The following is a 288358-nucleotide window of genomic DNA, read 5'->3' on the forward strand; positions in this document are numbered from 1 at the left end:
GTAATCGTACCAATTACTTGATGATTTGGGTTAAATTCGGCCGAAAATTGTAAATTTTGGTACCGGTACATACTAAATTTATACCGATGGGTCCAATTTTCTTTAAATTGGTATACACTGTAGGCCTATGGGTTCATTTTCAAATTCTCAGCAGCACACCCTTACTAAAACCAAACTTGAGTACCCCCATCCACCCCACCCCATCCCATGGGTTACTCTGTAAGTTCCATTCCTTTACATGGTGTCATGCTTCAGCGAATCTGACTAGATTTCGAACACAACATTCTCTAGCCCCAGGCTCTAGTCTCCAATGTGAAGCTCATCACTGAGCAATTTGTGGCTATTTCTTGTGTATTTAAAGCTACTCTGCTTATAAATGCATGTAACCGTAAAGCTTAATCTAAATCTTTTAAGGCTTGGCTTAAGCATTTTGCTTGATGGTCCCATCTAGACTGCGGAACTCAGTCCTCAATGATAGTCAGTCACTTATCTTTTGGTCGTTATATGACTATCATTTGAGGACTGAGTTGTTACCATACATCTTCCGTGGTGCAGTTTCAGACAATAGCTCGGGATTATAGGGGTAGAGGTTATCTTTTGAATTCCTTCATGACCACTGAAGCATAGTCAACCCTGTCAAGGACACTCGGCGTGAATTGAAAGACATGTCACTCGCCACAAAAAAAAAGAATGTCAAAGGTCATACGACACCAATTTGGTGTACTTCCGCGCCTCGAATATGATGCTTAAAGTCTATGTCTGGGTCCCATCAGGACCCTTGTGTGTCCACCCAGACCAACGGGTTAAACTTAAACAAGTAGAAATTTCAATTGAATGGACACAGCCTGACGTATACATGTACATGGGTAGGGTAGGGAACAACAAATTATTTTGACGATGCGCAAGATTGCACTCATTTTTCGAAAAGGGGTATAATCCTTCTTGTCTTCCATGAGCAACTGCGTCACATCGGGTATAATCTTCCTTCCAGGAGCAACCACTGTGCATGATTGACGGGCTATTCCATTGCTCGTAATAGGGTAGTCTATTTTAGCGGGACAATGCTGGATGGTGCACGCACGCGCGTGCCACGATGTGCAAGGTAGACTTTCGCCAAGACTTGGCATGTGGTTGTTGGTATAGGGGTGTGGGGTGTGGGGTGTGTGTATTGGGGAGGGGCATGTTGTCCAAGATGTTAGGAATTATTTAATAATAGTTATTAATATTGGAAGAACGTTTTAAACTTTAACCCTAACCCAACTAGGACTCACTAAAGCTCACTATTAAAACCACTCTGCGTGCATGGATTCCACGGGACTTGATGACGCAATCAGACCAAGTCATATATACCCAGGGAATCGTTGGCGGGCCAACGTCACCTGTGTAGCTACATGCTGGGGATCTTCTGCGTGGCATGCGAGGGGTCCGAGGTTCAATCCCGGGGTGCCAAGTGACTTTCTTCTTCATCTTCTCTCCTTTTTCGTTCCTTCTTTCCCTTCCGATAGCACAAAAACCACGGGTAGGGTTAGGGTTAAGCTATATGCATGTTTTCCCTATATGCCTTCTTAACCCTAACCCAACTAGGACTCACTAAAGCTCACTATTAAGGGATGAGTCTGTAGGAATAACGACCAAACAAAGAAATTCTTGTTTAAGCCGTAATATTGTAGTCTTTCAACCCTTTCACAACTTCAGCTGTGTAACTTACAAAAATTCCCGCTAAAAAGTGGTTCTTTTAATTTTAGAAAATACATTAATAATCGCATTGGACTTTTCGTACTGATCGTACTATAAGTGACCACCAGCCTATAATGTTCTAATCACACTATAGACTGGGATTACATGTGACGTCATTGCCAGGCAATTGGTCTCTATTGTTCCTTGTCCGGAAATATGCCCACGCAGTCAGGGACCGTGCTTTTAAAACTCCCGCCAGATCACAATAAGGCCATTGAACTGCGTAGTAGCCATATGTACTCATTGAAGTATAACGGTAGCACGTTCCCTTACCGACTCATTATTAATGTGTGGAAAGGGGTCAGGGACGGCATTCTGATCATTCTAATCCTTTCTTTTGAGGTCAATAGATAAAAGAAAGGCCTTGAACACAGGTGCCGAGTTGTAGATAATATTTAATCATCAAAGCTGATGGATAAGAAATTTCGAGGAGGCAGCGCTTATTATTTCTTGTAAACACAATCTAATGTGGTACTCACTACATGTAGAAGGCAGGCGGGTCTGCAAATTAGTGCATGAAGCTAGTAAAGATATAGCTTTATGTTCAGTTTAATCAATTAAAATACTATGGCTGGATATCAAAAAAATCGCGAGGCATTAAGTATTAATTTTTATATTATTATGACAAAATCCAGTCCTTCTCAATTGAATAGGCTCCGAGATTAGACTTTCCTTTCCAAAAATAAATTATATGGCCTAGAGGACATGATATAGGCCTAATCTAAACCCATATTCGGTATCCAGAAACCTTCACAGTCTGAGCGGCGCTTGCACTCGCGTCGCATTAAACTAGACAAAGTTAAGCTAAACTGAGGCCTGCTTCAATAGACCTTTTCCCTCTTTCCCATCATGCACTATTCCAGGGGGTATGAGTGTCGCAAACTACATCATCTCCCGGGGAGTACAGAGTTAAGTTCATTACATTCTGAATACGGACATTTCGGCTGGTGCCTTCATCACAAAAAAGGAATCCCCAATAATCACGATAATGGCGCCGTGATCACTAATACTTTTCGGGGGCAAAAAACAACATATTTATGCCTTACGGACATGGTATCCTCAGCCAAAAAAGTTTCCTGCTATTGAAACCTAACTTTGTATACATTTTATAGACTTAATGGTGAAAAACTAATGACGGGACACGCAGTGATATTTTGTCGGTGTCTGTGAAATGTAGTCTCGGTACCAGCGGTTTGTGCTCCTCCGTCACCGTTAGTGACGGAGGAGCACTAAACCGCTGGTACCAAGACTAGGTGAAATGGTATTGAACAACGCAAAGCAGCCAAATTTGTCATAAGTTTGAATAGCCATTAGAACAACCGTGAATATAGTGTCAGAAAGTCTTACACATCTTAGTATAACCTTGTCATTTAGTGTGATACTGAATGCAGCGCCATATTTGGAATATATTCGTACACGGTGTGGGCAAATAGTTGCTCAAATGTAGGCTAAGTAGGCCTAAATCGTGAAAATCGCTTAATCGGAATAATACTAACCAGTAACGGACACTGAGACAGCACTACGTTTGAAGTTTGAGGTAAGTAAAGCTTTTCCTTGTTATAAAAAACAAGGAAATGGCAGTCATTTTTATCACAACGCGATATTTTAAAAAAGTACATTTTGAGAGGGCCTACGCTGGTTCTTTTGATTCTAGTGTAAAATATGTTCATCACATGTAGTCCGATTTGGTATCTATGGTCTCATCAAAGTCTTGAGAACTCTTTTTGATGTTATGTTGGTTAACAAAAACGATACTGTTAAAAATAGCGGTATTTATGCAAGCGATTATCTATTGTGTAAAATGCATTGAAAATTGTCGGCTAAAGAGGGTATAAATTAAAATCGCGAAGAGTAATAGCAACAATAACTATCTACATTCCAAGCGGAAACGCTTTTCAAAAACATACCACCTTTTTCGGGCAATCGCTGAAACCGAAATATGAAATTCCAGGCCATCTGTAAAAAGTGCGTGAGCAGAAATGACCATGAACTTGGGTCACCGAAACAAGTGTTTATATTGGTGTCAGGCCTATCATAGTGATACAACAATTAGCCCCCAATAATGGCTTTCATTTGAACCGTTATTTGTTAAACTGCGATTTTTACTTTTTGAGAAATCAATGAATGTATCAAAAAACTTTTCGAAAGTCGATTTAAAATGGCATAACCCGTTAAAACCACTCTGCGTGCATGGATTCCACGGGACTTAATGACGCAATCAGACCAAGTCATATATACCCAGGGAATCGTTGGCGGGCCAACGTCACCTGTGTAGCTACATGCTGGGGATCTTCTGCGTGGCATGCGAGGGGTCCGAGGTTCAATCCAAAGGGTGCCAAGTGACTTTCTTCTTCATCTTCTCTCCTTTTTCGTTCCTTCTTTCCTTCCGATAGCACAAAAACCACAGGTAGGGTTAGGGTTAATTTAAGGCATCATATACGATTTTATACTATTTTAGATTTTCAATTAATAACAAAATAATAAAATAGCATTTAAAAATTATATTAATAGGCCTATTTATTATCGCACACCATGGTAACAATAAAAAAAATGGCACACTTTCCGATATAAAATTTGGGAAACAAATTAATTTAAAAAAAAAAAAATAAAAACAATCTTTCTTAAACCAAATTTTCATGAAATTGAGGGACATCAATAAACCAAAATGCACCCGAATCTGTCGCACATCCCCATAGTAGGCCTACCCTCCTTTCCACCCGTTGCCCTAAACTAGGCGTGTAATATAACCGCCACAAGTATTTTTTTTTTTTACCTGTAGGCAAGCTCACCCCTACAGTCGCAATAGTTCTAGCCCAGATAGCTTTTAACTCATGCCTACTAATAACGTACTTTCATCAAGTGATGGCGCTATAAGGTTTACCACAGAAGCTGTTTGGTTTACCGTGGAAGAAGATTATACCCTTTATGCATTTTTCAGCATTTTGCATGAGATTTACTACCTATGAGTGAGAATATACTAGAATACTACCTTGGCGTGAGACCGTGAGAAAAGTGACCCAATGTGTGAGACTCACAGCCAATGCGTGAGAGTTGACAGCCCTGGTTCAAATGTTCATTAAATTGAAACTTCTAAGTACCGGTACTAAGAATACATACAGTACCAGCCGAAACATCATGGCCCTGTTCCTTCCTCACTAGGGCCATGAATGCCATATATGTACGTAAAACGCAGGGCACCGTGAAGTCACTTGGGAAGAATTCAAACACGGCGACGATAACAGTCACAAGTCTGGTCTTTTATTTTACATCCTCAAATGTGCTCAAAATTTATGAACATGTACCAAATATGTTTTGTTATGTCTCATCTTCACGCGAGGAATGGTAGGAAGGGGTATTTATGAGAAAAAGTGGTATTTTATGTGTAGGCCTACCCTGGACCAGATATGCTCAGGAGTCTCAGACCCTCGTACTGAGAAGGACAGTGGAAATCGTAGTGACGGAGGTGTGAGTACCTCGGCTAATACAGTACATGACTACTGATTTCTACATCATATCATGAGATTCATGACTCGTGTATTCAGAATAGTACACATTATCATGTAAAACAACACATGTCAGCTCAGATGATGATTTAATTTTCAACAACCATTGACAACGTCAACATACTACTAAAGTTTTTTTTTTTAAACTTCCGTGGTCGGGTGCAGCGCTGGTGAATTGCGATCGCGTAAAAGTGACAAGGTTAAGCCTACTACGCGCCGAACAGACAACCAATGGGTCAACCGACTTGTTGTCAAGTCGTTGATCAGCCAATCAGCGTGATTGCTTATTTTTTTCGGTGTGTACGCTCGTAGACGCTTGGCGCTGGCTCGAACCACGGAAGTTTAAAAAATTTACTTTACATGGATCAAATCCATGGGTTCCTACAGTCCGAGGGCCGATCTGAGGGCTGACGACACACATTTGATGTACATACTACTCAGTGCGCACGTTTGAGTACTTGTTCTCAAAGATGATTACAAATGTGTAATTTGCAGTCATTTTTTGAGCAACGATTTCTGCGTACCGACGGCTAAGTGTGCATCTGAATGCACATTAAACACATACAAACACATGCACAGTACCTGTTCAACCTGTTGGAACTCCTGGTCGGAGCCGGGAGTTTCAATTATTGGAACTGCATACTACTACAACTACAAGGAAATACGTTGTCTTCGTCATATAAATAAATGGCGAGTAGTCAGATATTTTGAACCATACTATTATGCATTATGTTTAGTTTTATACCAACTTTACTCAAACTTTTAAATTGTTAAGCTTACCTGTCATCATTCATGGTCATTCACATCGACTTTGGAAAATTCTTTATTGTTGTTGTTGTTGTTTTTGACTTCTATGGGACTAAATGGGAGAAAAACTGCAGATACTGGAACACGTAAAAAAACAATGCAAAAACTGACCAATATCACAAGAAAAATGTCAAAAGTCGCCCAATTATTATAAGCTTCTAATTATGACAGATCAAACCCGGAACCAGTTTGGTTAGCGCTGATATCCAATGCCCGGAAGCAGGTATGAATAATTAATTCTCTGACGTCATCACGAGTTTTCAGAGATTATAGAGGCTTGTCAAGCACTACGGATGATCAGATCAGAGAAGATCTTCTCTGGTATGATATTTATTTATTTATTTATTTATTTATTTATTTATTTATTTATTTATTTATTTATTTATTTATTTATTTATTTATTTATTTATTTATTTATTTATTTATTTATTTATTTATTTATTTATTTATTTATTTATTTATTTATTTATTTATTTATTTATTTATTTATTTTCAGTTTTTATTAATTATTTATTTTTTCCGATTTTATTAATTACTAGTATTTTATTTATTTGTTTGTTTATTTGTGTTAATTGTTTATTTCTTTGTTTATTTGTTTATAAGTTTTGATTTATTTGTTTACTTGTTTATTTTTTGTTTATTGATTTTTTTTAAATTTGTTTGTTATTGTTTATTAATTATTTTACGTATTTGTTTGTATTTGGTTTCTTTGTTTTTTTTGTTTCTTTGTTTTTTATTGCTTGTTAGTTATTTTCTTTATTTGATTGTTTGTGTATTGTATTGTTCATTTGTTTGTTTATACTTTGTTTGTTTGCTTGTTTGCTTTTTTGTTTATCTTTTGTTAATTTTGTTTATTTGTCTGCGTTTTGTTTGTTTGTTTATAAGTTTGTTTGTTTATTAATCTGTTAATAAGTTTGTTTATTTGCTTGTTTATAACTTTGTTGGTTGTTAATTTGTTTGTTTGTTTGTTTATCTTTTGGTTAATTACATTATTTATTTGTTTATTTATCTGTTTGTTTATTTTATTACTTTGTTTATTTATTGTTTGTTTACTTGTTTGTAAGTTGTTTTGATGATTTTTTGCTTATTTGTTTATAAGTTTGATTATTTGTTTGTTTTAATTTTATATATGACATGCTCTCCTTCATAGGATTGAGCACTCTTTTTCATGAAAGAAGAACACGACTTTATGTATAAATATAGGACTATATAGGCCCTTTAAATTAAGTAAATAAATAAATTAATTAATTAATAAAAATAGATAAAATAATTCATTTATTGATAAATAAATAAATAAATAAATATTAATTAATTAATTAATTAATTAATTAATTAATTAATTATTATAATTAGTAAAATAATTCATTTATTGATAAATAAATAAATAAATGGGGGCAGGGGTAAGCGTTAACCCCCGATCAGGGGTGAATGACCCCCTAAATTAAAAAAATATTAATTTTTCACCCTCTATATTGGGAATATGTGCAAGCTCGGGGGTGAACTCTGACCCTCTACTTTTGGACCTTACTCCTACCCTTGACTACACTGCAAAATATTTTTCACCCCCCCCCCCCCAGATTTAATTTTCACCCTATGTATTTGGATTTTCTGCAAGCTCGGGAGTGAAAAACACGGAAAAACAACCCCCGACTTTCGGGCCGGGGGGGTAAGAAATCTTTGGCGAGCCGAAAGGGGGGGGGCAAGCCATTTTTGGCAAGCCGAGAGGGAGGGGGCAAGTGATTTTTGACACACATTCACGGGGCGCCTTTTTAATAAAAAAAAGGCTTAGGAAAACAGTACCGTCGGAAATGCTTAAATATGCAAATTTTCCTGCTCGCTGCGCTCGCAACATAGGCCTACATAAAGTTTGCAAATTGGGATCCCAAAAATTTGGCATGTTCAAAGTGGGGGGTGGCAAAGATTTTTGGCGGGCCCAGGGGGGGCAAGCGATTTTTGGCAGGCCGAAAGGGGGGCAAGCGAAAAAATTCTTTGCCCCCCCTTGAACATGCCAAATTTTGGGATCCCAAATTGTAAACCTTAAATGGTCTAGATGTAGGCCTATCTTGCGAGTGCAGCGAGCATGAAAATTTGCATATTTTAAGCGTTTCCGTACTGTTTTTCTAAGCCCAGTAGAGCGTTTGATTAAAATGGCGCCCCATGAATGCATGCCAAAAATCGATTTCCCCCATCTTGGCTTGCCAAAAATTGCTTGCCCCTTCGGCTCGCCAAAAATTTCTTGCCCCCCCCCCCCACAATTTCACCTTCCCCCAGGGCATAATTATTGCACAGCCCCTGATTGTACTACCAGCCCTTAAAAATTCTATAACCCCCCTATTTTGGGTGCTAAAAAGTTATAACCCCACTATTTTTGGTCTAAAATTCTATGACCTCCCCTCCCCAGTATATATGGGAGCCACCCCTTCCGAAGAAAATGCCAGCCTACTTAATTTATTTACGATAAACAATTTTATTACATGTACAGTTGTTGTTGTTGTAAGTAGGGGCTGTGCAATAATTATGAGCCCCCCGGTAAAATTTCCAAACGGTTCGCCAAAAATCGCTTGCCCCCCCCCCTTTCGGCCTGCCAAAAATCGCTCGCCCCCCCTTTAAAGATGCCAAATTTTTGGGATCCCAATTTGCAAACTTTAAATAGTCTATATAAAACGCTCTAAAAAGGCTTAGGAAAACAGTACGGAAATGCTTAAATATGCAAATTTTCCTGCTCGCTGCGCTCGCAACATAGGCCGACATAAAGTTTGCAAATTGGGATCCCAAAAATGTGGCATGTTCAAAGTGGGGGGTGGCAAAGATTTTTTAGCGGGCCCAGGCCCGGGGGGTTCTTCGAAAAATTTTGTACGGGGTGTGCCACGCAGACTTTCGGATGCTGACTTTCTCTATACCTACTTTTTGCTGTTTTTGCTACCCATCAGTATACCAATTTTTCAAGAAAAAGCACCCAAAAACCACCCAAATTTGCCATTATTGGGCGCTTTATGTGCACTTTTTCCAAAATGCGCCCAATTGGGCGCATTGGTCTCCACTGAAAACCCACCCATTGATATACCAAAATCGCTGAAAAGGTACCCCAAAACCGTGGCACATCCCCGTATACCTTCAACCAGGAAGAACCCCCGGGGCCCAGGGGGGGCAAGCGATTTTTGGCAGGCCGAAGGGGGGGCAAGCGAAAAATTCTTTGCCCCCCTTGAACATGCCAAATTTTGGGATCCCAAATTGTAAACCTTAAATGGTCTAGATGTAGGAAGGTGGGGCATAACGGAACACGTAACTTTGAGGATGCTCTGTGACGTCACCATAAGTAATATGACTGTAAAAATTATATGTTCAGTTGAAGTTTGTATTTACCTTTAATATACCATTAACCAATATAACTTGAATCTTACAATTTTTTATAAAAATGAAGAAATATTTTCAACAAAAAAAAAAAATGTTTTGCCCCACTATCGGGGCAAAACGGAACCCCCCTATGGGGCAAAACGGCACCCTGGGTGTAAACTTATATCAGTTGTGCCATCAGTAGGCCCTAGGCCTAGTTATATGTAGGCCTATATTCAGTTACAATATTAAGTGGGCCTACCATCTCTGTGGAGTGAGTGGTTAACTTCTTATAGGCCTAGTAGGCCTATAATATGTATGACCAATATTTGATCAGAAAGAAATATTCAGTAGGCCTACCATCTCTGTGGAGTAAGTGGTTAACTTTTAATCATTAATTCTATCTGTAGGTCTAGTTATATGTCTATGTTTCAGCGAAGTGTTTACCATGTTCGAGTAGGCCCCTAGATAACGCCTACATTTCCTTGAGTGAAGACAAGTTATGTCCAATTGGGGCAAAACGGAACCCATCTGTGGGACAAAACGCCCGGGGCAAAACGGAACCCCGTTCCGTTATGCCCCACACCTAGGGTTCCGTTTTGCCCCATACCCGATTTTTTAGAAATAGATTGCATGCATAATACATCGTAGCATATAGGCCATGCACTTAATACAGCTCATGGCTAGTACCTTCGTGTTTACAATATACACAATTATTTGGGAATCCGATATTAATGAAGTAAAATTTCAGCGCATTAAACATCTACATATCTTACACCAGACGGGTAGTAATTTTTTGACTCGATCTTGCTCGAATGTCAGTGGATTGTTTCAGATAAAATTTTTGTTGTAAATCCTCGTAGCCATACTTGTGTTCCTCAATATAATTTGCATAGGCGGCAGTATTGCGAAGGCCTATTTTTCTAGGTGGTTCCGTTTTGCCCCGGGGGTCCGTTATGCCCCACCTTCCCCTAGGCCTATGTTGCGAGCGCAGCGAGCAGGAAAATTTGCATATTTAAGCGTTTCCGTACTGTTTTCCTAAGCCTTTTTAGAACGTTTTATTAAAAAGGTGCCCCGTGAATGTGTCAAAAATCGCTTGCCCCCCCCCCCTCGGCTTGCCAAAAAATTGCTTGCCCCCCCTTTCGGCTCGCCAAAAATCGCTTGCCCCCTCCACCGTTTTACCCTCCCACCACGGGGTTCATAATTATTGCACAGCCCCTTTACCAGAATCCTGAAATACTAGTAACTTGGCAGAGAGCATTACTATGACGTTACCTAATGAATATTCATCAATTTTTGTGAACAGGTTAATATAAACATTTTAAGCTGGTCTAGAATATTTGACCTTGACCTTACAACCTTTAAATTACTTCTGTGGCCACACGTGTTCGGTGGCTGAAATATACGATAGTCTCCTTTACAGCCTGTTCTTGTCGCCGTTATAGATCAGGCTAGAATCTATGCCTGAGACTAATGTATAGCGATGCGGCAAAACAAACTCGAAATTCGGCTTAATTTTAAAAGTCAAAATATTTAAAAATAAGCAATTTTTTCAATAAGACTGGTTAATGCAATTGCATCGGGACTAGGACTACCAACCCGTGGTCGCAGACTAAGATGCAGCAAAAGTTATCCATACATTTTACTAGTAGCCCCCTAGGCCAATGTTAAAAGAAGCCCAATTGGGCGTTTTGATTCGACGAGGGGCCTACTAAAAGTTTTACTGGTTTTAGGATATTAGGTCGTTCCCAACAGCGTTTATACCATGCCGTTGAGGGGTTATAAACAAAATAGTATAGTAAACATTGGTCATCGAATACTAATTTCTCGTGTGGTACCAAAATATATCACAAGACAATGAGCAAGGCATACTAATATCTATTAGTATGCATTAGCCAATGTATACTAATGGTAGAATCGGGTGCTAAAGCAGATATGATGATGATTTTAGTGTCTTTGAATAGGTTTAAGAGGTCAGAGAATTCAAATTTGTACAAATCTAACACACTGATGTCTTCAATTACACAGAAATCCAAGATGGCCGCCAAAATGGCCACCACTACATATGATTAGATATATCTCCGCTTCTGAAGCAGATATGATGATGATTTTAGTGTCCTTGAATATATTTCAGGGGTCAAAGAATTCAAATCTGTACGTATCTAAAACACTGAAGTCTTCATCCACACTGGAATCCAAGATGGCCGCCACCACCACGTGTTATGTTTAGGTATATTTTGGCTTATGAAGCAGATATGATAATGATTTTAGTGTCTTTGAATATGTTTAGGTGATGCAGAAGTCAATTTTGTATTTATCTAAAGTACAAAGTCAAGTCTTCACTCACACTGTAATCCAAGATGATCCTCAATATGGCTAAAATCAAATATGCTTAACTGTATATCTCAGCTTCTGAAACCAATATAATGATGATTTTAATCTTTGAATAGGCTTTTAAGAAAATGTAGGTTTTAGGGTTGCAGATTTCAATGTTGCAATTACTTAAAACACGGAAGTAAGTGCTCAGTAACAATAGAATCCAAAACAGCTGCCACCACATGATTTTCTATATCTCAGTTTCTGAAGCAAAAGAAGCTATCTTCGACTTCAACTGCAAGTATAATCGCCTCAGCGTTTTGGCAATTTTCTCCTCTGCAATCTCCACAATCTGTGACACCTTTAAATCCCTTTTTGCGACAGGAACATCCATTATTTCCACAAGGACTCCTGGTGGATAGTTTACATTTGTATCATACAAACTTAAGCAAGCCTTGTGGTGCTGTATCTACATCCGTAAGGACCGGTGCTAGTACGGTGTCAGAGAGTTTCCAAACCATTAATTTGGATCCAAGTTATTGTTTGTGAGCTTTCTCCAAAGTATGACCTGCAAAAGAACACTCAGACTGTGAAAATACGCTGCTCTTTTTAACTAGTTGGAAGCTTTTGTGGACCAAGTGATGCTTTATTTGATGATACCATATCGCCATGAATTAAGCGAACCGCAGACCGTTTAAAGAATCTTCTTCTCTGCCACCACATAAGACAACAAATAATCTGATGCCATTTGTACCAATCTGTTCTAATGTCGCCTCAGGATCGCTCATCTAGGATGATATCTGCTGCAATTCTTCTTATCTTCCGAAACAAACTTGTCTTTACATGTCCAAATGTTGCAGAAGTGGAGTCACAACCACTCCATGCAAGGATAAACAGGACCTGAGATGGAATGTCAATACTTCACCAATGTTGTTAATTAGGTCTTGAACTTTCCAACCCACCGATATCAGCTATATTCTGGTCCCCAGTGGCACTTCTCTTCCTTGTCTTGAACATGGAAGGAGTCTTGAAGGGTACATTCCACTATCAATGTGTCAGCATCTCCGGTACTATTGTCCACCATCCATCGACTCAGCTGCGAGATAAACTGGCATTTGTTCTTATCATATTCAGCTCACAGAATCTATGAAGGTTCTCATCATGACCAGCATGACCTTCGTCTCGAATAAGAAGAACAACAGTCAGTTTATCTCGCTGCTGAGTCGATACTTGGAAACCAATGGTCAGATCGTGCACAGATGACACAGATATACTTGTCCTGTTGATGTACCACTGAGACCAGACATGGCTGATATCTTATCTACTTCCATTCAGAGAAGAAAGGGTAGGTGGTTTGGAAAGTTCAAGACCTCCTGTTTATCCATGCATGGAGTGGTTGCGACTCAACTTCTGCAACATTTGGACATGGAAAGACAAGTTTGTTGAAGAAGATAAAAGAATTGCAGCAGATATCATCCTAGATGAGCGATCCTGAGGCGACATTAGAACAGATTGGTACAGCTGGCATCAGATTATTTATTGTCTTATACACCAATCCGAGAAGCGTTTACTGTATTTGGCCCTCTATTGACGGCAACACAGATGTACCAGAGCGGGAGATTTAATTCGTAATTCAATACTCATGATTGTGTATTGAATATCACTGTTGTGTACAATTCCCGGGTACAATTCTGTATAGCACACAATAAATAATGGATGGAACCCCCGACCTCGGGACACCGCAGTTTTACATCGGGGACACCGCAGTAATGGCGAAGTCGGATAGGTGTATATGGTGGCAGAGAAGAAGATTCTTTAAACGGTCTACGGATCGCTTAATCCATGGCAATGGTATCATCAAATAAAGCATCATTTGATCCACAGCTATCTACAAAAGCTTTCACCTACTGAAAGAGCAGCGTATTTTCACAGTCTGCGGGTTCTTTTACAGGTCATACTTTGGAGAAAGCTAACAAACAATGACTTATTTTCACAGTCTGCGGGTTCTTTTACAGGTCATACTTTGGAGAAAGCTAGCAAACAATGACTTGAATCCAAATTAAAGCAATGGGGCTGGAAACACTCTGACATCGTTCTAGCACCGGTCCTTACGAATTTAGATACCGCACCACATAGCTTGCTTAAGCTTGTACGATACAATTGTAAACTTTCCTCCAGGAATTCTTGTGTAAATAACGGATGATCCTGTCGCAAAAATGGACTTAAATGTGTCACAGCTTGTGAAGATTACACAGGAGAACATTGCCAAAACGCTGAGGCGATTATACCTCTAGATGAGAACGAAGACAGCTGCTTTTGTTTCAGAAGCTGAGATATATATTCACATGTGGTGGCAGCTATTTGGGATTCTATTGCGACTTGCACTTCAGTGTTATAAGCCCGGGTTTTAAGTAATTGCAACAATTCTCTGACCCTTAAAACCTACATTCTCTTAAAAACCTATTCAAAGATTAAAGTCACCATTTATATTGGCTTCAGAAGCTGAGATATTTAGCTAATCATGTTTGATTTTAGCAATATTGAGGGCCATGTTGGATTGCAGTGTCAGTAAAGACATATACTTATGAAGATAAATACAAAATTGACTTCTAAAACCTATTCAAAAACACTAAAAGCTACTAAAATCATTATCATATCTGCTTCATAAGCCAAAATATACCTAAACATAACACGTGGTGGTGGCGGCCATTTTGGCGGCCATCTTGGATTCCAGTGTAAATGAAGACTTCAGTGTTTTAGGTACGTACAAATTTGAATTCTTTGACCTCTGAAATATATTCAAGGACACTCAAATCATCATCTTTTATGCTTCAGAAGCGGAGATATATCTGATCATATGTGGTGGTGGCCATTTTGGCGGCCATCTTGGATTTCAGTGTAATTGAAGATATTAGTGTGTTAGATTTGTACAAATTTGAATTCTCTGACCTCTTAAACCTATTAAAAGATACTAAAATCATCATCATATCTGCTTTAGAAGCTAAGATACAGCTAATTATATGTTGTGGCGGCCATTTTGGCAGCCATCTTGGATTTCAGTGTGATTGAAGACATGAGTGTGTTAGATTTGTACAAATTTGAATTCTCTGACCTCTTAAACCTATTCAAAGACACTAAAATCATCATCATATCTGCTTTAGAAGCTAAGATACAGCTAATTATATGTTGTAGCAGCCATTTTGGCGGCCATCTTGGATAAAACGAATTCCCCAAAGAGGATTTTTTCGGATTTTGGATATGATGTTCTATGATATATTCTGCTTGTCTGGTGCAAAAATCAGCTTTGTACCAATTTTTTCCTGGTAGCCACTGTTTTTCCTCTTCAACGACTAATTAGAGATATGAGGTTGCATGGTGATGTGAGTGTCAAAAAATGCACCTAAATTGCGTGCTTTGGAAGATAAGGCAATTGCAGAGTCACCGATGCAAACATTTTCAATGTTGATTTTAGAGAGCTGTTGGTGGGATCCGAACCGAAGAAATTCTGTTTTATCATCATTTAACTTCAAGAAGTTTGATTTCATCCAATAACGGATTTCACTGATACAAATTTCAAGAGAAGCAATTGCCGAATTAGCACTATGTTGAGAAGATTCAAATAATAAATAAAGTTGCGTGTCGTCCGCATAAACATGATAATTCAATTGATGGCGAAGAATGATATCCCGTACAGGGTAGGTGTAAATGGTAAACCACTGAGGTCCAAGTACAGAGCCTTGAGGCACAGAATAATCAAGAATGGTAGAATGAGAAGTAGCATTGCCAATGCGAACATATTGTGGCCTATTTGTAAGATATGATTTACACCAGTCCAGGCAAGATCTTGCATGCCAAGATAATAGTGAAGACGGGAAAGAAGAATATTATGGTCAACAGTGTCAAATGCAGCACTTAAATCGAGAAGAATCAAAGCTGTGATTTGGCCATTGTCAAGTGATGTGAGAATGTCATTATTAACTCGAAGAAGAACAGTTTCTGTTCCGTGGTAGTGTTTATAAGCTGATTGATAGGGATCTGATAGGGAAAATTTATTGATATGGTTTGAGATTCTGTTAGAAACAATTCTTTCAATTGTCTTTCCAAGAAATTTGAGATTGGATATAGGTCGGTAGTTTTTGAAGATTTCTTTATCCAAAGTAGGTTTTTTAATAAGGGGACGAACATAAGCAGTTTTTTGACTTTGTGGAAAAATTCCTGTAAGAAGCGATTTGTTGACAATGTCAGTAATATATGGCACAAAAATATCAATGTTGTCCTTAATTAGAGATGTAGGTAGAGTATCTAATTCATATGATTTTGATGGCGATTTCATGATGACTTTTCTAACCTCATCACAATCAGTGGGTGCGAAAGAATTCAATTTTGGTACAGACGAGCATGGATCTTCTCACGGAAAAAATCGGCAAATTTGATTGCAAGTGATTCATCAGAATCAGAAGACGGTAGCACATACTGCAGTTACTGTCCGTTTTCCTATACACAATACACAGTGCTCTCACCATTGACGTGTGACCTCAACAAATGATGTATGTTGGGAGAATGGACACTTGCCTAGTTAACATCACTGTGTGAAAAATAACCAGCCAATATTTTATTTATTCTCCAAAACTTCTAGCAAATATATTTCTCTAACATGACCTAAAATTACAGCTAGGTTAGATGTTCAGAAATGGTCGCACTTTTGTAAAATATGAGTGAGGGCAAGGCATAGCTAGCCAACTCCCCGTGTTAATTGAATGGAGATTTGACCGAAAATATTGGTATCGGACCGCTCACTTCTGAAGGATGCCACAAAAAACGGTAAAAGCTACATTTAAATTATTCTAAATAGGTTCTAGAAAATAAAGTTTTGTAACATGTCCTAAATTTTTAGCTAATTTAGATGTTTGGAGAGGGTCGCACTTTTGTGTTTTAGGAAGGATATGTAAACGACAGATAACACCAAAAATATGAAGAAATTATTTCCAAACTGTGTTAAGTCAACAATCATTATGTTGCTCATTTTGAAGAATGCTGGTTAACAAAAAGCAGGTTTTTGTCTCATTTCGTGAACAATGGTACACATACCATTATTTCCTTTCGTTTCCTTTATAATCGGTTACCCAACTGAAGCTGTAATACCAATGTCCTGCCAATGTATTATATTCCTTGTGATTATCTTTAATGTTCACAGATAGAGTTGATTTGTACAGAAGTCCCACTCCACCCCTCTTTTTTACCTGCCTTCGGACATGGTGGAGGGTGTATCCTGGGGAAGTATACACTCGCGTTCAATAAGTTCATCCCCTGGCATGAACCAGGTTTCAGTGATGGCTACTAGGTGGAGATCTTGTTGTAAAACATAATCATTAAATTCATCCGTTTTGTTTCTGATAGATTGCATGTTGAGACAACAAAAGTTAAATCCAGAGTCATTACGAACATGAAGAGATTTCAGATTTTCAAAGGAAATGCTTGACGGTTTCTGTTTAATAAGTTGAGAATTGATATTACTAGCGATCACCCGTCTTGCGCGGTCAGAGTCTTTCGCGGTTTGTAAATTTTTTATATTTTGTGAACATGTAAATGTTTTATTTAATGTGATTAATGGTATGAGAGGAGATTATATATATCATTTAGAAATATAATTTGTAGTATCCTTTCCATATAAATCAATGACTTGAAATTGCAATTACATCGTGATCAAGTCTTCTTGCCACCATATCATATCCACCATGAGAAGTCTTGCCCCTGTTTGATGCTGGCCGCCCTGATATTTAAGATTTTTATGCATTTACAGTACTTTTTAGCCCATTTTGGACAAATATGTTGTACCTTTTGGCCATTTTGTACCATTCGTCCAAGTTTGTCCCCACCTTGAAATGTACCTTGTTGCCCCCTGCAAAAGTCCTGAGCCACTGAGCGGATTAACACAATTTTATTCAATTCACTCTTGGCCCCTGTGGTATGCTGGCTGACAGATATTTAAGATTTGTATGTACATACTTGTTGTACTTTTTATTTGTTAGCCCATTTTGGATAAATTTGTTGTACTTTTTACTTTTTAGCCCATTTGTGACAATTTGCCCCCCATGAAATTTGCCTGGTCCCCCCCTCTCTCTTTCTCTGAAAAAGTCCTGGCTACACCACTGTACAGATGAAACAATTTTATTTACATTTCCTTACACTCTGTTTCATATTATTAAGTTATGCTGATAACATAGCATTACCACAAAGAGCAGAGTAGGCCTATTCATGGTAAATAAAATTCAGTGGTTTGAGAGGCAAATAGGCAATTGCACCATATTATAATTAGCACAATTAAACTATAATACCCTCCTCACTTTGCTACACCAACAGCCCTTAGGGACGCATCATTAGATTCTCAGGGTGGGGGTATGAAGTTTTTGAAAAAAAACTTCACCCACTACATGAGCAAAAAAAAACCTTTCCCCACCAACACTAAAAAAAAACCTTTCCCCACCTAACTGTGTATAAATGCATGAAATTAAAATAAAAACTTGCCGCCAGGCGGCAAAAAAAAAAAAAATTCGCCACCAAAAACAATTCGCCGACAAAAATTTCTTTCCCCGACCCTAACTTCCTACCCCCCCCCACCGAGTATCAAATGGTGCGTCCCTTATAGGTATGAGATGTTCATGATGGCAATCTTGACCTACAAAAAGGACATTATGAGATGTTGACAATCTTCTAAAAGGGACATTTCATCCTTTTGAGTAAATGTTGACTTTATTGATGTGTGACTAATTAGGTGTTCATACACAGTCCCTGGTATTATATAATACTGTGTGATTGTATAATAGGTAATTCAATGACCATCCAGACTACAGGCATAGTATCTTCACACCAATGCCAAAACAGAAGGCCAATTTCAGGCTATTTCAGGCTATGTCAACATTAGTGTATTGTGTTGGCGTTAAAATTTTTAGCATGCAGTTCGCTGCCACTGCCTTTGCCCTGCCTTTGAAACTAATTAACATAATTTGAGACCCTTAACGAAAACAAAAACAAAATTGGACGTTTTATTGGGGTGCGGACAACTTTATTCTACGCAACGCAAAAATCCGTTTTCCGAAATAATGTGAAACGTAGAAGTTTTTAGCCTTACCAATTCGAAAAACTCAGTAATTTATTATAGATGACCAGAGTGTTTGATGTAATCGGGTATATTCTGAATTGAGTTAGAATTTTCCAACAAGGAGTGGTTATTGGTGAGCCCTTTTTTGCGCCGACCACCTCTTTTTCCACGGCGTTTAGGAGGAAAACGACATACACCAAGAGTGACAATGTTATTCCAGACATTTGCAGCTAATCGCGGAAGAGTTTGTTTGTAATTTTGTAATTTGAAGTGTTTAATTGAAGTAATTGAATATATGAATACAAAACCCACCCAAGTCCATACTTTGGCCAAATTGAGTTTAGCATGGGAAATTGTTGCTATACATAGGCCTGTCATATGAATGAAAGAACAACTCAAATTCATTATCTGTGTCTATTGAGCATGTGAAAAATATGAAAGAATCACCCAATTCCATGATTTGAGTCTTGTAGCACATTGATTGAAATCCAGTATGTATAAAAGTTCACTTGTAACACATTCATTGCTAGAGAGTGACTTTTGAAAAAAAATGGGTTTAATAAAATTAAGTGTGTGGTTTATATTACATGGCAGAATGCTTATCAACATTATACATACCTGTGTGCTTTATTTTGTATTATCTTACTAGTGGTAATCTCGTTCTAATATTGTTGTCTTTGTATATGATTCAAAAAACCACCCAAGTCCAAAATTTGAAATGAACCCCACGAAGTCCCTGAAATGCTAATCGTCATACCTAATACAAGTTAATCCACTCATTTGCACGTAAAACTTACCATATTGACCAGGTAAATCTAACTTACGGAATTAAAATGATACACAGGTTTTTCTCTCAAAATCACTTCCCATGGACTTGGGTGGGTTTTGTATTCATGTATTCAATTGCTTAGTAGTATATCTGTATAACTGAGGCCGTGGATCATGTCTGATTTCATAGCAATCTGGAGTCAGACAGGGGCCTGGGTTAGGATTTATATCATCAAATTGAAGCAAGTCAATTTGAAAAGTTGCACAAGTATTTCCATGGTATGTAATACGGGTTCCAAGATATTTCAGCCTGTGTATTATCTTATATCCATTGTAGTGAGCATTTTTAAATTAAAATTCAGGTGAAGTTGTTTTAGGCCAATATTTTTGACCAGAACTATTGTTGTTGTTGCAGAAAACTAATGGGACTAATCCATAAAACAAGAGGAAAATGAGTAGCACTAGCACTCCTGGCTGTGCCCCCATTATTCAATTATGAGAGTATCATGTATATAGCAGAAAGTTGAAGGCTAGTTGATTAAAGTCCATCAAGGTCCTTCAATCCATAGTGAACAGTGTAGTAGAATACAACATGTAGGCCTTTCCATCACAGAGCAGAAGATGCATAGAAAGCAAATAACTATTTCCACTAAAGTTATCCAATAAATGAAACAGAAATTATTCCAGTTAAATCCAGGTATTTAGTGCAATTCACCAATATAAATTTTAAAGCAAAAATCACAAAATTAACACAGTTTTCAAACAATAATTTGAATCCTAATCATTTAGCTAGTCCTAACTGGCAATAAAAGTCAAATTTCAATATTTGGTCAATTTGAGGTAAAATGGTCCCAAAACATGCAATTTTGCATGTTTTCTTACAATTGTAGTGACAAAATTATAAGACTTGACACAAGTCTAAGCATTCAAAATCTTGAGTATAGGCTAAGAGTTAGCTCATAATTTTAATGTCACATGTCATTTTTGCTAATTGGATATTAAAAAGATTGGAAAATGTGTTTTCCAAATATTAGAACGCATGAATTTGAAATTAGTCTTTGTTCAAGTCTTTGGGCCTGACTGTCACAGAATACGAAAAAGGTCGAAAAACACCCTAAAAACGCATGTTTTTGGCCCTTATTTCCAAAAATTGACCAAAAATTAAAATTTGACTTTCATTGCCAGTTAGGACTATAACCTAGGATATTAAGCTATGTTTCATTTGGCAAAACTGGATAATATATTTTTAATCCAAAAAAATAGTTCTGTATTTTCTGGAATGGGGAGTAGGTCCTACGTATAATTTGTAATTTGGGCAACATATTGCTACATTCTGTATCAATGCATTTAGGCCTATGAATCTGTTTATTTTTTAATTGTTTGCTTTGGGCATGTTTAATAATGATAAAAGCCACAGTAGGTCTATTTTCTGTATAATATTGATTTGGCTTTCGTACAAGCTGTATTTTGTTTCATCTGACGGTATTTTGGCATGCTTGAATATCGATCAGCATGATCAGTAGGCCTATCCGATAATTTTTTTGCCCTTGAAGTACAGGGACATGAAGGTAAAATGGTTTGTAATACATGTAGTAACTACAAATTTCGAACGTTTGAGGACTTTTTAACTCTAAGCACTAACAATGTTTAAAATTTAAACATGGTGTTTAAGAAATCGTTTATATCGTTAGTGTTTAAAACACTTTGATGTGTGTAAGTGTAAACTTTAGAGTGCGATTATTTGAAAAGGGAATGAAAGTGTTAGGTTTTATTTTGGATTTGTAAGGGGGACTGAAAGTTGAAGTCGGGGCTTTTATTTCGCGGCGAGGGCGGCGAAGGTTTTTTTTTTTTGCCGCCGAAGTTCAGGGACATGTAGGCCTAGGTAAAATGAGTTATAATAGGGCCAACCAAATAAAACAAAGTTTACACATTTACAATTCTCGTACCTTTCTCCGGCCAAAAGAAGAATCATGCCTGATTTATGTCCTTAAATGCTGAGAATCAACGATTATATCCTCGGAATGGTTCCATCACAAAATTATCCAAATTCAACGAAGCTAAAAAAATAGTGTTCACAACTGCATGGTTGCTCAGGTATAGCGGCAGGTCTAGCTTTCTTGAGGTACACTACTGTAATGACCATTTTGCCAATTTTCCTTATTATGCAAAATAGAGACTTAAACGCAGCTACTTCAATAGTTAACACATTAGAAGTGGGCATAAAGACCTATAGAGAGTTCCCGTGTTTTGGGTTACCCGCCATCTTGGAGGGAAACCTAAACTCCGTTTACAATTTTCAGAATACCAACACTCGCGCAATAATTAGCAAATGTTAGATGGTCTACTCTAATCACTTGAATGATTTTACGAATCTACGTTTATTTGTGTAACAAACATTTTAAATCTTTATAATTCAAGAAGGTGGTTACGGATGATTTGAACTAAACACCTGGATCGTGATGGGTAATTCTACAGAAATTTTACATAAAGCTAAGTCAATGTATTTTTCAATCGCACCTGCACAATCATTGTTATTATTACGGTATCAATCAGCAATTGATCAATTTGTAAATGAGCAACCTATTTCTATAACACTCCATTCGTGGAAAATAATGGAGCTATAAAACAATAGCGCGACGTCATAGATGTGTATTAAGTCGGTTAATGGCCAAGGATTAGAACGTGAGTGAATAAGAATGGCCTTGGCGCTTCGCGCCGCGGCCATTCTTATTCACTCACGTTCTAATCCTTGGCCATTATCCTATACTTAATGACAATAAAATTATTGTTTAATACAATATTGAAAAAACAGTTGGTCATCGGGTTTCGAACTCGAATCCCCGGATCCGGAGTCGATCGCCGAAACCATTGAGCTACGGGACTCTGATATAAATTGCTGTGTCGAAGTACATTATTTATTATATATTAATGGGTGCATCGTCCAGAAAGAACAAAAGTATTGTGAAAAACTTGATTTTTTGGTGAATGGGGCTCAGAATTTTTATGTAGGGTATCTCAGAAAATGCTAGGGTATAATTGGAAGTAAATCTGAAAAAGTAGTGTGTAGGTGATTGCCCGCTAGTGCTGTAGCCTTGTCCAAAAATTCTGGATCAGCATTATTTTCCACTAATTTGCGCTATGAAATACCGGGTGAAATGAAGCAAAAGTGATATCGACCCATTTCAACGTGATATCGACCCATTTCAAGCCAACTTAGGTTAAGACAGACAGTTTCTTTTGCTTTCGTAATTAATGCCACAATTTACATCTATATTCATTTGTCTTTTAAATTTGTTTCTTGTATAATTTTTTTTTTAACGCATCGCTGGTTAGGCGTGTGCCACTGAGACAAAAGTGTATGTTCCAATAAATAAATAAAAATAAATAAATAAATAATGACTTAGGCACTTTGGTTATGAGGATGACGATATTTATGTTTTGTAAATGAAAGTTTTGTTTAAAATATTGCCCAATTGCATGCAAGATTGTTGGGCAAAGTTGTTTTGAGGAAAAGCAAGTTTCAACACATTGGTCCGATGATCACGGTGATGATGAAATCAAAATAATTAATCACTCACGTGATAAAAGATCCTTATCGGAACATGATCAGTGTCATAGGAGCGCTATTAGGCCTGGGAATTTCTTTGCTATATTGAAGTTCTGGCAACACTGTAGCCATGCCGGTCTTCCTATTAAACCCAGGGATATTGATCCACAATGCTACAGATTTCACGCGTTGATTTTGAAAAATTTTCAGCCGGCAGTAAAAATTAGTGAAATCAAAACGGAAATTCTGACAAAACGATGATATATAGCTCACGGTGATGTGCGTTAGAAAGTTGGGAAAAATCCTTCATTAGCGAATTATATTATAATTGAAAATTATTGCTGTTTTATCATGATACAGGTATAATCTTTCTCTTTTATTTCACTTAAAACAGATTAAAAGATAAATAAATATTTCGCATTCTGCTGTAAAATTAACTACAAGTGCATGTCAACGATTTTATCATGGTAAATACTGTTCCTTTAGTCACTCAAGACATGTTAAAAGATAAACAAATATTGCACGCATATAGGTTAATGAACGCGCATTACTTGTTGGGAAATAAGTTAGACAAAATAATGCACACGCGCTGATGTTGATGCGTCTTATGCACGAGCCCCGAAGCGGCCGGGAAGTGCATTAGACGCATCAACATCAGCTATCATTGATTTACATGTACAGCCCTCTTCCCTAGTAAAAGTGGCACAATTGTGATATTACCCTTTCGTTGTTAACTAAACATATCTCGAGATTAAAACAAGCAAATTGAACAGAACAAACGGCATTTGAGAGCTAAGACTGCGCCCTTGACGTTGATGTATTAAGCATCATGTCACAACGGTGTTTTATAATTGCCAGAGAGGGCGCTTTTCACTTGTACAATTTGTTTTGAGACAGGCTGTATAGTGTACAATATACTGTGCATTCAGCTGTTCAGCATGTTCTTGTGACTTGCATATACTTGTCCCGGGGGGATCACTCGCATACCAAAGTGGTATGCATGCTCGTCCCAGCACCTCAAAAATGGACCCTAAATGGCGTAATCAGTGTGGAAAAATTTCACCCCTTATTGGCGTAAGGCTCTGTAAATCTTACCCCTAAAATATGGCGTAATTCGGCGTAAGAAACTAAAATGCACCCCTAAATGGCGTAAATTCTAAAACAAACCCACTGAAAATGAAAAAATATACCCTAAACGTCGAAACTTTACCTGAAAAGCACCCTTTTTTCTAAAAACGTCGACGCCGCCACAAGGCCAAAAATCAACCCTTTTTCGACGTTTTTGGGGACGAGCATGCGTACCACTTTGGTATGCGAGTGACCCCCCCCCCCCCGGGATACTTGTATAATTATTGCATTAGCACTCATGATCATAAGAAAGAATGATCAATTATCATGTTGAATTAACAGAATTACAGCAAAGGCAAGCAAAACCCTTGGTTTCGTGAGAAGAAATCTGGGCTCATGCACCAAGGAAACCAAAATGGCTGTATATACTCCCGGGGGGGCACTTCCATAGTGGATACGCATCATGTGCCTCGGGAATGACCCCCTTTTTCAAACCGGCTTGTACCCAATGACCCCTTTTTGTGTTATGGTCCTACCTATTACCCAATGACCCCCTTTAAAAAAATCCATGTAGGCCTACTCAATGACCCCCTTTTTCTATTTCCTACTATACCCAATGACCCCCCTTTTAATTCCCAAATTTAGGTGGTATTTGTGTTCTCCTCCAGAAATAATGAGATTTTTCACATTTCCAAGGTGGCCAAGTTGTTTTTACGCAGTTTGGCACTTATTTATGTGTACTTAATGATACTCTTTTGGCAATCCTGTACTCAATGACTCCCATTTTACTTTTTGTTACCCCAATGACCATCCTTTTTTCAAAGTTTCATACCGAATGACCCCATTTTTATTCAGGTTGTGTACTGAATGACCCCATATTTTTGTAATTGTACATTTGACCTGAATGCCCCCTACTTTTAACATGGCCGAGGCACATCCCTGCCATTTCAGATAGGGAGTGCCCCCCCCCCGGTATATACTGCCTTAGTAAGACCTACATTGGAGTATTGTTCCGCTATTTGGGACCCATACACAAAAGAACAAATACAAAAAGTAGGCAAAATACAAAGAAGGGCTGCACGAATGGTGCATAATATTATTATGAGTTCATTTACACTAGTCTTCCAATCGTAGTTATTATTAATAACTACGATTGGAAGACTAGTGTAAATGAACTCATACGGGAGCTAGATTGGGATATGTTATCAACAAGGAGGAGGATAACTCGCTTATGCATCCTGCAAAAAGCCATGGGGGGTCACCTAGCGCTGCCATTCCAAAACTACCTGCAACCGGCCCAGAGGATCACAAGAAGATCTAGCCAATCATCCTACATAGAGTACCCGCACACTCGCATAGACTCATTCAAATTCTCATTCGTACCAAGGACAGTAATCTTCCGCCCAACATAACAAGCATCACAGACCCCATCCAGTTCAAATCAGCAGCAAGTAACCTCATCAAAGCACATTATTAAGGACTAATAAATGTCATTCGTTGTTCAGCGCTTCAACTACGTAATATCAGTCAGATCCGCAAATACCTAAGTCGCGATGCTACTGAACAAATTATTCACTCATTCATCTCTTCTCGTTTGGATAACAACAATGTACTTCTTTATGGATTACCAGCAAACCAACTCTATCGCCTTCAGAAAATTCAAAACACTGCCGCTCGAATTCTTACTTTCACCAGAAAATATTGCCATATCACGCCAATCCTAAAGGAACTGCATTGGCTTCCTGTCACACAAAGAATTGTTTTTAAACTTATGTTGATTGTATATAAATGTATTAATGATATTGCTCCGTCATATTTATCTGAACTTCTTTCACATTATGTTCCCACCCGTACGCTTCGATCTGGAAACATGCAACTTCTTCAAGAAAGTCACCGCACATGGGGTGACAGATCATTTGCAATCGCAGCTCCACGTCTATGGAATGAACTGCCTATTTATATTAGAACTGCTAAAAATGTAGCTGTGTTTAAAAAGTTGTTAAAAACTCATCTTATGTCAGAGACATTCTGTAATTCTTAAGTTATGTTTCTTATTTTAGTTCCAGTTTTCTTTGTCTTGTTAATGTAATTTTTGTTTTTTGTTTTAGTGCCTTGAGCGCTCTTAATTGAGTGAATATGTGCCTTGTCGCTATTATTATTATTATTATTATTATTATTATTATCAAATTTAATTGAAATCCCAGTAAACTTCAACTTGATTGTATTTTTGAAGCTGTGTATATATCATCAATGTAGTAGGAACATGTTGTCTAAATAGTCAATGTGTACAGTATTATCAATGAGTAATTTACATTTCTTTATAGCTATTTTTAAATCTAACAATTATGAAGCAAATGGGATTTTAAAGTTTCCAGTCAGAGAATTCAGTTTAGTTGAACTTAAAAAATGTGTAGTTTACTTGCAGAAAAATGAGTTCAATAAAATATTCATACTACTATGAACTTTTGAGCAAAAATAATACAGCCAGTAGCTTTATCAGATGCCCCATTGGGACTAGTCGTGTGCCTGTGAGCAAAGTTGCTGTGAGTGTGCCCTAAAAAATACAATGTTTCTCATGCACAATTCAATTTTCACTCTGCATCATATCATAAGCTATCATACAGGTGTTTGTTTTTTCATACCCTCGTAAAGACTGCACAAAGAGTAACGCAGCTGTTATAAATACGCCTATAGCGTCAGAACCATAGACATACCACCTAGACCTGTAACTGCCCATCCCTAACCATGGCAGTAGGTGAAGCCACGTATCCAAGGTGATTTTGGTCGGGTGGTCGGACGCGGAGAAATAAGCGTCCATGTCTGGAACGAAAAACGCGATCATCGCGTGATTGCTGCGCTGTGGCCACAGCGCAGCAATCACGATCGTATTTTCATGGTCTATCGCGTAATCGCGAAAGCACGCAACGATCTATCGTGTATACGCGAAGGCACGCAGCGCTGGCGTGATTGTTTGACACAGCACGATCGAACAATCGGCCCTCATGAATATGCGAGAACTGGTACCATACAATACACGGGGACTTTGACTGGTGGTACGCGCTCTGTCTTATCTTACTCCTCTGTGGTCAGAACTAATAATTGTGTTCACTGTGTTCACAATGATTTCAACATAGAAAGAAGGATGATTTATTTACGTACATTTTGATACCCCATGTGTCCCCTTTCGTTCCATATTAACAAACCACAGTGTTTTTAAAGCAAAACACCCGAATAAGTTGCAGCTATTTGTATTGATTTGAAGTCAGCGTGTGTAAAGCGCTCCACAGACTCCGAGTATTACACGTACAATATTGTAATGCAACATATCTACGTTATTTAATCTATTGCCATTCTATTTCCAGTAATGTTTAAGTTCTAACGAATGTTTGATGACGAAAAATCGATAATATGTTACATATAATATCTAGTAGAAATATATAATCGATTTTACGTCATCAAACATTCGTTAGAACTTAAACATTACTGGAATTAGAATGGCAATAAATTAAACAACGTAGATATGTTGCATACAATATTTTACGTACAATAAAAAGTCTGAATACTGCTTAAGATCCCAATACGTAACAAAAGCCCAGTACGTAACAATTTGATACGTATTGATTGGGCTCAACCACTTCTACCTCATGACCTAGAACAAAAAGTGGCAAAAAATAAATCATCCCGCCCAATACGTAACAACACTAAAATTTAATTAAAATTACTTTATTCATACTCCCTCCCTCTGTAGTGGTTTTTGTTACGTATTGGGCTCTATGCATTTTTTTGTTACGTATTGGGCTCCGGTTGTTTTTCAAGCAAATTATGGATATTATGTGCATGTGTTTTTATAGAAGTACTTTATATTGACCCAGTAACTCATTTTGAGTCTTTCTAGAACAAAATATTTGACAGTGTTTTATCTCTAGACTTGGAATTTATTTCTTACGTATTGGCCTCTGGTTATTTTAAAAGGAAATTATCATGATTAGGTGCATGTTTTTGTTATAGAATTGACTCAGTAACTCATTGTGAGTCATTTTGAGTCTTTCTAGGAAACATTTTTCGACAGTGTTTTTTCTCTAGACATAGAATTTTTTGTTACGTATTGGGCTCTGGTTATTTTTAAAGCAAATTATGGGTTTTAGGTGCATGTTTTTGTTATAGAATTACTTTATATTGACTCAGTAAATCCTTTTGAGTCATTTTGAGTCTTTCTAGAAAAAAAAATTTGACAGTGTTTTTTCTCTAGACTTAGATTTTTTTTTGTTACGTATTGGGCTCTGGTTATTTTTGTTTGCTATAAACTTACTTTATATTGACCCGGTAACTCATTTTGAATCATTTTGAATCATTCTAGAACAAAGCTGATTATGGTTATTAGGTGCATGTTTTTGTTATAGAATTACTTTATATTGACTCAGTAACTCATTGTGAGTCATTTTGAGTCTTTCTAGAAAAAATTTGGACAGTGTTTTTTCTGTCATTTTGAGTCTTTTTAGAACAAAATATTTGTCAGTGTTTTTCCTCTGGATTTATTTTGTTACGTATTGGGCTCTATACATTTTTTATGCGTTTTGGAGGTTATACTGTCGGAAAAGCTCTTCTATCCGGATTTTTTCGCATATATGGACATGACTTGACCTGCAGTTAAAATGTATCGAAGAAAGAAAAAAAAATCGATGGGTTCTAATTTTTTGTTACGTATTGGGCTCTATACATTTTTTATGCGTTTTGGAAGTTACACTATTGGAAAAGCTCTTGTATCGGGATTTTTTCGCATTATATGGACATGACCTGACCTCCATTTAATATTTATCGAAGAAAGAAAAAAAATTCGAGTGGGTCTAATTTTTTGTTACGTATTGGGCTCTATACATTTTTTATGCGTTTTGGAGGTTACAATGTGGGAAAAGCTCTTTTATCCGGATTTTTTTCGCATATATGGACATGACCTGACATCCAGTTAATATTTATCGAAGAAAGAAAAATTCGAGTGGGTCTAATGTTTTGTTACGTTATGCGTTTTGGAGGTTACACTGTCGGAAAAGCTCTTTTATCCGGATTTTTTCGCATATATGGACAAGACTTGACCTCCGGTTAATACTTATCGAAGAAAGAAACAAATTCGAGTGGTTCTAACTTTTTGTTACGTTTTGGGCTCTATATATATGTTTTATGCGTTTTTGAGGTAACACTGTCGGAAAAGCTCTTTTATCCGGATTTTTCGCATATATGGACAGGACCTGACCTCCAGTTAATATTTATCGAAGAAAGAAAAAAATTCGAGTGGGTCTAATTTTTTGTTACGTTATGCGTTTTGGAGGTTACACTGTCGGAAAAGCTCTTTTATCCGGATTTTTTCGCATATATGGACATGACTTGACCTCCGGTTAATATTTATCGAAGAAAGAAAAAAAATCGAGTGGTTCTAATTTTTTGTTACGTATTAGGCTCTATACATTTTTTATGCGTTTTGGAGGTTACACTGTCAGAAAAGCTCTTTTATGCGGATTTGTTCGCATATATGGACATGTCCTGACCTCCAGTTAATATTTATCGAAGAAAGAATAAAAATCGAGTGGGTCTAATTTTTTGTTACGTATTGGGCTCTTTACATTTTTATGCGTTTTGGAGGTTACACTGTCGGAAAAGCTCTTTTATCCGGATTTTTTCGCATATATGGACATGACTTGACCTCCGGTTAATATTTATCGAAGAAAGAAAAAAAATTCGAGTGGTTCTAATTTTTTTGTTACGTATTGGGCTGTATACATTTTTTATGCGTTTTAGAGGTTACACTGTTGGAAAAGCTCTTTTATCGGGATTTTTTCGCATATATGGACATGACCTGACCTCCAGTTAATATTTATAGAAGAAAGAAAAAAATTCGAGTGGGTCTATTTTTTTGTTACGTATTGGGCTCTTTACATTTTTTTATGCGTTTTGGAGGTTACACTGTCGGAAAAGCTCTTTTATGCGGATTTTTTTCGCATATATGGACATGACTTGACCTCCGGTTAATATTTATAGAAGAAAGAAACAAAATCGAGTGGTTCTAATTTTTTTTACGTATTGGGCTGTATACATTTTTTATGCGTTTTAGAGGTTACACTGTTGGAAAGGCTCTTTTATCGGGATTTTTTCGCATATATGGACATGACCTGACCTCCAGTTAATATTTATCGAAAAAAGAAAAAAATTCGAGTGGGTCTAATTTTTTGTTACGTATTGGGCTCTTTACATTTTTATGCGTTTTGAAGGTTACACTGTCGGAAACGCTCTTTTATCCGGATTTTTTCGCATATATGGACATGACTTGACCTCCGGTTAATATTTATCGAAGAAAGAAAATAATTCGAGTGGTTCTAATTTTTTGTTACGTATTGGGCTTTATACATTTTTTATGCGTTTTAGAGGTTACACTGTTGGAAAAGCTCTTTTATCCGGATATTTTCGCATGTATGGACATGACCTGGCCTCCAGTTAATATTTATCGAAGAAAGAAAAAATTCGAGTGGGTCTAATGTTTTGTTACGTATTGGACTCTATACATTTTTTAATGCGTTTTGGAGGTTACACTGTCGGAAAAGCTCTTTTATCCGGATTTTTTCGCATAATAAATGGACATGACCTGACCTCCAGTTAATATTTATAGAAGAAAGAAAAAAATTCGAGTGGGTCTATTTTTTGTTACGTATTGGGCTCTTTACATTTTTATGCGTTTTGGGGGTTACACTGTCTGTCGGAAAAGCTCTTTTATGCGGATTTTTTCGCATATATGGACATGACTTGACCTCCGGTTAATATTTATAGAAGAAAGAAAAAAAATCGAGTGGTTCTAATTTTTTTTACGTATTGGGCTGTATACATTTTTTATGCGTTTTAGAGGTTACACTGTTGGAAAGGCTCTTTTATCGGGATTTTTTCGCATATATAAACATGACCTGACCTCCAGTTAATTTTTTTCGGAGAAAGAAAAAAAAATTCGAGTGGGTCTAATTTTTTGTTACGTATTGGGCTTTATACATTTTTTATGCGTTTTAGAGGTTACACTGTTGGAAAAGCTCTTTTATCCGGATAATTTTGCATGTATGGACATGACCTGGCCTCCAGTTAATATTTATCGAAGAAAGAAAAAAATTCGAGTGGGTCTAATGTTTTGTTACGTATTGGACTCTATACATTTTTTATGCGTTTTGAAGGTTACACTGTCGGAAAAGCTCTTTTATCAGGATTTTTTCGCATATATGGACATGACCTGCCCTCCAGGTAATATTTATCGAAGAAAGAAAAAAATTCGAGTGGGTCTAATTTTTTGTTACGTATTGGGCTCTTTACATTTTTTTATGCGTTTTGGAGGTTACACTGTCGGAAAAGCTCTTTTATCCGGATTTTTTCGCATATATGGACATGACCTGACCTCCAGTTAATATTTATAGAAGAAAGAAAAAAATTCTAGTGGGTCTATTTTTTTGTTACGTATTGGGCTCTTTACATTTTTTATGCGTTTTGGAGGTTACACTGTCGGAAAAGCTCTTTTATCCGGATTTTTTCGCATATATGGACATGACCTGACCTCCAGTTAATATTTATCGAAGAAAGAAAAAAAATCGTTATCGTTACGTTATGCGTTTTGGAGGTTACACTGTCGGAAAAGTTCTTTTATCCGGATTCTTTTCGCAAGGATTTACTTGATTTGATCTCCAATTAATATTTATTTATTGAAGAAACAGGAAGTACCGACTATTTCTTTTAAAGGCGCATATTGGAATGTCATCTTTTCCTGGGTAAGATCTGACACCGGGCCAGCCCATGGCCTGAGGGTAACATTGTTTTACTTTGAAGGCAAGGATAGTCTTGCAAATATGGGCTAACTTTCCCCTAGGCCATCCAATATGCCATATACATTAGGACTACAAGTTCACAGATTTTGTTATGTTATGCGTTTGCAGGTTTGCATGTCAAAAAAATGGGGTTTATAGGATTTTTTGGTTTCATGGTTCGACTTCATTTGATATCCCATTAATATTAATCATAGACAAAAAAAAGTGTTATTTTTGATAGGTTATTCCATTTGTAGGTGTTAATGTAAAAAAAATGGTTTTATTCTGATATTTTTAGCGAGCGGCGAAGCCAGCTGAAGCAATACCCCCGTAACAAATCGCTTGTTAAAACCATAGTGCAGTTTTGTCCACGACAAATTCACCGTGACCTTTCCAACCATAAACCCGCTTAGTGAAGATTAAACCGAGATATGCAGTACTAAACCATTATAGTAATCGATTGTCCAATGCAAATTTATTACCACGTGATAATATAAATCCAATGAGCGATCGAATTGTCCGCTACGGTCGACTAATCCAATCGATAATGACGCTATTGACATGTATGGGCAGAGCTCCACTGACCGAATTTTGGGGGTATTTTGCAATGGTTTGCTGTCATTTACTTATCAAGGTGGTCCCCCGTTATTATAAGGAATATGCTAATGATTTAAAGATTGACATGTAGAGAATAAACCATACTTGATTGACAGAAAGTACTAAGTTTGTACCTATTACGGTTTCGTGATACCCCTCTTCCAAATGCGACCAAGCTAGGGCGGTCCGGTAAAGCAAAATGTGCATTGGAATAACACGGGAGTTTGGATATAGATGGTAGGATTTCTTTCTCATACAAATGTATGGTCCCTCGTTATTAAAGCATGTACCGGGTTGAAAATTCAGACATTTTGAAAAGAATAAGTAATTGAAACATAGAGCAAGTACTAAAATCATAGCTTTTATACTTTATGATATATGACGCTAACTAGTTCATCTCCTATATCTACAACACAGCGCTACCAGTAGGGGTCAATTGCCTATTGTGAGTGCCCCTGTGTTGTGTGCATACATGTAGGCAACACTAACTGCATGATGCACCGAACAAACTTTGAGATGAGTGTTGTGTGAGATGTGTGCAGTCCCACACAGACTGTCCTGGACTGTCCCACAATCTTGGTTCGGTTCCGTCTTTGGATAATGGAATGATACATAATTACATACGACCTATGAACAAGAAGTTCTGTAACCCCATTAACCCGCCCCAGTTTCAAATTCCGCTTCTAAAATAGGCCTACTCCGTGCCAAAAATCCATTCTTCTTTCTCCACAAATCAATGTCAATCATGACACACACACTGTCGGATCATGCGGCGATCTTTTGTGCGTAATTATAGAGGGCCATGGGATTTACTTTATTTGAAGAAATCAAAGAGCCCTAAGTCAAATGACGACATAAAAGTACGCGTCAGGTCGATGCGAACATCGTTTAGCAAACATCGTTTACTGCGCATTGTATATAAGTCGACGTGACGTCAAGTAACGACATCTCAGGTGTACTCGCAAAGGCTTATGGGATTTACCGAAAAGAATTTGATGCTGGGATATGTTTTTAAACATAAAATACATTTTTATAACTGGTATTATTGATGTTTGGTTACACATTTGATGTTGTTTCAGTTATAATATGCTAGCATATTAGGCCAAAAAAACTAAATTGTTGTCTTGCCCTCCCAAGCCTAAAATCTGGTGGTACAGCCGGCCGGATGTTTTTTACCAACTCAACCATTTGATACCTACTATTTCACAGTAACATGAGTGAAGAGAGGCAAATGCATAATATCGGCTGTATTTTCTACCCGATGTTGAATATTTTATTAAATAATATCAAGGCCCTTCACAATTAACTCTTAGTTTACTGATTTTTTTTTTAATTTGTTTAATTTTTTTTTTAACCCCAAGTAACCGGGCCCATAATTATTTTCGCGATTTTGACCTGGCCGCGGAGGGCAATACAGCAACTTTTTTTTTACCTAATCATAACACTTGTATATCGATCTAATCTCCTAAGAGGAATACACATTATTTTCATTTAAATGTTTACGACTTTTTATCGTTTCCGGCATATAAAATCTTACTTTGGTTATGAGTTCACCTACAAAAATATGGAAAATGTAACAAAATACAGTGTAGGTAACATTTAAATGTACAATTATGCTAAGCTTGAATTTTATACAGGACAGAAGTTATAAGAGTGGAGGTAGAACTTTTTGAATGACCCTCATATATCAAGGAGGTTCAACGCCCCCTGGGAAAAATGCCACAATGTAATAAAATATGAAATATAATCTTCAGTAGATAGCAATGACTTCACAGAACAATCTGATAGCACTTTCTTTACATAACCATCAGCTATCTTCAGTAGATAGCAATTAATTCACATAGCCATCAGCAACCTCAGTAAATAAATATGACTTTACAATTACATAGCCATCAGCTAATATCAATAGATAACAATGACTTTATATGACCATTTCTAAATTGGCAAATACTGTATCAAGTTTTGCCCCTTCAACGAAAGGGTAAAATCACAATTGTGCCACTTTTACTAGGGAAGAGGGCTGTACATGTAAATCAATGATAGCATCAAGTTACACAACAATACAAAATTGTTTTTAATGTTTTATCATGATAAAGGTATATATAATGATTCTCTTTTTACACTTACGACAAATTAAACGATAAATAAATATTTCACATTCTGCTGTAAAATTAAATACATGTGCGTGTCAATGATTTTACCATGGTAAATACTGTTCTCTTTGTCATTCAAGACATGTAAAAAGACAAACAAATTGACAAATTTTAATTAAAATGAAATTAGACAAAATAATGCACTCGCGCTGGTGTTGATGCGTCTTAATAAGACGCATCAACACCAGCGCGCGTGCATTATTTTGTCTAATGTGATAATTTAAAAAAATTTAAACCCCCAGCTCAAAATATGGAGACAACCAATATAAACTAGAAAAAAACAATTTCAGTGAAATTCGAATATTGTAACCCCCCTGTACATGCCCTCTGAAAGTTTGACAATAAGGTTGCCGAATTCGGCAACCTTTCAATGTGAAAAATGCATTATACAGTCATTAAACTTAATATTATGAGCAAGATTTACAAACACAATGACATACAGTGGAAAACAAATTATTTTGATGATTTGGACTCACTCAAGAGGCTTATCTCTACTTGTCAGGGTTGTGATTTTTCCTTTTTTTCACCCAAATTTTAGGATTTTATTCCTGATTTCATGATTTTTGCTCCCAATTTCAAGGTTGGTTCAAGTTGTCTGGGTTTAGGTAAATGTAACTCACCCTTTAAAATGTATCTACTGCAAGTGAAGAATTACATCAACAGCTGAATTAAAGTCTTGCATAATGGCATTTGGTTTTGCTATGACATTGTTTAAATACAGTGTATAGCATATGTTTCTGCAGATAAGTCTAAACATGTTGCTGGTTTTTGGTAAAGATAACGCTGTATCTCTAGCATAGCGAACTTCGAGGTAAAACCTCCTAATTAACTTTTGGTTTGTCATCAATGTCACTCTCAAGGTATCTTCATCTCATCGAGCCTTTCGTTTCTCTACCAACTGCATCCGATACTGGTCAAAGCTCATTCCTGCTTTCCATCAACTGTATGATGATTTGCAATTCACAGATCCCAAATGCCTCCTAGATACCAATAATCCAGCATTCAAGTTCATATCTCGTGATCGATTTCTCATGATGATGCGATATGATGAAGATATATTCCAAGTAATTTAGCAAGCAGTGATGGTATACGAGACCCAAGGGGGTGACCATACGTGTATGTTCCCCCGGAAGGACACCCTTTTTGGATTTCGCAGCTCCGAAAGACCCCCTATATTTGACCAAAATAGAGCTCCGAAAGACCCTTGATTTTGATAATTTCACCTCTAAAAGGTTTAATCATGCGATTTTCAAACAGAAAGCCAAGAAAGACCCTTGATTTGGACTGTTTGCAGCTCCAAAAATCACCATTTTACTTGTTCGCATCTCCAAAAGACCCCCTTTTACCAGTACGCCGTCAGCTCCCAAAGACCCACCACCTCAAAATTCCGGGGGAACATACCTATCAAAATATTTTGATGTGTGCCCCCCAGGACTCCAACAGTTTATAGCTGCTGGCTTGCAACACCAGAAAGGTGGTATTTAGGTTTCGCAGAAGAGAGTGAGGATTCTCTATCAAACGTGAACAAGGAGAAACTTGATCAAGCACCAGTCAATAATATCCCAGCTGAGAGAAGTGTGGGGTTCATTTAAACTATGAATTAAGCCTTAGGGGTGCAAAGCAGCTCCAAAGCACCTCATCATCACAAGTTAAATGTAACTCGCCATATTTTATTGAAGGAAGGCCTAGTGGGTCATTCCAAGATTATACTAAAGTGGCACACAGCACTATACCAGTGATAATGAGGGAATGGAACAAGATAAGCAAGAAGCAGAAAAAAGAAATCGCTATTAAATGTCGTTGTTGATAAAAGAAGGAACAAGGATTTGGATACACTGAAAAAAATGGGAGGACCATTTACAAGTGCTGCAGAAAAGGAACAATACCTTAAGAGTGACAATGATGACATTGACAAAATAGAAGTTTGGGGGGGGGGTACCTTGAAGTTCGCTATGTCTTTACCAAAAACCACCAACATGTAGACTTCTAAAAGACAACAAAAAATATCTGACACTGTATTTAAAAATGTCACAGCAAAAGCAGATGCCACTATCATGCAATTATTCACTTGTAGTAGATATATTTTAAAGGGTGAGTTACGTTTACCCAAACCCAGACTATTTGAACCAATCTTGAAATTGGGAGCAAAAATCATGAAATCAGGAATAAAATCCCGAAATTTGGGTGAAAAAAAGGAAAAATCACAACCCTGACAAGTAGAGATAAGCCTCTTGAGTGAGTCCAAATCATCAAAATAATTTGTTTTCCACTGTATGTCATTGTGTTTGTAAATCTTGCTCATACTATTATGTTTAATGACTGTATAATGCATTTTTCACATTGCAAGGGTGCCGAATTCGGCAACCTTATTGTCAAACTTTCAGAGGGCATGTACAGGGGGGTTACAATATTCCAATTTCACTAAAACTGATTTTTTCTAGTTTATATTGGTTCTCTCCATATTTTGGGCTGGGGGTAAAAATTGTACTTGCAACTTTGTGAAATAACATGCACGAGCCCCGAAGTGGGTGCATTACACGGATCAGCATCAGCTATCATTGGTTTACATTTACAGCCCTAGTAAAAGTGGCACAATTTTGATTTTACCCTTTGATAATGAAATTTGTTAACTAAACATATCTCGAGATTAAAAAGAGCAAATTGAACAGAACAAACGGTATTTGAGAGCTAAGACTGTGCCCTTGACGTTGATGTAAGTATCATGTCACAACTGTATTTTCTAATTGCCAAAGATGGCGCTTTTCACTTGCACAATTTTTTTTGAGACAGGCTGTATATGGGGGTCTTCAATTTTATTAAACTCTTGAATTTTTATAATCTCGGAAAGCAGTTGATTCTACAGTTCTTCGGTTAAATTTGAATCTTTTCCTTCTCCTGGAAAATAAGCACAAGCTACATACATGAATGAATTGGTACCAACTTTACGTTTCACTCACATACGCTCATAATCATCAGAATTTGTATCAAATACATCATCATTTACAATCTCAATATGATTAGCGAACAACAAGCCGATACCACCTCCACCCTTGGTTTGTCTATTCTTACTGAGCCATTTATACCCTTCAATATTGACTTTATCGTCGTTTTTCAAGAATGTTTCTGCAATACCAAAAAATGTCAACCTGGTTGTCATTTAAGAATTTTGGAATTTCATACAAACTGGAATTGACTCTATTTACATTGTTAAAAGCAATCTTTAAATCCACTTTTATTTTAGGGAACAACCCAAAAGATTGATGAAGCCCTATAAACGAAAGTCCTTTCGTTAGAAGGCTAACCCCCTCCCCCTCCCCTCTAACGTAAGTGACAAATATCGAAATTTCCAACCCGTATTCATATAGGATACAGGGGCCGTCGCTATGGTGCATGCATGGGGGTGTGGAGGGGGGGTGGTCTAAAAACAACTTTACCCAATTACAAACTAAGTTTCATAACTCAAATTTAAGAGTTATGTTTCAAATTGTTGTTGTAAATTGTTAACCATCATTGTTCTAAGAATATTCGGTGAAAAAATGAATTTAAATTACAAATAGGGCGACAGTTTTAAGCCAAAGGGTCAAAATGGAGTTTGTCCACGGGTAAGCCTATGGCTATTATCTCGACCAATGTGCTGCAGAAAGACTAGTTCACGCATTTATCACGTCGCGTCTGGACAACTGTAACAGTTTGTTATTCGGCCTTCCAGATTCGCAGATCTGTAAGCTGCAGCGTATTCAAAACATGGCCGCCAGACTTGTTACCAGGAAGAGAAAGTACGATCACATCACCCCAATCCTAGACTCATTGCACTGGCTTCCGGTAAAGAAGCGTGTCATTTACAAATGCCTTTTACTTACATATAGGCCTAAGGCACTTCACGGTCTTGCACCACTTTACATCAGTGAACTTATTCAACCGCATATTCCAAGCCGCAGTGGTCTTCGATCTGCAGATCAAAACCTTCTCTCTGTCCCGCGATATGCCACCATTTCTTACGGACTTCGGTCTTTTGCTGTCGCGGCCCCGAGATTATGGAATCAGCTGCCCTTGAACATTAAGAATGCTGCCACCATCTCGCAGTTCAAGGGCCTACTCAAGACTCATCTGTTCCGGTTAACCATCACGGACTGGCTTGTTTAATTCATTTTTTGCTGGACCCATGTTATTCTCTGATATGTCTATTTTGTTTTTATTGAGTAATTTACTTATGTTCTTATGCTTGCCTTTGTGGTAGGCCTATGTCTTTTATATGCTTGCCATTATGTTCTGCCTTTTGTGTATTTTACTTTTGTATATATATTCTATGCTTGCCAATATTGTTATCATTGTTGTAGCCTAAGATAGTACTTTAAGTAGTTTTAAGATATTTTACTTGTAGTTTAGTATCATTGTAAGGCGCCTTGAGGTCAGCCCTGGCATAAGGCGCCCCATAAATGCGTTTTTATTATTATTATTATTATGGCTGCTACGTCATACATCTAACGTTTTTCCTATGGTTGAAATTTTCAGATGGAATTTCGGAACCGGGCGTAAAATACATCTAAATCTACGCGGCTTGTTAATTTATAAAAAAAAAAACAGCTTTAAAATGCAGCTAACATCATGTATTCTTAATTAAAGAGACAGAAATTTATTCCGTTATTCTGAGGACAGATAAAAACCCTCTACTTCGTGATGGCTTACATGTACGTCATTCCCTCTGACAATAACTTGTCCGCGCATCAATGCAATTTGTTAATAATGTACAAGACCTGTGTTTTAGGCATAATAGCTCATAATTTACGTTTGCTTTTGTAAAATTCCTAGGCCCTATAGCCTATACTAATGCATGTTTTATGGCAAAATACAGGCATATGTTAATGAAGGCATGATTAGCGGGTATAAGTGAATTATGCATTTACGATCAATTAAAGGTAAAATGAAACCGCTAACGATAGGCCCTACTCATAAATTAATTCCCTTCACCAATTTTATATAACACCTACATGCAGCTAGACCTGATGCAATAAGCTTAGCTCTTGGTAATTTCAATAATGACACAGGGCCAGGGCAGGGCATGCACAGAATAATTTTAGAAGAGTCCTTGCGAGAATCGATCTGAGACAGAGAATTGATTCTCGCGACGACTCTTTAAAATACTTTGTTTGCGAGAATGTTATTCTCCTAAATTCCAAACGCAAGATGAGTATGATGCGTTTGTGAGTACCAATTTTTATTCACACAAGTTCAAAATTGCACCACAGATAACAAAAAATCCCATAGGCTTTGTGGACAAACATCACTTTGACCCTTTATCTTAAAACTAGCGCTATATTTGTAATTTAGATTCTTTCTAAGTAAATTTTTCACCAAATACTTTTAGAAAAATGTTCTTTACGTATATGCAACAAATTTGAATCAGATTTTTCAACTGTGAGAAATCAACCTTTGAAATTGGGTAAAGTTGTTTTTGGACCAGGGGAGAGGTGGCGGAGGCCATACTTATGATTAAATATGGTTACATAAAGGGTTTCATTTTTAAAAACAAACCTGTTTGCTGAGGGGTGTGGGGGTAGAGTATGGGGTGTGATATCATGCTGGGGTGGTAGGGTATAGTGTGATATGATGCTGAGGTGGCAGGGTATAGGTTGGTGGGGTTATGGCTCGTGGTGGGGTAGGGTGTGTGTAGTATTAAGTGTGGGGTGTGATAGGGTGCTGTGGGTGGGTGAATTGGGGTAGGGTACTAGGGTGGTAAGAGTACATGTAGTGGGGGTTGGGTGATGGGATTGGATGGTGGGGGACGTGGAGTCCGGGTGTGGTGGAGTCAGGGTGGTGAGTTCAAGGCGTGTTGCGGTAGTTGTTGGTGCAAGCTATAAGGGTGGATGGGGTAAGCTAGTGGGGTGGTAGGGTGTAGGGGTAGTGACGTCAGGGTAGGGCAAGGTTTGATAGGGTAGGGTGTTAGGGGTAGTTAGGTGGTGGTCAGGGGTGTATTAGTGGGTATGGGGTGTGATGTGCTGGGGTGGTAGGGTATATGATGATGGAGTTATGACTCGTGGTGGGATAGGGTGTGTCTAGGGGTATTAAGTGTGTGGTGCTGTGGGTGTGGGTGGGTGGAGTGGGGTAGTGTACTAGGGTGGTAGGGTTTATGTAGTGGGGGTAGGGTGATAGGATAGAATGGTAGGGGGAAGTGGTGGAGTAAGGTGATAAGGTGGTCGTGGTAATGTGTTAGGGTGGTGGGTTCAGGGCGTGTGGTGGAAGTTGGTGGTGCAAGCTATAAGGGTGGGTGGGGTAAGTTAGTGGGTTGGTAGGTTGCTGGGGTAGTGACGTCAGGGTAGCGCAAGGTTTGGTAGGGTAGGGTGTTAGGGTGGTGGGACAGAGTGTATTGGGTAGGGTACCCAGCAAACATAAAACGTTTTACAGAAAACGTTTAAATGCTGGATTATATAAAGGGTATCAATAACTTTCAAACAACAGTTTTGAAAACTTGATGCAAAAAATATTTTGCAAAAATGTTTATCCAAAATATTTTACAATAATGTTTTAAAAAAACGTTTTCATGACTTTAATATAACCCAAAAAGTAAATGTTATTAAAACGTTTTGAATAAACGTTTTAAGAACATTTTTGTGTTTGCTGGGTAGGGTGGCGGGGTAGGTAGTGGGGAGAGGGTGTGGTGGCGTAGGGTGGTGGAATTATTTATAAGGATTGGGTAGTAGGAATTGGGGTAGGGTGGTGGTGGTGGTAAGGTGCTGAGGTAGGATACTTGGGTTAGGGTGGTGGTAGGGGTAGTTAGGTGGCGAAGGGTGTGGTGGCATAGGTAAGGGGTGGTTGTGGGGTAGGTGGTGTAGGGTGGTGAGGTATAAGGGTGGGGTGGTAAGGGTGGGATAGGATGGTGGTGGTAGGGTGCTGGGGTAGGGTAGTATTAAATTAAAAATAAGTCACGTAATCAATACCTTGTGTGCATATCAACACGCTTTCCTGAAGCCATACCCTTGAGAAATATAGTGAAAGCTTAAATAAGGTTTTTTGGCTCAAGATTTCCTCAATCATACCAGACATAAAATATCTTTAGTTTCCACTTCGAAAGATGAGAATGTTAATTAACATAACGTGTATTTTTAGAGCGATTCTATATGTTAAATCTTCGAGCTTCCAAAAAAGGCTTCATGAGGACAATGTGCGCGCGAGCGGGCAAAAATTTGGCATTTTACACTAGTTTGGGTCAATTTTGGTGGGACAGAGGCTTCTTTCCCCTTTCTTTTCCTTTACCCTCCCCTATTTCCTCTTTCATTTTTTGTCAGAGGGAGCACAACTTGTTCAGTGCTTTATGGTTCAAATTTCCTCAATATTTTCCAGTTCGTCCTCTTCTCACTGCATTGTAGTGTTCCTAATTTTTCATCCAAGTTTGGTCACATTAATACACACAGTTTGATCGGTAAAATCGATGAGTTTCGACATATGTGTGGTAATGTATTCGATATTATTTGCGTTAACGAAACTCTCTGTGACCAAAGTATTGCTGACAGTGAGTTACATCTACCTGGTTTTAACATCTTAAGAAAAGACAGAAAAAGAGATGGTGGCGGCGTCGCTCTCTACATTAGAAATACTTATAATTATAAGAAAAGAGATGATTTATCTGATGTTAATACACACCATGACGTCGCGCTATTGTTTTAGTAGTTCTCATACCAATGCCTTTTTCAATTCTGTTTTTGTTTCCTTTCCACGTTTGTGGAATGAACTTCCCACTGATGTCCGCTCTGCGCCCTCCCTTAACTTGTTTAAGGCAATGTGTAAAGAACATTTTATGATGTAATTATGTTTTTCATATGCATGTATATCTAAAATTGTTTTGGAAACTTACATAGTTCCAATAGTTGTATAATTTGAGTTACATGTAGGCCCACTCTAAGGTAGTAACATTGTTCACATGTGTATTAATTTATTTTGCTGCCGCAGCCTATCTTGTGCTCTGTTGATACATCCTATGTGCATATGTTATGTCTTAGAGTGTTCACTCTTTTTTTTTTTTTTTTTTTTTTTCTAAAATGTTTTTTTTTTTAATGTGTACATGTATCTTGAATTTATTATTATTTTTATATGTACTTATAATCAGGAAAGAAGAACACATTGTGTTTGGACTGTTTAGTCTATTTCTTCTTTCCTGGATTGTCATTTAAATTGCATTACCGCTCCATTATTTTCCACGAATGGAGCGATGATTACAATAACACGCCATTCGTAAATGCCTTTCTCTTTTTTCTGAAAAGCAAATACTTTTCAGGGAAAAAGTACTGGCATTTACGAATGTAGTGTTAATAACAATTGCACTTTCGAAAAGCATGTATTTGCGTAAAGTGCAGTATTATTATCATCACTTCATTCATGCAAAACAATGATACGAAAAACAACAAAACTATGATTTTCATTTATACAATAAATTAAGGAAGCGGATAGCAACATTTGCACATTATTGTTATGGGACATGAGAGCACATCAGACATATCGAATTACATGCTGAATACGAGGATTGTCCTTCTGATATAAAAAATAATAATTTTGATTTTGTGAAATTCGTGATATAATACAAATTTTATTAAAATGTCATATTTTTTAATTTAACAGTCCTCGAAGTAAACTTTATAAATCTAATAAATGATATGTAATGAAACTGTAGGCCTATGTAGCTGGGATGAAAAGCCGAATTGAAAATTTTGACCTTTCATATTGAACATAAACATTTTTTCCAAAAAGACCTACATTTTTTAGTGTTTTGAGGAAAAAATCTATATCTTTAATAATGAAGGTCAAAATTTTCATATGATGGACAGCTGTTCATCCCAACTTCATAATCTTTAGGTGCATATCGTTAGATTTATACAATTTACTTTTTTACAATTTACAATTTTAATAATTTGCCATACAATGTGTAATGTATATGTCGCGAATTTAATAAAAATCAGAATTATTTGATATCAGAAGGACATTCCTCGTGTTCAAAATCCAATTCGATGTGTCTGATTTGCTCTCAGGTCCCACAAAAATATATATATAGGCCTACACGTGAAAACGTCGCTATCCGAGCCCTTAAACATAAATTTACAATGCAATCTGTGAAAAGTAAGGCAAGATCAAAACGGGCAGGTTAAAAGTTGTATATACTTATTATGCAAGATGTGTTTTACCCTCACTTTGGAAAATGCTTATTTAGGCTTCACTTAGTAAGCCCGTAACTTTAAATTATTTGGACCTTTCTTTCTACACTTACTGTTTTTTATATCATTTTTTTGTTCTTTATATTTTTATACGTTTTCAGTGGCTTGGGACCAACGTTTAATTTGTTACATTTTGGGCAACATTGCTACATAATACACATTATGTATCATGTATTTAGGCCTATGTATCTGTTTATTTTTAAATCGTTTGCTTTGGGCATGTTTAATAATGATAAAAGCCACAGTAGGTATATTTTCGGTATAATTTTTATTTCACTTTAGTACATCTGATGTTTCATCTGATAGTATTTTGGCATGTTTGAATATTTACTTACATCGATCAGTAGGCCTATCCGATAATTAAATATTATAATGTTAGGGACGCTCCAGTTGATTTCGGGAGGGGGACTGGAAGTTGAGCTATTATTTCGCGTAGGAAGCGGCGAAGTTTGTTTGTTGTTGTTTTTTTGCCGCCGAAGTTCAGGGACATAATAGGCCTAGGTAAAATGGGTTGTAATAAGGCCAACCAAATAAAACAAAGTTTACACATTTAAAATTTTCGTACCTTACTTCGGCTTAAAGTAGAATCATACCTGATTTAGGTCCTTGCTGCGAATCAACGATATATATCCTCGGAATGATTCCATCACAAAATTATAATTACTAGTATCCAAGATAAATAAATAGTGTCCATAATTGCAAGGTTGTCCAAAATCGAACACTCGATTCATAGAGAAGAGTATCATTGCTCAGGTATAGCGGCAGGTCTAGCTTTCTTGAGGTACAAAACTGCAATGATCTGCATTTAACTATTTCATATTAACCTATGACCATTTTGCCAATTTTCTTTATTATGCAAAATAGAGACCTAAACGCAACTACTTCAATCATGTCAATAGTTAACACATTAGAAGTGGGCATAAAGAACTATTGATTGTATTTCTAATCACTTTAATGATTTTACGAATCTACGTTTATTCAATTTTTGGGTAACAAACATTTTAGATCTTTATAATTCAAGATGATTTAAACTAAACACCTGGATCGTGATATGATGGGTAATTCTATAGAAATTTTACATAAAGCTGAGTCCGTGTATTTTTCACCCGCACCTAGTACGATAATTCTATTAGTGTATTTGATAGTGTATTCAGTGTGAGCAATTGATCAATTTGTAAAGAGCACCAAATTTCAATAACACTCCATTCGTGGAAAAAAATGGAGCGGTAAAACAATAGCGCGACGTCATAAGTGTGTATTAAGTCGGTTAATGGCCGCGGATTAGAACGTGAGTGGCTAAGAATGGCCTAGGGCCTTCGGCCCACGGCCATTCTTAGCCACTCACGTTCTAATCCTTGGCCATTATCCTATACGTAGTGTTGAGTGTATATGGGCTGAGATAATACCGCCCCATAGAAGCCCCATTTTGAAATTCTGAAAAATTGTCTGTTATGTTATCAAATGCTTCTGTAGCTGATAATGAAATTGTTGTGCTTGGAGATTTTAATTGTGATTATTCTAATGTATCCACCAAGGAGGTCAATGATCTTAAATTTGTCACTGAAATGCATCAATTACAGCAATTGATCTGTTTACCAACAAGGGTCACGTCACATAGCAAAACAATCATTGATCTATTTTATACTTCTAAACCTGAGTTATATAGTAAATGTGGTGTTATACAAACATCAATAAGTGACCATTACATGATTTATGCAGTTAAGGGGGTACTACACCCCTTGCCAATTTTTCTCAAAAATTATAGCGCATTGGTGACAAGTTAGATATGTATATTATAGGGGCAAGGACTACAACTACTGCACTAAAAATTTTGTTTCAGCATAGACAATAGTTGTGGAGTTACAGTCAAAAATGAGGGAAAACCAATATTTGATCAATAAATCAATAACTACTTGTCTTGAGTAACTGAAATTCCAGTGTAGTAACTGAATTCCTTGCCCCTATAATATGTATAATTTTTGTTACCAGTGTTTTATTAGTTTTTGAGAAAACTGCAAAAATAGTCATAAATTTATCAAGGGGTGTAGTACCCCCTTAAGGTGGGCTTAAACGATGAAATTTCCATTGCAAGGCCCATTACATAAGCCTTGTTCACACAGTCGGACTTAAACCACTTAATACCGGACTTAAATTACGTCGGTAATAGTATCGGGTATAAGTGGCAGTGTGAATGAGCGTCGGATATAACTATATCCGACGTAATGTGGTTTAAATCCGACAATTTAAATCCGAAGATGACCAGGGTTAAGAGCTGTTAAGACCGATCGAAACGTTACGATCGGTAATAGTAATTACGTGTGAACACTGAACAGCGCTTTTGGGCTGTCGGATATAACTGTGACCTTTCACCTTTCTGCGTGATTCAGCGTGAAGAACACTTCCGGGTTAAATTAAATCACTCGCGCAACTGATAACGATTTGTAGCAGAGTATAAATAGTGTGACCAGTGAGAGATAAAACAAAATCATCATGGATGCAGGTGCGAATATCAAACGCAATAGAGGAATGAACTGGCAAGAGAAGGAGACATTAGCTCTGCTGACCATTTCCGGTTAGTTATGACCGGTAATAGCTCGGATATAAACACGTCGGACATAGAGCTATTGCCGACTCGTCGTGTTCACACAGTCGGACTATTACCGGACTTAAATTACGTCGGTAATAGTATCGGATATAAGTGGCAGTGTGAATGAGCGTCGGATATAAAAAAATTACTATATCCGACGTAATGTGCTTTAAATCCGACAATTTAAGGCTGAAGATGACCAGAGTTAAGAGCTGTTAAGACCGATCGAAACGTTACGTCCGGTAATAGTAATTACGTGTGGACACGCAGCACTATTGGGCTGTCGGATATAATTGTGAGTAGGCCTATATCACTCGCGGAAAATTTTAAGCAGAGTAATTTATGGCTGCAGCTGCAAATATTAATATAAACTAGCGGGATGCAGGCCTTGCCGTTTATATTTTAAAGGCGAGTGGTTAATCACTCGCTAGCATGATTGTAGGCGAGTGGTCGAATTTTCACAAATATCACTTATTTAGGAAATAATCAAGTAGAGTTTCTGTCTTGACACGGTATTTATGTACATTTATGTTGAAATGCGCGCGAAGCGCGCTAACATTTTCACTTTCTACGCTTGGAGGAGTACAGCATCGATTAAATACTGAAATGGCTGATTCAGTGGCTGATTTTGGGAGATTCGCAGCGAGTGATATTTAGTGTGTATGGCGAGTGGAAAATCGCTCACTAAAAAATCGAGTTTGGGCGAGCGGCGGCGAGCGAGAGCGATCGCTCGCCTCAAACGGCAAGGCCTGGGGATACGATTATTTTTTTCGGACATCACCGTTAGATGAGTAAATAGGAGCGTTCACTATAACAGGAAGAATTACTGAACAGGTAGAATCATTGAAAATGAACATTAAAATCTGTTCTTTCTTACATTTCCCTTTTAGCTTCTTTTTTTATTTGCTGCTTGTGATTTCACGTTTCCATAGAGGGGTCAATTGGAATGACAAGGAAACATTGGCTATACTCAAAATTTGGAGAGACACGGAAAGTATTTCTGGGATAAAAAAAGCTTTGGGAGGAGATAGCCACGCTATTACATGACAAGGGGGGGGTCCAGATACGGTCGGGGGAGCAGATACCTGTAGTGATAAAGGCACTGAAAACTCTCCATCGCACCCTCCATGATCGGGTGAAAAATTCAGGCGCAGGAGCAATTGACCATCCTTATTGGGATAACCTACACGAGTTTGGGGGGTAGCAAATGTTAACCCCAGAGGGTTCAGTGGGGGGGGCAGTATGGCCCTGGATGTAGATGGAGATGAAATTTATTAAGCCATAAGCATGATAACAGAAAGGCATGCAATTGCATTTTATAAGATGATTAGGGGGTCCCAAATATATACGGAAAGAAAAAATAGGGGGTGTCATAAAATATTTTTGATGACCAAAATGTAGGGAGACACAACACAGCATGACTACAGATAGTGTGTTTATTTTATTCAAAAAGACTGATGCTTGTTTGTTTTTTTGGGGGGTGTAAACGGTGGGGGGGGGCATAAAATATTTACTGCCGAAATAGGGGAGGTCGCAATTTTATTGAAGCCGACTTTTTGTAAATTTGGGACCCCCAAGAAAAAATAGCATGATGATGGGAGTCAGTGTAATTTTTTTTAATTGTTGTCATTTTTTCAAATATGTCCACCATAGTAGGGCCTACATGTATAAAATGCGATATAGAGCTAAGTCTACTGTAAAATGGGACTACTTTGTCAAACTAAAATAATAATAATAATAATAATAATAATAATAATAATAATAATAATAATAATAATAATAATAATAATAATAATAATAATAATAATAATAATAATAATAATAACAATAACAATAATAATAATAATAATAATAATAGAACCTACATAAATACAAAATTGGTCTTAATTTTGGAACTTTTGAATTTGCATTTTCTTACATGACATACCTACCGCATTGTCTGTAATTTGTTCTAAAGAGGGGCGTTTATTGAAAGTGAATTTTCAGTGAAAACATTTAAAATCGGGTTAAATTGTCTGATGATGCTCATGTAGAAAGAAAGGGTTTATGACCGGTAATAGGCTTTAACGGACATAACACGTCGGGCATACGCTGGCGAAGTTACGTCATTTATCGGATTAATTACCATAGCAATAGGTGAAAACAATTTTGAACATTTCGCGCTGTACTACAAGCAGGTTGCACTCATCACCTGTATGTCTGCAATCATAGATTGAATACAATACCGGTCTTTTCAAAGATACTAATCTTACAGGTGCAACTAATCAGCATGATTCACCTATTGCTATGGTAGTTAATCCGATTATTACGTAACTTCGCCAGCGTATAGCGCTATTGCCGACAAATGTGGACGCACTAAGGGATTAGCGGAAATATTTAATTCGATCGGACATAAGCCTAGATAAAATATTACCGGTAATAAGTGCATGTGTGAACACAGCTTTAGTGGGGTGAGATTATGTGCTCACTGACCATGAAGCTGTGCAATTGATCAAAATAGACGAAGCAATGTTCGGCCTTGCAATTCCTCGAGCGTGGCCATAGGTTTGGGATATACTCAAAACATAAGTAGTGGTTAATGATTTTCGTATTAATATCAAAATGGCTCATGTGTTGTCCTGAAAGCAAAAGATTGCCATCCTCTCCTGTATATCTATACAATTTTCCATAAATAAAAGGCTAAGGAAAACTAAGATCAAAAGGGTTAAACACCACCACCAACAACAACATAGGCCTACAAGTGTATTATAATGTAGCATGTGCACACATTTATCATGTTGTGGATGGTGAATCAAGCTGGTCCCTACACATTCCCAAATGAATGCAGTGACCAACCGGTGTTCACTCAGCTGATTGGCTGAAGGAAGTTAGATTGTATGCAACAACCTTGAAAGTAGAGCATGTCTCTACCTTTTTGCCTGTTGCTCGGGGGATTAATTTGCCTGATGCTTGGGGGATTAATTCCTTGCAAATCCAAAATACACGGAGCAATCTTTTTCCACGGTCTGTGCAACAGGCAATTGCATGGAAAATTGCATCGTGTAAGCCGGCCTTTAGAAATTGTAAACCAGTGAAAGGTGAACATAAATCCATTGAGTATCGGTGTTTTAAATCATTTGATGAGAAAATGTTTGTTGATGATCTAACTAGTGTACCATGGAATGAGATTGAAAAATTTCGTAACGTCAATGATGCTGTTAAGTTATGGTATGAAATGTTTGAAAGAGTTGTTGATAAACATATTCCTAAAAAGTCTAAGCGTGTAAAAGCTGCATCAACACCTTGGTTAAACAAAGATATTAAAAAGAATATGTCAAAAAGGGATTATTTACATCGCAAAAATGAGGTTACATCAATGATTCGTAAAGCAAAAGAAACTTATTCTAAGCAAAGTGTGTCCCACAATGCTGGTGATTCTAAGAAGATGTGGAAAGCGCTTAACGATATTTTGCCTCACAAAGCTTCTCCTAGTCCGTCATCAATTACTATTGATGACGAGGTGTGTACAAGTTTTAATGATATTGCTAATGGTTTTAATAAGTACTTTACAGGTGCTGCTGCTAAACTTGTTGATGGCAATGGTACTATTTACAATTATGATGAATCTGTGTATGTTCAAGATAAACCAAGTGGCGATTGCTCTAAACCCGTACTTGATTTACCATCTATTTCAAGTGAATTTATTTGTAGAGAAATTGACCTCATGAGTGAGAAAAAGGCCACTGGTCTTGATGACATTGGTAGCAAAATTTAAAATTGGCCAAACCTGCTATTTTGAGCAGCCTTGTGTATATTATGAATTTGTCTTTGAGAACAGGTGTGTTTCCCGATTTATGGAAATAAGCTAAAGTTGTTCCTCTTCACAAAGGTGGTGATATGTCAATTAACAACTTCAGGCCAATTGCCATCCTTCCTGTCGTGAGCAAAATAATTGAAAAGGCTGTTCATAAACATTTGTATGATTATTTAAGTGAAAACAAGCTGATTAATGAAAATCAATCAGGTTTTAGGCCTTTTCATTCTACTGAAACATGATTGTTAAATATGGTTAATGATTGGACTAATACTTAATAGTATAAATTCTGGTAAAATGATTGGTGTTTCGTTTATAGACTTGCGCAAAGCATTCATTCATATTCATTCATTCATATTTTATTTCCATAAAAATCAAAGACATTACATAAAAAATAATATATAAACATGGTACATATGGAGGAAAAGGCTGGAAGACCAAAAAGGTCTGAACGTTAGCCTTTCCCTGAAATCAAATGAAATTAACAAAATAAACCAACATCACATAACATAACCAAAAGACAAGGGAAGGGGGGGGGGTGCTCACGGAAAAGATTAATTATATATAGAGATCAGTTTTGTTTTGAATTGATTGCGGAAATGTTTAACAGATTTTGAATCTTTCAGATGTTTATCTAAAGAATTCCAAAGAATGGGACCTCTTGTACGTATGGCATGATCAGAAAAGACTTTCTTATTTTTGGTTAGATTTAAGTCATTTACATATCGTGTCTTGTAGTTATGTATGTCAGAACGTTTGGTAAAATAATTATCAAATGAACAGGGCAGCTCATTTATAGAGTGCCTGTACATGAATGTACCTAATTCCAGTGTACACATATCTTCAACTTTTAATATGTTATAATTAGCAAACAATGGCGCTGTGTGGTCTCTATAATGAACGTTTGCCACCGTTCTAATAGCCCATTTTTGAATTTTTACAATTTTATTTAAGTAAGTTTTACATGTATTTCCCCATAAAAGTACTCCATAATTTAAATAAGGCAATATTAACGTACAATAAAGTGTAAATAAAATACGACTTGGAACAAAATGTTTCAATTTATTCATGACACCAACATTTCTTGAAATTGTTCTAGATACGCAATCTATGTGACATTTCCAAGTGAGACATTCATCTATTAGTACACCAAGGAATTTAGTTTGATGCACTCTTTCTAAAGTCGTGTGATCTAGTGTGATTTGCAGGTCTTGATTCATCGATGTCATTTTGGGTGTGCCAAGTATCATGTAATTTGTTTTGGTAGCATTAATTGACAATTTATTAGCTTTAAACCAATTGCTTACTTCATTTAACTCTTCATTAACAAGGTTTGTCTGGCGTTCTACGTTTTATGGGAGTATAAAATGGTGGTATCGTCTGCAAAAGGACGAATTCGAGTACTTTAGATGCATTAGTTATATCATTGACATAGAGTATAAATAGAAGTGGCCCCAGTATGGATCCTTGCGGAACACCGCATATAATATCGTGTGATTCTGATTCACAAGAATTATAATAAACGTATTGTTTTCTGTTACTTAGATAATTTCTGAACCATTCTAACACAATACCACGAAAGCCATAGTGTTCTAATTTATGTAAGAGTATGTTATGATCGATTGTATCAAAGGCTTTTGATAAGTCCAAAAATATTCCAATAGTCGTTTCGTTTCTTTCAACTGCTGCAGTAACTTTGTCTACCATTTGCTCTATAGCCATAAATGTGGAATGTTTTGACCGAAAGCCAAATTGTTTGGGGTTAAGGATTCGCTTATTGTCAATGTAATCCGTACATCTGTTAAAAACCAACCTTTCAAGAATTTTTGAAAAACACGGTAGGAGAGAAACTGGACGATAGTTTGAGAATGCCTCAGCATCATCTTTTTTGTATAATGGTATGACTTTTGCTATTTTTAATTTATCAGGAACAATCCCAGTAGATATAGACAAATTATTAAGAGGTTTAGCAATTTCTTTACACACTTTTTTAATGATTAGATTGCCAATATTGTCATGGCCTCCACCTTTGTTTATGTCGAATTTATCAATTATTTTTACAATATCGGATTCAACAATAGGCTTCATATACATACTACTGGTCTTGTTCTCAGTGAGATAAGCGAAATATTGCTTTCCTGTGTTTTGGATACTTGATGCAAGCTTAGGGCCTACGTTTACGAAAAAGTCATTGAACTGATTTGATATTTCTTTAGGATTGGTAATAGAACTGCCATCTTCAGCTTTAAATTTGCTCTGTGCAGATTGTTTCTTTCCTCGTCCAATAATCTTACTATAAATAGGGAAATGTTGTATGTATCTATGTATCTATGTATCTATCTATGTATGCCTATAAAGGCTCCGTCAGTTTCGATCCAAATGTCGCCAAATTCATACGGGAGATCGAGGAATATACGGGGACGTGTTTAAACTTTATTTGGTTGAAAACGGTCAAGAATTGGCTGCAAAAACAGTGAAAATATGGGTAAAAACGGGGTTTTGTTATGAAAATCGGTCACCAGCCTACGCGTCACTGCAGCTGGCCGGCAGCGCGTCGGCGTCGCGTGCGTAATGCGCATTACGCCAATGCGCGCGTAAACGGCGCAGAGCCACACGATTTGCGAGCCAGAGACCAGTGGACATGATAATAGGAAAGAAGGAAAAATAATAAAGGACAAAAAGGTACATGGACGGGTCACGGGATGAAGCGGTACTATAAAGAAAAATTAAATTAAAATGAGGACAAAAAGGTACGAGTAATTAGACCAACGGGTTAAAGTAACTAAATGAAATGGGAACGAAACAAAGAAGGAAAGAAACTATTCAGGAAATGTAAGAAAAAAAGAAGCTAAAATAATGAGAACAGAATTTAATTTAAAAAACATGGAAACGGAAATCACAAGCAGCAAATAAAAAAAAAAGATGCTAAAAAGGAAATATAAGAAAAGAACAGATTTAGAAAATAATGGGAACTGGGTTAAATAAATAAATAACATGGAAACGGAAAATCACAAGCTAAGCAGAGGAAACTAAAAAGAAAATGTTAGAAGAGACAGATTTAGATAAATAAAAATGTACGTTTTCAATGATTCTACCTGTTCAGTAATTTTTCCTGTTATAGTGAACGCTCCCATTTACTCATCTAGCGGGGACCCGCGCGAAGCGCGGGTATCCCGCTAGATGAGTAAATGGGAGCGATCACTAAAACAGGAGGAATTACTGAAAAGGTAGAATCATTGAAAAAGTAAATTTTATTTTTCTAAACCTGTCCCTTCTTACATTTCCATTTTCTTTTCAGTTTATTCTGCGCGGGCCTAGTTTGTTTCCATTAAAACAAAATGCTATTTAGCTTGTGATTTTCCGTTTCCATGTTATTTATCTAGGCCTATCTAGGCCTAACCCCATTCCCATTATTTTCTAAATCTATCCTTTCTTATACGTTTCCCTTTATAGCTTCATTTTTATAAGCTGCTTAGCTTGTGATTTCCCGTTTCCTTCAGTTGTTATTTATTTTTCTTATTTTTCGAGATTAGTTTTTAATTTTAACTTCTTTTTTCCCTTAATTTTCCTGATTAGTTTCTTTCTTTCCCTCTTTAGTTTGCTCCCGTTTCATTTAGTTACTGTAATCATAACCTGTATAATAGGCCTACCCGTAGGCCTACCTTTTTTTTCTTCTTCTTTTTTTTCTATTCATTTAGCTCCTTTCTTTCTCTTCAGTTTCTTTTGCATAGGTCTATTTTGTTCCCATGCTGCTTAGCTCGTGATTTCCGTTTCCATGTTATTCATTTATTGAGCCCCGTTCCCATGCATTATTTTATAAATCTACCATTTCTTACATTTCTCCTTTTAGTTTTGGCTTTTTTCTACATTTTGTTCCCATTTTCATATTTCCTACTTAGCTTGTGATTTCCCGTTTGAATTTTATCTATTTAATTCTGTTCTCATTATTTTAGTTTTTTACATGAGTTAGTTAGAGTTAGTTAGTTAGTTAGTTAGTTAGTTAGTTAGTTAGTTAGTTAGTTAGTTAGTTAGTTAGTTAGTTAGTTAGTTAGTTTTTTTGTTTGTTTTTTTGTTTATTTATTTATTTATTTATTTATTTATTCTTTCATTTTTAGCTTCCTTCTTTCCTCTCGTATCCTCAACCCGACCCATCCATAGGCCTACCTTTTCAGTTTTGTCTTCCTTTCTTTTCTTTTCTATTTCTCTGGCACGGAAAGTTGGTCTGTGCATATTATGCACCCCATACGTGCGCGTCACATTGCTCAGTACGCCGACGTACTAACGCCAACCCCCTGCTGCCAGTTAGTTACGGTACGCGCTACCACTGAGTTTTGACAACAAAAAATCCCGGGAAAAACCCCGGTTTTAACCATATTTTCACTGATTTTGAGGCCAATTCTTGGTCTTGACCGTTTTCAACCAAATAAAGTGCAATGCGTTCCCCGTATATTCCTCAATCTCCCGTATGAATGTGGCTGTAAAACTAAACGACGATTCATTATATATAGGCCTAGAATAAATAATAAAATTCACGCGACGTAGCCTTAATCTCTTGGCTGTCAACTTCGGTGCAGTGGCGGAAAATGGGGTGCGTAGCTCTGCGTAGGGGCGAAAATCTCGTAAGATCAATTTTAAAGTACGCGATGTTGTGCATCTAGATAGCCTGAATCATTTCTTGGCCACCTCGCAGTTGGCAGAAAACAGGGCAATGTTGCTCTGCGTATGGTTTTTTAATGGAAATATTATAACGCGGTTCACACTGTCCTTATTACCCACAATGCCACTGCATGCGATTTTGCATAGCAACACGACAGTTTTTATGTTATTCTCTTAGTTACCATCAATTTTTGCAAAAATGAACCTCAGATGGTTTAATGGCAATATGTACCCGATCAATGTACGAATAAATCAGAGCTGAAAGTGAAATCATCTCTGAGTCTATTCGTGCACAAGATTTAGCGACTTCCTTTTATTTATATAGATTGTTTTCCATGTTTGCTTCATATTATTTTTAGCATGCTCAAATTTGGAAAAGAAGTATTTGCGTTTTGATTTTCGAATAAGCATTTGCAACTTATTTTTATATGTTTTGAATATTTGAAATTTTTTGTCGTTTGGAGATTGAATGTATTGTTTATATAGCATATTCTTTTTTATTAATACTTTTTAACAATCCCTTCGTAATCCATGGCGATATTGGTTCTTTTTTCTATTACCAGTACATTTCTTTAACGGAATACATTCATCGTAAATCGTATTAAAGGTGTCAATGAATTTATTATAGTCATCATTTGCATCAATATTATCAAGAATTTCACCCCATTTAACGTTGGATAGTCTTGTTTTAAATTGAGCAATATTCTTACTATTGTGATTTCTTTTGTAAATTACGTCTTTCCCTTTACACGTTCGATTTTCTACTTCGAGGTTGGTCGATAAAGTAGTTGGAAAGTGGTCGCTTATGTCAGTAACCATAATTGTTGATTTGATAATATTGTCATTATTTGTAAGGATATTATCAATAATTGTAGCAGTTGATTCTGTGATTCTAGTTGGTTTATAAATAGTAGGCATTAATGAATAGGAGTAAAGAAGTTCAAGGTAATAATGGGTAGGTCTGTCGATGTCTACTTTAAGCAAATCGATGTTGAAATCGCCCATAACATTGTATGCAAGCAGATTATCAATTGTATTTAATTTCGACACCGTCAATCACGACATATTGCTCAGTAAACTTAAAAATCTGGGTGCTTCTGCCACTGCACATGAGTGGTTCAGTTCATATTTATCGTGCCGCACCCAGAGAGTGTGTTTTAAAGATACTATGTCAAACTCACGCCCTGTTTCAACAGGTGTCCCCCAGGGCAGTATACTAGGTCCATTGTTTTTCCTTATATTTATCAACAGTATGAACAAAGTAATTTCCCATGGTCAAATATCTATGTATGCTGACGACACAACACTCTCCGTCATTGGTAAAGACCCCCAAGATATATCTGCTAAATTGTCTTCTGATCTTGATTCAATAATGAATTGGTTGAATGTTAATCAATTGTTTTTGAACTCTGATAAGACAAATGTTATATTGATTGGAACTGCGAGTAAGTTAAGGAATGTTAATGAGAAAGATTTTTCTGTATTTGTTAATGGTAAACAGCTTGAAAGAGTAAGAAAGGCAAAATGCCTAGGTGTTGTTATTATGATCAGTTAAAATGGCATGATCAAGTTAATAGTATTATTCAAAAGGTTTTCTGTAAGATTGGGCTATTAAGACGCCTGAAACCTTTCCTTGAAATTGATACATTAAATGTTATTTTTAAATCGTTTGTTCAGCCTATACACCTATCCGACTTCGCCATTAGTGCGGTGTCCCCGATGTAAAACTGAGGTGTCCCGAGGTCGGGGGTCCATCCATTATTTATTTTGTGCTATATAGTATTGTACCCGGGCATTGTACACAACAGTGATATTCAATACACAATCATGAGTATTGAATTACGAATTAAATCTCCCGCTCTGGTACATCTGTGTTGCCGTCAATAGAGGGCCAAATACAGTAAACGCTTCTCGGATTGGTGTATATTTGATTATTGCAATATCTCGTGGTATGGTCGTTTTAAAGATGACAGTTCCAAACTTAATGTTCTTCATAAACGCTGTGCAAGAGTGATTTTGAGCGTGAACAACTTAACTTCATCTGATTTCATGTTTAGAATTCTTGGTTGGGAACGACTTCACATTCGTAATGATTATTTTAAAGCACTAATGGTTTATAAATCTCTTAAGACTGGGGGTCTGTATCAATTCAGCAATGTGCGGACAAAGCCAAAAATAAAGGTTCATGGAATTTGCCTAAATCTTGTGATAGGAAAGGTATTTGGGTCTAATGATTTTGTAACTTGATCAAAAATTCGAAAATCCCTTGTTGCCATGGTAACGGTTCTTTGAAGATTGCCACAGGAAAGTACATTTTTCAATTTTACGGTTCGAAAAAGACACATTTTTCTAGCTAGCACTAACGAAATTGCTAGAAGTATGGAACAATTTAAATTACTGCTGATAAATACCTATGTATTAGACGTTACAAAAATAGTATTGCCAGTTTTCTCACCCACCTAGAATATTGTGTAATATGCAATGCAAAATCCCTCTTTTTTGCAAATTTTTTCATTAGTAAAAGTGGTATAACTTTGAAATTCAATAACTCTCAAGAAGAAGTTTGCTGATTAAAGTCAGGGGTAGGATGAGAATAACCATGAATGGGGATGATCAACCAAAAAAAAAAAAAATTGGGGTCTTTACCCCATAACGAAGTTTTACTTTGAAGAAAGTTCGCTATTTTCGATAAAAATGAGCTAATTACATAGCACTTTCACAGTATAAAAAATCCTTTGTTGGCTTGTGATTTGCAAATAACATACCCAGAATAGTTCATTGACCCATCATAACCATGGGTTATCATTTAGTTAAGTATAAACATTTTCACTTAGTAAATTGCCAGTGACCCCTCCCCCAGCCATATGGTTTAATGCATGAAAAATGTGCAAAGTTAGGCCGCAAAATGGTTACCATGGGCATTAATTTCTTGGTGGTGGTTATCTGTCTTTTACAATCTCTACTCTTCCTAAACAATGGATAAATCGATTAACCTACACCACTACTCTGGAGTAGGCTAGGGGGTTTCCATGTATAATAACCATTTCTACTTCTTATTTAGGCCTATATTCACTCCTGGACTCATTGATTGAGTTTATCTGAAATACCTCACCAATAATCTAAATATGGTTTAAACATAATGATAATGTGATAATTTATAATATAAAAGTCTTTTTTTACCAGTTGTTTCTATACCCTATCTGGGGTTTATAGCAACAACAGCAACTGACATACCAAGTAACATCTTTCTTTGTTTTATACAATGTTAACAAAACAATAGAAAAAATGTTTATAAAAAATGGAGGATTGGACAATGCCCTTGAATTATTGTCTTTAAAATGCAATGTCACAGTTTTTTGTTAGGTTTTTGTGTGTGTGTGTGTGTGTGTTTTTTTAAGTTAAATGTGGACATGGTGAAGGGTCTTTCTATTCCCAGCCCGGATTCCCAGTGACCTCTACATGCTCATATCCATCAATAATAGATTCTTTCTGTTTCTTGGAAATTGGGTTTGTTTGTTTCTTGCTGACTATAGGTTAAATACCACTAATTATGCATTACACTGGTTTCAATGGGAAAATGGCTAATTTCGGGTGGACGTTTCTCATATTCAGAACTCTCACAGTTAAATGCCACTAATATCAGGTGAAACTATATGATTTAGATGCCAAATGATCAAAAACTCAACATAGGTTGACCTGAGACTTTTCTTGTTTTAACGCACTGAACCGTAAACACCTCAAAATGGCAGTGCGCCCTCGAAGCTGAAAGTTACAATATGGTAGGGCGAATATTTACTAAAACCGAAGCCGTGCGTATGAATTTTGGTACTATTACAACAAAAATGTCATATAATGAGAGAAAATATACCATTTTGAAGCATCAAACCCTAAAAAGTACTTTTTTGGCTATTATTACTAGGCAATTTCAGCGATTTTAAAGCAGATGCAAACAAATAGTTATTCGTCGTATTTCCATGTATCGCCCAGGCCTATTAGTGGATATAACCTTTAGGTTAGGGCCAATTCATGACCTAGTCATATCTCTGATTCAGAAAGAATGCATTGCTGTCCGCTTGTTTTTCCTCTTATCTTGGCTAGAAGGATTTTTAACTTTGATGTTTGTACATGTTTCCTTGGGTAACTGAAGAGCGTTTTCAATAGACCTTTTGAATCCACCGTAGTAGATTCATCTACTGAAGATAAAGCTTCACATACTTCCTATTGCTGATTGGTGTTCTCGTAGAATTGGTGAACACTGTTGCTTGTACCGGGTTAGTAGCTGCCTGATGTTAAAAGCAGCACATAGTTCATGATGTTGATGATTTTCAAGTGTTTCTTGGTTAACATTTTCTGATGTTGAATTCCTGAAGATCCATCTGCTGGAGATTAAACTTTACGTGCTTCCTGATGTTGAGGGCTAGGCTTAAAACTTCCAAACGGCGTGCCAAAAAGAATTGCTTGCCCCTTTCGGCCTGCCAACAAATCTTTGCCCCCCCCGCACATGCCATGTTTGAGTTCCCAATTTGCAAACCTTTATAATAATGGTCTAGATGTACATGTATAATGCAAGCGTAGTGAGCAAAGAATTTTGCATATTTGAACTTTTCTGCACTGTTTTTCTAAGCCCTTTTCAGAGCGTGACTATAGTATAGTCTGTCCCGTAAATGTGCTCCAGTGTCCATTGCCACCAGCTAGCTTGCAGTGGCAAACTTACAAAAACCAGGGCAAATCAGATCTGTCTGATCAGATTTGTTTACCAGTATATTGACACTACCCTATGAGCTCCTCTGCGACGGCTAGGAACCATGGTATAGGTTCATGTACCCCTCACCCCTTTGACCTGCCAAAAATTGCTCCCCCAAGTAGTTATTGATTTATTGATCAAATATTGGTTTTCCCTCATTTTTGACTGTAACTCCGCAACTGCTGTCCGTGCTGAAATAAAATTCCCAGTGCAGTAGTTGTAGTCCTTGCCCCTATAATATACATATCTTACTTGTCACCAATGCGCTATAATATTTGAGAAAAATGAAAAAATAGGCACAAAATTGGGCAGGGGTGTACCCCTTAAAAGGCCTTTATGTATAATATAGCTTGTTTGTACCATTTAAAACTGAGACTCAAATTTAAGAAGTCACTTAATCTTTTCATCAATAGAAATATATTCAATAATTATTTCATTACGGTTATTTAAACACGCGAAATTTGTCTTTTTTGCCATAAATTCCCTTAAAATCCACATTTTTTCAAAAACTTGGTACTTTTAAAAAGCCAGAACTTCTTTAGAAGTGGAGACCCCAATTTTTTTAAACTATATATCTGTCAGCAAGGGTTCACTCTAGCTATGCCACCATACACTTACAAAATATCAACCTCTTCTTTACATTTACACCCCTTCAATGTTGGGGTAAAATGACACTTACAAAAAAAAAAAAAAATGTGTTTTTTCTACTTAAAATTAAAGGATCTTTTAAAAGAGTGACAAGCTCTTTCTTCATTTGCAAGGACTACCAAAGCATGCCCCTATCTGAAGAAAAGAATAAAAAATTATATCACATCTTATTTATTTGTGGCATTCGACCAAACTTTGCCCTTTTTCAAAAATGAAAATTGTAAATTTTGGCCATTTTCGGCTCAAATTTGTTTTGTCCGTTACCATGCCAACAGGCCAAATGCAACTTTTTAAATGTCATTTTTAAAATGTCCCCCCCCCCCTAAACCCTTTCCATGCTAAAAGAATCAAGGATTTCAATTTTTTTGAGTTTGTCCACATATTTAAAATTTTGCTTGACGGTAACAGACCCCCAGTCTTAATGGCCTGGCGCCACATTATCTTGCAAAAATGTTTAACCATGTATGTACAACTCACAATGTTAACACACGACAGGCTGCTGCTGGTCAGTTGGCTTTGCCACCTTCAATTCATGGATATGACTTAGAATGTTTTAAATCATCGTTCAGTCACAGTATGGTGTAAAATTATGGAACAAAATTGAAAATGATATTAGAAACTCAATCAATGTGCAAACTTTTAAACGGTATTACAAAAATGTATATTTTCACCAGTTTTAATTAAATAGTGTATAATGTAAATAACATCTTGAAATATATATGTTACTGAGTTATTATGTGTTTTATATGATGTTTTTATGGATCAATGTTCATTTAATAATGGCATGTGAGTTTTAATAATTATTGCAAACTGTACAAATGTATTTTCTTGAGATTTATATTCTTTTAATGTATCTTTTAATAATGGCTTGAGTTGTAAATTGTATAATTTTATTCTTTGTAATTCTTTATATTTATATTCCTTTTATGTATTTTGCAGGGCCTCGTGCATATCGTGTTAGACCAGCTTCGGCTGAATCGGGCTACCCTGGGTAAACATGTTGTAAATAAATAAATAAATAAATTAGTATTGATACACTGAATTCCTTCATGACTTTTGTTCCCATAAAATTCTCATTGCCGCCTCTCTATAAATTTCCTGAGATATGATTGCCGCCTCTCTATAAATTTCCTCAGATATGTGCCCTGTTCCCACCTGCCTTCACTCAACTTTTTTCCCTGTTAAATTACATTGAATACTTCTCTGGTGATGCATTGTAAATTTTCTCATACACATTGTAACCCATTTCCATAATTATTCTAACACCGACAGCGGGACCGACAGCCGACACCTTCCTCCTTTTTGCTCTTATTTCTTGAACCTTGACCTATGGCGTTCACTCCAACTTGGGGTTGAGTGGTGCCATCTGCTTCATGATGTCCTGCCACTTCTTTCTGTCTTGAGCTAGCCTGCTAGCGCTGACCAATGAGCTGATGTTTACTTTATTACAGTCGGCTTTCAGGCAGTCACTCCATCTTTTTGGTGGTCTCCCTCTTGGGCGTTTGCCATGGATATGTGCCTCAAATGCTAGTTTAGAAAAACGTGATGGTGGCATTCTCTGTATATGGCCGATGTACCGGAGTCTTTTTGTTGAGATTCTGTCCAGGATGGTAAATTCCATGTCGAGGGTTTTGCGAATGGTGGTGTTTCGGATCTTGTCGAGACGTGACACTCCCATTATTTTGCGAAGGCACATCATTTCAAATGTTGAAAGTCTGTTTTCATCTTCCTTCCTTAGTGTCCAAGTTTCCGCTCCATACAATAGTATCGAAAGCGTAAGTACCTTATAGAGCTCGATCTTTGTGCTTCTCTGGATGTCTTTGGCGCTCCAAATCTTATGGTGGCTTTCCCAATGCGTAGTTTTACGTCCTCGGTGCAGGATCCAGATTGACAGATCTTCCCTCCTAGGTATGTAAACTCCTCAACTTGGGCTAGTGGTGTTCCATTGATATTTATATTTATTTGTGTGTTCTTTTTGGTGATTGCCTGTATTTCAGTTCTTCCTATGTTGATTTTCAGACCCAGTGTTGTACTACTCACATGCACAAACCAGAGTTTGTAGGTCTTTTTCACTCCCAGCTACAAGTGCGATGTCATCCGCGAAGCGTAGGTTATTGATAAGCTGCCCCTGAATGTTTACTCCTATATTTGTGTCATGAAGTACATATAACATGACCAGCTCAAGAAGTTAGTTAAATAGCTGAGGTGATATCACGCACCCTTGTCGCACTCCAACTGCAGTAGTAACCCATTCTGTTAACTCTCCATTAACTCTTACAGCTGTTTCTGATTTCCGATAGAGTGCTTCTAGCAGCTTTATGATTTTGTTGGGAATCCAAAGAATCCAAGTGCCTTCCACAGGCCCTCCTGCCACACAGAATCAAAAGCCTTTTCGAAGACAATGTAACAGCAAAAGAGTCCTTTGTCCTTTTCTAGGTGTTTTTCCATTACTTGTCTCAAGGTGAACAGTTGATCAATTGGTCGGCCTGGTCTAAACCCCGCTTGGGCTTCTGATCAAATTTCTTCAGCCCTTTTCATGATACGTCATTGCCACCGTCTAGCTTGTCCTTTTTCTTGTAAATGGGGGTGATGATTCCTTTCCCCAGTCGCTGGGGAACTCTTCTTCGTCCCATATTTTCTTACACAGTTTGTGAATAATATCCACTCCTCTGTCTCCTGCAGCTTGGAGTTCTTCACCAGTAATACTGTCATAGCCTGGTGCTTTTTCATCGGAAAGCTTCCTTATTGAGCTGACAATCTCGTCGCGCAGGATATCTGGTTCCACAGCAGAGGTTGGCATTTGGGGAATATTATTTGTGAATTCTTTGTCAACAGGGTTCTGTCTGTTGTACAGGTCTTGGAAATTCTCTTTCCATCTTCCTTTGACATCATTTGCTTCAGAGAGTATTTCTCCCTCCTTGCTTTTCACTGTTTGCATTTTGGTGGTTGCTTTCTTTGTAATTTTCTTGATTGTTGAGTAGACTTCTTTGGATTTTGCAGCTTGATGTGCTTGATCTACCTTGATGCATAGGTCTTTAAGCCACTTGTCACCGCATCGTTTGGTTGTTCTCTTAATTTCACGATTTAGGAAGTTATATCTGCTTCGTTTGGTTGGATCAGTAAGTTTCTCTTGTTTGACTTTGCTTCTTTCCTGGGCAAGCTGGATAACTTCTTCACTTATCCAGGGTTTTTCCTTTTGGCTCTTTTTGTATCCAAGTATTTTCCCTGATGTTTCACTGAAGGCGTTTTTAATTTCTGTCCACATGCTTTCAGTGAAAGCATTTCTTGAACAATCATGTGAATTCCTCCAATTTTGCACAACCAGTGTCTTTTAAAGATTTCCTCTCTTCTATTCAGTAGCTGCATTACCTCATAGCCCTCCCCTATTAACTTGTTATCTTTTGCTGAGATCTGTTTCCCTCTACGTCATCTTATACCTCACTCTTCTTTTTCTTTCCTTGTTCCTCCTTCCCCTCCTCTTTTCTTTTCTTCTCTCTCCCTCTTTTTTCCTCTCTTTTTTTTCTTCCCAAGCCATTATTTCCTCAATTTTGACTGTCATGTCCTAGGCGCGGTGCTCCCCGCTCCCGCACAATTTGCATCCCTGGTAAAATCTGCTGTTTTGGGCAAAAAATAAACCCATTTTTACTGGAAAAAAACGCGCGCAAAACGAATGAAAAATTTTATTTACAGGTTCGGTTTTTGCCGGCAAAGTGGCAATAACTGGCAAAAACCTGTTTTTGCCAGTGTTCGTCTGGTTTAAACCGGCAAAAATGGCAAAAAATGGCAAAAAGTCATATATAGTCCCTCAAATATTAACAAGAACACAGAAAGCTCATAAACAGTAAATATACAACTTTTAATGAATCATTGAACATATTTTTTGTCTCATCAAGTCCTTAAAATGAAAAAGTTTTAAATTTGATATGCCACATTTCAGTTAAATGCACCAGTGAGCAATGAAAATGCATGCCTTTAATTTCCTAATCATGTTAATATGTTACTTATACAGGGTGTCCCTGAAAGAACTGTATCATTGGAAACTTAATTGTTTGGGTATTTTAACGCCACAACTAAACATATATAAATGCTTGGTGTATATGAATAAATCAGCTGTCACATGAATTTTGACAATTGACCATATCGTTCTAGAAATATAAGAATTTTACGAAACTCCCTCATTTTCAAGCCTTTCCATGGATTCATCTATGGACGGACTGCTAAGGCTATCTTAATTTAATAATTCGTCTCAAAGCCCCCACGTGCATTAGTAAAATCGCCAGTTTTTTCGCGTTATTCCTGTTGGATTGAGTAAATTTCAGTTTTTCTCCGCTGTTTTATTTTTCCCCACAGAAAAATCTCACGTCCGACATCGTCAGAAGTCAACATAGCCCAAAGCGTAAATCTTAACAAAATAATTCTTCATCTTGACCACAGTGCAACCTCCCTGAGAGTAAAAAAGAAATAAAAATATTAATTAAAACCGCATATCGTATGAGGTTTTTAACTTGGTAAGTGCTTTGAGGCGAACTATTAAGATTAAAAATTAAATCACTGCGCATCATCAGCGCATGATGCGTCTGCTGTCATTGATAGATATTGACTCCGTGGAAAGGCTTAAAAATGAGGGAGTTTCGTAAAATTCTTTTAGTCCAAAAACGAAGCGGTCAATTGTCAAAATTCAAATAGTATGTGACAGCTGATATGTTATTTAGTTACGTTTGATTAAGTATCCGACGATACAGTTCTTTCAGGGACATCCTGTAATTAGAAGTTACACTCAGGAAATTAATTTCTTAATTTATTTAATAATTCGGTTTGAGATGAAAAATCTGAACTTTAAATCACTTTTTTAGTTGCCAACTGTTGCCAAATGGTTTTAACCGCGGTTAAAACCGCGGTTTTTTCCACCCTGTTAAATTTTAACAATAACCCCCCACACACACCCCCCCCCACACACACACACACACCCACACCCCCACATCCCCCACCCTCTACACCCCACAAACAAAAACGGCCGACCGACCGACCCTACTTGAAAGGTCCATCCGCCCGTACGTTGTTTCTTCATCCCAAGAAAGATACACATTATGAGAGTCTCTTCAATAATGTGGAAGGTTGTGCTCGCGGTGAGCAAATCAGCTGGCCAACTTTGGCAGGGGATGACATATGCGCATTGATATTAAGGCGTAATAAGGTGTGCAACCTTTCAATAATGGTTACTTGTAACGCTTTTAAAATCTTCTTGGTGTTTACATGGTCAAGGTATGGGGGTAATGATAATTTAATAGTTTCAACGCTAAACTAAACACATCAGATCATTTGAGTATCAAAAGAATATTGCTTGTAGAAAATAAACATCCTGTTTATGAACTAAACAATTTAGTGTTTAAAGTTACGCACTCTAGTCATTAAGTTCAGAAACAGTGCGTCTTTTGTGATGAAATTTTATACAATTTGCCGACAACTCATGCACCTTTGCGTCATTTAACTTGTAGAATTTACAGAAATCTCATCACATTTTAAGATTGTAGGGACATATGCACATTTTATGCAACATTTAATGCAGTGTTTGTATGCGCTGTTCATTTTCATGATTGAGATTTTTCAAAATTAATACCATTTAACTTTATGTCAGTGAACCAGCTGTGTACTTTCATCGAGTAATACAAATGATAATTCAATTCAATGGATTGATATTTTAAATGTAAGCTTAGACTCCAAACATTTGTTTCTGATTTAATATTACATTTTACAGAGACTGTAATTTTGTGAAATCGTAGGCAGCTGTGTGCATTTTATGCAATTAAGCAAAGTTTTTATTCGTTTTTGAATTCTGATTTACATTGTTTACAGATAATACCATTAACTTAATGACATTTGTACTTTCACAGTCAGACGGCAGGTCACGATCTATGCATTCCGAGGTCACAGTTTCTATGTTCGCAATTTCTCAACCCAGTCACCGCGCTGATTTTTCCGAAGTTTGTCGAAGTAAAGGCCCATCTTAAAACCATTTTCTGATAGTTATGGAGTAGTCATCAGTTGTGTTAAGGTGGCTGTGTACTCTCAGACATGCATGTAGTAAAAGTGCCGTAACTTTGTAATTATTCACGCAAGACATATAAAAGTATACATTTTTATAAAGGCAAGACATCAATGAATCTCAGTATAAATACAGATTTGGTGTAAAAACAACAATTATGAAGAAAATCACAAAAAAGTGGAAATTTGGCAATTTTTGTTCGGTACATCATAACAAAAAAACACTCTTTCCAAAAAATGTTGTTTTGTTTTTTTCTTAATCTTGAGGCACCATTCAAAAAACGGTTTTTTTAGTTTTTTGATATTGGCCTTATTTTTTAAGATATTGACCATATATGGCATCAAAATGAACTTTTTAAAATTCACAAACGCCTATTTGCACAAAATGATGCCTAAAATCGAAAATAGACCAAAATATAAAAAAATGAGAAAACCGTTTCTTAAGTCGATCATGCTTTTTATGATGAGCATAATTACCTACCTGTAGATGCTGTATTTATTGAGTTATCGTGTACCTAAATCATCATTTTACCGAGAAAATGAACATTGAAATAAAGGCCGTTGAAGTATAAAGTGGTCACATTTTGCACTTAGATCGAAGCTCATAGGAGAATGCGGCAGTTTTCGTTTTTCTACCTTACATTACGTGAACATCGGGTAAATCTACAGCCCCTTGAGAAGTTTGGGCGAAATCTATTTATATCTTGATGTTTAAATCAGGGAAAGAACTTGAAAAAATTCACATTTTATCAGCTAAAACGGAGCCATTTGACCGCTAGGTTTTTGTGCTTCCGTTGTGCTTCCATAAGATGCGCCGCGCATGCAGATAAGCGTTGCGTATGCGTAGCGTATCTGTGCGTTAACAAATTGCGCGGCTACAAAACGCGATGCGTTGTCGCGCGCGTGTACCCCGATGGTACAACAAAGATTTTCTTTCCTTTAAATTGCGGAAACGAGTGAAATAGTGAAATAAAATCCATAAAATAGAGCAGTTGGAGTTAACAAATCCGGATTTTCTTTCCTTGTATTTATAAAAAACATAACAAAGTAAATACATTTCAAAAAAGCTCAATTTCGCGAAAGAAACAATGTCTAGAGTACACAGCCGCGTTAATAGCTTCAAAAGTATGTTTGTAGGTTTTTCCTTGTAAAAAAAAAAAAAAAACTGGTATTCATAACATATTTCTGGAAAATAATTGCGTTATAATATGTTAAATTTGAAGGTTTCATGAACTGTGCCCAAATAAACCGTGGACCTGACCGTTTACAACCTTCCCCTAGAAAATAACCATAGGTAAGTTGCTCATAAAACATTGATCTGTCAGTTAATAACAAAATCAGAAGTGTTCAACGGTTTCATTAGGACAAATATGGAAGTGAAAGTATATAAAATTACGACTAGATCGGCTTTTTACGCCATAGAATATGTGACCCCTCGGCATAACTGAGCCCGGATGTCGCCAGTGCCACTATTGAGATATGCTCCATCGAACTTAACAATAAACAATAGGAAACAAAGGATTTATTGACTGTTTTATTGATTTTTCACTACTTAAATGTCAAGTACTATAGACATGATATACATCATTTTAAAGCTAATTTCAAGCAGAATATTTTGGTTGAATATCTCAAAAATTATGATTGGCGACTTCAGGGCTCAGTTGTGCCGAGGGGTCACATATTATGGAATCTGCACCCTCATAAACATGACAAAGTCAATGGATTTTTGTCTAATAAAGCCATTGCGACTTTATTCATGTTTTGTTGTAGCAGCTCTGATATTACAGTTTTCCGAATACCACGAGTCAACCCGATCGGTTGAATTCACGCGCCTGTATAAACTCCACGCACGATTGGTTCTATGTCCTTGTCTACTACAAAAGCAATATTGATTGATTCCGTGGCTTCCACACAGACGAATTTTGACAAAATATGCGTTTTTTGGACTATTTTCGTGGATTTGACCGTTTGCAACGTTGATATGATATGATTTTCATGGCTTTTGGAAGGGAATGATGTAAAGTTTGTACACTGAAAAAACTAGAAGTATCTGTCTGCTGGAGGTATTCTTTAAGGTTATTAATTATTTTAAACTGTTGTGATTTGGTAGTTCACAGCATCTTACGAATGGTAGTGAGCTTTGGCAAAAACTGCATTGCTCAATTTATAGCGAGCGTGTAGAAGCATTAAAATATCACAGATATACTTTTATAGGTGCTGCGGTTCTTGAGTTACGTTGTAAAGAGGGCTGAAACAACAACACTTTTGTAAAACGTACATAACTCATTAACAACAATAAATTAAGAAAGTTTGCAAAGTATACGATTTGTAGAATGGACTTTTGCAAAACATCAAGGTGTTAATTTTCAATAACATATTGAACTAGATAATGAAAATCGATTTTTAGGTTGCTTCGACCAACAATACCTCGTCTACCCTTAAGACAAAAAACTACCCGACTTTGTACCCAAAAATTGAGCAATCTGTTTTGTTCCAAAAATCACATTTCTTCACTCATTTTTGCTAAAGTGAAATCTGATAATGATTGGACCCTTTACAACTAGAAAACCTTTATTATTTGTCATTCGAAAATTAATAGCATTGCAAAATTAAAAAAATACAAGGTTATCTCCACATCATCTGTACAATTTCACAGAGGATAGACCAAGTCAGATGCACTCAGAAAAAAAGAAACCAAGGCCTGTATCTGTGACCGGCCGGTTGACTGTTTCATTCTGGCTGTAATTTGCATTCTGATGATTTACATTGTTTAACGTGGGTGTGTATTCCAGACGTTGTTTCTTTTGAGTAACTGAGCTTTTTTGATATGCATGTACTTTGTGCTGTATTTCATTAATACAAGCAAATAAAATCCAGATTTGTAAACCCCAACTGCATTTTTTGATGAATTTTATTCCACTATTTCATTCGTACTTTCCTTTAAAATGAAAGAAAATCTTTGTTGAATCAGTGGGGTAAATACGCGCAACAACCCATCGCGTTGCGAAGTGCGCAATTTATTAGCGTAGTGCGCAATTTATTAGCGTAGTGCGCAATTTATTAGCGTAGTGCGCAATTTGTTAACGGCGCAAGGTTGTGGAAGCACTGATCTCACAAGAACCTTGTGGTCGAAGGAGAATCAGGGCTCGACCGCATCTTGATACAGGCATGGAAATTGGGGGTATTCGGTTCCCTCGAGATATTTGTTGTCATGCAAGCGCGACATGGATGATGGGCGCATTTTGAGAGTACCAAGACGCTTCAGATGAGACGCAGAATTGTTTTCGTTCGTCTCCGCGCACCGTCGGCAAGGACCCTAATACCCCCAATTTTCTCCCCATAGCTGACCGTGTGATATTTTGGTTTTAAATGGATTTCAGTCAAACTTCTCAAGGGGCTTTGGATATACCCGATACTCGATGTCCACGTAATGTGAGGGAGAACAAGTTGACAACGAGAGTTGTCGCATTCTCCCGTGAGCATCGATCTAAGTGCAAAATGTGACCACTGTTTAACTTCAACGGTAAAAATGACGATTTAGGTACCGTAAAATGGGATAACTTTGGTCAGCGGGAGCGGGGTAACTTTGGTCGGTCAGTCAACCGGCCGGTCACAGATACAAGCCTTGGTTTCTTTTTTCTGAGTGCATCTGACTTGGTCTATCCTCTGTGAAATTGTACAGATGATGTGGAGATAACCTTGTATTTATTTAATTTTGCAATGCTATTAATTTTCGAATGACAAATAATAAAGGTTTTCTAGTTGTAAAGGGTCCAATCATTATCAGATTTCACTTTAGCAAAAATGAGTGAAGAAATGTGATTTTTGGAACAAAACAGATTGCTCAATTTTTGGGTACAAAGTCGGGTAGTTTTTTTGTCTTAAAGAATACCTCCAGCAGACAGATACTTCTAGTTTTTTCAGTGTACAAACTTTACATCATTCCCTTCCAAAAGCCATGAAAATCATATCATATCAACGTTGCAAACGGTCAAATCCACGAAAATAGTCCAAAAAACGCATATAAAATATTTTGTCAAAATTCGTCTGTGTGGAAGCCGTGGAAGCCACGGAATCAATCAATATTGCTTTTATAGTAGACAAGGACATAGAACCAATCGTGCGTGGAGTTTATACAGGCGCGTGAATTCAACCGATCGGGTTGACTCGTGGTATTCGGAAAACTGTGTAATATCAGAGCTGCTACAACAAAACATGAATAAAGTCGCAATGGCTTTATTAGACAAAAATCCATTGTGATACTGCCCGACTTTGTCATGTTTATGAGGGTGCAGATTCCATAATATTCTATGGCGTAAAAAGCCGATCTAGTCGTAATTTTATATACTTTCACTTCCATATTTGTCCTAATGAAACCGTTGAACACTTCTGATTTTGTTATTAACTGACAGATCAATGTTTTATGAGCAACTTACCTATGGTTATTTTCTAGGGGAAGGTTGTAAACGGTCAGGTCCGCGGTTTATTTGGGCACAGTTCATGAAACCTTCAAATTTAACATATTATCTTAACGCAATTATTTTCCAGAAATATTTTATGAATACCAGTTGTTTGCATGATTAGACAAGGAAAAACCTACAAACATACTTTTGAGGCTTTTAACACAACTGATGACTACTCCATAACTATCAGAAAATGGTTTTAAGATGGGGCTTTACTTCGACAAACTTCGGAAAAATCAGCGCGGTGACTGGGTTGAGAAATTGCGAACATAGAAACTGTGACCTCGGAATGCATAGATCGTGACCTGCCGTCTGACTGCGGTCAAATATATTTTTTTAAATGGTCATATTTTCGTACAGCAATATTGTTTTTAGTCATATTTGGTATCAATTTGTTAAGAAATATATTTGGAAGAAATAATAGTCGCTCATGTCCAATTTCCTCGAAATTAACGAAAAAATCGGGATTTTTGACCAAAAATGAACATTTTTTTACATTTTTTTCAGAAAAATAAAAAATCAATATTTGTGAGCAAGGATGTGTGCTTGATCAATTTTGCAAGGGGTCAAATATCACAAAAAATAACAACTTGCCCATATACAGCGAAGATCAATTTTTTTATTCTTTTTTCTTTATGGAATGTAATACTCTGACCAAAGTTATCCCAAATGCGGGGCAACTTTGGTCAGGCTATTTTCAACCCCTAGGGCACCCTTACAAGATATTAAAAAATCTTTTTCAACTTCAAGGTGTAGAAGGGAACCCTAATGTCATAAAAAGAGATAATTAGAAATGTAATGCCTTATATGGTCAATATCTCAAAAAATAAGGCCAATATCAAAAACCTAAAAAACCGTTTTTGGAATGGTGCCTCAAGACTAAGAAAAAACAAAACAACAATTTTTGGAAAGAGTGTTTTTTGTTATGATGTACCGAACAAAATTGCCAAAAATCACTTTTTGTGATTTTTTTTTCATAATTGTTGTTTTTACACCAAATCTGTATTTATATTGAGATTCATTGATGTCTTGCCTTTATAAAAATGTATACTTTTATATGTCTTGCGTGAATAATTGCAGTTATGGCACTTTTACTACATGCATGTCTGAGAGTACACAGCCTCCTTAAACATAACATCATTAACTTAATGACATTAATGAACCTGGTTGTACTTTCATGGAGCTGTAGGTTATTAAAATAATGACAAGTCAATTATATAAATGAAGTTACTTTACCCTTCTAAATACCTCAAACAAATTTCATTTTATTTCACGTCATAAAAATTGCGTTATCCGGATATTAGTGAACCAGGCGTGTACTTTCAACAAGGGGATTTCCATGTGACCACCTACCAAGAAACAACAAGATCCGGGAACAAGATGTCCTTACGATGATATTACGCCATTTTTTGGAAAAATTGTAAATGAATTAGGTTATTAAATCTTTAAAGTTGAGGTTTAAAAAAAAAAAAAAGTTCAGGTGTAACACAAGGGTAAATTCTTTTACAGATTTGACATTTAGTATGGAATATTTCTTCACGAAGTGCCAGGACTAATCTGAAAGGGGTGTGCATATACCGCACGTGTTAAATACTTATTGGTGTGTCGGGAGATGGTGTAAAATAATTTTTGATAGAAAATGTGCTTTCCATGAGTTTATTTTTTTTTACATTATGGTGCTCATAATGTAGTGCATTTGCGTAAAATGGCGGATTTAAGGAGGCTGAATTTGAGCTTTGTGGGGTACACAATTTCGGACTTTATGCAACATTGTTCTGTTATTATCAAATTTATTGGGGTTTGAGGTGATATTTCCTAAACTTTGTCAGCAATTGGCATTTTGTCACAGCTGAATGCACTTGTAATGTGCTAATTTTTTGAAAATGGGAGAAGCATAAAATCTGACTCTTAAAAGTAGTACGAACTCTGAAAATTTGAATGTCCTCCCACTGGGGTCAAATGTTATAAACTTAGGGGCTGTGCAATAATTATGAGCCCTGGGGAGGGTAAAATTGGGGGGGGGGGGCAAGAAATATTTGGCAAGCCGAAAGGGGGGCAAGCGATTTTTGGCAAGTCGAGAGGGGGAAAGCGATTTTTGGCAAACATTCATGCGGCGCCTTAACGCTCTAAAAAGGCTTAGGAAAACAGTACGGAAACGCTTAAATATGCAAATTTACCTGCTCGCTGCGCTCGCAACATACATCTAGACCATTTAAGGTTTGCAAATTGGGATCCTAAACATTTGGCATGTTCAAAAGGGGGGGCAAAGATTTTTTGGCGGGCCGAGAGGGGGGCAAGCGATTTTTGGTGGGCCGAGAGGGGGGCAAGCGATTTTTGGCGAGCCATTTGGAAATTGTATCCCCCCGGGCTCATAATTATTGCACAGCCCCTTACGTTACAAAAAAAAACTGCGCGGATTCCTGGTTGTCCAATGAACCCCTGCTGCTTTTTATGTACAGTAAGTTTATAATACTTGACCCCAAATACTACTTTGAAGAGCCATTTTTTCAAAGCTCCTCCCACATTCAAAACTGGTACATTGCAGGTGCATTTCAGTTCTGATCAAGACCTTTTTAGAGTCAGTACATATCACCTGAAACTTCAATCAATTTGATAATATCATAACAATGTTCCGAAATTCAGAAATCCCCCCAAACTCATTAAATCCGCCATTTAGGGCTAATTCACTACATTATGAGCACCATAATGTAGAAAGCACATTTTCTATCAAAAATTATTGACATAATCTCCCGACACACCCCAATAAATATTTAACCCGTGTGGTAACAGTCCTGGCACTTACGTTAAGAAATATTCCATACTAAATTTCAAGTCTGTATTTATAATACATGTACTATAGTAAGAATTCCAATTGAATGAATGCAGCTTTCAACGACTCGATACAACCGCGATTGTATATCGCGTATTTCAAACTACAACGCGAAAGCACGACCTTGGATACAATGCTAACCAATCACAAGTGCGTTGGCATGGATGGATTCACTACCGCGTTACTCACGCACAATCGCATACGCTGGCGTACATCGCGCAGTGAACGCAAAAAATTATCACGCTATTGAAAGCTGCGTTCATTCAATTGGAATTCTTACTATAATTATATAGAGCGTTGCCCGCGCCGGTTGCCCGTCTATCCGCGCGGACGCACGCGTCGGCGCCACGTGCGTAATTCGCACTACGCCGCGTGCGTAATATAAGTGGACATGATAATACGGTAAGGAAAAAGAAAGGAGGACAAAAAGGTACATGTGACGGGTCACGGGTACGGGGTTATGATTATGGGTATCAGAAATGTCCGTACGGGGAAATAGTCAGGTTGCGAACTACCCAGTCCCGTGGTCGTTTGATGATAACAATGTGCCACCTATCCTAGCATGTTGCTTGTGTCCCGAGTAACATATTGATACATGTTTACAAAAATTAGATGTAGCAAAAGGCGGTCATCTTGTTTTTCAAAATGGCACCCATTTCGGCAAAATATTGCCAATATTTTTCAAACTGCTCCTTCGCAATGTGATTTTATTGGCACAGTAGCAATTGTTTTAGGCTTTTTTTAGTAGTTTTGTCATTTTGGCATGCAGTAGCACCAATATTGATGGTTTATAAATTCAAAATCCAAAATTTCAAAATGGCCACCGAAAACAATTTATTTTTCAAACATACAATGAGGCTACATCAAGCTGGTAAAATAGGAGATTGGACACGTGGCATGAATATTAAAGTGTTGACATACACAGATCCCGGGGGGGCACTCAATTTTTTTTTGGGTAGGGGTGTGCCACCGCCAGTTTCGAACTTGAGGTCTAAGGAACTGATCGGCTGGTCAAAAAGGGGGGTCTTGGGAACTGTTTGACCGGCCAAAAGGGGGGACTTGGGAACTGATCAGCCGCCAAAATCTGAAAAATCTCGGCAACTAAACCATGCAGGCCAAACCAGGGTTCAATTTTGTTGCGTTTTTGCCACAGATTTTTGAAGGAATCGATTTCACTTTGAATTGTGCATTAAATTATTAAATCAGGAAAACCATTAATGCAAAATAGGTCTGTTTGGCCTTTTACGATGAAAATCTCAGCAAAGCAAAACAGCATTCGAATCAAATTACTAGACCCTGCAGACCTACAATCTATGCTATTAGCCTACTGATAATTATAGCAGCAGCTAGCAGCACTACATAAAAGCCCACCATAAAAACAAACCCACAAAAATATTTTTTCAGTGCCGAAAAGTAAAACATTGACTACATTGAACTGCATGAGATGATTGAGTGAAGTGTGCAGAATTTGACACCATTCCACTAGACCAGTAGATCGTAAATTACCTTTTAATTCACTGTTATGGCCAGCTGCAAGGATGTGCACACAATTATTTGAGGTACTTTTCCTCATATTTGGCAATTTTATTCCCAAAAGAGATCTCAAAATCATTTATTTCTAGCAAAATGTTCATCAGCTGAAGGCATCGGCATCGGCATCGCGGCAGGCACTCGACAGTGCAGTGCTGTTTATAAACAACAAACCAGTGTTGCCACTACTAAAGGAGCCCAAAATCCCGCCCAAAGTTCACCTTACTCCTAATACAATGTGTTTCAATGGGGAAGAAATTTATGGAAAATTCCCTTTGAAGTTTTTGAGCTCGCAAAAGTAGCTTTTGGGCTTGAAATAGTAGGACCGAAAACACGCCTGTCAAGATGCCAATGATAGCGGAAATCGATGATCTGAGGGTCTATGGAACGGCTAGAAAATTTTCGGGGCTTCAGAGCGGGCAATCAATGAATTCAGAGGGTCTAAGGAACGGTTAGCGGCTCTGAAAAAGGGGTCGTCGCCGCGGCACATACCCGTATAGCTGGGAAATGTGAGTGCCCCCCCGGGACACAGATCCCATATTAAATAAATACACACACCCTACACTAACACACCCACGCGACCTATATATGTTTATCACATTTAGATGACTACTATATACATTGCGTATAACATTTTATTTAAGGTGCCATAGAAAAAAAATGTGGCTTGTACGGGTATCCTTTATACAACAACAAAAACAGTTGGTGGTGTTAGTTTTGCTACAGGTTGCAATTACTACACCCATAAGCTCGTGGTAGCGCGGGGGAGGTGCGGGTATGGATGTCGACTTTCTCTTTACCTATTTTATGTTGCTTTTTGCAACCCATCAGTATACCAATTTTTATAAAAACACCTAAATTTGCCCCAAATTGGGCGCATTTAATTTTGCCCAAATGTGCCCAGTTGGTTGCATTGGTCTTCACTGAAATTACAAAATCTTATAAAAGTAACCAAAACCTTTCACATATTGCACTTTTATGTGTGTTATATTTAGTATGAGGACACCATCAATTCATCAAGTTAGTCACTCTTGATCTGCATTCCAATCTACTATCCGGTCGCTAGAGGGCGCTGTTTATGAAACCATGAAAATAGCTAAACAAAAAAAAACACCTCTTTGGAATATGAAAATTATGCAATTACAATGTACTGATTTTTTAACAGCTGCACATCTTACATTTTGATCTGTTCAACAAATAAAAAAGAATTTAACCCACAACAGGATATGCAACCCCGCTAGAGGGCGTTTCAAATGAAAGACCTTTTAACAGGCGGTGGTGGAAGCGATATCGCTATTTTTGACGTCGCCATTGGATTAAATCATAATCATGAAATCTGCACTAACAAGTCTAAATTTGTTATGTGGTGTCAAAGCAAAATTATCTTACTCTAAAACCGCCGGGGTACGACAAAGTACCCCACTGCAAGTATGTTAATTTTCCATTCATAGTGCACTTACGTCCACGGCGAATTCACCGTGACCTTTCCAGCAATAAACCCGCTTATTGAAGATTAAACCGATATATGCAGTACTAAACCATTATTATAGTAATCTATTGTCCAATGCAAATTTATTACCACCTGATAATATTGATCCAATGAGCGACCGAATTGTCCGCTACGGACGACTAATCCAATCGATAATGACTCTATTGACATGTACGAACGGAGCCCCACTGACCGAGTTTTGGGATATTTTTCACTGGTTTGCAGCTGTTTGCTGTCATTTACTCATCAAGGCGGAAGACCGTTATTATAAGGACTATGCCAGTTATTTAAAGATTGACATGTAGAGAATAAGCCATATTTGATTGACAGAAAGTACTAAATTTGTACCTATGACGGTTTTATGACACCAATCTTCAAAATACGATCAAAAAATGGCTGCCCGGTGAAGTAAAATGTGCATTGGAATAACACGGCGAGTTTGGATAGATGGTAGGATTTCTTTTTAATAAAATGTATGTTCCCCGTTATTAAAGCTTGTACCGGGTTGAAGATTCAGATATTTGGAAAAGAATAAGTAATTGAAACATAGAGAAAGTACTAAAATCATAGCTTTTATACTTTTTGATATACATGTATGATACTAACTAGTTCATCCCCAATAGCTACGATACAGCGCTACCAGTAGGGTTCAATTGCCTATTGTGAGTGCCCCTGTGTTGTGTGCATACATGTAGTTAACAATAACTGCATGGTGTTGTAATCAGTGCTACCGTGTATTTGGAATGGGGCTGTCAGCCCTGTATCTTCGCCAGCATCGTACGTCACTGATAATGCTAATCATAGCGAGTTGTGCGTCCGTCTGTCTGTCCGCGCACTATCGCGTGCGCGCGGAGCGCTATCGCGGGGTATCAACGGGCGTGCTTGCGGAGTACCAACGGGCGCAGTGCGTATGGGGTTACATCAGATGAGAAATTGTTTTAGGTACCGCACCGCACTCCGCAGCCCCGCACCGCAGTACCCGCACAGCAGAGGTTTGGCTACAAATTCTCGTCCATTGGCTAATTTTGAAATTTGAAATTTGACATTTTTTAAATTCAAAAGCCCATTGGGTTAGGGTTAGGGTTAAAGTTAGTGTTTATTATGAATATTTATAAGTACAGGGTGTCCCAGAAATTCCTTTACCATTTTAAATTTTGATATTTAGATATGTATCTCCTCTACAAATTATCTTGTGCATGATATGGATGGATTCGTGCAAAGAGGAAACTTGAACAATTGCTTACTTGACCAGTTTCCTTGTCAATGTTAAAGCATATATCAAATCACGTGCAATGTTTTACTGATTCCCTCAAAAATATTGGCTTCCTCTCCCTTACAATAAAATAGATTGTGTTTTAATAGTGTTGATCACAAAACGATGCATATGCCTAAAATGTTTAGTGATATAAATAAAATAAAATGCTTTATTATTCGCTGTTGGAGTTCAAGTTTGTATAAATTAACAGAGCAGCTTTTCATTGCATCAGAAAAACACATCATATCATGAGTAAAATGAAATCATTTACTTTAATAAAATAAATTATTTGATGACTTTTCCTTGGTCTCAAATGAAATTGCTTTAAATACAAATGATAAATGCAGTTCCTCAACTTTGAAGTGTATATGCAGCCTGCAGGATGAGGGTCCAACATGAACATCTACATACAAAGGGCTTGCCATTTCAAGCATTTTTTGATAACACCATAATCATTTAGCTATCCAAAACCATACTTTTTAAACCATGAGATGTTATGTGGGATTTTTTAAACCTTCTTTTTCCAACTTCTTCCTCTTCCACACTCCCAGAATGATTAATTTAATACATTATGTGGTGTCAAAAATAGCTCTACGATGACCTTGACTGGGGTGTATGCGCGGACTTTAAGCGGTGCGGGGCTGCGGTGCGGGGCTGCGGAGTGTACACATTGGTCAAGTTCCAGTAAATATGCATAGGCAAGACTGTCACATCAAACTGCAATGTAATATCGGCCCTGTATGTTATTTTAAAAAGTAGCCGAAAAGTAACCCACATTAAGAGTGCTATCTAGTTGACGTATCTGTTCTTTATTTTGTGTGTCAAAGAAAGTAGATAAAGTATATGATTTGAATTAATAATTTGTGCTGCTTCTGGCGGGGTGTCACACGAAAATTCTCAAAATTAATCCGCGATGTTATAAGGCCCGCTGATTACGAACTGATCAAAGTATAGACGAATCCAATTTCACGCATTCCTACACCTCAATGGCAACCATAGCTGGGTCCCCGTCGGCTCCATCTCACATAAAATGTGAAATGTTGCGGCCTTGGAGTGTATTTTATTTAAGCTGCATTCTATCACCCGTGTTACACGTAGACAAAAGAATGATGACAGTTTACAACACAAAAGAATCTAACATCGAATTTTAAGCGGCTTTAATCCACCCAGTTGGGCAGTCACAACACCAGTTTGGTACTGCGGGGACCCAGTAATGGCCGACCAAATCCTAACCATGACTTGGCTCGTTGGATTCATCTATAGTATAATATTTCGGCCATTTTAAGAGAATTCGGTGTTGCATTGGAAGAAGCAGGTTTTTCAATAAACATCAAAACTGTCATGGCTCTCAATCATTTTGAAACAGCCTAAGTACATAGTAAATATCTTATTATGTGTTATAAAGTGGTCTAAATTGTATACATATGGAAGGGTTTCTATACAAAAACGATCTCTTTCTTTGTTGCTTGTTTCACCTATTCCACCTGTTTAAATGGCAGTATTGATTACCTACCCCTGGCAAATTAAGAAATACTCTTTTAGATAAATAGCGCCATCTATAGTTTGCATTTTCTTAATAATGAAGCCAATTCTATCATACATCAAACAACCGTGTTTAAACCACCATGCGCACAGTGTCCACGTCGATACACCTGAGCACACATTTTCGTCCAAGAGCTTCCAAGCAGAGAACAGCAAGCAGTGAATGTCTGCACCACAGTCTTTGATTACACTACACGGTTGAGTGCATAGCAATGTGAGAGCTGTGGAGCTTCTAGCTAAGGCCTCTTTGATTGGTTTTTGTCGAAACCTCAAGTGTTCCCTCCATCCAATCAGAATTTTTTTAATATCAAACGAAAGTTAACACTTCCCCCTAAAACACTTTTCGTCACTAGGTCAACAGATAACGCAAGTCAATGTTATAGCAAGGCGAATGTGGTAAATCTGTTGAAAACTACCTATTCAAGCATATAAGTAGACTTCTCCGTAGTCCACTTGCCAATTGTGCACTACTCTGGCTATTACATTTAAGCTTAAAACTCTGATTTAATTAATGAGTGCACAATTGATAGATTTTCACAACTGATCTTTTCAGTCACCGTACGCCCGCTGTTTGTTAGCTTCCCAAGTGGACTACTGACTTTGCCTTGAGAGTTAGGCCAATTTCTGGCCTAACTAAAATTGGTGATGATGTAATGCATCTTTAATAATGAATCTGGCTTGTGATTGGTCGCCCAGATCTCGTTATTGTTTAAATCCTCCCGACGCGTACTGGTACCATTATAACTATACATGGTACACAACTATCTAGGGAATGCGGCGCCTTTGTGCTGGTGGATGAACGTATGCATCTAGCGCGTATTGTACCACCATGCTCAGTCTTGTGGTTAGATTTTATTGATAAACAAGTATGATTGACAGTGTGTGAGTCCCGGGGTAAAGTTCTGCTTAGTCGGTTTTTCGGATAATAAACTGGCAGATTCTAAAATTAGAATTGTTTAGTATTGAAGTGTCATTATAATTATGCCATTATGATATGTTGCATTCAATAATATAAGCCTACGTAGGGCCTATACTTTACTTTTACTGTCACAAATATAATTATATAGCCTAAACTTTTTCATAACCATTTTATACTAGTATTTTGATGTACTAAATATCAGTATAATTTCGAGTTCAACTGAATGCGTTCATCATGATTAATAACATTTTTATTTATCAAAAATCGACTATGGCATAGTCTAGCATATAAGTCAAAACCACAAGTGTTTCTTACAATATTTGTCAAATTTTATGTCAATAAATGAAAAAACACACCTATATTGTCCATACACTAGCGTCACTAGAGTGAGCAATGGCCAATTCTCTTTAAATTGCAAATCTTGTGCAAAAAGTTTCTATTTTCGCTTGTTTTGTCATACGGTTGTAAATTCAATGAACTATGACTTTGCTAAAAGAGCGCTTACAAATTGATATGTTGTACTCTAAATGCCATTTGTGATCAGGATTGCACTGAACAAAAGCAGCTAGAAACACCATCATACCCGGATCTAAATCAGCACTAATAGCAGAAACTGGGTTTGAAGACACTATATTAAGACTTTCTTGAACCTGTACAATTACAGCAAATTTCCATTTTAAACAGTCTGAAGAAGCGTGTAAAACAAGTCCTGCTGTAGTTCGTCTTTCATATACATATATGCAGTCACTTGAACCAGCTAAGGTTGTAGCATGACCCATTACTTTCATATATTTCAAATGCCATTTTGGATATACATGTAAATCGGGCTTTTTAAATAGTGAGCACACGCAGATAGAACCTGCCACGCCCCTATCCCTGCATTTGTCGTACACCGCGTATCTAGTGATTCTTCCATAGTGAACTAATTTGACTAAATTATGGCTGTTAGTTGATGTTGATGTAGGCATCTCAAAGACCAACGCAAAGGCGTCTTCACCTTGCTCAGCTCCTCCCATCACATGTACATTAAATTCAAGAGTCTGCACTTCCTATTGGTATAAAAATAAAAAATAAAAAGATACATCTCTAAGCATACGTCCGTAATTATTTAAATACAATTATCAAGGACAAACATTGGACCTACGATTATATTCAACATTTCTTAGGTTGTTTAAGATCTTAAGTACACTGTTGAAAAAAGGCTTGTTACACTTGAACCAAAAGAGTATTGGGCAAAACTAATAAATTCGCTGAATGCAGCATTTCACTGCGAATTTTGGACACCTAAGTTGTTGCTCTGCTATCTTATTGAAAACAGTTGCAAGCATTTTAATGGTAAAGGGTCGGATTTCAAAAGTCCCTATACAAAGGATTCTGCATAGATTACTGGAAAAGCAGACTGGAAAAGTATCCAGAATATCCAATGCGGTTCAAATTTAAACCAAAGGTTTGTCGCATGGTTGATGAAAAAGCAGACTTGAACCCAACAGAGAACCGGTTTGAAGAAGATGGCTAACAAGTGCATCAAGCCAGACTGCGATCAAGCTAGCAACAACCCTATAGGTTTTGCGCCACATCCTTTTGAAAAAGTGTATGACAGCATTGACCAATGAGAAATAAGAGTAAGACATCTCGTCAGAAGCATGCGACGTCGCATTACAGAAGTTGTGAACATTGATGGAGGACACGCTAAGTATTGAAGGATACAAACTGAAGTATTATTCACCTATTGCACGGTTCTGCCATATGCGAGGAGAGGCTCGAACTGGCAATAGACATGAAAGGAAGTATTACGTAACTTGACGCAATGTTAAATGACTGGTTCAGTTCCCATTCATGCATGCTGCCAGATCGAGGCTCTCCTTGCATATGGCGGAACCGTGCAATGGGTGAATAGCGTGTTTGTTGTATTGGCTTCGCACTTTTGTATCATGATGGGCTACTACAACTTTTGAAATCCGATCCGTTGCAATTGATATGCTTGTAACTCGATACCCCTTTGATTCTTTTTAATCATTTCACTTTTTCAAGTTTAACTATACTTTTTTCCAGCAGTGTATATAGTGTGTCTCGTCTGAAGTTGAGAGTGACGCCATGTAGTAGGTAGTAATAGTAGTACATGATGCAGTTATGTCTACAATAGAATTCACCACGACCTTTGCAGGACTTAAACCTCATTAAAAGCTATTAAACCAAGATAACACTCATTGAAAACAGCTCAACTATGTTAAATCAGATCTTCTCTGATTAAATCCACAATGCACATGTTTCTGTTTTACATGTGCGATATTGCAATGAGCTGGTATTATAGTTTCAGTTAGGTGAACCATTATAAAGCAAACGCAAGGTAACAATTATAGTGTGTGGGCCTTTTTTCCCAAATGGGACATATTGTTAACCAGCATTCTTGAAAATGAGAAACATAATTGTTGTAGACTTAACACGGTTTGGAAATGATTTCTTCGTTTTTTTGGTGTTATCTGTCATTTACATATCAGGGAGGTACGACCATTTGCAGATGCCCAACCTACTCAGTTTTTAACCTACATGTAATGTATTCATTATTCTTGATTGACATCAAGTACAAAAAATATCCGTCAAGTGGATTAGCTTTAATGCCCTTCGCAAGAGAGCGGAGAGCGGTAGTATAGTAGTAGTAGTAGTAGCAGTAGCAGTAGCAGTAGCAGTAGTAGTCGTCGTCGTCGTCGTCGTCGTCGTCGTCGTCGTCTAAATCCATCCTTTCTCCAGGAGCACCATCCAGATTAAGGATGTCAAAAGTCTCTAACGTGTGTAAAAGTCACAAATTGGTCAAGTTAGTCTAATACCGTAGTTATGTGTGTATTAGGAACAGTTTTTATAGCTGCTTGCTGATTAGTCAAGAGTTAGCTTGAGTTAGCTTGATATTGGCTTTATAATTCAAACATGCTCCTAGAGCATGTACTTAAATTGAAAATATTTATAAGTAGTCAAACATGCTCCTGGAGCATGTACTTAAATTGAAAATATTTGTAAGTCAAACATATGCTCCTATACATGTATACCACATGGTGCAGGACCATATTATCGGGCCAAAATTGCACAAAAGCATTCCCCTGGACAAGGAACTTACTGTTAATTGTCTCGCTGTAACTCATGCGAAACTTTGGGAACTGATCTTGGCTGCGTATAGGTCAATTGTGGATGTCTAGGGTGTACGTTTTCAAGTAGCAAAGTCAGTGAGTTGTTGCTAAATGGTTTATGGAAAGATGTGGGCCGGAGTGGTCAGTGGTCAGCGACAACCTGTCAAGTGTGCTGAGGCTTGTGGATCAACAAGCCTGTGCATAGCGCACTATAAATCACTGCGCTTAAAACATTTTGGTTGATTATGGCTAAAACTGAATGTGCAAACATGGCATAATAGAGAGCAGAAACTTACGAAAGTAACATATCAAATTAAAAGATGTAAAGAAAACAATGTACCCATACTTTACCTTATGAGCAGTCTTATATACGTTGGTAACACCGATTGGTATTAGTCTCTGACACGCACCAAATCCTGATTTTGATCGAGAGTTTGCTTTCTTAAACTGAGCCTGGATAATATTATTGATGTGTCCTAACGCATAGTCTGCCAATAATAGTACATCTGTAGTATTTGTTACTCCTGGTACTGTTGTTCCTTGTTCACATATACATTTTCCGGCTTCGGGAGCGATTCCCATAGATTTACATGTTCTGTTAGGGTTGATTTCAATAAAAAGTCCCATAGGATCCAAGTCATATTTCTTTGCATCGGTGACTGTGTAAGTGGCATGTCCCGATGTTAAAGATAGCAACGTGTGTCTTAAATCTAGAATATTAACCATGCGATCTTGATTGACTCCAAGCGAATGTAGTTTTTAGCACCAATATGTTGTTCTATATCCTTCGAAGCAATGAGGAAGAGTACAGGATGTGCCATCTCAATTTTGGACTCTTTTGTTTTTTCACAAAGGTACCGTACTTATTGCCATGATCTCCGAACATTAGAGTTATAGTGTTATCTAGCGAGGTGAGATATTTGACATATTTTGCAAGACTTTCGTCTAATGTTTGAATTCGACGTCCACTACTCTCATGTCCTAGATTAAGATCCACATAGTGGAAGAATGGTTTGTTAATGTCATCTAGTTGCCTTTGCATCAACTCTAACGATGACATAATGTAGTGAGTCTGGTAAAATCCATTATAGCATATTGCAACGTTTTTAACATGTTTAAATGGATCTGTTATCTTGTTAGCTTCCAATATTTCGCAGTTAGATAACGATATATCTATTTGATCAATACCTTTAGTTTCTAGCGCTTTCTTCAGTGTGGAGTATGTCTTCGAGTTGTTCTTCAGGTCTTTCACGCCTAATAATTTGGGTATACCACAAGCACATTTTTTGACGCTCCATGTCCAACACAAATCATCAATCCACATTGTATGATAGCCATCGTTCTTGAAAATCTTAAACATGTCACCAATAGAGGATTGGTGCTTTAGTAAAAAGCCACGGGTCTTAATAGTTCCTGAAGTAAATGCTACTGTATTTACATAAGTACCACCTGCGAGAGATTGCATTAGGTTATAATTGAACACATGGGCCTCATGATTATCTCGGATATCTTGCAACTGCTTCACGGTCTGCGGCATTGAGCGAAAGAAATGGCTATGCGACGTCGAGTCAAGCCATATGATGTTAATATTAGTTGCATTTGTGTATTTAACATCACCCCCTTCATGAATATTCTGAGGAAGCAATAGAAGCTGGCGAGCAATTGTGTTATTGTTTATCCAACAAGTAACAAAGCAGAACCCATAGTTAGGTTTTATCGGAGTACTTTTGATTTGATCAAGTATAGACTTTTGGAGATGAAATATACTAGGTAGTTCCGTCCATTTTAGCGTTCCGTCATCAGAAGAGATTTCACCAAGCATTATGGGGTGTTTGCATAGTTGTTGAGAACAGAAGACCCGTCGATTTCCTCCATTAATCTGTTAAAACAAAAGGAAAATTTGGTTCTTTTTCGGTAAGATTAGGCGCAAACCTGATTACAAGGGAGTTTGGAACCGAAGTGAATGCTTTTGGTTAGCGATAACTCCATTATTTGCCACCGATATGGGTAGTTTCAACGTGAGTAGTATCATGTGAATAAACGCGGTTATTCTGCAATATGGAGTACAGCACCCCATATTACCCGTAAGATACTCTGGCATGATTTTAAACATCTTTCCCCTAGGACATCCAATACCGTATGCCATGTATAGTGGGCAGTGTTGTAGGTCTTGAGACCAGGTCTCGGGCTCGAACCTTAAAGATACCCCGGTACTACATGTAATATTTTGAAGGTATCTTAAAACACTCACTCTTATCTCACAAATATTATGGATTTCTTGATGTGCACAGTTCGGCATTGGGGTAGAAAAGAAAACCTTTTGAGCCACACGACATGAATCCGGTCTTGGTTTGGGTCGCTTGCAAGTCACTATTGGAGATGGCACAGAATTCGTATCAAATCGTGGTACTTTACACGTGTCCTCTTCTAAATCCTAGAATACAGATAAATGCAGACAAATCGTTACATGGACATCATGCATGGGGAAAAGGTTAACAGTTTCCCAAACTCTTTCGTTTTACCGGTCTCCAGACCTCACCTCATATTTGCAAATCATACCAAAAATGCCACTTAATCACCGACTCTTGCCTAACAATACCCACGGGCTTAAATCCTGGGGGAAGGGGGACGTGTCCCTCCACCACTGTTGGAGAAAATAAGCCACTCTTTATGATTTTCAGAAACTTTTTGAAAATTCAGGCCAAGTGTCCCCCACTGTTCAAGACGGATTGGCGCTATTGCTACTGACCCCCGAATGACTTTCGTATTTTGCTCTCACTGAATGACTCTCTTAAAAAACGTTTTTCGTATTTTTAGTTCTGCAAACAATGCTTTGATTTCTGTTTTTGGATTCTCTGTATTATCAAACAGCTCGACAAGAGTCTTTAAGTCCACCTTGAAGGTTTGACACCCCTTTACATTACCTTATACATGCAGTATGTCTGTATGTGACCCATTTCGTACTTACCGTAATATTTTGAGGAGTAATGTGGTAGTCCAGTCGTTCAGAGCCAGACGCAAAAAATGATAAATGAATCACCTGAAAAAAGAGACAATGGTAACAAAAACCAAAAAAAAACCATCCAATGCATGAAAATATTAATAAAACTTAGTGGTGAAAGGACATAGGCCCTACATTTTCATTTTCGCCCTGTGTGGGGGCAAAATAGACTTATGACGTCACAATGTTACTCTTTTGCCCAAAACGCCATAACCATACGTCATAGATAGGTCAAAGTATACTTTTTATCAGTGGCGGCGCCAGGAATTTTTTTCGGGTGGGGCATGGGGGAGGACAAAGTGAATTTCAAGGGGGGTCAACAAATTACTCAAAATAATTTTGATAAAATGTTGATTCCTGCTAGGATATTTATTCCTGCTGTTGTAACTGAATAAATTGGTAAATGTTACCGTATGAAAATATGCATCATGTCACTTTTATAGTAGCAACAGTTGATTGCAAAAGATATCATCGTGGTATTAAAACTTCAGATTTATTATATGAGCAATGGGCAGATTTAATTTATTGGGTGGGCAAAATAATTTACTGGGTTGGGTAAATAGTTTACATGTTATTAACTTCCCCGTAATGGCGCGTCCATACGTATACAGGGGCGGCGCCAGGGTATCTTGATAGGGGGGGGCAAAACAATTTTGGAAATTTGTTCTGCGGCTCGACAGGGCCGCCCGTCGCTTGCTGCGCGACGCAGAAATGTCTGAGGGGATGTGCCCCCCTCAGAATTTGGAAAATTTTAAAAATTAAAGCACAAATGAAGCCATTTGATGCACCTTTTTCGGGTTATTTATCTATTTTCCAACCGCATATTTTTATGGATTTCATTCACGGGCCCGACTTTCAGCCCGCTGGTTTTAGGCATGGACCTACTCAATTAGTAAATTCAGCACCTTTTGGCAACAAAATAATTTCATTGTACAAATGTGCACGAAGTGAAATATGGTGGAAATGTTAAACAAAGTCGCGCGAAGCGCGAAAAATTGGCACTTTTTAGGCTAAAATGGCCAAATATGAGGTTACTTTGGTCAGAAGCCAACTTACAGGCATCAACATTAGGGAATGATTGTATGGACCATCTACCCTATCAAAATATTGGGGGGATTTATGCCCCACACCCGGGTCGGATCTCTACGCCTCTGGTCGCAACTCGGTGTATGTTAAGTCAGTTGCATTGTATATGATATGCCGGGTTTTTTATTATAAATTGGCACGATAAAATTATATGAAGGGAGGGGGTCTTAAGGTTGGAAATATTTCAAACTGAATCAGGAGCGTAGACGGGAGGTATAGTCGCCCCCTATGAACACTAAAAAGCCCAAAACTCAGTCCACTTTGCGAGCGTGGCGAGCGAAAAAAAATCCTGTTTTTTATGCTTTTTCAGTTAGAAAAGGACAACATTTGCCCATTCGCGAGTGTGGCGAGCGAAAAAACTAGGTTCTTTATGAGTTGGGAGAAAAGGCAAGAGAAGCCATGTAACTTTTATGGGGGGAAAATTTGCCGAAAATGGGCCCAAAATATAAAAACCAACAACTTTAAAACCGCGTAGGTCAGCATTTCACAAGGGGCAAGATGTCCGAAGGGGGAGTTTCCTCCTTCTAACCATGGCCAGGGAGGGGAATGGCTCCTTTTCTTCTTCTCCCTCCTCTCTTTCTCTCCCCTCTCTTTTCTCTCTCCTTCTTCTCTTTCTCTTTTCCTTCCTTACCTCTTTTTGAAAATCATAGGGGGCAATTGCCCCCTTGCCCCCCTAATGGCGCCGCCCTGTACGTATATGTGTTTATGTTCCTTTGCTTTTGGTTATCACAATACTACAATCTTTACGGCAACCTTACCTTGTCTGAGTCAGCTATGCCTACGTCCGACAGTGGCCTAATACTGTAAGTTTTGGTAAACCAGTTATCCGCTACCAACCCAAATATACAGATGACGAATAGGCCGATTGCTAGTCTATATCTAACAGCAAATACTTTGTTGCAAAAATGATGTTGCTGCCTGGTCTCACTCCCTTTATGCTTCATTTTCGTTCTCTTAGTGTGCCTGTAAATAATATAATGTGATTAATACTGATACTGCAACGCAATGAATATCACCGATGTTGTTTCTTAAAGTGTTATTAAAATAGAATAAAATATTCTTAATATATCAATATACAGTTGAAAGAAGAACCACGCAATCGCGCATTGCATGTACTAGCACAATTTAACGTGAAATTAAAATTTCAAGCTCAAAACCCACGTTTTGCTAACGACAGTTTACCCATGGGTGCTAACAATCAAGTTTTCAAGGTCAAAGAATTTAGAAAGCTTCTATGTATCACCCCATCTGTCTGCTCAGTATCATCAGCAAAGTCATGGAGGTTGTAGTTCAGAACTAACCTCTGAAGTACCTCCTTGGAAACCAACTGATATCAGATACTTAGTAGACAGTTTGGATTTAGGCCATGTACACCACAGCACAGCTGACATCCTTACTATTCTGACCGAAGAGTGGTCCAGTTGGACAAAGGCGTCTGAATGCCCTGGATATCAAAGGAGCATTCGGCAATGTCTGGCATAATGGCCTTTGTTCGAAACTCATTGAAGCAAAGTACAGAGCTGAACATCACATCTCCATCAAAGACGTCAAGTGGCTGCAGCTACAAAATGCACGCCAGCTTTTAAAAGCACTGCTACCCAAGCCATTGTAGTCAGAAGAGCTACCAGCTTCAGCTTGTCTATGCCTTGCCATGCTCTCATAGAACCAGTTTCTAGAACCATCTACTGGCAGGACCTTCATCCACACTGTGCAGTTCACTTTTGGAATAGCCTACCAGATAGTGTAATCGAAGACACATCTGACAACCATGCGCGTATTTTGGGGGCACCAGCCCCCCGGGGTCAAAGCAGGTGGCGGCCAAAACGAAGGGGCGACGGAAGAAGAAGGGGCGGCAAAAACAGGGGCGGCAAAAACGGGCAAAATTAATTAGCAAAGAAAAGAGGGCGGAAAAATTGAAAAAGTATAAAAGATTTAAAAAAATGGTACTATATGGTAAACCTCGTCTACCCTTAAGTTTTAACCTGTCAGCGAATGTTATGTCCCCAATAAGTTACAGTTATTACCTGAGGGAAAAGCTACAGGTACTGCCGATCTTGCAGCAAAACTCCTCAAAATGGCGGCCACATCTATTGCTGGACCCGTTGCCTATTTAATTAATTTTCACTTGCTATAGGGATATTCCCGGATATTTGGAAAACGGCTAGAATTTGTCCTGTTCGCAAAGGCGGTGATTCAAATGACGCGGGCAATAACAGACCAATTTCCATTCTTCCCGCTATCTCTAAAATCATCGAGAGGGCAGTTTTTGGTCGAATTCGAATCTATCCTTTCCTTATGATTATTGCATTATTCATGAAAAGCAATCTGGGTTTAGACCTAAGCATTCCACCTTGTCTGCATGGCTTAATATTAGGTCGTTCCAGTCCTGTATTATGCGACGATAAAAACTGTCCTGTATTGTGCGAGGTAAAAACAGTATTGTGCTAGATACAGTAAATCGTGAAGTGTTAATTGATAAACTTCATCATGCAGTTATTGTTAACTACATGTATGCACACAACACAGGGGCACTCACAATAGGCAATTGAACCCTACTGGTAGCGCTGTGTTGTAGCCATATGGGATGAACTAGTTAGCATCATATATCAAAAAGTATTGAAAAGCAATGATTATAGTACTTGCTCTTTGTTTCAATTACTTATTCTTTTCCAAATATCTGAATCTTCAACCCGGTACAAGCTTTAATAACGAGGGAACATACATTTTGATTAAAAAGAAATCCTACCATCTCATCCAAACTCGCCGTGTTATTCCAATGCACATTTTGCTTCACCGGGCATCCATTTTTTTGGTCGTATTTGAAATATTGGTGTCATAAAACCGTCATAGGTACAAATTTAGTACTTTCTATCAATCAATTATGGCTTATTCTCTACATGTCAATCTTTAAATAATTGGCATAGTCATTATAATAACGGTGGTCCGCCTTGATGAGTAAATGACAGCAAACAGCTGCAAACCAGTGAAAATATGCAAAACTCGGTCAGTGGAGCTCCGCTCGTACATGTCAATAGCGTAATTATCGATTGGATTAGTCGTCCGTAGCGGACAATTCGGTCGCTCATTGGATCAATATTATCAGGTGGTAATAAATTTGCATTGGACAATAGATTACTATATAATGGTTTAGTACTGCATATATCGGTTTACTCTTCAATAAGCGGGTTTATGGCTAAAAAGGGCACGGGGAATTTGCCGTGGACGACACTGCACTATGTAAGGCCTACAACATCCACGAAAGAGAAATCACACCATGGCGGTAAATGGTATCAAGTCAGATCCTGCCGAAAGCGTTTGCGGCATTCCACAAGGTTCAATCATAGGACCACTCCTTTTCATTATGTATATAAATGACCTTTCCCGTTTACATCACATGTTAAAGTCATAATGTACGATCTTATAATATGAATTTGGTTAATTTTTTTCAAACCTGATTTTTTGGCATATTTGTAATGTTTACACATGTCACAACTTGCACCTAAATGGAATCAGCCAAATTTGTTGTGTTTGTAGCCAATGTAGGTAAACAGAGCAAAGTTCGACATAAAGTCATAATTCAAGAAATTATGACTTTATGTCCGCCCATAGAACTGCGTGTTAAATGACCAAAATAACAAGCAGTGTTTCTTTCACGTTACCTCGTTATTTCAGCTCAAAATGGACAGAAACCATTCCCGATCATTATTACTAGTATTATTTCAGCATTTTGAGTATATAATGACAAATTTAAAATTTGAAGGAAATCGTACATTAAGCCTTTAATGTAAGCATGTATGCCGATGACACTGCTTTGTGTGTAACTATAGTCCAGTATATACGGGAATTTAATGATGACCCCCCCCCCCCCCGGACTCTATCAAACCAACTTTTTAGCTTCCTTTTATGGTCCAATAACACATTCAAGATGTTAACAAAAAAACGTTCCCGGCACTACGGCCATATTCAAGGTTAAGGTCAACACAGTGGTCAAATTTCAAAATTGCTCAAATCTGGTTAACAAGCACACCAAATAATTCCTCTCATTGCAAGGATTTAGAAAGAGTATAGTTTGACCTACCTGTGAAATACCGTTCTTGAGTTTGAGGGGTGGTCAGTTTTTTTAGCCACACAGGGGCCAAAAATTAAAATGCCCCGATTTCAACGCAAATAGTCTCAAATTACTCGTCATGTAAAAACAAGTCAAATAAGGAATTGTTTGCACTGTCTAAATTGCTTCGTTATTGACAAAATTTGCCAATGAAGTTTAATCCCACCACAATCTATGTTGTGATGTTTCCTAGGTAACGAAACATCCTATATGGTAACTATTCAGGCCCGTAACTACTAACTAGAATTTATTTAATAAAAATTCCTTTAAAAGGGAAAGCCAGCCTCAATGTAGAAGAGGTCTTGTAATTAGTTTTGGTCAATGTGAAAGGCATTTTTAGGATCACGCTTACATCTACATGACAGTCCACCAAACCATCAACGATGAGAACATGCACACTGCAACAGCAGAAAACATTAATTCCTAATCTCATGTCAACTCTTTTAATTCATTACATGTACTCCAAATTGTTCTGGTCTGTTTGTTTTGTTGTTGTTGTTGTTGTTGTTGTCGTTGGTTTTTTTTGTCTTTTCAGCTTTTTACCCACGATATCTCAATTTCCAATTTTGTAATACCAGAACTTACGAATATCAATATCTTCGCTTAGGAATGTCCGATTTCACTGCTTTCGATATATACACTGCCGGTTTGAGTTAACTTACATGTACATTTTATTTTAAAATAACTTAATTAATTCGCAATGTATAGTTTAAGCCTACTATATTATAATAGATAGTGGCCAGCACATTTATAAAGGACTGGTTACTCACTACAATCTTCACTCTTAAACTGTGTTTTTCTGAATGTGCTGATCATGTTGATTGCTAGTCGGAAACTCCTGCGAAGCTATGGACATGGCATCTTACATACTCCATTCTATAACAGTCTGCCTAGTGCCTTGTGTGTTTTCTCTTCAATCATTTTGTTGAATGTAATTTTATGAATCAAATAGTTATGTGTCATTTTATTTATAATAAAGAAGTTATTAAATTAATAAAGTAAGACAATTTATTTATCTATAAGTGCATGTCAAATGGGGTACATTGTTCAATACTATATGCATAAATTATGCCCATATTATAGCTAGGCCCTAAAAACTTTATTTTGCATCGGATTTTTCCCGTTGAAAAGACAAAACTGATGTTTATGATAGCAACCATTTCATCAATAACATTTTGAGTCATTTTTATCCATAAAACGACACAGGATATGATAGATAACTACTTTCACATCAATATGGTCCATATGATCACAGATTGTTGAGAATCTGTGATATGATCCGAGGATATGCCTGGGGATATGATGAAGATTTTGATTCTATAGATCTGTTATCAACATGATATCACGCTGTTCAGTGGTCAAGGAGTAAGGACCCCGGTCAAGGACACTGATATGACATCATAGGTGATGTCAGATTTTCTTCTGCTGACCATATGATGCTATATATATTAACTATTATTGTTACATTTAGGCCTTCAAACTTTTAAAGTCATAATTAATTAGTTCAAACATAACTTTGGTAATACTCACTCGTTTTCGTTCGTTGAAACTGCAAAACATACTTACTTTTCCTTACAAATCGAATTAAAATATTTAAAAAAAAAATTCAACCACAAAAAGTTTTAAACAAAAGTCATTCCAATACCAATAAAAAATAATCTCTTGAGCAAACTGACCCCATCCCAGAAATAGGTACCAGCCCGATGGGCTGGCGAAAAGGCATAAAACCCCCTAGGGCATTTGGGGGTGGGAAAGGGGGGGGGGGGGCAAGCGATTTTTGCAGGAGCGTAGCCAGCGGGGGGCAGGGGGGGAGTGCCCCCCTGACAAAAAATGAAAGAAAAAAGGGCCCCCCTGACAAAAAATAAAAGGGAAAATCAGGAGGGCAAAGGAAAAGAAAAGGGGCAAGGAGCCCTTTTCTACCGAAATTCAGCCCAAAAATACACAATTTTTCCGCGCTACTCGCGCATATCGCAAAGATTAAGCCCTTTCCATCCTGATAATGGGCAAAAATAGTGTAAAAAAACAATTTTTTGTGCGCTACGCGCGCACATCGTCCCAATAAAGCCTTTTGTCTCTATGTATTGTATGATGCAACTGTAATTTTTTTCGTCTGTGCCCCAAAAATTTTATTTTGCCCCCTCTGACCATAAAAACTGGCTACGCCCCTGGCACAGATATCATGGGCACCATTTCTATATTACGCCCTAAAAAGGTGTAGGAAAACGTTAGGAATACATTCAAATATGCCAAATTTCCTGTTCGCTGCGCTCGCATTATACTGATAAGACAATTTAAGGTTTTAAATTTGGGTTCCCCAAAATCTTGCATGTGTAAGAGGGCAAAGAATTTTTGGCACATCAAAAGGGGGGAAGGTTTTTGGCACGTCGAAAGGGGGGGCAAAGATTTTTGGCACGGTCAAAGGGGGGCAAGCGATTTTTAGCAGACCATTTTGAAAATCACAACCCCGGGGTACACATAATTATTGCACAGCCCCTTAAAATAAACTGTAGGCCCCTACTTAATGTGTGGAAACTCCCATGCTTTTATCACAAAGTGCATTTAATTGTACCAAATTTGGGAGCTAATAGCGGCTAAAATAAAGACTGCACAAAAAGTAACGCAGCTGTTATGAATAGGCCTACGTCTATAGCGTCATCGTCAGAACTAATTTGTGTTCACAATATTTCAACATAGAAAGAAGGACGAGTTATTTTGATCAGTATACCACCATTTGTCCAATTTCGTTCAATATTACCAACACAGCAGTGCTTTTAAAGAAAAATACCCGAATTTTAAAAGTTGCAGCTAAGGGGTGGTGCAATAATTATGTGTACCCCTGGGGGGTGAATTCTCAAAATGGTCTGCCAAAAATCGCTTGCCCCCCCTTTGGCCGTGCCAAAAAATCTTTGCCCCCCCCGTGCCAAAAAAGCTTACACATGCACGATTTTGGGGAACCCGAATTTAAAACATTAAATTGTCTTATCATATAATGCGAGCGTAGCGAGCAGGAAATTTTGCATATTTGAATGTGTTCCTAATGTTTTCCTACGCCTTTTAGGGCGAATATAGAAACAGTACCCAAAATATCTGTGCCAAAATTGCTTGCCCCCCCCTTTCGACCTGCCAAAATCGCTTGACCCCCATTTGACCTGCCAAAAATGCTTGCCCCCCCCTTCTGGCCTGCCAAAAATCTTTGCCCCCCTATAATTCACCCCCCCCGGCGGTGTACACATAATTATTGCACCACCTCTAAATGGAGTGTTTTACGTGCCACATGCTTGCGTAATAACATAGATACTAAAAATTTATTTTTAGTATCTATGGTAATAACCATTGATCACTGTAAACTTCAACTTTTACCCCCTTTAAGGGGTACTACACCATGTGGTAAATTTGTGACTATTTTTGCATTTTCTCAAAAATAATAACACACTGGTAATAAAAGTTATGTATATTATTGGGGCAAGGAATCCAATTACTACACTGAAATTTCAGTGACTCAAGACAAGCGGTTCAGTATATATGATAGGAAACGAGGTACATCCTAACGGTACCTTATTTCTTATCATAAATAACAAACCGCTTGTGTTGGGTCACTGAAATTGCAGTGTAGTAATTGGATTCCTTGCCCCTATAATATACATAACTTTTGTTACCACTGTGTTATTAGTTTTTGAGAAAAATGCAAAATAGACACAAATTTATCGAGGTGTAGTACCCCTAGGGTATTTTTCTTTAAAAGCAGAAAGTACTACTGTGTTGTTAATAATAATATTGACCTTATTTAATAAACAAATGGGGTATCAAAATGCGCGTAAATAAATCAACCTTCTTTTTATGATGTAGAAATACTTTAAGTTGTGGAAACATACTAGTTCTGAAGCTATAGGCGTATATATAACAACTGTGTTACTTCTTGTGCAGACTTATAATATCTCACTATATTTTAGCAAGAGTTTCGGTATAGGCCTATACAAGGATTATCGTTAGGCTATTATACGAGAGCTTATGAGGCTACTCAAAACTCGATATATTCACTGTAAACACGCTGATATTCATACAATGACTCAAATATCGCTTTTTTTAGAGATGAAAGATAGATTAATGCAAAATTTACCTGCTTTACGACACAAAAAGTGTACGGCTGCGGATTTTCTGCACCCTGCACCAAAGAATACCACACAACCATGAGTACTACCATGTTAACAAACAGTCAAACACAGGCGTCTCGTTTCATGTCAAGATGGCAAAGTTCAAAGTGAAACTGGTGACCTGGAATATGAGTCGAAAAGACCAAAATCACTTCTACCCGAGTTAACTTCAAAATACACAACAAAATACACTTGACCGTTGAAAATATTAGAATGAAAAGTAGAGTATAATTAAACAATGATCATGCACATTTAATGCAAACTACATTCCTTATTTAATTACTTATATATAGGGAGTGTTCAGAAATACCTTGGTGGGGACTGGAACATTCAAGTTCTAAGGGTGGTGCAATAATTATGTGTACCCCCCGCGGGTGAATTATAGGGGGGGGGCAAAGATTTTTGGCAGGCCAAAAGGGGGCAAGCATTTTTGGCAGGTCGAAAGGGGGGTCAAGCGATTTTGGCAGGTCGAAAGGGGGGGCAAGCAATTTTTGGCACAGATATTTTGGGCACCATTTCTATATTACGCCCTAAAAGGCGTAGGAAAACGTTACGAACACGTTCAAATATGCAAAATTTCCTGCTCGCTGCGCTCGCATTATATGTTAAGACAATTTAAGGTTTTAAATTCGGGTTCCCCAAAATCTTGCATGTGTAAGGGGGGGGGCAAAGATTTTTGGCACGTCAAAGGGGGGGCAAAGGTTTTTGGCACGTCGAAAGGGGGGGCAAAGGTTTTTGGCACGGCCAAAGGGGGGCAAGCGATTTTGGCAGACCATTTTGAGAATTCACCCCCAGGGGTACACATAATTATTGCACCACCCCTAAATAGGAGGTTAAAAAGTTGTATATGAACAGGGGGTAAAAAGTTTTTTGAGAAGCAGAGGTGGGGGTGAAAGAACTTAACATTAAGGGGCTGTGCAATAATTATGAGTCCGGGGGGTAAAATTTCCGAACGGCCCGCCAAAAATCGCTTGTCCCTCAGGCTCTCGGCCCGTCAAAAAAAAATTGCCAAAGTAGTTCGTTGAAGTAGTTTGTTTTTTGCTATTTTCATATTTACCTTTGCTTTAAAGGTGTTTATTTTCTAACATACAAATTTGTGTGCGGTGTTTTCAAATGTCGAAAGGAAATCCGTGCAAATTGTGAAGTGGAGTGAATTACACAATATCCAGTAAGCTAGACATAGGCCTATTTGGAATAAAAAAAACCTAGAATTGGAGTCAGGTGAGACTATGTATGATGTTAGAAAGTTTGTGTGAACCGAAAAGGGGAATTGAAAGAACGCAAAAATCCCCGGGGGAGGCACTCGACTCCCTATCTGAAATGGCAGGGAGTGCCTCGGCTTTCAGAACACAAATACCACCTAACTTTGTGTATAATAAAATTCCCTTTAAAAGGGAAGGCCAGCCTCAATGCAGAAGAGGTCTTGTAAATAGTTTGGGTCACCGTGAAAGGCATTTTTTAGGATCACGCTTACATCCATGTTACTTGACAGTTCACCAAACCATCAATGGTGAGAACATGCACACTGAAACAGCAAAAAACATTAACTCCTATAACTCCTGTCATCTCTTTAATTCATTACTCCAAATTGTTCTGTATTTTTGTCTTTACTGCTTTTTACCCATGCTTATTATTAAAATCAAGAAATACACTGCAGTTGTTAGTTAATTCGCTATGTTAACTCAACTTACATGCACATTTTATTTTAAAATAATTTTATATTATTTCGCAATGTATAGTTTACTATAAAGTAGATAGTGGCAAGCACATGATAAAGGACTGATCATTCACTACAATCTTCACTTTTAAACTGTATTTTTTGAATGTGTTGATTCATTAGTCCGAAACTCCTGCAAAGCTATGGACATGGCATCTAACCTACTCCATTCTGTAATAGTCTGCATTGTGTGTTTTCTCAGTCTTCAATCATTTTGTTGAATGTAATTTTATGAATCAAATAAAAAAGATAGAAATTGGCCTCACTTTAGTTATGTGTCATTTTACAGTATTTATAATTTATAAAGTAAGACAATAATTTATTTATTTTCTATAAGTGCATGTCAAAATATGGGATATATTGTTCAATATTATAGCTAGCCCTAAAAACTTTATTTTCAATCGGATTTTTCCCGTTGAAAAGACAAAACTGATGTTAAAGATAGCAATAATATCATCAATAACATTTTGAGTCAATTTTATCCATAAAACGATACAGGATAGGATAGATAATTACTTTGACTTCAATGTGGTCCATATAATGAAGATTTTGATTCTACAACATTATTAGATCTGTTATCAACCTATCAATTATGCACTCACAGGCAACCATCATGCTATGCTCAGTAGTCCACTGATATGACCTCGTGATCATTCCCCCGCTTTGACCATGTCATTTTTTTGATATGCTGATTGCTGAACAAGTTTATGTTTATATGTGTAGGCCTAACCTATGATAACTTTTTAAGTCATAATTAATTCAAACATAACTTTGGCAATACTCAATCGTTTTCGTTCGTTGAAACGGCAAAACATACTTTCTTTTCCTTGCAAATCGAATTAGCAGACATCAAAAACATTTCCACCACGAGAAGTAAAAAAATAATTCATACCAATAGAAGAAGGCTATAATCTTAGCTAATCTTTAGTGTACACAAACCCCATCTCAGAATTAGGTACCAGCCCTATGGGCTGGCGAAAAGGGGGTCATTGGGTAGCAGGAAATAGAAAAAGGGGGGTCAGTGAGCACCTGAATTTTTTAAAGGGGGTCTTTGGGTATTAGATAGGACAATAACACAAAAAGGGGGTCATTGGGTACAGGGTACAAGCGGGTCATTGGGTACTATCCAGAGGCACATGATGCATATCCGTTATGGAAGTGCCCCCGGGCAAAAATCAACCTTGATTCAAGATAAAGTCAGTTTCAGATATGATGTCTTTATTGCACATGCTCATTCAAAGTCCATGGTGCCTCGTGGACAAAAAATTAAATTTGGTATCGTCGTAAAAGGACTCATAAAAATTAAACGGTAGTTGCGAATCACTTGCATATTTGAACGTGTTCCTAATGTTTTCATACACTTAAAATTAGGTCGTAATATAGAAATGGTGCCTAAAATATCTGTGCCATAAATCGCTTGCCACCCCCTTTCGACCTGCCAAGAATGCTTGCCCCCCCCCCTTTTTGACCTGCGAACAAATCTTTTCCCCCACCCTATAATTCACCACCCCGGGGTACACATTATTGTACCACCCCTTACGAATATGGGAGCGAGACGGCAGTGGGTCACCTAGGACGTCATCGATCTTTAGGGTTGTTCCCTCTAGTAGGGTCATATTTGGACCTCCAGTGACCATCATTTCTAAACAGCAATTTTTTGATGGATTCTTGTACTTTGGGGTATTTTAAACAAAATAAGCTCCTATGTCCCTCACCAAAGTGTGGGCATTAGCTGGGAGAGGCCAAAATCCAAAATGGCCGCCGGCGGCCATTTTGAAAAAGTGAATTTTCAGTATCTTCTGAACGCTTTGGTCGTTTGAAGTCATTAAGGTGTCATTTTTGACTAATTTTGTGGTGAGAAATCCATTAAAGGCATTATTTTACCCATTTTTTTTTTTTTTCGTCATCAAATCCAAGATGGCCGCCTTTGGCTGTACTAGAAATACATTAAATTATACAGTACATTGAGAAACAACTCATAAAATGTATTACAAGTGCACTTAATTCATCGTTTGTATTATAAATTGAACACCGATTCAATGTTTGTGACATTTATTCACAAATGAGATCGTCTGCTACTGAAAACAATCCAAAATGGCCGCCCATAGCAACCAAAATCCTCATAGCAACGCATCAAAATAACAAAAAAATCAATGTTTTTTGACATTTATGTGCATTTATTATACCTATTCTCAGTAAATCAAGGATGACTGATTGTAAGAAAGTGAAAGAATGGTCATAGGGGTTGAGGTAAACAAAAGGTCCAAAATGGCTGCCCTTAGCAACCAAAAACATCACAGTAATACAGTAAAACTACTATAAAATAAGTGATTTTTGACCTTAATGTGTATGTAATTAGTCTTATCCTAGCAAATCAAGGCCTATTAATTGTATGAAGATACCAGTTTGATCAAAGGAGGTCAAACAAGTCCAAAATGTTCAAAATGGCCGACCAAAGGAGACCATAGCAACCACATTTTACCTAGCAACGCAATAAAATGTCTATAAATCATGCACTTTTTGACCTGGTTGAGTATTCAATGTGACTTTTTCTAAGTAAATCATATCCTATTGATGGAATGAAGATAACAATTTGGTCAAAGGTGGTCAAACTACTGAAAAAATATCCAAAATGTTCAAAATGGCCGACCAAAGGAGACCATAGCAACCACATTTTACCTAGCAACGCAATAAAATGTCTATAACTCATGCACTTTTTGACCTGGTTGAGTATTCAATGTGTCTTTTTTTAAGTAAATCATATCCTATTGATGGAATGAAGATAACAATTTGGTCAAAGGTGGTCAAACTACTGAAAACATATCCAAAATGTTCAAAATTGCCGACAAAAGGAGATCATAGCAACCACATTTTACCTAGCAACGCAATAAAATGTCTATAAATCATGCACTTTTTGACCTGGTTGAGTATTCAATGTGTTTTTTTCTAAGTAAATCGTATCCTATTGATGGAATGAAGATAACAATTTGGTCAAAGGTGGTCAAACTACTGAAAAAAAAAATCCAAAATGGCTGACTAAAGACGCCATAGCAACCAAATTCCACATAGCAACGCAGTAAAATTACTATAAATCATGTACTTTTTGACCTGGTTGAGTATCAAATGTGTCTTTCCTAATACATGAAAGCACATTGATGGAATGAAGATAGCAATTTGATCAAAGAAGGCCAAACATATCCAAAATATTCAAAATGGTCGAATAAAGGTGACCATAGCAACCAAAATTCAAATAGCAACGCTGTAAAATTAATTAATGAGATTGTCTGCTATACCTCGTAAAATTTAGAAAATGTATATATTTTTTATATTTTAAAAGTCATTGGACGTTTTGAACCATAAGGGATTGTTTCTGACTAATTTAGTGATAAAAATCCATTCCAGGTACTATTGTTAGGTTTTCTGGCCATCTTCATCATTAAATCCAAGATGGCCACCATCGGCTGCACTACTAAAATATGCATTTATTTAAATGAAACCGATAAAACCATGTTTTGAGTGCATCTTATTCACTGTTTTCACTATTAATTCAAAAGCTATTCAATTCCTGCAATATTTATCCACAAATAAGATCGTCTGCTACCTCAACCAAAATGGCTGCCGGCGGCAATTTTGAAATTTGTAAACAATTTTGTATCTTTTGAACGCCCAGACAATTGTCCCAAAATTAGTTTTACCAAATTTTAGAAATTCTAACTAAGAAGTAAATCTTGTAGCTTTCATGTATTAGGAAAGACACATTTGATACTCAACCAGGTCAAAAAGTACATGATTTATAGTAATTTTACTGTGTTGCTATGTGGAATTTGGTTGCTATGGCTGTCTTTAGTCAGCCATTTTGGATATCTTTTCAGTAGTTTGACCACCTTTGACCAAATTGTTATCTTCATTCCATCAATAGGATATGATTTACTTAAAAAAGACACATTGAATACTCAACCAGGTCAAAAAGTGCATGAGTTATAGACATTTTATTGCGTTGCTAGGTAAAATGTGGTTGCTATGGTCTCCTTTGGTCGGCCATTTTGAACATTTTGGATATTTTTTCAGTAGTTTGACCACCTTTGACCAAATTGTTATCTTCATTCCATCAATAGGATATGATTTACTTAGAAAAAGTCACATTGAATACTCAACCAGGTCAAACTAGTGCATGATTTATAGACATTTTATTGCGTTGCTAGGTAAAATGTGGTTGCTATGGTCTCCTTTGGTCGGCCATTTTGAACATTTTGGACTTGTTTGACCTCCTTTGATCAAACTGGTATCTTCATACAATTAATAGGCCTTGATTTGCTAGGATAAGACTAATTACATACACATTAAGGTTAAAAATCACTTATTTTATAGTAGTTTTACTGTATTACTGTGATGTTTTTGGTTGCTAAGGGCAGCCATTTTGGACCTTTTTGTTTACCTCAACCCCCTATGACCATTCTTTCACTTTCTTACAATCAGTCATCCTTGATTTACTGAGAATAGGTATAATAAATGCACATAAATGTCAAAAGACGTTGATTTTTTGTTATTTTGATGCGTTGCTATGAGGATTTTGGTTGCTATGGGCGGCCATTTTGGATTGTTTTCAGTAGCAGACGATCTCATTTGTGAATAAATGTCACAAACATTGAATCGGTGTTCAATTTATAATACAAACGATGAATTAAGTGCACTTGTAATACATTTTTATGAGTTGTTTCTCAATGTACTGTATAATTTAATGTATTTCTAGTACAGTCAAAGGCGGCCATCTTGGATTTGATGACGAAGATGGCCAAAAATGGGTAAAATAATGCCTTTAATGGATTTCTCACCACAAAATTAGTCAAAAATGATACCTTAATGACTTCAAACGACCAAAGCGTTCAGAAGATACTGAAAATTCACCTTTTCAAAATGGCCGCCGGCGGCCATTTTGGATTTTGGCCTCTCCCAGCTAATGCCCACACTTTGGTGAGGGACATAGGAGCTTATTTTGTTTAAAATACCCCAAAGTACAAGAATCCATCAAAAAATTGCTGTTCAGAAATGATGGTCACTGGAGGTCCAAATATGACCCTACTACTCTTAAAAGATGTTCAAGCAATAATGTATGATTTGCATAATTTAAAATGTATACTGATCGCATTGTCCCCTTTTAATTTCGAGCCAAACCAAGTGAGGTAAAACGAAGAAATTGCTCAGTAACCAAAGTTCTTTATATTACAGGGTGTCCTCCCTGTTGATCAAATATATTTTGGTATTTAAAGAAACCTATAATTGTTAGCTTTAATAAACCAAAACAATTATTTCAATCGGCTCACAACTGTTGAAGATATGCCCTTTTAAAGACAAGTAGGCCTACCCATTTTTCACTCTGTCCACGGTATAGCAAACAGAGTGGTTGGGATTGGTCATGCTGTGCAGTGGCCTGAAGATCACCAGACCTAACACCACTTGATTTCTTCATTTGTGGCAAAATCCAAGATCTTTGCAAACGTATTACTGCTATATTCGCAAGTATCCGGCACACAAGGTTGGTACGCAACAGGTACGCAACGCAACTCGACCCATAATTTTCATGTCAAAAAAAAAGGGGGGGCTGAAATTTTTGAGGTCTGTAAAGGAGGGGGGGGGCCGAAACATTTTCGCGATGAAATTTTTTTGCATCAGGTCCCCCCTTACAAGTGTTTGTGAACGGTCCCTTACCGGTACCGCACCACATCTGAACCATGGGGCTTTGGCATGTTATTGTAGCATACCACTGTCACCCGGGGTCATACATTCTTGGGATATCTAGATATGAAAAGGACCCAAAATAGGAATATTGACCCGAGTCTTATGAGGAGTGTCCCCCACCCCGAAATTATTTTTATTATATACTTTACTTTTTTCCTTTCATTTGGCACCACTCGAGGTTCATACCTTCTTGGCATTTCAAGCGGGATTTCAAGATAGATGAGAACGACCCAAAATAGGTGGCATCCCGGTTTGGAAAAATAATTAATACATTCTTTACTTCGTTCTCTTTCATTTGACACCACTCAGGGGGTCATACCTTCTTGGCATTTCGAGATATGAGGGGGCCCAAAATATGAAAATTGACCCAGGTCATATCATAACTCAACAGGAGAACCTAAGTATCATCCAGAATTGCCGATCATACTGCTCAGCTGATGTGGGCTCAGATCACAATCTAGTGATCGCTAAAGTGGTGTCAGCACCAGTCAGAACCAAACGCCTGAAAACAACTCTAATAAAAATTCCTTTAAAAGGAATAGGGCGAGCAAATTAATTGTCAAGATAAAGGTGTAGTTCCATATTGATATTGCAGTATTACTTCGATTTTCACTTGTCATCATTAGCAGAGGAGTGAAATTTTGATTGAAAGAATTAAACTAGGAAGGTTGGTGTTGAAAGTTATCTAAATGACGAAGAGACCAAGGAGAGCAATCAAATTTAGGACAACAAAATAAACACATAGGACTGTACGGTAAAACATGTACCAGCAGTCACCCCACCTTTGTATGACTACACAACAAAAAGGCCCTCCACTATAGGACTTTACGGTAAAATATTTAGAGGACTATGCCAATTAAACATTGAATCCAAAACCATTATGTAAATAAGATAATGGCCATTAAAATGGGCTCACAGACATGGGTTCATTATTATGTAAATGAGATGTTCAATGTTTGCATGCGATCTCAATAAAAATTCACTTTAAAAGAGAAAGCCAGCTTCAATGCAGAAGAGTTTGGGTGGAAGGCATTTTCAGGATCACGCTTTTTTAGGATCCATCATGTTTCATGACAGTCCACCAAACCATCAATGATGAGAACATGCACACAGAAAAAGCAAACCAAACATTTACTCCTATAACTTCATGTCAACTCTTTAATTCATTACTCCAAATTGTTCTGTCTTTTTGTGCTTTTCTGCCTTTTAGGCTACCCTTAGCACATTATTAATATTAAGAAATACACTGCAGTTTGTAGCTAATTGGCTAAAAACTGCCACTTGCCTTATACATGACATTAATTTTATATTAATTCGCAATGTATACTTACTATAGCACATTATAAAATTATAAAGACTGCTCACTCCAATCATGGAAGTAAGAATGTCTCTTATTTCCATGCTCCAATCTTAACTTTTAAACTTTTTTGAATGTGTTGGTTGTTAGTCCGATACTCCGGCGAAGCTATGAATTCTATAGTCTGCATTGTGTGTTTTCTCTTCAATCATTTTGTTGAATGCCATAATAATTATTTAATAATCAACATGATCAAATAAGAAAAGGTGGATTCACTTAAGTCATTTTATTTATAATTGATAGACTAATACAATAATTCATTTGTTTACCTACCTATTTTTAATACATGTCAAATGGGGGTATATTGTTCAATAGGCCTACATGTATAAATTATGCCCATATCATAGATAGGCCCTGAAATTGCATCGAATTTTTCCCGTTGAAAAAACAAAACTGATGTTTAAGAAATCAATTATTTCATTAATGACATTTTGAGTCATTTTTATCCATAAAACGATACAGGATATAGGATATTGTTACTTTGACTTTTACGTCCATAAAGGTTTTAATCATAGAAAATAGGGTCTATGTTTTAATCATGTGATATCAATACACTCGCATCTCATGCTGTGCTGGTCTCCAGGAGGTCTGCAAATGTATATGAACGCCTGATTATAACCATAGATTTTATTCGTTAATATGCTGTGGAAACAATTATAGGCCTGGCATGTAACTTTTAATGTCATATTTTCTTCAAACCATAACTTTTGAAATTCTCACTCGTTTTCATTCGTTGAAACGGCCAAACATACTCTCGTTTTCTTACAAATCTTACTCTCGCCTCTGTAATTTCCCGAGTATATAGACAGCACGAATACTTTCTGCAACGCTGTGACCAATATGTATGTCAAAACCCAGCTCCGCATTTCTCGCCCAAAAAGCTATGACGTCAGTAGACTTGCCAACCCCCTGATTGCAGAAGAGTTCAGAGCCAAGATTGGTGGCACTTTTGAACCCCTGCTTCAACAGGAGGATACTGATGTAGAAGACCTGAGGGCTAAGTTCAGAAACACCACAAACAAAATTACTGGAGAATCAGTTGGTATTAGGAGGGCTCGCCAAGTGAAGGGATTGCCTGAAGAAGTCAGGAAAATGTGCCACTTGAGAAGAAAAGCCAGAGTCTTGATGTTAAACAACCCCTCAGCTCCAAACAAGAACTGCTATCGAAAGCTGAACAAAGGGGTCAAATATCAAGTGAAGCAGTGAAAAAGAAAACTTCTTGAAAAAGACGTTCAAGAAATGGAAGAAGCCCATGCAAAGAACATAAGCCATGATCTCTTCAAGAAAGTCACAAAACTATATAACAGGTGATAAAAGTTCAAACTGCAGCCAAAGACAAACATGGTTCACTGAAAACAGCCCCAGAGGAAGTAATGAAGTGCTGGGAGGAATACTTTCAGTAAACATCTGAATACAGAATTCCCCAGAGACTGTAATATACTTAACTCCATCCCGGAGCCTGTTAACCCCGCTACAGCAAGTTTGCCCTTTTCAATAGGTGAAGTTGAAGAGGCCATCAAGAAGCTTAAAAACAACAAAGCGTGTGGTTGGGATAAGATCTCAGCAGAAGTGTTGAAAGCAGGAGGACCCATGTTGAAACAAATGTTGTTGAAGATCATCAACACTGCCTGGGCTGAAGGAAAAATCCCTGAAGACTGGAGTAAAGGTCTAATAACCCCTGTGTACAAAAAGGGCGACAAACTGGACCCAGCCAACTACAGAGCTATTACCCTCCTGTCAATCCCGGGAAAAGTATTCTGTAGGATGGTTCTTAACCGAATTCAACAGACTGTAGATAGCCATCAGAGAGAGGAACAGTGTGGGTTCAGGAGTTCCAGAGGCACCTCAGATGCAGTATTTACAGTACGCCAAATCTTTGAAAAGGCTAAAGAAAGACGCATTCCAATACACTGGAACTTTGTAGACTTCAAAGCAGCATTTGACACCATATGGAAGGAGGCCCTTTGGAAATGTCTGCGATCAGTAGGAGTAGACGCCAAACTGGTGAACCTCATTGCAAAAATGTATGAGCAAACCAAATGCTCAGTCGTGGTAAATGGAAAGATCACCGATTGGTTTGAAGTCCTAGTTGGTGTTAGACAGGGTTGTCTTCTCTCACCATGCCTCTTCAATCTATATCTGGAGTTTGTCATGAAGGACATCCAAAATCTTGGCTCCGGTGTGCAGATGGGTAACATGTGCATTAACAACATCCGATATGCAGATGACACCACACTCATGGATATGGACTTTGAGAACCTGCAAATCTCCACGAAAGAATTGGAAAAAGCATGCAGCAGCTGGGGAATGAAAATTAACCCAACAAAATGCAAGATCATGTCTGACGATCCAAGAGATATCATGCTGAACCAAATGCCCATTGACAAGGTAAATAACTTGTGTCTTTTTTGGTAGTAGTGTGCCCTCCGTAGAAGAAGATATTAAACGTCGCACAAAGTTGACAGCCTGGGCATTTGGTAGATTGAATAATACCATCTGGTCTAACCATGACACCACCAGATCGCTGAAAGTATAAGGATCTACCAGTCGCTCATCCTCCCTATTGCCACATATGGGTCAGAATCCTGGGCGTTACGTGAATCTGATCGACACAGATTGAGATTGGATGTTTTTGAAATGCGATGCCTTAGGGCAATGCTTGGAGTTTCACTACTTGACAAAATCCGCAACAATTCCATCAGACAGAGTCTCAACATCACTAGCTCCATCAATGATGTTATCTGCCGGAGACGTTTGAAATGGGCTGGGCAAAACTTCAGAATGCCTCCACATCGGCTTCCCTACCAAGCCTACATTAATGACTTCAGCAAGAAAAGACCACCAGGTCGTCCACCAACCAGATGGAAGGACCAAATTCAGAGGGACTTGGGAATGACCCCACATGAAGCAAAGACACAAGCAACAGACAGAACTGAGTGGAGGAGGCTTACTCGGCAGAGTGCAAAGGGCCACACCGGCCTGAGCAGATAGGTCAAGTAAGTCATATCATTTGACACCACTCGGGGGGTTCATACCTTCTGGGCACTTTGAGATTTAAAAAAAAGACCCAAAAAAATGAGTGCCACCCCTGGGTGGGGACTGGGAAATATTTTGATTATATCTTTGCTTTTTTTCTCATTAATTTGACACCACTCGGGGAGGGTCACACTTTGTGGCATTTCGAGATGTCCATTTCAGACCAAAAGGTTAGTCAGTCTATCCGTAAGCAAGTAAGGAAGGAAGTAAGTAAGATACACTAATATAGGCTGATACCAATTCATGGTTCAGCATGATATAGGCTGATACTGTTTCATGATTCAGCATGATACCATTTCATGGTTCAGCAAAAATTGAAAAACCAGTGAATAGAAGAAACTTTTTTCAACCCTCCCAAAGTTCTTCCTTTTCAAAATCATTTTTCTTTGGTCAAAAATAATCACATATTCCAAAAATGATTGCATTATGATATGCTTTCAGTAAAAGTTGCACTTTTCAAAATCTATTATGTACAAAACATTCTCGATATCAACATGATCAATTGCTTGTTTTCTAATTATGTGTCCGATAACTTCATTGACATAAAGTTGGGGTTTTCTTCAGTTTTTATTCAACAGGTTTTTCAACAATATTGTAAAATCACTACAGTATGAGAAATAAGGTAGTGTGATGCTTTTGGTTCTTTCGTTGGCAAGAGATGGAATTTACTTGTAAATGATACATTGAAACAGTTGCAACGATCTAGAGCGACGGCTCTCTCGGATAAAGGTAAAAGAAAAAATTGCCATCAGAGATAGTTTGAATCTTGTGGCCACATAATAATTGTTACGCCTTTATCCGCAAGAAAGCCATCACTTTAAATCAAGATGCAAGATGCTTTTAACCATGAGGGGAATGTTTAGTTGTAATTTATTGGAGATAGTACTACACCCCTTGATAAATTTTGTGACTAATTTTCCATTTTTCTCAAAAAATAATTACACACTGGTAACTAAGGTTATGTATATTATAGGGACAGGGAATCCAATAACACTGACATTTTAGTGATTCAAGGCAAGTGGTTCATTATATATGTTAAGAATTGAGGTACATTCTACAATGTTCTAGTGGTACCTATTTTCTTATCATTAAGGGATCTAAAATGAGCGTTTATTGGGTTTCGACAGTATTTTGGGTGGGACATGAGAGCACCTCAGACCTATCGAATTGCATTCTGAATACGAAGCATGTCTTTCTGATATCAAATAATTTTCATTTTTGAAAATCACAATATAATACAAATTTTATGACAAATTATAAAAATTTGATATTTTTCAAATTTTTGATATATAACAGTCCTCGAAGTAAATTATATAAATCTAATGATATATTCTTAAAGTGTATGTAGCAGGAAGGAAAAGCCGACGGTCAATTGAAAATTTTGACCTTTCATATTGAAGATATTGATTTTTTTTCCAAAAAGACCTAATTTTTTTGGTGTTTTGGGAAAAAAATCCATATCTTCAATACGAAAGGTCAAAATTTTCAATTGATCGTCGGCTTTTCATCCCACCTACATACACTTTAAGTATAAATCATCAGATTTATAAAGTTTACTTCAAGTACTGTTAAATATCAAAATATCAATTTTAATGATTTGCCATAAAATGTGTATTAAATTGGGAATTTCAAAAAATCAAAATTATTTGATATCAGAATGACATTCTTCGTATTCAGAGTGCAATTCGATATGTCTGATGTGCTCTGATGTCCCAAAATAAATACTGTCCAAACGTTCATACCCCAGCCCTTAAAATAACATACCGTTTGTCTCGAGTCACTGAAATTCCAATGAAATAACTGGGTTCCCTGTCCCTATAATATACATAACTTTTAGTCACAAACTTGACTAATTTATCAAGGGGTGTAGTACCACGACCTTAAATAAAAGGAAGATAAATGAATAGGTAGCCTATACTTTTGTAAAACATGCTGAGCATGTTAATCGAAGGTTGGTGTATATTATGAATCATCCAGTCGTAGAATCAGTTCGAATTTTGCAAATTTCCACCCAATCTCATTGGGCTTTACAAACAAAACAAAACTTAATTATCAAATAAAGTAGGCTACTTTGATACCTTATTCGGCACGATACTACTTTTTTCACTAATGCTTTTGAATGACAAAAGGTTCGAGTTTCAAAAGTGAAATTTTTTGAGATTTCCTCTTCAAGGCAAATTTCCGCTGCCTTATCTTACGGGCTCAATAAAGCCAACGGAAGGACGCTCACTCCGCTGTGTTCAATATGTGCGTGCGTGCTTCGAGGGAAAAGTCAAATTTATGTCACTTTTGAAATGCTCATTTTTTTTATTCAAATACCTTTAATTGAAGTCATATCGTGCCGAATGAGGTATGAAAATACAGAGAACAAAATTCTCCTTCTATTGACCACTTTATTTTGTAATTTAGTTTTAACGTCTGTAAAGAAATGGTATCTTTTTAAGTGTTCCGACCAGAAGGGTGGGAAGTACATAGGCCTACTTGCCAAAATGGGTTACTCCAGAAAATAGATGCACACCCCCTGCATGCTTAGGGGAGTTCGGATTTCCGGACTTTTTGTCCAATCGTGATTTTTGGAAATCCAGACTTTTAAAGTGTCCAAAGATTTTTAAAAATCCGACAGAAAAATAGTTCAAAAATTTGAGAGCTCATTTTGGACATTTCCGTGATTTTCCCTTCATTTAAAAGGGCATTTTGTGATCCACAGCATCATCCCCCACTTTTTTTTAAAAAAAAGTTGACTTTTACATCACTGGAAACCTCTGGCTACATAATGTAAATGTACAAAAAAATCGTGCAGATTAATTCGTTTAGCAAAGATATCGCGAAATTTGAATTTCGTTCTGGTACATGCCAGAACGAAATTACAACACATTGTCTATGGAGCAGTGTAATACACATAAATCATGCATAACTCACAAACGCAAAATCGGAATCAACTGAAATTTTGGGAATAAGCTTTTTTTTGTGGATATCTACTGAAAAATGTCGTAAAAAGAGGATGCTAGGATCACAAAATACTCCTTCAGTTGGCTTTCAAAACTTTTTCAAATGACATTGGCAACTGGAATTCTAGCAGCTCTTGGATTCCAGCAGACTTGGAAATCCAGACATTTTCTTTTTTTGAAAAATTACTCCTCTAAAGGGGATGTGCACTTATTTTCTGGAAAAGCCCAATAGGCAAACCCGGGGGACAAACAAGGTACTACAATAAAACATTAACAAGAATAGTTTTTAGATCTCTTGCATTTGTACGTTATTTTATTACAGTTTTAATGACATTTTGCAATACACATCCATAATTATTTACTCACTATCTGTATATCCAAATTCTGTAACATTCCTGGCCTAAAAGTTGTAAGTTCATGTTTGCATTCAGGAGATAGACATGCACAATGTGTACAATGAGTTTACGTATAGTTAGCACACTAAACTTTATACATAGCTAGCAAGCTTGTCACAACTGTCAATTTACTGATTTGGTCAAAGTTCAAAGTTTTATTACTTTCCCCATTTATGCAAATGATGCGCCTTTGAATTAACAAAATTGTTCAATGAATCATTTAAGAAATGTGTACCCTGACATGTCAAATCCTTGAAGAAAAGTCACATAATTGCTTAATAAAAAAATGTACTCACTCAGTCGTTGTATACACAAATACACAATATAAATTTGCCGATTTCAATCCATAAGCTAACATTACATAAATGTGGGAAGGAAGTATAATAAATAAATTGATTGATCTGTGATCATGATAAAATTCCTTTCAGGAAATACAAATTTAAATTTGGAGAATATTAGATGATTAAAATAGTGGGCACCAGGTAAATTTTTTCCGTTAATTGTTACAGCCACAACAGCTTCAAATACGAAAAATGGAAAATATCATACCAATGTAAATGATTGTCTACTATAAATCTGAAATTATCTGCCATAATTGAAATTGAAAAAACGTGCAACCTTCAGTTAAGGTCTGGATAGGATGCCCCTTAAGATTGAAATCTGTAGAATGCAGAGCAATTGTCCTTTTCAGTCCACAGAACTGCATCCCCATGACACATTGACAATGTTACGTAAAGGTCATGAGATTTTTCAAGATGGAGCCAACATTTCAAGTATTAGGCTTTGCCTGAACAATCATGATGATGACTGCTAACTAGGGACAATGAGATATCCATCACTCTCAAACTTTCATATCATGAGATAATGAGAGATCAATTCTTTATCCCCAGATCATGATCTCAAAGACGTATTTAACCTTTTTCTTGATGAGGAATAGTTTCAAATAGTTTTTGTTTCTCTAAAACTTGACAAAATATCAAATGATGAAATATTTGGAAATAATGAATTATTTTACGGCCAATTTTCCAGGTCCAGGGGCCCATTTCACTCAACTTTTGACCCTTCATACTCAAGTAACCGTTCGTAAAGTTATGAATACCAAATAGACGTAACTTTACTAAGGTCCCTGTAGTAAATCCCTCTTACTTACGAAGGGTACCGTTCGTAAGCAAGTTCAGTGAAATGGAACTTACGACTCGTCATAAGTTACAAACAATTTTGAGACTTACAAAGCTTCGTAAAGATTTGTGAAATGGACCTCGGGTCGGGAAACAGGAAACTGGGAGTTGACTTTTGAACCAAACTGCCTAAACAACTCACTCAAATACTTCTGCTCACCTCAAGTACGGTAGTAATGTCGATGCTTTTTCAAGATTGCGCATTACGCTATACGCTATGCGATTAACTTTATACACACTTACTCCACTACCGAACTTCAGGTGAACTGAAGTATGACAAGAGAAACAGCCTGATTCAACTCATAATGAAATCATATAGATGAGTTGACCTATGATGTCACATGTTTACATTTAGACCGCCCTCTGTTGTTTCAAGCCAGGCAAAATAACACAGGAGTGTCTATGGCAGACCACATAAATCTTTTTAAAACTCAACTTTTAAAAACCTTTGAAGTTTTGTGTGATATTATGTATATAGGTTGATGCATAAATTTGTGAACAAGTTTGATAACATTTTGCTTTAAAACTCAAAAAAGAAAATCAACTTCTTCCAAGTAAACTATATTGTGTGTTTTGCCTGGCAGTTTTGATCTCAGACCAACAGAGGGCGTATCAAATGTAAACACATGTCAACTCATCTATATAATTACGGTAATAGATTCAATATTCACAACTACTGTACACTTTCCCTACCACAACAAATGGAACTGATCTGCATGATTATTTCTAACACATTTCTAACAGATGGATACTGGCTGGCATTAGGTTTTTACCCCATGTTTTTAACAACCTCATTTTAAGCATCAATCCCGAATTCACCCAAATCATGTCAATAGATCACCGTGTTATTTCAGTTGTGTCCTTTTGCTGTGATATGGCAGTACTTCTGCATGAAAAATCCTAACCCTTTATGCATTTACCCAATTCAAAGAAAATGAGGGAAATGTTACTAAAATCATACTTGACAGAACCAGGGGTAGCACCGTAGTCTTTAAATCTTGGGGATCCAGGAAGCATATTTATTTTTTTGTAACCATACACTGCAAAAACTCGGGTGTTAGAAGTAACACCAGTTGGAGTCAATAGAGGACAGCACCCAGTGGTGTTATCTTTTTAATACTTTTGGGTGTAATTTTTACACCCTTGGTGTCATTTTTGATACATGGAAGGTATAACAATAACAACAAAAGTGTTAAAAAGCCCTCCCTTAACTCCAACCGGTGGTACTTTAAGTTTTAACACCCAAGTTTTTGCAGTGTAATGGGCCACAATACCCTAACAATAAACCCTAAGGGTTAGGTGGCATTGTGGCCCATTATAGGGCGATTTCACAAAAAGGTTGTTAGTTCAAATCTGCCTCCAGAAGACATGATGCATGGAACAAGTACAAAGCAAATGAGTCAATCAATATCACTTACGCACGCATCATGTCGTGGCAGATTTGAACGACCTTTTGTGAAATCACCCTATGGTTGGCATTGGTTGCAAACAGAATTATTAAGCGTCCAGGAAGGGGTCCACCACAGGGTCTTACTGCATGAGAAAAGTTAAATTTTGGCAGTCCATCTGGTGAAAACTGGCATCCTTGACCCCCCCCAGCACAGGTAATTGCCAACATTGGACCAGAGGTAATATTGAGTCTCGTAAAATGTGAGGCCAGGAAGAGGTCCATACATGTAGGCTCCTTACTACATGAAAAGTTACATTTTGGGGGTCCAACTAGTAAAAATTGAGAGTCCTGTACCCTGAAGCACAGGTTAATGTCACCCCTGCCCTGGACAGAACTGGTGAGTGTCATTAAATTAAAAGCACAAAAATGTCATATTAGGTGACTTTAATTTTTTAGGGATGCATTTCATCGAAATAATAACACTGTCCTCATTTGTCTGATCAATTCATAATATTCAGATTCACATTATGTTCATTGAAAATAGATGTCAATTCTTTCATTCCCAAATACAAGGGGATATTGTACAGCACTGGTGGCAGCAGGTTTTCAAAAGTGGGGGCTCCACAAATCTTGATTCCCCCGACAGTTTTCGGCTAGCTACATGTACGCTCCCCATAATTGGCAACACTAAAATTTCCCCAGAAATGCATTTATGCATTTACCCCCGATTGACTAAAAAAGTGGGAGCCCTTTGTGTATGCCACTGATATTTTAAATGTATTTTAGAAAAAGTCTAGGTTTGAGTAAATGTTACCAGTACCATACTTTCAAATAAATGAAAAGTGTGGCAGCATAGAGATGTAATTAATGTTTTGATGCTCGAATGTAGAATAATTAGGCTAGGGCTATGAATTTGTTTGAGAATACCTGAGCCATATGCATTGGGAGTTCTATGAAAGAATAGACATCCATACAATACAAAATGTATACAGTTGACAATATTTGTAAATAATGCTATGTCTCAAAGCACTTTGCAGTTTCAAAAACAAATGCGGTTTGTTTCTTTTTCTATTTTTTTTAAAACTTAATTTTGAATTAAGATGTCATGAGTGTTCAAAATAGCAGAAAATTGAAGTACAAATATCAATTGTTTTATACCTATAATCCGATGAAGTAAATTGTCTTCATAATATTTTTCAGAATTTCATGATTTTACGGCAAAAAAGTAAAAATAAATAAAGGAAATCAAAAATGAACTTGGTTGGGTGGATGCGCTAAGAAAAACTAACACACAGGCGCTTTGAGACATTGCATTATTTTTAGCAATAACAAAATGGTAAATTGTGATGGCTCCAATTGCTTGTGCATCCTCCAAAGGCTCGATTGACACTCCACATTCACTGTAGAACTCCATGGCAATATTCCCGCGACGACATCCATTTCCAGCTTGTAAATTTCATTAAAAAGAAATGTTTCCTCACATTTTAAAACTTGATTGACATTGATAGCACTATGGCAACAGCCATTATTTTGTATTAGGCATACATACACACAGATGGTTCCACACAGAATGACCAAAGATTTCACAATTGGTCAGAAAAGAACATTTGAGCACTGGCATGCTGATGAAATTGGATTCTCTGATAGAATCGGAGCATTTAGCTTTCTATTAGCTTCAATATAATACATGCACTGCTTGCCTAATACGACTATTTAACACATCAACATTATAGTCATATAGTAGATATTATATTCACTTAGAATAGATGATAATATAAATACTGCAGTTCACAAAACACACATGAAATGTTTCATCAAATATGATGGCATAAAACAGTAGAATCCATCCATGTAATAGATGATATCACACTAGTAGCTGATGGCTGGTAAAGTTGACGACGATGGCATAGCGAAGCAGTACACAGCGTAGAGTACGATTTTCCTGAGAAACCAAATGAACACACGTCAAAACAAAATGATGAGTTGTTTATCCTCCAGTCTAATTGACAGGGTCTGTTACATCAATAGTGTCGCTACATCCAACAATCACAATCATAAACTTTGAAATAAACTGGATAAACTTTTCTATTCTCATTGCACAGTTTCATAAATATAAAATAACAAAAATAATTCTATAATATATCTATACAGGGATCCAATGTTGTGAATCTCAGGACCATTATTAATATTTCTTTGGATTGCACTCATTCGTATTTGGCTGGAACATATAGCACCAATCTTATGGTGGAATACAGCTTGGATAAGTACATAATGTATTCAAGGTGATGACAGAATAAAGGTGTTATTTTGCTAAGTAGCACACACAAAATTGATAACATTCACACTCAGGTAGCAAAATGGTTACTCCTTTTGTAAGGGTATTTTGCACCAAACCTGATGTGATAATGTAGAAAACACAACAGAACATTCACTGTAATCATTCAAATGTAATCTCTGAAAATGCATCCAATGTGTTTAACATGTTTTCAACTTCCGTTCCATTAGCAATAATTTTTTCGTTAACAGGGTTTCCTCCAAAGAGTGGTTGATAAATTGCAACGCAGAATGGGCATAACCCCGTATTTCAATGCAGTATATTATGGGCAGAACACAAAACAAGCTATTTTGTAGCATCAGACAAATTCCACCTGTTGTATTCATTATTCCAAACAGCAAAGATCTGTTTTAAAATATATAACATGATGTGGGCTCTTTTCTTGGCCCATGCTTACCTCACCCAGTCCAATGGATGACTTGATTGACGTACACAGCCTCTGTTTCTTCAGGAGACTGCACTGAGAGGATAAAACAAACTTCTCTACGGGTGCATTAGTAGTGTATTATACATGTAGATACTTTTCTGAATAGCAGATATTTATAATGCAGAGGGGAGGAGCATTTCTTTGGATTTTATGGTTTGGGACTCGGGGTGGTAGCTTATTACAAACTAGTCGTTTAAGTCGCATTATTTTCTCCTGGTGATTATAGCCAATTGTGCTGGCTCAGTTCATAAGAGACGATGTGGTACATGCACGATGAGTTGATACTTTATCACTGTTCAAGATTTTCTTTTATATAGTTTCTACTTTTCTCAGCTACTTTATGGCAATCAGTTGAGATTTGTGTGTTGGGCAGTGAGCAATGTGAGAGAGATAGAGAGAGACAGCGAATTACAAAATACCCATTGGACTCATTTCCATTTGCAGTTCTTGATCAGGCTTCACTGTTGACAGAACCTTGTAAGGTGACAACCACACTGATGAGAGATATCCACTTGCCGATGACCTGCCGTACATAGATCTGTAGCAACTTTATTTAAGCATGGTAGAGATGACCCATGCATACTGGTATCAATCGAGTTCACTTTTTGAAAATAATGAAGATATCAAATGACATTCATGAACATTGATCAGTTCTTCCAGTTCTGTGTTGAATCTTTTCAACTCTTCTCAACAATTTGTGCAACTTTCAAAATGAGCACAACGAGAATGGGGCAAAGCATTGAAGTAAGCTTACATGTAGCATTTAATAACACATCAAATGATAGTCTCAATTGCATTGAAAACAATTCAAAGCATAAAAAAGAAATTGAGCATACTAGGCTAGGCTATAAAACATGGTGGCATCCAGATGCATTAAACAAAAGGGCAACAAAACTGATGAAATCATACATTTTATATGTATAATGCAATTGCAGAGTCGATTTCCTTACTTCATGATGTGGCACATTGGATTTTATAAACACAAAGCCTCCATAAACAAATTGCACTGATATCGATGATTTGATTGAATAAACAAAGTCACTTCCTTATTTATAATGCCCTTTCTTTCAATAAGATGTATGGCAGATTCATATCTGAACCAAATTTCACCATTTGAGGCAAAAACAGTTTGCATTTTTTGTTGACTTGCGGCTCCAGACATGATGATGTATTAAACAGAAGATCACATGATAAAATGCAATTTCCAATGGATTGTGCTTCTTTTGGTTGACAGCAGTGTTTTTGTGTAGAATTAAGCTGTACACTAGATGACCATGGCAATGGCATGAAATGATACAATCGTTGGACATCAGCATGGCATTTGACGACGACATTCACGACAATATTTTCAGCTTTTAAATTGAGGATATTGACATTTTAAGCTTATAACATTACAATTCTCTACATATAATGTAAATTTTAAACTATAAGCACTTACAGTTTTGGGAAAACATTTCTAGCACTATAAACAGTTTATTTTTCATGATACATTCAAGCTAGAAAGGTGCATATTTACTGTGAAACTTTTTCCATGACACTTTTCACAATATATGTTTAACTTTAAAATACATCTAATACTACCATAATTTGATAGCTAAACACACTACAATGTAGTGTATGCAAGTTTTGATCATATCTATTTCTTCAAAATATTCTAAATCTAATTTGGTTACAACTTAAAAGATATGAGAGCTTGAGCAAGCTAATCACTTGCACTCTTATTCTAAACTGTGTACATTTGCTTCTAGAACTATATTTAATTTGTACACAAATTACAGAGTTTTTAAAAAATAAATCCTTTATCCAAATTCACAACTTTACAATAATTTTAAGTGAACTTTTTAAATGTGTGCTACGGAAATGCCTCTTGAAGACTGAGAACAGCACCAATCATACTGTTAATATTAAGACATGTGCAAGTACACCTGTTATAAGACTTCTCAGAACATAGCTTTTGCTACAGTATAGTGATACAAATTTGATATTAGACGATGGCACCACATTTGAAGTACGGTAAAAGTACCGATGTCAGCTGATACTATCCTGATTTTACTTTTCAGTATACTTGACAACTTAAGTTTGGATAAGAAGATGAGCATTGTGTAGTGTGTAATGCAAAGTTTGCAAGTCATTCATAAACTCTTAGATAGCGAGAACCAATCAGAGCAAACTATTTATGAACCATGCATTAGTTGTGTCTAATGCATGGGTGCACACTCTGCATAGTGCTTTTGTACGCATTAATTTTTCTTGCAGGTTGATGCATTTATATTTGCTGCTATTTTCCAACATTTTTTTAGTGACAATTTAAATAAAAATAGAAAATCTTGAGATTTTTTTCTTGCATAAAATAGGTTAAATAAATGCTTATCACTTGTTGCTCGAGAAATACAAAATAATGCACTTATACTGAGATGCTGGTGCGTCTAATGCACTCCACCCGCTGGGCTTGTGCATCAACATCTCAGTACAGGTGTATTTTTTTGTACAATTTCACTCCCAACAAGTGATACGCATTTATTAACCTATAAGTAATCAATGCACATCATTTTTTATTCAAGTTCAGCAAAGAATACAAACCTAGATCAAGTATTCTGAAAAGGACCAGATAGATCGCAAATGCCAGTGGAGTATTTACCAATATAATTTGAAGTCAAACATTTATTTAAATTGTGAAACTTCCAACATCGCTAAGTACTGCACAATTTTAAATTGAGTTAAAAAATTATGATGAATTTTAACCCAATGGCTAAGGCTAAGCTGTCCACAACTTTCTCTACCAATTACAACACAAAGACTTTTTTTTAAGAAATTTCATATAAACTAGCAGTCACTATCTGTTCCAATTAAAATGTAGCACATTGATGCATTTTTTCAACAAATTTCCATATAAATATCCAAGGTGCTTCCTTCCAAATATGCAATCAACAAAACAGCCACTTAGTTGTCTTCACACAGCAAATGATCACTGATGTACACTGTATAGATGACTGCTCAAACAAAATTGTCTGGTGGGAACAATTTGAAACATGCATCACTTGCCTGTTGATTTATAAACTCAAAACTCAAACTGTTTTTCTTTGGTGCATGAGCTGCCTTCTCTTTTCAGATTCAGCAACAATATGTACGCTTTATAGACTCTACTCCCTAATCCAGAAAAATACAGTTTTTTTTGGGATTAAAAATACTATAAAGTTCTGCCACACATAGCTCAATCCTAATCATTCATTTAAGTTCTAACTGGAAAAAAATTTAAAAAGAAAAAGTTCACTTTTTTATTAAAAAAAAGAACCAAAAACATGCATTTTTAGCATGTTTTCTAACAATCGAGTCATAAAAATCACAGACTTGGAACAAATCTAAGCATTCAAAATCTTGAGTATGCTGAAATTTTCCTCAAATTTTCACTTTTTTGTGTTACCGTACTTTAATTAAATGGTGTAAAAATAAGAATGAAACATCTTTTTCAAAAATTAGAATGCATAAACTGAAATTAGTCTTAGTACAAGTCTTTGGGCTTCACAGCATACGAAAAACACCCTAAAAATGCATGTTTTTAGGACTAACTAAAGGATTAGGATTTAGCCATGTTTCATTTGGCAAAACAGGATAATAATTAATTTTTTATCCAAAAAAATTAGTTCTGTATTTTTCTGGAATGAGGAGTAGATGGAGGAAACATGAATAATCAATAAGGAATTAGCCGGATAGAGACGGTGAAACACAAACGAGGGTCTGACAAAAAGCTTAACCTGTCCTACACCACATTTTTGATTTTTTTTATCACACCAAAAGATTTCAAAAGATTAACTTACAATATTCACATCAAAATGTGTGTCACAACTCACAAGCAATTTCTGTGTTACAAATTGCATTGAGCAGTTGTCAATTGTGGGCGTGGCCATTTCCTCTGATTCCTTTTCTAGTGGTGCACCCTGCATTCTCTGAGATTGGATGGACAGGAAACTTTGACATCCTGGTTAAATCCTTGATTAATCAGCTATGCACAATTTTGCACATACATTGTACAATGCCTCTCTGCTTGCGGCTACTGCTAAAATATGTTCACATATTTCTATTCTAACACAAGGTAACACAGTGGAATCTTTGGTAACTACATGTAAATGGTTGGTAGGCTAATCTAATGGAACTTACTGGGTGATGATTAAAACATGGTCATGCAGTACATAGTTGGCAATCATTTTCTCCACAACACTCACATTTTGTGAACATGTACACACTTCTTTACTTTTTTACCATGTGACCTGCCTATAATTTGAGATTATCATGCAATGTTTTACTAATAAATCAACTTTCTCTTTCAAGAATATATTCAAGGAGAGAGTTGATTTCTTAATATTAAAATGTTACTTTTCTTTCAAATTGTACCTCTAAAAGTAACCAATTGATGTTCTCCACATGGTTAATAGGTAAGACACTAACAATCAAAACTGCAAGTGGTGTTCGAGTTGCTGATTGCTAACTTAATATGGCACATGAAAAACACAAGGATCAAATGGATACACAATACAATCATGCTCACATATTTAGCAGTGACGATTTCCCATCAAATAATTTCAGCTGACTTTCATAAACCAACTGGCAAGTGTATGATCTTACTTAATTATTTCGACAACAGTGTACGTATACTTTTCCTTTACAAGTGACTACTGCGCAAATAAATATTGCATGCATGTTACAAATTGTGCCACACCAGACAAAGTTGAGATGATTCCACATTGAAGCTGAACACTATTTTTTCCAAACAAAAACAAATTAGCCGGAAGTTGTAAATGCTGCTCCACGCACAACTATGACAACTAAATGATCTTCCTTTGACGGTTCCGTTCCAAGCCCATTGGCATAATTCAAAAGATGTTTCTGTGAGAAATCACAAGGTGGAAATGCATGTAACACACCTGCATCCACATCTTTAGGTCCTGCAACAGGCAGGCTAATTACACCAGCTGCTTGTTTTTGTTGTAAGTATGACACCAGGTTACGCAGAGCTCTTGACTGCGTCCCATTAGGAGCAGGTTCTGGCATATCATCGCCAGGGAGAGCAAGCAATAAACAGTGACCACTTGATCCTGCTCCAGAAATACGTTTTCCTACTTCCTCCAATTTGGGTTGATCTAAACGCAAACGTTGAGTTATCCTCAATATCCCATCTTCATCAAATTTTCCATGGGGTAAAAGAGAATCAGCAAGACTGGTGTCACCACCAATCTGGAACATTCTAGTTGCAAAGGCACTGTTCTTTAATACCACATAGCCTTGCCAAGCAAGGTCAAGATGTTTCACAAGATCAGCAAGTGTTTCCGCTCCATGTAACAATGAATCTTTTCGTCCATCTCCTTTTTGGAAACGTCTTCTTTGCTTGAATTCACCATCAATACCTTCCTCACTACTAGAACGATGTCGTTTATGATAATCTGGTGATGAATCATGGTTGCCAAGGGAACCACGCTCGGGTGATTCAAAACTTCTATCAGAACGTGCACGATCTTGATTAGCACTGGGAGATCTACGACGTTTGAATGGTCGAGTTCTGTCTGGAGTCCGATCATTATTGAAGTCACTACCAGGAGAACCACCTCGTTTTCCTCTTCTTTCTGGTCCTCCTGCATTACGATCTTTTGAGTTGTTTCTGCGATTCCAATCCTCCTGATATCTGCCATTACCACCCTGCCAATCTCCACCACGACGCGGTTCTGCACCATTATCTCCAACCCAATTATCTCGATACTGAGCAGGTGGTGATCTACCACCTCCAAATTCACGCTCAAAATTACCACCACCGCCTTGATCATTCCTTCTGCCTCCTTGCTGGTATCCACCACCTCCACCACCAAATGATGGAGACTTGTTTGGAGGAGTATCTGGTTCTGCAAAATCAACTCTCAAACGACGGTCTGGCCCTCCTAATGGAAAGCCACGCATATTATTGGCTGCTACTTGAGCTGCTTCCAGCGTTCATATTGAACATACGCAAATGGTTCTCCTTTCACATAATCAATTTTGCGAATAGCTCCAAAACGGTCAAATTCTCGTTCCAGAACACCCAAAGATACCCACGGTCCTAGCCCCCCAACCCACAGTCGAGATGTTGGAGACAGCTTACCATAACCTGTTTTACACTGATTTCTTCCTATGTACTGACCAGACATTGCTACCATGGCTTTGTGTGCCATATCTAAATTCAAATACCTCACAAATGCAAATGGATTGCCCTGATTTCTTGGGGGGTACTTGATGTCAATATCCTCAATTATACCATACCGCTCAAATGAACGTTTGATTTCATTTTCTGAAATACCATCTTCCAAATTGCCCACAAACACTGTACGTGTAGCCTTAGGATCATCCTCTGGCAAAAGCATTAACTCTCGTTCTCGATCATGCTCCCTAACATTATCATTGCCGTATGGCCGCCTATCATTATTATACATAACATTCCTATCTCTTCCAGGATTGTCGCGCACCATTCCTTTTTGCATTCCTCCTTGTTGTGGGCGACGACCTCCACCCATATTCGAAGGTGGCATTCGACCACCATAGCCCATATCTGGACTTTGACTCCTTCGTTGTTGTTGATACTGATTTTTCTTACTTTTAAACACACAATCAACACGCAATGATTTGGCAAACAATGTTAACCTATCACCTTTTGCCATTTTGGCTTCACGGGCATGGTCATGAGCACGGAAATTTGCAAACGCTGTTCTCTCTTCATTTGGCCCACTGTATACAATTCGAATATTCACATCCCCAAATTTTTTGAATTCATGAAAAAGTGCATCCTTGATTGCCATGTCGGCTACATGTGACGGGAATCCTGTGAGTCGTAAACTCGTGTATGTTTTGTTTGAATCAAACCTATCATAACTACGATAATCACCACCATACGGTCGATCTCGATCATGGTCCATTCCACCACCACGGCCCCCACGGCCGCGCATATTGCCCGATCGCCTTCCACCATCTCTGTCCCGTCTGTCGTCTTTTTCCATACTGCGTGATGCACGACCAAGTTTGCTACCACCCCTACCTTCATAACGATCATTTCCAGGGCTCATTCTCTCCCTTGATCCTGGTCTTAGCATATCAGGACTTCCTCTCACCCGTCTCCCAGTATCTCGACCTGACTGGCGCTTCATTTTTAAGTCTATATGTTGTGCTTTAGCTGTAAATAATGCAGTTTTCATGTACACAGATTTTTACATTACAGCTAACGTAAGCGCCGCCATATTGGTAACATGGCCTTTTGACCTTGAGCAATTAAAAATATCAATACGCGAAATACGGTAACCCGTTTCGGACCTATTGTTTAGTTTGTAGTGACAGGCAGTTCCGGGTTCTGGCATGATCCGGCATCATCAGTTGACTCATGAGTCACTCTACTCACGCAGTCGCGAGCAGGCCCGGGAGTCGTGTGAGCCCCAAATAAAGACTTTGCACCAAAAGACCCCTTTTTCTCAATTCTGTCGAAAGAGGTCCAATATCTTGAGCACCCCCCTCCAAAAAAAAATTCCATAAGACTCCGTTGTTTAAGGTGGTACTACACCCCCTGATAAATTTTGTGACTAATTTTGCATTTTTCTCAAAACTACACGCTGGTACCAAAAGTTATGTATATAGGGGCAAGGAATCCAATTTTAAATATTTCATATCATAAATAACGTACTGCATGTATTGAGTCATTGAAATTCCAGTGTAGGCCTAGTAGGGCCTATTACTGGATTCCTTCCCTGTAATATAATAATAATAATACCGGTAATAATAATAATATGGACATTTATACCGGGCATTTATAACGCGCAAGTATCCGTCAGAGCCGCTCATTGCGCAACAACAGGAATATGACCACAAGGGGAACACGATGAACAGAGCAAATACAGAAGATATACAAAATACAGGGTGAGTCAAAAAAAAGTGCAATAGAGAAAGGAATACATTTTTATTTAAGAACCGAGTTGAACCTTTTAGGTTTTAAAACATTTTATATATGGTATATCTATCATTGACCTTGTGTGGAAAAATCAAGGAATTAGCATTTACCGTTTTGTTTTTATGACACATTTTATAGCGCTACCCAATTTTAATGTTTGTCCAAGAGACATCTAAAATTTGAATGTCAGCCCACTCTGTGTAAGGTAGATTTGGAACAACTGCCATTTTCTTAACCTCATTGGCAATGAAATAAAAATAGAGCAGCCAAAGTGTTATTGCCCTTGGTCTGGTTTAAGGAGAAGAAACATTATTTGTTGTTATTTTCATTTTACCTTTACTTTAAAGATGTTTATTCTCTATCAAAAACATACAAATTTGTATGCGGGTTTTTCAAATGTCAAAATGAAATGCGCACAAATTGAAGTGGAGCGAATTACAAAATATCCAGTAAGTTGGACATATTGGGATTTAAAAAACTGGAGTTGGGTCGAGTGAGGTAAGAAGGACTTAAAGTAATGTTAGAAAGTTTGTTTGAACAGAAAAAAAAATCAACCTTATTTATTTAAGTTAGTCAGTTTCAGATCTAGTGCCTTTACCGTGCACTGGATGTGTGCTCTCATTCAAAATACATGGTACCTATACCTGGTGGACAAATAACGAAATTGGGTATCACAGCAAAAGGACTCATAAAAATTAAACTGTAATCCCGTCTCACTTCATATTTTCACAGAAGGTGGCCATTGAGTGTGGCATTTATAAAATACTTCAATATTGGGAAAGTTCGACTTGGTTTTTACATAAATATCGATTCTTTGCTCTATTGCAGTTTTTTTTACTCACCCTGTACCATAATAAGAAAAACATCTACACTATTATTAAACAGATGTGTTTTTAACAAAGATTTAAAAGAGTCCAAAGTAGTACAGTTTTTAATGTGAGTTGGTAGATTGTTCCAAAGTTTAGGAGCACAAATGACAAAAGAACGGTCGCCAAAGATCGTGGTTCCTGAAGAAGATGAAGATTGGCTGAACGAAGTCCAGTGCGCCCAGGTATATAAGTGTGCAGAAGATCGGCGATATGACGGTGCAAGTCCATTTTGTGATTTGAAAACAAAAGTGAGGATATACATAACCTTTGTTACCAGTGCGTTATTATTTCAGAAAAAATGCAAAAATAGTCACAAATTTATCATGGAGTGTAGTACCACCTTAAACTTGGAGGTAAGATTGATAATAATTATGTAATATTTATTATTTGAAAATGTTGTTTTGGAGCATGTTATTATTTAGGCCTATTTATTTTATTTATTCTTGATTTTAACAAATTCGGCTAAAATACATCAAAAAGCAAATTAAAATTACATAATAGGCTATTACATATACAAAAGGAAACTTCAAAGAAAACAGAACCAAATGGACTTACCTGGAAGAATCAGAAGTACCAAAACACTGTCACCAAAGATGGTGCTACTCCTCAAACCCATTGGAGCAATTAGATATAAGATGGAAATATGCTCAGTGACGTCTGATGTGAATTTAACCCCCCCCACCCCCGTAGCGTAGCAAAGCCACATTTTTGTCCTCATTTTTGTCCCAGTTTTAGTCATTTGAAAGACACTTGCTCTTTGTTGTCCCCATTTTATCCCTGACAATTGTCTGTTGGGGGCAATTTGACCCCCGCTAGTTACGCCACACTCCCCCCCCTCCACCACAACATACAACTTATAGTTAAATTCCTTTATTTCTTTAAACATTTCACGGCAAACTGCGTGCATCCTTAACAACTTGAAATCAATGTCCAAATTATTTTTTTATTTCAGAAAAGTTGACCAAAATATATTTTTGTAGGCCTATGCAAAGAAACCTTTAATCGCTAGCTTTAATAAACCGAAAAATAGTTTTCCAAGCTGTCCCCCGAATTCAAAGCGCAAGAAAATTTGTTTTAAGCAGAAATTTGCTAGTTCTATGCTAAAATTCAAAGGGGGATGTACCGGAGTAACCGAGCCAGGGGCAAAATTTCCAACTTCGTCCCACTCATCTGCTACTAAAAGAATATTACCATGCAGGACAAATGCGTGCGAAACGGTCAAAGAATTGTAATTTCAATGCTAAATGAATAAAATTGAGGACAATTGTGTTTGGAAATATTCGCACTTTGGTGTTTTAGGAAGGATATGTAAACGACAAAAAAAAAAAAAAAATATGAAGAAATTATTTCCAAACCGTGTAAGTCTACAACCATTATGTTTCTCATTTTCAAGAATGCTGGTTAACAATATTCACAATATTGTCTCATTTCGTAAACAAAGGCCCACGAGTATTGTTACCTTGCGTTTGCTTTATAATCGGTTACTCAACTGAAACTATAATACCAGCTCATTGCAATACCGCACAGGTAAAACAGAAACATGTGTAGTGTGGATTTAAGCAGAGAAGATCTGATTTAACATAGTTGAGCTGTTTTCAATGAGTGTTATCTTGGTTTAATAGCTTTTAATGGGGTTTGAGTCCTGCAAAGGTCGTGGTGAATGCTACTGTAGACATGACTGCATGCATTATGGGTGAATTCTACTGTAAACATGACTGCATCATGGAAACCGTGCCAAATGAAGATGCGTAGGGCCGGCCTAAGCCTTTTACAACTTTTGGTTAGTTTAGTCCCGGTAGGCCTATTTTGATCCAGCTTACGAGTTGTATGCTTTTAGAAGGCATCAGAGATATGATTTACATAATAGAAAGGATGGATAACTCTCGTTTTTGAGATTCGTGTTCAAGTTCGAAATGAAAAAAAAAAGAACATTTCGAAGAGGACGTCTCCCATATAACAGAATGGGTTTACTGAGATAAATGCGCGCGAAGCGCGAGCGCGGCAATTTGCCATTTTAATACTAAATGGGCCAATTAAAGCTACACAAGTCAACTCTCATTACACCGACCCTCGTATAGCTTCAACGCGGACAAGTCGGACTTTTTCCAAAATTGGGATTTTTTGACCAAAAAAAGCATAAAAAACCCTATTCTTCGCTAGCTCTCGCAAATGGGACTTTAAAATGGGGACTTTGGGGGCATTTGGGGATGGGGTGGCCCGGCCCAGCCCCCCTGGTTACGGGCCTGTCCATAATCAAAGAAGGATGGTGATCTCATAGACATCATGATGCTGGCAATGGAGCGCACTTAAGTCACTTTGCAAAATATATATGAAAATGAGCGAGTCGGAAATAGACAGGGCGTAGCCTTTCGGGGGGGGGGGGGGACTTGCAGATCAAATAGGAGTGGTATTCCTTAAATACGGTATGTAATTCTTTAGGCCTATCACTAACAGGCTGTACTATTTCTCCTCGTTTCCGGCAAACTTTATTTCCACCAAAATGACATCGTCATAATTATTTACAAAATCAAACATTGTAAGCTATTCATCAAAAAGACCAGATTAATCTCAGCAACTAACTATGTCATAATAAATTAACGTATAATTACATGTTTTCTTGTGTCATTTTATAATAAAGCCTGAAGAAGGTACGCTCAGTACCGAAAATTTGCTGCTAATGTACAACTGTTTCCCGTCTTCGTTCGTTTTATTTTATGTTATATATTTCACGGGAGTGCATGTTTCGTCAACTTTCTGTCTACAACTACTTATAATTACATAATGATCACATTTACTTGAATCACATCACAGATCCTGGGTCTTCCGGATCTGTGCTTGACCACAACCAACTTGCGACTCAGCGGAGGTCTTCTGCACAGATGATGATGATGATGATGATGATGATGATGATGACGAGGGCCCGCCCGCCGATGAGCCTGGGGGGGATCGTGCAATCATACCCCTACAATGTTACGGACGAAGACCCTACCAGACCGTGAGTCAGACCCCCGGGTCAGAACTCCCTATACTCAATAAAAGTGATGGGTATGTGCCTACCGCGGGTACAAAACGTTATTTAAAAAGGGGGGTCATTGGTACAAACAAATTTGTTTCAAAAAAGGGGTCATCGGGTAGAAAATTTTGGAAAAAAAAATGGAGCGAAATTCTATTTTCTTGTTTCAAATTTTCCAAATGTCCAATACAAATTTGTTGAAATAAGAGAATTTGAAAGTTTCGGCATTATTTTGTGGCATTTTGATGATGCTATTCTAGAAAAAAAAGGGGGCATTGGGTAAGCCGCACGGCAAAAAAGGGGGTCAGGTAGCCGCAACTCAAAAGGGGGTCATCGGCCGACTTTTAAAAATAGGGGGTCATCGGGTATAGTCGACTTCAAAAGAGGCACATACCGTCACTTCCAAAGTTGCGTGCCCCCCAGGAGTTCTCGGTTGATAGGATGAAAAAATTCAGGCACAAATTTTAATCTTTCCCCAGAGCAGCCAGCGCACATAACGTTTTCTTTCCCTGAACGTTTATGAGCGCTACTGGGCTCTGAAGTCAGGCCAACTAGCTCCAACTCCAGGCAAATTCATGATCCCGCAGGCCTGTCAACTCCACTGGTCAACTCGGCAACTCCCAGACATGGATGTTTTATAGATGCGCCCTGTCTATGCCATGCCTGGTGGGCTAAGCGGCAACTTGCATAGAGCGCCATCTATTATACAAAGTTCTAACATTTTCAAATGTGGCCCTAACTGACTACCGTAGTTTCAATTTCCTATTTCTTCAAAAAAATTCTGATCATTTTATTATAGAAATTATTATCTAGTATTAAAATATTGTTGATTTTCTTGATGTTTACAAGGTTTAAATGCTAACACAGAAGATAGTATTCAGATTATAAGTACAATTTTGTAAGAACTATTTCTTTGTGATAGGCATTCGCAAGATGTTGTAGTGATAAGGTCAGCCCATCCTCTCCAATGAAATCGGTCATTTCAATTATTGGCAGGTAGGTCCGTAATCCATCGACAGTAAGACACGGGGATTCCCCGATTAAACACCTCGGCATTTGTTCATTGAACGGAAATTTCCTTTCGTAGACAAGTAGCTGGTCACAGTAAATTCTTTCTGCTCATATTTTCTCGCTTACTAGCTGTGCACGACTTCATTCCTTGCTGCATCAATCTCCTGTGATCTTTACCATTCGTGTCTGATTTTGTGTATCGTTCTCCGTGTATAGGTGCATGCACTCGTTTTCATCAGAGACCCCTGTGTGTTCATTTGGTACCGTCTTTGCTGTGTATTTTGTGTCGGTCACCTTTTTGCAATCGCTTCCGGTACCGGCATAAATTTCATCATGGACTGGTTTAGGTATGCACAAACCCTTTTCAACTTTCTTGCATGTTTTCTCTATTTTTGTACATTTTTAATTTGTTTGATGTAATTTAGATCTATCAAGTAAATAGTGATCGATTTGCATGTGATCGATAGCAGGATTCGCATGATGATGATGACGTCAAAATGATAAAATATCAATTGCATGACTGAGTTTATTTTCAATCGCATAATTTTTATTTGAGTCTGGCGAACGAGCGAGTTTTATGACTCACCTTTGTAAACACTCCGTGCGTGGTCATTGCTATGTTTAGATGTACACGTACACGTGATGTGCGTTCTTGGAACGTTGATAATCACATTATTGCATCACTACCTCACAACATCTTTTGTACTCTAAACGTGTAGACCTACCCGTTATCATAACCTAATTACATACGTGAATCTTTTGTGTCTACAAATCGGAAGTGAAACTAAAAGTAAATCTTTTAATTTTGGTGGTGGTCAATTAACATCAATGTTTCAATAAAAAGTGAATTATATGAAAGTATATTTTGGATTAAAATAACAATAGATCTACAACTACAAGCACATCAAATGTCTCAACCTTTGAGTTTTGTTGGTTTTCATTTTCAACAAAAAGCCTTTGAATTGGCTGAATGTTCATCATCGTCATCTGTTGCGATGGCAAATAAGTCTTCTATCTTTTCTTTCCAAAATCTTGATGATTATCTTGATAGCTCTATTGAACAAATGTTTCGTTTGAAAATCGACAGAGGTAAGAAGAACAAGAACATGATGGGAGAGAATCAGTCGACACAAAGCGGCGTTACAACCAAACAAACATTCTCAGCTAAGAAGAATGCGATTACGGACGACTACGATATATCAAAGAAAGTACTGGGATTAGGAATTAATGGCAAAGTTCTAGAATGTACACACAAACAGACCAAGGAAAAGTATGCTCTAAAGGTAGGTTGCTATTTTGTTATTAATTTGAAAAGAAAAATTGATAAACAAATCCGATCAGTATAGTAAATCATAAATCTTAAATTCCTGAATAGGTGCATGTGATCCACCTTAGAATACAATTTAGCTTTTTGCAAGTACGCCCCCCCCCCCCATATTAAAAACACTACACCCCTGGCCAATTTTGTGCCTATTTTTGCTTTTTTCTCAAAATTTATAGCGCATTGGTGAGAAGTATCATAATACTAATCACAGAGTGTCTGTGCGCGCGGGGCGCTATAAATGCATGCTCGCGGTGTGCATCGCGTGCGCGCGGTGCACTAGCGCGTGTGCGTGGAGTACCAACGGGCGCAGTACAACTAATCGTGCAGGTGCATTTCATCAACACATAACACTAACAGGTACATCTAATCGGACCAATAGGCCTATTTTGAACACATATTTCAACGCGTGCATAGGCCTATTTCAGCAGAACGTGAGTCCTATTTCCGGGGTCCTCCAGAATGGTTGTTGGGCTATTAGAGCTAGGCCTATTACGAGAACCGCCAAACCCGAGAACCGCGAAATCTAGTCATATATATTATATTTAGGGGCAAGGACTACAATTACTGCACTGGAAATTTTATTTCAGCACAGACAACAGTTGTGGAGTTACAGTCAAAAATGAGGGAAACCCAATATTTGATCAATAAATCAATAACTGCTTGTCTTGAGTCACTGAAATTCCATTGTAGTATTAGTAACTGGATTCCTTGCCCCTATAATATACATAGCTTTTGTTACCAGTGTGTTATTTGTTTTTGAGAAAAATTAAAAAATAGTGACAAATTTATCAAGGGGTGTAGTACCACCTTAAAGCCATATTATGACATTTCCATACAAAATAGATTAGTATTTCTTTGCTATAAAATGTTAGCAAAAGGTGTTTACTTTGCTATAAAATGTTAGCTTTTATTATCAGATATGTCTCCTTTTAATTTTGAGCCGAACAACTGAGGTAAAGCAAAGAAAATTGGAATTTACTACCAGCGCCGATGTCTCCAATGTGTATCACTCCGTCGGTTGTGTTACGGTACTATCCTTTGATGTGTATATGATATATCCGTCCCACAAGCCATGTACATGTACGTACTGTACGTGTTATGAACATCGTGTACGAGTTCGACTAATATTTCCATTGTAATAATAAAACAATGTTTCCTGCGTTTAAAACTACAGCACCTAAAGTCTTGACTTTTGCAGGGTATGTTAGTTTAAAGTACAATATAATTAGGTAAAAAACAGAATTTTGAACATTTTTTAGGGCATTCTCCACAACAAATGTTATAATGGCTTTAATTGTGTTGTATGCTTGGATTATATACCTACCATATTTGTCCTAGATACCATACTTGGTTCAACTTATGACGAATTGCTGATGAACAAGAACAACATTATTACTTCCTTTTTAAAACACCCCCGTTCATGTACATAAATGTAGGCCAATAATGTTATCTTTTCAAAGCAAGTACCACACGTTAGAAAATGTGTTCCTCAACTTCCTAACTTCCTTCCTTTTCTTTCTTCCTGCATTGTTTCCTTTCTTCTCTTTATTTAAAAAGACAACAATCTTTAAAAAATGATCAGATTTCTGTTCAAATTCGAAAACTGTTTTTTGCTATAAAATATGACACCTCGCACATTTATTTTCAACTCAGTGTTCTGTGTTTTGAAGTGATGGGTCACAAATTATATTTTGGAACCCTGAAAATCGATATTTCTGTATGCAAGTTTTATGACCCGAAGTTTGAGACATTGATTTCATACTAATGAAATATTAAATTCTTTTAATGAAATAGTAAATTCTTAATATCACCACATTCAGGTACATGTTGTAGGTGTCTTTTATAGCTTAGATACAGTCTTATTGAAATCACTATGATTCCCAAATTGCAGCATGATTACTGTGGAATACCGGATATGACATGTGATGGGCTTGTCATATCTTGTGTGACCTTTAGACTTGGTTATCTATACTACAATGTAGGGCAGTCAGTCGGTTTGGTCAAAACTGGTAAAAAGAGATAAAGATACCGGTAATAGACATGTGGGCAGTAAGATAATTATAAATGCAATGCGAAAAGGGTGTTTTAAAAACCAATTGTCAAATAAGATTTTGTTTTGAGGGGGAGGGGGGTGTCTGTTTGATCATGGTTGATTGCAGCACCTCTAATAAATAGTGAGCACTATTAAGGCAGGATGGAGAACTGGCAGGATAACTGACCATGTCAGATTGTCAGGCTTTGACATGCAGTGGTTCTTACTAGACCTAAGGAAAATTCCATACAAGTGTGTCTTTATTTTAAAAAACATTTATGCATTTCATGTTTAAGGGTAAATTTTGTAGTGATTTTGACCATCACACGTTTTAATGCCTTGTTAATTGTTTTTGCTATGAGAAACTTGGCAATAATTTCTTTTCAATTGCAACCAAACTTGAGCCAAAGCTGCGTTATGGGAGCTTTCATGTAATGGTTAGGTTCAAGGTCACATATTGAGGTTAAAGGTCATTTGAGGTCAATTTGTAAAATTGGCTGGAAATGAAAAAAGGCTTTTGTACAAATGCAAAAAAATGTTTCACATGAATAGTTACTATCAATGTGTAAAATTTTAGGACGACCTACGTGTATCTGGAACCGGCATCCCTTGACCCCCACTCGATACGCTCGCTCGCTAGGGTAGTGGAGCTTGAGCAATTCTATTTTTCTAAAAGTGGAGCTTCAGATACTTTACTTGAGAACCCCTGCTGTATTAGTTTGTATACCATAAAGTAGTATAAAGTCTGATCATTTACATGTTTAAGTTTTTTATGATTGTTTAAAAATCACATGAAAATGATGTTTCTTCATATTTGTGTACGGTTGCTATGGCAGCAAGCAATTAGACTCCCTCCAATCTTTGTAGCAGCTGAAATTGCAGAATGTGCTGAGTCATCACCTGCCTAGCATTCCAGGAATAAGGCTTTGAACAATCATGGATGAAACTGGCTTGTTGCTGCTCAAGTAGATAGGATTAATTGGCAGCAACATGGAACGTTCTTTTATATGTACTAATCTTTTTAAAAGATGGGAGTTGAATAAATGATGAAGATTGCCAAGTCCAAGTTTTATTGTTCACCATCAACATGCAGTGCACGTCGTACAGAGCCTCCTTATTATTCACAAGAGATTCACAGAGATGTGAATAACTATTCTCTAGTTTGTTAACTGTCTTGGAATGCAATTAGATTCCTGAGAACTCAGTGGGAGAGTCCCATCTACAGTGACTACATTCACAGGGATTCTACGGATCCAACCTGCAGCGCATGGGCCATATATACGGCCCCAGAAGACATCCAATACACCCTGCAAAGCCTTTTAATGTTCACTGGTAAGCAAAAGTTTTCAACCCGGGTCCAAAATAAGTAAATTTATTAATTTTGGATCTGCTTTTAGAACTTTTGCTCACCAGTGACTTTTATGAATGATCTTGATGAATCTGTTCAGAACCTTGAAATATTATAACTGTATGCAGCCTACAAACTTAACGTCTAGCAATGTGGCCCTCAGTATCAAAAAAGTTCATATGGGGTATAATCGTCTTCCATGGCAACTCCTGCAAGACAAAAATGATCATAGTACCCCTTTTCAACAGGTTTGCCACCCCTGCTTCATGAAAAATGTGCATTATAGGGGGGGGGGGGTACCTAAAGCAAAGTTATATACAGTCTACAGAGAGGCTCTGCCAGGGCATAGAAAAAGGCAGTAACGCGGGAACGTAGTTCCCAGAAACTGTTAAGAAGTGGCAGAAAATAAATGAAGTGACTGGCAAATTGCACATTATTTTCTAATTTTCATGTGTAATTGTCAATTTGTGTTCTCTAATAAATACTCATTTTTTTTTATTTACACATATGAGATTACAAGCTGTTAGCGTGTGTCCTTATGGATCATCCGTGCTAAACTAAACAAACAAACAAGCACACAAACAAACAAACAAATGGGTAATGTTTTACGACAACATTAGTATTTATTTATTTATTTATTTATTTATTTATTTATTTATTTATTTATTTATTTATTTATTTATTATTTATTTATTTATTTATTCACCTGTAATGGGTTTGAGCACTTTAAATTCCAAAGTTAGTCACTTGTAAAGTAAACTTGTTATAATACGCCCCCACTATTTTTAGTGGTTGAGCACTCTCGACTACTTTTGGAGTAGAGACTGTTCTGGTTGGCTTGGTTCGTCATGATTTTGACACCACAGAATGTATATACTCGTATAAACATTTCTGTAAATTTGAAATCATGACAAACTGTCCGCCTGATGATCGGTTTACCCAATGATCGTCAGTGAGGGTATTCCGTGAAACTTTAAGTAACGGTTGCCTTGCCAGAGGTCTATACTTTGAATTTGTTTCTATAGCTCACCTGTAATGGGTTTGAGCACTTTAAATTCCAAAGTTAGTCACTTGTAAAGTAAACTTGTTATAATCCGCCCCCACTATTTTTAGTGGTTGAGCACTCTCGACTACTTTTGGAGTAGAGACTGTTCTGGTTGGCTTGGTTCGTCATGATTTTGACACCACAGAATGTATATACTTGTATAAACATTTCTGTAAATTTGAAATCATGACAAACTATCCGTCTGATGATCGGTTTACCCAATGATCGTAAGTGAGGGTATTCCGTGAAACTTTAAGTAACGGTTGCCTTGCCAGAGGTCTATACTTTGAATTTGTTTCTATAGCTCACCTGTAATGGGTTTGAGCACTTTAAATTCCAAAGTTAGTCACTTGTAAAGTAAACTTGTTATATTTATTTATTTATTTATTTATTTATTTATTTATTTATTGATTGATTGATTGATTGATTGATTGATTGATTGATTGATTGATTGATTGATTGATTGATTGATTTAATTAATTTTTTATACGTGCTCAGCAAGGATCAGGTTACCTTTAATAGTGATAAACACACTGTTGAAAATGGCAGACATTTCTTGATTTGCTGGAATTTGGTTCCCAGTAAGGAAAACTTATTCCTAAGCTCTGGGCCCTGCAGTGACAAGAAGGGACAATTGCCTTAAATCCTCATTCCAGAATTTAAATACATGTAGCACCAATGTTTTGGTATTAAAAAATATATCCTGTTTTGGCAAATAAAACATGGTTCAATATCACTGTGTACACTGTTACACCGACCACTTAGGCGAATACCGCCAATTTGGATATGAACCTGAACCATGAAGTGAACCAAAAAGAGTTGTATTCCTGGTGCCGCCACTGTCCTTCGTCGAAACAACCTTTCTAGTTTCGTTGAACGAAGCAATTTTAATTTTAATAATTGTCGAAGGAAGACATGTGCGTGCACATTCGGAAAAAAATGCTTTTTAATTTTTGTTTGATCCTTGGGGTGAGGCTGTCGATCAGATTTTGAAGCTTAAAAAAAGACCTAATTTTCATCAAACCTACTTTTAAACTAATTTTGCAAGTGATTTGACTGACTCAGTACACCGGTCGATCTTACCGTTTCCGATGTTGATTAAGATACTTCTTGCATCGATCCCGAGATGCGGAAAAAACCAATAGTCATTTTGTCCCACATAAATGAATAAATAACAAAACCCCCGATCCCCGAGTGGACTCACCCATTCGGTGACGCGTCACACGATAATCACCCTTATCCTCCTTGGTTTCTAGATGAGATAGGCGTGTGGATTTTTCTTTACCAACGCTAAGTATCATTACTGAACCAAAGGGCCGAGATATACAGTTTGTTTGTTACACTGAGGTAAAAACCAACCAGTATAGTCGCTAGGGAGATAGTTTTGACGACATTTTTCGGCTAGAAAAGTGACAAAACGATCCAAAAACTTAGCTTGTATGTGTGTTTCCGTTCATATCACGGGACACATCGTTTTCAAATAGCCGCCCTTAGGGCGCCATTTTATTTTTATTCTCACGTAAAACAACTATAACAGACTAGTAAGTTACAATAGATGTTTGTACAGTACTGTGTATACATGTATGGTGAGTGATTATCGCTATGTTTATGGTGTGCTCTATCGTTATATCTTTCAGTAAGCGTCTGATGACGAGTTACTGCTAAGAGTTCGGTGGGTTTCCGAAGGGACCAGCCTGACAAATCTTCCCCAAAAGGTTTTCAGTTTTTCATCCCTTTGTATATATATTTTATATCATACCACTACATCAGCGTCAGCCACTGTGCGTGTGGGTCTGTTTATTGGGCTTGAGCTTGTGTTCGGGGGTAGTGCTGTACGCTCCCGATTACTACAATGTCTAGGCCTTGTCAATCATGCCCTTCCCTTGTGCCAGAGTGGGACCCGCATCCACTCTGCTACTCCCACAGGGATTGCTCTAAATCAAATAAGTGTGCTTCCTTTTGCATAGGCTTATCGGACATCCACTTGAGGATTTAGAAAGTAGCGCTTCGTTTAGGTCTTCGACACAGACAGAAGGCGAAGACTAAGAAACAGAAGCCTACAGGTAAGATTGATATGGTAGGTACTAGCGAAGCCGGCAAGGGCCACGCTAAGGTAACCTCTGGGGCTCCGGTCCCGGGCAAGCAGGCGGACCCTCCGGGGACTGCTAGCGAGCCCGAAGGCCTAGCAGCCAGCGAAAGCACTGACTTTACGTCTAAGCTAGTAGCAGGCAGCAGGGCGGTACTTGCCCTAACAGGCGAGTACCAGTCTACCAGTGAGATCTCTAGCGAGCTTCTTGCAGGTGGACACCCGTCTATTGCTGGCGAACGGCGGGTCTAGCACCCGCGAAGTAGCCGGCGGCGGACAGTATGCCAAGGGTACCCGGGCTTGCCTGGGTTGAATCCTAGCATACAGCGTGCAGCGGACTTGCCTCGGCCGGTCTGTAGCACGCAGGCGTGCCAGTGGAACCCGGGCTTGCCTGGGTTGATCCACGCACGCAGCACGCCTTTCGTTCCCGCAAGGGTCGAATGAAAACGCGTGCATGGGTTTAGCAGAGACGATACCGGGGCTAACGCTTCAGGTGTAGTCTTAGCAGAACCAACTGGGGTTGTCACACGCAGCGTTCCATGGTGGGACCGCCGGTGATTCCCTGGGCCTTGGAATGGCTGCCGGCTGTCCTCCGGGACTGGCTAGCGGCTATACGGGGTTGGGCTCGCAGTCTCTCACGGGACAGCGACCCAAGTGCAAACAGTGGCAGCTACCGAGACGAGCTACGGCTTGACTTCAGTGGTAGCCACTATGCACGCCCCATAGCTGCCGTGAGTGGTCCGCCACACACAGCGACCTTAGGCGAGGCTCAAGAGGTTAGGGTAGGTAGTTTGAACAGCCTGGCTGATCAACAACCCACTTATGTCCTCGAGAGCCAGCAGAGCGTGGGTGATCCATTACAGTCAATGGGTCAATTACCCTCTTATGATCGATCACTATCTATTCAGCGGAGCATGGCTCCATTGATTGATACTGCCTATTCAGGTAGCGAGGTGACTGATCGAGGGTATACACGCTCAGCTACCCGTGATACTAGGCAAGCTCCTTTTAGCCAAGGGACAGCCAGTATAGCGGGGTACCCATACACACGGCTTGATCCTCTAGCGGGGACGCTGTGAGGCATGGGTACGGTGGTCCGCAGCCGGGAGCCCGCCCGGGCACCTACGCTACAACCACGCAGGTACCGCAGTACTCGTCCTGGTTACCACAGTCTCTGTGGCAACAGGGGGGGGGGAAGCGGTACTGGTACTGCCGTTCCATGGGGTTTCCCTGGTGGCGGATCCTTTCAGGGTCAGCTACCCACCGGGTATGCCCAGTGGTATCCGCCGCAGGGTGGTTTCTTCCACGGTCTTCCACCGTGGCAAGTGCCGCCTAGCGTTGGGCAAGCAGTACCACCAGTTGTTACCCAACCCGGCGGCGAGTGGCTAACCCTGATACAGCTCAGGGTAGGCCGCACACTGCTATGGCTAGGGCGACAGCAGCGAGAGCGTGCGGAGCCCGGGGTGCTATAGCTAGCATCTCGGGGTCTAGCGGGAGTACTCCCTCTTCTGCTGGTGTTCAGTTGGCTAGCCACGGTGGCGACACCTCCTGTCCACCTTCAGATGCCCGTCGTCAGATCTCTTCCTCATCAGAGAGTGAGTCAGAGTCTGAAGGCGAGGGAAAGGAGTCGGAAGATGAAACCAGTAGCGACTCACAGTCTGATGAGACTGTGCAGCTAGCTTCAGGTATCCTTCCCCGCTTCCCGTGAGGAACTCGCTAGCAATGGTCTGCCTGCGGACACCGCTGAGGTGATGAGCCGTGTGGCCCAAGGTTTGGGCCTGGCTTTCTCTCAGGAGGAGTCCGTTCAGGAGGACCAGGGCATCTTTTCAGTAGGATGCCCAGCTAGCGGCGTCCACACAAAGGGTCGCCCGCACTTGCATTCCCCGGGCGGACCTCAAGGGTAGGTTTCGTGGGGCTGTCAGGCTCGCTGGAGCTTGACGCCCGCGTGCTTGCACGCTTCCACTGCGTGTTTCGCAGGAGGACTACTGAAACCTACCTCAGGGTCCCTGACATGGATCCAGACGTTGCCAAGCGCCTGCCGCTGGCGGCCAAAGGCGCGCGGGTCGTTCTCCCCCAGTGGGAGGAGGAGCTAAAGCTCATCGATAAGCGAGCACGCTCGCTTATCAGAGTCTCTAGCGTCGCTACCACGCTTGCCGAGCACCTCGGTAGGAAGGTAGCGAACGACCACGGGACCACGTCGGAACTCTTCCGCGAGGTTAATCTGTTAGCGGTGCTAACAGCTAACCTCAACGAGAGTTCTATGGGCCTAGCCCATAGGATGTCATCTCGCCGCCGGGAGAATGCCTGTCTGTCCCTCCAGTCAACTTACGGCTCCGACTTTGCTGATGCAATGAAGAAGTCAGACTCGGTGGGACAGGGGCTACTCTTTGGACAGGCCTTTTGCGCTACGGTTGAGGACCGGGCAAAGAAGGCCACCAATGAGAGCACTCTGAAGAAGTCGGAGGCTGCCCTGACCAAGGGAAGGGCAGTAAAGCGAAGAAGAAGCACAAGAAGAAGAAGTCTTCTAAGCGTTCTTCAGCGCCAGCTCCGCTTCAGCAGGACGCCGCACCACAGACTACACCCGAGCCGAGGCTACTCCAGCACCTCCCAAAAAAACTGGGAAGCGCAAGAGTAGTGCTGGCCCGCATGGCAAGCCCCCTAAGAAGAGCCGTTCTTCTAAGGGTGGCAAACCAGATCGGTCCTGAGGGCACGGCGGTCGACAGTCCATGCCGGCAGGCCTTGGACTTCCACAGGGATTCCCCTGTGGGCGGCCGCTGTGCATTACGCCCAGAGATGGCATGCCATCTCACCGGGCGCCTGGGTATTGTCAGTGGTCAGTGGGGGTTACAGGCTGGAATTTACCAGCCACCCTCGTGCGCCTGCACGATTCAGAGGTCCACGGTAGTGCCGCCAGACGGCCCCCAGCGTCGGGCACTACTGTCAGAGGTCACTCAGCTTCTCACGAAGCAAGCGATTGTCCCGGTCTACCCTCCTTTCACCAAGGGGTTTTGGAGCACGTTTTTTCTGTCTCCAAAGAAGACCGGCGTCTGGATGCCCATTCTGAACCTCAAACCGTTGAACGAGTTCATCAGGCCCAAGAGGTTCAGAATGGAGACTCTCGCTTCGGTGCTAGCCTGCCCCATCAAGGGTATGTGGGCGGCATCGCTAGATCTCTCGGACGCATATCTGCATGTTCCGATCGCACCTCAAGATCAGAGGTTTCTACGCTTCAAGGTACAGGGTCAAACTTACCAGTTTCGATGCCTGCCATTCGGCTTGTCCACCTCCCCCAGAGTGTTTACACTCCTGGTCAGGGCGGTGGCAGCGTACCTGAAGCGCAGGGGAGTCAACATGTGTTGCTACCTTGACGATTGGTTCATTTACGGACGCACCCGCTGGAGACACAGTGTCTCGTGGAGTTAGTAGTCCGTGCGGTGCGGGACCTGGGATTTCTGATCAACGTCAAGAAATCCAATTTGGTCCCGACGCAGACACCACTATTCTTAGGGGCCCAGATCAACCTCGAGGAGGGGATCGCGGCGCCCTCCCCCGAGAGGGTGACGAACATGGCGAGGTGTGCCCGACTCTTGGCCGAGTCAGAGGGGCACCCGCTGTGGCATGGATGAAGGTTTTGGGCCTTATGGCCAGTATGGTAGACCTCGTGCCGTGCCGCTTTCACATGAGGCCTATACAACTACACCTTCTAGCCTTTTACAGGCCCAGTCGTCACCCAATATCCCTCGCGGTTCGATGTCGGAGATCGCGCGAGAGAACTCTGGTGGTGGACCCATCAGCCCAATTTGACTCAAGGTGTCAGGTTTCCTGCACCAGCGGTGCGTCACGTAGTGACGACCTACGCGTCAAAGCTGGGCTGGGGGGTGCCACATCCACGGCGACTCAGTCTCGGGCCTATGGTCGGCCACGGAGACTGAGTTACATATCAACCTTCTCGAACTTTGGGCAGTGGAGAGAACTCTCCAGCATTTCGAGAAGGTGATCGTGGATCTCATATCGTTGTCCAAACAGACAACACAACCGTGGTGGCCTACCTCAACAGACAAGGGGGCACCAGGTCACCACGGTTATGCCTGCACGCACTACGCCTGATAGGGTGGTGCAAGGCCAGGCAGATTACGTTGAGAGCGATGCACATAGCGGGAGTCACCAACATCCTCGCGGACGATCTGTCACGAGGAAAGGTGTCGGGACCTACAGAATGGTCCCTTGCTCCGCAGGTCGCGCCAGACGATCTTCGGGTGATGTACCACCCCTCGATAGATTTGTTCGCATCTCATCGAAATCATCAGCTGCCGGTGTATTGCTCAAGGGTCGCAGACCCACAGGCATTCGCCGTGGGCGCTCTGTCCGTGAGACTGGGAGGAATGACTGCTTACGCTTTCCCCGATCTCACTGCTCGCAAGGGTGGTGACCAAGATCGGGAGGGAGGATTGCAACGTCATTCTGCTTGCACCGTTCTGGCCGAAACACCTGTGGCTTCGACCGATGGTGGATCTACTAGCGGCTCAGCCGCGAGTACTCCCCGAGTTACCAAATCTACTCCGGATGCCCGGAGGAGAGGTACCAAGTCTACCACTAGAGCACCTGCAGTTAGCTGCATGGCCCTTATCAGGGAACGTCTTGGCGGAGGGAGGCTTTTCATCAGAAGCTGCTTCTCTCATCGCCGGGGTAGACGAGTCTACCCTCCGTGCGTATAGTCAGCGTTTGGCTCCCTACTACGCATGGTGCGATGAGAGAAATACATCTCCCACTAGAGCCCCTGTGCCTCTAGTGGCAGATTTTCTGACAGAAAAGTTCAGGTCAGGACTTCAGCAGGCAACGATAGCCAACTATAAGTCAGCCATTCTCTCGATTCATCGGGATTTGAAGACGGTCGACTATCAATTCAGATGGGTCCCTAAGTCTTCTTCTCGACGGTATGTTCAACGAGCGCCCGCCAGAAAGGAAGGTGGTCCCTCCATGGGACCTCAACACAGTCTTGGAGTATATTAAGGGTCCCCTTTTGAGCCCCTGTCAAAAGCGACCCCATCGTCACTCTTAAGGCGGCCTTTCTTCTGGCGTTGGCCGGACGGCGCTGCTCAGAGTTGCACGCAGTCTCAAGTCAGCCTCCGTATTTACTAACAACGGAGCGACGCTGTTTCTTCGCCCGGATTTCCTTGCAAAAAATGAGCGAAGTACATTCCGACACTCGCCTCTTCCTCCCCAATATTGGGCAGGGTTCGTCAATAGCCGAAGACAGGTTGTGGTGCCCGGTGAGGCGCTACAGCACTACCTTGGCCGAACACAAACCTTAAGAGGGCTCATGACCGCTTATTTATCACTCACGCAGAACCGCACGGTCCAGCCGCTAAACAGACTCTGGCACGGTGGCTGGTCCAGGTGTTGTGGACTCGGGCGGCAAAGACGCTTCGCCCCAAGGCCCACTCAACCAGATCTATCTCATCTTCGTGGGCCTACCATAGGGGGTCCCCATAGAAGAGATTTGTCAGGCTGTGTCTTGGAAGAACCCGTCGTCCTTTTCCACGGTTTACTACAAAAGCGTAAACCAACGACCAGGCGATAAGTTCTCCAGGGCTATTCTGCGGAGATAATATGGTGGTTGGGTATCAGGTGTTTTATGGACAATCAGAATTCCAACATGGTAAGAACCAGTGTTTCTATTCTTAACCACTGAACTTTCAGTTCAGGGTTTTTGTCTGTTCACGTAGTCTTTCTGTTTCCGGCCGTGAGGGGGGGGAAATAGTTTGACCTCGCGATTACCATGCTACCCACTCTCCCGATCCTTATCAGATGCTGGCCAATCTTGTACCTCCATCCGTCGGTTACTTGCTAGATCGATCTTTCAGATGTTGATGCAAGAAGTATCTTAATCAACATCGAACGGTAAGATCGACCGGTGTACTGAGTCTAGTCCCAAACAAAAATGTTTGGTAGACTCATAACCGGTGCGATCTTACCTTTCCGATGTTGATTACCCCGGTCCCCCGCCGCCCCCTACAAGTTTGGCCGAGTAGGGGCTGCCCAAGTCGGATAAGGGGTGATTATCGTGTGTGACGTCACCGAATGGGTGAGTCCACTCGGGGATCGGGGTTTTGTTATTTATTCATTTATGTGGACAAAATGACTATTGGTTTTTTCCGCATCTCGGGATCGATGCAAGAAGTATCTTAATCAACATCGGAAAGGTAAGATCGCACCGGTTATGAGTCTACCAAACATTTTTGTTTGGGACTAATTTTAATAATGATTGTGACTTTTATGATTTGATGCATTTTACCCTATGCTCAAAAGGGCATTTCCTTGAGTATCTTGCATGCAGATTTTTGGTATGTGGTGGAAGCCAACATTGTTTTAAAGCCTAACCTCTTCCTTGATATGCAGGATACAGCATGATACCATTGATTAGGAGGGTACTATTTATTATCATTACTGGGCACCTCTGGTTACAATGTGTAAAATTACGAATGATCTCACTCAAATACTTCCTGTCGCTATAACCAATAGTTCTTGCCTAACATTTGGTAATATAGGTACACCTATATAGTATCTAGGCCGTCACCAAGCCTGGAAATTTCATAGGTTGTTAGGTTTCACCCCCCCCCCCCCGAATGCTTTGCATTCCTTTTTTAAACAATTCATTACGTGCATAAAACCATAGACTGTAAAAATGTAGGGTCTCAGACTCTGAATTCAGAGTCTATGCCCAGATAGCAGGATAGCTAGCTGTTGGATCAGAACAGGATTGGTGGATTTTCCATGGTCAGAGGGATTAGAGGGATCATAAATTTAAATGGCCTACCCCACCCCCCTTGGTTCCTGGACATGGGCCAAATATAGAGGCCACCTGTGTGCGCAGCAATAGGTGTGTTCAGTATTTTATTGGGGTTAGAGTTAAATTAATAGAATTCACTTCTTCATTTTTATCTTCATGGGGATCTCCCCTTCTCATATGTAGGAGACTGTGTTCACAAGGACTTTACCATGAGAAGTTTATGATTCAGTACTTTGGGAATTAGCACAATTGCTTAGTGAATGGTGTTCAACACTATAGCATTGCATGTCGCTCCTCCTGAGGCACTGTTATTGTCCAAATAACTGAACCAGTCAAGCAAACAAACTAATTCTTACATTTGCACATTGCAATGTCAAATGTCATGAAAATAGAGTAGGAACTTCTTGGAAGCTGTAATGGTGCCAATCAACCTGTGTACAAGGAATTTAGTATGTTGTTTGAAATTCAAATATAAGATGAAATTAACCTTGGATGTTGAGCTTTCCAAATATGCACCTCCCCCCCCCCTACACATACACACCACTGTTAGTAAATGAGGACCTCATTCTGCATGATTTAATTTCAATCCTAGATATAACAGAGAACACATACATATACACCTGATTTCAATTGACACACTGTGGTCCTATCCCACATACACCAGACAACTTCCTATCCAACCGTTACCCGTCCTCAACCCCCTAAATGTGGACCACTTTTAAATGCATTTTATGTTAATTGCATTGTCCTAGTTATAGCCAGCAACTGTGGACAACTGGACATCCACAGATTGCAGGTGTGTCGACAGTTGCGATGTGTGTATCTTAATCCACGGTTGCAGGTAATTACAAATGCACACACCCACACACCCCTGTCTGTGTTTGCCTCCAAACGTGGACATTGTGTTTTGCTATCTAACCGAGGACGGGTGTATGATGTTTTCATCGCCTAACCGTGGACTAAAATGGCGGATTTTTTGTGTCTATAATACAAAACGGAATTTTAGCCATCACCCTGCGGACGGTAGTTTTTACACATGTGGTCCTCGCTTTCAGGCAAATAGCGTTTAAAGCATCTAGCATGCATTTGAGGTCTTTTGCAGCAGTTTGAGACCGAAGACAGTCCTCGGTTGGAAGTAGGTCCACAGTTTAGGGTGAAAAATCTTGTGTGTGTCCTCGTTTGTCGGCAAACACGTACGCATGCATCCCTCCTCAAAAACAAAGTGTTTTTTTCTTTGGTTCAAATGCCACAACTAGTCTAACCTTCTTACAACATTGCAGGTCCATTTCATTTCTTTTGAATTCTAGACATTTAAATATGATTTGCTTTAAAAAGAGAATGGCAAGGCTATTGTGCAATAGACTTCAATGGACAACCACAATAGAGGAAGTGAATGTGTACAACTTTGTACATGGCGCTCTAATGCACTTTCAACGTTAAAATATTTTACTATATTAAATTTACTATTTTCCAACATAAACATCAGAAAATGAAATGTGAAGTTTGTGTAAGCTGCTGATAAAAGCAAATACAAGACTTATGTATATACAGAACTAGTAAAACTCAAATACATTATTTGCATGAAGATACCAAGTTTTCCAATGCGGTGTGAGAGTGCATAGTTTAGAAGTACAGATATAATCATGGCAATTGTCTACTCAAATTTAAATACTGGTGACACAATATTTCCTTGACTCCAGTTTCAGTTCTGTTTTCTGAATTCCAATTATTCAAATTGCATTAATTGTGATTTACAATTAATATGCATAGAAAATTATGGAAATTGCAAACATGGATTTTTACCAGTATACAATCCCTTGCACATCTATGGTTCTATCTAGAGAATATCTCTGAACAGGCAATCATTGAAAAATGAAGGGGCAACCACAGCCAGCTAAACTGGTTTATGAAAAGTATTGCCTCAAGATATTTTGACCACAGCCTTGCCAATATTGCTGTAAAAGTTGTTTAGTGCTGATGTCATGTACAATTTGAACCACAAATGGTCATAAAATAAAGAGAAGTGTGGGAAAATTATGTGCAAGTGCATAGGTGTTTGCCAGCAAATGAGGACATGCACTTGTACTTCACATTTAAACTGTGGACCACTCTGCAATGGGGGACCATGTTCGGTTTCTAGAGGTCTGCAGACGATTGCAATGGCATGTCTTATGTATTTGCGAAATACCTCTATCGTACATGAGATAACATTCGCAGTTGCTAGGTTTAAATCCATCAATTTCATGCACACAAAAAAACACAAACAAAGTGGCGTAAAACCCTGGGTGTAAAACTTGGTATGTTGATTGAGTATGGATTCAAGATGACCATGTTTGGATATACAACATCCCCGTTTGGAGGTGATTTCATGTGGGGGTGGGGTGTATTGGAGGGGTGGTGTTTGTAAACACATTCAAAGAAGAACACACTGCTGATATCGGTGTTTCAATGTTTTAATCCAAACAGCATAATAATCTGCACTTTGTTAATTTAAACTAAAAGAGTTCACGCTAAATTAGGTGAATAAAGGGTGCTTGTCTGTAGTTGGATTGTAAAAGCCAATTAGGTGTATGAGAAATTAGAGGCAGACAGCTCACTACGCTTTACACATTCATTCAAAAGAAAAAAATACTGAGTACTGCTGGTTTTCTCTGCATTCATGTTCCCCAGCCAGCCACTACTTTGAATTCTAACCATTTACACAGTAAGCTGACATCATAGAATTCATGGAGATGGTAATCCGTACATGCTACCATGCATAATGCATAGCCACTTGCAGCGTAGCTACATAACAGCCGCCTACAATGTTTAGCCTGAGCTACGATGGAACAGCCATTGCATACATATGATGCTTGCTCGTCTTTCTTAGCTCCATCAATTCACAGTTAGTGAATGCTGCATAATACAATGTGTGGGTTAATAGCTTTCTTGAGTTAGGGTTGCCCACTAGCAGCAATCATGTGATTTATTCTGCCCATCGGAGAAGTCTGTTTTGTTCTAGATACTATGGAAGATAGTGTTTAATTTTAATTTATATTTATAAGCCGAAAATGGGGTCAAGCTGTTTAGAGCTCTGCAGAAAATGAAGCTTTTGATTTTCAATTTCAATTTCAATTTTATTTATACGGAAAAGCCCAGATCAGCCCTTGAGCTGGTCTTCCCTGGGGCCGTGTTGCTACATAAATTTACATGTTACATGACATCATTAATCAAGGATATTAAAAGTAAATGGAAATACAAAACAAGTATAAACATTATATATGACAAAGTGATAAAATATAAATTAAACATACAAAGCAAGTACAATTGACAAAATAATACGGTAACCATTTCTAGATGTTGAAGTCAATTTTACTCTTTTCTATTTGACCTTTGCAACTGCATTCATATATGGTCATTTTCACGGTAAAGGGTGTAACTTTTGATTTTTAGGGTCAAAATTTCAAACCACTTAAATATGTTTCTGTTTACTGAAATCATGCATAGAAGCAACTTAAATTCAAGTAAAATAATGTTTCAAGGCTTAAACCTTTTGATTTCTAATAAAAAATTTGACATTTGCATAACATTTTGGTTAAAATCTAAGAAAAATGTATTTTACATAACCTCAGAAAATTTTGACATGAAAGCTGGAATACATGTGAAATTCCATTCCAAAGTAAGTCAACAGATATAAGTTAAATTTTATACCATGTTTTGCTATGTTTGTAATTGCAGTTTTGAAAATTTTTAACATCAAGTGTCATTTACAATGGAAATTTCCAAACCTTAAACATATTTTTTAAGTTTTAATTGGGTTCCTAAAATAATTTGAATGTCTAACTTCATGTACAAATACTACTTGATGAAAGGAACCTCCCATCCAAGTTTCACAGAAATTGGAGTTATTTTTTAGAATTGGCAATTCAAGCGATTTGTGTTTCGGAGGCTTCAGTTAACAACACAGGTGATCATAAAAGTAAAATATTTAGCTAAGTACTACAAGTTGACATAAAAAAATAGGTAAAAAATATCACAATTACCAATTTTCATGCTTTGCTTCTAAGTATTGAATTTCAGTTGTGACAAAAATTAAATTATCACAGCAAGTCATTTTTTTGTTTCGTAGGCTTCATGTTAACAATTGTTAAACATTGCAGAAGTAGTTTTTTTGAAAACAACAGTGTTGGGATCATCTAAGCTGTTATTTTCTTGTGTGTATTGAATCAATGATTCTATGCGGCAGATATTGTAGATTTATCACACATTAATTTTTTCACCCATTTGTTAAGTATGGTGTTTTTTGCATGTGAAGCCTCGAAACAGGCTTTTTAAGGTATCAGTATATTTTTCAAACATTAACCATAATGTCAATTTTTTTTAAATTTATGACATTCTGCACATATCAAGTAATAATTACAATGCAGATATCAGTATGAAACACACCAATTTAGATATGCATAGATGATAATTAAGTTTACTGTTGTTTCGTAGGCTTCATTTGTTTCGGAGGCTTCAATTGTTAACGGAAAGTTTGTATTGGGTCCCATTTTCAAACGGTGATATATATCTCCACGATTTAAAAACATGTGACTTGAGGATCTACTTTGCTACATTTTGATAAATAGATTGGATGAGCTCTTTTATTTATATTTGCACAAGCTTGCTGAACAGTTTGTTTCGGAGGCTTCAAAAAGTTAACGGAAAAACGCTATTTGAAGTCAAGATTTTATAAAATTTTAAAAGCTTGCAAATCGGCTAATTTTTGTTACCCATTTCAAGTTAAGATAACAACTGTTATAAATCAAGAAGAAGTGAAGAAATAACCAAGAATTATGAACCAAAGCTACACCCACAAAGTTTGTTAACAATTGTTAACGGAAAATGAAGCCTCGAAACGACAAATATCAAGTCCGGTTCTCAAAAATACAGGGCCGTTCACAATTAAATCTAATGTGGCAGTGTTTACTGAACATATGACTGTACTTTCAGGATAAGAAAAATTATCCATGAACTAACTGAAGAAAACACAGGGTTTTACAAAAATGTTACTGTTTTTTATAGTTTTCAAAATGGCAATATTAAGTACATTTAAGCCTGCTAAAACTGAACGCAGTAACTCCCAAAGCTGATTATGCTACCCAAGGTAGCTGCTAACTAGATGACTTATGTGGCCAAAAATTATGGAATTCTGTGGCTTTATTAGAACACTACGGATTAAAATGTTAAAAATCCAAAGTTACACCCTTTACCGTGAAAATGACCATATTTGTACTTTTCAAATCAACTGAAAACTGCATTAATTAACACCATTTGCACATTGACAATTTACATGCCATTACATCTCATGAAGTATGCATGCTTGTTACACTAAAGGAGAAAATATATGTCAACCATATTCAGTGACGACATAAATGCATTTTAATGATTATTGCAACAGCTTTTTGCATTGTGCCGACTTTGCTGCTTGGGTAGATTTTGCATGAATATGATAAAGTTTGATGTTGCATTCAGTGAATAAGACCAAATTATTTCACCTGAAAATGGGCCAGCTATTCCAGTTAGAATCCATACACCCCTTATGGAGATATGACCTTAATCTCCATTTCCCACACAGGGGGTGTAAATTTCAAATGGGAGTCATCAATTCATGTAACCCCATTTGAAATTCATACTCCCTGAATAGAAGATTACGGTCATGTCTTCCATAGGGGGTGTATGAATTTCAACTGGAATATCCCAATAGTCTGACGGCAACAAGGATTTGTGAAGTCAAAATGTAGTTAATCACCGGCAGCCCTCGAATTAACCCACAGCACCCAAGGCATTTTGCCGTGGGTGCCCATCCCTACTGCCGTAATGCCCTCAAAATATGTCCTTTACCCAAGGCAGTCACTTGCCGTGCCCTCTAATGAAGTTGCCGCCGGTGCCCCAGCCTTGCCCCTTCATTATAAAATCATCTATCTATGTTTGTGTGTGTTTTCTTTACTTTTGAGAAATTGCCTTGGTGCCCTTCTCAAATTGTCAACAGTTGCCATGATGCCCTCTTGAAATATTACAAACTGCTGTGCTGCCTTAAGCCTTTTCAGTGAAAATCCAAGGCAATTATCAACTTGCCCTAAAAAAGTTGCCGTGCCCCTTCAGATCCTTAATTCGAGGGCTGATCACAGGGTTTCCAATTCAGCCCATTTGGTGAGAGCGACAGGGCTTTTGAAACAAAATTGGTCAAAAATTGCATTTAATATGGTCTGTGGCTTTCATCTAAAAATCATTTTCAAAAACATGATTTGTTGTTTTCATAGCTAAATTCAATAAAAACGGACTAAAATTTCCCACTCAAGCTCAAAAGTTGTTAAATCATGGGAGCCATTTCCAAGTCACCCAATTGGGCTATCAAATGGGGGATTGGCAACCATGAGTTAATCAGTGATGAAAATCAAATTAAGACTTGAACTTACAGAGATGGTTGGTTGCTACAATTTGAACATCTCTATTTGGCTTGTCATGGCAACACTAACATGTATCATGATGGATAGGGATGATGAAAATAACTCCTTCCTGTTTGCGTTGCAGTGCAGTGCATGCTACAATTTATACTGCAAATTTAACTCAATAATGATATCAGGATGTACATGTTTGCCAAATTGAATGTCTTAACTGAAGAAAAATATGCAGGGGAGATCTAATACCAGGACAGGCCTTTCAAGTTGATGCACAAATCTATAATCATCATGATCCAAAAGTAGAAAATGACATCACAAGAAATAGTGTCCAAATAAGGAGCAGAAGTAACTGATTTATTTAAGTTCAAAGACAATCAGGATGAAGGCATACCAAGTTGAATCATTGTTTGTTGAGTCTGTAAACTGTAGTCATGATGGTTGCAAGGAAAAGAGCAATGAAGCAAGAAATAGCTAGAATTGCTAGCAGATGACTGGCATGTAGCTAGGACTAGCACGCTGGTGAATATTCATGCAAAATATGTAACAATGTGTTACAGCTGTTGAGAGAAGTCTAAATTGATTAGCTTTCATTAGGGATATTATGTAGTGCAAATTGAGCATAGTGGGAGAAATTATTCCATGGTTTCTTCAGCTGATTTAGGCCCTTAATGAATTTTTAATTGAAACAATTACATTTAATGATGATTATGTCATTAGACCTATAAATACAAGATTAAACAAATTTGTGGATGCAGTTCATTCAAGTGAACAATGGAGAACTTCTCGAATAGAGTTCAATGTAACATCAGTGTTATACCAAAATCAAAACCTTAACAACTTGTGATCTTTTAATTTGAAGAAGAGAATGAAAATCATTTGACTAGTATTAGTAAATAACACTGAAATTAATAGTAATACAGATTATGAAATCACAGACCAAACCAGTGCAAATGGCGCCACCCCACCCCACCACCATCATCATCATCATCATTATCATGTCATCATCATCACCATCCTTCGGTTATGCAGAGGCAACCACAAGATTTCTCCATGCACAGCAATCTTTAGAAAGTGCAGCTATCTGTTCTGCTTGAATCATTCCTTCATCATACCCTAGCACACTTTGAATTTAGGTTACTTAAGAGGTGCGTTGATGTCTGTCTTGTTTTGCCATGAGTTGGTATGGTATGTCGAGAGCATATCTTCTTGCAGGCTCCTTGTCCAGAAAATGAAGGATGTGCCCCAGCAAAAGCACTGCATTTGCCCTCCATGTTAGAGGAGAATCGTCAGGCAAGTAGTGTGGAATAACTTCACTTCCAGAGAGGGATAAGAGACTTTCCTACAGATGTTCCAGCTACCCAAGCACAACATGCTAAATGCCTTGCATCTTTTTAAGAGTGGTTGCAGCAGATTTGGGAACCAAGATATTGAAAAATTTGTCACATGATGATGGGTTCTCACCATAGACTGGAAGTGTTGGATGCATAGGGAGGTTGAAATTGTTGTTTGGGAGAGTAGAAAATGTATATTTGTTTTTGGGGTTGGAGCTTCAATAAAGATCCCACTATTCCCCCCCCCCCCAGCCCAGGTCCACCTGACGGATCTCAGCCTCAGCCTCAGTATATGGCTGCTAACTGTCACCCCCCCACCCCTGGCCAGTGATTTATTCAAGACCACACTGATTGGACCTGACTATGAACACTGCCTCATATTGGAACCGTAGTTAGCCTGTGGTTACCCATTACTACATGATGATTTACGCGAGTCCATTCCATGCCAATATCTCTGTTGTCAAGATGATGACTCGGAGCCTCATGGGACTTTGATCCTTTGTTGTCATTTCACTTGTCAAAGAAAACCAAACCAGATAGTGAACAGAATCTTGAATATGACGAGAGCTAGTCATTTGTTAAATTCAGGTTGAAAGAATTTTAAATGCATAGTTTTGGTGATGCTATCTCAAGAGGGATGGTTCCTATTTATGTGATACTCTAAGCAGGTGACAAGTAATCTCTTAATTAATCTTAAGGAGATTCAATTTGCATATGAACTCATCAACAGTTTGAACTTTCATGTAAATTGTAATGCTGATGAATTCCTTATGCTGATAATTATGAGATATATTTGAATTGATCAATTTCTTAAGCATCAACTTCAAAACATGCCATGTGTTTGCTTACTTGTGTTTTTTTCCAATATTTGCTTAAAATGTTATTTTCAATCTCAGTTGTGAAAAATAATTGAAAAGTTATATTAAACATGTTCTTTGAAAATACACGTAGCACCCATCCATGAGCAAACAAGCAAGTAATGCATCTCGATATATTTGTGTCAGCTACAGGCTATGTTGCCAACTAATTTGATTAGATACTTTGAGGCATCCCTCAGTCCACTGGTGATTGCTGTAAATGCCATACAACATAGCTTGTCATCTATGAATGCACTGTCCGGGCTACACAATGGGCCTTCAGTGACAGCTAGGTTATACCTGAAGGATATGCTATGGCGTGATCAGCAGTGTCATGTCGAAAATGCCAACATCAGATGGCTCCAAATTTCTTATGTCAAGTAATATTGAGGCCAAATAAGATACAGATTCTATATGATCAATATGTACACACATAGCTATGAAAGATAAAATTTAACCTGATGAATGTGACAAGCATGGCTTATAACCCTTTCTATGTGGGTGTTGACTGCAGACGACAAGTTAGCAATTTCCTTTAAAAATTAAAAAATTAAAGAAATTTGCATTTGCATGACCATATTTAGAATCAGCATGAAAAATGCATTAAAATGAGTACAAACAAGCCAGGTATTTGGTTCAGTGGTTCTTAAGATAGCTCATGATATTTTGAGAAAATAACTCAAAATCTTGACCTTTATCTTGAAGCCTATGGCTAGCACGTGAAGTATTAAAGGTTAACATAACAATGATGTAAAATTGTAATCGTTAGACTGAATTGTAAATTGTAATTCTAGTTATGATGAGAGCGTGGTATTACATGAAAGTGACATACCATAGAAATGAATACGTCAATTACTACACATTTAATACTGTTGTAGTGTGAAATCTTGGAAGACATTGGAGGATCAAATTCTATTCTCTTGGTAAAATGAGCAATTATTCCTAGTAGTCAATTAGGCAGAACAGAATTCTATAGAAGCGCTAATTTTTCGTGAGAGTTTTATTTTTGTGAATTTCACATATATGGTAAAAGTCACATGCAAAAAACCAACACATACAAAGGGCCTCTTTGTTGGAAATCACAAAAAATTTTATATGCGAAAATTACCACTGTAAGGCTACTGAGCTTTACATGTACATGAGTGCACAGTAGCGTAAACTGATACTCAAGTTCAATGTAGCCATTATTGTTAATGAAGATTACACAAAATATTTGCAAGCTGTTAATTGTTTGTGTGATTAAAATTGACGATAAGATATATTCTTTTTAAAATGTTAATTTTTCATTCGTAATATTACTTCATAGAAATGCATTGCAAGAACTGTGGAAGACATGACCGTAATCTCCCACAAAGGGAGTGAGAATTACCTGAATGGGTGACTCAATTTGAAATCTACACCCCCTGTGTGGGAGATTTAGGTCATGTCTTCCATAAGGGGTGTATGGATTTCAATTGGAATAGCCTATTGGGAAACCTGAATCCTGCTAGCATTCAATAATGGTTCTCATCACCATGCTGCCATCTAGTCACTCATCATTATCATCGTGTCAGTGCAACATCATTACATTATTCTCTTTAATAAATCTTCACTTACCGTGGTGTTGGCTGCAATGGCTTGTATTCTAGTTTTAACATCTTTTACAATAGGAAATAGTGAACAGTTAACCAACCCAAAGAGTTACAATTAAACCAGACAATTTAAAATGAAATATTGTAACTTAAATTACTTAAATATTACAATATTTTTTTCAACTGGAAAATGGATATGTTTTTTTTAAACCGGAGGCTCTACAGTGACCAGAAAAAATGCCAAAAAATTCCTTTTCAGAGAATGAACGTGAATGGTGTTTAGGGGGTAAAAATGCCCCTTCTCTAGAAAAAGGGTTCTTTTAAAACATGTAGTTCATGTGTGTTATTGTGTATGGTCATTTTAGTGTACTTAGTGGGTTTTTTTATATGTTTCCTGATTTGCATCAGCACCATCACCCAAACACTTTTAATAATAGAAAATGATAAAAAGCATTAATAATGGTGTATTTTATCAAAATCCTGTATCTACCAGTTCCTTTCAAATAAAATCCTGCTTTACAGGTACCTTTCAGATACAGTCACATTTATGGGGTAACTCTGAATTCCTGTTGTTTTTTGCTCAAAAGAGCAAATACTGTTTAGGTATGTTTTGAAAATATTTGGTCACGCATATATGTGTACTTGATTAACCCTTATAATGTAAAAAATGTGTGAAATATATTATTTGATGATTTCAAATTTGAATTCAAAGCTAACTAATCATGTATTGTTGTTGTCTTTCTGCAGGTTTTAGGAGACAGCCCTAAGTCAAGACGAGAAGTGGAATTACACTATAGAGCCTGCCCTCATCCTAACATAGTATACATCAAAGACCTCTATGAAAACATGTACAATGGACATAGATGTCTGCTGGTGGTCATGGAAAGGTAAGTCCTACCAAAAAAAAGAATCGCCTTAATTTGATTTCTATTCTGTCGGTCCGTGTCACGTCACTTCCGGTTGATGATGTTCGAGTGAAAACAAGTCCCTGATTTGATTTTTGTTGATGATTTCTGTCATTGGTGTTATGTAAATTTCGATCGCAAATAGTCAGTGGAATCAAACAACCGTTTCTAAGTCTTAAGAGTGAAAGAAACTTACTTGATTTACCGTTTATATACTGACAAACTTAAAATTAAATTCCATGGTCGAGTGTCGTTTTTTCCGAAATTGAATGCCACTCCAGCAACATCGCTATGTAGCCTCCTTCACAGCCGGTTTCTGTTGTTCACAACAAACCGTATGCCACATGCAGTTTGGGCCGAGACTAGAGATAGCCGGATGTTCGATCGACAGAATAGCCCCATATTCATTTATGTTAGTGTCACTGTTGTGATTTTTCTTGGAAGTTGTTAATCTATTGTTTTGGATTATATTTGTTCACTGTAGTGTAAGCTGTAGTAATTTGAAAAATTCACCAGAGGAAAATTGAGTCAAATACACACCAAGGTTGAGTATACATGTACATTAAAGCAAAACATTTAGCATGAATCTCAGATTGCTTAAAAAGATATAAATCTATTTTTCTAACACGATACTTCCTTGATTTAAAAAGTGGACAAAATTACAACCAAATTAGTGAAATCACAGTATATGTCATTGCTACAAGTGACTGGTACATAAGTGGTACGATTTTAAAGCATGGAAGACTTGGAAGTAAAAATTTGAAATATGTTACAATCTCACAAAATCATTTTGATGTCTTTGTGCTCATTATTTAAGACCACATTTGATGTACGGTAGTCAATGTTTTCAATGTTTTTATTTCAATGTCAATGGTCAATGTTTTTTTAACCACCGCAACAGCTTACATACATGTAGCCTACATACCATTGTTGGCAACATAATCTTCTCATAAATGTAGAGCAAATGTGGGCATGCATCATTGCTTCAATTATGAAATCATGATCAATTATTTTCGTCAATGCATCGTTTTTGACCTTGGCATACACAATAATAGTAATTAAAATCAGTTCAGTGCTGAAGATACACAGGACCTTGACCTCCAACTTACATAAAAATGCCTGTCACAATTTCAATGAACCAAATTCTTATACATGAAGTATTCTATAAATACTGATTTATATTTTGTTAGATTGGATGCTTTCAAATGAGCCTACATGTACAAGTTTATAATTCTGTTCTTTTTTTAGAATTGCTATTTTTGATACTGCATTTTTTACCTATTTTACCTCTTCTTCAAATAATGAAATTTGACATTAAGACAAGTTAATTTGAGATAGCAAAGATATGAATGTGGGCCTCTCTTGGTGCTCTTCTAAAGATAGAGGAAGTAGGACGACAAAGATTACAGATCTTTTAAAACCTAAGGCTATATATATTCCTGATATGATCATCATGTAACTCTATAGTGCCCAAATATGGTTAAAGCTATTGTACACTTGTTATGAATATATGAAACCAAAAATTGCATGTGAAAGATGGGACCTATTTTCTGTAGCACTAATAAAAATTTTTCAAGTTTGAAGTCAAATTCTTGTACATGAAGATGTTGCTGACTTCAAAGTTATAGGAATAAAGGATACTGCAGTCAATATGCCTATAATCAAGCATTGAATAAAGGATATCTATAGTGAGTGGGTAAAAAAATCCAATTACATCATGTGAAATATTGAGCCAACATTCAATGGTTATTTTATGTCCAATGAGATCATGAGGTAATTAAATGTGTTTATGTTTTGTATCTTTCAGAATGGAAGGTGGTGAACTTTTTAGCAGAATACAAGACAGAACGGCATTCAATGAACGAGGTTAGTACTAAGAAGCCTATAGAATTGATTGTAGTAACATGCAATCTACATACAATCACCACCATTACACAGTCCTATTCATCTTGTATGCCAACCACACAGCCGAGTGTTAGTATTTGATATCAATGGAACCATTTAATTGAAAAAGCACAGTAGATTTCACACCAGCTTCCAATGCTATTGCATGTGTGCAAGGTGTGTTGGGGTGTACTGTCCCTGTGTAGATCAGGAAAAGGGAGTTTGAATGGTATGGATGTGTATGTGTGACAGTGTGTCTAACTGTCTTTCTGTTTGCGGGTATGTTTGTGTGACATGGGATGGGGATGTGTGTTTTGGGGATGTGGGTGTACATGGCTTTTTTACAACTTGTGTACCATATGAGCTTAGTTTCAAAACCCCTTACATCCACTTGCCCAATTTTGAGAACACATCAAAAAATCATCAAAAAATCACTGATATATGGGGGTTTTCAACAAAAGCAAGTTTTTGGCGGGATGCTCATCCTGCCCAAGCATCCCGCCAAAAACTGCTTTTGTTGCAAACTCCATATATCAGTGATTTTTTGATGATTTTTGATGTGTTCTCAAAATTGGGCAAGTGGATATAAGCGGTTTGATACTAAGCTCTTCATATGTCTTATCTCGGATGCTAAATAATCAGATTTAATTAAAACATTTCAGGCACGCTGATGATAACTTAAACCTAAATGTCAATTGAGTAAAACAAGAAAAGTGTTTAAACATCTAGTATCAAGTGTACAAATCTGAACAAATTTATCCTCAAATTAATAACAAATGTTGCTTTTAGTGATAAAACAGAGCCAGAGGTGATCCGATAATAATCACTTAACACCTCTTCATTAAGAAGTGTCAGATCTGTTGAAATATTAATCTAAATAGGAGGAAAATAGCATCAATACTTGAACATCTATGGGGGAATACACTCCACGTTATGTAAGCCAGAAATATCACATAGTAGTTAGTTTTTAATCTACCGTCTACCAGATTGAAAAGTAATCAGACGTTGCAATATTTATCAACCATATCTGGCTTGTTTTCATTCCCAAGTACTGTGTTGACAGCGAAGAGATTGAAAATTATAACGATGCTCTAAAAATAAAGATGTCTTAACGTTTAGGAATTTATTATCAGGATATTATCATTTTTCAGCATTGTTATATAATAATATTTTGGTTTCATACAACTCAAGAGAATATGCCATGAGGGGAAACCCAGAGGGGAATTCATTGTAGATTATTAACCAATATTGACATTGATGTTTTATCAGAAAGTATTTACAGTACATAATTGAATCCAATCTATATAGTAAGCTGCATTATACTTAAAGCAAGCAATGTTAAATCAGAGAAGTTACAATAGCAAGTGATTGATATCAGTCAATGCGTAAAGCATCTCCTACAGCAAGCATTAATGTGATTGTAGAGTGTGTAGAGCCACTTTACTCTCCTACAATGCCTTATATGTCAAGTATACAACAGACAGGTGCAAGTAATACAAGATTCATAGTCAATACCATACTACTGTAAATGCATAGATTTTAACGACGTGAATTTTTACACTTTTTGCCCTTTTCCTATATTTACTTACGCAGCGTTTACCATGCATATTTAGTGTACAAGTGTATTCGTGGTGGGGGCATTTAATTGAAGGGGGCGCCAACTATTCAAGGAAATATGGTATATTTTGAATAAAATATGCTCAGGGCTCTTGGAAAGTTACATGTCATCCATCATAGGTGTAAAAGATGTCTCACAAGTGTTCAGCACCACAAATTGTACTTTTATGATGAATTAATTGCCAGATTTAAATGCAATTTATTTATTTATTTTGATTTAAAGCCATATAATATGCCAATATTTAAAACAATTTTGCCCAATTGAACTCAACATTTAAGACTAGTTATTTGGGGATATCAATAGCATGTGTTGGCTGACGCAAGATGATAAATTACATGTGCTCAATAGCGCAAGTTTTTACTCTCAGCAAACATGACTGCAATGCTCCATGCAATTTGTAAGGATAGAGCTCTCATACTACATGCTAGTAGTAGTCTCTTCCTATCCTGTACGATACAATATCCTGGTTGTATATAGTCTGCATGTATTATATTCTATGTTGGTCTTCGATAAAGGTTAGAGACTGATCTAATTCTAATGTTAGCCACTTGACATTATTACTTAGTAAGCTGCTTGCCAGAAAATTGAAATACAGCTTTGTTTTTATACTGAAGGGTATTTATCACTTGAGTATGTTGCTCAATGTGGTCCAATGCTTAGGAAAGATGGGTTACAAAAAGGATAGATTGACTGAGATAGGAGGTTAAATCTGGTTCAATTGTGTCTATAAATAGCAATGATTTACAAATCATGATGCATGAAGTGTAGAATATCACAGCGTGACAACTCATGTGAATGTAGAGTTAATGTATGTGTGGGGGTGTGTGTGTAATGTATGAGATAAAATGTGTAAATGTTTGAGATAAAAATCAGCCTAATGTGTTAGTGATGCTGCAAATTAATTAGATAATAAAAACAATTAAATATTTTTTTAAGATTGAAGATTCAATTCCAGTCCTGTAGATTGCCAATGCTACAGTTTTAAAGCCCTTGTGCACATCATAGACCCTGGCCTATATAGGGTTTATGTGCACATGCATGCATGTATACGTACACATACACCATACAAGTCGCAATAGTTTCCAGTGGGATCATAATAGATAGTGTGACTGTTTGTCCTTGGACTTCAACATTTATACAATTATAACTGTGTATCATTAGATTTCAATCAGATGGATTTGTACACCGGTAACATTAGCACTCCTGTCTATTTCCTGATATAGTTGAATATAATGGTGCATAACAAAGAAAACAGGACACAGTCAAGTATTCACTGAGGTCATGTACTGATATATAGGACGATGTTAATCTTGGATGAGCCATGTTTTAATTCCATTCTTAGAAGTCATTATTTAAGTAGAGCAAATGGAATGTTTTGATTGATCTGAAGGTCAAAATTATATGTGAATCTTGATTTGTTATCAGACTACCCTTGGATATTGAAATCAATCAATATTTTATTAGTTGTGGCTGTAGAAATCTGAACAGTTTTATATATGTTCTGAAAAAAGGAACTAATAACAAAAGAAACTTGTCACCATGCAAGGAAAATAATTTTTATGCATATATTTATCCCAAATCAAATCATGAAAATGCTGGGGAAAAAAACAAAGTGCATTTGCTTTCTCTTACAATATTAAGATTCCACAATATCAATAAAATAAAAGAATATAATGTATATTTCTTTTATCCCTTGTAATCAGTTTGATTACTTACTGAAATGGATGTTTTCATGGTAACTGCAATTAATATTTGTTTCTAAAGCCACAATCCTGGGAATAAATGTGTTGGGACATTTACTGCATCATACACTTTGTTTTCCTCACTATTCTTACAATTTTTACCATGTTACAGACATGTTGTGCATGTAGCTTGAATCCATCGTGAATTCTTTCTCACCCCACCAACTGATGTTAACGGGCCCAACAACGCGGCTGGCAATATGGCTCCAACATAGGGTGAAACAGAGGATTTGATTTTAATCCATGGTACTAAAGTGTTCCAAGACTTTTCAGGATTACAGATCTCATAAAAAATGACTATATTCACATGTATAGCTCCATGTTGAATGCATCCACCTGTTCATCATACCATAATATCATTAACCTTTGCAATATGTCTTTGTTTTTTATGTTACAGAAGCAGCAGAAATAGTGCGTATGATTGGTCAAGCAATTCAGCATCTTCACAGCATGAATTTAGCACATAGGGACCTGAAACCCGAGAATCTACTCTTCCTAGACAAATCTACTAATTCAAATCTTAAACTTACAGATTTTGGATTCTGTAAAGAAACTACAACAAAAACTTTACAAACACCATGTTATACGCCATATTATGTAGGTATGTAACAAACATTGTTTCATCAGTATTATGCCAAGTAAAGCAACTTGATTGTTTTGATGTTGTTGACTTTGATGGTTTTGTTGTTGTCACATGACCTGTAAAACTACATGTACATGTATATAGTTGCCCAGGTACAATGTATAGTTGCAACAAAACCAACCAACAAAAGAAAACAAGCATCAGTATATAGCTAAAGGATGCCCCTGAAAGAACTGTATCGTCGGAAACTGAATTGTTTGGATATTTTAAAGCATAAACCAAACATAACTAAATAATCGATGTAGTTGAGGAATATATCGGCTACATGTACTACATACTGTTTGAATTTTGACAATTAACCGCTCCGTTTTTGAAATTTTCCGAAACTAGCTCTTTTTCAATCCGTTCCACAGAGTTAAATATCTATCAATGAAAATAGGCGTCTCATGCACTGATGATATGCAGTGATTAGCACTCTGAATACAGATCATCCATTGAATTTGAATCCGTGCAAAGGCTTGAAAATGAGGGAGTTTTGTCAAATTTATTTCAAGAACGGTGTGGTCAATTGTCAAAATTCAAAAAGTATGTGATAACTGATGTATTCCTCAACCACACCACTTATTTACTTACGTTTAGTTGTGGTGTTAAAATTCCAGAACAATTAAGTTTTCGACGATTCAGTTCTTTCAGGGCCTGCATGTGGATAATATTGTCATGAGTTTGACAGAGTGCCAAATACTGTTTCGTCTCTTTGCTAAATTCATGTTACGCATGTTTTCTCTTGGAACTCTAGGAAGTGCAGGATTAATAGTTACCAGTGAAGTGTCATGCATGGAGAGAGAATTCATGTGTAGCATGAATTTAACAAAGAAACTAGTGATAAAAGACCTTCTTTCAAAATTCATAATGATATGAAATATGCCTCATAATCTATAATTGTCTTGTCTATAGTTGTTTATTGTAATTGTCAAATTTTATTTTTAAAGGGCACTTAGTGATCCACAGCCTCATCCCCCACTTTTCTCAAAAAAAGTTGAGATTTTTATATCACTGAAACCTCTGGCTACATAATGTTTATGTACAAAATATTTCTTGCAGATTAATTAGTTTCAAGAAAGATATCGTGAAATTTGAATTTCGTTCTGGTGCACCAGAACGAAATTACAACGTATTGTCTATGGAGCAGTGTAATACACATAATCATGCATAACTGCAAAAGCGCAATATCGGAATCAACTGAAATTTTGGGAATATGCTTTTTTCGTGGATATGTACTGAAAAATGTCATAAAAAGAGGATGCTAGGATCACGAAATACTCCTTTAATGTTTGAAACGCAAACTGGCTATATTGATGATGTAACCAGTTTCTATAGGTCACAATTTTTACATAGATATTTTTGCGGTTCCTAGCTCCACTAACGCTCTAGTGGGGTGATGATTTTATATGTAGTTGTAGATTTCTTAGTAATTACGCTTAGTAATTAAGCTTCATTATCAATGCATTCAGGGAGGGACTGGGGGGTTGTATTCCCGAGCCTATATATGTCACACCGAGAAATGTGAAAAAAATGGGCGGAAAGTCGCCAGGGAAGAAATGGAGATGGTTCATTCCAGAAAACAGAAAAGGATTTCTTTACTGAAATAATGACTTTTTAATGCAAAGTGAGGGAGCAACAGTGGCAAGTTCCATTTTAAAGCATAGGATCCAGAAATTATGAATCTGTGCATAACTCAAAAATTTAAATTTGCGGCTTTACTCTCATTTTGTTGGAACAAGTCTCATTCATTATGGCTTAAACAGTATGCAGTAATCAATATGAAATATGCCCTTGAGGCAAGGATATAGGTGAGAATTTATATACATGTAGGTGGTGGTGATAAAAAGACAATCCATTTTCTAACCAAACACATATTGCATAGGAGTTTTTTAGATGTGTATATAAGCATATGATAAAAACAAAGTAATAAGATTTGTGCGTGTGCCAACATAACCGTGATAATTGGGTGTTGGAATGGAAAACTTGCTTAAAATTGGCTCGTAATTAATTCAAGAATTGCACACATCAGTGAATTCATTGAGGACAAACAAATACAACATAAAGTGTGTTATGTTAGGTTAATGTTGTTGTTTAAAATGGGTTACCCAATGAGTTTACAGTAAAACTATTTTGCAATGGTTTAAAAAAGGGAGAAAAACAAAGCTTTAATGCAAAATTCAAATAGACAAACACTTTTAGGATAAATACAGGCTGTATTAAAATCAACATTTATGGACAAGACTGCCTGGTCAAAATACAACATAAGATCCAAATAATTTGTTAATTAATGTTACAAAATGTCCTAAACTGAAAGTTTGAGTCATATAATGGAAGAAAGTCTTTCCATTTTGATTCAACCTGTACAATGGTTGAGACAAAATATTTGTTCAATACTTCCATAAATATGTTATAGAGGGGTAGCAAGGTAGGGCTATTACATGTATGTACAATTATTTATTACCTAATTTTTCTACATTGTAAATGTCATTAGAGAGAATATGAACTTGATATATTATTGATACTTGGACTATACTCACTCCTTTATGTTGCTGTATATCTGTAAATTGCTTCATGATCATCAGATCATGTAATCGGTTTTCAATCAACATTGCTATTAGTCGCAGATTTGTTACGAGTAACAACCCCATTAGCAGCATGATTTTTAATGCATTTGGTATTTAAATAATATATCTTTTAAAAAATAATAAAAAATTAGTGTTTCTAGCATTTTTACATCAGCCTCCTTGACTAAATCATTAAAACATTGGAATGTGCAGCATGTTTATGTGTCTTTGTCTCTTCAGATTAATTTTCGCATAATTTGCAAATAAATAAACAAGCCTTATATGTCATTTACAAATAAATAACTAACAAACCAAGAATTGTATTTGTTTTCTTTGTTACAGCTCCAGAAGTACTGGGTCCAGAAAAATATGACAAATCTTGTGATATGTGGTCGTTAGGTGTCATTATGTATATATTGTAAGTATATTGGGCATGATTTATTTATTTATTTATTGTTTGTTTGTTTGTTTGTTTGTTTGTGGGGAGAAATATGATTTTGTTAGCTGGAATTTTAAAACATAAAGTAATGTGTACTGGTTGGCAAAGCAATTGTTCAATACTCACTGAATGTAATGTAAGATACATGATCTTGTAGTGTGTAAAGTGTCAACTCAATCAAGTCAAATGGATCAAGTCAAATGGCAATCAACGCAATACTGTAAAGCGTGATATGTTGTGTGAATGAAAATTTTGTGAATTTTATGATTGCTGTTGATTTTAGCATAATTTTCTTGCACACAAATATTTTTTTCTTCCTATGCTCAAATTCGTGAAAATTTCATGTCCCAGAAACATGGGTTCTTTTCAGAATACAAAATGTTAATGCTGTGAAAAAATCATGCTTCACAATAGTTTAAAGTCCGAGATAATGACATGTTACTTAATATCATAATGAATGAAATGTTTGACTTGGTGCCAGAGGCAGCGCCAGCATCAAATATCCGCAGGACACGGTACCTTGCAACATAAACATTTCAATTACCATGAATATTATAGTGATTTCTAGGTTGCACATGCAGTAAGCTATATTACATGGCCTGATTGCACTTCTCTGTTATTAATGATGGCTAGCTCTGTCATTTTGCTATGGTGCTCTCATGTCTGCCAACTGAGTTAGTTGGAATTAGTGCGAGTTGTGTAGAAATAATGATGTCAGGGAATATTTAGTTGTGTTTACTGTGAACTGGCACTGCAGCCATGTTTTTTTTCTTAGAAATTGCTTCCGTTGAACTAATAATAGAAATAGGGAATGTATGAAGTCAGCACTTCTTATCTGATCTTGGTTGAAGTCCAAATGTTAATGTGTACATGTGATGGAAGCCAGAATCAGAATTTAGTGGGAAGTTTTTTGTTTTTTAAATAAAATGTACTTTTATTAAAAGGGTATTTCGTGATCCACAGCCTCATCCCCACTTTTCTCAACAAAAAAAATTGAGATTTATAAACAACTGGATACGTCTGGCTACATAATGTTTATGTACCAAAAAAATTTCTTGCAGATTAATTTGTTTAGCAAAAATATTGCCAAATTTGAATTTCGTCCTGGTATACCAGAACAAAATTACAACAGTGGCCTATGGAGCAGTGTAATAGACATAATCATGCATAACTTGCAAACGCAAAATCAGAATCAACTGAAATTTTGGGAATAAGCTTTTTTTGTGGATATCTACTGAAAAATGTCATAAAAAGAGGATGCTAGGATCACAAAATCCTCCTTTAAACAAGCACTTTGATAAAAAAAAAGCATAGGCATTAATTCAATATGTATGCATTGTAAAATTTATTGACACAAGATTTTCTATATTGCTTTTCTGGTCAATATTTATAGCACTAGCTAATAGCATCTATTACAGACCCTTATAATTTCACTCTATTCTGAAATTTGAATGTATGTGTAACAAAATTTATAATCACTAGCAGGAGTGCCCACGCTACACTCTCCTAGCTGAGTAAATGAAAGCAGTCACTCAAATGGGAAGAATCACAGAACAGGTGACATAATACACTGGTGATTTATACCATACAGAATTGCCATTTTATTGATACTCTCACCCCCTCCCCTTCTCACCTAGACTGCTGCCCTCAGTCGTCAACCGTCTGGATTGACGACTGAGAAAACTACGTGGAAAAAAAGTGACGGATTTTGCAACAGGATTCCTGTGGCATAGAGCATGCGCAGTTGTGTCCAAATTGACCTTTTGACCGAGTTTGTTGTTTTAGAAGTTCAGAGCGCGATCTTGTCACAGCGGCGCGGTACAGCGACGCTGCACACGGGCGCCGCTAGTCTAGTCAATCGCGCTTCTGGCGCACAACCAAAGTCGCATTGCATAGTTTTCAGAAGTCCGTCATGATATTGGCTGTAAGATAATCAGTCGTCACTACGAAGCATACACAGTACATGCGAAGTGTAGACGGCTGATTGGAATTAGTCTACTTCTAACCTTGGTCTGGGGCGGACATTTTAAAAATGAATTTAGAAGAGCAGCAACGACATCACTTGCATTACATTCCAGATGATAAATCTACATCATATGCAAAATTTGAGGAAATTTATGCGAGTCCGTTTTATTTTAGGGCCATTTGTCTATAACTGGTCTTTACATGTAGCCCTATGGAGAGAGTGCCCGTTGAGGGCGCTTATAACCCCATTTTAGGAACAAAATGTGATTTAAAAAAACGGACTCGTCATGCGAATTTTCTAAAATTTTCAGAGTATGTAGTATGAACATGTAGAAATATAATCAAGTAGTTGCCTTACCTGCTCTTCTCCGAAAAAATAAAAAGTCCTATACTTCAATGATAATGAAACCTAGGTGTTCTCCCCACACGCACAAAAATTAGTTAAGCCCTACAGAATTCTAGAGACCAGTCGAGTGCAGATCCGTCGATATACGCTTTTCAATACGGAATAAATGCTAACCTCATTGTGACATCATCCAAGCAGCAAAGTTCATTTCCCATTGAAAAAGCATTATCCGACGGATCTGCAGTCGACCAGGAGTCCTTGTAATCATGGTAATGATGTCATCTGAAAGATCAATTATTGATCTCATTGTTATTAATAGCTGCTGATTTATTGAATGATTAGTAAGATTTGCTGTGAGCAATCAATATTGAAGCATGAATCAGGATCAAGGTACAAGGTGATTGTACAAGTGATTGATGTCATTTTTAATTTCCCATGAAAATGTCATGATCAAAATATAATGATAAATGATCCAACATCCATCATTTCATGATTTGAATTAATACTCACACAAAATGTCATGAACAAAATATAATGATAAATGATCCATTATCCATCATTTCATGATTTGAATTACTCGCACAAAATATCAAATGTTATGTGATCTTATGAAGACGTCATTCATTATATATTGCTTGACCTGACAGGTGTACTGGCAAAGAATTCTGATTTTACTAGATCAAAATCTATTCAATTTACGCAATTTTATTTTAATATTTAATGCCCACAATGTCAGGCATTGGTTGTTGTAGTTTTTAATAGGTCGCTGAACCCCATTGCTAGCTGTTTTCAAGCTAAAATAAGATGAAATTGAATAGAAAAAAGGAATTTGTTTTTGATGTTGAAAATGTGAAAACATGTCAGGTCCTAGGGTGAAAAAACATTCTTCTTTCATTATATTTCTGAATAGCTAATGAATTTGAAAAATAACATTTATTTATTTATAACATTTGGCACAAACCCAGGCAGATCCAATATGAAAAGACAATAAATTCAAGGATTGCCCTAACATGAATATTTACATCCTCATTTCTCTAATTGCAAATATTATTTTGTTCTCTACTTTCCAGATTGTGTGGTTTCCCACCATTCTATAGCAATCATGGAATGGCAATCTCCCCTGGCATGAAGCGAAGAATTCGTAACGGTCAATATGAATTCCCCAATCCAGAATGGAGTCAAGTGTCATCAGAAGCCAAGGACTTAATCAGACTACTACTCAAAACAGAACCAGCAGAAAGACTAACCATCACAGAGTTTATGAACAATCCCTGGGTTAAGGTAAGACAATCCAGTGACCCAGTACCAGTAGTATGTGGAAAATATGCATTCACTCATTCTTTGTTCACCTCAAGTTTAGTAGTGATATCAATGCTTTTTCGTAGTTGCACTGCAAACTTACCGATAAGCCCCCCTTATATGTGACCATCCACCACAACTGAGCTCGGATGTCGCCAGTGCCACTATTGAGATATGCTCCATTGAACTTAACAATAAACAATAGGAAACAAAGGATTTATTGACTGTTTTATTGATTTTTCACTACTTAAATGTCAAGTACTATAGACATGATATACATCATTTTAAAGCTAATTTCAAGCAGAATATTTTGGTTGAATATCTCAAAAATGATGATTGGCGACTTCAGGGCTTAGTTGTGCTGGATGGTCACATATGCGTGCGTGAACGCTCTGCGCGATTAACTTTACATGTGCGATTTGATATTGCTACTAGCAAAATCCGCACCTACTTCACTACCAAACTTGAGGCGAACTAAAATGTCACTAGCCATGATTGGATGCAAATTTTCTGACTTTTTATTTTGCAGCAGCCATTGCATATTAATTCTGTATAAAAAACAGCTGCTAATTATATTAATTGGCAAAATTTTTAGCAGAAAGTAAATATATAATGCACCAATTTCAACCCTGATGTGTTCTCCACTAACACTATGTTGGCCTATGCTGTAATAGGAGTCTTGTTGCATTTGGCTCATATCTTCATCCAACATCAATTTCAAACTGCCATTTCAAAGCATACACCTTGGTCTGGGGCAGACATTATACAAATGAAATTTGAAGAGCAACGATGCGCCAACAACATAATCTGCATTACATTACAGATGGAATATACATCAGGCATGAGACCAATAATGCAGTATACATCAGGCATGAGACCAATAATTTGTCACCACAGATGGAGTATACATCAGGCATGAGACCAATAATTTGTCACCTTGCACACAAGGTTAACTACATTGATGAACAATCATTTTGTCACAATATTTCTGTGATTGCATTTTCTGAAATGACACATGCATGGAGCAGTCATATACCATTAATCAGCAAGTGACATCAGTGCCCATATCTTAAGCTTCTCTTGGAATATGCACACCAATGAAAGGTTGCTTGATACACACAATGGGCTATCCAACTTAAAATCCACACTACCCCTCTAAAACATCTTAGAAGCATCTTCAAATGGAATGAGCACATTAGGCAGCTCCATTTGAATTTCATACACCCTCTTGAGAAAGATTCAATCACAGAGGGAGGATGGAATCACCTGTGGAAGATTTTCAAAATCTTCCACAGGCAGGGGGAGTGTGGATGTTAAATTAATTGGCCCGTGCACAGTGCTAGCTGATTGAAAGTCACATTTTAACCGAAATTCGGCCCTGATTTGGTAAAATGATCTAACTTGAAATTAAAATCACTGTTTCGAGAAAAAGAGCTTTAAAGTTTGAACACTTGACGTTTTTCTTTTGAATAAAATAAATTATTAAACAGATCTAATGTCTTAGAAAATATAACAATCTCATTATTTGGTGGCATGGTGGTGATTTTAGGATGTCAGCAATGGAAAGAGCGCCCTCACATTACCCATGACATGGATTTTTCTCAAAATGTCCAAATTTCAAGTTAGATCGTTTTACCAAATCAGGGCCGCAATCAACTTGTGAACAATGTAAACAATATTTGACATGATTTTATTATCCTTCTTTATATTACAGCAATGTCAGAGAGTTCCACAGACACCTCTACATACATCAAAAGTGTTACAAGAAGAGAACGACCAGTGGGTTGAGGTTCAGGTATGTTTATTAATATGATACAATAATAGAAAACAAACCAAACAATGAAGCTCTATAAACATATAATGCCCCATGCAAGAACCTGATGTCCCACAATTTCACGATTTTTGAGTTGGACTCAGCCTGGATATGACCAAACTTACCTGTAGAGGGCAGTATTATTTTTCACACATAGGTTCATGTGCAGAGTAAAAACTTCAAATTGATTTTTCTCAGTAGTGTCTGTGTGGGATATCAGGTTCATGCATGGGGCCACAGTATTTAACTAGTTTAGTTTCATAGCTGACCCCTCTCCATCTATACTGCGCCAATAAAGTATCCTTACACTTGGAAAAATAATCACAATTTCAAAACTGAGCAATATTGGGATAAATTTTAAAACTGAACCTTCCTCTAATCAAATGCTTGTAACTTTGTTTCTTAAAGTCCCATTGGATTCAATGTGGTGTCATAATGTGCAGGATTATATAGTGCATCTATTAAAAAACAAATTTACCCCAATGTTGTTCAGTTTGGAAATTGTGATTATTTTGCCAAGTGTAAGTGTAAGGATACTTTATTGGCGCAATAACAAAACCAGAAGTGGGTCAACATAGGAGAAACGTAAAGTTAATTTTTTATTACTTCCGTGGTCTGTGCTGTGCCCCGAGCGTACACGAGCGTAAACACAGAGGTGATAAACAATGATTCACGCTGATTGGCTGATCAACAGTCTTAACAACAAAACAGGCTACCCATTGGTACATCGGCGCGTAGAAGAGGATGAGACCTCGCCACTTAGAGAATAAACGATAGGAATTTTTATTTTGACTATCCTCTACCGTATGATAGACCACAGGCAGGTCCAATATTTTGAGTAGTGAATGCCGGTGCAGCCGGTATCCACTACGACTAAGAATTTTACGTGATTGCCAATCACCAGCCTGGACCACGGAAGTAATAAAAAATAACTTAAATCAACATTTTTCCCTCCATCCCTAACAAGGCTACTTCCATATCAATGGGTTTCATGGATCTTTGTTGACATACAAACATTGTTGTATGTTTCTGTCACAGCCGCTGAGACATTTAAGACTGCCCTCATTTGTTCATTTGTCATGCCGAATCACTTGTGTCTCTCTCTATATATATCTATATGGTCTCTTATTCAAGAGAATTCATTAGTAACATTAATTTTTAAACAAAGAGAATTTATATATCTGTATTTATAAAATGAGTTCGTTAGTATAGTAATATAAATTTAGCCAAGAGAATTGACATCTCTGCCAGTAACATGCATTTAACAAAGAGAATTTATATTTCTGTTGGGAAGAGTTTCCCTCATCATTATTTTATAAGTTAAGTGTGTGAATAGTACTCTTAAGTTATCACTTTCATTTGCCTTATGTTTCAGGATGAGATGACAAATGCACTTGCCACAATGAGAGTAGATCCAGACACAATACGAATCAAGGAGGTATCAGCATCATCTAACAAATTGCTGGAGAAGAGAAGGAAGAAGGAAGTTGCTGCTCTAGGGACGATTCTATCTGAAGAACCTATGGATAAATAATCAATTCCAGAGTTATCATTGAGTGATGTGTTAACTGACAATAGTATCTGTTGTTTTATGGTCTAAATGGACAACAACAAAAAGTTGAATTGGCGATCAGTCTTGATTTTGAACCATAAAGTGACCCCTCGCTGTCAATGGGCAAAAGAAGTTCTCATATTACTACAAGAATAGCAGAGGCTATCGGAGGCTTTTCTCACTTGGTCATAGCATAAGAGAGACTCCTAAAGCAAAACGCCTACATGAGCCAGATGTAAACCCATTCTCAGGAGCAGGTAATTACTGAAGCCTGCACACTGTAAACTCTTTGACTTATAATCTGTCTTAATCATCATGACATTTAAGAAGTAAGAGTCAAAACCTTTTTTGTACAGAAAAGTTTGGAAACAAGTTTGTTTTGAGGACAGGTGTTTTGAGGACAGGTGGTTGGAGACTGATACATGTCCTTCCTTACTGTAAAAGTGGACATTTTTATGGGACATTAATTTGTGCCCTTTACATGTCCAATCCAGGTACCGCAGATATAAAAATGTGTGAACGTGTTCTTTGATGTATAGGCCTATGTAAGCAAACTTGTAATCACAAATTTAAATACAAGCAAAGTAATTCAAAATTGGCTGGCACAGGGCGAAATATTATACACACAAAAATAACCACTCTGACAGTATCTGTTGGACTCGGGAAGTTTATGATAAAGTCATGGAATTATAAAACTGAAAGTCTGTTGGAATCCTGAGCTAAGGTACTGTGTATGAAGTTCGTAACACATATAAAGGTTCAACTTACATTGATGTGACTTCTTGCATTATATGTTGATTTTGTTGCTAAGATGGATGAAGTCAGACTTTGTTGTCAATTTAAAGATATTGCTACTAAAAGGCTTTATTAAATAAACTCCCTCCTTGGCTCACTCTCCATTTACATGAAAACTGTGGAAACAAGTGGTGTGTTCTCAGAGTGTAGTGACATTACAGATTCTTCATAACACATCAGTTTGCAAGTGTTATATTATTATTCTTATATAAAGATTGGTGCCCCACATATAGGTTGATGCATATATGTTTGTATGTTAATGTACACAGTGCATCCCTACTCAGACAACCACTTATCATGTATATTGGAACATACTGACTGACGCACTTATTTATAATGTACTTAGTTTAAACATGACATCCACAGCATTTATGTTTGAGACAAGGGATATTTGCACAGTGTGGTGGTTTGTTTATGCACATTGTTACTTTATTTTTAGACATTAGAAACACTATTTTATTCTTTCAAAGTTGCTGAATTAAAATGAGGTGTTAGTTGTGAAGTGGAAAGAAAACAGGTCCTTCACCTTTTGGCAGATTTTGCTCTTTGACTTTGACTGGATTGATGTTGTAAACTATATAGTAATATGAATGAAGAGATACAAGTAAGAAGGGGTTTATAAAGCAGCTTGATATTAGGAGGTACGTCACAAATTCAGTCAGGAGTGATTGTAACCAACATATCAAGGAGGTTGACACAATAGGTTGGCACAATTTTCACCCTGGACCCCTCACGTCTTCATGAACTTATCAAAAAATTTCGGTCTACATGAACTGATGAATTTTATCTATAAAAAATCAATGATATGGTGAATGTATAAAAGCTTAATACAATGTGTGCCAATTATGGAAGCATAAATGCACTGGCAATGGACTATTCCACTTGATATCTGCCGTATCCCTGTTTAAGATTTAAGAAAACAGAGGGAGTATGTTTTTCAAATGTAATTGGCTAAGGGTAATTATTTTCAAACACATATCTCTCCCTTTATATGTCTTTACCTATATCTTTCATATCTTCAAATGGAAGTTACCCAATTGTCTGTTCTATATGAAACATACTCCCTCTATGGAAGACTGACTTAATCTTCTACAGGGGGAGAGTGGATTTCAAACAGAGTAGCCCAGTAAGATGCCTAGTTGTAAATTTGAGTCTTGTGTAAAATTTCATAAATCAAACAAAATATTGAAGCAAAAAAACAAAACAATTACATATTTTGGGCAAACTGAACTGATAGCTGGCCATTCATGATTGCCTTGTTGATCAAAATGGTAAGTGAGTTTTGACTATATCACATAATACCTTGCTGTCAGGTCAGTCCCCAAATATGTTTATAAATGTGTTCATAAAATGTATGAAATTTCTTGTAATATAGTATTTTTACTCTCAGCGAGTCATTGATATCAGCAAGTTGAGGCAGCTGTTTCACACATATATCCATGGCTTCTAAACATGTGCGTATGTATGCCAGCGCTTTGAGCAAATGCTCACAAGATTTGAAGATAAAATACACAGTGCTTCGTGGAGAGTATAAATACTATAGAGATTGGAATATGTAAAGTTTAATAGCGAGTGGATGGCACAAATGTATGTATGGTTCACATGTATGAAGTGTAGTAAAGTACAAGCCTTATTATCATTAGATACAAAGTCTAAAAAGATAATTATTGTAATATAATAATGCAAGTTGTTTCTTGAAATAATTCATGTTGGATTTGATCAATCAAACAGTTGTCATTTAGTAAGTGTCAATCATAAAATATGCTCCAAGGTGCTGCAGCTCAAAAGTTGCTGCTTTTTGATGGCTCCTGAAAATAAAATAAAATGCTATCAGGAGATTCTTGAATGTTACAAATGTACTGTTAGGCAAAATGTTCCTGTAAGGGTTGAAAATGAATCAAAATTTACAACATTTTTGAAAAAAAACCATAAACACCTGAACATTCTCAAACCTGAGGTGTACATGCCATATAGATATGTCTAGTAATGGCATTGTTTAAGGCTGATACATGTATTAAGTAGCATGGCACTATTATGCAGAAGAAAATATGAGCCACAAATTTCATTATAGAATACAGTGATGATACTTTCTGAAAGAAAAAGAATACAGGTACAGGAATGGCACCTTGTACAGGCAAAATGTTGTATCAAAATCAGGCCAAACTATGTCTCTGAATAACTTGGATGTGATCACATATCTTGCAGAATATGTAAACATTCCCAAACAGTTATATGTACAAATAAGTTACTGTTCTAAATGGATTTGCTTTCCAGATACCTTAAGCATTCCTGAAGGTTACAAACCTTTGTATACCGGTGAGGTTGTATTTAGGCAGGTAAAGAGCTGTCCATAGTGGCCGAAATCTCAATGATCACTTAGGCATGAGGCAAATTCAATTCAAATATTAGTCAAATATTTGTGATCAGATATTGTGTTCTGTACCTCACATTGAGGCCTGTACCAAAATCATCTGATTACTAAGAAGTTTTGTGCTAAATTTAACCAGAAGTTTTGATATCAGAAGCGCAAAAACATGATTTGCAATAGCCCATAGAACAATACCACCCAAGTAACCACCATGCATGATGAGGCTATCCTCTAAACGGAGTATAAAAACAATATTTCAGGGCTGCAAACGGGATTATGAGAAAAGTATGAGTTTTCATTTTGATAAGATGCAGTGGGGGATGAGGCTGTTGATTGGATCACGCCTCTTTATGTTGATGCACTGTTACCGATCATACTTTAAACATGCATGCTCACACACGGGAGTATAACATAATGCTTTTTTAAGTATGAAACCTACATCCACTGGTACTAGTTATATAAGTATGTATGGGTACAAAATGAGCACTGAGCATATGTAACTTTTTGTTAAACTGTATGAAATGATATAAATGATGCCATTGGTCCCTAGCGAATTGTGGTATAAATTATTTTCTCTCGTTATAGTTTTGTTTTACTCTAATAAGAGTATCTACAGTTGACAGTTAATGCATCATATTAAAAATTTGTAAATTTGTATAAAAATTATTTTTGTGTAAACATGTACAACTGTAATGACAAGTTATATAAATGTATCATTTGTAATTTTTTTAAAGAATATTATTTCATTTTTTGGGAAGTATTTTATGTAAAAGTATGTAGTTTTCATATTTGATAAATAAACTTCAAATGTGGAACATTTTCTGATTTGATCAGCGATCATGACTTGTAATTAATGTGACTTTTTATTTCAATTTTGTAACTTTTACCAAATGTCGAGATTAATTTTATAGTGTATTAAAGATGTGTATTGAAAAGATTACAATAAAGTATCTATATGCATTGCCCAATCTTGTGAATAAAAATTACAAGTGTAATGTAAAAGATTCATTTCAATTTTGTGTTGTACTATTATGAGACTCCAAATAGAATGTTGGAACTTGGTGGGCATGTGGGGCCAGATTCTTAAAGGGAATGTTATAGCTACCTCCCATGTACTCCATGACGGTGTTGCCGTGGAACCACCCGGGCAGATGCAAATACATCATGACAGCTACCTAGCTGTTGTAGATTTACAAGAATTTATAGGCATTTGATACCTGCAAGACTAGTGTAGCTAGGGTGTACCCAACCGCATCCTCAGGTGGTCGCTGCCACAGCCCCTGGTTTTATAATGCGGCAAAGCAGCCTCTCAGCACATGGACATTGATATATCTTGGGATGACTTTGATGAATCTTGCCCCTGATAATGTTTCTTACCCCAGTAGGATAGTGATGCATTATGGGCTAGAGAAGACATTTACAGAACCAACACACTGGTTAGTTTGACATCTTAAGTTGGTCCAGTGTCATGTGCAAAAGGGTGGGAGCCCGGGGGTGGGAGTCTTGAGGGCCATGCCTCCTTACCCTATGTTCACCCCATCAACAGCAAGAAGGTGCCAATTCTAGGAATGGTCTATAGCTTTACCTGGTGACAATCTGGTCCATGGGGGCCAAAGGCGGCAAATTTGAAATTGAGATAAAGGCAAAAATATGGAGGTATAAAATAACAAAATACATAAGATAATATTGATGTCACAAAACTTTATAAATTTAGAACCAAGTATATGTTAGACCTTTGGTGTTTTCAGTATATGATAGCCTAATGTTTTCAAAAATGCCTCCTTGCCCCAGTGGACCAGATCGTGTAACATAATGCTAGAAGTCCACAAAAGAGGCACTTAGGTGGTACTACACCCCCTGATAAATTTTGTGACTAATTTTGCATTTTTCTCAAAAAATACTACACAATGGTAATAAACAAAGTTATGTATATTTTAAGGGCAAGGAATCCAATTACTTCACTGAAATTTCAGTGATTCAAGACAAGTGGTTCATTATATATGTTAAGAAGTGAGGTACATTCCAATGGTACCTCTTTTCTTATTATAAATAACGTACTGCTTGTCTTGAGTCACTAAAATTCAAGTGTAGTAACTGGATTCCTTGCCCCTAAAATATACATTTTACCAGTGTGTTATTATTTTTTGAGAAAAATGCAAAAATAGTCACAAATTTATCAAGGGGTGTAGTACCACCTTAAACTTGTGAGTTAGAAAAGGCCATAGGGGGCACTAATTAGGGGAGGGTGCTAATAGTATGATTCTACTATTAACCCTAACACAACCAAAACTCACTCAATCTCACTAGGAAAACCACTGCACAAGTCATTTTGTATACCCAAGGAATTGCTGGTCAGGCCAGCGAAACCCAAGTGGCTACTGGTCTGTGATCTTCTGCTTGGCATGCAACAGGTCTGAGGTTCAAATCCTGGGGGTACAAATTGATAACACCTGAGGTGATGTTTTGGATCAGCATTCCCCTGCATGCTAATGCAGGCATGTATCAGAATTGAGTTAAAAATATTTGTTAGGCCTCGGAGCTCTGCACCACAACATGGAATATTTTTACCCCCCAAATGATTTACCACAAAAAAAAAGGATGATGCAAAAGGTGCAAATAACAAATGCAGGATATGAGGAGCATTTTTAGCAATATTGCGAGCCATGTAAGATTTATGAACATTAGAAAACAACTTACAAGGAATACAAGAATTTTCCCAAATTTAATTTCAATATTGTACCTCATGCAGAGAAACATTTATAACAGGTCTATTTTCACTTGCATTTTTGGCCCCAACACATAATGTGGGGCTTATGTTATCATCCAACTGGTTGCCTGTTTGGCTGTCCAGGCAGAAGCAAATTCACTGTGCAGCTCCAACGCAATAACCAATCAACTTCATGGTGGCCTGATGTGCTGTATAGTTTTTTGTCATGTTATTTTATGAATAATAATGAGTTAATTTGCATATTATTTAAGAAATAAAGGGTAATTGCATTATCCTTTACACGCAAATAATGTGTCGAGGCAGTAAAAACGTAAATAATGGGTGAGGCGCAGCGAACCCATTGTTTAAACGTTTTTACTGCCGATCCTAAAATAGTGCGATTTAAAGAGAAAATATCACATTTTGCCCAAATATTTTAAGTTGTTTACCTCAAGGTGGAGCGCCTATGCGTAGCCAAAGCGTAAGTGATAGCGATTATTGCAGAACGCATAACCAAGCATAATGCTTTGCGTACAATGCGTAACAACGCTAATATACTGCATCACGCTTTGCTGTGCGCTGTGATGCGAGAAGAACATAAAGTTCGTTGCCCTGGCCACTTTATTGCTAATTAATGGTCTTTCACGTGGCGCTGCGTTTCAACAAATCACAGTGCGCGATTTTGAATAATGGGTCGTGGGGGTAATAGAATTGTCTTTACATACCTTTTTATATGGGCAGGGGCCACCTTAATTACAAACCACATAATTCAAGTTAATAAATTTGTTCCCTGGCACAACTTATTTCAAGAGCTACATGGTTTGGACTCTAAGGAGGTACCGTATTAAAACATTCCTTGCATGAAACAATAACAAATTTGTGATATCCCATGATTAGAGCTGTTACAAAAGCACATGATGCCTGTGTCACTATACACTGAATAGTCTTGAAACTAAAACCTGTAACATGATACTTGCATTTGCTTTAAAAATGTTCAAATTACATGCTAACAGTGTTATGAAAACAGCATTTTTATAGGCTTATAGTAAAAGCTTTTGAAACATTGCATTTATAATTCACATTTGATAACATCAGATTTTCACTTTGTTACAAATAGAGGAATAATTAATGAAGCATAACAATTTTTTCCAAGTTCTAAATATAGTAGGTATATATTGGCTTGATCATTGCTTTATTTTACTTTGGTGGACCTCTGTCTTCAGTTGAAATGCAACCATGCCAATAAACCACCCTTGAACACAATCATATTTGATATCAAAGTCACTACCAAACCCGGGGTGAAACATAGTGGAGTACAAGTGAGCATTATCAGGGTTGGATTTACCTTTTTGAGGGCCCTGGGCCAAGCCCAAAACTTGGAGCCCCCCCAACTCACCGTGAGGAAGTCATGTGCAATCAAGTTGTCAAGTTTTTGTTTAGGTATAAGATTGACAGTGGCGACAGGAGCCATTTAGAGGGAGACAAGCATATTATTCTACTAGGACATTTGCGCATGAAAATTTTCCAATTTCAGACTACTTTAGGCCAAAATGAATGTGAATTTTGCTGTATAACGGCCCACGGGTTAGTGCGCACAAAGCACGCTAAATGTTGCAATTTTACCCTATTTTGGCCCAAAACATGGTGTTTTTTGGGGGGAAAAGGAAGATGCACAGAACAATTTTGGGGGCCCTGGGCCTGGGCCCATCTGTAGACTGCTGCCCTCAGTCGTCAACCGTCTGGATTGACGACTGAGAAAACTACGTGGAAAAAAAGTGACGGATTTTGCAACAGGATTCCTGTGGCATAGAGCATCTTGCAGTTGTGTCCAAATTGACCTTTTGACCGAGTTTGTTGTTTTAGAAGTTCAGAGCGCGATCTTGTCACAGCGGCGCGGTACACGGCCGCCGCGAGTCAGGCGCGCTGCGGCGCACAACCAAAGTCGCAGTGAATAGTTTTCAGAAGTCCGTCATGATATTGGCTGTAAGATAATCAGTCGTCACTACGAAGCATACACAGTACATGCGAAGTGTAGACGGCTGATTGAATTAGTCTAGGCCCATCTGGCCCAACGGTAAATCCAGCCCTGAGTATACATTGCATTCACATCAATTCTTTGCCAGAGCACTTAGGTATTTCATTGTCGCTTATCGACAGCCTGCTTCCATAATTGCCAAAGTCATTTTTTGTAATTTTGAGAACAAAGTACAAATGGTTCAAGCATGCATTTTAATACACATATTTATTCACCATTCTTTGAACAAATCAGAAATAATTAGGGTAATTATATAACTTACTGATGCATACTTGAACCATGTTTTGTACTTTGTTCCCAAAATTACAAAAAATGACTTGTTTCCAATGAATGGTGTGGAGCATGTCCATTGAGAGAACTCGAATTGGGAACAGCCCATTAGTCCAAAAAGGTTTAAATTAGGGGCTAGGACATTTTATGTTAGGAGAAGGGTTAGGAATAATGTTAGGGTTTGCATATATGATTAGGGTTTGTGATAGGGTTAGTGTTAGGCATAGGGTTAGGGATAGTCTTATGGTTTGGGTTAGGGTTGAATTTAGGGTTAGAGTTTATAACTAAGTTACTGGATTTTTGGACTAATGACCCTAGAATTAAGCACAATATCAACATCATATTTCTTGACATGTAACATGTTGCTTTATTTCTCAATACAAGTCATGATAAAAAGCTAATAAATTACATTAATAAAGCACACACAAATTGTGGTAAAAAGTTTTGAGTGTGTTATTTGACCTGTTAACATTTTGTCTTTATTCTTTGTACACCAGACATATCTATTATTTAATAGGAGACATCCTGATTATATTGTAGAATATATTTGGCAATAAGGACCCATGTCCACAGGGACTGTGAATGTTGTGCAGCTAGCTAGTATTCATTGTGGAAGGGCAGGGAGACATTTGTCAGACTATCGGACTAATTAGATAATAGTTATTATTAAGTAGATAGGCTTTCTCGATGGGAATTCATAACAAGTTATATTATTTTTACGAGTATGCCGTAGGACTGATGAAGTCAGAGACACATCTGACGAAAGCTCCACCACTCACACAGGGACCGGCTACACTGGTACTGTGATAACCGACGGCTTACTCTTAGAAATACTATACCTTACCAACTTGATTACTGTACTAATCTGTATTGTAAGTTCATATTTTTTAGACATAAAAATTATAAAATCAACCTCAAATTATTACATTGAGAATTGAACCGAAACCTCATGAGTCAGAAAATATACATTCAAAACCTGAAATACCTTTGGTATTTATTTCCACCTGTTCACATTTGGCATTGGGATATAAACATTTAGAATAACTTCTACATAATAAAGTATCTTGTCCTGACAGCCATTTGAACTGTTATTCTTTCACAATAATTGCCTGACTGGTGTACACACACATTAAGGGGATGACCCTGTGTTCACAGGCCGCAGTCCCCATCTCTCTTTCAAAGTGACTTGGGACAAGCTCTTCCAAATTATGTTCCTGCGGGGAGGGGGGATCTCTACACTGCAGAAAGCAGAATCTCGGACAACTATCCAGTAAATCCAGTTACTACCAAAGTACCAAGTTGCTGCGACAGAATTGCTTTATTCAGTGTAGTATAGTAACTGGATAATTGTCCAAGATTCTACTCGCTGCCTCTACACCTCCTCCACAAGTGTTACCTTCCCGGCATTGAATAAAGTCAGTACCATTTGTAAACCTGGGTGGGAAGAGGCAATAGGGTTGAAGAGCCTTGTCCAAGTGCACAACATGTTGATGCCACAGGGATTGGAACCCATTACCTCAAGCTACTTCGAGATTAAGAGTCAAAGACTTGGACTGCTGCGCCACTGTGCTGCCTAAGAGGCAAATGAAGGAGAATTCTGATTGGCTGCGCCACCATGCCACCCAAGGGGCAAATGAAGCAGAATCCTGATTGGCTAATACTGATTAAAAGGTCATAGAGAAATGCCAATATAGATAAGAAATTTCATTGACTCATAATGTAAAGTTGCATTGTGGGTACATCCTTTAATCAGGGAAGTACATAGCAATTAATTTTTTACATAACTTGTGCCACATATTTCACAAATATCTGAGGTTTGTGACTTGCCATCTGAATAATTCAGTTGAAAACATATCAACTATTCATTACCGGTAATTTATTTCATTTATTCATTCATGATAATCTATAATCAATCAGTTGCAAATAAGTGTTGTGTCTGTGATTATATCAGCTATAAATACAGAGACACAACATTAATTGCCAGCCATGGATGTTGATGCTTCATGTAACAGAGACTTATAACATGTTTGTAAAAAAATAAAAATTCTTGGTATGACTTGTGTCCTACACACTTCGAGAAGCTAGATTCAGGTGCACATTTGTCAGACTATCGGATTCTTGTTAGTTGTCGCAATACATGAATATTTCACTTCCATGTACTGATTCTATTTATAGCAACAATGAAAAATGTAACAGAATTATCAAGTATAAATAACATATATAACAAGTTTGTGTACACTGTACAGGTAGTAAGAAGAAAGAACTGTGTGCCTGTACATGTAATTGTCATTACTGTTGAGCTGCATGCTTTCATACTCCACCTGGCTTTTATTTTTAAGAAATTTGTATGAAGTGTCTCTGAGTCCATGGTAAGTAACTTTCCTCATTATTCAAAGTTCCATGCCATACGTAGAGTGTATGAGCGAGAACGCAGATGTAATAAACAATCACACTGATTGGCTGATCAACAATCAAGACAGTTGACTCACTGGTCACTAAGTGCGTACATGGGGCGGAGACTTGCCTCTTCTACACACTGGATGATCACCATCACATAACTAGAACTCTGAACAATTAGGAAAACTTACTTTTACATTAACTTATCCTGATTACACAAAAGTGTATCTAACATTTTGTTTTTCATGCACACACGCTAACAATATTGGTTAGCACCACACAGATACAGACTTTGGCACTGCAGTTCATTTTATATGCCACAATCTTACTTCATACTTCCAGCTAAATGATGTGGTATCTGGTTTCCTGGAGACAGTAGCATCTGCATTATGATACACACACACAATCAAATGCAGTGCAGCTGTAGCACAAGATGCATGGATGCGGCGCAATATGGCACTGCCTTTGATCGAGTATGTATCACACATGGACACTTCTGTCTCAAGGAAGCCAAATAGAGCTGTCAATACATCATCACAATGTTGACCCTTCAATATAACTATGAGAATATGATGCAGTTCAACAACATCTGAGAGCATTGATTCCAGCTATGCTATCGAATCCGTTAAGTGCGTTATTCTGAGGAACAGTCTGCTGGATGTTATGGAACAAAAAGCTGTCAGATTAGCACCCAGATCCTAATCCATTTGGCACTCAGATGGCACACAGATGACTTGCACTTGGTCAACATGTCACCTAGTTATAAGAGATATTGCTATGGTGCTTTTCATCTTAACCAGTAAACCATCTTGCACATCATTTTGAGACGTTTTTAACATTCATCATCATAATAATTAGCAACAAAATGCTATGACAGCGATAGAGCTATTGATATGCACTGATTCTTAAACCAAGCATTCTTTTCCTTTTCAGGTTCTGTGTGTACACACTTAGGGTCCATACATCCTTTGTGTATACTGCCCTGTCATTTCATGCCTCTATCAAGAGTATAGATGCTATCCATGGTATGGATGCATCATGCAGTCCTGTTTTCCCGCCTTTAGGCGACAAGTTGTTCGTTATTTCAAGAAAAGTATATATACTGCCATTATTGCACAACAAATTGCAACTGGAAGATGTAATCGTGTCCCTATTATGGAAGCTGAAACAACAAATGGGAAGAAAAGAAACAAATATTTAACATTAATAGTAACATTTGCAGTTTGCACATTTATAGATATTGATTTAGATATTGTAGGTCACGTTGTGTAAAATTCAAATGGATTTAATAAATGCTAACAATTTTCAGCTGGAATTTCAAAACTAGAAAAAATGTCTGCCTGAATTGACCATAAGGTAAAACTGAAACTGTGATGGCAGTGAAATCTTCCACAGAGGGTGTGTGGATTATAATTATGTAATAGCTCAATCAAAGGGCACTTTTTTCTTATTAATAAATCTTATTGTACCATGTTTAAGTTATGATAAGATTGAAATTGTGATATCCCCTGTTACAAAATACTTAAAGTGCCAAGCTCTCTCATAGAGAAAACCCATTTCCGCAGTAACCCTAGTTTTCAAATCACCTACCTTTGTAGAATACACCCATAAATCCTTTCTTTTCTGAGAGAAACCACTGCTTTAATCTAGGCACTCTCCTCATGTATGCACAGGTGCATATGACCAGAAGGCCAAATACTAGCAGCCCATCAAATGAGTAAGCTGTAAAATATCAACAACAAAAAATACAACATAAATCAGTCATTGCCGTTTTCACTGTAGGTCAATGTTGTTAAATAAAATTAAATCTGATCTTAATTTTTTTTAAATGTCAGCAACCCTGACAAGTAGTACTATAGAAACATCCAACTTGATCAAGAAATCTAACTCCATTTTCATCCCTCTAAATGCCAGATCATATCAATCACCAGAAGTAGGAATGCAATTCATGATGATTATGAATGGTACTGTTCTAGACCATGTTAGTTCCAGCAAATATCTTGGTCTAGATATTTCCTCATCTTTCACTTGGGATGATCACATTAATAGGGTTGTTAAAAAGTGTAATAAAAAACTAGTATGATAAAACGCACTATTGGCTTGTTGCCCCTCATGTTTCCAGGACTTTGTACTCAGTCTATACTCAAAGCACAACATCCAAAATATTGAGGGGGTCCAGAGAAGGGCAACTAAAAACTTGAGTGCCACAAGATGGGATTTTTTTTCAACATATGGTGCCCATTTGGAACCAGCTCCCTATCATTATCAGATCTACAAATTCTGTTGCTTCTTTTAAGCAACAAGTTTTGCCAGTAACCAGTCTAAATTTGCACGCACCTGTGATCAGTATTCGAAATAAGTACTTATCCTCTTGTCCAAAAATCACTGGGGACAACCATATTGAGCTATGTACTTATCCCCTGGACAATCACTATATTTTACCTCCAAAAGTATGACACATTATGGGGACAACCAAAATGTATTGAGGACAAGCAGAATTTATGCTTTAGTTATCCTCGGGATAACCTCCAGATTTTCCTTATTTCGGACACTGCCTGTGATGCAACTTGTGTTTGTTTGCATTTGGATCTCATTTTATAAGCAACAAGTTTTGGTTTATACTTCTAGGTTGAAGCAGTACATATATCTGCAACCAAGAAACAAACAACCAAAGAGAATAAGCAAACTCAAAATTTCGCTTTAATTGGTCAAATGGTTTGGGAGAATTGTATGAAAATGCAATTGTCTGTACACATTTTTCAGTGCCATAGGCAAAACAAAGAAAATAAAAGGAATGGACTCTGACCCTTCTTCAAATGTGATGCGATCAAGCAAAATCAGTCAGAACTCAGAAATATAAATGTTCAGTTTCTTAAAGGATAATAAAAAGCATTTGCAAAGCTGCATTTTGCAGAAAACCCAGAGTTTCAAAAACAACAGGAAACAAAAGGAAATATTGCCTTTGACTTTGTTTGGCTATATCTCAGATCAGTCATAGACCTTAAGCATCATATTTCGAAGCGCGGAAAGACACCAAATTGGTGTTGTATGACCTTTGACATTCTTTTGTGGCGAGTGACATGGTATTTCAATTCACGCCGAGTGTCCTTGACAGGAGTGACTATGCAGTGGTCATGAAAGAATTCAAAAGATAACCTGAAACCTCTGCCCCAATAATCCCGAGCTATTGTCTGAAACTGCTCCTCGGAAGATGTATCATAAGAACTCAGTCTTCAAATGATATAGTCACGTAACTACCAAAAGATAAATTACTGACTAAATCATTGAAAACTGAGTTCCGCAGTCTAATCTCAGATAGATTCAGATCTATCATTGAATGAATACCATTGAGTTCTACAGTCTAAAAATGTGTCTTTTCATATGTATAATTATTGTTCATACATACTCGCTATATTATAACGGCGCGCGTGATTGGTCGAGAGCCGGGCATAAACAGCGTTTATGCCTGGTGGCCCGGATGTGCGATCTCGGGGTAAAGAAAACGAAGGAAATTCATAGTTTTTTTATGATGTTTCTTGTTATCTTTTGTCATTATTTTGATGAAATAAGAATCACAAAATGTTCTGGTATGTATGAGCGGGTTCATTCATATATTTTCATGACTAAGCGGTTGTTTTTTTGCCTCGGGCATAGCGGCCCTCGGGCATAAACAACCGTTAATCATGAAAATATATGAATGAATCCCTAATTCATACATACTCACGATATAAGGACGTTTCTGATTGGATTTGCGTCCTTTTTTGCTGGTCATAAATACCGTTTATGACCAGTGCGCAGGTCATAAACAAGCTGCGTCACGCAGCGTTGGAACCCAATTAACACGATCCACGATTTGCTAGTGTTGCGTACCGCGTATGTCACAGCGCCCATCTCACGCGGGCGCAAAGATGATGCGTATCACGCGTTGACTCCTCGACCGTTGACCTTATGAGCGAGCTGCTTCCTGCAAGTAGGCCTACTCATTTTCTTCAATTTATGAAGGAAAAGCGGTATGGAAATGTTATTTTTACTTGTAAACCCTTATTATTTTCATCTGTATTGAATTGCTAAGAATGTTGGGTATGTATGAACGGGGTTCATTCATAGGATTTCGGGCATGATCGCTGTTTATGCCCTCAATCCTATGAATGAACCCCTAATTCATGTTATTCTACTGAAATTAATTTTCATGATAAGCTTAAAACTTTTTTAGTTAAATACATTTTGAGTACGGCAAAATCATTTCGTTCGTGCAAGCCTTCCCTACAATTCAACTGCTTCTTTTTATGCTTTAATGACATTTATATCAATTGCACCTACCGTTTGTCATCTTGACATCATATCTTGCTGCATAATGAATGAAAACAATGACAATTTTCTTCACTGACAGACACTCCGTTAATGCGTTTTTGCTGTAGACGTGTTGCCGGAAGTTATGATGCTAAATTTGAACTGTATGATGGGAAGGCAAATCAACCTGTGACCCAATTGCTGGCGAGATGTCCACTATTTACGTAACACGTGCATTGGGTACACACTGAAAAAGCATTAGCCGTAAAAAAAAAACAGTTTAGAAGTCAACTTGAGGCATTTTTTTACACTTATGAAATTAAAAAAACTTATTAAGTTTTTATTACAACTTAAATAAATTCAAAGCATGATAGGTGAGGACAACTCAAAAATACACTCTTGTTGATATTACTTCCCTTTTCATGAAACTCGAACATCCATCCAACAAAGATAACATGTGGAGTTTGTTTAGCACAACTTGACACGATTTATAAGTCATACTTTAGTCAAACAAACTCTTTTCTATCAGAAATATTTCAAGGAATGGAATTTTTACATTATGACATAACAAAAGTGTTCTTTGCATCGTTATAAAACTGATAGACAACTTTATTACAGTTAGCATGGTTAGTGGTGTGGATGTAGGCCTAGATGAGACTTGGGATGGACTTTGGGCATGAATACTCATTTTAGTTTAGTGTATTATTCAGTTGTTACAACTCAAGTTGATCAGTAATGATCACTTCCCTCACAAAATTCAGCTCATAATCAGCGAAAAAATCATATGGGAACCAAGTTTGCTTATACAACAACACTCAATGTTGTGTGAAAATACAATTCTGCAAGTATTATAGTACATTATAAACAATTAAGTTGTAATAAGTGCTAACCAAATGATTGGCATATTAAATCAGGAAAGTTGAAACAACGTGTTACCTCAAATATTTAAGTAAATTCAATAAATCTTTGAGTGTAGAATTAAAAATACTTCTTCATATTTGGAAAACTTAGTAATTTTCTTATTCTATCTTCTGCATACTTTAGTATCCTTTTCATTGTTAATTTCAAATTTACACATCTCCCGCATGTCAACCTATCTCCTCATCATGAATCAGGGGCGGCGCCAGGGTATTTTGATAGGGGGGCAAAACAATTTTTTAATTTGTCAGGCTGAATTTGTGATGCGGCGCGACAGCGCCGCCCGTCGCGCTTGCGCGACGCAGGGGGGTGTCTGAGGGGGATGTGCCCCCCTCAGAATTTGGAAAATTTGCAAAATGAAAGCACAAATGAAGCCATTTGATGCACAATTTTCACCCTTTTTAGGGTTATTTATTTATTTTCCAACCACATATTTTTATGGATTTCATTCACGGGCCTGACTTTCAGCCCGATGGTTTTACGCATGGACATACTCAATCCAGCACCTTTTGGCTACAAATGAAGTTCATGGTTGAAATGTTAAATAAAGTCGCGCGAAGCGCAAAAAATGGCACTTTTTAGGCTAAAATGTCCAAATATGAGGTTACTTTTGGTCAGGAACCCGCATACAGGCGTCAACATTGGGGAATGATTGTATGGACCATCTTCCCAACCTCATCTTCCCTATCAAAATATTGGGGGGATTTACCCCCACCCCGGGTCGGACTCTACGCCTCTGGTCGCAACGTGGTGTCAGTTGCATTGTATATGATATGCCGGTTATTTTTATAAATTGGCACGATATGATATGAATGGGCGGGAGGAGGGGTGTCTTGAGGTTGGAAATATTTCAAACTGAAAGCCGTAATCAGGAGCATAGGCGGGAGGTAGTCCCCCCCCTATGATTACTCAAAGCCGAAAAGGTCCACTTTGCGAGCGTAGCGAGCCAAAAAAAAAAATAATAATGCTTTTTCAGTCAGAAAAGGACCAAATTTGCCCATTCGCGAGTGAAGCGAGCGAAAACATTAGGCTCTATATGCTTTCTTGGTCAAAATTTTAGGAGAGGACCAAAACAGATCCACCTTTTCACCCTGGCCGGCCGTAATGAAGCCAATTGCTTATTTATATATTTCTGCACTATTTCGTTCTAGTATAGGTTTTGGATATACAATGTGATGAAACCCCGTAAAAGTTGTGTGATATCGGACTGAAAGTAAACTTATTTATAATGATTAATTGCTGCATGACACAGACTTGCATGTGTTGCCGCGCCAGGAAAGTGACGTAGCCAGGATTTTTCCAAAGTCTCTAAATGTAAAGAGTGAAAACTCACTCCCCAAAAGAGTGATTCACCTCAAAAATGAATGAAATGTGTTTTTTAAACTTTAAAACCACTCAAAAAGAGTGAAAACCACTCTAAAAGAGTGAATTTCAACTCGTTCAGGGAGTTAAATGAAGGACAACACGTTTTTAGAGTTGTCCTTCATTTAACTCCTTGAAAGAGTTAAAATTCACTCTTAAAGAGTGGTTTCACTCTTTTTTTAGTGGTTTTAATGTTAAAAAACACATTTCACTCCTTTTTGAGTGGTCTTATAAGTGAATCACTCTTTCCGGGAGTGAGTTTTTCACCGTCTTTTACATTTAGTTTGCGGCGAAAATGTGCCCAAAATATAAAAACAACAACTTTAAAACCGGTAGGTCAGCATTCCACAAGGGGCAAGATGTCCGAAGGGGGAGTTTCCTCCTTCTAACCATGGCCAGGGAGGGGAATGGCTCCTTTTCTTCTTTTCCCTGCTCTCTTTCTCTCCCCTCCCTTTTCTCTCTCCTTCTTCTCTTTCTCTTTTTCCTTCCTTTTACTTCTTTTTGAAAATCATAGGGGGGGGGCAATTGCCCCCCTTGCCCCCCCTGTGGCGCCGCCGCTGTCATGAATATCGCTATTCTTGGCCTTTCCCTGGCGCGGAAGTTTTCAAATGCATGCTTGATTTCCTGGAAGATGTTCAGCAGATTATTCCTTTCTTTTTTTTTTCTTTTCTTTTTTTATAGATATTAAAAAAAGCAGGTTTTAGGGCAGAAAGGTAATGCTGCATCATGATGTTACATTGTAGGCCTACGATTTTCCATTCTACTTTCATTTGACACACTGGACTCGACTGGGAAACGTTGTACAAATTGCAAATAATGGGAAATTTCAAGATCAAACAAATCACATTACTACTATATAGTAATATTAAAAACTCTGTATTCAATTTTCACTAGAAAATCACAGGATTCCATTTCATCATTTGTATGAGGTGTGCAGAGAACATTCAGCATTAAAGGGGGCTATCATTTTCTTAGTAAAAAGTTGGCGTCAATAAAATTGCGACTCCCTATTTCAGCTTATTTCAGCAACAAAAATTGTATGATTGTGGTCATGTAGTGACTCCCTACATTTTGGTCATCAAAAATTTAATGACCCCCTCCCTATTTTTCAGTTCCAAAAACCGCCCGTATATTTGAGACCCTCTTCCGAAGAAAATGATAGCCCCCCCTAATTGGGTTTCTCTAGACCTAAAATATATTTGTTTTTATGCTCCTTCATATCCTCTCCATATAGCTGGCCTAATATCCCCCTTCCTTATAAAAATCTATGAATTATTTTCAACCTTGAGGTATCAGTGTTTGCTGTAAGATGGCACATGACCTTTGAAAAAGTCATAGCACACAAGGTCCCCAGAGGGAGACAAAGATCAAATGGTATATAAAATTTTTTGAAAATGTGTGTAACTTTAGTGAATGTTGCCACAATTTGAACATGCCATTTTCTGAAACAAAATTATTGACATTTAAGTGAAAAAAAGAACTTGTTCATGACATGTGCCATCTTATACTGAATAGACTATAAAATAGGTCTATATATGATAAAAGTGACGTTTCTGAACTAGCTGTTGTTTAGTGGAAAACAATAGTTTACAAATAAAAGGGACTTTATATAATTTGACTTATTTCCTCACAGGATGCAGTAATGGAAATTCTGATATCTCATTGGTCAGTAAGCATGGTAAACTAAATGGAAACGTTAAAGAATTTGACTAGAATATGACATCATCATGTGGTTCTAGACTTTTGGAATCCCAGATGAACCGAAGAAATGAGTAACTCAATTTTTTTTTCTTTTTTATATATTGATTGATTAATTGATTCAATTCGGATTCTATCTGCTGTGTATTGATTAGTTGTAATTGTATTATTATTTTAATTTTGAATGGTTTTTTTTTTCAAATATTATTTATGATTAGGCCTATTTACATGAATAAACTTATGATCTCAACACAAAATTAAGACGTACCTCAAATTTAAATTTCAAGTTTAAAAATCAAGTTTAAATTTCCAATTATGAAGTGTACCAACACAGATGAACTTTCGTGCTAATATTCTTCTTATATAAATAATAATAATAATATTCATCATCATCATCATCATCATCTGCCATTATTATTATTATTATTATTATTATTATTATTATTATTATTATTATTATTATTATTATTATTATTATTATTATTATTATTATTATTATTATTATTATTATTATTATTATTATTATTATTATTATTATTATTATTGTTATAAATTATTAACCAAGTGAGATAGCGTAACGTAATATATGAATGCGTGACCCACTGTAAAACTTTGCATAATTGATTGACTGGCGAATACTGGCGAACAGGTAGTCGCAGCAATCACATCATACCCAGAGTGATGCAGTAGTGTGTAAATTGATACATTATGTTGGCTTGTGATTACGTAAAAAGGATAGTGTTATGAGCTATTAAAAGACTGCTCCGCGATACGACGACTTCACATCACAACACAGTGCAGTCAGAATAGCGTAGTTCAAGTTGAAAGTTGAACAGTCCTTCAACATGTCAACATTGTGAGGTACAGGAATAATATTTATCTGAATCCCTAGACGGGACAGGAATACAATTCATGTGGAATTCTGTGTGAGAACTTAACGCACAACCACATCATCGTGATCATGGCGGACACATACGAAGCTAAATTTGACTATGAAAAGAACGGGATGATGTCTTGAGTTTTCATAAAGGTGAACTATTTGAGATTGTAAACAAGACCAATGATAAATGGTGGGTTGCAAAGAGAGTCAGTGATGGAACCATTGGATATGTGCCTTCAGTTTATTTACAGGTACGTGACATTTGTTATGGAATATTATTATGTAAATTTGGTACTGCCGATGACTGCTGAGCAAACTCACTTCAGACATAGAATGGGCAAGGTCTGTTTTTCTTTGACAGCTTGTCTAAGCTTCTTCATGGTTGAATTCATTTGAAAGAATCACCAATGGCATGACACCAAAGTTTGTTTTACTATCTGGGACACAATATTTATATTAAGTTTATTGGGTGAATACATACGATTCATAACCTCATCAATAAACGCGATGCGTGCGATCCAATCACATTTTAGTTATTTGTGAAAACGGGAATGCAAATCGAGGTCATTAATTAGAGAGTAACTGCGCATCGTTTATTTAATAGAGAGCATTGTGAAAAATCTAAACATTTTGCCTTTGGAACCGAGGAATATTCCGAGGTCAAGCAAAATGTTAAGATTTTGCACAATGCCCGTCATATAACCGATGCAAAGTTATTAACCTCATTCAAAACCGTTACTTTCATTTCTTCACTTTACAAAATAACACACAATTTTCCTCAAAAAATTAACAATTACGTTTTACCTTTCCAAAAATCGATCAGGCTAAAACACAACGACCAATAAGAAAAGTGTGAATCACAATCTGTGTAAATATGGTAGCGCGCAATCCAATTACGGCGGCCAGCGCTCTCGTTGAATATTAGGCCCTTCACAATTAATTCTTAGTTTCCTGTTTCAAGTTTGAAAATAAAGGACGAGGCGACTTTTAATTATTAATTATTAATTATCTATTACTTTCTTTATTTTGAAAATGTGGTCGTGACTATTATCAACAGTCCATTTGGTCATTTTGACTAAGACTACGGATTTAATTATTTTACCTTTATAATAGATTTTTTACATTAACATTAGTAGGGGACCCTACATGTTCTTGTTTTATATTCATAATCAAAGTTGAGATGATCAAAAACAGATATTAGCAAATAAAAGTAATTAAAAGTCAATTAAAAGATGAAAATACCTAAATAAAAATAAAATAATTAAATATTTTTCCATTCTTCATTTTTTACGCGCGAGGGAAACAGGAAACTAAGGATCAATTGTAATTGGCCTTAGTGACCGCGTTCACTGCCGTTCAGCGTTTGCGTTTTGGCAAATATAGGCCTATTAAAATGATTGGATCGCATGTATCGCGTATATTATTAATGAGGTTACAATTGACCGCAAAATGCGTAATTGTTCGAAAGTAAATATAAGTAACCTCTGTGAGCGCCATATTGTGCGTCAATCAAACTGCGCGTGCTGGCTGCCGTATTTTGATTTCGCGCTACCATATTTGCACAGATTGTGATACGCACTTTTGTTATTGGTCATCCTGTTTTACCTGATCGATTTTTGAAAAGGGAAGATGTAAAAATCATCTATTTTTACAAACTTTTCAGCAAAATTTTGTGTTATTTTGTACAGTGAAGAGATCAATGTGATGGTTATGAATAACTTTGCATCGGTAATATGTCGGGCATTGTGAAAATTCTAAACATTTTGCTTTGGACCTTGGAATATTCCTGGGTTCCAAAGGCAAAATGTTTAGATTTTTCACAATGCCCTCCAAATAACTGATGCACTTATTAACCTCTAGTTTGTTTGGTTTATATAAGGTGGAAAAAATAAGGCTCATAACACCGTGTATTGATATGTAGAATGATATAATTTGTACTTTTGGACATTCAACATTTCAAAATTACAACTCGGCAGCTATGGGGCGCTGACATGCTGTAATTTAAATTGTGCGCATTGGGTAACTTGAACGGCATGTCAGCGCCCCATACCTACCGTGTTGTCATTTTGGGCTGTTGAATACCCAAAAGTACAAATTGGACAATACCTAAGTCAAATGACGTGAATCTGCAAGAAAGTTTAAATAATATCACACATGAAAATTCAATATGGACTATAAAGTTGGGGAGGATGAGGCTGTGGAGCAAACCATAATGTTTAAATCAACTGCAATTTTACTGGGGGACACTCACTCATGTATATGGTTCATTAACAAAACATTCTAAGGCTTTTATTTTTTAAAGGGGGAGCCCTGTGTCCACTATTAAAGACCTTGACATGCTGGTATTATACAAATTAGCTTTTTTACAATCAATATTTCCATTTCTTAATTTTTTTTTCAGTTGAGTAACCAGAGAGTTATTGGAAAACTTATTCCAGAAAAAAGGAGAAATACTGTAAGTATGAATAAAGTTTATTGAGTTTTACTCAAACAATTGGTTTTTCAAAATACAGTTATCATGTAGTCATCTTATAAAATAGTCATGAGAATAACATGTATACATGTACTACAAGAATGTGTTTCATTTCACTCCATTATTTCTGCTTTACATTAGGCTATATTAAAAAAATCCTTTGTCTCAAAGCTCCCATGTGCATTATTAAAATCATGCGCATTAGATTTTAAGGGGGTACTACACCCCTGTGGTAAATTTATGACTATTTTTGTATTTTTCTCAAAAAATAATAACATACTGGTAACAAAAGTTATGTATATTATTGGGGCAAGGAATCCAATTACTACACTGAAATTTCAGTGACTCAAGACAAGCGGTTCAGTATATAGGATAGGAAACGAGGTACAGCCAAGGGGTACCTTATTTCTTATGATAAATAACGAATCGCTTGTCTTTGGTCACTGAAATTCAAGCATAGTAATTGGATTCCTTGCCCCAATAATATACATAACTTGTGTTACCAGTGTGTTATTAGTTTTCGAGAAAAATGCAAAAATAGACACAAATTTATCGAAGGGTGTAGTACCCCCTTAAAGTCATCATTTTTTCATTTTTTTTTCAACAAAAATCTGAAAGCAACTCAAGTTATAGTATATTATTAGTGATCTTTCACTTTAAAAACAGTCATACAGCACCTTGAATATGGATATCACAGTATCAACAGGTATAACGGTCACCTTGACAAGCATTTCAAAATTCTATATTAAATTTTTTTAAATCGCATTCTGCATTAGGTTTCCAGAAGCTGGAGAGCTTTGAGATTTGAAAGGATTTTTTAAATATATAGCCTCACAATGTATGAAAACCTAGAGGAACCTCCTTACCTCCAAAGTGAGCCTGGGATGTGTAGAATGAAAGGGTTCATGCAATAATATTAATTTACTGGTTCCATAATGCCTCTATATTTATGCAGTTTCATGTCTTGAAGTATTTTGTTATTTCCTGTAATATATACCTGTTGAGAATTACCGGAAACTGTTCGGTGATATTAAGTGTACCATTCTGTGAACATTAGCCACTGATTACTGAAACTTGTGTGGCTTTAAAGATAAGTAGTTTGGTTACTCTACAATACTATATTTATTTTATGCAGTACATGTATGAACACTTTATGCTTTAAATTCAAATCACATCATTCATACACACAAAGTTGTTATCTTCACCCCCAAAATATCAATCAATCAATAGATTAAGATTTCAAGTGGAGTCGCCCATTCAGGTAACCCATGTTTGAAATTCACACTTGCTGTGTGGAAAGGTAAGTTCGCATGCATGTTCCATAGGCGTGAATGTTTTTCAACCGGAAGCCCTAATTGTATCTCCCCCTATCCAGGGTGTTAGCTAGCCACCCATCATTTTGGACGGGCAGTCAAATTTTATGGCTGTGACCAGCAAGATAGATCAATGTCCTTCCAACTTTGCAGAATTTCCCAAATAAAGACACTATCTGTGGTCAATGGTCATCCTGTGACTCCCTACATTTTGGTCATCAAAATTTTTGGAGCGATTGCCAAATAGGGTGCAACTCTACTAGTCTTATTACAAGACTGCCCTACTCCAACCCTAAACCCTAACCCTAAACTCCGTAAACGAGGACTGGACTCAAGTCTAGCAAGTTGCACCCTATTCGGTAATTGTACCAAAATTTTATGACCCCCTCTATTTTTCTTTCCAAAAATTTATGACACATCACCCCTCATATATTTGGGACATCCCCCCCCCCTTCCAAAGAAAATGATAGCCCCTTAGATAGAATGTAATAGTTTTTAAAGTAAATTATAAATTTAAAGACTTTGAAGAAACAGAGCTGTTTTTGAAAATAAAAAATATATTACCCCTGGGTTATTCACCCTACATGATGTTGACCAACATGTGTACAATGTATAGAAATTACGTACAAGTAACCATTTTGAATGGATAAATGTGGATTTGAGTTTGCCTACTATTGGTGAACTTTACTCTATTGTTTATCTTTGCACAAACAAATGTGACGTGTCATGTCAAAAGGAGACACTTTTGGGCAGGTTATCAATTTTGAGGTTTTTACATATCTTAAATATAGAGATATTTTGCTCCACAACGCCGTTTTCCCCAATGAAATTGAACATTCCTAAGCGAAGATATTGAGTTCGTAAGTTAAGGTATTATAAAAGTGGAAATTGAGATATCGGCCTTTAAAAATATTACTGGCAATGTTGAAAGTAGGAATTACCTTGAAAAATGTCTCCAAAAATATAAGATACCAGTTATATTCCGGTCTGAAACTATCAGACAATATTTTTAACATTAATAGCATTTCAAATTCGCTACAAACCCAAATTGTGAAAAAATCACCCCGGACAGATTTTTGGCTATTTCTCCATTTACGATCCTGCCCAAAAGTGTCTCCTTTTGACATGACACGTCACAAATGTTTGATATAAAATGGGGCAATGTATGATTATAATGATTACAATACAGAATTCCACAAAACAGGATGCAGATTTACATGTGAATGTGTATGACCATGGACTGCCATTGCTCAAGGAGAGCAGTCATCATTTAGCTTTATACAAGTCATTTTTTTAAACCGGTTGAGTGATTTTTGCAACATATTCTTTCTAAGGCTAAAAAATTTGTTGTGTTGCCCTCTGTGGCCAGGTCAAAATCCTGAAAATCTAGGGCCTTTTTTATTTAATATATTTTTTTTTAACAAATGATTTGTTTCATCATACCCCCAAACCTACATGTATTCCCTGATCCCTCATGTTCGCTAAAAAGCTTGTGCCCCAAGCCAACACTCTAATTGGATAGTAGATAGTAAAATTAGCTGGCACTCAACTTGGCAGAAATGCCAGTTTTCAGGTTTTAACTGAAATCAGGTTTTTGTGAGTCCAAATTCACGCGTTTTTATTTATTTTCAGCCCGTTTGGGGGCTTTTGGCCTGCATACACATGCTTTTTCAGGTTTTTTGAGTGAAACTGACTGGCATCTCTGACTTGGGCTATATACATGTAGAACCCTGTTATGACTGAGTCATTGAATCCTTACAACATACACATACTTTTTCATGGATGTTCAACATTGGGTAGAAAATGCAGCCATTTATTATGCATTTTCCTCTCTTCACTCATGTTACTGTGAAATAGTATGTATCAAATGGTTGTAAAAAAATCTGACTGGCTGACCCACCAGATTTTTAGGCTTGGGAGGGCAGCACAACAACAACAACAAATGTTTGGCCTAATTTAAGGTGGTTTTATTGGCTATGGTGTCATACACAGAATTCCTTGAAATTAATAGGATGTGTGTATTGATGAGAAAACCTTACTTTCAAGGTTTTTTTCTCCAAAACATTTTTTCCCAAAACATTTTTTTAAATCTCAAATTCCCATTGAATTACAGGGAAGGATTTTTGTCATTTTGCCAATTTCTCAAAATAGCCAAACTTTTGGAAACAAAGATTAAATAAATTAGAACTGATTTTTCTTTCCTTTAATATGAACAAGTTATATTAAGTTTTAGGTTTCATATGCCAATATATCACAGAATAATTATACCAAGTTTATTTTCTAACTTAGTTTAAATTTAAAAGAAAAAGTGAAAAGTGGTACAACCACACACAAGTATACATCCTATGGGCATTGTCATCCACATTTTTATGCCTCCACCGGAGGTATTATGTTTCCTGGTAGTCCGTCCATCTGTCCGTCCGAGCTTGCGAGGCTAATTTCTCAGAACTGGTAAGGCGTATAGTAATGCTATTTGGTGGACGGGTGGCAATTGGTGGTCTCCAAATTTAAGCAGGTTTTCATCGCAAAATATGGAAATTAAGTACCTAATTTGCATAATTTATGCATATCAAGGAAAATGACCTTGTGCACAGATTATCTGGAGATCTGTATGAGATACATGTACAGTGATGAAACTTGGTGGAGAGTAGCACATCCAGGAGTTCTTTTTCAGCGCAAAATATGCATAATTGCAAGGTCATTGTGAGGTCATTTGGGGTCATCCGGGGTCAAATCACCATATATTGTTGCAGGTTCATAAAATTTGGTGGGAACGACCACTGTAGGAAGACAAAAATGTCAAGGTCATTTTGGGGTCATCCAAGGTCATCCAATGTCAAATTGCCATAGATTGTCACAGATTCATGAAATTTTGTGGGGACAACCACTGAAACAAGGCAAAAATGTCAAGGTCATTTTTGGGTCATTCAGGGTCATCTGGGGTCAAATCGCTATGGTTGATGAAATTTTGTGGGAACGGCCTCCTTAGTGAGGCAGATAATGTGAAGGTCATTTTTGGGTCAAGTGAAATTGCACAGGTTAAAGTGATGGCCGTCAAGGTAGAGGCATTGCGGCCGACGTTTTGCGTCGAGAACCACGAAATTTTAGTTACTTCTCGTTTAAAAAACAGCCAGAGCACTACAACTCAAAAAGTGGACATGGATGTTTATGGTAGCAGCCTCAATCAATGTATTATGGAAAACAAAAATCTGACCATGCACATAAAAATAAAATTGCAATTGTTCCGTACGGTACAATTAAAGCACTATATTAGTTAATGATTTTAACCAGGCAACATAAAACCTGCTGTCTCTCATTTCTTTCTATTTTGTGAAAATCAGATTCTTTGGGCAGTGGCGGTGCCAGGAATTTTTCTTCGGGGGGGGGGGGATGAGGGGGCAAAGTGAATTTCGGGGTGGACAAAATCAACAAATTGTGTGCAAAATTGTTGCAAAAAGTGGATATTTTTGCAATTTTGGGTTTTACTGGGGGGAAACAGGGGGCAAGAGTTCTGACTGCCATGCCTCCATGCCCCCCCCCCCTCCGTGATGCGCCACTATCTTTGGGCGTGGTCACCATGTTGCTAGGGTTAAGACCTCTCCATCCACTGTATACCAATGTGTTCATTTTGTAGCCTACATAGAATTGCTATATACAATTTACATGTGATTGTGTACCAGCCAATTTTATTGACTTAAGTTATCAGCTGAGGGCAGTAACTGAATATTAGAACTTTAATCTCCAAGCATGCTTCAAGCCAGGGCAGCAGGACAAACCAGTTTGTTCAGGAAGCTAGTTTGTTGTACCAAGCAATACCTATGGTTGTACACAGAACAAGTGAAACATGGAGGCCTGTGTCAGGGGTCTTAAAATTTAACCCAAATGGGAAGTACAAAGTGGTGAAAATGACTCTATAGCCCCCCCCCCCCCACAGGATAAGATGACAATAACCCCAGCAGTACCCAGTGCTAAAAAATACTACTCTAACTAGTGGCAAATGGTGGTCATAGACCACAAACCTAGCTGGGGCATGTTGGTGTTTTGGAGGTATCTGACCCCAGCAAAATGTTCCAAAAATGTTCCCCTGGTCATCGAGGTTTATTTTCACCTAATTTGAGCCCCGTACTCTTTACAGATGTCCACAAAATGCAATTCTAAGATTGGACCCCAGATAACCTTTGACCTGACCCCTGCACAGTAGTCCAAAATGTTCCCCTGGTCATTAAGTTTGTTGTCAAAGAGTTTGAGCCCTGTACCCCTTACAGATACCCAGAAAATGCGTTTCGAAAAATTTGACCTCTGCATGAGCTTTGACCTGACCCCTGAAAATGTTTCCCTGGTCATGAGATTTGTTGTCACTAGTGCGTTTGAGCCCCATACCCCTTACCAAGGGTGAAAATAAGAGAGCTTGAACCAGGGGCCACTTTGGCAAAAAATGGTCCCTGGTTCACCAAGATTGGAAGGATCCAGGGGCCATTTCCACTTAAGAGGGTCAATAAAAATAAAGATGTCCTGGATGAGTAAAATTAAGCACTTGTTGTTTTGAATTTAGTTCACTATCCAGGGGGCTAGTTTTGTGAGAAAAGTGTCCCCTGGTCAACTACAATTGAGATAGAACCAGGGGCCATTTCAGAGCTTCTGGGGGCCAAACGGCTCCCATCACCCACTTAATTTCACCCTTGCCCTTACAGATATCCAGAAAATCAAATTATGAGATTTGACCCCAGACAACCTTTGACCTGGCCCCTGCAAAGTGTTCCAAAATGTTCCCCTGATCATTAAGTTTGTTCTCACCAAGTTTGAACCCTGTACCCCCTACAGATGTCCAGGAAATATACTTTTAGACAGCAAACACATTAAATGTATCAATGTGGCCAAAATCTTGTGGCCACATGTGGATAAATACTACATGATGAAACATGAGGACACAGACACTCACAGGTTTGTTATTATATCAGCTATATCTTTTTTCTTTCTTCATTTAAAGGGTTAATATTATGCAATCACCAGCACAACAGTTTATAAAGCCCCAGCTGATAGGATACTGTTTCACCCCCCGTATGACCTTCGACCCCAGCTGACCTGTTGGATGACCTTTGACATTAATTAATTACCGGTAATTAATTTAATTTATTTATTTATATATTTATTTATTTTACTGACTACTCTTTCTTTCTTCCTTCATTTAATGGGTTAATATAACCCTCCCCCAAGCCATTGGACTCATAGAGCAAGTGTAATTTACCCTACTCATACATACAACATAATAGCTATAGTTAGACTGCTTTGCATTCCCTTTTAAATAAAAGTTCACACTCCTATGCCCAGGGGCGTAAATCCATTTTTGAAAGTGGGGGGGACACAATGAAAATTATTAGTCATTGATACTTGGTAGCGATAGCGCCAAGACGTCGCCCCATGACGCTTAGGGGGGTGTCTGAGGGGGAAGACCTAATTGAAGCCATTTGGTGGACCATTTTTGCACTATTTTGTGTAAAATTTTAGCTTGAAACAGCTGGAAAATTGTGAAATGATGGCCTAATTAAGCCATTCGTGGACAAGTCTTCAGTAAAACAGAAACGAAAGTGACCACTTGTTTATGTATACGAGGGGGGTGTCTGAGGGGGATGTTCCCGTCAGAAGTAAGAACCTTTTGCAAAATGAAAACCTAATTGAAGCCATTTGGGGGACTATTTTTGCACTATTATTATGTAAAATTTTAGCTTGAAACAGCTGAAAATTGTGAAATGACGGCCTAACTTGTGGACAAGTCTTCACTAAAACAGAAGCGGCGACCACTTGTTTATGTATACGCGGGGGGTGTCCGAGGGGATGTTAAGGCGTTGGAAAATTTTGCAAAATGAAGGTCCAATTGAAGTCATTTGGTGCATAATTTTTACACTGTTTCACTGTTATCATAAAAAAAGGGACTTCACTCAATTTGCAAAATTTTACTTGAGATTTGAGATTCGCAATTATTACTAAAGCATGCATGGATTGATGTTGAAGTCAGCATTGAGTCCGTCTTAAAACTGACTTTGGTGATAAAATGTGACGGGCCCTGCATATCGACGGGCCCATGCAGTACAGGCTTTTGGGCTGAGGACTCGCCTTCAAGCAATGCCCAAAATAATCACAGGCCTATAATATATTATACTTACGATCGACCCGGCTGTGCGGATTTTTAGGTATGGGCAGTGATGGGCCTACTCAATTACGTGCAATTTAACATTTTTTCTTCTCTTTTTCTCCCTTTTCTCTTCTCTTTTTCTCCCTTTCTCTTTTCTTTTTTTCTTTTTCTCCTTTCTCTTCTCTCCTTTCCTTTTTTTTTGGGGGTGGGGCCCAAAATGTGGGGGGGACATTTGATATTGTGTCCCCCCCACTTTGAAAAGTGAGGGGGACGTGTCCCCCTGTCCCCCACCCGATTTACGCCCTTGCCTATGCCATTCCATGCATAAAACACATCCCCCACTGAGTGATTGCTCTGCCCAGAGAAAAAAAAGGCGTTTTTTCTCGGTGGCGTGGCTCTCAGGGACAGCGGTTTTGGAGTGGGCTACCAAGATTTATAGCTGTTGGATCAGAAGAGAATACAGGGATGATAAATTAAAAAGGTCTACTAAAGTAGACTAAGTTATAATCAATGAACTTTCAGATAGGAAACATAACTAAATATCCATTTGGCCAATACTATAATAACTAAAGACCAACTGGCACTTTGGATACATGATAACAGGAGTTTTACTACTAAAGGCACATTCAAGAATTAATTTTCGCTTTTTTAATAACTGTACTGTCCATACCAAGCTTAAATTAGCATGACCCGCCAACATGAAATAAGTACAGCTTGTCTGTACGCAGTACAATAATACTCAAACATATGAGGCCAGCACTAATAAGGAAGAAGAATTTACCACAACCATTTTGTCTCAGCATTTTGTACCACATTTTCCACCCCCTCCAAGTATTTAATTTATCATATTTATCAAATTGTTTTTTACCAACATTCTTTTTATGGACAATTGTACATGACTCAAGTATAATAATGTAAATACACTTTATTATCATCCTTATCATCCTTTATACCTGGGCTTTAATATAATACATATAAGTTTTAGCAATGATATGTTAAAACTTCAGCAAGTTATAACTGTGCCTTTAATGAAACCACTTCTCTGAAGTGTCAAGGGTTAGCCATCTAACAGGTGATAAGAGATTTACTATGACATGTGATGTAGTACACAAAAGCATAATTCTGGGGTTGATAGCCAGAAATGCTCCCACAAAATGAGCACAAACTCGCCAGGGCACTATAGAAGATAGAGTCCATTATTAATTACAAAACACATTGTGGAGGAAATATATTTTGAAGACCAAAGCAAGGAGCCAACTTTATGCTCATTTTGTGAGAGCTGGTCATACTGAGTTACAACTTTCTGGTTCTGAACACTGATATGAAAGTTTAGATTACCCAAGTTTGTCCCTTGCATGTGGAAAGCTATGATTCCTATCTACAAGGTGTCCTGAGGTGTCACAAAAAAAAATTGCAGTAAGCAAAAACGGATAAATGCTTCAAATACTGTCTTTAACAAGTGGCTATTGAAAAATTTAGCCTTTGACCACAAACACTGGCCAGTGACCATGCATCAGTGCAAGTTGTTATCAACATACTATGTTGCATGTAGCAGATATAAATTTTAAAGCTTTTTAAACTCTGACCGGAAATGACCCCTTAACGAACTTTAACCCCAATTCTGTGTGCACCCTTTAGACACTGGGTATAGCCGATACATATATGCAGGTGACGTCATTGTGCTATGTAATTTGTGGCACAAGAAGCATTTTACAGGTATTTGGTTTTATACCAGTAATGCCCTCTTAATGACCTTTGACCTCAATTCTGTGTGCACCCTATAAACACTGGATATAGCCGATTCTTATGTGCAAGTGACGTCATTGTAGGATGTTGTATGTAGGAAGAAAAACAATTTTAGCTCAATTCACATTTTTGGCTTATTTGACCCCTCAGTGACATTTAACCCATTAAAAGTCAGGTGACATGTATGGTTGTGGTCAATGATGCTTGTGACCAAGTTAGGCCAAAATCGGCCGAAGCATGTCTGAGCTAGAGCAAAAAATGTGCATTTTGTTGCCAGAAAGAAGAATCGGATAGCATAAGAATACCTAGCGGCGGGGTGTAAACCCCCCCAGCTAGGTAATAAAGCCCCTACAACCAGTGTTCGAAATAAGCACTTATCCTCTTGTCCTCTTGTCCAAAAATCACTGGGGACAACCATTTTGAGATATGTACTTATCCTCTGGACAACCACTATATATTACCTCTTAAATATGGAACATTTTGGGGACAACCAAAATGTTTTGAGGACAAGCAGAATTTATGCTTAAAGTTGTCCTCGGGACAACCTCCACATTTTCCTTATTTCGGACACTGCCTACAACACAAGTATTCCATGTGACGTGATTGTGTAATCATCTGAAATCATATCGAAACCATTGGCCTGGCAACACTGAGTCACACACATGGCTTGCTACAATGTACATGTATCACCGGTCTACTGTGCGACACCCAAGGGGTTGGTGGTTCAAACCCACAGAGACAACTTTCCTCATCATCTACTTTCTTTCTTCCTTCCTCGTTCCCTTCACCAAAACCAAATAGGCAGTTAATAGGGTTAGAAGAGTGATTTTGATAATCTTAAAAGGATTTTTTTTTAAATTTTAATACAGCAAATTGGCTACCATTTCTGGGACTACATTTTGTACATATGCATATTTAAAGCAATGTTGTAACCCTGGGGACTGTAACATTTCCATTTAAGAAATAGAATTGTATTTTATTTCCCTCAGAAATGTTCCCTTTTAAAATTTTGGGCTCAACGAATGAATGAGGCAAAACAAAGAAAATCAATATTTAATTGCAGGGCCTATATTGCCAATGGGTATGATTTTGTCTGTCGTGACTAAATTTGGTACTTTTGATGTGCTATGAGCTACATGTACAAATGACCATCTTGTTCTAGTCCTTCAAGAATGACTATCGGCTTAGGTTAAAATCTAGTATTAATAGCGAGGCGAAAGTGGTTTCTTATTTCAGTTAGTGGTTTCTTATTACACTTGCGTCGACTTTTCAAGGCATGGTTTGATGCAAGTTGAAAAGGACCTTGGCCTTCGGCCTCGCTTCTTGGCCTTCGGCCTCGCTTCTCGGCCTTCGGCCTTGTTGTTCGGCTTTGCCGAGCCCCCCCATAGCCGAGGTCTTTCTCGAAGGACTACTTCGGCCTCGCTTCTCGGCCTTCAGCCTCGTTGTTCAGCTTTGCCGAGCCCCACCCCATAGCCGAGGTCTTTCTCGAAGGACTATCTTGTTCCCCTTGTACATAGTATTTTACATCACATTTACATGTGTGCACTGTTCAATGGCAGTGGCAGAGTCTATGGTTCAAATATTTTGATCCTATGAATAAAACAACAGGAGCAGGACACACAGTTTTATCATGTAAAAATGTCAACACCTCTCCACATCTCCAGTATTGCTTAGTCCATGACCTTACTGAGGTCATGTAAGTGACATGTTTATAGTGAAGCTAAGACAGGTGTCAAGTTATTTGTCAAACTGTCATCTTTTAGACTCATTAATCAATACAATACAGACCTGTCAAAAACACTGTGCTACATGTATAAATCATGCACTACATAATATGTAATAATATGTACATAATATACATATGTACATGTATATTTCACATTCTCGAGCGCCGTGGCTTAAATAATCATGGTACAAATTGAACACTGGAGTCGGCAAATCCTGGTACGCCTCTGTCTCAGGCCAAGCAATTCCAAAAAGTTGACAGCCCTGGGGACCAGCCCCCCCTCCCCGAAATCTTGTACATTACAGGTTGACGGTAGACCATGGTCCTTCGGGCTGTGTGTACCAGCAATCCAGGGAAATAACCATGCTACAAATTGCTATTAGAACACAATTGGCCAAAATCTGTGATGTACTCCGGGGATGTACTTCATCCCCCTGAAAGCTACAAAACGCTACAGCACAATTAGTGACTGCAAGCACAGGCATCCCAAATGATGCAATTGTCCAACCATCTGAGTACACACACATATGTAAATATATGTAGGCCCCTATACAAAAACTCTGCCAGGCCAGTGCAACACTCATGGCTTGCTATCCCTGGTCTTATCCTCTGCACCTGAGGGGTAGAGTGTGGTTCAAAACTGGTTAAAAATCAGAAAAGGCATAGGGCCTAGTGTTTTAAAATTCAGAAATGTCTTGCCACGTACACAGTACAATTCTGTTTTCATAATTGGTCAAAGAATGCATGACCAGAATTTTTTTTACTGTAAAAATGTAGCAACATGGGCTCGTTTTGGAAGAAAAAAATGCAAAACAAATTTGATATCTCTGGATACCCCGGTATATTATAAAGTATTCAGGACATTCATCTTCAATGGTGCTTTAAATTAGCTGTTTATATTATGTTTCGTTTTTCCTGAAAATTGTGATATAGTGTGTATATTTCAGAATTATGTTTTCACTGTCTTCTTATATTTAGCTTACATTTATTAAAATGCATACAAGTGCCCTTTACTTTTTCTCAGCTTGATGTTTCAAATTTTGTATGCATAATAGATGCTGCATGGCATTTAATGGCAAAATGGTCTTTCAAGGACTAGGCACTTCACCTCAAAAGCCTTAATGGTACATGCATCGTGGTGTTACACATTATGTTACCATACTTTAATATTAGCCATTGCTATGGTAGAACATATTTTGCATATATAGGAATTAGGGCTGTTGTCGACAAGGCTGTTGTTGACAATATTGTCTACAAAGCAATTTTCCTGATTGTCGACAAGCATGGACTAATTGTCGACAAAGGCTAGTCATAAAAAATATTAGAGACAAGCTTAAGGGGTGGGGTATGAACGTTTGGACAGTATTTTTTATGGGACATGAGAGCACATCACACATATCGAATTGCATTCTGAATATGAAGTATGTCCTCCTGATATCAAATAATTTTGATTTAAAAAAAAATTACAATAAAGAGGCCTACACATTTTATGCAGTTCTAAATCCTGGCTGATCTTCAATACTTTTCTTTTTCAGACACTAAGGTCTGATTTCTCGAAGTTTGGCTAGTGGTCAGACTTCCTAAGCCAGTAGGCTAGCCCTACCAATGTTATTTAGCTGATGTATGATGTGAAATTGTAAGCACTATTACATAGGACTAATTGGGCTAAAAGCTTGATGGCTTAGGAAGTCTTACCACTAGCCATGCTTCAAGAAACCAGCCCTAAAAACCCCTTTAACAAAACAAATTAGCCATGTTCAGATCTGAAGTTTGATTAGCTAATATTATGTGTTTTACATTCTTATTTATATTTTTAATGTAAATAAATTGACGTGAATGTGCACATAACAGGAGGAATGCCATGCACACCATGCACTGAGCATTGGACAACAATAAATAGAATTATTTGAGTGAAGTTTTTAATCAGAGACGATTTTTTGTGGTTTTTAAATGCAGTGAAAAATATTGTCTAAAAATGAACACATTAATATTTTGTTTTGTTTGAGGAGACAGACCTCTCAGTGATGACACTGTTGTTTAGGATTGCCCAGAGGTCAAAATGCATACAAAAGTACACTTAATACATGAATATATTGTACTGTACATTGTATATCAAAATATGATGACAATATTAAACATTCTCTAAATCAAATATAAATGAAATGAAAAAAACCCAGACAGCTCAGTATAAAATATTATTACTAATGATATAATATTATTTACTGCTGTTTTTTTCTGTAATTGTGGGAAGTAAACCATACCAGCATTCGCAACTAACACGCTATATATTATAATTATTATTCTTACTCTCTAGAATTAAAGGTACAAATTGAATTAATTCTCTGGCAACTTTACCCTACAAGCATTTTGTTTTCATGAACAAGATAAAACAAAAGAACCATCATTTCTTGTAATGGTAAAATGGTACACCTCTGAATTTCTATTAAATATGTGGCACTAAATGTCAGATGGCAAAGCATGTTTACACTACAGGTTTTAAAGGTGAACATTTTTAAGGGGTGCAAAAGATCACCATTTTTGACCATCATTATTTAAATTTTGGTACTTTTTGAATTCATTTCAGTTTAAAAACCCAGGACATGCTTGTTGAACTTTTTCAATATTAGCACACATTTAAAATTAGTTTGTAATAATACAGGTTGCATAAAATTGTGTAAAAAATGACTGCTGTGGAAATAGTTGTCACCTGTGTAGGTGTGAATGTGTGTAGATCACTAGGGGCTGTAATTCACATTGATAAATTGAACTTGCTGATCGATGTATTCACTCATTTATGCCTCTGTCATTCATTTGGGTTTTATGCTCTTTCTGACTACAACAACTTGAGAGAAACAGCAATATCAGTAATTTGTAATATTTCAACTCCTAATGCTTCCACAGAAGATTTTACAGAAACCGTCAAATTGTTGCAGGCTCAAATGAATTTGAAATGTGACTAGCAGGTTGATGTTTTTCATACCATTTTCTTCCAGAGATGATTATCTCTCAAGTTTACCAAAAAAAAAAAATAATAAAAAATACTTTTCAATCTTTAATTGATTATACCGTAATTGCAAAGCAAAACAGTCATTTGAGTTCTTGTTTGTATGGTTTTGGATTTTTTTAAAGCATATTTTTTTCTTTTTTCTTTTCACTTTCAAATGCGGGTCTGAATGATTTCTATTCATTTGTGCATGTAGATTTTTATTACTTATGTCGGTATTAATCAATGTGCGGTTTCATCACAAGTAGCCATAATGAATAGAAGGTGTGCAGAAGCATGTCATGAGTATACTGGCCTGCCTGTGCCATGCCTATGTCTACCTGCCCTGCCTATTGGAGCCTGTCCCAGTACTGCCCTTTAAGGGAAAGGGGAAGGTAGGTCTTTAGTCCAGATGTACAGCAGATATGGAATTTGCAAAAGGTTGACTTTGTTTCAAAAAAATGCTGTATACATTTTTAAAAAAATGGACGTAACCCCTCTAAATATGGACTTTTGATGCTATTTTGAACAGTTTCACATAGAAAGTGGTCTGTTTCCCGTTTTTTTCCCTTTGTAATTAAACCTTTTTGGGTACATTTTAACATTGTTACCCTGCAATTGCAAAGTGAACCTTTTTGTCATGGGGGTGTTGCACCCCTGGTGGGTATTGCACCCCCACTGGCTATGGGCTTGGTAGTAGCCAAAGCAAAGGAAAAAACCAAATTATCGAAACATAAAGGGCAAAAACAAATCGGCTCCTGTATGTGTAAAGGAAAAGAAAAGTGGCTCAATTTCATTCCAATGCAAAAACCGTTCCATTTTACACTCCTACTGAACAGCATATAAATATTGATTGTGCATCTGCACACCAGGTTAATGACTTGAATCTTTCCTCCCATGTTATATTATCATAATATTTATACACCGTTTAATTGCGCTACTAACTGTGGGCTATTCTAATAAAATATCAATTTCCATACTGAATGTCCAATTCATAAAATGATTACCCAACCCTGGCTATAGAGTGCAAGAAGTCCTGCACTTTTTAATTAAATTTCAATATGCTGTGAACCTGCTTGACTTGAGACTAGTAATATTGGGTAGGTTGAGATGATAATTTGGTATTCAAGACATAGATAGAACATGTAATATCATAATCATTGAATAATCATTATTTCATCTGTTTTGAGGTGATATTATAGGTCTCATTCAGATCATTTATAGTTGAATGCTTGAAAATGAAATTTTTATAAAAAAAGAAAACTGAAAAAAAAATGCCGGCAGACTAAAGGAATGAATCCTGTCTTCTTACAAATCTTTAGGGATATTTAATAAGTTAGTAACCTCCAGGTTCTGTATTGAAGATAATTCACAGTTCATTGCATCCATAAAATGTGGACAAATGTACAAATATGTATACATTTGTACATTATAGGCCTAGCTGAGATTTATAAGATAGCAACATAAGTCCAAATATTCATACTCACATTATATTAAAATTGACTCATCACTACAAGCAAATGTTTAGTCAAATAATTCAATTACAGGAGATTTTTGCTACACATACTTCATTAATAGGAAACATACACACACATACATATTGTAATTAAAAGAAGTATATCCATAATTAGATCAATTAGTAACACGTTTCTTATTAAAACAGTAACATTGATTTATTGACAAAGTGTCATAGATGTATAGAATTTTATTATATATTTGTATAAGCTGCATTGTGAATAAGGTCTAGGACATACAGTGATGATTGTGCCCATGTCACAATTTATTGACTTTGATATAGACTTTGGATACAAACCAAATCAAAAGCCAAGAGAGATGTGTATTTGGAGCAAATTATTTGTAAACGCTAAATACAACAAGTACTGTGACAATTTGGCTAATTTATCTGTGCCTCTGTCAATATTATGGGTAGGAACAGAATGGTATGAAGTCCAAAGTCATATTTGTATTGGGAACTAATGGTCACTTCAGTATTGATTGTATCCAGGGAAATAGATGAGGAGTAGGAAAACATTGAGTTAGGTATGTAGTTCAATGTTTGATGATATTATTGCATAGCATCGGTATCTTGTATCCAACTTTAATATAACACAGATGGGAAACCATTCAACATGTTCAAGTTTATAATAGTAGAACAACATTTGTAGAGTGCAATTTGCATCGCAGACGCCTCATTCCTCTAAATAAAAGAGTTAAAAGTAGACCAATATGTGACATGTCATGTCAAAAGGAGACACTTTTGGGCAGGATCGTAAATGGAGAAATAGCCAAAAATCTGCCCGCGGGTGATTTTTTTCACAATTTGGGTTTGCTGCGAATTTTTGATGTTATTAATGTTAAAAATATTGTCTGATAGTTTCAGACCCGAATATAACTAGCATCTTGTATTTTTGGACATATTTTTCAAGGCAATTCCTACTCTCAACATTGTCAATAATATTTTTAAAGGCCGATATCTCAATTTCCAATTTTATAATACCATAACTTACAAACTCAATATCTTCGCTTAGGAATGTCTGATTACATTGGGAAAAATGGCATTGTGGAGCAAAATATCTTTTTATTAAAGATATGTAAAAACCTCCAAATTGATAACCTGCCCAAAAGTGTCTCCTTTTGACATGACACGTCACATATTTCTGCTTCTCATAACAAAACCACTGGAGCAATACAACTTAAAATTTGGAAAGAGATTATTTTAATGGTAGGCCTGTTAGGCATGTTAGATGAAATAATCTGACCATCCCCCTTTAAAAATAAATAGATGTGAAATAATCTGACCACCCCCTTTAAAAATAAATAGATGTGAAATAATCTGACCAACAACCTTTAAAAATTACGCATTTAAAAAGTACAATGTGACTTGAAGCAAAATGACTTGTATATTGCACAAAATCAGCACATCTCATATGATTGAAAAATCTCTCGGCAAGTATATGATGAAAATTTGTTTATCAAAATGGAGACAAAATTCAACATCTTCAATGTGTGATTTTATCAACCAAAATAAGTTGTACAATTCACAAATTGGTGACTTGATGATGAGTATTGAATTAAAATTTGGAGTTATGGTTCATGAGATGACTTCCCTCCCTCATCCTCATCTTGTTACAGTTAATCTTTATCTCTCCTCGTTTCCCTTTTCACCAACCTTCACCTCCATCAAGTATTCAGAATTTTACTTTTACTGTGATGTAAAATACTAGAAGCAATGATACAAGTTTCCACACAAAACACATCTGCATACGTATGTAACTTAGAGCCAATTTCTGACTGTTCAAAATGAGAACCCAATTTAATGTTTTTACTCTTTCTGTTATAAATCATCATCATTTATATATAACCATATGATGCATCATGTGCACATGCTTAGGCTTAGCAGAAGGGTTGCTTTTGGAGGATTATGCACTGTCATGTAGAAATGGTTTAGTGCCAGCAGGCCTCTGTAAATGTTTTCATTCCTGCAGAAACCCAACGGCAAATCAAACTGCTAAGAACAGAGAGACAGGGTAACTGGTAAATTTGTTTGAAAATCTGACGAGGCACATGAAGGATCAATCAGAAAAATTATATAAGAAAGAAAACCATGTTGCCTATCCTGAAGAATATCTATCTCATACAATAAGAAATAAATATACACGATCATGATCATACGAGCTAAACTGATGTCTTTGAATACTAAATCCTTCAAAGTGTACATGTATAAACACTATAGTGTCTAAATACAAAGTTAATACCTAAAGTTAAAAATGGTACTATTAAGCAATTGTGTTTTATATTTTGCTAATTTTGTTCTATAGTGTTCTACTTGAGCGAGTATGTAGCAGTGCAGATCCTAATATATCTTGATTTGCAGTCACCCATGACATTTGTACAATTACCATTTTAAGGCTTCAATGCAACTAATTAATCAACTGGGCTGCAGAAATCTGTTTTCCATATTATATCATGCAAAGAGAAACATTGATTTAAACCCTTTGCTGCTGTACTGATGATTATACAGGCTGTATCAAAAAGATTGATTCCCATCTGGGTTTAAAAAAAAATAGTATTATTACTATTATTAGAAAGCATGCTTGATTACCAAATGAAATTGGATCCTCTTGAAATGACCAGAAATGTTAGTTTTTAAGCACTCTACAGATGCACCACCCTTGGTCGCCCATGTATTACACACGGACAAGACACTGTCTTGAGGGAGCCAAATGGAGCTACAATGTTGCATAATGTGACAGTCTTGTCCCATAATCCCTACAAACTGATGAGTACCAATCATTTTGATACAGCCTGTATAAGTATTGTGATTACCTGGTAATCTTTATCTCATGATCATTATTATTTACGCATAAGCACTATAAATAACATACTACCATCAAAATTATAATCTTTTAAGTACCATATTACATCCAGTGGCAATATATTTTAATTAAAATGGTGAATGATGTAGAAAATCTTACTTAAATTTACATTTATAAACTTAATATTTTAAGCATAATAATTGGTGCCAGGTATCAAATTTGTTTCACTTCTATTTTGCAATAATACATTGTTCTGTTGTTTTTATTGTTTCAGAGGGAACATGATATTCACTTACAAGCTTTGGCAGAATTACATAGGAAAGTGAAACCATTACCAGGTTGGTATGCGATAACATTCTATAGTCTGTCTCATCTCAAGTTCAGAGTAATGCTATGTTGGATTTTACATTGGCAGATTTGAATCACATGCACTAACCTAATCCTGTGGGGCATAGAGTATACATAAACAATTTGTAGAAGGGTGATTGGTCTGTACACTGGCAATGAAACTGCGTAAATGCACTGATTCGAATCTGCCATAGCAAAATCCAACATAGCAGTATTCTCAACTTCAGACATGATACATTATATATAGATATGTGGCATGTTAAGGAATAAACCATAAGATTGATGAACCCATAAATGAAAGAGAGGGGTAAAAAATGTTGACACCTTGATAGGATAGAATTCTAGATCTAACCAATAGCTAGATGAATCCCTATAAATAAAAGGAATGGGTAAAAATGTTGACAACCTTTTCTCACATACTTATTGTTATCTTAAGTTTCATAACAGATGGGGAGGGGGGGGCAACTTAGTAAAGAAATTTAACATTTGCATGAGTTCATCAATGTTTTGGTTTGTTCCCTTAATTAAGCCCAAGTCACGCGGTGATTGATGAAGAAGAACATTCCTTAGTTGCGTCATAACCATGTAAGTGCTAGCTTCTATGATGAACGTGAATGCTATCATTAATTTTAATAGTTGCATTTTGGTAACGAACAGCATCAAATAAAATATTTTGACTATTGATATGAGTTGAAGTGAAACATGTCATCATCAATTTGTTGTATTGTTTTTATTGTGCTACAAACTTATTAAACATACTATATTAAACATACAAACTACATTCTGCAAAAGGGCAATGCTTGAACAAAGTAAACCTAGGTACTGGTATGTATACAATTGGGAGAAAATGAATCGATGTAAATTGTTCAACATTTCTACACTTGTCTCATCTGCCTTACCCAATTTTAAAGGGCATTCAGTGGCTTCAGCTTCTCAATGCACATCTGGGATCTGCATTGCTCAATTTTAAAGGGCATTCAGTGCACCTCTGTGCTGTGTACTGTAGTAATCAGTGTCCGAATTAAGAAAATAAAAGGGGTTGTCCCACGGACAACCAGGTTGTAATTTCTGGTTGTCCACCAAAGTTTGGTCCGTAAGCTGCTACAATCTGAAACAATTACATATGACCAATGAAGTGGCGTGAGTGTAGTAAATTTATGAACAATTAATCTTAAATATTTAACAATTCATCAGTTGTGTCAGGTTTGAGCAAACTAACATGCTGAAAAAGTGACTTTTGGCTGTAGATCTTTGGTTGTCCACCGGACAACTAGAGCATTATTTTCGGTTGTCCGGTGCATGTTTTGGTTGTCCCAGGCGAACGGACAACCAAAATTTCGAACACTGGTAGTAATTGCTGTAAATGTTCAGATGCATTGCATTTTGACTTAAGTTATTATTTGACTGTTTCTATTATGAAGAGATATAAAGTTGTACCATGATTGTATATTGGCTAAATTCAGCCAAGGCTTGAAGCAAATTTGGTCCCCATGTGTTGAGAACACAATATACATGAACAGTGTTGTAGCTACGCCACTGAACACTAGTGGGGTACAACCAGCACAAACTCAATATAAATAAATGTCCTGCCGACTGGCACAAGATTTAGCAAATTGCATGGAAATTAAGTAAATGTTGTACCCTGTAAAGTTGAGAAACTCCGTAAAGTTGAGCTTTTATGAAATAAAAAAATTGTAATGTATTTTCAATTCAAGTGTTTTATTGGGCGTTACATCCCATCATTTATCAGCTTATAGGCATACTTTATCTATGCACAGGCAGAGTTCTAAGCCTTGTCTCATATTCTGAAATCAGTTCAATATCAGTTTTGGTTTCAGTTCATTTGATTTTGCCAATAAATATGAGCAATCACACAATTGATTCATTGATTTTAAAGAATTTAATTATGAATGTTTTGCATGTCAAACTTTACCAAATCTTAGTTTATGCATTTCAGGTTAGCCCCATTAAAAGTGGCTGTACAGCTTTGTATAATAATAATATGGAAACCCATTTTTGTTAGTTTAAAGGTGTGTGCTTAACCATGTGTGTGCATTTCTGAAGGATGGTGAATATTTTGAACTATTGAATAACAAAAGCAAGGGCAATAGGCATGTTTTACCTATGTCTGGAGCGTGTAAAGGTTACAGCCTTATGGCTACATGTAGACAGTAAGACTTAAAAGGTTCATGTATGAGTGAACCGAGAATAAGTACAATGTAGTCCCAAAGAAACAACAATACACAAGTGAGTCTGATTAAATCATATACAAAATGTTACCAGGAATAAAAGCAAACATTTATAAGATGGAGAGCCTAGTAAGGGAAGCCCAAAGGCAAGTGATGGGAAAAAACTTGGGGCAGTGAAGTTGAAGCTTTTACATCATGTGTTTCCTCTGACAAAATAACTACAATGTAGCGCTGTCTTAAAAACAAAAAGTGCTGTTCAGTGTATTTTGCTACAAGCAAAGTACGTTAATCGTCATGAGAAAAGAGCTTGATATAGAATACATCCATATTAAATGCCAGGATTGCTTAAGCTGAGGAGTAAAAGAGGGCTGCACAACATTATATTATATTTGAAGGGTGGATTTTTAGAGTGTGCATGACACTGCAGTAATTGAGGTCCTTGGGCCTGATCATTGACCATTTATATTAACCCTAACATTGACCCATGCTTTTTGGTATCGGAAGTCAGAGAAGATCCGATTTTTTCAAGAAGAAGAAGAATTTTTGACTTGGCACCCCCGGGATTCAAACCTTTGACCCCTCGCATGCCAAGCTTAACGAACGCGACCGGTAGCTGCTCGGGTTATTGCTGCCCGCCAGCAATTCCGTGAGCATATCACACTTCGGGTGATTGCGTCATCGCAGACCCTGGGATGCATGCATGTTATGAATTTTTCATTGTGGTATTTTGTGGTTTTTACTGGTGTTAGGGGTAATATGGGAAATGAAGAATCAAGCAGATTGAAAGTGTGAACAGAAATAATTCAGTAATCTCAGCGAAAGTTTACAAAAGTTTAAAATTGTGTATAAATTGCTTAGGAGTGAAGAACAAGTATTTGAAATTATCATTATGTATTTCTGAAATAAAAATTTGGCAAAATTAAAAAAACAGCCTTAAAACATCAGTATTGACAAAGTTGGAAATCCCATTCAAATACATAGCTAATGTCTCTACTTTTAATAAGTAGAGATGTTACATCTTCATTTAAAATGTCCTATTTGGGCTTTTGCTTCCGAATGAGCAAATCGCTGAATAGGCCTTTAAAATTTATAGGCCTACATAATGTAAGCTAATTGGGGCAGCTAGGGAGAAATCCCGGTCCCCGCACTCCGTGCATCCGCGGGTATTCATGCTTGTCGAAAATTTCGCGAAATAAGGGGTGTTTTCAGATGAAGAAACGGGATTCCCGAAACACACAAAAAAAGGGTGTTTTTTCAAACAACGTGTTGCGAAAAATAAAAAAAAGGGTATTTTCATCGAGCAGCCTACGCGTTTCTGCCAGAAAAGGGTATATTAGAAATATCGTTCGCGTTTTAGCTATAATAGGGTATTGTCGAAGGGCAAATAATTCATGAAATCGCTAAAAAGGGTCTTTTTCCCTAAAACTTCGCGAAATGAGGTGCAAAAGGGGTGTTTTTAAAGTTCACCGACAAGCATGAATACCCGCGGATGTACGGAATGCGGGGACCGGGGAGAAATGCTGTTTCTGGATTAATGACTCAAATCTATGGCCATCAAATTTAGCTGAAAGCTTAATGGATTGCTTGTTGATGCATTCATTTGAGTTCTTGAAAGTTCTCTATAATGTGAAACCAGTAGAGCAATCTCTTGTCTGTTTTACACAATGATAGACATTTTGTATTTGCTGCATAATGAAAGCCTTTCATCAGTCAGTCATTCAGGTGTGAATTGTGAAGGACAAACATGCTCACTCCTCAACACACTTATGGTAAAATAAGCTTACCCATTTAATGCATTTTATAAGAAATCCATTTGTAAAGTTTATCACAGGATTCAATGATGTTCCCTCCAATTCACAAGCACCTGCTCTATCATATCTGTTTATTTTGATGTAAATTAAACGAGATTTGAAGTAAAATCAGTGCAACTCGCACGCTATTGATACATTCCACATGGGTTATCGTGTATGCATTTATGCAGTTTCATTATAGCATACATAAACCATGAGATTTATCAATATCATGATAAGTAAAGTAAGATGCAAATCAGAATTGGATCAAGTCAGATTATGGGGAAATTGAATCTTTGTATTACGCTTCAGGTAAATAGTACTGTGTTGTGATTATCACTGTAAATGTATCTTTTTTTCCCTTGGAGACCCGGGGGGACTTTGGTTCACTAACTAAAGTAAAATAAAGGTAAGAGTGAGAATTATGGGTTGGATTTCTGCAGAAGGCAACAGGGTGATGAATTCACATCCCTAAGTTACTTTTGAGACCAACTAATCTGGTTTGGACTGTACCCACAAAGCTTTATTCAACATTAAATAGGTTAACATTATTTGGTGCGCACAGCTGTGAAGTTCCAACTTTGCTGGAGTAAATTAATAAAATTGTGCACCAGTCATGCAATAAATAAGCAAAGCACACATGGATGGTTCTATACAATCCAAGATTTTATGAGCTTGCATATATCCATAGATTTTAAATATATCCCAGCAAACATAAAATGTTTTACAGAAAAAGTTTAAATGTCATATTATATAAGTGTTTAAAACATAAACCATTCAAAAACATTATTTGTATGACATATTTAGCAAAATGTTTGGCAAAAATTATTTTTATATAAACATTGTGAGATTTTACAAATTTGTTGCAGTTTTGTTTCATACAAAAACATTTTATATTTGTTTTTATGACCTTTGAAAGTTTTTTGACGCAAAGTCACAAACCAGAAAACATTTCAAACATTTTTTAAAACATTTGTGTGTTTGCTTGGATATTACATGTAGAACCAGGGTCCTAGTTGAACAAAATGGCTTGTGTTGTAGCATTGACTTGTTCAGGCATGAGATTTTCTAGGTTGCACCTGAATTCAGGTGGGTTTTGGTCCAAATGTTGCTTTTTTTTAAATTTCAACCTGTCTTGAGCTTTTGTTTAGCTCAACTGCAGAAAATTTTTTCAGTGTTCTTTTCCAAATGCTTTCAGATATTTCATGCATGTTCATTCTCATACCTGTTTGTTAAATAATACAGGCATACACAAACAAACAAACAAACAAAAATGTTTGACAAGAAGAGCAAAACTTTTAATGATTTGTTTGTTGTGTATCATTTCTAAAAATGTGGTTCTTGTTGTGTTTTGTTGATTGTTTTTTCCATTTTAGTCAACATGAGCAATGATAAACAGTGAAAGTTTCTATGATGACAATATTCTCTCCTTAAAAGCAGGCCTTTCCGTTTGAGGCGAGCGATCGCTCTCGCTCGCCACCGCTTGCCCAAACTCGATTTCTAGCGAGCGATTTTCCACTCGCCAAAGAAAATTAATATCACTCGCTGTGAATCCCCCAATATCAGCCAAAAGGTTGAAGCCACAGGGGAAGAATTAAGCTCAAATGGATGACTCAGCTACTCGCTTCAGATTCAGATCTTAAGAGCACATTTTATTTGTGTTTCTGCATTTAAACAAGAAGACTGAACTGCCTCGATCCCTCCTTCTCAGGGAGCACCGCTCAGGAAGGGAGGGGGCATAAAATCGATCGTATATCCATTCTCCACAGAATCATCTAATTCAGCATTAAATCGAGTCTGTGCCCTCTCCAAGCGGAGAAAGTCGTCACAAATTTTAACGCGCTTCGCGCGCATTTCGACATAAATACCGTATTTTAAAGCTCTACTTTATTATTATACGTCGTATTTGAGAAAATTCGACCACTCGCCTTAGCTTCATGCTAGCGAGTGATTAACCACTCGCCTTTAAAATCTAAACGGCAAGGCCTGTAAAAGGCCAGTTACTTGAAGTCTTCAAACCTCTACTGCCTCAGTCTGTTGACTTACGTCTTGTAACTCTATACATGTATATCATAATGTGCATAATCACATCAACAATGCAGCAAAAACAACTCCAAAAATAGTGGTCCGATAATGAGATATTGCTGTGAAATCAAAGCCACTTTCCCCCTAATGAACACGTTTAAAACCTGAGACTAATTTACGTAGTCTCAGGTTAAAACAATACCAAATTTGTAATGATGACATTTGTAATGCACTCAAAATAAATTGTTCATAGCTTTCAATGTAGTCACATGAACCCATTTGTGGGACTCTACAAATGATATCATCGGCAGTACATATGCAGGCGTTATTACTGGGAAGGTGTACAAGGTGTGAGCTCAGCATCTATATCGTCAGAAAGAACAAGCCATCAATAATGCACAACTTTCCCCTCACTAATGTTTCTCCCTGACACTCAAATGTTTCCCCATTTGCACATTATTTTGTACCTCAGGTCAAAGGAACTTTTCAAGATCGACTAGCTGTCCAGGTATCAATGTTACTAGATATAAATAAATGTGCATTTCTCAATTTCAAGAGCCGGGTGATCAATAAAATTGATGTAATATTATACATGTCTGCTGCTCAATAACTTGTTTTTCCAAGTTCTAAAACACATTTTAAGTTCACTGTCCCAAATAGGTAAGAAAAGATTGCGTGCCTGGCTCCTGATTGAGAAATGAGTGTGTGTGTGTGTTTCCAGTTGCCTGTCATCTGTGTGTTTTTAGATGTTTTTAATAACAGCTAAGACAAATTTAGTGCAATTTTGTTTGTTACTGAGTAGATAACAAAAGGTGGTTCAAAAGAAAGGCGACACAATTATGAGTGATGTTTAGTATTAACATTGTGCATGTTGTATCTTTTAACATATTACTATAGACTAACATCAGGGACTCTGTGCAACAAAGACTCATCTCCATTAGCTCCCTTGGGTCATGTTATTCATAAGCAGATTGCATTTATACATAACATTACCCAGAGGAGCTGATGGACATGAGTCTTTGTTGCACTGAGTCCTGGACATATTACCACTTGAACTTCAACTGGTCATGATTAAGACCAAGGGAAGGCTGATGCTTTCACCATCAACCACCTCAATCAATCACCTTTTGAAGTGCATGGCATTTCTTGCCACTGTGGATGGCGGTTCACAGATGCACAGACGATCAGAGAGATTATCAAATCCCATTGAATACATTTTATGAAGTCATTTGGTTTAGGAATTATTAGGCATTTTGAAATATTTCATATGCATGGTCCACCCTCTCCAATGTCTCATTAAAGTTAGCAATGAATTTGAGCAGATTTTTTTGAAGTTGTTACATTTGTAAAATCAAAAGAACGGGTTAGTTACATGTAGCTCAATTGGTAAGGCACTAGGCTTTGGTGCGCGAATGCTTGGTTGTACAAGTTCAAGCCCCACGGTGTCTATTCTGAAAAATTGAGCATGCTTGAAATTCCTCTGGACAATGAAGTTACTGCTAAATCCTGATCTGCCCATACAGAATTTGGGAACTGATCCTGACTGCAATGGTTATTATAATGTAGGCTGATTAGGTTTTGCACTCAGACCCTCTTCTGCACCTGTATAGAGCTGCATCTGTGAATGAGGCTAAATAGTATAATAAGGTGTGTCCTCCTGGGCCAACATGGTCAGTGAGTTTCTGTAAAGATCTTATGTAATTGCGCTATATAAATCTTTGGCTTTTTCGGAAGACAGAAAAGTGAATTCCTGAAACAAAACACTTGTTTGCAGCTTTAACTCATCTGAATGCAAATAGAGTACATTAGTGAAATGGTAAATGCACTTGATAAATGTTTAGCAAGTAAGCTTGATGTTAAGAGTAGTCCCAAATGATGAGATATTGGCAACTGATGCACAAGGGAACATTTGTCAGCTTATATAGCGTATTACTAGTCATGTGCCTGTGTGTGTACACAGATTCATATCAGAGAGTTATCTCTCAGAATGGGGTATTCATTCCTCTTTCAAGTTTTGGCATTTAGATGAGAGACGTTCAATTCTTTCATCTAAATTGTTAATTTTTTCTGTCATTAGTAATAATTATTAACCTCTTGTTTTAATGTCCAATTAGATTTTGTTTTTCTCTGTGTTTTGTGATGGTGATGGTCTGGTTGCTGTGCTGTATTTTGTGTGTGCAGTGTACAAGAGAAATTATCACTATTTGTTGTTGAAGTTGCACCAAATTGATAGCAAAATTGTATTTTAACAAGTAGCTAAATGATTTGGGTATGTAACAACTGTTGTCACATTTGATATTGATAACATTGATAAAAAATAAGTTTTTGAATGTTGTCATTACTGAAATAACTTGTTAAAATGTGGGGAAAATGCAATATGAAATGAATTTTTAATCTAATGTGTTAGTAGGAAACAAGTATTTTGAAACATGTTGATTTTTGATGAAGGGTAATTAGACGGTATATCAATACACTATGTAGCCCTTCGTGTGATTGGTACAAAATACCACATTTATAACAAACATTATTTTGAGGAGCCAAAAACAACTTGTTGGCTATCTGTGTAAATTGTTATTTATGTGTTATATGTGGTGATGTGTGTCTAGTGTTGCCAGTGAACTTGTGTCATCTTGTATCTAATAAACCATTTTAACTTAATTAGTTGATGTCTAAGCTCATCCAGTATAAAATGGCATTCAAGTTTACAGAGTATCATTTTACAGACTGCATAAACAGTGAAATTCATTTGGGGTTGTCTCTGCAATGCATGTTAGGCATCATGTCATGGTACATTGAGACATGACATAATCATCTTGCAATATATGATATCGTTGGGACGAGGCCTGGAAGCCTCTTCCAATAATGTTAATTAAATGGGAAACTGCTATGAGAGTGAGGTTAGATAAGTGGGTCTGAAACAAACAACAGGTAAAACAAAAGCCCATGTATATTAATATGACTGTTCTATCATGATTATGTTTACATGTTTCATAAAATCTAATTTTACCCCATGTTAGTGCCAACTACATGTATATAGTCGTTAACTTTGTAATCTTTAAAATTTCCCCAAACGTTCATTGCTTTTAATTAATTGACCATTCAAACGAGCGGGGACTTTCTTTTTTTGATGTATTTATATGGTAAAAAGTGTATGATGCTCTGTGTAAACACTTGTTATTGTAAAGATGAGCACTGCCTAGCAGGTTGGCCCAAAATATGTGACATTTATGTGGAGTAGCTAGGTGTCTCATGTCATCCCTCATTCATCATCCTGGTATAGAGATGCTGTAAGATTGAGGAGTATTTCTTATGAGTGCACCAAACAGTAGCTTGGATCTTTTGGTGTCCCCTATTGGTATAGCTGCATTCAGAATAAACAAAAGACATTTTAGGTGACACAGAAAAGATCCAGGTTATTGCCCTGTTTAGGTGTGCTGCAAAGCCAATGAAATTACTGTTTTGAACTTTTTTTGGTAACTCCCACCTGCCTGAATTTGGGTTTGGAACCCTGTTGTCACCTGACGTCACATTGATGTACACATTGTTAGCACACATCTTTACAGGGCATTTCAATGCCATGCATTTCAAATGCACATTAATGATGTGCGAATTGGTGTGATGGCATCAGGTGTCCAAATGCAAAGGCTTATGAGATTTACCTAGAAGGTGAATTCAAAAGCACACTCCATTGCTCAACCATGATTTAGGGCTTGAGCTCCCATTATTTTATGATTGATCAGTAAGAAGGACATATGAAAGGTATTTACAAAAGGACATATAGTTCCAGCTCCATCACTTTATCATTGGGGTCCTACTGATGCAGATATATGTGATTTGCTTTAAGAATATGCCCATAAGGCCCAGTTCATACTTTTATTTAACATTGAATATTGAATGCAACAAGTATTCATTATACAATCCATTTCATGTTTAATTAACTTCTAACAAATGTTTGTTGATGTAAAATATACAATATATTTCCACCAGATATTAGACGTCAAATATAATTATTTTCTCATCAACAAACATATGTTAGAAGATAACAAGGACTAAAACAGATTGAATAACGAATAGCTGTTGCATCAAATATTCAACTTTGGAGTACGAATCAGCCCTTATGTTTGATATACTTCATGAATAGAATAGATGAATACACCCATAACTCTTAATCAAAACTCATCTAATCATTGATATGTTTAATCTTTTTGTTAAGCTGCGCCGCCCATATTAAGAGTTCCAGTTTATCCGTCATCCTATCTCATGTGGCAGAATCGTGTCAAAGGTAGTACAACTTTTAAAAGTATTATCTTCATTCGATCCCAAGCTCATGTTGTATGAAATGATTGTCATGGAATGGCATTCTGGGTAATGTGGAATGATGCTTGTGTTCTTAAGGAAAAAAGAAGCTTATTAAAATTGCAGTGATTCAGTCAAAAGTTTTGAGGGATATCTAATTTCAACATGCTAACTCCACATTGCCCTATAATCAGGCGCTGCATCCCTTTATTCCAATTTGCTTGAATAATGGCTGCTCCCATTCTCAATCCCATCATGATGTGAATTCCCATAGATAAGTGATATTTGAAGCTTTTGTTTGCAATGCTGCGCGTCATTTGTAGGAATATTTTATTGACATTTTTTGTCTTATGTATTATTAGCTATTATATTGTGGCTGGTTGTTGACCCAATAATTGTTGTACTTGTCTATATCTTGTGTGATGAAGTCGCAAATAGTAGCATTATATTTTGAAGAAGAAAAAGCCAAGAGAGGTCTCTGCATGATTATTTTAGTAGCTTTTTATGAATCATTTATGCTGCAAATCCTGTGTAATCCAGTACTATTTATTTAATTTCCAATTCTGATCAAATGTGTTGTCATGTAAATGAAGCAGTAATACAATGTGAAGAAATATCAAGTTTATGGAATGGGTCCTTCACAAGATCTTTACCTAGTTATTTTTCTAAGTAATAGTGTACATTTGGGTCATTGATTGGTAAGCATATTAATACTGTTTGAATTGCTGATTAGAGAAAGTGTTATTCCTAGTATCGTGACCTACATCTATCTGCATGACACAGCAAAACTATACAAAACTGAGATTGGAAAAAACACACAATGCAACATCTTATTTTTTTCAGTGTTAGAATTAGAAACTATTTTCATATAATTATAATATTTGATAGAAATGATAATTGTAAAAATTTGTATATATATCAAAATCACCATATAGATCAAATGTGTTTAGCATCTGAAAAATTGATGGCAAATTATGCAATCTCAAAACAATGCAGAATAACAAAAGAGATGCTCTGCATACTAGCCATAGGCTTCAATATGTTATAAAAAGTCCAAGTTTGGAGATATTTTCTCAAAATGTCAAGAACTATCTCAAGAACCACTGAACCAATACTAGGCTTGTTTGTACTTGTTTTAATGTATTTTGAATGCTGACTCAATTCAAAGATTCATCATACCACATCAAGCAGCAGACTAGGGCAACGAGAGGGCACAAACAAAAATTCACTCAGATTAGGTACAAAACCAGACGGTACGGGGACACCTTCTTTCCAGCAACCATACCTGAATGGAATAGTTTACCAGAAAAAGTTGTTGAGGCACCAACACTTGCTAGTTTTAAGAAAGCGATTCAGCTCCAGATAAATTAATTTTGTAGCCACGTCCATCCACTTAGCAGCAAGAAGTTAGTGATGTTGCCTTTTTTAGCAGGTGTTCTACCGACACAAATATCCAGATCCAGATCCAGACTCCAAATATGGTCATGGAAATTTACATTTCTAAAATTTTTAAAACAAAATTTGAAACTTGTCATCTGCAGTGGACACCTGTGTGGAGAGGGATAAAGTTGAAAGAACAGTTACTTTCTTTGCATGTTACAATAACTTTCACCCTGATGTGGCAGTGACGTCAACTCATTGAGGCCGCTGTTTCGCATGTACATCTATGCGGCATGTGTGTGCGTACGCCAGCCCTTGAACTAGAACGTCTGCTAGCTACTTGAAGCTGAGCCCATGAAATGTGCACTGATGTCCCTGCCACATCAGGGTAAAAAATGGTATAGCTATATAAATGAAATTCAGGTTTCTGAAGGTCCCTACCCAGTACCAGTAGATATGGTTTGCAATCATTCTTTAGATGCAAACCTGGTCTCCTTTGATATACATAAGCAAGCTAGGGTTGTCCATTATATATGCCAACGTTAGTAGAATTCAGAGAATTGCCTCTGAAGTATTTGAACTGAATGCAAATAAATGTGAGGAGAAAATTTCCCCTCCATTCTCTGCTCAAGTAGCTCTACCCTAGATTAAATACTTTCAAATAACAGCCGTACTGTAGTAGTATATATGGGATTTCGCTATTGCTGAGTGAAAGCATGCATTAAGTTGACGGGATACTGACATTCATTCAATTTGACCACGCAGGGTTCACAATCCATGTTCAAATTGGCCTTGTATGTTGCATTGCAATTACGAACATCAAAACATATTATTCCACATGAATGACGATTGACGACGAGTGCAGCCAAGCTGAAATTAAGGAAGTGGAATGAGAAAAATGGTTAAAGGAAGGAAATGAGAGACTATGAAATGTAATCATGAAGAAAATAAGAGGAAAAGACACCAACCAACGGATATGTGATGAGATGAGAACTGTAGTAGGGCTCTCTTTTTTCATTGTTGCAGTCATGTTTCACGGATAAACTGCCCTGCTTCCTTTAATGGACAAGGATCATATTGATGGCTGAGTCAGCGGCAGAAGGATGTATCTCCGGTAGCTGCTGTGTGTATTATTGCCAGTGGTGTACATCATTGCCAGTGGTGTACATCATTGCCAGTGGTGAATACCCGGGATAGGGTATAAGCTGCATTAATAAGTAAACTCATGCATATCACAGGCAATCAGATACAGCAGCTAGAGGACATAATGCCTTATGTGAACCTGATAACATGATGACCTACTGTATTATGTGTAGGGGTTTTCCCACTTGGTCCAATCCTACTTTGTCCAATAGTCAAGGGTCCAATGCCCTTTTCCCAATGCTCCAATGTATTATGGAATCTATTTTTACTACAAGTTGTGTTTTTCATTCATTCAATGTTGGTATTTTCTGTTTTTGCAGGTAATCTAGTTTAATAAGGGGTAATAAAAGCAAACAAACAAACCTAGTGAGTCGTTACCAATACAGCTTTTGTTACATTACACCCACCTTTCAGCTAAACATTAACTCCCTCCACACGGGTGTTGACTGCAAACGACAAGTTTCAAATTTTTTCTTAATTAAAAAATTTCAGAATTGTAAATTTTCATAACTATATTTGGAATTAGCATGAAATATATATTACAATGAGTACAAACAAGCCTAGTATTAGTTTGCTGTGGCACTGTGCAGCTCTGAAAATCCACACAAGTACATAGAATCCTTTCAATATTTATGGTAATAAAAATCAAATTCTCCCATTTTCCTGTCTAATGAAGTGGAAATCAATTATATTGTCGAATTAAGTAAATGGATTTATTGTGTTTGTTCACTGGGTATTAAAATATGACCTGGTATTAAAGTAATGTATAATATTTACCATTAATTTTGCTAGGGATATTTTTACATTTCAAATATCTCATTTTATTTCTCTTATTTATTTCATCCCCCATATTTTAATCAAATTAGATTTTAAGAATTAGAATTTTTCTTAGAATATTTACAAAATATTTGCTGAAATAATCTGAAATTTGCATTTAAACAAACATCAAAACAATGCAACACACTCTTTAACGGAGAAAAAATGTAGAAAACAATCTGCAAGTACGAACTGTTGATAACGGATTACCATAATGATGAAATAATAAGAGTAGTGACTATCCCAGGGTTCTCTTCTTGATAATGAGCTGTTCCCCTTGCCTTTGGGACTCATCATGATAAACCATGAGTACCATGTCCAGATATTTATTACCTATTTAAAGATGGTCAATCAGAAGAGATCTCATTAAAGAGTCATTTTGCAATTTACAATAGAAGTTGTGTTCACATTTTGAGTTGCACCTGGCGTAAACTTACGCTAACAGTGACAAAATTCCCCAAATCTTTTCCCTACTCCTACCGTGTGTCCATACCTAGCCTAGCACTACTTCTATCAGTTCCACCAAGCCTTCACTTCTGGTCGGTGTAAACATTGGCTATCACTTCTGGTGTTTCCATCACCTTTTACAACCGTGTGAAATGTAATTTCTTAGCTTTCGACCAAAAATAGTCAAACTTACACTGGGTGCCAGGCACATCGGCGTTCACATTGCAGCATACGTCTGACAGAGATGTAATATAAACAGCTCGCTACTACTGACTTTTGTCAGGAGTAAATCATCAGATGTATGACTGGATGAACTTGCGCTAACCATTGGTCACACTGCCACTACTCCCAGCAACTTGCACTGACCAAGTTCCACCAACATAATAACATGTTGTAATTGACTCTCATGAGAGTAATAGAAGTGTCAGTTTGATTATCGTCCCTCCTATTATCGTCCTCATATCAGCCCATGATGTGAAAATTTCAGACTACCGTGACAGTATTTTGTCTTTGGTTTATTCTATCTTTTTATAATAGATTAAAAGTTGTGATATATTTTAGGTTGCTACAATCCCAGTTAAAAGTTGGAACACCTATATGTAAAGGTGTGACTGTTTTAAACCATATTTGCATAAATTCCTCAAAAAAAGTTTGGAAAGTTTTTCAAGCATCTATATCTTGGATTATTTTTATCAAGTTCATATAGCGTTGCATATCAATGGACAGCTAATTTATTCCCTTTATGATGACACCACATTTGAAACAATCACCTTTTCCACGGCTGAGTACACATCTTGGATAGTAAAAACAAATTCCTATTGTTTATTCTCTAAATTGGGTGATCAACCAAGCTTCCGCTAATGTACAGACAACAGTAATATAATAATTCTGGCTCTTATGTTGCAAAATAAATGGGTACATCATTAGTTCAGATATTTTACTAATGAACCACTATGCCTTTTACAGTATTATTAGCCTTGGTATATACTGCACTTTAGATAATTTTAAGAATCACGCTAATGCAATTCATCTTATCCAATCAATTTCAACACATCTTGACATCCAATATAAACAGAAAAATACTCTTACGTTCAGATAGATTTCAAGAATGGTGAATGAATCCCATTAGCAAATTACATCGCAGCCCAAGAAAAATGTTGACAATGATCTTGGAATGACTCAAACAAAAGCATTTGCATCAATCCCAGTTTACTCTCATTGTCATCTTCTTTCTGATGGCACATTCAATTAACATAATTACACGTACCTAGTGCCACATAACGAGCTATTCCACTTGAAATCCACACACCATATGGAGGGCATGGGCTGTAGATTTCAAATGGAATCACCCGTTCAGGTAACCCCATTTAAAATTCACACTCCCTGTGTAGGATATTAAGGTCATGTCTTCCATAGGGGGTGTATTGATTTCAACTGGAATAGCCTAATTCAGGGGGATCATGTGAACCTGGAGGCTATATTATGTTTAATTATTGAATTTCCCAAGATAGTGAAATAATAATACAGGGTGCTGGAACTGGACTCCTTATAGGTTAAGTGTAATCACATACGCACTGATCAGCTGCACCCTGAAGGCAGGCATGATTACGTGACATAAGATTAAAATTGAAATAGGATTTAACGGACGGACTATAGTGCTATAAATAGCAGCGGGAATGCCTGTCAAGAACACTTAGATGTGGAAAACTAAAGAAATAGATATCACAGGAGTAGAAGAAAGCTGTATCTGTCAGGAAGAGATGTAGCTGCCTCTAGTAAGATAAATGTAGTGCACGTAATGCTGTCCTCCCTTAGTGGGAAAGGTGGGTACTGGGATGTCAGGTGTACTTCAGATTCCTGGAGGGGGTTTAGCCTGGTTGAAGGTGTACAGGGATGTGCCACATTTTTGTTGGTACCTTAAAATCAATTTTGGTATATCGATAAGTGGTTTTTAAAGTTAAGACCAATGCGTTTTGTGAAAAATTGGTATACTGATGATTTGCAAAAACAGCAAAAACTAGGTATGGAGAAAGTCTGCATAGCATCCAAAAGTCTGTGTGGCATATCCCTGTACAAATGTTTTCAGTTAACCAAAGCCTTATCCTGATGAAGGCCAAAGTTGTGACCGAAAATTGAGGTATGTCTTAATTTTGTGATGAGATGCTATGTTTAAAATCATTAATTATGAAGTCTACCAACACAGGTGAACTTTGATGCTAGCAAAGCCTTATCATTCAACACAAAATACTCTGTCATTTTCTTGCATATTTTCCCTGTCAACTCAAAACAGAAGCAGTGACCAACATAACATCCTACTTAAAAGATGTTATGAGTAAAAGAGGATGAAGGGAATTCAATCAAGTTGTAACTGATGAAATGGGACCATCCTAGAACCTTTTTTGAAAGAATTTAACATGATGTAAAATGATGCGTTTAGAAGGTGCTTTGTATATCTTATGTGGAATACATTGCACTCATCTGACAGGACATTGAATGGTCTTCCTAAGGAAGAACTCTGTAAGGCTCTTTATTTTAGCAGAACATGAGATGGATATGCTGTGTATATTTACATGTGGCAGCTATTGCTTGCCATTATCCATACATGTTGCACTCATTTAACAAGACGTTGAATGCTCTTCCTCTAAGGCATATTGGTGGCAGGTAGAATGTGGGATGGATTGGCAAAGTGCAGGTTGTTTTCCAGGTCATTTTCAGAAGCCACAGTGAAATACAATGACACTAACACCAATTTTGTAATAGACCTGGATTAATAACTGATAAACATATTATATGTTTTGGATAAATTGGTGGGCATGTTGAAATTAAGTGTTTTCTTATATTTGTTCCATTATTTTTCTTTAAGGGGGTACTACACCCTTGCCAAATTTGTGCCTATTTTTGCATTTTTCTCAAAAATTATAGCACATTAGTGACAAGTAAGATATGTATATTATAGGGGCAAGGACTACAACTACTGCACTAGAAATTTTATTTCAGCACAGACAACAGTTGTGGAGTTACAGTCAAAAATGAGGGAAAACCAATATTTGATCAATAAATCAATAACTACTTGACTTGAGTTGCTGAATTTTCAGTGCAGTAGTTGTAGTCCTTGCCCCTATAATATTCATATCTTACTTGTCACCAATGCGCTATAATTTTTGAGAAAAATGCAAAAATAGGCACAAAATTGGCCAGGGGTGTAGTACCCCTTAACAAGGTGCTACATGTACCTCTGTATTATTTTGCTATTTTGTAGATAACTAAAGGTGGTTTGCTTTAATCATGCTAATAAATACTTTCAGGTATTTTATGTTTTTTCCTGTCATATCCATGTCAAGAGACATACATTTCCCAATTTTAACAAAACTAAAGCAGCAAAAACTGAAATTACAAATGTGATGATGCAAGACAAATTGTGTTGATTCTTTGCTTTGCTTCTGAGATTAGGTTGAATTACTCCGAAGACGTACATCTGCACAAGTGGCTGTTTAATCCAGAGCCCGTGTGTTTCCTAGCCATTTAGAGCTATATGGAAAATTTTCAATTGGTTCGAAGAAATTTAATAGGTGAAATGTCAAATTCTGGCAAGATGAAATCTATGAATTGTGTTAAAGCTGTGTGCTTATATTCTTATCTATGACTTAAAACAGGTATATTATTCTAGTATTTATATTATAAAATTACTTTTTTAAATTAAATTTAATATCGTAAATCAACTGACAAGGAGAATATACTTGATGGGGCACCCATAAGGGCTTATACATGTAATACAATTGTCTTAATGAGTAATGAACATTACTTTTAAAATTTCAAATGAAATCGCTTCAGGATACATAAATTCTGTATGTGTACTACATGCAGATGTATTAAATCTAAAAGTTCAACACAAGTTGCATGCCATTGCCCCATTTCTATTCCTAGAATGCATTTCCCCAGTTCTCAATATAGGTTGCATATAACTCCACAGTTGTTATTTAAGAGAACTATAGAATAGATAGATAGTATCATCTCCCATTGAGCATTAGTCAAATAACAAAAACATCTGGTTTTGACGTTTGCGGCTATTTTGTTGTGCCAAATTACTCGGTGATAATATACATGTAATTCAGACTGCTTGCCTGCTTGCTTGAGTAATATGGCACAAGAATTTAATTACTATTTTTGAATAATAGTTCAGGGCAATGGTCACTTTAAGGACTGAACAAGAGAGATGGCCGTTGGTTCAACAGTGTTTACCGGTAGCTTAATTTAAAATAGCTACTGCTTATGGCCAGTCCAATTACCAAAGGCCTTCTCATATGTCAGGAGTGATGTTAAGAGCAGGTATAATATCCAGAAAACCTTTTTGCAATTTACATGTGTTGATGTCATTCTAGTACAGAAAATGCGCAAGTGGGCAAAATTTATCCTTGACATTCAGCTAGTAGGTATCTAGCTAATGAAAGTTTAATGTAAATGTAATCTTAATGGCTTTATTGAGTAATTGACACTTAGTCAGACAGATGGTTTGAAACTGAAGTTCTAGTTATATTTTACCAACTGCTTTTGCCCTTTAAATGTGTAAATTTGCACATGATTCACATAATCTCATTCTAACATATTGAGGGGTAAGTTTGCATGTGTGGTTCATTGTATTATTACATGTGTTATTTTAGCAATTTTGGTTGTTGTTGTTTTTTAATTTCATCATGTGCAATGATACAGCAACAAAGCAAATTGAATCATTTGCCGAGAAAGCACTTTTTGTTATTCATTATCATTTTTACCCTGGCCTTTGGCAAGCTACAATATGTTGCAAATTATTTTGAGATTGGACTTACTGATCCTTTTATATTGCTAAAAATAATAAAATAAAGCATTGCGGCAATTCATCTTAACTAACAAACACCTCCATTTGCTCAATTGCATCACATATCAGAGCTAGCAATCAAATTCAAGAGATGCATCTCTCAAATGGTGTAAAGCCTTGTGGTTCTCTCCCTTCCATCTCAATGTGTGTCATTTTGGTAGCTCAGGGCTTCCAACCTGTTTCAAGAAAACAAAAACAAATTCTGTTTAACCAGTTCCCACATCAAAATTAAATCACATATCCCCCCTTATAACATAAATTTGAACTGGTGACCCCAAATGGGGTAACATCCTAATGTTGGGAGCCCTTGCTTCTACAATCAACAAAATTAATAGTTGGCACACCTTGACAATATGTTGGAACTCTTCATTGCCGCTCTGATAGTTCAGTGAAATTAGTATAACTATGTTTGATGAGAAGTACATGCCTTCTCCTTTCCCCTTCCCTCCCACATTCCCCCTCAATCAATGTTGGGGAGACTGGAGAGCCCAATGGAAAAAGTGCTTTCATCAACATTGAACTGGGGGAGAGGTGTGACGGTTTACATTTAGTATGCCAGAGTGTGCCAACATTAATTTCCTTGATTGTAGCTCTACCCTAAATCATATCCATAATCCTGTCACCTTACCATAACCTTAAACCATAACCATAACCCTTAAACCTCAAATGTAAACCCTAAATCATTGAATCAAAAGAACAGACTGTGTATAAAATGGCTAGAAAACCAAAAGGAGCAGGGAAAGGTACCAAATGTCACGAGTGTATGTCACACATTAGTACTGACTGTGATGTGAATTTCTACTGACTAGCTAATCTGATTTGTAAACCCAGATGCAATGCATGGGAGTTGATTAAAGAGGTTTTAATGCCCTAGTTAGCTTTTATAGGGAATGAAACTGAAAGACATGAATAACTGAATGCTAAATGTGCATTTTCTTGCACCATCAGATATTGCTGATGAAGTTAGTGTATGGTTTGCATATATAAACAAAATCACTCAAAATAGCCCCAAAATAATATAATACATTACAGAGAGTGGGTTTACTAGCACATGGGAAGCTCTCAAGTTAGTGATGGAAGCTATTATTATCTAAAATTGATTGCCATATCAACAAAATGAGATTTGAGAAAAGGTCAAGCATAGGATTACAAACATAACATAAAGCCAAAGTAATCATCATAAAGTGTACCATTAATTTGAATTTTATGCTGCCATATTTGGTATAAACCAACTTGTAATGGATGCATATACTGCTAGTAAACATTTCATTTGAATGAACACAGCTGCCAACAGCTGTACGCGATGCGACCACAATTTGTATTTCAAAATACAACGTAAACGCACAACCTTGCATACTTCATGACAAAAATACTAACCAATCATGAGTGAGTTGGTTCTGTGATGCGCACACACTGGCGTTCATCACACACTGTACGCGGACAATCGTCACGCTGTTAGCAGGTGTGCGAGATGAAATTTTTAGTATAAGTTGTCTGCATCCTCATCATCTATTACTATCTTCTGTAGACAGGTGCATAAATACTAACACCTTGGCAATTACATTAATCTGTTATGGCATAACTAGAATATCTCTTGTCAATAAGGTGCAAAGGGTGAGCAGTAAAAAAATCTTTATTGTCAAGAATATTAGCGATTCGCTTTGGAGGACCTTGTGGTCTCTCTTATTGTGAATAAAGTAAATTTCCTAATAATACGATTTCCATTTTTTTATTTTGCTATTCTTTACTCAAAATGTGGAAATAATAATGCCAAAATAATATTAGTAATAACTGCCAGGGAAGGTTTTTGCCCATTTTAAACCAAAATGACAAGATACATGAAAAAAACCCACTGGCTATTTTTGTTGATTAACATGGAGTTCTAGGCACAGGACTTATATGCGAATTATGACATCATGTCATAACTGCTCTGTTGATCTGACAAACACAACAAAGTGTAAGTTGGGACATGTGTAAACATTACAAATATGCAAAGCAAAAAACAAAATCAGGTTGAATAAAAATGAACCAATTTCAGACATATTTGGCTTTAATTCAAATATGTAATCTCTAATTAGAAAGAACAAAGTGAAAGGTCAAAAGCTATACGACACGGTTTCAGATTTGAAGCAGGTTTGACTGCCAAAAATGGCAAAATATAAAGTTTCAAAAAATATTGTTTTAAATATGTATTCTAGACTGAAATTTTGTGCAGAATTCATTTCTGAAGTCAGAAATGCACAATCTGTCATTGTTTTCCTGATATGAGCATTACAGTAGAGGCATATGCTTTTGACGGAAATAAAAATATGAGATCCATAAGTGACAACATCATCACAACATATTTGAACTCTATTGGCACACTTATAAAGGCTCTGCAAGGCTCACATCATGTTGTAGTGCAAGTCTGACATCTGATTGGTGCACACACATTGAATATAGGTCACATGATTGCTAATATTACAGGTACTAATTGTTCCCGATTTTGCTCAAAAATGGGGTGGCGAGTCAATTTGATAAAAAATTAGAACTTAAAAATATGCATTTTAGCACAAGTTTGATACTATATCCCTGTAGTACTGTATCATGGGAATAACTGATTAGTTTTTCTGAAGTCAGAAATGCAAAATCTGTCATTGTTTTCCTGATATGAGCATTACAGTAGAGGCATATGCTTTTGACAGAAATAAAAATATGCGATCCATAAGTGACAACATCATCACAACATATTTGAACTCTATTGGCACACTTATAAAGGCTCTGCAAGGCTCACATCATGTTGTAGTGCAAGTCTGACATCTGATTGGTGCACACACATTGAATATAGGTCACATGATTGCGCAATATTACAGGTACTAATTGTTCCCGATTTAAAAAAAAAATGGGGTGGCGAGTCAATTTGTTAAAAAATTAGAACTCAAAAATATGCATTTTAGCACAAGTTTGGTACTATATCCCTGTAGTACTGTATCATGGGAATAACTGATTAGTTTTTTTAAACATGTAAGCCCTCATATTTTTTTTTTTTTTTTTATGCGATTTTTCGAAATGCCAAATTTTACGTAATTTACAGATGTCACAAATTGTTAAAAAATTAGAAAAGAAAATTGAGAAGGAATGGAACGATATTAATGTTATACCCAGGTAGGAACTTATACTGTGCATAACTGATTAGTTTTTCAAGCCTATAGCTCTTGTAGTTTTCTTGTAATCCCGATTTTTATAAATGGCGGAATTTTTACACACATCAAAATTTTAAGGGGTAGGGGAAACATTTTTACATTTTGCAAGTTTTTCCCTTAGTTAAAATGAACAAAGTTAGGTATCAAATGAAAGCCCATTCAATACTGCATAGACTGGTAGGTCAACCATCACTGTAGCACCTTCCTATCAAGAGTTATGATTTTTCAAATAAATTTTTTTGCCGAAAACAGCTTATTTTGGCATGTCAATTGTCACGAGGCATGTCATATTTGAATGATTCTGGCACGCAAATGATTAAGTCAATCACAAAACAAATACCTGAATCCATCAAATAGTACCTTCAGCTGATATGTTAACATTTTAAAGGGCCATATCTATGTATATTGTAGACTCTATGAGTATACAAAGTTGGCATGTGAAAATTTTTGTCACCCAAAAAGTGCATTTTTCGGGCAAAATAGGCCACAAATCAACATTTTGTAGCAAAACGATGTACGATGCACGCGTTTTGACAAAAAAATCATGTTCTACAAACAATTTTACCCTAGAAAAGACACCTTAGAAATTAAACATAGCTATTTTCACTCTGGAGTGAATTTTTACACACTTTGGCAGTGAAACCTGCTTCAAATCTGAGACCATGTCCTTGAATTGCACTGACAGAAACACAGAATATTGGAATTGTTATTGTCTGACATGCAAGCAATTATTGATTGCACACTTAGTAAAACCTAGAGAGAGATTGTGTATGTCAAGTACGGATCCTAACACCAGCAAGTGTTTTCTAGAGTGCTGTTAATAAACTGCTAGACAGACCAGGCAGGCCAGCAACCATGAGGTTGCCATATGAACACTCAATAATTTTAGCATTATTCACAGTCAATGAACAACAAACAATTGGTATTGGTTGCTGCCATTGACCTGTAGCAGTTTGAGGCACAAGGTGTAACTTTAATTTTATCTTAATATTGATAAATATAAAATATTATTGTTGAGTGGAAAGCAATGAACTTGGAGTTCACTCTGTATGAAGTTAATGTTTATCTTGAAACTGGATCACATAGGGCGAGAGCTGTGTTTATGTAGATCTGGTGATATACTTGTCCATGTGTTAACAAGTTGTATAAACATTGGGATCATATGAGCTGTACATTCAAACTGGTTAAACAGTCTGAAAATTTACCAGCTTGATATGAAGCTGTTTTTAAAATAATGACCTGGGGCAAAAGATGCTGTTAGTATGTTCAAGTTAATGAGCAATTTCCACTCTCAACAGATGCATGTGTTTGTATGTTTCAGTTTTGTTAATTCTCTGCATGCTAGCCATAAGCTTAAACAAAACGTCAGTTTTGAGATATTTTCTCAAAATATCAAGAGCTATCTTAAGAACAATTGAAACAATAACAGGCTTGTTTGTACTCATTTTAATGCATTTTTCATGCTGATTCCATTTATGATCATGAAAATGTACAATTCTGAAACTTTTTTATTAAAAAAAATGAAAATTGTTGTCTGCTGTTGACACCTGTGTGGAGAGAGTTAAACAAGAGGTTCTCATGTATTGTGATGTGTGAAATATGTCACTAATTAGTGTACACAGAAGGCTTGTCTGTTTTACAGATATATTGGTAGTAAGGAAGAATAATAATTTACTGCTCTGTAGTGTCTGTTACCAAAGGCATCACAGAGATTACCAATGTGAATGTCCTCACAGGACAATGCTACAGAAGTCACCCAATGAAATTCAACAATACTTAAAGTGAATCCATACTAACATTAACCGTGATGTTAAAAATGGGTTGAAAATTTATCAAACCTGAACACAGCAACATGTATGAAGCAAATCTTAAGCTGCAATGTTGTTACAAGATTGCTGTCTTCAGTAGATGGCTGTATTTCAGAGTTTGTTTAAACCTTTGCAATCATAACTATCTACTGAAGATGAGAGTGCTATCTTCAGAAGATAGCTGTATTTCAGAGTTTGTTTAAACCTTTGCAGTCATAGCTATCTACTGAAGATGAGAGTGCTATCTTCAGAAGATAGCTGTATTTCAGAGTTTGTTTAAACTTTTCAATCATAGCGAACTACTGAGTTTGTTTAAACTTTTCAATCATAGCTAACTACTGAAGACAAGTGCTGTCTTCAATGGATAGTTGAATTTCAGAGTTTGTGTAAACCTTTCCAATCATAGCTATCTACTGAAAACAATCAGTAGATAGCTGTATTTTTCAAAGTTTGTAATCTTTGCAATCATAGCTATCTATGAAGACAAGAGTGCTGTCTTCAGTGTATTCAAAGTTTGTTCAAACTTTTGTAATCATAACTATTGTCTGAAGACAAGAGTGCTGTCTTCAGTAGACAGCTAAATGTAAGCATAGCTATCTACTGGGGACAAGTGCTGTCTTCAGTAGATTGCTATATTTCAGAGTTTGTTTAAACCTTTGCAATCATAGCTATCTATGAAAACAAAGAGTGCTGTCTTCAGCAGACAGCTAAATTTCAGAGTTGGTTTATACCTTTGTAATCATAGCTATCTTCTGAAGACAGTGCTGTCTTCAGTATATTTCAAAGTTTGTAATCATAGCTATCAATGAAGACAAGAGTGCTGTCTTCAGTAGACAGCTATATTGCAGTTTGTTTAAACCTTTGCAATCATAGCTATCTACTGAAGACAAGAGTGGTGTCTTCAGTGTATTTCTTAAACTTATGTAATCATATCTATCAATGAAGACAAGAGTGCTGTCTTCAGTAGGCAGCTATATTCAGAGTTTGTTTAAACCTTTGCAATCATAGCTATCTACTGAAGACAAGAGTGGTGTCTTCAGTGTATATCTTAAACTTATATAATCATATCTATCATTGAAGACAAGAGTGCTGTCTTCAGTAGGCAGCTATATTCAGAGTTTGTTTAAACCTTTGCAATCATAGCTATCTACTGAAGACAAGAGTGGTGTCTTCAGTGTATTTCAGAGCTTGTTTCAACCTTTGTAATCATAGCTATCTACTGAATGAAGACAAGAGTACTGTCTTCAGTAGATAGCTGTATATCAAAGTTTAAACCTTTGTAATCATAGATTTCATAAAGTGTAACAGAACCCAAACTCATATTCTCATGTCACAAAGCACAGAAACATATGACATTTGTGAAATATTTTAACAATGGTAAAAAAGATAGTCCACAATTATAGTAATTACTAATTACACTGAATGTAAAATTAGCAATAATTTATTGCTGACAGGAAGTGTTATTGAGATTCAAATATATCACAAATTCATCTTTTGACATTCCAGGTGCAAAGTGCTTGATCAATTTTTTGATTTATTGTCCTATTGCTTAACTTTATTTTGTTAATTAGCATGCTCAGTGTTATCAATAACTCTGTACATATCACAAAATATTTGTAATTTATACTCATAACCTAGGTAATAAATCCATAAATAGAGACAACCAACTCTGAATCCCAAATTTGATACAACAGATGTGGTGTATTTAGTAAGCATATATTGATTTTCAAAGTCAATTTGATATCAGTACAGTCAGGCCCGTACGCAGGATTTCATTTGGGGGTGCTGATTTTGAAAAAGTGGACTTTCTTCCTAAAATTTGAACCTTTTTTGTCAAAAACTTTTTTGTCTAATTTTGCAAATCCCCCCCCCCCCTGCATACGGGCCTGAGTACAGTTTGTTACAAAAATACTTTGTTCAGGAAAATGAAGAAGTTGAAAAAATTTTTAGTATTGGACAAGAAAATTAAGACTCAGTACACCGGTCGATCTTACCGTTTCCGATGTTGATTAAGATACTTCTTGCATCGATCCCGAGATGCGGAAAAAACCAATAGTCATTTTGTCCCACATAAATGAATAAATAACAAAAACCCCGATCCCCGGTGGACTCACCCAAAAGGTGACGTCACACCATATGATCGCCCTTATCCTCCTTGGTCTCCGACTGACACAGACGTGCCTATCGATTGTTCATAGCACTGTGTATCAATTTCTCGACCAAAGTGCGAGATATACGGTTGTAGTTTCACACCTTAGGTAAAACCAAACCGGTATTGTTCGGCTGAGGATAGTTTTGACGGCATTTTCTGACGAAAAAGTGACAAAAAGCGATCCAAAACTTAGCTACATATCGTGCCTCCGTTTGTATCACGGGACACACGAGCAATTCAAAATGGCCGCTCGTTGGCGCCATTCATTTTGTTTCCCACGTAAACAACCATTGCAGCCTGTAAGTTACAATAGATGTTTGTACATACACATTGTATTTCATGTACGGTAGGTTATTGTTGCTATGTTAGGGTGATTACTCTATCGTTATGTCTTCATTACCGTCCAATAAAGACGAGTTAATCAGATATTCATACGGTGGGGATTGGTAGGGACCCGTCTGACATTTTAGTAATAAAGTTAGCCAGTCCTTACTTTACCACTAACGTTAGCGACCAGCCTCCGTGCTCAGGTTTGCTTACTGGGCTTGAGTCGCGTGTTGGGGGGGGGGGTAGTGCCCCCCCCTCCCTTTTCTCCTCGCTTCGCCTCGGCCCTGTCGGGCTCGCCCTTCCCTGGTGACGGAGCGGGACCCACACCCGCTCTGTTTCACCCACAGGGAGTGCTCACGATCTTCTAGATGTCTTTCTTTTGCTTAGGACTCTCCGAGTTCCAGCTTGACGATTTGGATAGGCTCCGTCCATCGCCATAAGACGCGAAGAAGAAATCTACCAAGGGCACTGGTAAGGTCGACACGGTGGATTCTGCTGTGACAGCCCCTATGGGTCATGGCAGGTCTGCTTAAGGGGCTCCGGTCCCCGGACAAGCAGGCGGTTCCTTCGGGACTGCTAAGCGCGTCCAAAGGCTCAGCAGCCAGCGAAAGCACTGACTATACGTCGGAGCAAAGTAGCAGGCAGCAGAGCGGTAACCACCAGCGAAAACCCTAGCGGGTTTTGCAGCAGGAGGATACCAGTCGACACGGTAGATTCTGCTGTGACAGCCCCTATGGGTCATGGCAGGTCTGCTTAAGGGGCTCCGGTCCCCGGACAAGCAGGCGGTTCCTTCGGGACTGCTAAGCGCGTCCAAAGGCTCAGCAGCCAGCGAAAGCACTGACTATACGTCGGAGCAAAGTAGCAGGCAGCAGAGCGGTAACCACCAGCGAAAACCCTAGCGGGTTTGTAGCAGGAGGATACCAGTCCTCTAGCGAAAATCCTCACGGGTTTTTAGCAGGAGGACACCCGTCTGTTGCAGGCATATCTACAGGCTCAAACAGCCACAGTAGTAGCCAGCGACGGGCAGCATGCAAGGGTCCCCCGGGCTTGCCTGGGTTGAACCCTAGCATGCATGGGTTCAGCAGAGACGATACCGCGGCTAACGCTGTGGGTGTAGTCTTAGCAGAACCAACTGGGGTTGTCACACGGCAGCGTTCCATGGCGGGACCGCCGAGTGATACCCTGGGCCCTAGAATAGCTGCTGGCTGTCCACAGGGACTGGCTGGCGATTATTCAGGGGTTGGGCTCGCAGTCTCTCACGGGACAGCGACCCAGGTGCATTCGGTGGCAGCTACAAAGACGAGCTACGGCTTGACTTCAGTGGTAGCCGCTATGCACCCGCCCATAGCTGCCGTGAGTGGTCCGCCACACACAGCGACCTTGGGCGAAGCTCTAGAGGGTACAGTAAGTAGCTTGAACAGCCTAGCTGATCAACAACCCACTTATGTCCTCGAGAGCCAGCGGAGCGTGGGTGATCCATTACCGTCAATGGGTCAATTACCCTCTCTTGATCGATCACTGTCAAATCAACAGGGCATAGCTCCATTGATTGACGCTGCCTATTCAGGTGGCGAGGTGATTGATCGGGGTATGCACGCTCAGCTACCCGTGGTACTAGGCAAGCTCCCTCTAGCCAAGGGACAGCCGGTATGGCGGGTACCCATACACGGCTTGATCCCCTTGCGGGGAACGCAGTGAGGCATGGGTACAGTGGTACACAGCCGGAGCCCTCACGGGCACCTACGCTAGTATGCAGCGCGGTACCACGCCAGCACACAGCTTGATCCCCAAACAGGGAACGCAGTGTGGCGAGGGTACCGCGGTCCACAGTTGGGCACCCTCACGGGTACCCACGCTGATACCGCACCGGTATGCCGCAGCAGCACCGCTTTAGTCGCCACAGTCTCTGTGGCAACAAGGGGGAGGCGGTGCTGGTACTGCAGTACCATGGGGTTACCCTGGTGGCGGATCCTTTCAGGGTCAGCTGCCGGCTGGGTATGCCCGTGGTACCCGCCGCAGGGTGTTTCTTCCACGGCCTAGCACCGTGGCAAGTGTCGCCAGCGATGGCCACGCAGTACCAACATCAGCTGTTGACCAGGCCAGCCGGCATGGAGCTAACCCAGATCTTGATCAGGGTAGGCCCGCATGCTGCTAGCGCTAGGACGACGGCTGCGAGAGCATGCGGACCCAGTGGTGCCATGGCGGATACCTCAGGGTCTTGCGGAGTACTCCTCTTCTGCTGGCAGGTAGTCGGCGAGCCACACAGTGGTTATGCCTTCTTACCCGCTTTCAGATGCCCGTCCTCAGTTACCGTCATCATCGGAGCATGATACGGATACTGTGGGCGAGGGAAAGGAGTCGGAAGCTGAGTCCGGTAGTGACATCACTACAGTCTCCTTCCCCCCGCTGCCCCGCGAGGGGAGCAACAGCACTGATCTTCCTCCGGACACCCCCTAAGGGGAGTCCATGGAGGAGGACCAGGGATCCTTTCAGTAGGATGCTCAGCTGCTGCTTCCTCACTGGGGACGCCTGCACTCTCATTCCCGGCAAACCTCACGGGTAGATATCGTGGGGCTGTCGAGCTCAGTAGAGCTATGACGCCGCGTGCTTGCACGCTTCCTCTGCGTGTAACGCGGGAGGACCACGGTACCTACCTGAGGGGATCCGAGAGGGACCCAGATGTCGCAAGCGTATCACGCCAGACAACATCTGAGCTCTTCCGCGAGGTGAGCCTATTAGCGGTGCTAACAGCTAGCCTCAACGAGAGCTCCATGGGCCTAGCCCATAGGGTGTCCACTCAGCGCCGGGGGGAGGGGCCTGCCACTCCAATCGCTCAACGCGATGGAAAGGCAGGGTCCTTTTTTCTCTTTGGATGCTTCTGCGCTACGGTGGAGGACCGTGCAAGTAAGCTACCAACGGGAGCACTCTGAAGAGGTCGGAAACTGCCCTTACCATGGGTAGGAGCTCCGACTTCAGCAGGCCGTGCACCACCAACAGTACCCGAGCCCACTACCTCTGCAGCACCCATTTCTGGGAGGCGCAAGGGTAGCACAGGATCAGCTGGCAAGCCCGAAGAAGAGCAAGCGCTCTTCCAAGGGAAGCTAGGCAGAGCATTCCTGGGGGCTCAGCGGTTTTTCCACAGGGGATCTCCCAGTGGACGGCACCGCTATGGCTTTCACCCAGAGGTGGGAAACCATCTCTGAGCGCCTGGGTATGGTCAGTGGTGAGTGGGGGTTACAGACTGGCAACCCAGTCTCCCCACATTCGTCTACACATTTCAGAGGTCCACAGTAGTACCGTCAGACGGCCCCCAGCGTCGGGCACTACTGACAGGGATCACACAGCTTCTCACGAAGCGGGCGATTGTCCCGGTCTACCCCCCGTTCTACGGGTGATCTTGGAGCCATTGGCTCCAAGGAAGACAGCGACGGGAGCCCCATCCGGAACCGCAGGCTGTTGAACACGTTCTTCAGGCCCAAAAGGTTCAGAATGGGGACTCTCGCCTCGGTGCTAGCCTGCCCCATCAGGGGCATGGGAACAGCATCGCTAGATCTCTCGGACGCCTATCTGCATATGCCAATCGCCTCTCAAGATCGGAGGCATCTGCGCTTCTAGGTACAGGATCAAAATTACCAGTTTTGATACCGCCATCCGCCTGTCCATCTCTCCCAGGGTGTTTAACACTCTTGGTCAGAGCGGTGGCAGCGCATCTGAAGCACAGGGGTGTCAACATCAGTTGCTACCTGGACGTTTGGCTCATATACGGACGCACTCCACTGAAGACTACGGGTCTCATGGGGTTGATAGTCCGTGGTGCGGGACCCTGGATTTTTGATCAGCTCAAAAAGTCCAGCGTGGTCCCGACGCAGACACCACTATTTGTAGGGGCCCGGATCACCCTCACGGAGGGGTTCGCGGTGCTCTCACCCGAAGCGGGTGATTTAACATGGTGCGGTGTGCCTGACTCTTGGCGAGTCTCGGGCAAAACCCGCTGTGGCATGGATGAAGGTGGTAGGCCTAATGGCCAGTATGGTAGACCTCGTACTGTACTGCCGCTTTCTCGTTAGGCTTACCCAACTACACCTTCTAGCCTGCTTGCAGGCCCAGTCGTCACCAATATCCCTCGCGGTTCCGTTGTCGGAGATCGCGCGAGAGAACTCTGGTGGTGGACCCATCAGCCCAATTTGACCCAGGGTGTCAGGTTTCCTGCACCCCGGTATGTCACGTGTGACAACCATAGCGCCAAAAGCGGGGCTGGGGGTCCACATCCACGGAGACTCCGTCTCGGCCTATGGGGGCCATAGAGACAGAGTTTCACATCAACCTCCCTCGCTTACGAGGAGGTGATCGTGGAATCACATACCGTTGTCCTGACGGATAGCACAACCGTGGTAGCCTACCCCAACAGACAAGGGGACTCCGGGCCACCACGATTGAGCCTGCATGCACGACACCTGATAGGGTGGTGCAAGTTCAGGCAGATTACGATGAGAGCGATACACATCGCGGGCGTCACCAGCATCCTCGCGCACAATCTGTCACGAGGAAGGGTGTCGGGACCAGCAGAATGGTCCCTTGCTCCGCAGAGTCGCTCAGACGATCTTCAAGGGATGTACCACCCCTCGAAAGATCTGTTCGCATCTCATCGCAATCATCCACTGCCGGTGTACTGCTCAAGGGTCGCGGACCCCCAGCATTCACCGTGGACGCTCTGTCCATAGACTGGGGAGGGATGACAGCTTATGCAGTCCCTCCGATCTCACTACTCATGAGGGTGGTGGCCAAGATCGGGTGGGAAGACTGCATTGTCATTCTGCTAGCGGCAAGGCCGCTGGCACTCCCCGAGGTACCAGATCTACTCCGGATGCCCGGAGCGGAGGTACCCAGTCTATCACTAGAGCACCTGCAGTTAGCTGCATGGCCCTTACCAGGGAACACGCAGCGGAGGGATACTTTCATCAGAAGCTGTTTTTCTCATCGCCGGGGCTAGACGGAAGTCTACCCTCCGTGCGTATAGCCAGAGTCTGGCTCCATACTACGCTTGGTGCAATGAGACAAATAGCTCTCCCGCTAGAGCCTCTGTGCTGCTAGTTCCGGAGTTTCTGACAGAAAAGTTCCAAGCAAGACTTCAGCGGGCCACTGGGGCCAGCTATAAGTCAGCTGTCCTCTCCATTCACCGAGGTTTCGAGGCGGGTTAGACTATCATAGCCGATGGTTACCTTATTAGTCTACGCCTCGACGGTATGTTCAACGAGTGTCTACCAAAAAGGAAAGTGATCCTCCTAAGGGATCCCAACACAGTCTTAGATTACCTTAAGGGTCACCCTTTTGACCTTCCGTCAAAAGCGGCGCTTAAATACGTAACTCTCAAGATGGCTTTCCGGTTTGGCGTTGGCTTCGGACGGCGGTGCTGAGTTGCACACGGTCTCGAGGTTAGCTTCCGTGTTCACAAACACTGGAGCGACACTGTTTCGGCGCTCTGTTCTCGTGACTACTGAACGGGCGCGTGCATACCGACATTCGTCCCTCTCCAATCCCCAGGGTTGGGCAAGGTTCGGCTGAAGCCAAAGATAGGCTGGGGTGTCCGATAAGGCGCTGCAGCACTATTTCTTCCGAACACAAGCCTTGCGAGGGACTCACGACCGCATTCATCACCCTTACAGAGCCTTTCGGTCCAGCCGCTGTCGCAATGGCTGGTCCAGGTGTTGGTGGGGTCCGGGGGATGGCGAAGGTTTCGCGTCCCACGACCCACTCGACACGAGCTATCTCATCATCTTGGGTATACCGCTCGGTTGTCCCTTGAGGAGATCTAGCAGGCGGTGTCCCGGAAGCCACCTTCGCCTTCTCTACGATACTTCCGCTTACGTTAGTAATCAGAGACGGGCGGAGGTTTACCGACATTGTTCGGCGATCATAATTCGGTGGTGTACGGGTACCAGGTTTTCAGACTATACAGAATACTCAGCATGGTAAGAACCAGTGTCGCTATTCTTAACCACCAAACTTATTAAGTAAGGAGGTTTATGTCTGTGATCGCGTGGTCTTTTTGTTTCCCGACCGTTGGGGAAAATATTTTCTGACCTCGCGAAAACCATCGTTACCGCCCCGATCCCTGATCAGATGCTGACCAATCTTGTACCTCCATCCGTCGGTTACTTGCTAGATCGATCTTTCAGATGTTGATGCAAGAAGTATCTTAATCAACATCGAAGCGGTAAGATCGACCGGTGTACTGAGTCTAGTCCCAAACAAAATGTTTGGTAGACTCATAACCGTGCGATCTTACCTTTCCGATGTTGATTATCCCGACCCCGCCACCCCTACAAGTTTGGTCCGAGTAGGGGATCCCAAGTCGGATAAGGGCGATCATATGGTGTGACGTCACCTTTTGGGTGAGTCCACCGGGGATCGGGGTTTTTGTTATTTATTCATTTATGTGGGACAAAATGACTATTGGTTTTTTCCGCATCTCGGGATCGATGCAAGAAGTATCTTAATCAACATCGGAAAGGTAAGATCGCACCGGTTATGAGTCTACCAAACATTTTTGTTTGGGACTAATTCTTCTGTTCACTCTAGTCAAACTTGTGCCAGTTTATAATGCTTCCATTAACAAAATAGCTTTATATGGAAGCGCTAATGAATAGAAAACTATTGCTTGCATTAAATTGTAAAATTATTGAAGCATTTATTCATATAATAAACTTTATTGTCAAAGGTTAACCCAGTTAAATTTTGTTGTACTGCAGTTAACCGTACTTAACATTCCTGTGATAAAGGACTGCATAATATTATAGTTTGAACAATGTACACTCCATTGACAGAATTAATTTGTTTTATTGGTGATTCATGTTTACTTAATTTCCAAACTTTTTAATTTCACACAAGGTTATGTTTTACAAAGTTAAATGTGAATGAAATTTGTCGTTAGTAAATTAATTATTTGCCTCAGAGCCTATTTTATTGAAAAATTCTTGCTGTTTAAAATGAGCAGTTGTAACTGAAATCATAAAAAGTGGCATAATAGAAAATATGTGTCTTCCAGTATTTTATTAGACCAACATAAAGGACAAAACGAATCCAACATAGCTCAGTAGGGTGGTGGTTTCAAATTCTCTTATGTTCATTAATCCTAGGAGTACAGTACGGTATATATTTTGGTGACTGTTCCTTTTGTATGTAGACTTATTCCAGTGGGAAATCATGTCAATTTGGGTGTAACATGACAACACAGAAACAAATGCATTGGGCTATTCCATTGAAAGTCCACGCTCCCTGTGGAAAATTGTGGAAATATCTTCCACAGGAATCAATTTCAAATGGAATTAGGAGAGTAACCAACTTGGTTTAAAATCTTTTTCAGAGGGTGTATAAAATTCAAATGGAGCTACCTAATGTGTTGATTCCATTTAAATTCATACTCCCCTTATAGAACTGGAAGATATTTCTAACATCTTTTACAGGGGAATGTAGATATCAAATTGAATAGCCCAATTCATGTATGATCCAATCAAAGCAAAGTAACAATACACCACAGCCAGAAAACTTATGACATGTCAAATTTTATGTGTGTCACTGTGGCACTAGCTTCTATTTTGTCCTTTTGCATACAAAATGTTTTATATCTAGCTGCAATGTTGCAAGAAAACAAAATAATGAATTTTAAAAGCAGGTGGTGCATTTTGTTGCCATATCCAAGGAATGCTGAATTTTGTGAATTTCATGACTTGCAATACAACTACAGTTTTTATCCACCAAGTAATTTAAAGCGTGATTTTTTTTCAAGCGTATTAATTTTTGCATTTTGAACTGTTTGGAGCAGTCTTGGAGTTTCTTATATTCGCGATTACAAACAGTCACATATTAAAGCCTATGGGTACAAGTACTTTTACAAGCTTTTAAATTTGCGGTTCTGAATTTAAAACAAAAGGCACAAAAATAAAAACCTCTTGAAAATTTGTCGCTTTATAGTATCAATAAAATATTAAAGAGACAAAGATCATGGTTATCTTTGCTATGTGGGTGAGATGACAGATATGATCATTGTAAATCTCCTATTTCTACTGGTTACTGATCATTGCTGATAGTACAATTATTGTAAAAAGTAAAAGTAGCTATTATATCATCAGTAGCTCATTTCTCTTTTGAGACTGAGTACAAGTTCTATGATAAATATTTGATATGGTCATCAGCCTGATTATAATAGATGATAAATCAGGAGATGAGATATGGCTCATCTAGGGGCATTGTTTGTATAACATCAAAAATGCATTTGTTAATTATGTGAAAGTATTTCTTTACTTACTGGAATGCAAATTTTTGTAAGAAATATGCTAAATTGTGTTTAACAAAAATCTAGGACTCTGGTATGAAAATAGGTCAAATTTTCTTGGAAAAATTTGTATAAATATGAGTCCACTTCAGATTGAGGCACATCCCTATCTAAACCAAGCTTAGCACCTCCCCTGGGCTAATTACCTTGTTCAAACCATGAATTCATGCAAAATTTATGAGATATATGGAGTATTATAGAATAATGCAAATTACGAGAGAATAAGCTACAATCTGTAGTGATATAGGTGGGAAACAAAAAGAAGTGTTAAGTGGTGACTTGTAAATCCTTTCTGGAGCTCACTCGCATCCTTGATTAGCATGATTAGTATTCAGGAGAGTGTACTGCAGAGTTGGTGCTATTTTGACTCTTGAGAAAGTGGAATTTTGATTGAGTATTTGAGGAACTGCGTGTTCTATTACACATAGATGGATTGCAACCACTTACTGGTAATATCCTCTCCTCAGGAAGTGTTTTCTCATCAGTTTCATGACCTTTGTAAGAAAGGTACTTGCTCCAGATTAGGATGTACACATTATATGGCAAGATCAATTAGGAATCAGGTGGATTTGTGTATGAAATACTGAAAGTAGAGATATTGATAAAATGACCAGATATTGATGATATGATCACAGATTCCTACTCGATTAGACTAATATGGGCACATGGGCAGGCCCGTAGGCCAGGATTTATTTGGGAGGGGGCTGGTTTTGAAAAAGTGGACCTTTTTTTTCAAAATTTGGACCAGTAGGGCAGATTTTGAAAGTTAAGTAGACTTTTTTTCAAATTTGGACCTTTTGGACCAAAAGGCATAAAAAATCCTAATTTTTTGATCGCTACGCCATAAATGGGACTTTTGGTGCATTTTGGGATGGTTATTATGGACCTGTACATGGGCTGAATGCAACATCCAATCTGTGTTCTGTACATGCCACACCTGTAGCCACAGTTGTACCTTAAAGCTAAAGGTGCTTGCTTAATATTGTTACAGTGTCTGGTAAGTCTGCAACACTTCTAATTTAGATTTCCAAAGCATCAGATACTTAAATTGGTTTGAATGAACTTTAATTGGATTGAATCATGGAGTGACTCAATTAACTCAACTGTCTGTTTTCATTGCACTCCAGTCTGTATAATATCAGGGATTTGTCTTTCATTGCGTTAAATGCAATTGACTGTCGTAGTGAATATGTTATACCTTAGTCATTGGTTCATGACTTGGTTAGCAACCCATTCACTTATGTATTGTGATCATTTTGATGGTGGTTCTGAACACAGATAGAATGAACCAGTTGACCTGGCAACGACCAATTTTGGTGTCACACTATGACGGCAAATACCTGACCATTTATTCCGCTTACTGTGCATGTGTATGCACCATTTTTCAATAGACCCACATTGAAAACCTACAGTGGTAGGGTATTCTAAAAGAATTCCACATTTCATTACCTTTGTTGTGGGGGCCACCTTAATTACGAACCGTGTATTTGCTACACACTATGGTCCTATCAGGACCCAAGTGTTGTTTTTTTGCAAAGATAGACCTTGAAGATTGGGTATTAAAAATAACAGATAACCTCATAAATACCAGCATTTTAGTTACACAGGTATCATATAGATAGCTCAATGCATTGGCAATTCAAGAACATCATATAAAGCGGATGTAGTGGATTTTTTTATCATTTTCAGTTGCAGTTTTGGTTTGTTTCTTTACATTAGAAGATGTAAAGATTTTACACAATGAGCAGCTTTAGTTGAAAGTCCAATTTCCTGGAGTACTGAAAGTCAAACTAAACGGGGTCATTATTGTGAAGTATACAAAATCAGGTTGCATGTACATGTTAATAATATTAGAGAAACAAAAATTATATGATTTTACATGCAACAAAAGAGAATAAAATAACCTTAACCCTAACCGCCTAGGGGCTTTTTGGCGACGGGAAGGAAAGAAGGAAAGAATAAAGAGAGAAAAGAAGGAAAGAAGTTGTTTGCTCTGGGTGGGATTCGAACCCGAGACCCCTCGCATGCCAAGCACTCGGTCGGCGACACTTTGCCAAGGGTCTTGGGCTTCGCTGGCCAGCGAAACCGTGCCTATATATCACTTAGGGCGATTGCGTCATCACACCACGTGGGATGCATGCACGAACAGCGCATATATAGAGTAGTATTTTGTAGTATTCAGGCGGGTTAGGGTTAATACATGCAATGCCAACAACACAAGTATATTATGTGATTCCACCCACAATCACTTCATCCAATGAGCAGAGAATGGAATACTATCAATACACTCAATGTCAACACACTCCATATATTTTGTTAACCTCTTTCTTTATTTGCTCCTCACTTTTAGCAGTGTTGATTTATAAAGACTTGTTGATACACCCATGTGTCACATTTTCATTTATGCTTCATTGTCAAGTATTCATTGTTTCATGAAACATGTTGATTTTGTTGCATTTGAACTGTCACCAATTGATTAAAACTTGTGACACTGACAGTCAATAGTAATAGAGTACTCAAGACCAACCAAAGTATGTAGTTGAATCGTTAGGCCAGTCCTAACTTAAATCCCATAGCCTTTGCAGGTATACATGAGATGTCGTCACTTGATGCCACCCCAATGTGCACATCGTTTAGTGAACACTATTACTGCACATTTGAGAGCTGTGAAGTGCGCAGTAATGATGTGTGCATTGGCTTGACGAAGTCTGAGATCTATCCACAATTAGGCTTATGGCATTACCGAAAAGTATTGGGTAAAACCAGTCTGATTGTCACCAGTTCAAAACCAGCAGTCTTTGGGGTAGTGCAATAGTGTACCACAGGGAGTGAATTGTGGGGAGGTCCAAAGTGATTTTTAGTCATTTTGATCCTCTTTGTGGGGGCTATTCTTGCAGTACCATTCCGATTATAGCCATCTACTGTGGCCATCCAGTAAAGAATTTAACATACGTTAACCATTTGAAACAAGGTTGTACAATGTATAATGTATCCCAACATTTGATGTTTTTTTAATTGTCATAAGTTTGCTAACCAGTAGATTCATACACCTATAATAAGCTCATAATAGGTTTGAATTACCATCTTATGATCAGCCTACGGGAAACAGAGAACAAATTTGTAGGGAAATTGTAGATGCTATAACCATGATTATCTGGCATAGAAAAAGATGCACAGGTTTCCAGGTGTGTAACTGCAAAGTTGAGTGACAAAATTCACCTGAGGATATTAAGCAAATGAAAATGAAAGGCAACAAGTAAGGATACAAGTAAGAATGTATATTGGTAGTGTTTCAAAAATTACATACAAAGCAAATCTGATGAAGTCCCATGGATGTGGTGACAAAGTCACTATTTTTGTTGAGAGAATTGTTTACAAATTCACTTTACTATAATCATTATGTGCTTTCCATTCTGATATAAATTATTTTTAACTGCTGCATTGTATGCATGTGTTGCATGAACTGTACAAGCTAACTTGCATGTTTTAAGCTGCATTTTCTGATATTTTGGTGTGAAATAATCATGTTTGACTCAAGCATAATTGCTTCCTATGATTTGAAAATTTCATTTCATCAATGTAAAAAATTAATCATTGGGATGGACTAATGGGAAAAATAAATGAAGGTCGAACACTCTGAACTTCCGTTTTCAATTAAATGCAATAAAGGTGCTTCTTTTCATTACTTTATGATTAAAATTTTATTTCATATTAGGATGAGGCTTGAATAATAGTCAACAAGAAGAGTTCCTAATGCTTCTCAAGAAGATTAGAAATACTCAATATGTGACATGATCAAGGAGAATGAATCACATGTCGAACTAGGTCGAAAATGAGTTTTACATATATTTCTAATCAGCACATTTAGAGCTTGCAGAAACTGAAAACCTCATGTTGATACGACTTTTCATTGCAAACTTGCGTCAATTTATCAATCAGTGAAAACAATATAAAACAAAAGAATTTTAACATTTTCTTTGCCAATATTAATGACATACAACTCATTTCCATATTATGGCCAGAAATGTAATGATGGTTTTATTGTACAAAGAAAATTAACCACTAGTGGAAATGGAATGTTGTGTGCATTCAAATTGAAATTAGAAGCAAAGATTGAGGATGTTTGGTACAAAAATAAATCTTGACATATTTATTTTCTTAATTTTGTTTATTTTTGAGATTTATTTAGTTATTTTGACCTCTGCGCATCCAAATTGTGGATAAGTCAAAGAGATGAGATGAAAAGTCAGGTTTATGATTGATATGTATTCTCCATTAATTTAACAATTGCGTGCTTTTATTGAATTAAAGATATATTTTTCCATCATATTTATTTTGCATGTTCCATCATCATTGACATCACAACTAACAGCTCATGTGATTGGTGCAGCACTTGGTATTCCCATCCCCTCATCAGATGAAGATGAAGAGGAAGATAGCAATATACCAGCCCACCAGAGGAAAACAGGTAGGTCAGAGGTCATGAAATCAAAGGATGTCACCTGACATCACATTTCTAATGGCATATGAGCAGTCAGGAGTTAAAACACACCAGTCTACAAACTGAAGGACGAAATCAAAACTCGACCGGTGGTCAACTGCCGGTTCCAGGTGGAATAGGTCCGGTTGCTATTATAATTTGTTCTAAACAATGGATACCGGACGGAACCGCTCAGAACCAGCAGTTGACAGCCGGTCGAGTTTTGATTTCATCCCAAAAGAAAGTTGCTCTCTCTGCAAAAATGTGTGTAAAGGTGTTATAGCTCCAAATCTGTTCAGGAAATCCTTTTTTCTCATATTGTGCTGCTCTTATTTCATACCAATCAGCCCTGGCTGAGATGCATGGATCTTGCTGGTTGTGTGAAGAGAAATTATGTCATAAAATGCATATATCAGTTCACAAGCTTTGTACATTCACTCTCTCATTCAGGCAATGAGAACATAATCTTAGCACAGGTTAGGATATCTTGATTTTGAGGTAAGTCAAGTATTTCATTTCCAGGCCTACAGCTTAAAAATCATAAATGGTGGTTCAACTTGAAGAGTTTAAGAAGATTACAAGATCTAATCCAGAAGGACCTACCTAATCACACAATATGTGGAAGTATGCATTTATAAACCATACTTTCACCTTTCAAAATGTTGATTATAGGATGACTGCACATCCCAATACAACATTTAAGATCAAGCCAGGCATCAAGTGGATCCAATGTTGCCTTTGGAAGAGGCGGTCATTAGGTATACATTCTTTACATGAGCTGTCCTCTTCATTTGATTAAATTATTTTGCCAAATATTCTGACACTCATGACAAGATAGGTAAATGACCTCAACTGAACCAAAAACAAGAATTTTTTTTTCTTATCATGCCATCCGTACAAGAGGTCCCATTCTTTGGAATTCTTTAGATAAAAATCTGATGGCTTAAAAATCTGTTAAAACATTCCTGCAATCAATTCAAAATAAAACTCATCTCTAAATCTTCAGTTTCTCAGTTTTGGTAACTTCATTTGAGTTTAGGGAAATGCTAATATTCAGGCCTTTTTGGTCTTCCAGCCTTTTCCTCCATATTGTGTTTGTAATAATGTTTGAGGCCTTTTGTTGTAATGATTTTTATGGAAAGAAAATATGAATTTGAATATGAAATATCTTTTTAAAAAAATGTCCAAAAATGGATACGAATTATATATGCACATAATGGCAGCTACTTCGCACTTTTGCTCTGGACACTGTATGCTTTAATGTACTGGTGTGTCTATCAGTGTAATGCATTGCACAGATTGCAAATAGTTTTCATGATGAATATATTTATGTGCAATGCCTATATGCAACATTAAAACAAGCATGCCTTCAACATTAAAACAAGCATGCCTTCATTAATCTTCAATAAGTTATATCAACTAGACTGCCATCCATTTCCATCCAGTCACGATTACATACTTAATAATATACACCAGGTGGGATGTTGTCACGTTGCTGTCAGGTCATTTCATCAAGGTGAACAAAATAAAACCGAGTTCAGTCAATTACTTTAAATTAAACTATCAGTTTGCTACAAGTACTCAACTCACTAGATAGCAAAGTTCAGTATTCCATTTTCACAACAAATTACCATGATATGTAAATGGGCATAACAAAAATACCAGCAATCTGCAGCCGACTGTTTTCTCTAATGCGCTATTAGTACACGGTAATGAATGGCCTTGGTGCAGTCTGTAATTATAAATTGCTGAAGTAATTATCATGATCATGCAAATATAACCGTCATGGTATGTAACAGGCACATCAGTCATTTGCTTAAAGGAGTATTTTGTGATCCTAGCATCCTCTTTATATGACATTATCAGTACATATCAACGAAATAAGCTATTCCCAAAATTTCAATTGATTCTGATTTTGCGTTTGCGAGTTATGCACGATTATGTGTATTATACTGCTCCATAGGCCACTGTGATGAATTGCATTCTGGTATACCAGAACGTAATTCAAATTTGACAATATTGTTGTTAAATTAATTAATCTGCAAGAAAATGTTGGTACATAAACATTACGTAGTCAGAGGTTTTCAGTGGTATAAAAACATTTTTTGAGAAAAGTGGTGGAGGAGGCTGTGGATCACAAAATGCCCCTTTAATTTCAGAATATACATTACTATAATGAAGATTGTAATAACAACTCTGTTCATCTGTTGGTTCAACTCTTGTCAATATTAACATTTGGCATTGTGTGGTAGGCAATATTTAAAAAGAGACGTGCAGAGTGGGCTTTTGATAAAAGAATGTTTAACATAATTATATCTATGAGTTAGATTAGATTATTAATTCCTTGCTGCAGACAATTAAACTTTTTTACATGTTGAAATATAGAAAGAATGGAATTATGTGAAATTATTGAGGAAAGATAAAGGGTGTTCTGACTTTTGTCACAAGTTAATTGTTGGACGTACGTCTGGCGGAACTTACGCTGACCATCGTTCACACTACCACTACTCCTGGCAGCGCCTACTGCTACTCCTAGCAACTTGCACCGACCAAGTTCCGCTGGGCGTATGTCCGACAATGTGAACACAGCTATAAAAAGTGAAACATTTTAATGTGTTATTATTATGTATGCAGCTGTTTCTCACATTTCGGAATTAAAATTTCCACATGAGTAGACACTTTTGACACCTTTAATATCGTAACTGTCATGTTACATCATTGGATGTCCATTTTGCTGTTATTAAAATGAAATCAAAATGTTAGCTCTGACGAAATGTTAACTCAGTGCTTGCAAAGGTAAGATATGTGTGTTAGGAGCTCAGAACTGAGAGAGATTAAGTTCCAATTCCAGTACTATGTTGTGAAACCTAAATAATAAAGGTGGTTGAAGAGACAAACTCAAGCTTTTATGATTTCCTTGATATCTAGAACGAGCATTTTATGAGGTAAATTTAATGCTCATGAATATTTTGTATGTGATGCACTGATTCAAATGTTCTTTTGTATGTTTTGACAAAATAGTAAGTGAAGGAGTCACATTTAAAATGCAAGCATATGAATATTTTATACTTATACCTATAAACTTAGCAAAAGATCATCTTGTAATGACCTTTTTTTTCATCCTCCAAATAGTCTTACTTGCATCATTACTGAATTTCAAAATACTAATCAATGATGCAAGAAGACTATAGCTAGGGGCAGGTGAAATATTTAGTAGCTAAGGAATGCCAGTGATACTTGTGTCAACTTTGAGTCAGTGCACCATCTTCAGCATACTTTATTCCAGGCCCGTACTCAGGATTTTTTTGGGGGGGGGGGGCTGATTTTGAAAAAGTGGACCTTTTTTTCCAGGGGGGGGCGATTTTGTAAAAAGTGGACTTTTCCTCAAAAATTTGGACCTTTTTGGCCAAAAAAGTGTAAAAAACCCGATTTTTTTGCTCGCTTCGCTCGCAAATTGTCATATTTTGGGACTTTTTGTATACTTTTGCACATTTGGGGGGTGCGACTGTACCCCACACCCCCCCTAAGCACGGGCCTGCTTTATTCAAAGTAGTTCAAATTGTGTTAAATGATGAGTTTGTAAGATATAAGATAAGCTTATTTAAGAGCAGTTTCTAAATATACCACATTTTGCTGCAGTAGGTTTATTTAGAAGTGGATAAGCATTGCCATTCATGTTTTATTTTGCCGCCTAGATAAATCATAAATATTCAATGCCACATTTATCATTAGTACCATGTATAATTTGCTGCTCACCATGCCATATTTTGTTTTATTTTCAAATGCATTCAGCTCCAGCCGCTGTTCCAACATTTCTCAAAGTATTCAATCCAGCCGAAATTCAACCACAGAGAAAATCCTACTCAGGAAGGGGGTCGATGACCCCTGAGCCACCGTCCCCCTACCACTATTCAGCCTCCTCCGATGCATGCCCGATCCAAGTCATGGAGAGGAGAGACAACATCCACACCATTACCACCTTCATCTTCATCATCACAGACATTTCTCAGGTCACCTTCAGCAGAGTACAAAGCACCACCAGGGGTGTTTAAGAAACCACCACCGGTAGCAGCGCCTAAAAAGCCACCGGTATCACCCCGCATATCACCAATGTCAACATTTGAATTTAAACCACCACCTAAGATTATAAATACAGCACCTGTAATCAACAACAATACAAGTAATGGTACGCCGTATCATCACCAATGTAAGTTATTGCATGAGTGTGTTGTGATGTTTACTCGTTCATTCCTCCAGTTGTTTAATACTTCCTGTGTTTTCCAAAAAATTGTGTTTATCTATTTCAGCATGAGTTTTGGCAATAACATGAATCCTGGCCTAATCTCCTAACATTTGTGATATAGTCCATATTCGGTCATGTAATAAAGATTTATGGGAATAGGACAGGATCCAGGTTACTGCTGAATTTTGACTGCAGCATGCATTTTGTGTTGTGAACTAACCTTTTCCAATATGTGTCTTTTTTCTCACTAGAATAGTCCAGCCAATTTTGTAAATAAAGAAAAAGATTTTTTTTTTTTAAAGCACAGTGGCTTAGTTACGGTTAGGGTATTTAACTCGTTACTGTGAGGTTGTGAGTTTGAGCCTTGTGCTTGGGCAAGACACTTATTTCACTTGTCCCACTCCATCCAGGTGTAAAATGGGGAGCTCTGTATGGAGTATTCATATTGGAGCCACTCTAATTGGCTGCCAAAAGGTGTGATATATCCTAGTGGTAGCAGCATAAATGTAAAGCGTTTAATTACAGGTCTAAGGCGCTCTATAAAATGCTTACATTTACTTAGTTATTTATTTTAATAACAATTGTGAGAATGAAGCTTAAATTGAAAAACAGTGCTTAGAAAGATATTTTTACATGAAACATCAGAATTAATCAATTAAAAAATATGATGCCTATCATGTACTGCATGTAGGCCTACATCACCATTAAATATTGCAGTTTCAGTTTTGATAGGTTTGATGAACTAAATAAATTTTAATACATTTGTAATAATATATCATTTGGTTTCAACAAGCAAGAAAGGGTTTAGACCAGGCTCAATGTGATGTTTGTTCATCCTGGTTAGGTTTGCGGTCTCATCTCCATGATAAAGGTAATATGAGCCAGATATTCATATATTCTGATGAAATATTTAGTCTAGTTTTTTGGACACGGTTATAAACAAAATGTGTGAGAAAAACAGGAAGTTATGTACAGCAATTAATGTAGTATTGTTAATTTTACCCAAATTTCCTCATTATTTGATTGTTTTCAAACATTTATTTTACTTCTTACCAAGATTTCATTTTATTTTATTGGTTGCTAGCATGTGAGTAAAACTAAGCATTGTTTTCCATTAAAGTGAATTTGACACTGCTTTAACCATGTTAACATATTATTGCTGTCATGATAAAGGTTAAATGAATGATTGGTTCAATTTGTATGTTAGGACAGGCCATCATTTCTATTGAGGCTTGCTTCACTTGCAACATTTAGTAATTATGTAGCAATTAACATCAACATGTAACTAGAGCACACATAATCTGTCTGAACCATGTCTAGCCACAAATGATTTTCCGCTGCGTAATAGAATAACAAAAAAATGCCAAAAATTGATATTCAGCTGCTACAGGTGTATGATTGTGATTCTGTATAAATTCCTTCCTGCTGTTTAAATCTTCACATATATTTGTTTTAAAATGGTATTTTTAGATTATGGAACTGAAACCATTCCAGTACCTTCTGAAATTTAAGAAAAAAACTTGAAAGCATTGGCCTCTTTAGACAGAGAAGATAGAAGACAGGGAAGGAATTTAACCTTTACACCTTGATGCTGCTTGGATTGGTTCATATTACATTATTAGCTAGTGTTATGGGATAATTTGGCAAGAAATCCAGGCAACAGTCAGCATCTATCCAGGCAATTATCTAGGCCTACTCCTGATTCAAGAAAAATATAGAGCAATATATTTTGGGATTTAGAAAAATATGATCCAGTTTTGCCAAATTAAACCCCTAATCCGAATCCTTTAGTTGGAACTAACTGGCAATAGTCAAATTTAATATTTGAGCCAATTTTTGGAAATAATTAAGGGCCGAAAACATGTTTTTTGTAAGTTGTGACAATCAAGCCCTAAAGACTATACAAAATTCCTTATCAGGATATGGGCTCTAATTCATTGGTTCAGCAATTACATTTTCCGTTTTATTTTAACCAATTATTAAAAATAACAAAGTTAGAAAGATGAAGAGAATTTTGTAATTGCATTTGTAAGAAAACATACATATGGCCCTTAAATTCCCAAAATTGACCAAATATCTGCAAAATTTGACATTTATTGCCAGCTAGTTGCACGTTCAGGATTAGGATTGGACTTTTCATTTGGCAAAACAGAATAATATTTTTATTGGAAGTAGGATCAAATTTGAATTTAAACTTTGATTGCATAATTTCATCATCTTGATAATAATTACTTCAGGTATTTAAATAACCTGTTTAATACAGCAACAACAACAAACTATGTTTATATAACCTTTATATCAAAATTAGTTTGCATTTTAAATAATCTTTTGGAATGTGTGATTTTCTCTTGAACTTTGGAAGCAAATGGACAAATAGATAAACACCATTAATTTCATAGATATTAATTGTAACTGCAAACTATTACTGACCTCAAAATAAAGCAAAATTATTTTACATATTGTTGGGAGGATGATATACATGTAGTAACAGTCACTGAGAGTCAAATCAATGGTGATTATATGGTGTATTCTGGGATAAAGTACTCAGATTTGGTCTCACAAATGATACAATATCAATCACGAAGAATTTGTGAAAATCATGCAGAATCATAAAACTGTAATAGTTTCAAAAACTTCTAAGTATAAGTTATATTAATGAAAGTAATTTCTAAGGGATGAAACAGATCTGAACATGGTGCACAAAAATGGCATTTTGAACACTTTAGCAGAGAATGTGCCAAATGCTAGTAGTGTTTGGGGAAACAGCTACCGGCCATTCTGTCTTTTCCAAGTCACAGCATAGACTGTAGAGATAGTCTGTGGTTACAGTGCATTGGGCTATTCCATTTGAAATCCAAACTCCTTCTGTGGAAGATTTAGCTAAAGTCTTTCACAGAGGAAGTATGGGTTTCAAATAGAATAGGAAATTGGGTAACTGCCATTTGGAATACTCACTCCAGTTGTGGAGAATAGAGGAAAAGAGTATTGGTTTCAAAATACTAGCCAATTCCAGTTGAAAAACATAATCCCTCTGTAAAGATGTTTCTTAAATCTTCAACATAGGCTTAGGAACTGGTGGGCTTAGGGGACTCGGCCCCCTCAATAATTTTGGTGCGGGGGCTGGAATACCTTTCAGTCCCCAATAATCCTTATAGCTGAAGTTAAAAATTGTGATAAAATAGAGGGGAAATGGGTGTTTGTTACCTATATTTTGCAATCTTTTCTGACTCCAAGGGGGAGACCCCCTTCAGGCACCCCAGGGTGGCTCACCAACATTTTTTCAATTTTCAACCCTTCCCCATGTCGAAAATTTTCCTAAGCCAATGTTCAACAGAGGTATTGCAGATTTCAAGTGTAATAGCCCTTTCAATTTGCCGGAATGAATTCAACTGGTAATGAATTTGAAGCTTGTGACTGCTAATCAATATACTGGCTAGTTTGGCTTCTGACAAAGTGTCAAAAACTTCATTAAAAATGCTATGCTTTGGCGAGTCTGGCGACCACATACACTAGCAACAACTAATAACTAGAAATCCATGTGGCTCAGTAAAATGAAAATCTAAGTTCATCAAGATATATGGCTCACTTCAGAAAATCAAAGGGAGTTTCATGTTACCATAGTAACACAGATTTGACGCATCGTTTAATAAATAAAAGTAAATTGCTATTTCTCTCTTTACTGGGAAGAAGCTTTACCAGAGAATACATGTATCTTACACTTCCCACAATTCATTTCTTCCATTTCAATTTTCGCTACTGATCTGCTATCTGGTGCAACATCTGACAGTAGATATTGATAAAAAGTACCTCCATGAACAGAGGGAACCTGTACAAAGTAATATGAGTGTCATTTGATGTAATAAGGCAACACATGTTGCAAAGGATTCTGGGAGGGGTAAGATATATTCTCTGAAGTTTCACAGTCCAGTATATTTATAGATCTGCCATTCTAGTAGTGCAATCTCTGAGCGGCAAAAGGTACTACATGTATTATATAGCCAACATTTAGAGAATAAATGATAGGATTTTGTCTTTTGCCTATCAATATCGTGTCATAATGGATGGGCTGGCCAATATTTTGAGTAGTGGATGCCGGCGCAGCCGTATCCACTACGATAAAAATATTGGCCAGCCTATCCATTATGACACGATATTGGATAGGCAAAAGACAAAATCCTATCATTTATTCTCATTCTTATTCAGTTTTAATGTAACTTTTGCGAGAAAAACTGCCTTTTTCAAAAAAAAAAAATAAAGTTACTTTTGTGAGGACATCCCGTTGTTTTAAATGAACGAAACCATCACGAACATCTAAGCCGCCAATCGCGTTCTTTGTGGTCGCACGTGTATTACGCGAACGCATTATCGCTACGATCATTGAGGAGCAACAAGCGTGCCGCCGTTGCGTGGCGGCGCGCGCCCTGACAAATATCACTATCAACTATTTAGAGAATAAATGATAGGATTTTGTCTTTTGCCTATCCAATATCGTGTCATATTATGGATGGGCTGGCCAATATTTTGAGTAGTGGATGCCGCGCAGCCGGTATCCACTACGATAAAATATTGGCCAGCCCCCATCCATTATGACACGACATTGATAGGCAAAAGACAAAATCCTATCATTTATTCTCATTCTTATTCAGTTTTAATGTAATTTTTGCGAGAAAAAATGCCTTTTTTTTCAGAAAAAATAAAGTTACTTTTGTGAGGACATCCCGTTGTTTTAAATGAACGAAACCATCACGAACATCTAAGCCACGAATCGCGCTCTAAGTTGTCGCATACGTGTATTACGCGAACGCATAATCGCTGCGATCATTGAGAAGCAACAAGTGTGCCGCCGATGCGTGGCGGCGCGCGCCCTGACTAATATCACTATCAACTATTGTGAGATATTATACACCTGAAAACCAATCAAATTACGTGAATTTTTTACAAGACGCACCCATTGAATAAGAATTAGATTTAATGGACCCAAATATGGACTAAAATATGCTTGTTTCAACAGGTGTAGCATTATTATATGACCATGACGATGATGAGATTGATGATTTGCCCCGTAAGTTGTAGGACATTCATACTCCTAGCTCCCTCTTTCTGATGTCGCCTACTTTCCTAGCTCCATCATTGCATGACGACTACATTGGCTTCAGAGCCATCAGCCAACTCAATGATTATTCCTTTTTCTTGATAATCCTATATTTAAATTGTAATCATATTTCCTTGCAGTGCTAACACAGATCTACTAGAGATGAGTTGATCATATTGATAATAGACTAACTCATATACTTACTTCATCAATTAACAGTTTTAACATATCAAAAATTATGCCTTTTTGTACAGGATTGTACATTAAAGATGGGTTGTCAGATTTTGTGTCATATTATATGTGGCGTTTGTATTAAAAAAAATTTTGATTTTCTGATTCTAAGTTTTGATTTTAATATCTCCAACTGCTGTTTGGATATTAGAAGCAAAAAAAACATGTATCAGAATGGCCCATAGAACAATAGGTATACCAGCCACCTTGGGGAATGAGGCTATGTGCATACCATCTAAAGGAAACATCTCAATCTCATGCCTAAAATATGCAAAGCAGTATATCATAAGGGGGGACTTTGCAGGTGAAGTCAATTTTGAGTTCAGTATTTCTGCTTTGAAAGCATTTTGCAAGCTCTAGGCTAAAATTAACACCACATTTGCTAAAATTCACATTTTATAAGTGAAAAAGCATTCCAAATTCTTATTATTTTCCTTATTTTTTCTGTCCATTTTAATCAATCTACCTTGAAAAGCACTTTGCGGCAAAGTCCCTCCTTTTGATATGCTGCCTTACATATTACAGAAGTTATATGAGAAAACTATATGTTCAAGTTCAAGTTATTTTATTGACATCACCAAACAAATAGGTACAGTCAAGTTATACAAAAGATACACATATAGAAAATAATAAAGAGAATAAGTAAATTATAAAACTAAACTATTAAACATCTAGGTTACTACGTGCTTCAAAAGCAGAGTTTACAAAAGTGCAAAAATCTCAATTTTTATGGGATGAGGCTGTCAATTGTATATATATGCAGACCAATAAATATCAGTGCAGTTCTACATTAAACTGTACACTTGAGAATATAAATGTATTGTGTATGGCTATATACAACCTGATGAAGAGGAGGAAAGTTCAGAGTTTGAAATCATGAAAAATGTGTGCAACTGAATCATAGTGAATTTTTAAAGGTATACCAGGTCAACTTGTGATTACCATGTTTCTCTGAAACCAGGATGTATGCAGTAGCGTACACAGGAATTTTTCAAGGGGGGTGTGATGATAAAAAATAAGAAATTTTAAAAATGGCCGCGTAGCGGACATCGCGTCGCGCGTGCGCGACGCCAGGGGGGGTGTCTGAGGGGGGATGTGGCCCCCTCAGAAGTAGGAAATTTCGCAAAATGAATACCTAATTGAAGTGATTTGGTGGCCCATTTTGGTACTATTAGTGTGTAAAAGTTTAGTCTGAAAAAGCCGAAGAATTGTGAAATGACGGTCCACAAATCCTTTTGTGAACAAGTTTTCCCTTTAATTGTAGGCCTATGATTTATGTTAAACACAAATTGGTAAATGTCGAAAGGGAATATGGCCACTTGTTTATCGATTATGCAGGGGGTGTCTGAGGGGGGATGTGCCCCCCCCTCAGAGGTAAGAAACCTTTGCAAAATGAAGACCTAATTGAAGCGATTTGGTGGACCATTTTGGCACTATTAGTGTGTAAAATATTAGTTTCAAAAAGCCGAAAACTTGTGAAATGACGGTCTATGAAGCCTTTCGTGAACAAGTTTTCCCTCCTCAGAAATGTTGCAAAATGAAGGTCCAATTGAAGCCATTCGGTGCATAATTTTTCCACTATTTCAATGCAAAATACTGTCTAAATATGCTTTATTTTAACATATTCTTTTGAAAAGCGATTAGATTTGGATTATAAAGTAAAAATCATCTATAGCTTGCAAACGGTTTTCAGCTGATAACATGGCGCAATGCGGTGTAAGAGATGCAAAAGCGTGATGATGGGGTTGACAATTAAAACTTTTAACTACGTTGCTGGGGTATTGGTGTAAACATTATGTCAATTAACAGTTAAAACCTTAACGTACGTACGTTCGTTGGGGTGTGATGATGGGGGGGGGGTTGACATGTATCAACAATTAACACATTTACATATGTTACCGGTCAATACCGGTTATGGGATGAGATAATTTGTGTGGGGGTTGTTAATGCTATAGGCCTATGATATTGTGATAATATGTCCCCTATGCCTTGCTCATCCCTCCCACCTCTCCTCCACATATCTCCCTCCCTCCCTCTCCCTCTCTTTCTCTCTCTCTCTCTCTCCCCCTCTCTCTTTCTTTGCTTTTTCTTTTCCCTCATTTTATTTTTTGACAGATCCAAGGGGGGTGTTTCACACACGTAACACCCCCCCTGCGTACGCCAATGGATGTATGCATCATTGCTTGCATCTGATTAGTGCTTTTCCAAAACCTTTTCATTCCACCAAAATATTTTACTTGCAATCAATAGCTTGCATATACAAGTTTGCAGTCTCAGTTTTAATTTGATCACTTAATATTTCTTGTGGACTTACGGAATTTGGGAAAGCAGTTTTCATTTGTCAAGCTAATACTAAATCAGAAAATATAAAGTCTCAAACTGACAATGAATGACATCTGTATGTATTATAATAACAATCATCCAAAGTCATCTTCTACCTGTATGAATATTCAACATTTCTCAATTTCATATCAAACATTACAACAATTTTGCTTATATATACCTATGATTATAATTAACATTATTATTCCATTGCATGCTGTTAATTTTCTTTTTTTTATGTATTTTATGCTAAACTATAGCATTTTTGTTTTATCATGAAAATACTTAAACCACCATATTGATTGTATGTCAATTAAATCACGCTCAAGTGAAGCCATTTTTATAATGGGTAAGCTATTCCATTTAAAATCCACACTACCATTTCGGAAGGTGCTAGAAATATCTTACACAGAAGGAGTATGAATTTCAAATGGAATGAACACATTACATGTAGGCAGCTGCATTTGAGTTTCATACACCCTCTGAGAACGATTGATTCAACCTGAATCTTCCACAGATGGAAGCTGAGTTTCAAATAGAGTTGGTTAATGTGTAATTCAATTTGAAATTTATACTCCCTGTGTGGAAGATATTTCTTACTTCCACAGGGGGAGTGTGGACTTTGAATGTATTAGCCCAATAATACTGTACTTTCAAATGGTATTTGATACTTTGCTAATAATAAGATAGATGACATTACACAGAAGACTTAACAAAAAAGTACTATTGCATTTCATATGAATCTTGTATTTAATATAAATGACTTTCACCATACGCAATATGGATTTGTAGATATGGTGACCTTCAGAAAGAAAGAAACGATAACCTTGACGTGTCAGTGATGGTTACATACTATAGTGCATTATTAATAGCCAATAAAGTTTCAATATTTTTATGTAACCTATGGAAGCGATTCATTTGAGGATTTAATTGAGAATAAATTCACCAATCTAAACCAACTGCCAACGAAAAGGATTTATGTGATATTTTAGTTGGAAAGTAAACAATATGAAATATATCCCCATGGGCACTATTTTCTTTATTACAGTGCCCCTGATTGGTTATTTATGTGATATAATCATCTGAGTAGCCAATCAAAATAGAGCTTTATTTAGATTATGTGATCTTATTTCCCTTCAACACTACTGACCATTCTTACCATATCTGTGATTGCCTTAATAGATGATAGAGCCATTTTTGTAACCAATAGTCTTAATCCTAACCCTAAAATTAAATAACATTCCTAACGCTTGATTATCACCTTATGAATAACAGAAAAATGTAGTGTAAAATATAAAACCACAAAAATGAAAAGAAGGAATGGTTACAAACCATGGATCTCATCATCTCACACTAACCAATGTAGTTGTATTCAGTAGGTAGGTCAAACTTGCTGTGCCTCATCATTGAAACTGAAATGTAATTGTGTATTAATTTATTCAATCTTTCCTACCATTCAGTTGATACCGTTCCATGTTACACTGTTCTTTTTCCACAATACAATTATTTAACCTACATGTCTATATATATAGTACATTTTGCTCCAGTTTACTTCCCCTCACCACCATCTTACTATCATCATGCTTTGTTTTGCATGCATTAATATATAGAGCTACTAGGTCTGAGTTTATACTGTAATGATTACCCCAATTTACTCCCTTCATCCCTTTATCTTAGTATCATCATATTTTGCATGCATCATGTATAGAATTACTGCATCTGAGTTTATACTGTAATTACTACCCCCAGTTTACTCCCTGTCATTCTGTTATTTTTCTTGCATCATATAGAGCTACTAGGTCTGTGATCATACTGTAATTATTATTACCCCAGTTTATTCCCTTCATCCCATCATCTTACTGTCATGTTGTTTTGCATGCATTATATCAAGTTACTACGTCTCAGTCAGTTAATGCTATAATTATTACCCCAGTTTACTCCCTTCATCCCTTTCATCTTCCTATCATCCTGTTGTTTTGCATGCATCATATAGAGTTACTAGGTCTAAGTCAGTTTATGTTGTATAATTCTTGTTAATGTATTCATCATCACACTTGACTCTTATATTAGTATAAACGGATATGAATATGAGTATATTCAACTGTGAGCAGCAAAGTGAGGTAAAGTATGGTGCAAGTCTTTTAAACAAGAATCATATTGTTGATGCACAAATGTTCATTTTCTTTTTAAAATGTGCAATCCTTGTAAGGATTGAGCTGCCCTAAGAAAGTGTAGCTGTTGTTTATTTCGATTCAAGCTTGTTGGAAAAAAGTTTTCAAAAAATGTTATTGTAACATTGCATGGTGAACATAAATCAGTATTACTGCATTAATTAATTCGATGTAATTAACTCTAAGGATGCCTAAGTCACCTTTTGGGAGTGCTTATTATTAAAATGATGAAATGTAAGTCAATGGGAAGTTACACATAATCATTGAAAATGCAGTGTATGTACCTGAAGACAAAATCATCATAATCTAAGCCGGAAAGATTGAATTTTTGACAAGACATAAGTTATACAGCTGCATTGAAAGGGGCATTTGAGTCATTCCATCTCAAGTCACCCAATGGGTTAGCTGGTCACCCTCTCAGATTTGGTTTAAAATTACGTATATCAATGCCGTATGGGTCAAATGAACATGTTTCAAACGGTAGGTCTCAACTCTTTGTCGTTTCTGAGTTATGGCTCGTTTGAATATTTGATGTTTTTGACGCAATTTGTCCACTTCCCATTGAAATAAACACAAAATTGTCCAAAGTACCAATATGGTATATTCTTTTTGTTATTGTTAATGCATATTGGATTTGCAAGATTTTGTATTTAAACTATAACCATTATAACCAGTAACCAAGCATTAAGAGTTGTCAATCTTGTTTGATAGAATTGATTGAACTGGGTTTTTTTTCCAAAAATTATGACAAGTTGGGTAAGTTGTTTTGTGAAAATTTAAAGGCTGTGTCATAAATTTCCGTCTGGGTGATCAATCTTGCCATTTTGTGCTTAACTAGTAACTGTCTGATGTTCACCATTTATCGCAAGCACCATACACAACAAAAATCTTCTAGCTGTGCCAATATGGCAAGTGTGGTTTTATTCAATGCAGATAAAGGTTGTGTTATAATATGCAATGTAGGTCAATTCATTCTTATAAGAAATTTATAATAAAATAGAACAAGAAATTGGTTATTATTCAAAATTATTACTTCTGTGAATTTTTCCATATCTGTTGATACTTGGATCCCTGGGTTTCCCTACTGGTGGTCAGTTTTACCAAAATTCTTTCTCACATGGTAATAGGTGCATTACATACAGCTGGAAGGTTAAAAATCTTCTTTGTTATGCTGGTTACACTACCATGTCGCTTGCTGCTGAGCGGTGCTATGCATGCGCATTGCAGGCAAAAGGAGACAATCAAGGCTTGTCATTGGTTGATACATCATGCCGCTTGAAAGTCTGACAGGAGCATTATGCAATATGCATATTGTATTGTGGGAAGGAGTTTTGGTCAAAATTACTACTGGTAGAGAAACCCAAGATCCATTGAACATACTTCATACAATCCAATATCCAAAATGTATTTTCCATACTATTTTAATAAGGGCATTATACTTCAATCTCATTTCCACTCTACTGCTACATTTCAACTCTTAACTGGTCCTTTTACATGCAGTTCTTTTCAACTTTTATTTGTTGCACTTTGACATTGTAGTATCACACAAACATACAAGATTTTTTTGTTATCTCATCTCATTTTACAGTTCCCCCTCCCCCAAGTAGTTTGCCCCTCCTGAGCCTGATTACGACCAAGAAGATGACGACGATGATGAAATTCCATATCACCATCGATGTAAGTCACATAGATAGTTTGTATAGTGTTATCACTATCAGATAGCACATTAGTTGCCAAGACACACACATGATAGGCTATCATTATCATATTGTATGTGATAATGCACACATGATTTGGTGATACGTGTATTATGTGGACGATAAGAGTACAGGCTGTATCAAAATGATTGGTACCCATCAATTTTTAGTGATATAAATATCCCTGCCACATCAAAATGCAACATAGGATCAACATAATTTGTTTATGAATGTGATAAACAGTCATATAACTACAAATTATGGTCATTTTAAGAAGATAATACGTTACATTTGGAAGAGGCAGGCTTTTCAATAACCATCAATTCTGATGGGTACCAATCATTTTGATACAGCCTGTAGCTGATGAATCAGTGATAGGCTATCATTATCATATTGTATGTGATAATGCACACATGATTTGGTGATACGTGTATTATGTGGACGATAAGAGTACCTGATGAATCGGATTATATGTCACCGACTGGTACAACATCAAACTTGTGATGTTATGAAACGGCACCAAACCATATGAAAACATAACAAATCAACACATAAAAGTTCTTTGTCATTGTTACTTAATGAATGCACTTATTGCCCTGGCAGGCAAAATATTAGCAAGCATGCACATACTTTTGTTAAATCATTTGGAAATCATGATGCTACATGGGAACTCTATGGGCATGATTTCAACTTCAAATACATATATTGGCAAAATGCGGATCATGGCTTTTAATCCAAAAATCATGCTAAAAGCAAATCAGCTTTGTGGGTGATATCATCTAAGTTTGGGAAGGAATTATTGCATAATAGGTAATGTTGTGTGATATATGTGTGATATGTACATTGGAAAGTCATTCATCATGTGTTGGGGGAAGAAGATAATGATTAATAGGTGCTAAATTGTAATTATATAAGATATGAAAAGTTAATATTTGAGAACTTGTAATAATTTATGCCCAAAAGTAACAATGTACATAAAATGGGAGCAGTATACAAATCTTAACATGAGTTCTTGCATTTTGCTCTCCATTTTCAGTGAATTCTTCCGGTCGCATCTCATCACTATCTTCAGATGAATCCAATGATCTTCCATCACCAGCAGGCCCCAACCAACATAAATCCCCGTTAGATCTGCAGCATCCATACCAAGATGAAGAGAAACTGATTCATCCCAAACCGCTACCAAACCCTGTCAAGTCTTCACGTAATCACCAACAGCTTCATAGAGATCTCAAGATGAGGTAAAACTCATTTCATATCATCAGGATTTTAGCATAATGACATATACATGAATTCTATAAACAGTCCCTATAGTATGATAATGTATATTCATATGTAGTGGTAAACGTAAATAGAAAGCAAAATTATACTTCTACATTACTCAAATTTGTTACACTCACCGGAGCGCTTTCACCGGGTCAACAGGCGTTTTCAGGGAATGTTATTGTTCTGAATCTTGCTAGTGATGTTGGTGAAGTATAATTAGACAGGGCAAAGGTGTGCCATGAATGGTAGCCGACTTGCACAGTACGGCATTTTCTGTCTAGTTGTCAGAATTTCAGACGCAAACTAGTCTTTTTATTTCTGTCTTACATTATAGTATTTTGCTGTAAACCTTTGACGAAAGCATACTCACCTGTTGTTAACAAGGTGCCTCTGAAGTGTAGTATGTGTACTTTATGCGTGGTACGATCAATTCCGCTGCCATACGCGTCATATGCGTGTTGAGTTGTGCCTTGTCAACATCGTAAAATTACGCTCTCATCAAAGGTTTACAGTAATTTAATATATTTGATAAATAGACTGCTTTACATGATTCTTCAAGGGTAAAGAATGACTAAGCAAAAAAGGCTTGCCACAGTAAAACAATTCGATTGATTCAAACTATGATGCGCCTCCAGCAGTAGCGAGGGAGAGGCCAAAATATGTAGTGCATCATCACGTGAAAAAGCCCACATGTTTAAATGTGAATATAAGGATGTTACAGAGTAATGCAGCATTGAAACAGCAATTTATATTTATAGTAGATTCATTTACTATCTATCGATCACACATAATCCTTCTTGGAACTGTTTTCAACATTATTATTATCACACTCGCGAGAAAATCCAGTGGTGGCTAGAATGCAATACAATGGACGTGGCAGGTTTATATTTTGCACTATATATTACCCCCTGGAAGGAATTAGTGAAAAAACTATTATTTGAGAGGTTGTGATTTCTTAGGCATTGGTGATTATGCCCATCTAACATCTCAAAATCAGTCGCTTGTGGCATGAGTTTGAGTATTTGTTGAATAGTTAGACAGGTGTAAGCACTAATGCATAAGGAATCACAATGCAACTTTATTTTAATATTTTTAAAGTAAAGCATGTTTTTGTATATCCACAGTATCAAGACACATGGTGTCGGTAAAGTGCCTATTGATTCTAAACCTGAACTAGAAAAGAGATTCCAAGAGAGAAAGAGGGCAGAAAAGAAGAAAGAAATGGACAAAGTAAAGGAGGAAAGAAGGACAAGCATGGAAGTCAAACTAATGGAAAGACTAAAAATGGTAATGCATGCGTTAAATTAAACACCTTATATCACCTAGTATTAGGGTTGCAAGACATACATTTCTAGTTGTTCAAAAATATATATTGGAGCAATATTGTTTTAGAAAGTGTGGTCATTTTCAAGTGGATACTATAGACTTCCAATGTTGCATATGGAAGGAAGCAGTCTTTGAAAACATAGAAAACTTGTTCTGCACTAGCTTTAAAACAAGTGCAACACTCTCTCTTGCCCTGATTGGCAAGCATGCCCTGTTAATGAGTGACCGATGCCAGGCTTTGTTTTCCGTCATGAGCGCTGCTCTGCACAAAACAAAGCTTTGACACATACGATTACTTGTCTGTTGGCATGGGCAAGTGAGTGCCACACTTCTCTGGAAGCTAGTGAAGTATTCTCATCTTATCATGTTTTTCTTCTGACCTTCTTTACGTTTTTGACTTATTTCGTATACAGGAAGAAGAGAAGTCTAAAGAAAAGGATGCATCACTTCAGGAGGTGAAGGAAAGACCAGAATTTATGAAAGTGCGATTGAAGCAAACTCCCAGCAAAACATGATGACAACTGCAGTGTATAGCTAGGGCATTAGATAGATGGCTGATGTGGTACAAAAACAAGACACATTATTGAAATAAACTAATACTTTTGTTAGCCATGTCCAAAATTACTACTCACAAATCTGAGCTTTCGCCATCTTGGCTTGATCACAGATGAACTGGTCCACTGCTTTTCCCGCGAGACTTGGTTGCTAATGATGCAACCTAGTTACATAGAAGTGATGTTGATTTTAGCAGTGGGTCATATACATGATGAGGGCACTTACTTTCTAGATCTTGTATATGACCCACTGCTAAAACAAAAGTATTAGTTTATGATCTTAACAATCCTACCAAATAAATCTCTTTACTGAAGACAAATTTGTTAAAGATTCATATGAATATGATGTCAAGATGGAGGATGTGTGATGTCCAATCATTTAAGTCTTGTTGAGGTGAATATTATAATGCAGAAAAAGTGAAGGATAAACCAACTACTGTTGGTGTATTTAATTTTCAGACACAGGTGTATGTGCCATTCATTGTGTCAATGCGCATGAGTAGTAACTGTGTCATATACTTGCAGAAGCTCCGACCATTGTAGCCAGCTGCTTATAAACAACATTGCGTAGCGTAATTTTTTCGAAATGTGCATAATTTACAATGTCATATAGACTTGTAGAATGTTATGGGATGCACTTCTTTCTTTCAAATGTACATGCCGTGTGTGAAAATTAAATATAGAAACAGTTATTGGAATATCTTCTGTTACAATTTCCTCAAAAGAGACACAAGATGATTGATTAGATTGGCATCATAGAAACCTTTTAAGGTTAAGTTTTGTGCTTATTTTGATATTTGTGCAATTCTTTGCTATTTTTGTACCACATCAACTATAAATTAGATTTTTTAAGTTGTTTTGTTTCACTCAGGATTGGTAATGAAGAGGGTTTACTTTGGAAGGTTTAGTCATTTAACCATTAACAGTATTGAAAGTAGATCCCTATTCATGTCCTCCCCTTAAATTGGCTTGTATTGAAAGTAGATCCCTATTCATGTCCTCCCTTAAATTTGCTTCTATTGAACATTTGTAGCTCCCAAAAGTCTAATGCTGTTTTATTTGTAGCTTTCAGAAGATCTGTTGCTAGGACAGTTTTCTACTGTTATCACTGCTTTTTTTCTTTCCAATTTGCTTCACCTTTTCACATGCCTGTTAGTTTATCAAGCGCCTATTGCACTATAAGTACCAACTACTTATGACCATTTTGCTGTGAAGTTTTTGTTGCTTTAGACTGTTTTTGTTGCTCTTTTGAACATGTTGTTACTTTATTAAACATTGTTGCTCTGTGACATTCCTGTTATCTTATGATGTTTATGTTGCTTTCTGGATTTCACATTGCCTTCAAAAGTTACAGTCCCTTACTAAAGTTTTTTATCGCATTTCTGAAACACCTATTGCTGCTTTCCATTGTTTTCTTAGCTACCGTGGTTGTTGTTTGCTATTATTTGTTTCTGATACTTCCAAGGTTTACTGCTATGTTCAATGCAGTCTAGATATACTCTGAACTTTGTGTTGCTTAAGTGAAAAAATGACTGCTGAAGTGCCTCTGCTTCCTTCTCTTTGATATTTTGTTGCTCTTGTAATGTTTTTGCTTCTGATTTATTTGTTCTTATTGGACATTAATTTTTATGATTATAAAAATGGGTTAGTTTTCATTACCAGTTCTGATGTGATGTAATGTTACTCAAGGTGCTTTCTACTAACCCAGAGAATACAAGAAGGCTAAATATGATTTGTTGAGCCAATCAGCAACATGGTAAGAAGAAGGATTTAGCTTATATATTTAGAAGCTGTATTTTAATTGGTCACTCAAATGAATATATTGCATAATAAACCAATCAGTTGTGGTGATGTGTTCCCTTTATTGGAAATCACACCAGTTGGAATTATATGATATTAACATTAAGAAACTATCACTACAAGATTCCTATTGGGATCACCTGCACAGGTACACTGTCGCCAAGGTACCAGTGTAGTACCAGTGCAGTACCACTGCTGGTGGATCTTGTGCAGTAGCAACACTGGCTCTGTGTATACACTCTTTGTGTACCAGGTAGGCACATTGGCGATGGTGTACCTGTGCAGGCAGTCCCAGTAGGTATCTTGTAGTGTATGCATTGCAGAGCTCCTCAACAAATGTAACAATAATGGCTTTATTTATATTTGTGGTATCCCAAACTGTCCTTGTCATATTGGCTTGGATTGTTGTACCTTGATATTCCTATCTAAGGACTGATCACAGTACAATTTAAGAAGATGGCATGCAACAGTAAGAGTGTATAGATGAGGTGACAGTTGTTTACATTTAAAACCCCCTCTGTTAGTATGAAGTGGACAACTGCCTGACATAGGATTGGATATGTTTACATGGAGAAATTGTATTTTGTAATTGTAATGATTACAGGTGCCATGTTTCTATTGAACACACTATATACACTGGGATTTTTATATCACTCATACAAAATTGTAGGCAGTTCATTGGTTGATTTACCATTCAATATTGTTACCATTGGTCACACCAGTAAAATCAATACTAGCAAGCATTTGATAACATTCTTACCATCCTAATGAAGCTAATGCTGTGAAACTTATTATGCGTGTTGTGCATATGTAGGAAACGAGACTGCTTGGCACGATATACATGTGCATTTCCTCTTAGATTCTTGGATTTGTTTATGGGTAAGTTATTGAAAATATGAGGTATCTAAGGGAAAATTTTGTGTTCTATACTATTTAATATTCATGAAATGTAATACAATTTATGTATGAGTGATGTAAATCAGATATCAACTATCTTAAATTCTTGTAATGAAAGAAATTTAACACCAGGGTAAAACTGTATTGTCAATTTCACCCATTACACTCATAGACCATTAATGTTGGTCTCTTCCAGTTGAAATCCTAACACCCCCTATATAAGACATTACCTTAATCTCACACAAAGGGGTTGTAGATTTCATATGGAGTTGTCCATTCAGGCAATCCCGTTTGAATATCACACTCCCTGTGTGGAAGATTAAGGTCATGTCTTCCATAGGTGGTGTATGGAACTGGAATAACACTATGTATACTGGTTGTAGGGATCATGTTATGTTACATACCATGTGTGCAGTGCTTGTATGCATACCGTAAAACCTGATAGTTAGCACATGTGCTTACTATTAAGCGCTTTTAAAACATGCAAACATAAAGAGCCCCATCCACAAAAGTGTAAAGGGGTTTGAGCAAATCATCGATACACATAGTTATAATACGAACAAGTAACCTGCAAATGTGCGTCTCAACCACATTAGCTCAGTTGGTAAAGCTGCAGAATTTGGTTCAATTTCATGTTTACAAATGCGCTCAATTGGAAGCACATATGCTAACTATCAAGTTTTTACGGTATAGACCACTTGGCATCTGACATCATTGCCCGGCAGTATGCGTGCGCATTATGGCAATTTCAATTGTTCTTTGCCCTGAAGTGTGCGTACGCATCGTAGTCTGCTAAGGGCACGTGCATTTTAAATCGCCCGCCACATTTCATATAGTACATGAAAGCCATTGAACAGTGCAGCGGCTCGTTCGAGCATATCGATCGACGAGTCCCTCGCCTTCGTTGATAAACAGTGATGTCAAGTGGTCTATATTATGTAGATATAAACTCCTGGAACTGTGTTAAACCTCAAATTTGGTAGTGACATCAAGCGCGTTTACGATGTTGCACTGCAAGTGTGCTGGCAAACAAGACAACCATTTCTAGTTTCAAATCTTCATGACCAAATCAGTTGACATATCTTTTAATGATCAAAGTACCAGCCTGGCCACCTACATTTTCCAATTCCAAGGTATGGAATAGATCCATTTTTATGGCAACAAGTTGTTTACCATAGCAGTTACAAAACGTTGCCCATTGAATATTTGACTGACAAATCTAGCTCCCAAAATGATTTTTCTTACAATTATACCTCATTTGTTGAGTACAAGACCAATAATATTGAGATGAAACAAGATCAAAAATCTGTGCATCATGTATGTATTTGATTATGTAATTATATATATTCAATGTATATTCAACAAAGAAAAATATGCAATAACAAACATTTGACTCTGTGCACCACCCATTGTATCCTATATAATGTAATTGGAATTAAGTGCATCCATTATAGCACCCACTAATAAGTTTTCAATGACTTTATATTGATCAGTGTTGTCTAACATGTAATGGTTATCATTACAATCATTGTATTGTAAATGTTATGTACATGTTTTTCTAAGTATTATTGTAAATCATGTTACCTTTCAGAACAAAATAGAGTCATCACATATAGGAGTTATTCTTGACGTCAATATCTGAAAGAATAAGATATATTTTCTTGTCAAATATTTCATATTGTTAAAATGATTATTTAATAGTTATTCAATATTTTTAAGTGAAACTGACGAGATATGAACAAAAGTTACTGACCAACAAATTATTGTATAATACTCAGAGTGTATAATAAAATGACTATTATTTTGTACTTGTTAAGATCTGGTCTGTAGTAATCCAGAAGTGGTTGTGAGATATGGTTTGTACTCTAGTCACCAATTATTGGAGACTCAAATCTGACCAATTAGCTGTCTATTAAATGTTTTTTGTAAGAACAATTCACTACATACATACATACATATTGAGCATTTATAAAGCGTTGCTACATATAAAGCTATGTAGCATTGGTCAGAAAACAGTTACTTATTGCTAGTGTTAATAGGGTACTAAATTCAGCTTTATGGTGTTGTTGAAACTTATACAGCAATTGAAATTATTTGGAACAATAAATTGCAATAACAAATTGTTTCAATGGTGCTTTGCCAGGTGCTTGAAGATCAAAATGTAACAAATATCTTAACACTGCTTAAATTACTACTGATCAGATCTTAATCTCACTACTTACCATAAGAGTACTATTTATATAACTTGTAATATATCCACTGTATTTCTATTTAATATTTTCAAACCAAAGTTACATACATCCATTATGTTGATATATATTATATGGTGTAGGAAGGATAACCGGTGAGCAATTGTAAGTAGTAATTATTCAATCAGTATTTATTTGAGGAGATGGACAATAACTAACGATTGATCAACTCGTAATCAGCGGGAATTGTTAGGTTTTGGCCACTACGCCAAAAAGTAGACCCAGAGTAATATTGTTGACCTTTCTGGTCTATAGTGTGCGTGTTAAATAATGTATAGGGAAAGTATAGGACTTAAATAATAATTTGTGATACTTCTGGCGAGTTGTCACAAGACAGTTCTCAAAATAATGTATATTAATATTAATCCGCGATGTTATAAAGCCTGTTGATTACGAGCTGATCAAACTACTAGTATATAATGATGAGAGAGACATGTGTGTGTAAAAATTAGCAACTGATGATGTATAAAATAGAATGATGACAATTTGGAGTATATGATTAGATCACTTATGTGAATTGAATTTCCTTATCTCGTTGCAGTGATATCATCACAAGCGTGTGTTTTAATATTTTGGCTTTAAGTAGGTATATATTATATGACAGTGCTTTGAGCCAACAGATACAAGCATCAGAATGTGTGAGTGATCATTACTGGTCTGAAGTAGGGAAATTCAATATAATATTTATTCCATTTCTGTGGCATGAATGCATACTGCAAGTGCTAAGTTCAGGTGGTGATTCTTTGTTTGGTTTTTCATTTTCATTTTATTTCCAAAAATTTCTACAAAATCATTGCAGATAGGATTTGTGAAGGTCAAGACAGACCCATGTAAGTTGTGATGTTTTGTGTTGCACTTTATTATATATGGACCGATACCAATACATTTTTCCAATAGTTGTTACTTTACTGAACAAAATTTTCATGCCAAAACATTTGGGAACAAAATCAAGAGGTATAGTAAAAAAGATGTTTAGGAGATAACATAACTATGAACAAAACAATATTTATGTATTCATTGACACACACGTTTTTGAAAATAATGCAAGATGTATCAGCTCGAAATAGGCGAGAATTACTTGGATTTTGTTATTGCATGAGTCAATAAAGTTTCTACTTACGCCTGTGTATAATCACAAAAGCGTATATCAGTCACACACAATACACAATGCGCATTTTGCATAGGTGCTGCTCCCAGCTGTGTGTACACCATTCTATACCAATCCATGATGATATGAGTCCCGCCTATTACGAGCTGATCAGAGTATAGGGTGGCGGGTCTTCAATCTCTAATTTTGAAGATATTTTTGTACTTCTGACATTTCTAGAGTATTTTTGTTTGAATTATACATGTCTTTTCAAGATTTTTGTCCAATATTAAATAGGCAGTGTATCATCAAATACTAATGATGTTCCTTTTGCCCAATTTTACACTGGATTATTGAGTTTAAGCCTTAACAAATCTTTTGATAACACACCATAATTTGTTTCAAATTTGATTTATTTTTTGTATATATAATTGGTACATGCTACTCAAATGCATTGCATTTAGGAAAACTGCTCTTTACCTAGTATTGGCTTATTGCAATTGTACATAATTATAAACATAGATCCTCAAGATCTATGGGAACAGTTATGTAGACTTGGGCTATAGGCCGTGTCATGTGCACTTAATTCAAGCATTTTGAAACATTATTGATGATAGTTCCATTGTTTTCTTTTCCTAAATTATTTCAGATTAGAATGCATATTGCTAATATTATTTCATCCATTTTTGAAAAAAGATATAGTTCACTAAGGCTTAAATGTCAGGTGTGATATCCATAGCTGGTTATCACAATAGGGCCATCACCAAGACTGAATGGGTGATTTGTCTAATTATATAGAGACCTTGATTTCTGTAACCACCTTTATTTCTATAAACATCAAATCACTATTAACAGACAACAGCTTATCATTTTCATGCTGTTTGTTGTAAGAAAAATGGGGAAAAATGGGTCTTTCTATGTTAGACCAGCACCCATTTGGGTCAAGTGGCCGAACAGTATCATGTTTTCTAATATAGCAAATGTAATGAACTTCATTATTATTTTACAAGTAATAATTTATAAGGTTTTCAATTATCAAGTTTATCAAAAAAGTATTCAATTACCAAGTTTATCACAATTTTTCCTGTTCATCATAGTATACCTAATTACAGGACAAGATAAAGCAGTATGTCTTTACTAGTGTTTTCCATTGTAACAGATACACACATCATTTTGGGCAGTAAAAAACATTGAGAAGAAGAATGAAGCCCTGAACAAAGCTAATCACTTCAGTAAAACCTGCTGCGACAAATTTGCGACAGCATTTTTAGCTGCAGGAAAAATTTCCATTTTCCGCATCGAAAATCATTAAGGAAAACAAAGCCTGAACAAAACTAATAACTTTCATAGAATGTATTGTGACAAATTTGCTTCCCACAGTAAAAAATGTCGAGCAGAAGAAGAAAGCCATAAACAAAGCTGATTGCTTCAGTAAACAATCACAGCTGAGAGCAAAAAATCACTGCAGAGAACAGAAAATCACTGTGGAGAACAGAAAACACTGTCTGTCTCAACAGAATAGCATTGTACAATATCAAGATCAGCTCGTAATAGGCGAGAATTATTTGGTTTTTGTTACTGCGTGAGTCAATAAATTCCCAACTTACACCCGCGTAAATTCACAAAATGTTATGAGTCCCGCCTATTCGGAGCTGATCAGAGTATATATGCTGGCCCTAGTAATAGTGTTATTCATTCACATCTTCAATGAATGTTGTTGCAAGTTTGTAATGTGTTGACAGTATGTTCATTTGTGATTTAATGGTGTAAGGTGATTGGTAAAATGCCATCTGGTCAAATGAATGCATTATAAACAAACAAGATTATAACAGTAAGAAGTAACCAACTTTATATCATATTATATCATAGATATGTTATAAGACACATACAATGTTTTCCATTCTATTTACTGTAATAACAAATAGGGCACATTGAAATTATCCAATGTATTCTGTATACAATGTTATCAGTATATAAATATGACATGTTTAGAGAAGAAATAAGGCAAACTGTTTTCAAAGGTTCTGGGTATAGGTATATTACTGGGGATAGGCCCGTAACAAGCTGCCCTATTTCCATGATATAAACCATGTCTTCATCCAAGTTGTTCAAGTATTACCTATCCGAGAAAGCTTGGACTATGTCGATGATAAAATTCCCTTGTGTGAAGCTATGGCACTTGGTCTATAACACCCTCATTGATATTGTGATATCCATCATCTTTAATGTTATTCTTGATCAAATACATGATCAAAGTTCCATTTTGTACATGTATGTGCTACCTGTTGTAAACAGATCAAATATTTACTGAAAACTTGATTGAAATCTCATATTGAAATCTCGTACAGAGTTTTGCAAATGTAATCAATTTGAAATAGTAAATATGTTACCTTCACATTATATTCTGTCAGTGTAATATAGACAATACAAAGTATGCTATCATTGGTATTCATGTAGATAATGAACAACATGTAACACTATACCATTATTCACCTTGGCTAGGCAGTGAAGTCAGTGGTCATATCATTGGGTGGAGCTTCAAATCGCTAGTGATCCCTCAAATTGCTGGTGTACACACGTTTGAAGATACCGCATAGATATGCACACACGGAACAGCTGCTTTAATGCATTGCCATCACTGCCTCACCAAGAAAAAGAGTGATATAGCTTCCAGAACAGAAAGGTCCTCTCTTGCTCGGATCAACGAGCGTGCCCAGTTAATGAGTGATATAAGGGGAGCTTTTGTGTACACTTTATGAGCGCCCTCTTGAAACCGAACAAATCTTTGACTTGCTTTGAAGCATAATGGGTCTGTGGTTACGATAGTGGGACACTTGAATTATTCAATCGGGACAGCACTTCTGTGTTTACGCTGTTTACACTCTAAAAAGGTAAACAAAGCCTGTTCTTCTCTGCAAGCAATTGTAAGGGAATACTTGTATTATTGTTAATGCCAGTCAGATGTAAGGAATGTGAAAGTGTTTTCAGTGTAGATGTAAAAAATGATGAACAAATATTTTTTTATTTTGATTAAGTTTGTATTTCTGTTTAATGAATATGTCAGAGGTGTACCGATTGGGGTGCAAGCTGCCCCGACTCCAAATACCAGAACAAAATGGTTGAAATATTGAATTGCAACAAAATTGACCAAAAGTTGTAATGTATATCTTGTGTTGGCCTGGTTTCAATGTGTGATGTGGGGGCATTGGACGTATTGCAATGTTGTCAAAAGTATTATCAACAAAAGACAAATTTGATTTAAAAATATTTGTCGGCCACCCCCACTCCACCCACTGTTTAGATTCTTGAATGCCCCAGAGAAAAAAATGGGGGTCAACAATTAACTTCAGTCGGCAATTAATATTTCTATCAGCCAACAGTGCAATTTGGGAATTTGCCCCTCACAGCTTGCTGGTCCCTGTATGCCCCTGGAACATGTCCCTTTTTTACAGAGATACTTGTAGATCGTTAAGTTCAATTAAATATGTTTATTTTTTGTAACAATAAAAGCAATACATATTTATGATGAAAGGTTTAATACACATGTCAATTTAAGCCAAACCACAAAAAGTCTCAGTAATCAGAGTTATCGTCTCTTCCATTTCATTTTGATTTTTGTTTAAATTTTGCTAGCATTCCATATTAAAAAGAATATATGTACATTTTGTGTTTGTGTAAATGATTACAGGCAAATTTCTGTGTTTATATAATGAATGGAGACTGAATAGAAAGTTTATTTAACACTTTTTGATTGTAGTTTATATATCATGTATGTTATTGATCAAATCTGTACATATTTAGATATCATGTATACTGTAACGTCAAGTCAGAGATAAAAAATATCTCTGGAATATTTTATGAACAACAAGGTTTTTTTATATTTTGTTTTAAATACCACAAAAAATAAACATTCATGAGTCAACTTCATCTGAGCATTTTTGTTACTTAATTGGTGACTTTACTTGATATCATCGTTGTGTCTTGAATTCAGGGCCGGAGCAAGGTGAGGCGGCCATCACAAATGTGGGCGGCCAAAATACAAATATATGCCCAAATTGTAATAAAGATATAAAGAAAACAGCAAATTTATCAAAAAGTTGGCCAACCATGGCCTCCCTGGCTGCCCACTTGCTATGGTCCTGGTCTTGGTAGTGACAAGCTGGGGTGACAAATTTCAGATTATTATAAATCCCCCCCTTGCCAGTTGCTGAACAGGCATTAGACGAGAAAACACAATGAAAAAGTGGAAGTATACATGAAGACCTGAGCGCAAGAAGACCGTACCTCCACTTGACCCCTCAACATGTATACACTAAAGTTGCGTATAGTTTGGTAATGTTTTATACATGTTCAGGGGCCAAAACAAATCTTTCACATCCTTTCATGATGTTTTCACCCTGGAACATGTATTAAACATGATAAAACCCTAAGAAACTATACGTAACTTTAGTGTATACATGTTGAGGGGCCAAGTGGACTTACAGTCTTTTTGCGCTCAGGTCTTCACATGTACCAACAGTGAGGGCAGCATTGCAAAATTTGTGTGAATGCAAACGGTATTTGCTGCCCCTGCTTGGTGATTTAGTATAACACAAGGTTCTTCACATGTTATAAAGGGATGATTTACAGTAATCTGATTTTTGTCTCGGGGGGAAAGCCACCCCATTTGTTGGTAGTTTTAGAAAGAAGTATATTTATTATAGCATACATACACCCCCTTCCAAACATACTCCCACACACTCAACTAACCACCAACAAATTCGGACAGCGACCCCATCTGTGGGTACTAGGTGTGGATCCAGGGGGGGGGGGCAGCTCCCCACCCCTTTAAAAAAGGGGGGGAATGAATCTCATATGGTGAAAATATGCTAATTAAAAAGGCATTTCCGAGATCCACCACCTCATCTCCCCACTTTTCTAAAAAAAAGTTAGGATCTTTATACCACTGGAAACCTCTGGCTGCATAATGTTTATGTACAAAAAAATTCTTGCAGATTAATTCATTTAGCAAAAATGTTGTCAAATTTGAATTACGCCTTGGTGTACCAGAACAAAATTACAACAGTGACCTATGGAGCAGTGTAATTTACATAATCATGAACTGGCAAATAAACATTTTTAGTGAATATCTACTGAAAAATGTCATAAAAACAGGATGCTAGGATCACAAAATATTCCATTAAGTAGCAGATTTGCATAATTTATGCATATCACGTAAATAACCTCATGAGCAGATTATCTGGAGATCCATATGGGTTACAATTATGTAACTTGGTGGGGCTAGCACAGCCAGAGGTTGATCGGATTAGAATTTCAGCACAAAATTTATATGTATCAAGCCAGATGACCGTGTGAATATTATCTGGTGACCTGTAGGCTCTTTAGGTCACAGTGATGTAACTTGGTTGGGGTAGCATGGCCAGAGGTTCTCGAACTGATTTGATTTTCAGTGCAAAATATGTTGCTTAAGTAGCTAATTTGCATAATTAATGCATATGAAGCATTTGAAGCCAAATAATCTTGTGAACAATTTATCAGGAGATCCGTATGTGATGGAGTGATATGAGGGGCTAGCGCACACCGACACCGCCTGGCTAATAATTATTTGGTGCAGAAGGGACACTAAAATGAATACACGGGATCGATACACGTGAATTGCTATGCACGATTTTGATATCAGACGAAAATCTTCTGATACCGGGTTAGAAAATGATGAATATCTCCCGTCATGATTTTTTTCTCAAGAAACCAGATTTGGTCTCATAAACTTGGAAATACGTGTTGAACAGATATGATAGTCGCTAGAATGCGCTTTGAAAATTGGCCGTGCGCTTTGAACTCAAAATTTGACCATTTTATATTGCGTTGGTCCTGTTATGGACTACAGCGTGCAGCGTGTAGTACAGCTGCACTCACTGTAGGCAGTATAAAAGTCGATGACCATTGACCTCAATGGGGTATACAAGCTTAATCACGCACAACCAAGATCGATTACCCGGCTATTGTGAGTAGCCTTAGTTATGTCCCTCGACTAATTATTAGTTTAAAAGAGCTTTAAAGGTTTGAACCAAATGGCTAATCGTGGCTGTGGATTTAACCTACCATGGCGATTCCTGCCATGAAGATATAGGGTCGAAGACACTGTGTAGCGGTGCAATAATTATGAGCCCCCCTGTCCCATTTGTGGTACCTTTAATGTCCTTTATGGAGTAGTGTGGTGGGGTAATGGGTTAGGGTGGTTGGGGTATGATGGTGGTGGGGTTATGGGTAGGGTGGTGGGGATAATGTGGTAGGGTAATTGCATGGGGTGGTGGGCTAAGAGCTGCTAAGCCAGTGGGGAAGGATAAAGTGTTCGGGATAGGGTGGTGGTGTAATAGGTGGGGCAATTAGAGTGGGTGGTAGGGTATTAGTAGGTGGTGGGTATAGGTGGTGGGGTAATGGGAGGGTGGTGGGGCATGGGGTAATAGTGGGTGGTTGGGTAAGGGTGTTGGTGGTGGGGTAATGGGGTAGGGCCAACGACTCAAACAATTCAGTATAGGCCTACTCCTCAACTCAATATACACCACCACAAGCTACCACATTCGTACAGGCATTCGACTCACTAGGCATTGATTCAGTCATTGATTTTGGCTACACTGGATTTAGGCCTGTTGAACATTTTCAACAGTCCTCATTTCCTCTGGCGTGCTGCATACAGCAAAATTCAGTTATCGTCAACAGATATCGCACCTGGAGCACTAACCTGTGCCCTGACCATACGAGGGCGGTCAATAAGTTCGTAGAACAAGGTACTTGAAAGAGTACTAGCCAAATTCAATCTCAATCTTGAACATGGTCGTTGCATACCTTAATGCACCCGTCGCAATTTTACTTGAAACCTTCTATATCAACAAAATGGAAGTCTTCCGATTGCCTCATGAGCCACTCTTCAGTGAAGGCTCACCAGCATTGATCACCAGTAAACCTGATATTATGAAGGTAGGGCTTAAAATTCTTAAATAGGTTTCACTAACTGGAGGCCGTGCCTGGACCACAATATGGTTGCTTTAGTCAACTGACCCTCTGTGGTGAATGGCAGCTTGACAAACTGAGAATAGGGTACAGGACACAATCCAAGAACATTCCCATACCTACCGCCAACCTTCACTTGATGGCTTGCCTTAATTTTGATATAAAAATTGTATGATATATGCCTATGATTGTACTTTCATTTGGCAAATGAACTGTCTTCAAAACTCCCTGAATTTCAGAAAACAGCTATGAAGACCTTCCACAATGGTAAACGAGTGATGAACTTCTTAGGGTTGGGAGATCCAGGTAGTGGTTAATGTATGTCTTATCACCTTTAACCTAAATATAGATTAGATGCAACTTGTCTTGGTCCTCATAGAAGTTGTGGACCTGATGCTATCTCATCGTTCTTATTTGATTCTTTATTCGTTATCAATGCCACTGTACCAGCACGTATATCGTTAGTCATGCGCGTATTTTGGGGGGGGCTTTGGGGGCGCCAGCCCCCCGGGGTCAAAGTAGGGGGCGGCAAAAACGAAGGGGCGGCGGAAGAAGAAGGGGCGGCAAAAACAGGGGCGGCAAAAACGAAGGGGCGGCAAAACGAATTAGCAAATAAAAAAGGGCGCCAAAAATTGAAAAAGCATAAAAAAATTTGAAAAAGGTTGCTTTTAGGGCGCTAGCGCCTAAAACCGTTTTTTTTTTTTTTTTTTGCTCCTCACTTTTCAAACGACCGTGAAAAAAAGGTGGGTCAACCTTTTCGGGCTGTTAAGGAAGGGGCGGCAAAATTGTTTCTTCTTCAGCCCCCCGGGGTTGGGGCGGCCACGGTACGCCACTGTTAGTGGTGACGTCAGCAAGTCTCTTGGACCTTGGATGATCTTCAAGGACGTTCATTCCATCCTTGAACTCTAAGGACCATTTCGTTGCTGTTGAATATTAAGGACTTCACCGGGGGACTTCATCATCATTTACAGCAACTGTACAAGAAATTTCCATGATGACCCTGTGTTCACTACTGGTTGTAGCTGTGAATTCAAGGAGGTAGGTTTCCTCTGCAGAGTGTCCTGCTCATATACACTTATGCAAAAATCGTATATTTTTGCAGTTATGTTTTTAAGGAACAAGCTTTCAAATGAGACCAAATTCATTACCGCGCGACAAAGTAGCATACCTTGTTCTACAAACTTTATGACTGCCCCTCGTAACTCTAAGTATGTAATCCTTGGGGCTCCAGGAGCGTTATATGTTGACGATAACTCAATTTTCCATTCGAGCATTACGCAATATTGACGGATATGCCTTGATACGCACGAATTATGAAAGTAAGGTCAATGTATGTAATCGCATGGTAATGTAGCTCAGTGTACAGTTTACATAAGATAGACCTGTGCTGTGGAGATCAATACCAAGAGTTCGACAGGAGATACAGGCCTACGGTATAAACTGAATTTAAAGATGTCGTCTTCATCACAGATAAGTTACAAACTTTATTATTTCAATGCGTATGGTCGCGCGGAGGTACTGCGATTTTTATTTCACCTAGCAGAAGTTGAATATGAAGATGTCAGAATTGAGTTTGCAGATTGGACGAAAACAAAACAAGGTAAGCCGGCCGCCTCTTGTCTCAAAGCTGGGTAGCACCATGCACCAGCGCACCATCATGCACCACGCATAGAGCACCATCATTGGCGGCGCCAGGAATTTTTTCCGGCAGGGCATGGGAGAGGCAAAACATGTTTTAAATGGTCTATGGGCAAAGTGACGGAATTTTTGCGTTAAATTGCTTCCAAAATTAAATTGAGAAATATCGTGATATTACGGTTTTACTGCGGGAAAGAATTCCCCCCGATGGCGCCGCCACTGACACCATGCCGAAGATGGATAAAAATCTATATGGTCCAAGGCTTGGGGCCTATAAATCACAGAAAATCACATGCTTTATATGTCACACACCCCTCATTGGCATGATCAGTGAAATCACCAATAAATGTGTTGATATTATGACTTATGGTGGTTTCTTGGATGTTCAAAACCGTTTATCCAGTGGCGTAGCTGGGATTTTTTCCAGGGGGGGGGGGGGCAAGCCTGTATGGGGCGGGGGCCCAAATCCACCAAACGAAAATGGGGGTAGGTGCGAGTGGTGCGACGCACCCCCATCGAAAAGAAAGTGTACTTTCAAAGCCAAGTCTTTTTGACATCAGTAGGACTGAATTATGAATGAATTCTTCAAAAATTAAAAATTCATGTAAACCTATGCCTATGCTATGAGGGTGAGACATGGGCAATGGTTAACAGGCCTATAGGCCTAGACCTATATCATGTTTTTAACGTTATAAAATTAAAAATTCATGTTGTATTTTTTTTTGGGAAATTTATCTCAATTTTACAGTTTATTAACTTTCTGACCTATTCTTTCAGAAATGGGCTTTAAACAGGTACCTGTTTTAGAAGTTGACGGTAAAAGATTAACGCAGAGTGTGGCGATTACTCGCTATCTAGCCAGAGAATTTGGTGAGTCGTTTTTTTGTATAGGCCTATGGAAAATGTTGTAGATGAAGAGTAATACAATCGTATCGTGTTTTGTTTGATTTTTCTTTGTTTTTTCAAACCTATTTCTTCAGTCTGCATTTTTCCCTTCTTATTTTTGTGTATGATTAGCTACAACGCAATACATCATGGTTGTTACCACATGGGTTTGGCACAATCTGTCTATCTACAAACCTGGTTAATCTATCCAGTGAATAAATTTGAAAATTCATCAAAACGAGTCTCTTGTATGAAATATATGTAGGGCCTAGGCCTACAACCTGACCACACGTACCCATGGGGAGGGGTTTGTGGACATCTTATAACTAAGGGAGCACACTCCTCCATAGGACGACCCTGTGCCGAAGGCCACCCCACCCTTGTCATCATCGGGCTCGACAGGCCTGACTATAATGCTAAAGAACATTATTCTTTGTTTCAGGACTGTATGGGAAGGATAATTGGGAATGTGCTCTTATTGATAGCTTCGTGGACAATTGCCAAGAAATCATTGAAAAGGCTATTGTTATCATCAAAACCTTCGAACCAGAACAAAGGGTATGTAGGCCTATATCAATACTATATAAGCGACTAACTGTAGGCTATGTAAACTGTATATGGCTGTAGGGTGGGGTGTGTGGGGGGGGGCATAGGTGTTCAAGTCAATGAAAGTGGTGTCGTCGAACCTCAATAGTATACAGTTCGTATTATGCTGTCATCCGTCAGTTTAGGATGTCTATACGTGGTAGGAGCTCATCAATGCGAGTCTTTCCGGTTTCCGTTTCCCGTATACTAGTGGTTATACCCAATGAACCAGTAGACGCAGCTGCCTCACTTCTGGAACAATTCCAGCAAAGCAGGTTCTTCTCCATTTTACATAGGCCTAGACAGGAAGATAGTACCACTAGCTTTTGAGACCATTTTCGTTGAACTTCGGAGCACTTTTAGTTTTTGACCCCTGTATGGCAAAAAAAAAAACACCCACGGCTTATAACTCAAGAACGGAATGTCGCAAATATAGGTCAAACTATACTTTTTCAGAATAAGAACATTTGAGCAAGTTTGAATTTAACCCATGGTGTGTTAATCGTTGATTGACCTCTGCGGGCTTATATGGTCACTTTTTAATTTTGTGAACATTTTGAATGTGGTTTGAGACCATCTAAGGAACATAAAATAGTTGTTTTTGCCAGTAGCTAGTGCCAGTAGGCCTATAATTATTTTGCTTCTTCCTGTGTAGGACCTACACCGCACCGCTCCAACTCCTTTGCTATATCATGATATAGTTCATGCGTGCCGTGAAGCAATGACTCCACTGTTGCAGCAAATATTCGAAATTTTAATCTGTTGGGAGAGTCCTTTTGGTAAGGCCAACACATCCAGATTCACATTCGCGTGTGCGAAAGTTTTCGGGAGGAGTCTAATAATATAACGTGTTTCATCATTTTGTGTATTTCTACAGAAGAAAGAAATAGAAAAGTTACAAGCAGACGTTCCTAAAGAATTTGAAGAGCTGGAAAAGCTGGTTGGGGACAATAACTATTTCATTGGAGATCAGGTAATGCATGCGGCAAGTTCGGTGGCGGCACCAGGTTGGGCGTGAGAATACTTGCCCCTTTTTGCGGAAATTGTATGCTTTGTGACCTCCTGGAATTCACTTTCCCCCCTCAATGCCCTCCTGGAAAAAATCTTTGGTGTCGCCATGGCAAGTTCAATGAATAAAACCAACCTAGTATACCAAATTTATGTTATAGGTTAAACTGGCATATACTGAGGTTTCTTTCACTTTAATTGTTTCGTTTACAGACAACCTTCTTGACAGTTATACTACTAATATTATTCAGCATCATCTTTTTGGGTAAAGAATAACAGCATTTTGACGGAAATCGTACATTTTGGTTTTAATTCGGGTTATAGATTTACGGATTTTACGCTATCAAAAATCCGGTTAGTTTAGGGTTAGGATTATAGGGTTAGGACACCGGGTTAGGATTAGCTTACACGAAATAATTACATGAAGGATCGACCCTGCTACGTCATATAAATGTACTACTATATCTTGTTTTCAATTCGTTACAGATAACCGTAGCTGATCTGTTTTTCTATAACACAGTATCAATTGTCAGCCAGTTTGCCTCAAACTTTCTTCAAACTTGTCCAAAACTTGAGGCCCTTCGTTCAAAAGTGGAAGCACATCCCAGAGTTGCCGACTGGCTACATAAAAGGCCCGCCACGAGTTATACTGGTTGAGCTTTCTTGAATATGGGGCTTGGATGGAGTGGATAGACCAATGAGTCGAGTGTTCTCCAGTTATACCAAGCTATATACAATTATATAATTAAATATTTCAGTATTTTTCAAGAATATCGTATAAGGACATTTTAACATAGCGGTAAGGGGGTACCACCCCTGGCCAATTTTGTGCCTATTTTTGCATTTTTCTCAAAATTTATAGCTCATTGGGGACAAGTAAGATATGTATATTATAGAGGCAAGGACTACAACTATACTGCACTGGAATTTCAGCAACTCAAGGCAAGTAGTTATTGATTTATTGATCAAATATTGGTTTTCCCTCATTTTTGACAGTAACTCCACAACTGTTGTCTGTGCTGAAATAAAAATTTCCAGTGCAGTAGTTGTAGTCCTTGCCCCTATAATATACATATCTTATACTTGTCACCAATGCGCTATAATTTTTGAGAAAAATGCAAAAATAGCCACAAAATTGGGCAGGGGTGTAGTACCACCTAAATATAATTAGTGGTAAATGCCCCTTGTGAAGGCTTTGCATTTGGTATTAATCGTAAGCAGCACCTCCTATTATTTTACGTGTAATCCAAGTTTCCGTTTGATGACTTTGTAAGAACAATAAAAATACAGATGCTATATCTATGAATGTTTATAATATTAATTTATGAAATTTTCATCTTTCTCCGGAGTGAGCGTCAGTGAAAAAGAAAAAAAAACACCCACACACAATACAGGGCAGGGATAAGGTGGATCACGGTTGCCACCGATCTGTTTCCACTGTTTCCCCACATCACCCGCTAACTACGCTGATAATGGACTTATTCATG

General features: G+C 37.5%; 8 protein-coding genes and 3 long non-coding RNA genes across 15 annotated transcripts in view; 4 read left to right on the forward strand and 7 right to left on the reverse strand.

Annotated features, from left to right (window-relative positions):
• The window catches only part of LOC140147788 (uncharacterized), a 12358-nt gene extending 5997 nt beyond the window's left edge, over positions 1–6361 (reverse strand). The window contains exon 1 of the long non-coding RNA XR_011858410.1: positions 6021–6361. This is a non-coding gene — a long non-coding RNA (uncharacterized lncRNA). The remainder of the gene's footprint in view (positions 1–6020) is intronic.
• Positions 6362–61715: 55354 nt separating this feature from the next.
• LOC140147558 (uncharacterized) lies at positions 61716–62057 on the reverse strand. The gene has a single exon (XM_072169339.1). It carries the CDS (start codon positions 62055–62057, stop codon positions 61716–61718), a length of 342 nt encoding a protein of 113 aa, XP_072025440.1.
• An 18680-nt stretch (positions 62058–80737) lies between these two features.
• LOC140147559 (uncharacterized) lies at positions 80738–84294 on the reverse strand. The gene is made up of 2 exons (XM_072169340.1): positions 83920–84294; positions 80738–81498 (listed from the first exon to the last, which is right to left on the reverse strand). Exons 1-2 carry the CDS (start codon positions 84292–84294, stop codon positions 80920–80922), a joined length of 954 nt encoding a protein of 317 aa, XP_072025441.1. The 3' UTR covers positions 80738–80919.
• A 52-nt stretch (positions 84295–84346) lies between these two features.
• Positions 84347–88615, reverse strand: LOC140147560 (uncharacterized). The gene is made up of 4 exons (XM_072169341.1): positions 88414–88615; positions 86537–86608; positions 85820–86002; positions 84347–85447 (listed from the first exon to the last, which is right to left on the reverse strand). Exons 1-4 carry the CDS (start codon positions 88597–88599, stop codon positions 84347–84349), a joined length of 1542 nt encoding a protein of 513 aa, XP_072025442.1. The 5' UTR covers positions 88600–88615.
• Positions 88616–110991: 22376 nt separating this feature from the next.
• LOC140149280 (uncharacterized) lies at positions 110992–116695 on the reverse strand. The gene is made up of 2 exons (XR_011858575.1): positions 116404–116695; positions 110992–115613 (listed from the first exon to the last, which is right to left on the reverse strand). It is a non-coding gene; the product is annotated as an uncharacterized lncRNA (long non-coding RNA).
• Positions 116696–117774: 1079 nt separating this feature from the next.
• On the reverse strand, positions 117775–123692 carry LOC140149281 (RNA-binding protein 15-like). Its single transcript, XM_072171542.1, is given in 2 exon segments — positions 117775–122408; positions 122411–123692. Coding segments are annotated over 2 exon segments (2430 nt in total). The 5' UTR covers positions 123642–123692; the 3' UTR covers positions 117775–121209.
• Positions 123693–129218: 5526 nt separating this feature from the next.
• LOC140149286 (MAP kinase-activated protein kinase 2-like) lies at positions 129219–173485 on the forward strand. 3 transcript variants are annotated; one of them, XM_072171547.1, is made up of 9 exons: positions 129219–129262; positions 130365–130560; positions 154831–154970; positions 156796–156854; positions 160630–160833; positions 163764–163839; positions 167242–167452; positions 169185–169265; positions 170659–173485. In XM_072171547.1, the coding sequence occupies exons 1-9, from the start codon at positions 129234–129236 to the stop codon at positions 170815–170817; spliced, it is 1155 nt and encodes a 384-aa protein (XP_072027648.1). In that variant the 5' UTR covers positions 129219–129233; the 3' UTR covers positions 170818–173485. The 3 variants fall into 3 exon arrangements, with proteins under 3 accessions (XP_072027648.1, XP_072027649.1, XP_072027650.1); XM_072171548.1 differs by lacking the exon at positions 129219–129262 and adding an exon at positions 129269–129624; XM_072171549.1 differs by lacking the exon at positions 129219–129262 and adding an exon at positions 129942–130067.
• A 5868-nt stretch (positions 173486–179353) lies between these two features.
• Positions 179354–185859, reverse strand: LOC140149282 (protein kish-B-like). The gene is made up of 3 exons (XM_072171543.1): positions 185728–185859; positions 182998–183129; positions 179354–182569 (listed from the first exon to the last, which is right to left on the reverse strand). The coding sequence occupies exons 1-3, from the start codon at positions 185735–185737 to the stop codon at positions 182487–182489; spliced, it is 225 nt and encodes a 74-aa protein (XP_072027644.1). The 5' UTR covers positions 185738–185859; the 3' UTR covers positions 179354–182486.
• A 4818-nt stretch (positions 185860–190677) lies between these two features.
• Positions 190678–221876, forward strand: LOC140149285 (uncharacterized). The gene is made up of 5 exons (XR_011858576.1): positions 190678–190806; positions 192957–193010; positions 211517–211580; positions 218067–218102; positions 221808–221876. It is a non-coding gene; the product is annotated as an uncharacterized lncRNA (long non-coding RNA).
• A 28828-nt stretch (positions 221877–250704) lies between these two features.
• Positions 250705–270268, forward strand: LOC140149283 (uncharacterized). 3 transcript variants are annotated; one of them, XM_072171544.1, is made up of 7 exons: positions 250705–250797; positions 254602–255016; positions 260064–260114; positions 266457–266545; positions 267602–267806; positions 268956–269118; positions 269571–270268. In XM_072171544.1, the coding sequence occupies exons 2-5, from the start codon at positions 254734–254736 to the stop codon at positions 267602–267604; spliced, it is 426 nt and encodes a 141-aa protein (XP_072027645.1). In that variant the 5' UTR covers positions 250705–250797; positions 254602–254733; the 3' UTR covers positions 267605–267806; positions 268956–269118; positions 269571–270268. The 3 variants fall into 2 exon arrangements, with proteins under 3 accessions (XP_072027645.1, XP_072027646.1, XP_072027647.1); XM_072171545.1 differs by lacking the exon at positions 260064–260114.
• Positions 270269–284116: 13848 nt separating this feature from the next.
• On the forward strand, positions 284117–288192 carry LOC140147789 (hematopoietic prostaglandin D synthase-like). The gene is made up of 5 exons (XM_072169534.1): positions 284117–284355; positions 285171–285263; positions 285721–285836; positions 286741–286836; positions 287358–288192. Exons 1-5 carry the CDS (start codon positions 284208–284210, stop codon positions 287526–287528), a joined length of 624 nt encoding a protein of 207 aa, XP_072025635.1. The 5' UTR covers positions 284117–284207; the 3' UTR covers positions 287529–288192.
• Positions 288193–288358: the final 166 nt, after the last annotated feature.

The sequence above is a fragment of the Amphiura filiformis genome, chromosome 3, assembly GCF_039555335.1.
Source record: "Amphiura filiformis chromosome 3, Afil_fr2py, whole genome shotgun sequence".
NCBI classification, from domain to species: domain Eukaryota; kingdom Metazoa; phylum Echinodermata; class Ophiuroidea; order Amphilepidida; family Amphiuridae; genus Amphiura; species Amphiura filiformis.

Bases quoted from the DNA above. Each gene is read 5' to 3' on its own strand.
- LOC140147558 (XM_072169339.1), bottom strand. From the start codon at position 62,057: ATGGGAGTGTCACGTCTCGACAAGATCCGAAACACCACCATTCGCAAA.
- LOC140147559 (XM_072169340.1), bottom strand. From the start codon at position 84,294: ATGGTTAATATTCTAGATTTAAGACACACGTTGCTATCTTTAACATCG. The intron at 81,499-83,919 runs GTAAAGTATGGG...TTATACCAATAG, and splicing joins TATATAAGACTGCTCATAAG to GAAGTGCAGACTCTTGAATT.
- LOC140147560 (XM_072169341.1), bottom strand. From the start codon at position 88,599: ATGAAGCATAAAGGGAGTGAGACCAGGCAGCAACATCATTTTTGCAAC. The intron at 86,003-86,536 runs GTAAGTACGAAA...TCTGTATTCTAG, and splicing joins TTACTCCTCAAAATATTACG to GATTTAGAAGAGGACACGTG. The intron at 85,448-85,819 runs GTGAGTGTTTTA...TTGTTTTAACAG, and splicing joins ATAATATTTGTGAGATAAGA to ATTAATGGAGGAAATCGACG.
- LOC140149286 (XM_072171547.1), top strand. From the start codon at position 129,234: ATGAAATCGGTCATTTCAATTATTGGCAG. The intron at 154,971-156,795 runs GTAAGTCCTACC...TGTATCTTTCAG, and splicing joins CTGCTGGTGGTCATGGAAAG to AATGGAAGGTGGTGAACTTT. The intron at 156,855-160,629 runs GTTAGTACTAAG...TTTATGTTACAG, and splicing joins AACGGCATTCAATGAACGAG to AAGCAGCAGAAATAGTGCGT.
- LOC140149282 (XM_072171543.1), bottom strand. The intron at 182,570-182,997 runs GTAGGTGATTTG...TTGTTGTTTCAG, and splicing joins TATGGGTGTATTCTACAAAG to CTTCCATAATAGGGACACGA.
- LOC140149283 (XM_072171544.1), top strand. From the start codon at position 254,734: ATGCATGCCCGATCCAAGTCATGGAGAGGAGAGACAACATCCACACCA. The intron at 255,017-260,063 runs GTAAGTTATTGC...TTGTTTCAACAG, and splicing joins TACGCCGTATCATCACCAAT to GTGTAGCATTATTATATGAC. The intron at 260,115-266,456 runs GTAAGTTGTAGG...CTCATTTTACAG, and splicing joins TGAGATTGATGATTTGCCCC to TTCCCCCTCCCCCAAGTAGT.
- LOC140147789 (XM_072169534.1), top strand. From the start codon at position 284,208: ATGTCGTCTTCATCACAGATAAGTTACAAACTTTATTATTTCAATGCG. The intron at 285,264-285,720 runs GTGAGTCGTTTT...TCTTTGTTTCAG, and splicing joins CTATCTAGCCAGAGAATTTG to GACTGTATGGGAAGGATAAT. The intron at 286,837-287,357 runs GTAATGCATGCG...AATTCGTTACAG, and splicing joins ACTATTTCATTGGAGATCAG to ATAACCGTAGCTGATCTGTT.